The sequence below is a fragment of the Schistocerca nitens genome, chromosome 6, assembly GCF_023898315.1.
Source record: "Schistocerca nitens isolate TAMUIC-IGC-003100 chromosome 6, iqSchNite1.1, whole genome shotgun sequence".
In the NCBI taxonomy this organism is placed as follows: domain Eukaryota; kingdom Metazoa; phylum Arthropoda; class Insecta; order Orthoptera; family Acrididae; genus Schistocerca; species Schistocerca nitens.
The window spans coordinates 232,462,944-232,751,301 of NC_064619.1; the positions used below are offsets into that span (position 1 = coordinate 232,462,944).

At 43.9% G+C, this 288,358-nt stretch overlaps 1 protein-coding gene across 1 annotated transcript; it reads right to left on the minus strand.

Moving 5' to 3' along the window:
• Window positions 1-13,380: 13,380 nt before the first annotated feature.
• Window positions 13,381-147,214, minus strand: LOC126262986 (opioid-binding protein/cell adhesion molecule homolog). Its single transcript, XM_049959940.1, has 9 exons — window positions 147,203-147,214; window positions 130,416-130,574; window positions 109,901-110,064; window positions 109,498-109,509; window positions 102,527-102,688; window positions 54,123-54,257; window positions 40,132-40,342; window positions 31,336-31,683; window positions 13,381-13,485 (listed from the first exon to the last, which is right to left on the minus strand). The coding sequence occupies exons 2-8, from the start codon at window positions 130,513-130,515 to the stop codon at window positions 31,568-31,570; spliced, it is 900 nt and encodes a 299-aa protein (XP_049815897.1). The 5' UTR covers window positions 130,516-130,574; window positions 147,203-147,214; the 3' UTR covers window positions 13,381-13,485; window positions 31,336-31,567.
• Window positions 147,215-288,358: the final 141,144 nt, after the last annotated feature.

The following is a 288,358-nucleotide window of genomic DNA, read 5'->3' on the forward strand; positions in this document are numbered from 1 at the left end:
AAACCTTACTGTATTGCCTGGACACACAACATTTTAAACTCCTCAAATGAGATTTCCGTATATATATCGCCGACTTCATTCATCCCTTTCCCTCTGTTAGTTTGTGTGGGTACCGAAACAAGACGCCCTGTTGGAACGTTTTACGGAAGAGTACGGCGTCCCTTGACGAAGTATTTTGTTATGGCTTTGTCATAGCAAAGAACACTATAACGACCACAATAAGGAGGGATATGTACAGTAGATCGTGTAAGGTACACGGTGATTTCTGCTTCTGTATTTTGAAATTGTGTGACATGTATCAAGAGGCAAGAGGAAGAGGCGAATACTACAAGTTTGAAGTTCTCTTTGGAGGAAACTGTAATTTTCAGTCACTCTCGCTTCTTAGTTTTGGAAAAAAATTTGAAATTTATGGGCCTAATCTTTGATGAAAATTTGCTACATCTCAAATACCAAGGAGTAAGATGAAAAATGGTTTTAAGTTATTTTAAATATATTGTTCATGCGTTTTGAGGACCAGACTAAGCACGTTCCATCCTACTTTATACACCCTTCTGTTCGAATATTGATGCCAGTGTTAAGAATCGGCACGGCCTTCACTCATTAAAATACTGGACCCGGTGCATCTTCCCAATTGCTAGCATGTAAAGTATGTGATGGTTCCTCCTCACTGTGAACCAAGCCTTCAGAGACTGGTCTGTTCCGAAACTACTATCATCCATTTCGATTGTTCTTTTGTGTTCCTGGAACTTTTTCTCCAGACAAGTGTGAGAAGAGGCCATTTAGAATCCATACAAGGTACAGAAGATTTTAAAGGCTAATAGAATTAGAGTTAGAGAAGGAGAACCTCGCGGCTTCTAACAGGTCAGTTTTAGATTCAATGGTTTGCAGGGAAATCTGTGACCCAGATTACATTTTCTTAATAACTTTTACGGAGCTTTAGATAGACAACTTCAGTTTATTAGTGTTCGCCTAGATGACAGTAAGCATAGGAACTTCAGGGGCTACTCAGTTGTGTTCCCACAATTTTTCTTGATGATAGTGCTGCTAGAGAAGCTTCAGAGCTACCTTTCAATTGATAGCGCGTAGCAACGTGTCGTCCTTTTCTTTCAGATTTCATTAGGCAGATCTAGATTTCGGCTAGTGCCAAGCCATTATCGGTGCACTATTTCATAGTATCAATGCAAGTCCTGTTTCATCAGTCCCCTGTTATTCAGGTTTCTGTCACAGTCCGCTCAAGAGTCCTGAAAGAAATACGCGCTGGACTGATCTTTGGACGTGGATACTGCTGCTAAAATTACGTAAACACATTTTTATGCCGATTAAAACTGATGCTATAGCACAAAATGCATTTTTAACGGCACTCAGTGTAAGAAAATACACAATGTATCTCGACACATGCTCCAATTTTGAAACAAAGAATACGTTAAATTTTAGTACGATATGTCTGAAACTAAGAACTCAAGTCGAATTCGTCTGACACATATGATATTACTCAGACACAAAGAAAATACCAGACGTTTGGTAGTATGAGGACGTATAAGTAATTAAGCGTTCGAGTGGCACGCATTTTGCTCTTAGTTGTTTTCGTGACTCCTTTTACACTAGTGTACCAGAGATAAACAATGTAGCCTCAGTATATCTTACGAAAACATCGTAAAATGCGGATCGCAAAAAAACACTTCGTCTGCCGGGGACGGCTGACAGTACTATCTCCACAAACAGCGGTTCCACTGACACTCGTGCTGCCCGGCAACTCCGCTGCGCGCCTCCTCGTATATCTGCCTGAGTGTCAATCTCCTAAAGTAACTTCGAGCAGATTATAGGACGTGTTTACTCGCCGTTCATCTAACGACCTAAGTTCGAAACGGCAAACTTTCGTTTCTAAAGTGATCACTCCTCGGCCCCGCCGAGATTCTGGCTTCCTTGCAAACCAACTTGAGCCCAACTCTAACTCGTACCACGCGTAAATTCCTTATTGTTCATGGGAGACAATTTTGACTGTCCATAATAGGTGTAACTGTGGACTGCATATTAATCATTTGCTAGCTTTTCTCAGGCATTTATTAAGTGACGCGACACCCTGGCCGAATATCCTTTTCTGTTCCGATTCCTTCCTTACGATCAGATACATAGCGAATAGGATGGTTCAGCACAGCCAGAGCGCTCTCTTCGTCTTTCAAAGGCGGGAGAACGTCTCCATCTGGGTGTCAGGGCACATGATAATCTGAGGACGTAAAACTGGTGACACGGTAGAGATGGATGGTGGCTCTGCCCCTCTGCTCGTTGCTCAGTACCACTGCGAATAATCATCGCATGTGTCACAAAAATGAACTACGCAATCTTATTATTAGCACTTTTGCTATCCTATAATGACAGCGAAGAATGTCTGTTTTATATATGTATTAATTTCTAAAGCGTAAGCATAAAATAATTTGCGTTTTTCTGTGTCTCTTGGTTAATAAAACGAAGCAGCCGAGCGAAATTCATCTGATGCAAATTATACACCATCAACGGAACTGGCCGTTAAATGATCGAAGCTGATGAGTCTGCAGTCGAAATAAGGACAACTTGAGCTGACTAAGATATCGTTGCATATTGTTCTTCAATTGTTAAGGTATTATATGTCTCATTTGATCTGTATTTATGATCAGGTATTGCCAGCCTGTCAGATGATCGCTTAGTCGGTGTTCTGTCTTTCTGATATTGTAGTTAAAGTTTTCAAAGTCAAAGTCCCATATTCAGAGAATTAGTGTATGGGAGCGTATAGAGGAATCGTTTGGTTTGCCGTTGACGTGATTTGCCGTTGACGTGATTCGTCGTTGCTTTCCTCCAACCTGTTACGAAGTGCCAGATGCGTACCGTGACGTGTGGATGACTGCAATAAGTTCTGGTACAGTGAAATGTTGTGTTTGCGTCGTTACGGATGAAAGGAAGGGAGAGGATGCACCCCGGTGCCGGCGCATAGCCTGCTTCCCTCTAACAGCACCAGGCGCGGCCAAGATTAACGTCGTTATCCGACGTGCGGATCGCTATCGACAGTGTCACGTGCCCCCATTTCATGACACACTGCAGAGAGGTTCGGAATTTAATCCAGTACATTGTCACAAAGACTAATGGGGACGAACTTCGCACTGCAACCACTCATCCCCTTCCCGGCCAAATATTTGCAGTGCACTTGCCTCACTTCAACACCTAACAGAAACGTCTATTTTTCTACATTACGTATAAAAAGACGCTGGCAGAGACGGCGTAAAAATTTCTCCAGTAGTTAACAAACAATCGTGCAACAAAACTGTGTTATCTGAAATTTTATCACCGTCATTCTCTTATACCAATTCCACAAATTGATAAAGGAAAAATTACAAAAGAAATTGAAACTTTCATCCACCGAAGTGAATAAAAGTAATTAACAGGATAATGGGTTGATTCGAGAGAATTATTAAGGAAATTATTTCTTTTCGGCTATATAAATACCTCAGAATGAATTTCACTCTCAAGCGGGGTGTGAGCTCATTTCAAACTTCCTGGTGGATTAAAACTGTGCTCCGGACCGGGACTCTGCTTAGTCGCACCAGGTATGCGGAAGAACTTCTGTGGAGTGTGATGCGTTGTACTTGGATAGCTTAGAGAACTTGCTCGTGAAAGGTAAGTGTCACACCTTAGAGTTCCAGTCCGACATACTACTGTATATGAACACTCTTTGAAAGAGAGTAAAGCACAGTAGAACTTCTATGGATAACGCACCAACTGTTACTTGAAAACGAACTTTCACACCCACGTTGAGGACAGGAGAAACTGTTTAGTTAAAAGCTTTCAATATAATCAACGAGGAAGTATTTTAATTTATGTGCCTGAAGAGCGTTACTAATGGTATTCAACTCTATAAGCGGTATCTAATTATCACCCACGAACATCGCCTGTCATTTCCTTCACGACTCCAACAATTACTGTCATAAAGGCGAATACTTTGGTGGGCTGCGGAATTGAAATACATCACACAAGGACGGAGTCCAGAGAAGGAGCCCGTAATACTACAGTAGCTGACAGAGAGAACCATATGTTGGTGGAAGGTTCGGTGTTGGGAAGTGAGAAATAGTAAGATTCAGAAGTAAAATCGACGGTGCGACCATTGGTTACCTCCTCCCAGGAACGAAGAAGAAGCAACGATTACGCAATTAACAGTGGGATATTCTTTCTGACTGATGTTAATCTCCTGCAATGGGTCGCTATATTTTAATTGTGTCTGTTTTATTTTCTGATCTAAGGGCTGCTATGATCTTCCTTAGGACCTTTCCACTACTTTAAATGATAAGAAAGTGTGTGTATTACGGATTTGACGATTTTATGAGTAGCATGGCCTTCTTCCGGAAGTACTGTGACGGAGACATTACGGTGCCACAAAGCGGCTAGGGTACTTATTACGTAATAGTCAGTGGTTACCAAATGGCTCTGAGCACTATGGGACTCAACTGCTGAGGTCATTAGTCCCCTAGAACTTAGAACTACTTAAACCTAACTAACCTAAGGACATCACAAACATCCATGCCCGAGGCAGGATTCGAACCTGCGACCGTAGCGGTCTGGCGGTTCCAGACTGCAGCGCCTTTAACCGCACGGCCACTTCAGCCGGCAGTGGTTACCCCAGCACAGTAATATACTCCCTTTCTCGCCGTTCTAGTTTTGCCATTTGCTGCTAGATTTTTTTGTTACTGCCTACGAACGAGGGTGAGTCAAGTGAAAAATATTATTTATTGTGCAGAAGTGGTACAGATCTGTATCACTTTTCAACATAATCTCCCCCACGCTCAATTCAAGTCCTCCACCGCTTACAATGTGCATAAATTCCTTTAGAAAAAAAATTTTTGGTAGTCCACGCAACCACTCATGCACCGCGTGGCGTACCTCTTCATCAGAACGGAACTTCTTTCCTCCCATTGTGTCTTTGAGTGGTCCAAACATATGTAACTCACTTGGGGCAAGGTCTGGTGAGTATGGTGGATAAGGAAGACACTCAAAATCCAGGTCTGTGATTGTTGCAACTGTTGCACTGGTAGCGTGGGGCCCTGCATTGTCATGTTGCAAAAGGACACCTGCTGACAGCAATCCAAGTCGCTTTGACTTGATTTCAGGCCGTAGATGATTTTTAGGATATCTGTGTATGATGCACTGGTGACATTGGTCCCTCTAGGCAATGTAATGCTCCAAACGGAGGCCTTTTTCGTCCCAAACGAGAGTCAGCATAACCTTCCCTGCTGATGGTTCTGTTCGAAAATTCTTTGGTTTTGGTGATGAGGAATGGTGCCATTCCTTGCTCGCTCTCTTCGTTTCCGCTTGGTGGAAGTGAACCCAGGTTTCGTCTCCAGTAACGATTCTTGCAAGGAAGCCATCACCTTCTCGTTCAAAGCGCTGAAGAAGTTCTTCACAAACAACAACACGTCATTCTCTCATTTCAGGAGTCAACTGCCGTGGCACCCATCTTGCAGACACTTTGTGAAACGAGCACATCATGCACAATGTAGTGTAAACATGCTGCAACTCGTTGTGCCTGACCTGGACGAGGAGCATCTTCCCCTGCAGTCACACCGTTTTCGAGCTTCTGCTCCATTCGTAGTTTTGCTGCTGTGGCAAACATGCATCACCGTACTGAACCTTCATTCGTCGATGAATTTCAATAGGTTTCACACCTTCACCACGCAAAAATCGAATAACAGATCGCTGTTCTTCCCCGGTTCAAGTCGCAAGTGGGGCGGTCATCTTTATACTGATACTGCGACGGTATGTGCGCATTTGCACTATGCTGCCACCTACAGGCCATTCTGTACGCTGTTTGTAGCACGCTTACCAACTCAAAGGATAACGGCGCGAAATTTCGATTTGTTATTACAAATTTAAGGTTTTCATTTGACTCACCCTCGTAGCTTCTATCTGTTTTAGTACTAATTCTTCATGGCGTGCCTTAGGTTACTGCTGTAGTTAAGTTTTTAAAAGGGCGTTAAGGAGCATAGTCGGAACGAATTTTAACGTGCATTTGCCCACACAATTGGAATTTACCGTAATGAGTCAATTTATAAATTACCTCACATTGTGTGTGTGTGTGTGTGTGTGTGTGTGTGTGTGTGCGCGCGCGTATGCGTGTGTGTACGGTCCAAAAACGACGACCTGGGCGAGGGGGACGGAGGGTCTTAACAAAAATATTTTAACGTCACGTGTAAGTCATGAAACTTCCCGGCATATTAAAACCGTATGCCGGACCGGAACTCGTGCGTAGAACCTTCGCCTTACAGTGGACAAGTGCTGTATCGACTGAGCTACCAAGCACTGGTCACAACGGTCTCCGCCTCCTACCCCGTTCCTTCCTGCCCCGTCACAGCCGTAGATCTGCCAGTTCTCATCTCCTAACTTACAAATTTCACAGAAATTCTTCAGCATTCTTTGTGGCTCCAAGTCACGGCAGAAGCCTTTCCTCCAGGAGTGCTAGTCCCACAAGTTTTGCGAGAGAACTATCGTGAAGTTTTCACGGTAGAGGACCAGGTATTGGCGGAAGTAGGATGTGAGGACCGGTCATGAGCCCTCCTAGGAAAGCTCAGTCGGTGGAGCTCTTGCCAACGAAAGGCAGAGGTCCTAGTTTCGAGTCCCAATCCGAACAGTTTTTAATGTCCCAGGAAGAAACAAATCAACACACACTCCGCTGCATGTTCAAAGTTCGCTCAGGTGTAAGTCTTATTGTAACCATTAGAGAATTAGAAATGACAAAATATTTTTATTTAATCCTCCTATTTTTCAAACGGCTTTTATCGTACTTCTGCTAATTGAATGACTTACCTTAGAAACTTCCCCATTTGCGATGACTGCTGCTAGTATAATTATTATAGCTCTTCATGTATGCTGTGTGTGGAAAAAATTTTTACGTTTATTTACCTGTTAAGAGTCATTGTTAGAGTACTCTCTTTCTCTGTCTCTTGGGAAGAATTCTCAGCAAGTTTTCGATACGCAAGAAAAAAAGTAAAGGTTAATTTGTAAAAGAAATACCAAAACCGTTTGTGTAATTTTTGAGAGGCTCTTCATTCAAAATTAACTCTTCCTCACTTACAGATTTCGGAAAAGAAGTACAAAAATGTCTGTAGATACATTTATTGCTTGTGCTATATCAAATCACACTTACCAGCATTGCAGGCTTTTGTATGCCACGGCTGACGTCCATACCTTGCCTTCAGCATCACTGAAACTGTCACATACCAACAATATAAGGTGATATGATGTCGTCTTCAGTAACTGCCCACTACATAAGGAATGTAAATTGTCTAAAAACCTCACCGATGCGCAGGTGAAGTTCTACATGTTTGATCGCACGGTGTGTTTTTAGAGATAGTGTTTTCAGTTCTCTTTATAACAGTTTTACTATACGATGCAGTCACTTTAATGTGACCACCACTTATGTTCGACGTTAACGTCCAATAACCAGTCACAGACGGTAGGTGGCAGCATTAGCAGTGTAGGGTAAATACAGCGTGTCAGGAAAGTTTGGCGATTTGTTGTAAGGTCTTATGGGACCAAATAACTGAGGTCATCGGTCCTTAAGCTTACATACTACGTAATCTAACTTACGCTAAGAACAACACACACCCATGCGCGAGGTAGGACTGGAACCTCCGACGGGGGTAGCCGCGCAGACCGTGCAAGGCGCCCCTGACCGCTCGGCTACCCCGCGCAGCGCGTGTCAGGGAAGACGGAAACAGTGCAGTCGCGCGGAATGTCCAAAAGAGCATGATGACTGACTGACTGGCCAAAGGTGGAAACATTTCAGAAACGGCTAAGTTTGTGAGCCCTTCGCCTGTCTCCGTGGTTAAGGTATACCGTGCATGGCAGAACGGCACTATCCAAAACAAGCGCCGAGGCAACTGCGATGCACCGCAGGCCTCGATGACTGGGGTGAACAACGGCTGCCGAGATGTGTGCTGGGTAAGAGATGTGCGACTATTGAGCAACTGACCAACCAGATGAACCAAGGAGCTACCAAAATTGTCTGCCTGCAATGAATGCTCCGTGTCGTTGCACATTCTGCCGGCTTTATATTTTCTCCATGTGTGACCCATTAGACTAAATCACGCTGCAGTCGATGTACTTATTAATATTGCTTTAGGAAGAATCAAAACATAGTAATCTAGTGGCGAACCGGTACTCAACGACTGTTCAGCGAACGTTGCTAGGAATGAGCCTCCGCAGTAGGCCCCAAGTTCATGCCTGCATGCTGATGGCTGTTCACGGCGGCGAAGGCTGGAATCTGCCCGTCAACTGGACGCACACTGAGTGGTGACAAATGGCCTTTTTTTAGATGAATCACGTTATATTCTCCATCGGATATACAGCCGTTGGCGTGTACGGCGTGAAACGTTTGAAAGTAAGGGATAAGGGAGCGCGTGGTCTAGAGAATGCTTGCGTGGCACTCTCTGGGTGTTTTCTTCATTCTGCAAGGCATAGTGAAACAATGTAAGTATGCGTCTATCTTTGAAGCCCACGCCCGCTCCTATATGCTGTTTGTTTTTCCTCAGCGTGATGGAATCTACCAGCAGGACAATGCAACGCATCACATAGCTCGCAGTGTAAGTGAGAGCAGCAGGATAAATTTTCCGCACTCCTCTGGCCACGAAACTCCACAGGTTTAAGCCCTGCCGGGAATCTTTGGGACCACCTCGACTGGACTGATGGCGCCACAGGTCCTCAACCGAGAAACCTAACACACGTCACTGGAATCGGCATGGCTCCACATCCTTCTGGACACCTTCCAGAATCTCTGACTCCGTTGCTGCACGTCCTGCAGCGGTCTGTGGTGCAAAATAAGGGTATTCAGAACTTTGACAAGTGTTCACATTAACGTGACTCGACAGTGTATTGTGGAATTTGTTTTTATGAATATGATTCTTATCATTATTCTTATTCTTAATAATTTAGTAGCTCCACTGTTGTCATAAATGTTACTGTAGTAACACAGCCAACAAACGTATAAGTGTACAATTAACTAAAATGGTGCAAAATAAAGGTCACGGAGAATTGTTTGCATAGGTCTTACAAAGTTTGTAAGGCCCTGAAGTCTGGAATAAAACCGGGCTAAACAGACTAATGCAAAAACAACGAAAATATCATTACATATGAGCGTGGTTGTTGTTGCAGTTTGATGCAGCTCTCCATGCTACTCTACACCGTGCAAGCCTCTTCATCTCTGCATCATTAGTGAAACCTATATCCGTCTCAATCTGTTTACTCTTGGCTTTCGCGACGTATTTCTTGAATAAAAACCTCTCGCTGTACATGCCGCGTCAATGGAGGTAGTGGTCGAAAGCTTGGAGTTTTATCCTGAATTGACGCGGCATGTACACCGAGAGGTTTTTATTCTATTTACTCTTGCTTTCCCTCTACAATTTTTACTTCCCACATTTCCCTCATATAACGAACTGGCGATCACTTGATGTCTCAGAATGTGACTTATTAGCCGCACACTTCTTTTGGTCAAATTGTGCCTCAAACTTCTTGCCTTACCAGTTTTGTTAAGTATCTCATTAGTTACGTGATCGACCCATCTAATCTTTAACATTCTTCTGTAGCAACTGATTTCAAAAGCTTCTATTCTCTTTTTTTCAGACTATCTGTCGCTCATGTTTCACTTCCATACAAGGCTACACTCCAGGCAGATACCTTCAGAAAAGTCTTCCTAACATTTAAATCTATAATCCACACTGACAAATTTTTCTTCTTCGGAAATGCATTTTTTCTCATTGCCATCTACATTTACTCTCTACTTTTGCCATCATCACTTATTTTTCTGCCTAAATAGCAAAGTGTCTCATTTAATAGTCTAATTCCCTTGGAACCACGTGATTTAATTCAACTACATTCCATAATCCTTGTTCTGCTTTTGTTGATATTCATCTTATATCTTCCTCTAAAGACACTGTCCATTCCGTTCAACTGTTCTTCCAAGTCCTTTACTGTCTCTAACAGAATTACAATGTCATCGACAAATCTGAATGTTTTTATTTCTTCTTCAAGTACTTAATTACTACTCCATTTTTGTTTTGTTTCCTTTTCTGCTTGCTCAGTGTTCAGACTGAATAAAATCGGGGATAGGTAACAATCCTGTTTTACTTCCTTCTCAACCACTGCTTCGGTTTTACGCCTCTCGACTCTTATAACTGCCGTCTGGTTTCTGTACAAGTTGTCAATAGCCTGATGGAAAACATGTAAGTGACATAATGGAACATTTAGAAGCAACATGTATGTGGTAAGTCGAACTTCACAGTTCACAGCTTCTATGAAAAGCGTCAAATCATTCCCAGCCTGACACATTTCATTTTTATGCACATAACATGTGATACCAATAGACGTCATGTATTTTTTATTCAAATCACGAGGATTAAGACGGTGCAGGAGGAGATTAGTGTTAAACGTCCCGTCCACAGCGAGGTCATTAGAGACGGAGCACAAGCTAGAATGGGGAAGGAAATCGGCCGTTCCCTTTCGAAGTAACCATCCCACCATTCGCCTGAACCGACTTAGGGAAACCACGGATTATCTAAACCAGTATGGCCGGACTCTGGTTTGAACCGTCGTCCTCCCGAATGCGAGTCAAGTCTGCTAACCACTTCGCCAACTCGATCGATGATTAAGACGGTGATTGTCTAGCTCAAGCCATCTTTATTAGTGTTATTTCTATCTGGGGACTGGGACTTGTATGGAAAATAATCGGTCGCACATCAAAGCCGTGAACAGCCAGCGATAAGAGAATGGGAATCGCAGTGACCGGCACGCCCTGTCGTGCCGTTCCCAGGGGGCCCTTGGAGCAACTTCGGAGCGGAAGGTGACTGAGGGCTGAGGTGCTCCTAGCTGATCACAAGGCAAGCAGCGCTGCAGGCGTATTGTTCCTCTGGCGCCGCGTTTGCGGCCACGGCAGCCAGTTATACCGAGGAATTTGGAAGGGGAATAACTGCACGTGGTCCTGGCAAATACGCTAAACAGGTAACCTGTGGCGGCTCACATCCCACACAATGGGCTTTTGACGATATGTCATTTCCAGCAGTGCTTTTTACACAGAGAGCAGGGGACATTGTGCATTGGCGAACAACTTTGTGGAAAGCAGCTGAAACTTTCCCATCAGACAGTCCTGAAAGCTACGACTTGTTTGTTATGAAAAAGACACTCACGAAACAGAGTTTCGATTTTTTTTTTTTTTTTTTTTTTTTTTTTTACCATAGTGAACCACACGAGGCTGTGAAGTAGGCCCGCTTCCATATTATTCCCGGAACGGTGCGAGCTGGAGATAAGACGATTGGAGAACGGATTTTTCGCAGTCTATAGTGTCAGAATTTAACAGCATAAAAAAATTAAATGATTAGCTAGCAGCAAGCGAACTGTGTTTTCATTGCTGGCTAGTGTATTTTCGAGCGAGACCGTGAACGAAGCAATCACGGAAGAATTGTTCTCTAGGGATTCGGTTGGCAGATTTCATTTGAGTAGCTGCTTTTCTTCCCGGCGGCGGACTGCAGCTTTGGCATCAGATGGCTCTTGGACGGAAGACTTAGATGCAGAGAAATGCTGACATTCAGAACAGATTGGGGTTCAGCATCTACTGTAACACTCAGTAGTCATGTCTACATGCACGTACTGGTGAGAATATCTAGCGGCATTAGGTGGTTAGGTTGAAACAAAGTTAAATATTTGCTGACATTCAGTAAATTTACTCTGACGTTTCATGACTAGGCGGACAGCCAAGCTCCTCTTTCCGGCGCGACAATAAAATCACGGTTTCATTTCGCAATTATGTTGTACTATATTAACATGCCAGGAAGTTGATTTGGACGAATCCCGTTTCCCTGTTAAATTATCTTTCTCAGCCGTACCATTGCTCATCGTAACTTAGTTTCATATCGCATTTTTCATGTATTTGCTGTGTGCTCTATTAAAAGTCTCGTAATGTCCTTCATAAATCAGTGTATGCTAAGAATTGAAATAAATATGGGGATTGACTTGGACAAAGCTTTTGATTTGCAGTTAGTAAATACCTTGCAAGGGCAAATTATGGGAAACCCCTACCTGGAATTCAGTGCTGCGGCCACTGTTTTAGGCTAATTGCGTTAGTCAGATCCGTTGGGTAACTTTTATTACGCACAGAGTTTTAAGGGAAATCTTCCACTCTGCACTTCCAGACTGGTGCATTTCAATTGGAGGCTCAGATCGGCATTTTTCTACCATTTGGTGTTCTTTCCAAATTGTAGTTGAATCATGTATCGTTGACCTACTTCACGATACCCAATAATTTTAAACAGTTAACCAAGAGAGTTAGTGTTCCTTGTAAAGTAATTTCTGTATTTCTGCCTCTCGTCACAATCATGCATCATCCATCTCAAGCGACAATCTTATTATCATTACACAATGAAGAGAATGTTCTCAAGAAATGAATTCTTGCAAATGTATGTTTCGTAGGCACGAACAGCATATATATCTCATAGTTTGCCCTCAGAAATATGTTCCAAACGGTAAATTAATTATTAGACAAAGAAGCACTTCCGTTACGTATCTAGGTGTACATGGTGTATATCGGCGTTTTTCGTAGAGCTCCATACAGGTTACTATTTTTTCTATCTTTCTCTTTCCAATTCCTTCTACGTTCTAGCGATGAGAACATAGGCGTAACAGTAGGATCCAAGATTCTGGGTAACAAGTGCGAGTCTTTATACTGTTGTGTCTGAGACTGTATACATTTTCTTCCCAACGTCATTGCCGTATCATATTTCTTGAATGTTCTTCATTAGTCCTATTCCCATTTCTTCTATATTCGAAATCAGGCTAAAAGTAATTGCATGGGAGGAACGTATTTTCAGAGGTTCAGTACAAGTACGTATTAGGAATCGTTCGTATCTGTCTTTGGATAATATCGTTTCCTTCGTCTACCATACTGCTAGCAGCTAGAAACGTGTTGGGAAGATTTTTCTTGAGTCTACTGGGATAAAAATACAGATAACGATAGTGAAGCGGCAACAACTTGGTGGTACGGCCGTCGCAAAGAGTACTTTATAACTTAATTTGGTTCGACTGCGTACTTTCATGTAAAATTTCAGGATACGCAATAAACTAAAGGATCTCTGAAGGAGAGTCATAGACATGCAGTGCACCTACGGCTGTTAATGGGCGCTCGATGAACAGTTTGATAGTGAAACAGTATTAAAATTTTCTTCATAAAGTTTTATATTTATTAAAACATACAGAAGTTGAATATAGAAAAGGTTACAAACAAATGAAACATACATGATCACTCACAACAGGCTTAGACACAGTCTCTCATACGTAGTTACAGAAAATCGTTAATAGAAAATAACTTATAACTTTTGTGTCGCTGTAATACTGCATCCAGACATGAAGTAATGAACGTGGAAAAACAGCCATCCAATCCAAACTAATTTCGCTGAATACACTTCCCAAAGACGTCTCTTCTCCCTGAAAACGAGGAGCCTCATAAGTAAATTGAGCAAGGAACGTTTTGAAACTTCCTGTCAGATTAAAACTGTGTGGTTGACCGAGGCTGTAACTCGGGACCTTCGCCTTTCCTGGACAAGTTCTCTACCATCTGAGCTACCCAAGCACGACTGACCTCCTCTGCTCACAGCTTTACTTCCAACAGTACCTGGTCTCCGACCTTCCAAATCGGTACTGCCGGAAGTAGAGCTGTGAGGAGGGGACGTGAGTCGTGCTTGGGTAGCTCAGATGGTAAAGCACTTTCCCAGAAAAGGCAATTATCCAGAATTCGGATCTCGGTCCGGCCGCGGTTTTAGTCTGCCAGGAAGTTTCATATAAACGCATTCTCCGCTGCAGAGTGGAAATATCATTCTGGAAAGGAACATTTTACTTTATAGTACTATTAAAAGAAGAAATTTTTCTGGTTACGTTACTTGAAATGGTATATACTACTTGTGCAGTAATTATCGGCTACTTGAGTTGTTCAGTTCCCCACAACATGTTCAACAACACACACGCGCTAGTTGCAGTATTATTTGTTCCTCTAGGTGACTATCAAATGATACGGAAACACGTGATAGAACGGCTCGCGCCACAAACACGTTTTTACGGCCTGACAGAACATGATGTACTCGGTAACACATTAGACAAAGAAGAAGTTCCACAATCCATCATTCCATATATGTTATGTCCTGTACTAATTTCAGTACCATATACTGATACATTAGTTCGAAAAGAGTTACTGCTATTAAGATTCCATATTTTACAAAATGCTATTTGTCGTCGACGAGATATCGTTCTGTTTCGCGTATTTTTCATTGTTGACAGACAAGTCGGTTCAGTACTTTCCTACAAGTAATGGCTCAAATGGCTCTGAGCACTACGGGACTCAACTGCTGTGGTCATCAGTACTCTAGAACTTAGAACTACTTAAACCTAACTAACCTAAGGACATCACACACATCCATGCCCGAGGCAGGATTCGAACCTGCGACCGTAGCAGTCGCACGGTTCCGGAATGCGCTCCTAGAACCGCGAGACCACCGCGGCCGGCCTTACAAGTAATCATTATACAAGAAGAGTGGATGCTGAGAGGACGTTTCATAGCCTACACCTCGAATAGTGATATTTACACTGTGCTCATCATTACTGGGGCACCGTAAAGACGGCAAATAAGGATAAGTTACTTTTTGTACATATACAGTACGATAGGAAGAATGCACGGTTAAATATGTGGGTGATTTGGGGTTATTCGTTTAGTGCACAGAGCTAACACCTATTGCAGAGCGACTGGTATAACAGCTGGGTATCGAGTCGAATAAGAGCTTGGATGGCAGATACGGGCACATCAACCCATGCCGCTTAAACTCTATGACAAACTGATGAATTATAGTGACTCACACTTGGTACTGTACGAGGTAAGTAATGCAACACTTTTTTTTTTCGGTCAGTTTCGGTTGAATAATTTCGCCTATACTTTTATGGAGTTGTGGCGGCATATACGAATCCTAAAATGGGGTATGGGGTTTGTAATGGAGGTGCGTTTCAAGTAGAGAGCCGTCAGTGGGTTTCTTTTGGTGGAGAACCAGAGCATCGTCGATATTCGTAGGTGCTTGCAAAATGTCTACGCAGACCCGGCAGTGAACAAAAGCACGGTGAGTCGCAATAAGGTCGCGCAAACCTGGCCGATCTCACGCGTGCCGACCGGCGGCACACAGCTGTGACACCTACAATGCTGGAACGTGCGGACACTCTTACTCGAGGAGATCAGCGGATCACAACCAAACACAAAACTGCACAACTGCATGTCTCCGTTGGAAGTAGCGATACACTCGTCCGACAGCTGGACTCAAAGATGTGTACCTGCTGCGTTCCTCACGGTCCAATAGAAGACCATAAAGGGCAAGGAAGCACAAACTTTGCGGAATTGCTTACACTTTACGAGACTGGTCGTGGCAATTTCTTGTTGAACACCGTAACAGGCGATGAAACATGGTTTCATCGTATCGAACTGGAATCAAACCGGCTATCCATGGAGTGGCGCTACGCCACCTCTGCTCCGAAAAAAAAAGTCGCACTCTCTGTTGGTGAATTCCGGGCGACGGTCTTCTGGAACACTGAAGGGATTATTCCTCATGGTGCAACGATCGATCAACTCAGAAGTGCGATGTGCTTTCGTCGGAACGCTGAAGACGTGGATATACAACATTGTACGGCCGTTGAGATCGTGCGTAACGATGAGTATAGCCCCCCTGAAGCCATCCATTATGTGTATGTATGTCTAGTGAGATGTAGTCCCATGCAAGCAGCAGCGATATCGCAAATCAATAAGCTGCAGTTTCGAGTTTGCCGCTGTCATATTCCTACAAATTCCTAGACATTTCTTCAGTTTACTTGAGACATAATACGATCTTATCACTAACAAACAATAGTGAAATGGAGTTGTATCTAGGATGTAAATGGCGTTATTTCTTCCTACCAACTTTGTGCGGTTTTCATGTCAAGGTACGTGGTGTACATCTTTGTAATTTGACACTTGTTACATGCTACGTTCATGACGTAGCAGTTTTAATGATGGGCTGTGTTACTGGAATTACATTTCGGGAATGATGGACACTTTCTTTTTTTTTTCACTAGCTGCTTATATTTTATGACCCACCGTCTAATTTCTTATGGTGGGTCGTATATTGCCACTTAGCCGCTGTGACTGGGTCCGGGGTCCGCAGTGACTGAAAGTAACGCCACGCCGGCTCCCGTCCCCACTCACACCGTTGCCCGTGTCCCGCCACGTGGAGGCGGGCTCTGTTTAGATCCATTTGATATCATTTTTTTTTTGTGCAGCATTAGAAAAACTTATAAGTAATACAAAATCAAGTAAGATATTAATAAACAAAACGAAATTATATATTTAGAAAGAAGGAAGGAAGAGAACTGAATAGAGAAGTTATAGGTATAATATGGCCCGTCACCTGGTTGTGGGCGGCGGCCCGGGTCTTGGAATGACCCTCAAGACGCTGGCCGTTGCTCACCATGCTTTTAACATCTACCATCCTAAAAACTACCTTAACTAGAAGAGATTAGGGTACGTTAAAGCTAGAAACTAAGACTAAGACCTCCATGTCCAGCCTGCTAAACTATTTACGATATACAATAGAGAGGTAACTGATTTTGTGCTTGGCTCAAAGTTGCTAATGAAAGGGTACTCGTGGTAAAAGTAATAAGGTAATGACGCTAACGGTTTGTGTTGAGCCTGCAAGGCTCCTAGTAGAGTACATCAGGCGCAAGCACCTCCCGGCCCCGCCGACAACACGACCTGAACGGTGGTTTTCCCCGATCTACCATAGGTATCCGTCGGGTTGGGCTCAAAAGAGAGGAACCACAATTAAGATCCTTCCCTCCAGGACGTGCGCCGCCTCTTACCAGGGGGGCGTAGGTCCCTTGAAGAGGTGCCCAACTTTAAGCTTCAGATGAGAAGTTCTTAGTATAGTGGAGGTTGAGGTATAGGCTGTGTAGGTTGGTTGTACAAACAGTTCACACTGAGCCAATGAGACTTACAATGATACGTGGTGTGGCAGTTAGCACCTTCCGGCCCCGCCAGCAACACAGCCTGAGCGGTGGTTTTCCCCGATCTACCATAGGTATCCGTCGGGTTGGGCTCAAAAGAGAGGGACCACAATTAAGATCCTTCCATTCAGACTGTGCGCTGCCTCTTAACGGAAGGCGTAGGTCCCTTGAAGAGGTACCTAGCTTTAAGCTCTTATTGGACATGGAGATGCTGTTAACTATTTATATATACGGTGCAATCTGTTTTTAGGATTGTGTGTGACTTGTGCACCTCTTGTCGGTTGTTCCACTCTGTTCTTTGAATTTGACTTGGTTGACACTATGGATCATCCGCGCTGGACGCTTCAATATCTGTGTTGGTGCCCTGGTCTGTATCTGTTTCTTCTCCATCACTCGTGGTGCTAATCATATCTGTATCCCCCTGGGCATCGTGACGTCTGTTTGGACCGACTTGCCTTCGGTATGGTCTGTTGCGCAAGTATTCTATTTGTTGGATCTTCGAGATTTCGTCCGTTAGTTTGTTGAGTTCAGTCCACCTTTCCGAGTCACGTATTATGGCATGTAGTTCGTTCTGTGTTTTCAGGCGATTTATGTGTACTGTGTGTCTTATGTTCGTGCGTTGTCCGCAGAAGAAGACAGTATGTTCAGGGGAACCTTCTTCCCCGCATGTGCATCTATTAGTCTGCTGCAGACTCACGCGGTACAGGTGCGTGGGATAAGGGCCATGTCCTGTGATGAAATGTACCATACCGCGGCTGGGATCAATATGTTTTAGTTTTAGTCTTTCCCGGATGTCAGGGAAGAAGTTGTAGACACGGCGGCCCTTATCGCTGTTGGCCCACTCGCTCTGCCAGGTATCCACTCGCCATGCTCTGAGTTGGCGTGTTGTCTCAATCGGTACACCAGTGATCTGCCGAACCTGGTCTATTCTCCCCATCCTAAGCCAGTACATTGCTGCGCGGTACCTGATGGTGATATCTATGGGGAAAATTCCCATGACGACACATAGTGCGTCATTTGATGTTGTGTTGAATGCCCCTGTTAGTCGAAGTAGAACACTTCTTTGGCCTCGACGTACAATGGTTCTGTTGGTTGAGAGATTTAACCTGTGGGCCCACGTACTGGCAGCAAAGCATAGTACTGACTCGAAGAGAGCGCAATGGTATGTTCGTGTCACTGACAGGGGTAGTCTGAATTGTTCCGAATTTAGCCTAGCCAGTTTGTGTAGTATCTTTTCTGCTTTGTTTGTGCATATTCGCATGTGTTCGTGGAAGTTCAATCGTTCATCAATGTATACTCCTAGATAGCGTGTGACTGCTAGTCTTTTTATGTTTGTGTCCCCGATTTTGACTATTGGGTTCCTGCGCAGGATACCCTTTAGCAATGTATAAGTTGTTTTGTTTCCTGCTATCTTTAATTTATTATCTGTGCACCATTGGGTTATTGTCCTAAGTGTTCCATTGGCTCTTTCTTCTAGCTGGGCACGGTTATTTGCTGAAACTACGACGAGTAGATCATCAGCATAAGCGACAGCTCAATCTGTCAAGATGTGCTCCTCTAGTAACTGTAGGAGCGGTTCTATAACTATGTCCCAGAAGATGGGGCCGCAGATCGACCCTTGTGGACAAGCGCACTCACATATCAGTCTGAGTTACGGTACGCTGCGCCGATATTCTCTCCTGACAAAAAGAGTGAATCATTCAAATGGGGAGGCTGGAACGAAGTAAAACTTTCAGGGATGATAATGTCTTTCACGTTATTTCAATGTTTATAACATTCAGACTATCCCGCCCATACGTGCCACTTATCAGTACATCGTTGTATCACCTCTGACAATGTTTCATGCACTGATTCCATTGGGAAGGCTTTCATAAAATCGCTGTATCCTCTCCTGAGGCACCTTGGTCCACAATCCTTGCAACTGGTCCTTGATAGTGAAACATGTCAGTCCATTGCTAGACTGGCACATCTCGAATTTTATTTATAACTGATTTAAATTTATCATAATTTGACTTCCATTCGTGGCACTTAATAGATATCTAACGGGCAATAAGTAATCTCAGTGACTGCAAGGATAAAAGCCATCTACTCCTGTATTAATTCTTTCTCTTTTCTGGTGGCACTTTTTGCTATTATAGTATCTGTGATTCAGCTGCAGCTTTGATGAGCTAGGGAAGAAAGGGAACGGCAGGGCATGAACTTTGAGTCCAGGTAAGCTCCGTTATGAGTTTCGCCTCGGCTTTCAGAGGTGACAGAGAGGGCATCGAGCGAAATGTCCAGTCGCGCCAGGTACAATGCTGCGGACCCAGCATGGCTTAGCTCGGGCGCCTGGGAATCGCCTTCCGCCAGTTTTTGTCTTAATGTGCTCTGTGCATTGCATGCTGTGGCCTCTCTCCAAAGAAGGCATATAATGTGCCCCGACTAGCAGCTGGGCTTGTGCAGAATCTTGGCTTTCACAAGCTGTGCCACCTGGTCAAAACATATTTCAAAAGAACTTCGTATTTCACCAACAAGTTTTCTTCCTAGAATGCAATGGCGTGGCAAGTCTGCTGCAGACAGAGATCTCTGTGCCCCGCGGGAAGTGATGCAGCTGCATGTTGTTCAGGATTTCCTGTCTGTCTGTGTGAAAGCGATGGGCTGACAATCCAACGCCAGTTCATGTGGGGTGAAGAGCCTCGAGTCTGGTTTGCTGTAATAGGGCACGCCATCTTTAAAAAAATGCAGAAGAGACGAAGTCTGGATCCAGTTTCCGAAAAATTCAGACATGTAGACAATCGGACTGGCTGAAGTGAAAAACTTAACCGAAGTGTGTGAGTGTAATACAATATAGTATATGAAGTGCTTACATGAGAGTTAGACTATTGGTTAACGTTCTTAAACATTCGCCAGGTGGGGAGTCATTTTGTTAACAAAAATATCATTGGTCAGTATTTTACAGAGCCTTCTTCACTGGTGCACAGGAATTTCGCCGACTTTGTACAGACAAGAGAGAATGTTCCGGTTCGAAGCACTTTGTCTAAGGACTCTGGAGGCCTTGAGAGATGCAATTGGTCCTCACACGTTGAGAAGAATACATCGCCCACAGATGTAGAGAGTGGACATTGCCGCATCAGCCGCCGATCATGGCACCAGCAGCTTTCTGCTCTATAGTATGCAGAATGTGTTAAGAAATTGCAGATTAGAAGAATAGGGTATGCGCCTGATGAATCGTTATACTTTTCTTGAGTCGCTGACCGCTACTTCGTGACTTGATCAGTGATGTTGTTTGCGTGAAGTATATTTCCATTCTTCTTGTGCAATCTGGCAATTCCTTTCTGTCCAACACAAATTTATCGTTCCAAAGCTGATTTCTAAGATGCCGGTCTATGAAATTCAACTAACGTCTCTGTTCTTTGCTAGGTCATTTAAGTGTTTTTTGTTAGTAATGGTCAGTTTTCTTATTCTCTGTATTTGTAAGACCCCATTAGATCCTATGATTCATTCTTGTTCGGTATGTGCAAACACAGAACTTTCTAATACACTTGGGATATTTTCGACCATTCATCTTCCCCTATGAACCATGGACTTTGCCGTTGATGGGGAGGCTTGCGTGCCCCAACGACATACATATCATATCGTAAGTACAACCACAACGAAGAGGGGCAGCAGCCATTTCAGTAGTTGTAGGGGCAACAGTCTGTATGAATGAATGATCTGGCCTGGTCACATTAACCAAAGCGGCCTTACTGTGCTCGTACTGTGAACCACTGAAAGCAAGGGGAAACTACAGCCGTGATTTTTCCCGATGGCATGCAGCTTTACTGTATTGTTAAATGATGATGGCGTCCTCTTGCGTAAAATATTCCGAAAGTAAAATATTCAAGAAGTAAAACATTCCCCCATTCGGATATCCGGGGCACGCAGGGCATTCAGCTTTACTATGTGGTTAAATGATGATGGCATTCACTTGGGTAAAATAGTCCGGAAGTAAAATAGTCCCCCATTCGGATCTCCGGGCGGGGACTACTCAGCAAGACGTCATTACCAGGAGAAAGGAGACTGGCGTTCTACGGATCGGAGCGTGGAATGTCATATCGCTTAATCGGGCAGGAAGATTAGAAAATTTAAAAGGGAAGTGGATAGGTTAAAGTCAGATATAGTGAGAATAAGTGAAATTCGGTGGCAGAAGAAACAAGACTTCTGGTCAGGTGACTACAGGATTATGAATTCAAAATCAAATAGGGGTAGGAGTAGGTTTAATAATGAATAAAAAAAAAAAAGAGGAGCGCGGATAAGCTACTACGAACAGCATAATGAACGCATTACTGTGGCCAAAATAGACACGAAGCCCACGCCTATTACAGCAGTACAAGTTTATATGCCAGCTAGCCCCGCATGTGATGAAGAGATTAAAGAAATATATGATGCAAAAAATTATTCAGACAGTTAAAGGAGACGAAAGTTTAATAGTCATGGGGATTGGAATTCGATAGTATCGGAAGTTGGAGAAGGAGAGTTACCTACCGTTTTTAGACGTCCTCGTGTGACGTAAGAGCGATTCAGTATATAGAAAGCCCAGTCACACAGACCTTTACTTGCAAGCCGCTAGTTGCACCATCCGGCATAAACAATGGATGTTTTGAAGACATTGATTCACCGTGCCTACGTCATCTCTAACACCGATAGTTTGCAAACGGAACTGGAGCACCTGCAGACTGTATTTCTGAAGGATGGGTATTCGTCCCAGCAAGTGGAGAAAGTGCTGCAGACCTGTAAACGACGGAGCAAATAAGAGGAAGAGGCCTTTAAAAGGACTGCCTATTTACCAGAAATTGGTAATATTTCAGCGCAGATATGCAGAATACTAAGAAAATATAAAGTGAAAGCAATTTTTTGCCCTCCTGCACAAACTTCGTCGCTGTTGGGATCTGTCAAAGACGACCTAGAGCTGCGCAAGGCAGTTGTTTACAGAATTCCGTGTGAATGCGGCAAATCTTACAAATGGCAAACGACGCATACTGGGCAGGATAGCATTGTAGAACATAAGCGGAAAACTCTCCTTCTTCAGTCTTGTAAGCCTGTCATCACCGAACACTGTATTTCCACTAGTCATGTCATGAACTACAATGAGACAAAAATTGTGGCCATACGTCTAACTTTTGGAGTTCTGTTATTAATGAATCCGTGGAAATACGACTGTCTGACAGTTTCTTATTAATCGAGACGGCGGTTTTCAGTTGAATTCGGCATTGAATCCAATAGTTCAAAAACTTCGTGTCCTCCGTAATGGAACAGTGGGAAGACAATCGAATTGATATCGATGCGGCGAGTTTTCAGCACGGAGAGCGCGCGGCGCAACAGAATCGAACGCGCTCAAGTAGCGCACGCGCAACGCCAAGTGAATCCACCACGCACGTGCCGGAGGGGTCTTAAATGACAGTGCTCAGTGCGTTTTCGCCAATATCACCTGAAGATGGCGAGGATACTCTGCGCCGAAATATTGTGACAGGAAGTTACAAACATCAGGCAGTACTCCCGGAATTTTGTGGAACATTATGAAGGTAGGTTGTATAAGTGAAAGAGGCTTGGAGACCCTAGAAGGCTTCAGATAGATTACATAATGATAAGACAGAGATTTAGGAACCAGGTTTTAAATTGTAAGACATTTACAGTGGAAGATGCGGACTCTGGCCACACTTTATTGGCTATGAGTTGTAGATTAAAACTAAAGATACTGCAAAAAGGTAGGAACTTAAGGAGATGGTACCTGGATAAACTGATACAACCAGAGGTTGTCGAGCATTTCAGAGAGAGCATTAGGAAACGATTGACAAGTATAGGGGAAAGAAATACAGTAGAAGAAGAATGGGTAGCTTTGAGAGATGAAATAGTAAGTGCAGCAGAGGATCAAGTAGGTATAAACAGGAGAGCTAATAGAAATACTTGTGTAATACAAGAGATATTGAATTTAATTGATGAAAGGAGAAAACATGAAAATGCAATAAATGAAGCAGGCGAAAAGGGATACAAACGTCTCAAAAATGAGATCGACAAGAAGTGCAAAATGGGTAAGCAAGGATGGTTAGAGGACAAATGTAAGGATGTAGACGTCTATATCACTAGGGGTAAGATAGATACTGCCTACAGGAAAATTAAGGAGACATTTGGAGAAAAGAGAACCAACTGTATGAATATCAAGAGCTCAGATGGAAAACCAGTCCTAAGCAGAAAGGTGGAAGGAGTATATAGAGCGTCTATACAAGGGCGATGTACTTGAGGGCAACATTTTGTGGAAATGAAAGAGGACGTAGATGAACATGAAATGGGAGATACGTTACTGAGTGAAGAATTTAACAGAGCACAAAAAGACCTAATCAAAAAGACCCAGGGAGTAGACAACTTTCCGTTAAAACTACAGATAGCCTTGGGAGAGCCAGCCATAAGAAAACTCTACCATTTGGTGAGCAAGATGTATAAGGGAAATACCCTGAAAGTTCAAGAAGAATATGATGATTCCACTCCCAAAGAAAGCCGCTGTCGACAGGTATGAAAATTATCGAACTATCAGTTTCATAACTCACGGTTGCGAAATACTAACATGAATTCTTTACAGGCGGATGAAAAAACTGGTAGAAGCCGGCTTCTGGGAAAATCGTTTTGGATTCCGTAGAAATGTTGGAGCACGCGAGGCAATATTGACCCTACGACATACCTTAGAAGATAGATTAAGGAAAGACAAACCTACGTTTCTAGCACTTGTAGACTTACAGAAAGGTTTTGACAATGTTGGTTGGAATACTTCCTCTCAAATTCTGAAGGTGTTAGGGGTAAAATAAACGGATCAAAAGGCTATTTCCAATTTGTACAGAAACCAGAAGGCAGTTTAAGAGTCGGGGGGCATGAAAGGGAAGCTGTGGTTGAGAAGGGAGTGAGATAGGGTTGTAGCCTGTCCCTGATGTTATTCAATCTGTATATTGAGCAAGCAGTAAAGGAAACAAAAGAAGAATTTGGAGTAGGAATTAAAATCCTTGGAAAACAAATAAAAACTTTGAGGTTTGCCTATGTCATCGTAATTCTGTCAGAGACAGCAAAGGACTTTGAAGGGCAGTTGAACTGGATAGGCAGTGTCCTAAAAGGAAGGTATAAGATGAACATCAACAAAAGGAAAACGAGTATAATGGGATGTAGTCGAATTAAATCAGGCGATGCTGAGGGAATTAGATTAGGAAATGAGGCACTTAAAGTTGTAGATGAGGTTTTCTATTTTGCCAGCTAAATAACTGATGATGGTCGAAGTAGAAAAGATATAAAATATAGACCGGCAATGTGAAGAAAAGCATTTCTGAAGAACAGAAATTCGTTAACATCGTGTATAGCTTTAAGCGTCAGGAAGCCTTTTCTGAAAGTATTTGTTTGAAGTGTAGCCCTGTATGGAAGTGAAACATGGAAGACAAATAGTTTAGACAGGAAGAGAACAGAAGTTTTCAAAATGCGGTGCTACAGAAGAATGCTGAAGAGTAGACGGGTAGATCACGTAACTAATGAGGAGGTACTGAATTGAATTGGGAAGAAGAGGAATCTGTGGCACGACTAAAAGAAGGGATCGGTTCGTAGTATACATTCTGAGTCATCAAGGGATCACCAGTTTAGTACTAGAGGTAAGAGTGGAGGGTAAAAATCGTAGAGGGAGCCCAAGAGGTGAATACGCTAAGCAGATTCAGAAGGATGTAGGTTGCAGTAGTTACTTGGAGATGAAGAAGCTTGCACAGGATACAGTAGCATGGAGAGCTGAATCAAACCGGTCTCTGGACTGAATACCATAACAACAACATCTGATTTCATAGGTTATCCTCTTTTTATAATCTATTGTGAGGACCGACAACCATGTCTCATGTCTGTTAGGGCCAAACTTTTTTGTCATTAATCGACTGCACTACACTTTTTACTAAAATTTCTGAGGACATGAAAAGTGATCTACATCAGTCCAGCTGATTTGGACCATTCTGACATCCCTAAGCGTGTGTCAAAAGCTCAGTTGAAACCTTATAATTTTCTGGATAATGGCACTGGGACGGATTTAATGTTTGAGTTGATTCCACAAATGTTCTGTCAAGGACAGATCTGGAAATCTTGGTTGGTTGGTTGTTTGGTGGTCATCGGTCTCATCGGATTAGAGAAGAATGGGGAAGACAGTCGGCCGTGCCCTTTCAAAGGAACCATCCCAGCACATGCCTGGAGCGATGTAGGGAAATCACGGAAAACCTAAATCAGGATGGCCGGACGCGGGATTGAACCGTCGTCCTCCCGAATGCGAGTCCAGTGTGTGAAAATCTTGCTGGCCAAAGAATGTACCTGAGCATCACGCAGGCAGTTCATAGTGACACGTGAAAGGGGTGAACGAGCAATCGGTGGTTGAATAATGGCATCTCGATTCTGACACCTGAGGATGCAGGATATCTATGACAGAGCGTTGTGCAGTCAGAGTTCCGTCAATCACTGCCCGCAGTTAAGTGAAGTAAACTCCGAAGGCTTCCAATTCCATGACGCCTGGAGAAACACTGCTGTGCCTCTCCAAAACATTGGAAGAATGGAAACTCGCCACAGATCGTCGCCATACTTTCTGACCATGGTCACCAGAATAGCGAAGAAGAACACAACGCGACACTCTTCATCGGCAGTCCATGATTCCAAGTCACGGCACCATTCAAAACGCACCTGTTAGTCTTTTCGTGTTAAGAGCATTCTGCTCGTGGAACAGCAGTTCCCTAGTCCGGCTATCGCTATTAACCAATCAATGATGTGGATGACACAGAATGTTAGACTCCAGTACTGGTTCTCGAGTGGCAGGTGCAGATGCGATGGACTTAGAGTGTGCTTGGCGTGTAATGCAGTGATCCCATTGATCCTCCCTTGCGTCGGTGTATCTTATTGACTGGAACCTTGACGACGAGTATGCCTGCCCAGATGTTCTCTTTGAGTCCAACATCGACTCCTTTTCATCTCTGAATGCCGCAAAAATCTGGATATTGCACTATTGGGCCAGTTGGCCGTTCGGAGACACGCAATGAGGCCTCTATCAGACTATGTCAGATGCTGATACCGCTGTCTCCAATGAGTGCGTGACACCTCTGTGTCCTTCACGGTAATCACTCACATTCTAGCGGTGTCCGCGTCTCTTATATACTCTACCAGCACCAAACACGAACAACACTACATCAGTCTGGCAGCCATTATACTTGTCGACAGAATTGCAAACGATAACTATTTCTATATCGCTGATAGTGTGTGTGTGTGTGTGTGTGTGTGTGTGTGTGTGTGTTTGTGTGTGCGTGTGTGTGTGAAGCTACTCTGGCATATGACCATGTTTTCTGGGTGCTTCACATTTTTGTAAGGTAATGTAAAAGTGAAATCATAATACGTCAAAGACTCGCATAATATTTGCCTGATGACTGTGATAAAATGCCAGTACAAGCACTTTGATATTAATTTTTTCCAGTGGCGTGAACAAGATACTACTTTTACAAATATTGTCCGAAGTGGCGACTCGCAATATACACTCCTGGAAATTGAAATAAGAACACCGTGAATTCATTGTCCCAGGAAGGGGAAACTTTATTGACACATTCCTGGGGTCAGATACATCACATGATCACACTGACAGAACCACAGGCACATAGACACAGGCAACAGAGCATGCACAATGTCGGCACTAGTACAGTGTATATCCACCTTTCGCAGCAATGCAGGCTGCTATTCTCCCATGGAGACGATCGTAGAGATGCTGGATGTAGTCCTGTGGAACGGCTTGCCATGCCATTTCCACCTGGCGCCTCAGTTGGACCAGCGTTCGTGCTGGACGTGCAGACCGCGTGAGACGACGCTTCATCCAGTCCCAAACATGCTCAATGGGGGGACAGATCCGGAGATCTTGCTGGCCAGGGTAGTTGACTTACACCTTCTAGAGCACGTTGGGTGGCACGGGATACATGCGGACGTGCATTGTCCTGTTGGAACAGCAAGTTCCCTTGCCGGTATAGGAATGGTAGAACGATGGGTTCGATGACGGTTTGGATGTACCGTGCACTATTCAGTGTCTCCTCGACGATCACCAGTGGTGTACGGCCAGTGTAGGAGATCGCTCCCCACACCATGATGCCGGGTGTTGGCCCTGTGTGCCTCGGTCGTATGCAGTCCTGACTGTGGCGCTCACCTGCACGGCGCCAAACACGCATACGACCATCATTGGCACCAAGGCAGAGGCGACTCTCATCGCTGAAGACGACACGTCTCCATTCGTCCCTCCATTCACGCCTGTCGCGACACCACTGGAGGCGGGCTGCACGATGTTGGGGCGTGAGCGGAAGACGGCCTAACGGTGTGCGGGACCGTAGGCCAGCTTCATGGAGACGGTTGCGAATGATCCTTGCCGATACCCCAGGAGCAACAGTGTCCCTAATTTGCTGGGAAGTGGCGGTGCGGTCCCCTACGGCACTGCGTAGGATCCTACGGTCTTGGCGTGCATCCGTGCGTCGCTGCGGTCCGGTCCCAGGTCGACGGGCACGTGCACCTTCCGCCGACCACTGGCGACAACATCGATGTACTGTGGAGACCTCACGCCCCACGTGTTGAGCAATTCGGCGGTACGTCCACCCGGCCTCCCGCATGCCCACTATACGCCCTCGCTCAAAGTCCGTCAACTGCACATACGGTTCACGTCCACGCTGTCGCGGCATGCTAGCAGTGTTAAAGACTGCGATGGAGCTCCGTATGCCACGGCAAACTGGCTGACACTGACGGCGGCGGTGCACAAATGCTGCGCAGCTAGCGCCATTCGACAGCCAACACCGCGGCTCCTGGTGTGTCCGCTGTGCCGTGCGTGTGATCATTGCTTGTACAGCCCTCTCGCAGTGTCCGGAGCAAGTATGGTGGGTCCGACACACCGGTGTCAATGTGTTCTTTTTTCCATTTCCAGGAGTGTATATGCAGGAGTAATATTATCACACTAGACTTTTATCAGTTAGAACGACCTTGATGTTGCTTGAAAAATGTGACAGGCAATAATAACTATTACCAAGAGGTCCTCTTCAGTGTGAAAAAGTGTCTCTCACATAAAACTTTCCACGTGACGCCACCAGGCTCAGTGAAATATACACATCAAAAAAGTTTTGGATCACCCCAGTTCCCAGAACTTCTGAAGATAGACTTCGACTGTGAATACTGTTTCACAGACACAGTCCCTTTGACTGTTCAAAGATATCACTAAACCCAAAGATGTAAAAAACCATGCATGAGCGGCGCCTATTAGACGGAGGGGGTCCGACAGCCGGTCAGTTCCAGTCATTCCAACAGGAAGGAGGTACACGGCTCGTGTTGTCTGTAGTTCCACCATGCCTAGATGGTCAATACCGCAGTTCGATCGCGTCCGCATTGTTACTTTGTGCCAGGAAGGGCTCTCAACAACGGAAGTGACCAGGCATCTCTGGGTGAACAAAAGCGATATTGTTCGGGTATGTAGGAGATACAGAGAGACAGGAACTGTAGATGACATGCCTCGTTCAGGCCGCCCAAGGGCTACTACTGCACTGAATGACCGCTACCTACGGACTATAGGTCGGAGGAACCCTGACAGCAACGCCACAATGTTGAATAATGCTTTTAATGTAGCCTCAGGACGTCGTGTTATGACTCAAACTGTGCGCAATACACTGCATGATGCGCAACTTCACTCCAGACGTCCTTGGGGAGGTCTATATTTGCAACCACGACACAATGTAGCGTGGTAAAACAATGGTTCAAATGGCTCTGAGCTCTATGGCACTTAACATCTATGGTCATTAGTCCCCTAGAACTTAGAACTACTTAAACCTAACTAACCTAAGGACATCACACAACACCCAATCATCACGAGGCACAGAAAACCCCTGACCCCGCCGGGAATCGAACCCGGAAACCCGGGCGCGGGAAGCGAGAACGCTACAGCACGACCACGAGCTGCGGACCAGCGTGGTACAGATGGGCCCAATACACATGCCGAATGGACGGCTGAGGATTGGCATCACATTCTTTTCATCAATGAGTGTTGCATATGCCTCCAACCAGACAATCGTCGGAGACGTTTTTGGAGGCAACCCGGTCAGGCTGAACACCTTAGACACACTGTCCAGCGAGTGCAGCAAGGTGGAGATTCCCTGATGTTTTTGGTGGTATTATATGGGGCCGACGTATGCCTCTGGTGGTCATGGAAGGCGCCATAACGGCTGTACGATACGTGAATGGCATCCTCTAACGGACAGTGCAACAATATCGGCAGCACATTGGCGAGGCATTCGTCTTCATGGACGGCAATTCGCGCCCCCATCGTGCACATCTTGTGAATGACTTCCTTCAGGATAACGACATCGCTCGACTAGAGTGGCCAGCACGTTCTCCAGACATGAACCCTATCGAACATGCCTAGGATGGATTGAAAACGGCTGTTTATGAAGTACGTGACCCAGCAACCACTCTGAGGGATCTACGCCAAATAGCCGTTGAGGAGTAGGACAATCTGGCCCAACAGTGCCTTGATTAATTTGTGGATAGTATACCACGACGAATACAGGCATGTATCAATGCAAGAGGACGTGTTACTGGATATTATAGGTACCAGTGTGTACAGTAACCTGCACCACCACCTCTGAACATCTCGCTATATGGTGGTACAACACGCAAAGTAGGGTTTTCATGAGCAATGAAAAGGGCGGAAATTATGTTCATGGTTGCCCCTATTCCTATAATCTGTACAGGTTCCGGAGCAATCGAAACCGAGGTGCTGCAATACTTTTTTTGATGTGTGTATTTTTGGATCATGCAACAGAGTTGGCCTTGAAACAGAACAATTATTATACTTCCATTCACCATTATTCTTGACGCAGATCACGAGAAAGATGTGCAAATTAGTTCTGACACATAATGTTGATATTAAGTCAAGAGGGCTATTTACAAAAACACTGGAATACGTGGGTAGCCATAAAGTTAAGGCACTCCATAAATACACTGGAAATCTGTGTCTATGATTCTCCACTACTACAGCGTAGCAGCTCTCCATGTCTGAAGCATGACTAATTAAGTTCTTCATCAGAGGTGAAACAGACTAATTCAAGGAAAATAACATACGCATGAAGAAAGTATCAACCATGGAGCTCTGTTCCACCCACTGACTCGACGCAACGCTGAAGATACTTGGTGTACATCGTTCTCTTATTACTTTCTACACAGTGTTATGCCTACCGTGTGCGTTAGAAGCTATATAAATGCATTACACTGAACAAACAACGATTCCTAACTTCTTTCACCAAAGTTATTTTAGCTTCGTAACGTTTTACTCCTTCCTTTACGATTCAAGTACATTTTTTCTAAATGATACAATTCCCATCCCTGAAATTGTTTACTTATCAATGATAAACAGCCTGTATCATACAAATGTCACCAGGGAATAGAAATAAACTCTTGTGAGGAATCACTACGTGAGACAGCGTGGAGAACTAATTATGTCATGTCCTACACATATGGTTTGTATATGTTGCCGGGCTAGGTATACCCACCATAAATATTTTTCGCTGCAAAATTATAATATATATGGTTGAACTACAGACAACACGAGCCGTGTACCTCCTTCCTATTGGAATGACTGGAACTGACCGGCTGTCGGACCCCCTCCGTCTAATACGCGCCGCTCATGTATGGTTTTTTACATCTTTGGGTTTAGTGTTATCTTTGAACAGTCAAAGGGATTGTGTCTGTGAAACAATATCCACAGTCGAAGTGTTCTGGGAACTGGTGTGATCCAAAACTTTTTTGATGTGTATATTTCATTTACTCCGGTGGCTTCACGTGGAAAGTTTTGTGTGAGAAACTTTTTCACACTGAAGAGGACCTCTTGGTAATAGTTATTATTGCCTGTCACATTTTTCAAGCAACATCAAGGTCGTTCGAAGTGATAAAAGTCTAGTGTGATAATGTTATATACATATTCAATCAAGAGAGCTACTGTCACCTACTAAACCGATGCTAGCGATTCTCTAGTATACGACATGCACTCATATTGACAGTCATTGCTGGCATAAGTTTGAAATGCAATGTTCTTGCACTGTGACATCACTCAAAAGACGCCGTGTTTCTGTGATAAGGAACATCCTCACTGTTCATTGGCAAAAATTCTTTAATCGTTTCAGGTTTGTGCTTAATTTACAACAGTTGAAAATCTTAAAATTTTCGTGTAACGCTATTTTGAGTGAAGATGAAACTCACCTCTTTGGGTACACGTCGAAGTTCTCCAGCCAGTGGTTTACACGAATATTATCGGCGCTCTGTCCGATGGTAGTTCAAAAATCCACCACACACTTCCAGTGATTTATTTCTGGTGGAATGATAGGTGGAAGAACGCACTCAGAACACGTTCACAGATTTAGTGACAACAGCCCTCCCAAACTGTGGCCAGCACCTCCGATGCTACGAGGGCGTGTACTGTCGTGAATTGGCGTCATCGACTGAGTTCCCTCAAGATGGCAATTATTATACTAGCGGCAAGATGCCTAACCGGCGAAGGATGAAACCCGGCGGATGCTTCTTGCTTCTGGATGGCTGCTGTGTTGTCACCTGCAAAAGAAGTAATAATTAGTGCAACTTATGATGGAACAGTAAGGAAATTGTCATTCATTTCTAATTCAGGAGCAAGTAACTAGCTTCGTGACAGCAAATATTACCGGTTCACCATACAGGAATAACGAGTACACAGGTGTACAGAACTGATTCCCTGTGTTCTGATCTGCACATCTACATCCACATCTACATCTACGTGACGACTCTGCTATTCGCAATAAAGTGCCTGGCAGAGGGTTCAATGGACCACCTTTACGTTCTGTCTCTACCATTCCACTCTCGTACGGCTCGCGAGAAAACGAGCACTTAAATTTTTTTGTGCCAGCTTTGATTACTCTTATTTTATGGTGAAGATCATTTCTCCCTAATAGGTGGGTGCCAATAGAATGTTTCCGCAATCGGAGAAGAAAATTGGTGATTGAAATTTCATGAAAAGATCCCGTCGTAGCGAAAAACGCCTTTGTTTTAATTATTGCCACTCCAATTCACGTATCATGTCTGTGACACTATCTCCCCAGATTCTTGATAATACAAAACAAGTTGCCCTTCTTTGAACTTTTTCGATGGCATCCGTCAGTCCCACCTGATGCGGATGCCACACCACACAGCAATACTCCAGAATAGGGCGGACAAGCGTAGCGTAAGCAGTCACTTTAGTAGACTTGATACAACTTCTAAGTGTTCTGCCAATGAATCGCAATCTTTGATATGCAAAACCCACAACATTATCTATGTGATCATTATTTGTAATTGTAATCCCTAAGTATGCAGTTTAAATTTAAAGCCTTCAGATTTGTGTGACATCGCTTAATCGAAATTTGGCGGATTTCTTTTAGTACTTATGTGAATACTTTCACGCTTTTCTTTATTCAGGGTCAATTACCATTTTTCGGACCATACAGATATCTTACCTAAATCATTTTGAATTCGTTTTGGTCATCCGATGACTTTACAAGACGGTAAATGACAGCATCATCGCAAACAGTCTAAGACGGCTACTCAGATTGTCTCCTACGTCGTTAATATAACGTAGATCAGGAATGATAGGCCTATAACGCTTCCTTGGGGAACGCCGGATATTGCTTCTGTTTTACTCGATGACTTTTCGTCTGTTACTACGAACTATGACCTTTCTGACAGGAAATCACGAATCCAGTCGCACAACTGAGACCATATTCCATAGGCACGCAGTTTGGTTAGAAGACCCTTGAGAGGAACAGTGTCGAAAGCCTTCTGGAAATCTAAAACTGTGGAATCAATTTTATATCCCCTGTCGATAGCACTCATTACTTTATGAGCAGAAAGCTGTATTTCACAAGAACGATATATTCTGAATAGTGCTGTCTGTGTGTCAATAAATCGTTTTCTTCGAGGTAATTCATAATGTTCGAACACAGTATATGTTCCAAAACCATACTGCAAATCAACGTTAGTGAAATGGGGCTATAATTCAGCGGATTACTCCTATTTCACTTTTTGGTTATTGGTGTGACTTGAGCAATTTTCCAGTCTTTATGTACGGATCTTTCTGTGAGCGAGCGGTTGTACATAATTGGTATTTAACGCCTGCAGTTGAACTGCGCGCGTTATTTCTTAGTTTTCCTTTGTCCTGTAAACCACCTCATTTAGCCGTTATGACAGATTCGCAGTATCGTGTGGCAAATACACAATATAGTATGGAGAACGTCTCTGAATTTTTTTAGATTAAAAGTTACAAGGATTGACAGTATAGACTAGGTGACTTCGCAGACTGAACGTCGGATGTTCCATTGATAGTTTTGTTTTTTAATCAACGAAATGACTACCTGCATCGGTATTCGAGGCAGCTAACCCACGCTTGTGCGATGGAAACACGTTATAACCCTTACCGTACAAGAAATTTACGTTCCAATGTTTGGCCAGAAAGGAGAACAGAATGGCAGCATACTGTTCCTGATTACCTGATCTCAGTACCCTGGGTAAAATCTTAAGCTCCCTGTAACTGAGTATGAAGCTGTTGACAGTAATCCGTCCGTCGGTTAGGAACCTTAAGTTCAGATGATTATCATGTTATTCGACAGGAGTAAGCTCTCGTATGTTGGCACTGGATACTCGTTCTCCGTTTTTCCTCACTGTTCACACAAACATGACACCAAATATATACACTGAACAACTACACTTAAAAATGAGTTTACACGATCCATATTTTACGGCAGTGTGTGGCCACAATAGTGTTGTCGTGTGTTGCTGCATGGCCGGGCAATAATACATCTACATCTACATCTACATTTATACTCCGCAAGCCACCCAACGGTGTGTGGCGGAGGGCACTTTAGGTACCACTATCATTACCTCCCTTTCCTGTTCCAGTTGCGTATGGTTCGAGGGAAGAACGACTGCCGGAAAGCCTCCGTGAGCGCTAGAATCTCTCTAATTTTACATTCGTGATCTCCTCGGGAGGTATAAGTAGGGGGAAGCAATATATTCGATACCTCATCCAGAAACGCAACCTCTCGAAACCTGGACAGCAAGCTACACCGCGATGCAGAGCGCCTCCCTTGCAGAGCCTGCCACTTGAGTTTGCTAAACATCTCCGTAACGCTTTCACGGTTACCAAATAACCCTGTGACGAAACGTGCCGCTCTTCTTTGGATCTTCTCTGTCTCCTCTGTCAGCCCGGCCTGGTATGGATCCCACACTGATGAGCAATACTCAACTATAGATCAACCAATGTTTTGTAAGTCACCTACTTTGTTGATGGACTACATTTTCTTGATGGACTACATTTTCTAAGAACTCTCCCAATGAATCTCAACCTGGCACCCGCCTTACCAACAATTAATTTCATACGATTATTCCACTTCAAATCGTTCCGTAGGCATACTCCCAGATATTTTACAGAAGTAACTGCTACCAGTGTTCGTTCCGCTATCATATAATCATACAATAAAGGATCCTTCTTTCTATGTATTCTCAATACATTACATTTGTCTATGTTAAGGGTCAGTTGCCACTCCCTGCACCAAGTGCCTATCCGCTGCAGATCTTCCTGCATTTCGCTGCAATTTTCTAATGCTCCAACTTCTCTATATACTACAGCATCATCCGCGAAAAGCCGCATCGAACTTCCAACACTATCTACTAGGTCATTTATATATATTGTGAATAGCAATGGTCCCATAACACTCCACTGTGGCACGCCAGAGGTTACTTTAACGTCTGTAGACGTCTCTCCATTGAAAACAACATGCTGTGTTCTGTTTGCTAAAAACTCTTCAATCCAGCTACACAGTTGGTCTGATATTCCGTAGGCTCTTACTTTGTTTATCAGGCGACAGTACGGAACTGTATCGAACGCCTTCCGGAAGTGTAGGAAAATGGCATCTACCTGGCAGCCAGTATCTAATATATTCTGGGTCTCATGAACAAATAAAGCGAGTTGGGTCTCACACGATCGCTGTTTCCAGAATCCATGTTGATTCCTACAGAGTAGACTCTCGGTTTCCAGAAATGACATGATATGCGAGCAAAAAAACGTTCTAAAATTCTACAACAGATCGATGTCAGAGTATAAGCCTATAGTTTTGCGCATCTGCTCGACAATCCTTCTTGAAAACTGGAACTACCTGTACCCTTTCCCAATCATTTGGAACCTTTCGTTCCTCTAGAGGCTTGCGGTACACGGCTGTTAGAAGGGTGGCAAGTTCTTTCACGTATTCTGTGTAGAATCGAACTGGTATCCCGTCAGGTCCAGTGGACTTTCCTCTGTTGAGTGATTTCAGTTGCTGATGAGGAGGCTGTTGCAGGTAGCTGCAAGGTACAACCGACGTGCTAGCGATTTTTTGCACCAAGTTTGGAAAAAGAAGAGATGAAGATTACTGTTTAACGTGTCGTTGACAACGAGGTCGCTAGAGACAGAACACAAGCTCGGATTAGGGTAAAATGGAGTAGGAAATGGGCAGTGCCCTTTCACAGTAAATATTCCGTGATTTCCCTGACGCGATTTCAAGAAATCGGTGAATTTGGTGTTTAATAGTCTTGTCCAACTCCTGTATAGCAGAATGAGATTTTCACTCTGCAGCGGAGTGTGCGCTCATATGAAACTTCTTGGTAGATTAAAACAGTTTTAATCTGCCAGGAAGTTTTATGTACAGCAGTTTGTTCGCCTCAACTTCATGATATCACTGTGGTTGTCGTTAACAATTATGGTCTGCACCCTATATCTGTGGTCGCCAAACAGTGGCCCGCGGCCTGCATGTGGCCCGAATCAAGTATTCGTGCGGTCCACGGTTCTCAGCCGTATTTTATGACAGGAATTAAGCAACTAATAGACGACTCCAAAAACGTCAACTAACGTTAAGAGCTTCTTAAAAGTGTAGTTTACTTGCTCAGTAACAACCAAAAATACTAACAGAGACAGTAATATTGTGAGATATTAATAATTTCATTTGGTGTTGGTGAATTCGGTCAGAGTGGTATGTAGCGCGGCCACTGCAGGATGAATAGAAGCTAGAGGGGGAATATTTTGTTGCTTGTCTTCCAATGCTGACTACTCACGAGCATGTGCAACGACCACAGATTAGATGCTATGGTATAAATGCGAAACAAAAGAAACATGGATTTGTGAATGCGCATAATACAGACGTCCCACTTCAAACGTGGTACATGTTTACAGCAAATAATGCGCAATCAAAATAAGGCTGTTGTAGTACAATGCAAGGACCAAAAGAAAAATGTCATTTAAAACATTTTTGATGCTGTTCCGTATAGCAGTTACTCTTATTAATTCACATAAGATACTAATTTCTCGAAGTTAGCAGTTAATAGTAAGATCGGTAGAGTAAGGTGTGGTAAAGTGGCCAGGACGAGAAAAGTGACCAATGCATATTTTTTGCCCTGAACAGCGCTGCTGCCTGCCGGGAAGTGGTCAGATTATTTCTAATATACATCGCCATTGCCGTCAGTCAGACAAAGAAAACTTGTTCCCTTACGTTGTAGTAAAAAAGTTTTTGTTTTCAGACGTCTGCCGTAAGATAATTAATTTATATTATTCTTGGTACATCGCTTGTATGGAAGGTATAACATTTTTACAATATCAGTGTTTAAACAACGTCCTTTGGCTTATAAATGTAGATCCTTCTTATTTACTTAAGTCTGGTAGTTTCTTCTCAGGATGACTAATAACGACATGGCGTCCGACCCAGAAAAGTAGCTACGTTACTTGTTGGGAGAAGTGGCCCAGGTCTTCACCCCGGGATTTGTTAGTTACGTCCGAAAAGCACGCATAATACAACAGATAAATCCACCGCTAAACCCTTTTATATAAAAAGCTATCACTCGCCTTTCTATCCTTCTGTGACAATTTTGAATTAAGCTATATTATTTAAAACCGTCCCTGTTCTGTTATATTTCATCCAGTACAATAAGTGGTTTGTAAAGGGGATGCTGGAGCCACTTGGTATTCTTTCAGATACTAGGGCGTGAAGACTACTAGAAAACATGCCCCGAAACCGGAGAACAAACATGGAATGCTGTTGCCATGGCACTGGCCATAGTACTCGATTAGGTACGGAAAATGGGTCATTAGTAAGACTTCAGAAGAATGCATGTACTTCCGATCTAATGAAGGGTATATTAAAAGGAATCATCCGATTTGGCAGTCCATATTTCTGAAAGTAATAAACATGTACAATGAATTTTGTTTTTTGATGAACGGGAAACTCGAAAAGATTTTTTCCTTATCTTTTGACAGGTGCTCAACATGCCTCCCTTGAGATGCACAGCATATGTCAATGCGGTACTTAAACTGTTCCCACAATGCAGCGAGCATATCTTCAGTTACAGGTTCCACAGCTGCTGTTATGCGATGCCTCAGTTCATTCGTTGTTGTTGCTAACGGAGGAACACAGAGTCCTTTATAAACCTTCACAATAAATAATCACATACACTCAGGTCCGGTGACCTTGGAAGCCAATAACGTAAGGCTGAATCATTTGTTCCATCGCTGCCGATTAATTGTTTATGAATCCTTTGATTTAAAAAGTCCCACACTTCCAGATGCCACTCTGGCGGCGCCCCATGCTGTTGGTAACTGAAGTTGTTCGAATCAAACTGTGGGACGTGAAAGTTCTCAAGCCTGTCGAGATATCTACTTCCTGTAACTGTGTTCTAGGAATTAAAAATTGACTATACACCTTTTTCCATGAAACTGTACAAAAGACATTAAATTTAGGAGAGTCCCTCTCATGTTGAACAACTTCGTGTGGTTGTTGCATAACTCATATTCTCATATTATAACGGTTCACTTTTGCATTTAAATGGAATGCTGCCTCGTCACTAAACAGTAAGCGTGGAACAAACCTGTCATCCGCCATCTTGCCAAGCGAAATTACAGAGCTCCACACGTTGTTGTTTGTCATCGTCACGAAGGGCTTGCAGCAGCTGAATTTTTCATGTGTAAGCGTCGACGCAACAAACGCCAGACGGACGGCGGATGCTTGTCGAGCTGTCAAACTGCACGGCGAACGGATTTCTGTGGACTCTTTGTGAAACTATGAAGGATGCGTTCGACGTATATTTCAGAGGCTCCAAGACTGCCCTGCGATTTGCCTTTACACAAACAACCTGTTTCCCGGAATTGGTCACACCATTCTCTAATGCTCTGTGCTGTAGGGGGATCCACACCATACCTAGTGCGAAAGTCACGTTGAATAATTATTATTGGCACGTACTGCGCAAAACCTAGAACACAAAAGCCTTTCTATTATCCCGACACCATTTTTACTAGAAGTGAAGTGGGCGCACACAACTGCTACCTAGCGGGAACCATGGAAAACTGGAGAGTTTCCTCTTTCCAACAGTAGCTGTTCATGAACATATCTCAAATAACATATTAGTTATGACTTTCTCAAAACGGATGATTCTTTTCGATACACCCTGTATTTTCCTTTTCACTTAAAAAATTTGATGCGTTGCCTTAAAATATGTAGATTCAAAATGTGTAGGCAGTAAGCTTCTACCAGGAACCATGGGCTGGTAAAAGTTGAATTTCTCTTTGAGTCACCATTTTGTCCCCCCCACCCTCCCCACCCCCCACCCCTATTCCTCCTTCTTATGAGGCCAGAGACGTCGCTCTACTGTGTCAATATTGGCTCTTAAGCAATGAAGTTTGACTACCACTGCCCTACATTGTTTGCGACACATCTACATCTACACACGTACTCCACAATCCACCATACGGTTCGTGGCGGAGGGTACCTCGTACCACGACTAGCGTCTTCTCTCCCTGTTCCACTCCCAAACAGAACGAGGGAAAAATGACTGCCTATATGCCTCTGTACGAGCCCTAATGGTTCAAATGGTTCAAATGGCTCTGAGCACTATGGGACTCAACTTCTGAGGTCATTAGTCCCCTAGAACTTAGAACTAGTTAAACCTAACTAACCTAAGGACATCACGCACATCCATGCCCGAGGCAGGATTCGAACCTGCGACCGTAGCGGTCTCGCGGCTCCAGACTGCAGCGCCTAGAACCGCTTGGTACGAGCCCTAATCTCTCTTATCTTATCCTTGTGGTCTTTCCGCGAAATGTAAGTTGACGGCAATAAAATTGTACTGCAGTCAGCCTCAAATGCTGGTTCTCTAAATGTCCTCAGTAGCGATTCACGAAAAGAACGCCTCCTTTCCTCTAGAGACTCCCACCCGAGTTCCTGAAGCATTTCCGTAACACTCGCGTGATTATCAAACGTACCAGTAACGAATCTAGCACCCCTCCTCTGAATTGCTTTTATGTCCTCCCTCAATCCGACCTGATAGGGATCCCAAACGCTCGAGCAATACTCAAGAATACGTCGTATTAGTGTTTTATAAGCGGTCTCCTTTACAGATGAACCACATCTTCCCAAAATTCTACCAATGAACCGAAGACGACTATCCGCCTTCCCCACAACTGCCATTACATGCTCGTCCCACCTCATATCGCTCTGCAATGTTACGCCCAAATATATAATCGACGTGACTGTGTCAAGTGCTACACTACTAATGGAGTATTCAAACATTACAGGATTCCTTTTCCCATTCATCTGGATTAATTTACATTTATGTATATTTAGAGTTAGCTGCCATTCTTTAGACGAATCACAAATCCTGTCCAAATCATCTTGTATCCTCCTACAGTCACTCAACGATGACACCTTCCCGTACACCACAGCATCATCAGCAAACAGCCGCACACTGCTATCCACCCTATCCAAAAGATCATTTATGTAGATACAAATCAACAGCGGACCTACGACACTTCCCTGGGGCACTCCAGATGATACCCTCATCTCACAGCTTTTAACTAGGAGCAGCATCCAGTTGCGAAGCAAGCAAGTGTGGTGAAGGAGCAGCGTCCAGTTACGAAGCAAGCAAGTGTGGTGAAGAGCAGTGTTCGGTACTGGCCGCTTGGGGTGGCCGGGGACTCACCTTGCGAGACGTACACGTTGATGGTGTCGGGCTCGGTGTCGGGCGCGGCGCACGTGTAGTTGCCGGAGTGGGCGCGCGTTGCGTGCGACACGACGAGCCGCGAGTGCGTGCGCGGGCCCGGCTCCGTCATCACCGATACGCCGGCCACGCCGCTCCGGTCGAGCGGCCGCTCGTTGTGCCACCACAGCACCGGCCGCGGCGCCGTCTCGCTCTGCCACAGGACGCGACACGGCGCCCAATTACCGCGCGGCATAGTGAAATAAGTGTACATCTACACGTGTACTCCGCAAGCTACTGTGCAGTGCGTCGACTCGTAACGAGTAAGGAACGGGCGGAAGGGGCGGTGATGTGGTGGTGGGAGGGGGAAGGGAGGAAGTGGGTATTCTTAGTACTAGTGAAACGGTACAGTAGTTTCCGCTCTATAAGCAGCAGGTTTCGCTGCTCGCTCGCACAGGGAAATAGAAACAGAGGCGCCTCTTCCGCCAATTTTACTGCACGACGCGGCCGGCCGCGATTGCAACAGAACCCATGTGGACGGGTGGAAAGAAATGTGTCACGCTTTATAATACGTGAAACTTCCAGGCAGATTAAAACTGTGTGCCGGACGACCCTCGAACTCGGGACCTTTGCCTTTCGCGGGCAAGTGTTCTAACAACTGAGCTACCCAAGCACGACTCACGCCCCGTCCTCACAGCTTTACTTCTGCCAGTATCTCGTCTCCTACCTTCCAAACTTTACAGAAGCTCTCCTGCGAACCCTGCAGAACTAGCACTCTTGAAAAAAAGGATATTGCGGAGACTTGGCTTAGCCACAGCCTGGGGGATGTTTCCAGAATTAGATTTTCACTCTGCAGCGGAGTGTGCGCTGATATGAAACTTCCTGGCACTTTCCCGCGAAAGGCAAAGGTCCCGAGTTCGAGTCTCGGTCCGGCACACAGTTTTAATCTGCCAGGAAGTTTCATATCAGCGCACACTCCGCTGCAGAGTGAAAATCTCATTCTGGATTCATAATATGTGTCGTGTATTATGCATTTCTTGTACGTGAATGTGAATCTGCACATGAACTTTCCTAATCCTCCTCAGACCTTTCCGTAAAGCGTGGCCAAATCTTAGTTGGGAAGTAGTTCTGGGCATGTAATAGACTGCATGAGGGAACTGTACGTACCCAGCATCACGCACACACACTTTAATTGATATTGTCAACCAGGAGATTTGCTGTTTGATGTAATCTTTTATTTACGTCGGGGACTGAAAACCCATGAAATCAATATCGCACGCGAGGTCTTCCTTATTTAGACTGATTACTACTTTAGGCTAACTATCCAGCCATCTCCAGACGTAAAACATTTTTGATTAGTGTTGGTGCCATCACAGCTACACATATAGCTAAAATCTTTTTTTAAATGGTAGCATCCATACGTAACATACTTAAAAACAGCTTTTCACCGTTCGTGCCCAATCTTATTGAACGATGGTCACAAAACAAATGCTTTACCTCTTAACAACTTAGTAACGCTGGTTTTAATTATTTACGGACGTTGACATTTTAAGAAAGATTTAACGATGTGTGAAACCGTAATGACACCAACACTAATGAAGAATGTTTTATAATCTCAAGATGGCTAGATTGTTAGCCGATACTAGTAATCATTCCAAATAAAGAAGATTTCATGTACGATCTTCACTTCTTTGTTTTGCAGTCCCTAGAATAAATAAAATATCACGTACATTATCTACCTGATCAAAAGTATCTGGACACTTCACTGCAAATTAAAGGATCACTGCTGGCCTGTGTGGCCGACCGGTTCTAGGCGCGTCAGTCTGGAAACGCGTGGCTGCTACGGTCGCAGGTTCGAATCCTGTATCGGGCATGGATGTGTGTGATGTCCTTAGGCTAGTTAGGTTTAAGTAGTTCTAAGTTCTAGGGGACTGATGACCTCAGATGTTAAGTCCCATAGTCCTCAGAGCCATTTGAGCCACAGGATCACGTATTGGAAACTCAATAAGTGTCTCCTACTGCTACGCAGATGTTTCAAATCTGGCTCAAAGCTGCCTCCAAACTACTTCTGCAATGGTGCAATAATATGGAGCCCTCGAAGACTCTTCAAACAGCAAGGTGAAGATAACTACGAAAAAAATGCAGGAAGATGGAAGTTCATGTGATGTGTAAGGTGACTTAATGACGTCACACTGACACCTAATTTCGTCACAGTTCTGCACAGCGCCGCCTTGGACATGTAGCACGATGGGAAAGTTGTCACACCCCCTTTGCCCCCGTTTCCTCACTTCTTTTGATGTCTCTGCAGTGTAGGTTGAACCGCGATGCCCAGCATAGTTATCAAGCGGTTTTCTTATGGGTGGTCGAGGAAACATTTCATACACACCGACGCTCAGAAAACGCCTCACGGAGTGGTATCAAGGGCGTCAATGAAACCACCCCTTCCCTTCCGGCACATGACGTTCTTGACAACCTCGGACACTGCCTGGACGTTCAAACAATTCTCTAACGACGTTGTGGGGCTGCATCCCCATTGAACGTGGCCTCAGCCCTTTCGAGTGCCGCGCGACCGCAATTTTTGCTCTTGTGTGCAGGTTGGGACCACTAGAGACCGTTCAAAACCATTAGACGAAATTTGAAAGTGATCCTGAGGAGAAAAAGGTGCTTATGCATTTTCAGCCCTCCTGTTTCGTGCCCTTCTGTGACATGATGATAGAGGTGTGCGTCACTGACACATGCGTGAATTAAAAGGCAACCACCCCCCCCCCCAACCCCCCTCCAATTCGGTAACAACTTTCGTTGCGAATTTCAAAAATATAGCTCTACAGAGACAACCAGACAACCAATGAAGCAGTCCTAGTCACCTGCATGCATCCAGCCCCATTGACAGGGCTGTCTCTTTAAGGGCTCATTTTTAAAATGGTCGGTAAAGGTGGGCTGGTGGCACAGAGGGTGCGTGGGGAAGGGGGGAAGAGCCTTAGGAGGCTCCTTGTCTTTTGCTCACGCACCATTCACGCCAGCTGCCCACCCCCTTCGTGTTCACACAACAGCAGGGCGCGAAACAAGAGAGCTGATAATGCCTAAGCACCCTTTCCTACTTCCGATCTGTTTCAAATATCCCCGAATTGTTTTGTGCGGTCCCTAGTGGATCCACTCTGTATACAAGAACAAAAACTGCGGTAGCGCTGCGCTCCAAAGTAGTGCAGTTGCGTTCAATGGCGGTGCAGCCCAACGGTGTCCTTAGAGCACGGTTAAAACTTCGGGGATATCATCAATATGAAAGGACGTGACGAACGTCGTTTTGTTGCTCATCGCACTACGAACTATGGTTTTCGAGAGCGAAAAGTGTGGTAGTCATGCCCAAAGGAAAGGGGTGGTTTCATTCACGCCAGTTATGCCACGCCGCAAGGTGTTCTCCCGTCGATTTGCAGCGCCCGCGCTATTTGAACGCTGGGCGTCGCGGTTCTGACCCCAACGAAGAGGGGTGAAAAGAAGGGTGAAATGTGGGTAAGATGGGATGTCGTGTCGTTCTCATCGCGTGAAACATCTATGGCGACGCTGGGCAGAACTGTGGTGAAATTTGGTGGCTCAGAGGGTGTTGCCGAATTGGGGAAGGGAGTGTCTTAGAGGAGATCCTTGCCATTTTATTCAAGCACGTATCAATGTTTCAGCCCCCTCTTGCCCTTCACCGTGCTTACTTCACAGAAGGAAGGGAAACAAGAGGGCTGATAATGCTTAAGCACCCTTTGCTGCTTCCGATCACGTTCAAGAGTATCAAATTGGTTTGAACGTTACCTAATGGCTCCAACCTTCGCCCGAGATAAAAAATTGCGGCCCAAAAGTTGTGCAGTGTACTAGGGGATATTAATGTAAGGTGCATCGACCCTTCGTCTTCATGACGGCCTTATCTCTGTTGGGACACTTTGAAAGAGAGGAATGGCAGTCAATTCTTTCTCAAGAGCCGAAACCAGTGATGGGTAGCGACGTTGGACGCTGGGGACTGAAGCAGAGGGAATTCGACATTGTAACTCATCCTAAAAGCGTTATATTGGGTTAAGTCGTGACTTTGGGCTGGCCAGCACATTTACGGAATGTTACTCTCCAAAACCCACTACCTCACAGGTATTGCTTCATCACTCAGTGCATTGTTATACTGATACAATCACCGCCTCCGAATTGTTCCTCTGCTACACGCAGCACAAAATGCTGTAAAATGTACTCATATCCTTCCACAATTAGGGTTTTCTTAACCGCAAAAAGGGGTTCACATTCTAACCACGAAAAACACCTCCATGAGTTTCAAAAACTCCTCCGTACTCCACTATTGGTTCTACTTAAAATGGTAGGTAGCGTTGTTTATGCGTTCCCCTAACCCAAAGCCGCAAAGCTGTAGCGTAATTCATTGCTCAAGATCACTCTTTCCAGTCATTCACTGTCTAATAGCGTGTCTCTCTACACCTGCACAAGCGTCGCTTACCACCGACTACATAAATGTGTGGGTTATGAGGCAGTGCGCGACTACTGTACCTCATTGTTTTTAACTTTATACGCACAGGCAGTGTGCTAGCTATAGGGCTGATAGCACTTTGGAAGTCAGGAGTGGTCCCTTCCGCTGATCTCATACAATTTTTTACAACCAACCTGCACAATGCTTACTGTCTATGGTTGTTCCTTCGCATTTGCACTTCACAGTCACGTCGTCAACTGTCGACTTGAGCGGAATGGTTTGACTGCCCATAATCGCATAATGGATTTATAACCCAGGTGACGTCCTGTGATTAGCCGCTGCCCGACCCATTGACGACGAAGTGATCCTACAAGGGTACCATTTTTACCGACTGAGGCGCAGAACCCTCAAAACGAAAGGCGGACAAGCCTCTTTTTAAAATACGTATGAATATGATGCTGCTTAAAGTTCATTAGTCCTAAAACTGATTGTCAAAGATTCCATTTTTATACTGCAGGCTATTTAGGTTCTACAGAACTACTACTTTACCTGAAGCTAATTACGCAGTTTCAACACGGTATTTTCTGAGTTCTGGTTTACTTGATGCTCAATCTAGGACGATATGTCATTGTCCGCCACTTTATTTTAACAAATCTTACCGAAAGGACGCCTTGTTGATAGCTCATCAAGGCGCCGACAGCTAGCAACTGGATATTTCTCATCCCACGCAGGTTATTATTAAAAAAACCACACAATACTATGATTTACCTTCAAAACGATGAAAAAGAAATTCAGCTGCAATATCTGAAATCAAAATAGCCGTCTGGTCCGTATCTACCTGCAGTTGCCTCTCAGTCACCTTTCGTGTCATTCATTTGTCAACATACACCAGTGTGCTCAATGTTCAGACGTAACATGACGATTTGACGTTTCATACGTGATGAAAGTAACGGATAGTGAGTATTTCGTAACACGTATGTGTCTCTAAACCACTAAATACGAGCGGTATAAAATTTAAACATTGCCTTTACAGTCCTACTCATTACCTTACTCATAATCCCTCATGGCAGCATATCTGACAGCCAGTCTTCAGTCAAGACAGGTCCACTAGATTTATCTAACATGGCTACACGACAACAATACCGCCTTTCTTTCAAAACTCTCACTTGGAGTCCCTGGGCACTAGTGTTCCTCTTTCGTATGGAATACACGCTACTGGCCATTAAAATTGCTACACCAAGAAGAAATACAGATGATAAAGAGGTATTCATTGGACAAATATATTACACTAGAACTGACATGTGATTACATTTTCACGCAATTTGGGTGCATAGATCCTGAGAAATCAGTACCCAGAACAACCACCTCTGGTCGTAATAACGGCCTTGACACGCCTGAGCATTGAGTCAAACAGAGCCTGAAGGCGTGTACAGGTACAGCTGTCCATGCAGCTTCAACACAATGCCACAGTTGCATGAAGAGTAGTGACTGGCGTATTGTGACGAGCCAGTTGCTCGGCCACCATTGACCGGACGTATTCAGTCGGTGAGAGATTTGGAGAATGTGCTGGCCAGGGCAGCAGTCGAACATTTTCTGTATCCAGAAAGGCCCGTACAGAACCTACAACATGCGGTCGTGCATTATTCTGCTGAAATGTAGGGTTCCCCAGGGATGGAATGAGGGTTAGAGTCACGGGTCGTAACACATCTGAAATGTAACGTCTACTTTTCAAAGTGCCGTCAGTGCGAACAAGAGGTGACCGAGACGTGTATCCAATGGCACCCTAAACCATCACGCCGAGTGATACGCCAGTATGGCGATGACGAATACACGCTTCCAATGTGCGTTCACCGCGATGTCGCCAAACACGGATGCGACCATCATGATGCTGTAAACAGAACCTGGGTTCATCCGAAAAAATGACGTTTTGTTATTCATGCACCCAGGTTTGTCGTTGAGTACACCACCGCAGGCGCTCCTGTCTGTGATGCAGCGTCAAGGGTAACAGCAGCCATGGTCTCCGAGCTGATAGTCCATGCTGCTGCAAACGTCGTCGAACTGGTCGTGAAAATGGTTGTTGTCTTGCAAACGTCCCCATCTGTTGACTCATGGATCGAGACGTGGCTGCACGATCCGTTACAGCCATACGGATAAGATGCCTGTCATCTCGACTGATAGTGATACGAGGCCGATGGGATCCAGCACGGCGTTCCGTATTACCCTCCTGAACCAACCGATTCCATATTCTGCTAACAATCATTGGATCTCGACCAACGCGAGAAGCAGTGTCGCGATACGATAAACCGCAATCGCGATAGGCTACAATCTGACCTTTATTAAAGTCGGAAACGTGATGGTACGCATTTTTCCTCCTTAGACGAGGCATCACAACAACATTTCACGAGGCAACGCTGGTCAACTGCTATTTTTGTATGAGAAATCGATTGGAAACTTTCCTCATGTCAGCACGTTGTAGGTGTTGCCACTGGCGCCAACCTTATGTTAATGCTGTGAAAAGCTAATCATTTGCAAATCACAGCATCTTCTTCTTGTCGGTTAAATTTCGCGTCTGTAGAACGTCATCTTCGTGGTGCAGCAATTTTAATGGCCAGTAGTGTATCAATCTGTTACGATCCTAACGCTGCGTCAATGAATTCGTGGCCGTTTACTTTGACGTCTGCCTGATAAGAACTTCAAAGGCTGGAGCAGTACTCTAAAATTAGTCGTATTGACGTCTTGCATACGATTTCCGTCACAGGTGTAATTTCCTAGAACTGTTTCGACAAAAGGGTACCATTCTTCTTCGCTGCTTCCGATTTTGCATCATCGTTGACTTCATACTGTCATTATTAAATACAATGCATGACAAAAATGTGAAGCACCCAATAGTCACGGTCTGATGTCGATGAAATATCACATTCCTAGGCCCTCCCGTCGGGTAGACCGGTCGCCTGGTGCAAGTCTTTTTAGTTGACGCCACTTCGTCGAATTTCGTGTCGATGAGGATGTTGTAATGCTGAAGACAACGCAACACCCAGTCCCAGAGCGGGGAAAATCTCCGACCCAGCTGAGAGTCAAACACAGGCCTCTTGCGTGGCATTCTGAAGCGCTGACCATTTTTTTTATGTGGTCACGTCACATCCTTTGAAGTTCGTTGCTAATCACTCAGCTTTTTAAAATTACAGAGACCAGCCAGCTCTCTGACCGAATACGCTGAGCTACCGTTCCTGCACCACTCAGCTGTCGAGGCGGGCGTCTGATGTCGAAGTAACTTCGTAAATAAGCAGAGTTCCAATTCTCTGTGAAAGGTAGAACGTCCACGAAAGTGCATAAGTATGGTTCGTGTTCAGCGTTGTAAAAGTTATGGTATGGCATGGAAGGAGAGTTAACAACACCACATGTTGAGTCACCATTGAGAATGCCACGGAGATGCCGTATACTCGTGTGAGACAGCGTTGTCAGTACCCGACAGAGTTACGAGAGGGGCCTCTTTGTGGGTCTGCATTTGGCCACCCGGCCGAATCGTGCAATACCAAGATTTATGGGACATTCGGATGTGACAGTGGTCTGATGTTTGACTGTATGGGAACGTGAGGGCATACCGTTTGTCAAGACTTGGTCGACCACATCTGACCATCACAAGGTAGGATCGCCGTGATATACACCAAGCACATCGTAATCCCTGTAAAAATCTGTGTCATCCCACACCAACAGCTGGAGAGTACCAGCACCCACACTAGGAATGTATCGCCCCATGTTTAGGCTGCCGTTGACACCACAACACAAACGGCTGCTTTTGGAATGGTGCCATTACTGGGAAGCTTGGGCGGCTTATGATTGGCATCGTACTGTGTTCAGTGGCGAATGGCTGTTCTGCGCTGCTCTAGATGACCATAATCGCCGAGTATGGCGGTGATAGGTGAGAGGTGCTATAGTTACCATGTTGTGGAGAGATACAGCGGTGTTACTCCCTGCGTCATGGTGAAGGGAACCATCGGACATGACTTCAGGTTGCAGCTCGTTGTTGTTACGGAATTCTAGTAGCACAACGGTACGTCCTCATGTGTTTACTGTCTTGTGACAGCAGCACCGAGGCAGGTTTCAAAAGGACAGTGCTTGTCCTGGCACTTGTCTCTATGAACTGCGTCGTGTTGATGTACTTCAGTGGTCAGCGAGATGTGCAAGTCTGTCGCTGATAGAACATGTGGGAACAGTTCTCATTTCAACTGCATCACAGTTACAGTAACCAGGATATCAAGGGCCAGTTACAGTAGTTGTGGGCTAACTAGATTCAGGAGAGATACAACGGCCTTGTAGCACCCTTCCCAACTACATCATGCATATATCTCGTCCAGAAGGGGTGCAACGTCAAATTAAGAAGTGGTTTCATATTGCCAAGTTCGTTGTAAATTTGACATGATTTTCTCATTTACACAGTCTATTTATAGATGAGCTTTTGTGTAAGTACGAACGAGAAAAAATGGCTGAATAGGTGACCGGATGAACGGTAAACAGCACTGGTAAATGGTGAACAGCATATTCAAGGTCGTTGCCCTCATGTGATGTCACTACAGTTCAACGTCATTGATGGCAAAATAATAAAAATGTCCTCACTGGGTCATGAAGCCAGGACCTCTAGATCCAAATCCTGGCCAAACAATAAATGGCAAACTATAGACAGTACCTGTTATCCATTACCCACTACTTATTTACTGTGCCCCATTTACCGTTATTCATTTACTATTACTCATTAACCATTATCGGTTTAACATTTTACATTTACTCATTATTTGGTACGCATTACTGGTTACCCGTTATCTGTTATACGTTTAGCTGTTACCTATATACCCATTACTCATTAAGTAATTGTCCAACGACCTTTTGCAATTACCTGTTACGTTTTACCTATTTTCCATTTACTGTTGACTGTCTACTCTCCACATATTCGTTCGCTCACCCGTTCTCCCATTTACCCACTTACCCGTTTGTGCCTGCAGAGTGTTGTACAAAGATATGGAAAACCATGTCATTTTTCGTGTTGCTGACGTGTTTTTGCAGGTGTTTTTTTCACGGGAAGAGCACTGAGACACTTGCCAAACGTAGTATTGCAGTTCACATGTGTCGAGGGGTTGTTCTGCCTTACATCAAGCATGGTTCACTAAGTACAGTATAAAAATTTACGAGTGCTGTCATCTTTTGGTGATGTCTAAAAAGCAGGAGCATAAAGCAATATTTTAATTTATTTCTCATATTGAAGGTTTCCAGAATATTAGCTAAAGTAAACTACTTACTTTTAATTCACTAATTGTATTGCCTAAGTGAACATTCGTTTTTAACTTTGTATAGAGAGTATGTTTTACGTTCACTGTGATGACAAATGGAAATCATCACTGAACATACATGTTCTCAAGCATTAATTTGTTTCGCCGTCAGCCACGCATGATGGATATGCTCTACACATGAAATTGAGCTTCAGCAAGAGAAATCAATGTGAATTCTTAAAATCCAATACAACTGACTCTGGTCTGCTGTTCTCAAGACGTATCTGAAACAAAATCGTGCTATCAGGACTCAATGACTTGATGCGTGTGTTCTGTGCTGAAATCTAGTTTAAAATTTGTCATCATCAATTGCAGACAAAGTGGTTTGAAATTTTTTTAAGTTTTGTGTTGTTAAATCTGTGTTTCTACAGCTCCTTTCTTCGCATCTGAGTTTGATGTGGGTATCCTTTTTTTTTTTTTTTTACATAGCGCTAATTCAGATCAAGAAAATTCTGAAAATACTGTAGTAAAACTGCATACTTTCCGACATAACAGAAAAATAACTACTTTTGAATATGGCAGGTTTCAAAGAATAATATGCTGCGCTGTGACTGCCCCGAAAAATATTTTTTGCCAGTGCCATCTCCTTTTTGTTTTTAATTTAGTAGCATCCACCATCTTTAATTATTAAATCTGCCACCTTTAATTTTTTAAGTCTTTCCATCTTTAGTTTTTAAGCCCCCACCATCATTAATTTTTTAAATTTATCCCACTACCTTTGATTTTTTAAATATCCCACCATCTGCTATCTTCGAGTTTTGAATTTCCTGACAACAACATCTTGATGACATGGTTCAAAAATGGTTCAAATGGCTCTGAGCACTATGCTACTTAACTTCTGAGGTCATCAGTCGCCTAGAACTTAGAACTACTTAAACCTAACTAACCTAAGGACATCACAAACATCCATGCCCGAGGAAGGATTCGAACCTGCGACCATAGCGGTCGCTCGGTTCCACATTGTAGCGCCTAGAACCGCACGGCCACTCCGGCCGGCCTTGATGACATGAATGTGTTCTGTGTCATTGATGGTGTCAGACGGAGTGTCTTTCCTGTCTGGCGCTAGAAGCATGGAAAGTGGCCCAGAATACCCGTAGGTTTCCTACTCACACCCTCTTAACCCATGAAGTTTCAGTTCGTTTCCTCTTTACCTTCTGGGTGCTTCACTTTTTTTGTCAAGTAATCTATTTAAACGGCGTCACTGCTACTGGTCTTGTATTGGAGATTACTCTGTTGTTTTCCTTTCTCATGAGATTTATTTTGTACTTATCTAAATTTATCTACATAAGCCCAAGAGCAAATTTTGTGTAAGAGTTTCGACATTTCCAGATGATTGTCCAGGGAATATCCTTTCTCGTAGTCCATAGTAGCGCCAGTGAGATATGTCATAGTTTAAAGGTTCCTCCCTAGATTTCTTGGCTAGCGCAAGGGCTATGTGGATCGTAACAGATACGTGTAACTGTTGAATATTTTCTTGTTTATGTACAGTAAGATATTTCTTTATCTGGTGTCTACAAATGATGTTTTCTTTCCTGTGTTGCATGATCGACGTTGGTAGGAATCGACGTAAGAATATCCGATTGACTTCGCCATTTAGTTGATGGCCACAGGGAAGACTCTCGATTGAGACAGTTTCTGAAAAAATTAAGATGTTGTATAATTTCGAATTGAGTAGTCAGTAAGTGATGCTGTTAGTCAAGATGGTTGCGATATAATGTCATGTATGCCACGTGGTTCATGTTGTATGAAGAGAAAGAAATAAAATTAAAAAAATGTGTATAAAGTTTCTATGAAGAGTTTCGACTTGATTTTACAGGAAAAGTGTTAGTTGTCGTCTGAAACATTTGCATTTATTAATAGGTAACAAGGTTTCTCTCAACTGTGAAGAATTTATGGAAAAGTGAAGTCAATTCGTTCGCCATACAGTTGACAACGAGAAGTATCTTCGATAATCGTCACAGTTCATTTACAGTGAAACGAACTCTTATTACTGCAGTTGTGAAAGTATATTGCACCAGAATATCTATTTGTTGGCATTTTAATTTGGAAGTGATACCGTAAGCGGTATTGGAAGAGGTTATTGGTGTGTGATAATTTTGAAATTTTCTGTAAACATGAGTAACTTAAGATCCAGTGATAACGTAACCCGCCGGTTCAGCTAGGAAGAGAATCTTTGGCGAAAGGAGCTTACGAAGATGTTTGTGAAAATGGGATATTAAATAACTAAAATGGACTTCGACAACATGTACAGCGAGTGAAAAGTAAAGAGGAGAGACCAGTGTAAACTGATGTGACAAAATGACTAAAGATAGGTCTAGTAATGTAGTCTTATTGATGTCGCTATTGGCGTTGATAACTCGTTGCCAAAGATAAATATCGGTTTAGAGGTAGCCATAGCAACGGGAGGTACACAGGTGAAAATTCGACGTAGTGGCTCAAATTAACATACTAACGTACTAATCTGGAACATTTATCCCTCTATCTGCTGAGACACAAATTGCAAAAACACCGACTCTGTATAATTTAGGAAAAATGAACAGCTACCTTGTGTGGGGGTGTTCTGCTAGCGAAGGAGTACTGCAATACGTCGCTACTAGACTTATAGAGCACGTACCACTACAGAAGAGGTCGTATCACTGCGTAGTGGGGCTGACGCTATTTAATAAATCGTTTATGTACATTGACAACAAAATGTAACATTCTAAACTGAAATTAGATGCTGATGGCTGTAATTGTTTATTTTAATGAATACATTTCACATTACAACAACGAACACGAGCTCACAGCAACATCTAAATCTACAATCGCCAGTCTCGATACACAGTTCCTGCAATGGGCCAGTTGCAGTGCCCGTCGTTGAGATGTGGAGGTGCACTGCTTTAGCGTGACAGGGTGGCATAGCCGATTTCCCACTCAGGTCCGATCAGTTATGTGAGGGAGACAGGAACCGGCGGAAGGCGAGCGTGACCGCGGCAAGACACGAATTGCAGTAAAAGTCTGGAGCTGACACAGGTGTGCTCCCTCTTCTCCGGTTACTCGTTCTTTTGTTTCCACCCCATGTTTGTAGGGCTTTGTCATGGTTCACGTGGGTGATCAAATGATCTTCGAGTAGCCGCCTTTATTTTTCACGATGACTATCGCCTATTGAATTATATAAGCATTTATACACAACATAATGTTGTCTTCATCATCATTCCTATTAGAATCCAATGTTTTCCACTTGATGAATTCTTAAGATTTACTGAGTTTAGTGTCAAGAATAAAAATTCGTGGAGAGATGTAAATAACGGAAAAATCAGAGACAATGATAAAACCTTAGCTGTAAGGACGCTACGAAATACCGTAGTGACGTAACATACGCGACAGTAAATCACCCACTGACGATAAGCTAACCCTCTGCAAGGAAGACACAACAGATCCAAGAATTTTGAGAACATTAGGTGACTAATTCAGCAACTGTTGTCATAGAATACCTGTTCAAATGGTTCAAATGGCTCTGAGCACTATGGGACTTAACATCTATGGTCATCAGTTCCCTAGAACTGAGAACTACTTAAACCTAACTAACCTAAGGACATCACACAATACCCAGTCATCACGAGGCAGAGAAAATCCCTGACCCCGCCGGGAATCGAACCCGGGAACCCGGGCGTGGGAAGCGAGAACGTAGAATGCCTGTTCTCAAGGCGAAAGTACAAAGCAGTTCGGTAATTAAAGTGCATAAGGACCTACTACGATGACAAGTTTAAAATTTCGTACAGTTGTTCACACAAAACTCTTTTCGTCTCATGGATATTCACAGAACTGAATGATCAGAAAAACTAATTTATGTAAAACTGTTAAAATATGGTAGCAATACACTGTCGACTGTAACAGCGACCAACACAATCAGAAAAAATTATTTGTTATAGTCCCAATTTTTATTTTGCCTAGTGGCTACAGGTTATGGTGCCAAGCACCATCACCAGGCCACTCCTCAGCTCTCTTCCCAAGCAGGTGTATCATACACTCCCACTCCTATTTGGAAAGGGAACACTACGATCGCGCGTCAGGGGATAGCCTTACGATGGTACTTGGTACCAAACTAGCAGTCGGTACGCAAAATAAAATTTGCGACAGTAGGCTACAGCAAATAATTTTAGCTGTTAACATGTTTAATTAATTTCTTTAACAAAAAAGAATTTTGAACTATAAAAGTCAACCAAAAGAAGACTGCGTCAACGTACATTTTCGATTATGCAGACGAGAGAGATGGTGCTGCCCTCCCCGATGTGGTACTCCCCGTTGCCCAGGATGAACGCTGTCGGCACCGTTACGTGCAGGTTGAAGTAGTGCGACATCAGGCCGTTGTCCGTCGCCACCTGCAAAACAAACAAATCAAAACTGCGTCTCCAAAGCTAAAATAAAATATATTTGCCTCTACAGGCTAAAAATAATCCTGTTTCTCAACTAAGGCTCACTGTAATTAGTTACAATTTTAAACTGATTATCAGATTCCGTTTCCGTGTAATCGCCACCATATGTACGCACAAAATATCAGTGACCATAACTTCTACCCCGTCTATAATGAGTCCCATAGCTTAGTTCAAATAGCTCTAAGCACTTTTGGACTTTACATCTGAGGCCATCAGTCCCCTGGAGCTTAGAACCACTTAAACCTAACTAACGTAAGGACATCACACACATCCATGCCCGAGGCAGGATTCGAACCTGCGACCGTAGCAGCAGCGAGGTTCCGGAGTGAAGCGCATAGAGCCGCTCGGCCACAGCGGCCGGCTCCATAGCTTAATGTGTCTGTTTCTCCACGCCGGTCGGGGTGACCGAGCGGTTCTAGGCGCTACAGTCTGGAACCGCGCGATCGCTATGGTCGCAAGTTCGAATCCTGCCTCGGGCATGGATGTGTTTGATATCCTTAGGTTAGTTAGGTTTAAGTAGTTCTAAGTTCTAGGGGGCTGAAGACCCTCAAAAGTTAAGTTCCATAGTGCTCAGAGCCATTTGAACAATCTTTTGTTTCTCTACACCTGTACACTTTCTCTGTACCGTCAGGTTTTCACACAAACATCCACATCCTCGCATGCATCGGCTACAGCGTGATGACGACATGACCCATCCAAAACTGATCTGTCTATTTTCTAGAAGTACAAAATACCAACCAATCTGATGTGTGAACATATCCCCGCATCATTTTCAACACTCATAATGCCTTACGCCAGCCCATTCTCGCCTATACACATGAGTGTGGCCTACATGTCCGTTCTTCCCAAAATTTTAATGTTTCTTCCAAATATTTAAATGGAAAACTGTCTGACGTAAAGGTTTACCCTCCCAAACAGTGACTAGTTATCAGCTCACTACATTTATTCTTATCGCATGAACGGTGTATTAGAAACCAATATTACACATTTCCTTATACACTGAAGCACTAAAGGCATGCGTATTCAAATACAGAGATACGTAACCAGGCAGAACACGTCGCTGCCGTCGGCAACGCCTACCGGGTGATCAAAAAGTCAGTATAAATTTGAAAACTGAATGAATCACGGAATAAAGAAGATAGAGAGGTACAAATTGATACACATGCTTGGAATGACATGGGGTTTTATTAGAACCGAAAAATACAAAAGTTCATAAAATGTCCGACAGATGGCGCTTCATCTGATCAGAATAGCAATAATTAGCATAACAAAGTAAGACAAAGCAAAGATGATGTTCTTTACAGGAAATGCTCAATACGTCCACCATCATTCCTCAACAATAGCTGTAGTCGAGGAACAATGTTGTGAACAGCACTGTAAAGCATGTCCGGAGTTATGGTGAGGCATTGGCGTCAGATGTTGTCCTTCAGCATCCGTAGAGATGTCGGCCGATCCCGATACACTTGCGACTTCAGGTAACCCCAAAGCCAATAATCGCACGGACTGACGTATGGGGACCTGGGAGGCCAAGCATGACGAAAGTGGCGGCTAAGCACACGATCGTCACCAAACGACGCGCGCAAGAGATCTTTCACGCGTCTAGCAATATGGGGTGGAGCGCCATCCTGCATAAACATCGTACGTTCCAGTAGGTGTTTATCAGCCAGGCTGGAGTGATGCGATTCTGTAACATATCGGCGTAATTCTCACCCGTCACAGTAGCAGTTACAAAACCAAAATCACGCATTTCCTAGAAGAAAAAAGGCCCGATAACGGTAGATGTGGTAAATCCCACCAATACCGTGACTTTCTCGTCGTGCAATGGAGTTTCCACGACAGTTCTAGGATTTTCGGTAGCCCAAATTCTGCAGTTGTGGGCGTTGACAGACCCTCGGAGCGTGAAATGAGCTTCGTCGGTCCACAACACGTTACTCATCCAATCTTCATCTTCCGCCATCTTTTGAAACGCCCACACCGCAAATGCCCTCCGCTTCACTAAATCGTCAGTTAACAGTTCATTATGCCGATACACGATTGTCATGCGCAGTCACTGACGTTTTGCTGTCCACCGCCATCCGCCATGTGTTGGACATTTTGTGAACTTTGGTGAACTTTGTTTTTTTTTTTTTTTTTTTTTTTTTTTTGGTTCTCATTGGTTGTCATTCCAAGCATGTGTGTCAATTTTTACCTCTCTGTCTACATTATTCCGTGGTTTAGTAAGTTTTCAAATTTGTACTGACTTTTTGATCACCCGGTATTTAAGACAACAAGTGCCTGGTGCAGTTGATAGATCGGTTACTGCTGCTACAATGGCAGGTTATTCAGATTTAAGTGAGTTTGAACGTGGTATTTATAGCCGGCTTACGAGCGATAGAATACAGCATCTCCGAGGTAGCGATGAAGTGTGGATTTTTCCTTTCGACTATTTCACGAGTGTACCGTGCATGCGAGTATGAGGAATCCGGTAAAACATCAAATCTCCGACATCGCTGCGGCCGCAAAAGATCCTGCAAGGACGGGGTCAACGGCGACTGAAGAGAGTCGTTCAAAGTGACAGAGGTGCACTCCTTCATCCCTTCCGCAAACTGCCGCAGATTTCAATTCTAGGCGCGCAACAAGGGTCAGAGTGCGAATGATTCAATGCAACATCATCGATGTGGGCTTACGAAGTCGATGGCCCACTTGTGTATCCTTGATGACTGCACGACACAAAGCTTTCCGCTTCGCCTGGGCACCTCAACACCGATATTGGACTGTTGATGACTGGAAACATGTTGTCTCGTTGGACTAGTCACGTTTCAGATTGTATAGAGTGAATGGACGTGTTCTGGCATGTAGACAACCTCATGAATCCATGAACCGTGCATGTCATCAAGGGGACAGTTCAAGCTGGGGGAGGATTTGTAATGGTGTCGGGCGTGTGCGGTTGGAGTGATATGGGCTGCTGATACGTCTAGATACGATTATGACAGGTGACACGTACGTAAACATCCTGTCTATCTTCATCCATTCATGTCCATTGTGCATTCCGCCAGGCCTGGGCAATTCCAGCACGACAATGCGACACCCTACACGTCCAGAATTGCTACAGAGTGGCTCCAGGAACACTCTTCTGAGTTTTAAAACTCCCGCTGGCCACCAAATTCCCCAGACATGAACATTTTTGAGCGTGTCTAGGATACCTTGCAACGTGCTGTTCTAGAAGGGATCTCCACCCCCTCTTACACTTACGGATTTATGGACTACCCTGCGGGATTCATAGTGTCAGTTCCCTCCAGTACTACTTCAGACATTAGTTGAGTCCATGCTACGTCGTGTTGCGGCACTTCTGCGTGGGCCCTACACGATATTAGACAGATGTACATGTTTCCTTGGCTCTTCAGTGTATATCTTAAAGCATTAAGCTGTCGTCCCTATAAAAGCATGCCTCTTTACATCACTCGATTCTAACTCATGACTCTATGAAGTGATGGATCAATTTTGTCACTGTTGATTCGAAGTGTTAGCTCTCCCATCGATGAAAGCCATTTTAACCATAACCACACAGAAAATTATGTTGTACAGGTTTAAAAATTATGAGTGTTTAATGTGACATTTTTCCCGAAAAAGAATGTGTTGCGAGGTAACTCTACACAATGAGAATGGCAGAAGGCATTACTTGGTCTGAGAAAAATAAAATTGGGTTTATTTATCACAATTCGACATTTTAATTATTGTCTTTATATAATTACATTTTGATAAAAAGGTTAGTATGTATCAAAGCTTGTCCTGATGTAAGACATAGTCTAAAAGAGCTAATCTGTTCATGTTAAATAAATAGAATAAAAATGTTAATATGGCTTGCTTCAGCCCATTCTCGCCTATACAAACAATTGTTACCTACATGTGCGTTCTTCGCAAAACTTAATATTTCTTCCAAATATTTAAATGGAAAACTGTCTGACTAGATGCCTTGCTCCAGCCTATTGGGTTTATTTATATAGCATCACAGTTCGAGATTATAATTAGTGTCTTTACATAATTACATAAAATAGATTATTATGTATAAGCCCTTCTAGACAACGAATCTCCTTTGTACATTATTACATCCACAAAATACCACTGAGATAATCAACTTTAAGGACAAAGTACTTAAAAAATTTGCCAAGCCCTTTAATGAAACTTAACATTTTTACGATTTTTGTAGACTTTAAAACATAGTTTTTAAGTACATTTGTTCATATTATGTTACTGTTAAGTACATTTGAATGAGCATTTAGTTATTTATTTTGTGTGATTTTAATAATCTATAACACATGAAAATTCACGTTAATTATATTTTCAGTTTTAGCAATACCAGTCATAATTGAATATAGCATTGCGATAATATGAGAGTAATTCAAATTGGAGAATACTTTGTGATATTTTCATCCTTGAAAATTTTAGTGGATAAACGGCCGATAACACTTCAGTTTAGCGCAAAATCACGAACGCAGGAACTTCAAAATAATTTGGTTGCATTATTTGTCGAGTGTGGACTATCTATGTCTGTGTCCGAAATGAAAACTGTGCACAGTGTTTGAAATCCAGTGAGTACATTGCACCTTAGTTCATTCTCTTTTAATCTTTATTAAAAAATAGAAATACAAGTTTTTCTTCGTATACTTACATGAGTGCATGATTATTTCCATCTGTCTGCAACGCTCCGAGATTTCTGTAGCCACAGAAGGAATATTCTTTCGAGATCGAAGAAATTTAATCTCTTTCTAACTGGCATTAAGAGAAAGTGCGCATGCTTTTGGTTTCCAAACAATGATATGTGAATATTGATAGTTGTTTTTGGCTTAGTGTGGCGGTGTGGGTCGTGCGGCACGCAACTAGAAAAACAAAACACCCCTAGATACCAACACTCAGCTGCCAGGCCTGTACCGGCCAACCATGCAGACAGCTTCTTAAATCTCCCTCTTTCCAAGCATTTATCCCGACCTGCGGGATCTGCTTTGTAAATACTGATTTGGCGTGGTTAACTTTGAAGGGGTGGCCGGATACCCTTCCTGTCGCCACACCCATACCCCCTGGGGACGGAAATAGTGTACCCATACTGTCCGCATCTAATGTAAATCATGAACTAGTGCAAATGTGTTTCAAATGTCTGCGAGTCGTGTAACTGAGGCGAGACGTAAGGACCAGCCCGGTATTCACGTGAGGGGATGTGGAAAACCGTCTAAAAACGACATCCAGACAGGCCGGCACACTGGCCCTCGTCATTAACCCACCGGGCGAATGCTATCCGGGACCGGCGCGCCTACCCGAGTCCAGGAAGCAGCGCGTTAGCGCTCTGGGCTGCTCTGGCGAGTTCAGTCACCTCAGACACCTTCTTAAATCACCGAGGATAAAAATGTGGTACGTACGATTCCGGCTACTGATGACACAACGGAATAGTAGGTGCGCTGATGCCTTTACCGGAGCTTTGTCCACTGTCACCCGACTTGGAAGGAGCCTAGTTAAATCATCAAGGAATACCCCGCCCCCAGTAGCTGAGTGGTCAGCGCGACAGAATGTCAATCTTAAGGGTCCGAGTTTGATTCCTTGCTGGATCGGAGATTTTTTACGCTCAGAGACTGGGTGTTGTGTTGTCCTAATCATCATTATTTCATCCCCATCGAAGCGCAAGTCGCCGAAGTGGCGTCAAATCGAAACACTTACACCCGGCGAAAGGTCTACCCGACGGGAGGCCCTAGTCACACGACATTTTTTATTATCAAGGAATAAATGTGTGCTGTTTGCGAATACGTTCAGTAACGTCACACAAAAGACGGCTATGAGTTCATATGGGAAGCAATACCCAGTTATGTACGCTCTTCAGCTGTCATGCTCAGTAGCAGCTCATTCTGTATAGTGCTTGTGGTTGCTGTTATTGTTGTGATATCCATTCCGAAGACTGGTTTCAAGCCGCTCCCGACGCCAGTCCAACCTGTGTCATCCTCTTCATCTCTACATAACTACTGCAATACACATTCATTGGAACCTGTTTACTGTATTGACGCGATGGTCTCCTCCTTCAGTTCTCCCCCCCCCCCCCCCCCCCACCGCTCCCCACCACATACTCACACACTTCTAGAAAACGCCGAACTGAATAGTCAATAATTTCTCAGTACACGTCCATTCCACCGACCCCTTCTTTCAGTCAATTTGTGTCACAAATTTCCTGTCGCTATAAACCGAAGGTAATGGATCAGTGTGATGTGAGCAGACGTGTAGGATGCCTCGAAGACGTACGCTCGAACGGTACTGTCAAATCACTGAGTTCGAAAGAGGCGCGTTATTGGCATGAGAGAATGTGACGCATACATCCGGGAAATTGCTGCTCGTGTGGGACGGAATGTTTCGGCAGTGCAAGGGGTGTGTGTCGAATGGTTCACGGAAGGCCGTAGAACATGACGATACCACATCCGAATGGCACTGCAGGACAGATCTGCGTCCTCCTCGGCTATGGCGCAACTATGTAATACAATGCATACTATCCTGGTGATAGTCCGTCGCCGTTTATTTCGGCACGGATTACGTGCGCGTCGTCCACGTCTCTGCCTACCTTTTACGAATGTTCATGCGGCAGTGGTGTATAGAAAGAGGTCACTGGTGCCGAAATCGCAAAAGATTGTGTTTTTGGACGAATCCAGATTCTGTTTCATTGAAAATGACGGGCGCATTTTGGTTCGCCGCAGACAGTGGGAGCTGCATCACAGTGACTGCATTTGCACAAGACATACAGCACCACCATAAGGCCTTATGGTGTGGGGCGCTACTGCGTAAACCACAAATCACAGTTGGCACCTGTGACCAGTGTGACCTACGTGAATGACGTCCTGCGACCCGTAGCCAAACCATTTCTGCACAACACCCCAGTAGCCATATTTCAGCAAGACAATGCACGACCACATGTTGCTACACGAACACGTGCATTCTTGGTGTCACAGGATGTCAGCCTTTTGCCCTCGTTCGCCAGATCCCCAGACTTGTTGCCAGTCGAAAATGTGTGATACGGCGAAACGACGGGTGCAGCGCTGTGACCCAGTGCTAACCACCGCGGATTGACTTTGGAACCATGTGAATGCAGCATGGATGGTTATACCACAGGATGATATTCGTGCCTTATACGCCCCGATTCAGTAACGTGTGAAACAAGTCATCAGGGCCTATGGAGGACTCTGTGCTTACTAGGCAGCAGGACACATGCTTCTGCAGGACAAACTAACTTACATGTCCTGTAAGTATGAACGTCCTATCTGTAGTCGTTCAAGGTATTCTGTTTTTCTTCTGAACATGCTTGTACTGGGAAGATTTTGAATCATTTTGTAGTATTTCAATAATGGTACCTTATGCCGTTCTTGCGTATATTTAATTATCGTTCACTGTTGTAAATATAATGTCCTTGCAACATAAGAGATTTAAACGGTAAGATACTTTAATATGTGGTACAACGGTGAGTACCATCCACCGTGTACTGGTTTCCAGAGCTTTGATGCAAATGTCGATATCTGTAGCCGCCAACTCTGAATGATGGAACTTACATGGTATGTTTCGTGATATGCTGCCTCAACTTTTTCCCTCAAAGGAAAAAAGCTTCGATTTCAACATTTCCTCAGTGACAAAGTCAATAGAGACGAAACAGAAGTTCTGGCTGTGGAAGGATGGGAATGGATGCTTCCCGGCAGACTAAAAGTGTGTGGGACTGGGACTCGAATCTGGAGGACCTTTGCCTTTCTTTGCCAAGTGCTCTACCAACAGAGCTACTCACACACGACACACAGAGCTTTATTTCTGCCCATATATCTGATCCTACCTGTCCGCCCCGATAGCTGAATGGTCAGCGTGACAGACTGCCGTCCTAAGGGGTCCGGGTTCGATTCCCGTCTGGGTCGGGGATTTTCTCCGCTCAGGGACTGGGTGTTGCGTTGTCTTCATCATCATTTCATCCCCATCCGACACGAATGTCGCCCAATGTGGCGTCGAATGTAATAAGACCTGCACCAAGGCGGTCGGATCTGGCCCATAAGGAGCCTCCCGGCCAATGATGCCAAATGCTCATTTCATTTCCATATCTTACCTAACAAACTTCACGGAGTTTCTATTGTGAAACTTGAGGGATTAACACTGCTGAAAGAAAGGAGACAGAAGAGACATGACTTGCCTATAGCCGGAGAGAGGTTTCCAAAATGAAATGGGGTACTGACGGTACTACAGCTGTGAGGACGTTTCATAAGTAGTGTTTGGGTAGCTCAGTTGGTAGAGCAGTTAGGTTTAGAGTCTCGGTTCGGCACACAATTTTAATCTACCAAGAAGTTGCACCCAGAGCACAGTCTGCAGAAAAGTGAAATATTCGTTCTGGACAGGAAAGGAAATCGGCGCGTCGTTTTCAAACGGATATTACTGGCGTTTGTTTTGTACTTTTATAAAACTACGGGAAACTTAAACCCAGATAGACGATCGGTATTTGAAGAACAGTCCTGCTGTATGCGAGTCGAGTTTCTAACCATCGCACCATCTGGTTGGTGTTATGCAACTTGGATGACAGAAAGGATGGCCAGGTCAGAGAAGACGTTGACTAACGGAATGCTGACAACTTGGAATTGTCTAACACCCAATCGCGTGGGAGCCTAAACAGCACCCCTAAAGCAGTCCGGGTTGTGGCACAAGCTGCTGTAGACTGCAAAGTGTGAAATGTCAAAATATCAGAAGACAGGAAACATCCCTGACATCTTCACATTATAAACAATGTTATTTGAATAAACGCAAGTTATCAAACTGCCTATTGGCTTCTGTGACGCTCTGGAGCACATCGGTTCCATGTTCCCGCAATACATCAAAAAGCTCTGCCATGCACGTCTCACACGAGCTATTTCACGTGGAATGGTGATTTCTACGAACAGCTGGAAGGCGTCGTCATGGGTAGTGCTCTCAGTCCAGTGGTGGCCAACTTCTTCATGGAACAATTCGAAGCACAGGCACTGGGCTCGGCGACTTGCAAACCTAAGGTGTGGTACAGGTACGTCGATGATACTTTAGTGGTGTGGAGCCATGGTGAAGAACAGCTTGGTGACTTCCTAAGACACTTGAACAGCCTCCATGCCAACACAACATTTACCATGGAAGTAGAAAAGGACAAGAAACTGCCATTTCTAGATGTGCTGGTCACAAGGGAAGGTGAAAACCTGAGACACAGCGTGTATCGAAAACCGACACACACGGACCGATACCTGCAGAAACTGTCAAACCACCACCCGAGCCAGAAAAGAGGCATGATTAGGACGCTCGTAACGAGAGCAGGACGAATATGTGAGCCGCAACACCTCAAACGAGAAATGCAACACCTGGAAACTGTTCTGAGGAGCAATGGGTACTCCACAAATTACGTTAGAAGTGTAACAGAGCCCAACACTCGGCGAAGTAAGGAACCAGAAAAAGAAATGTCGGGTACGGCCTTTCTGCCATACATTCCCAGAGTGACGGACAGAATCGGCCGTACATTGCGCAAACATGGCGTAAAGACGATTTTCAAACCGACAAGGAAGATCAAAGAGTGTCTTAGATCGGCGAAGGAGAAGAGAGACCCACTTGCAAGGTCGGGAATATACCGTATACCATGCACATGCGGAAAAGTTTATGTCGGAATGACTGGACGATCAATTAACACCAGGATCAAAGAGCGCAAGCGACATTGCAGGTTGGGGCAGGTGGAGAAATCGGCCGTGGCAGAGCACGCACTGAATGGGACCGACCACGTAATAAAATTCGCCGACACGGAAGTTCTAGCTGTAGAGAAGCACTATCACACGCGCTTGTTCAGAGAAGCTGTAGAAATACAAAAACACGCGAACAGTTTCAACAAGAAAGAGGAAAGCCTTAAGGTCAACGGATCCTGGCTTCCCGTACTGCAGCGAACGACCGTCGCAGGTAGCAAGAGGAGAAACGCACCGGAAATGACCGCGGAGAAGCCCTCGGACGTTGGCGCGCCAGGTACATATAGTTTGCGGCCGCGAGCTCGCCTCCAGTTCACCACCGGCAATGGAGGGTGAAGCTTTGACAATGCCAGCCACTCGTGCTGGCGAAACGTCAGAAAAATCATTAGATGAACGTCGGCCGAAGAACCCGAGACAGAAGCCAATAGGCAGTTTGTCAACAAGTAGCCACGAAAGCCTTAACAATTTTGTAAACGCAAGTTATGCTAGTTTCACATCATATGTAATGTCTGAGAGAAAGAGTGTTGTAAAAAATTAATAAGTACTGAATTAAAAAATATAAAAATTAAAGATTTGTAGATACGTAAATGCCATGTTCCGTTTCCACGAAATCACTGAGTGCGCACACCATCACCTCACTTACTACCTAGTGATTACTACGAACACAGTATTGACATCATTGACACAACGAGAAATAAAATTCCAATATTTCACTTCAAGAAATCGACCACTCACTTTGTTGGTCAAGGGAAGACGAGGTATACTTCCTAGAATGGAAGAGCATGCGGTTTGAACACCAAAGTTACATGACACTATTTTTATTTCATTTTGCTGCACGATATGCAGTTAAATTCTATTGCAACAGCAGTCAATTGGATTTTTACACAGAGCTTCCGATGAATTCTTAGGTCAATACTCTTGTTCACGTTTCTAATACTGCATTTCCTTAGCTTTACAAAGCTCTGAGCATAAAATATTCAGGTCAAAAATAACTCAAATGAAGTTAAACGCACTATTGCTCATTGTTTGTAGGAAAGCGAGAGGATAACGGGTTGTAACATGTTTACCACCGCGGTCAGACATGCTTGGCACGTTTTGCGTCACTCGTCTCACAAACAAAGGTATTTACACACTACTAAAAATAATGGAGGTTGTAATGTTACAGTTTAAATTTTACTAAAAAATTTACTAAAATTTTTTCCTTAAGCTGTAACCACAAAAATCAATACCTGAGGTACCGATTTTACGAATTATATTAAATCTCTCTGACTGCCTATTAAAAGAAAATGAATGAATACTTATTGATTAAAGAAATTAACAGTGAATGCTTATTGTAGTCGTAACGGCTGTAATATTTAGAAGACATCTGGAAATATCTTAAACTGTTGAGAAAGCTCATAAAAATGTCGGGTATACACTACGGGGTTTCAGCTCGAGTTGTGTGGATGATCTTGGCGCCAAGTGGCGAGGAGAGAAAGAAAAGGTGACTGTCACAGGTAGGGTAGCGTGGTGTGCAGATGTCGCTGTGTCTTGTCTGGCGTCGTTAATGTTTCGTGTGTACTGCAGCTATATAAAGTCGACTGTAAATTGGTGTGGTTGTGGAATTCGTGTCGCAAAGTCATCTCCGGAAATTGCGGGTTTAGGAAAGCAAGATTATCCCACATCAGTCTCCATCTCTTAGGAGATGTGAAGAGCTTAGCCGGTTATAATTCTAGAAACTGTAACTACAACACCACAACAGATTCGACAAATGAGGCAAGAACTCTTATTAATTCCAGGTGAGTAGATTTGCATTGAATATTACATCCCATGCTTCATGTGCCTTTGTGGAAGCTGAAATTCTGCCTTAAATTTTTTCGCAGAAGTCATAAAGATAATATTATTTCGCTGTAACTCCTTGTTCAAATAATTTTGTGTAAATCTAAATCATCCAACCATCGTAATTTTTGAGGTATCCTGTCAGTCGAAGATTGTCTTAATTTCAACTAATGTTGTTGTTGCTGAAAAAGACAGGTTTAAATCTATTTGTATTTCTCTGAAGTTGACTGGTTGTATCGCTAACTTAATAGTTCACATTAGACTTAAGATTAACTTCATATTTTTGCTGGTTGTTGAATATTAATTAATGTGTAACTGCATGTAGCAAGGCGGCGCAGTCGTTAGCACACTGGCCTCGAGTTTGCTAGGACTACAGATCAAACTCGCGTCACGTTCTCCGTGATTCCCCCAACTCGCTCCAGGCAAATGCCGAGATAGTTCCTGTGAAACAGCACGGCCGATTTCCTTCCCAATCCATGACACACTCCGAGATTGTGCTCCGACTCTAATGACTTCGATGTCGATGGGACGTCAAACTCAGTCTTCCTTCCCTTTGAAACTGCAAATCTTAAAGATTATAGCCATTGAACTACATCGTAATCTCACAGTTGTATCCATCGTAATTCAATGTTCGAAAATAATTACAGCAAAATAACTGCATTTCAGTGACAGTAAAGTACCTTTTGGAATATTCAAATCAAATTGTTCCTTCAGAGCTGGCGACCGAAAATAATCGTAGATTACTATCTTTCACGGAGGGACTATCATATGGTAAGATTTTTTATCAGTCTACAATCCCTTCGGTGCTGGGATGAGCATGAAACTACAAAGTAAGCAGCGGAGTGGTCATTCAGTGAAATCTTCTTTTACGTGCCGAAATTACTACAAATCGCGCACTGTTCTGCTTATCAAGTTTTGGAGAGAGGTCCATGATAAAATTGACTGCCTAAAAATTGACGCTATACGAGGTGATTAAGATTAACGTTCCAGTTTAAAAACGCGGTACAAAACGAGCGACTCCTCAGAATGGCGTCTAATTTGAATGGAATATCATCGAAGCAGGGGGTAACGTTATGGGAACAAAATAAACGTGACAAAAATTTTAACACTAGAAGTGGCAGAATACGCGAAATAAATGACACAGGGTGCGTAGCTGTTTCTGTTTGCGTCTGAACGCTCGGCGTGACTTTCCCAATGCAGGATCACGGGCTGCTGTTAAAGCGCATCAGCAAAAACCGTGGCTGTGGACGTGTAGCTCAGCAGAACTCGCGAACACTCAAGGATATGAAAACAGGTGTTGATCCGATGTCTTCCAAGGGTCTGGAGAGAATGATAACGAAATTCGAAAAGACAGGGGGAGAAAAACAATTTATCCGACGTCCGTAGATGTGGTCCAGGATTGCAGCAGTTTCTGAGCGGTGGTGTGCAAACATGCAATGCACAGCGAATCGCCCAGTCTTTGGATATACCTGTGAGAATGAAGCATAAAATTCTTCGAAGCATCTTGCATTGTTATGAATACAAAATTATCCATGTGCAGTTCCTGCTTCAAGCTCACCTGCCAGTAAGGGAAACATTTGCTCTAGAATTTCTTGCTCGCATGCAAGCGAATATTTAATCACCATGGAACATTCTGTGGACAGACGAAGCCCATTTCCATCTCCAACGACGTGATAATACACAGAATTGCAGAATATGGGCAATGGAAAATTCTATTGCACATCAACTGGCTCCGCGTCATTGTCCAAAGGGAACTGTGTGGTCCGGGTTGACAGCATCTTTTATTGTAGGACCATATTTTCCGAAGAGATGGGTCCTGTCGGTTCTGATACCTGTACCATCCACTGATGAACAGTACCACAGTCTTTCGTGCACCAACGTCATTCCAACAGCGTGGATATGTGGGTAGGATCATTTTTTATGCAAGATGGCTTTCTCCTTCACATTTCACAGCCACTGAAGCAGCTCTTGTAGAGGAATTTTGGAAATGCTAAAATTATCAGCAGCCATTTACCTACAGCCTGGCCGTCCAAATTACCTAATCTTAATACGCGTCACTTTTGGCTGTAGGATTATCTAAAAGATACGATTACAAACGTAGTTGAACTGAAGGCACACGTCGAGCAATGCATTCGGAACGTGAGGCCCGAGACATTCCGATCTGTTGTGGAATATGCTGTTTCTCCACTTTAATTTGTGGCTGAAAACGGACAGTACGTTAAACATGCTTTGTTCCAGTCTCAGGACGTTTAAAAACCGGTTATCAGTGTCGCTTTTTATGCGGTTTTGACTTCAGTACACTTAAAATCCGATGTCACGATGTCATAGTTGCTTTTTATGCTGGTTTTCGCCTCAGGACAACTAAATCCGATTTTTTCCATCCAATGCGGTATGACCTTTTCGATGTGGACGGGCTTACCTAACTGACAATGGCACAACTGCTGAATGCGAAACTTGTGAGGTCACGCACATCGCACAGTACGGTTGGTTTAAAGTGCAGCTCACACCACATCTGTCACTTGTAACCGACCCCATTGCGTTACGATCCTTATTGCGTCATATGGAGGAAAAAATTTCGTTTCCCATCTTCCTCGGTAATATTCCGTTCAAATTTGACGTTATTCTGAGCAGTGGCCGGTTTTTTCAGCCTCTTTCAACTGGAGCTTCAATTATAACGACCCTGTATTCCATTAGGTTACATATGGTCAAAGAGTTAAATATTTTGAAAGTCGCTAGCATAGTAAGAGTTTTAAAGTACAGAATAAATGTCGGCGTTCCACTGATTGACAAAAAGCGGCAGTCTTTCTGAAAAGAGAGAGGGTGACGTGTTTGACGGTTTTTCGTGACTATGCGAGGCAGCAGGCGGCTAGCGCGCCACGCGCCAGTGTAAAAGCGTAATGCAGTCGCCTGTTTTACGTAGCGTCTAGTCGTCGAAATATTGTTTTCCAATAACCAAAAATCGTACTCTGTACCAAATACAATCCCTCTGAGAGGATACACAGTTAATGCAATAACTAAAACTTGCTATTTTCAAAGTTAAAAGGAAATTCTTTCTGTATTACAAAAATATTAAAAAGTTCGGTTACACGTGATTTGTGAACTTCAAAAGTCAGATAAATCGGTCACACGTGGAATCGGCGCGTTTGGTTAAAAGGTATTCTGAAGTACAACGACCCTTCTCTGGTGCTTACAACACGTCTCACGGAGCATTCACGGTTTCTAGGAAGACAACGAAAATATCCTTTTTGGCACTTTCATCGTGTCCCACTTCGAGCCTTTAGTTGTTCAGGTACACGGCCAAGGTGTCAACAGTTTTTCCGCACACTGCGCCACAATCTCACGCAAAACAGGACCTCACCACACCACGTTGCACAATGCCTTTACAGCATAGCACAATACCGTGCGATATAAATTCTAGACTGTTACTAATGTCTGAAATGGTTATTTACTCACTGAATAAATAGCCCCGATATTAGCATCGTTCTGATAAATCACAAAAGAATGTCGCAAATATCGATTGCTATTTAAGGGTATGACTAGCTTGTGATATTCTCAGTCGCGATGGAACGGCGTGGAAGAATCGAAACTACCTATACCAACTGAAGGAGCAAAGTTTAGAGGAAGCGAAACACATGTCTGAGTGTACAGTAAGATGTCTTCCGAATTTTATTGACGTCCGCAAGTCGTACGGCAGTGACGCTTCCCTTATTTTTAAATAGTTGTCCAACAATAGCTCGTTCCAGGTATAACTACTTCATAAGGAATGAAAAAGCAATTCAAACGGTGGCGTGGCACTTCAGTTAACTGCTCAGAAGTTTAAACAGCCTGGTAAACAATCTGTTTATATATTTGTAGAGATATTTTTCACACTAATTTATGAAAATTAATTGAACACAGGATTGTCCACAAAATAGTACAGGTAGAGAACACAGAAATAATAACTACTTGCGTCCATACGTGAAAAACTCTCCGTAAGCGATTTATATTATTTGTCACAAAAATTCTTCGGAGGGTGTCAAATGTCAACATTCCTATCATTTTGATAATGATTCTAAAAATCTATCAAGGAACAAGTTGTTATATGCGATCACACTCAAACACCAAGTAATAATGGTGTCAAACAATGCATGTCGAAGAATGGGTAATTTCACACGCAGCAGTGAGCAAATGCGGTTGTTTAATGTTGTATTACTTTAAAGCGCATTTTTTCTCTCATGTTACAGCTATTCGCTGCCAGTGAACTGAGATATTTATGATGCCCTTTCTTAGAAATACCTTATTATGTACATTCTGTGTTGTAGGTTGATGACTTTATTTAAAACAAGTGAGTGCAATGATTCGGTAGTAAAAATTACGGGAACGCCTCCGCTACAACACTTACAACTTTTTAGTTACCACATTGCTTCAATTACTGGTAAGTAATTCACTGGATTAGCATTACTGGATGACAGAGTACACAAAATTTGGTATCTATCATCGCATTATTAATCACAAGCAGAACCACAAACCCTCAGAACGCTACAGTTGTCAGTCTCAACATTTAAGCGGTATTACAATCTGTTTTGTGATAACTAATGTTTCGATACATGGAACTACAACAAGAGTATTGAGAAGTATTAATTATTCAATTTAATTAATAATTCACCCTCCACCGTTTATTAGAGTCTGCTTATTACAGGAGTCATGACGTAACTTCGCCTATGATCTATATTAATTATTAAACTGAAAAATGTACTTGAAAGATCAGCTCAACGGACTGGATAATGTCTTACAAAGATATTGTGAGGTAAACACCAATTCAAGTAAAACGAGGATAATAAATGTACTTGAACGAAATAAGGCCATGCTGATGGAATTTGATTATGAAATGAGGCACTAAGTATAGTAGGTGATTTTTGCTACTTGGCCAGCTAAGTAACTGGCAGTTGCCGAAGTAGCGAGAATATATCATGAAGACCGGCAATATCATGAGGTGATTTCTGAAAAATAGTGTACTAACATCTAATTCAAATTTAAGTTCATCTGATGTAATCACATTTTGCTGAAGACATACTGTGCCTCAGCTTTACCCCCGATAAGGATAGGTGCTGAAGTACTGAATTAAACTTTGTACAAAGGCGGTGACTTGAACTCGGGTTTTTTGTTTACTAATCAGATGTGATATCCACTACAGCACCCTGCCCTGGTGGCTGATACCGGTGCATGGACTACCATAGCCTGCCCTCCTAACGCGAACTTCAGTTCACACCTCAGTCCATCATGATTTTCCCCTTCTTGGCACACATTTTAATTAATTACCTCAGCTTCTGTCCTTATTGAACGTAAATTTGAGAATCAATGTGTCTCAAGGAGAATGCAATAGCATCAGATCAACACATCAACTACACCTGAGATTCATGCCGGATTTCACTATTATTTCCGAAGTGTGGGTACTATTCCAATATCAGAGAGCTTCGGCGATACTAAAGATTTACGAAGAAATCAAGATGGGCTGTGATGCGAACTGAAGTTTGTGTTGAGGGGGGATTGGACTAGAATAGTCCGAACAGCTATGTCAGCCACAGTGCCATCGTGGGGTAGTGAACAGTACATCTTCCTAGTTATCGTGAAACCTGTGTTCAATTTCCGGCATTTTTAGAAATTTTAATTCAGCATTTCAGCTTCTATCCCAATCAAATTTAAATGTTAGAAATTCTTTTCTGAAGGTATTTTTCTGTAGCAAAACAATGTACGTAAGTGAAACATCAGGGATAAATAATTCTGACTAGAAGGGAAGAGAAATACGGTAGTACAAAAGAATGGTGAAGATTATTTGGGCACATCACGTGAACTAATGAGGAGGAGCACATATACATTTATGTCTACATAGATACCCAGCAATCCACGTACGGTTCGTGGCGGAGAATATCCTTTACCACTTTTAGTCATTTCCTTTCCTGTTATACTCGCAAATAGCATGAGGGAAAAACGACTGTTTGCATGCCTCCGTATGAACCCTAATTTCTTGTATCTTATTGGTCCTTATGCGCAATGTATGTTGGCGGTAGTAGATTCCTTCGGCTGTCATCTTCAAATCTCTCAATATTGTTTCTCGAAAACAACGTCGCCTTCTCGCCTTGAGCTCCCTAATCTCTCCGTAATACTTACATATTGTTTGAACCTATCGGTAACAAATGTAGCCGCCAACCTCTGAATTGCTTCAATTTCTTCCTTCAATCAAAGCTGGTACGGATCCCAAACACTCGAGTAGTACTCAAGAATAGGTGGCACCAGAGATCTATATGCGATCTCCTTTACAGGCGAACCACTATTTCCTAAGATTCTCCCAGTAAACAGGAGTTGACCATTCGCCATTCCTACCACAGTACCCACATGCTCGTTCCATTTCATATCGTTTTGCAACGTTACGCCCAGATATTTAAACTACTTGACTATGTCAAGCAGGACACTACTGATGCTGTATCCGAACATTACAGGTTTGTTCTTCGGACTCATCCTCATTAACTTTCATTTTTCCATATTTAGAGCAATCGTCACACAAACTAGAAATTTTGTCTACGTCGTCTGTTATCTTCCTACAGTCGCTCAGCTTCGACACCTTACCATACGCCACAGCATCATCAGCAAACGACCACAGCTTCCTGCCCGCTCTGTCCATCAAATCATTTATGTATATAGACAACAACAAGGCTCTTATCACACTTCCCTGGTGCACTCCTGACGATACCCTTGTCTGTGATGAACACTCGCTGTCGAGAACAACTTAAGAAGTCTTCGCGCCACTCACATTTTGTGAACTTACTCCATATGTTCGTACCTTCGTTAACAGCCTGCAATGGGGCACAGTGTCAAATTCTTTCCGGATATCTAGAAACATGGAATCTGCCTGTTGCCCTTCATCCCTAGTTGGCAGTATATCGAATGAGAAAAGGACACGTTGAGTTTCGCACGAGCGATGTTTTCTAAAACAATGCTGATTCTTAGAGATAAGTTTCTCAGTCTCAAGAAAGTTTTTGATATTCGAACAGAGAATATGTCCAAGAATTCTGCAGCAGATGAAAGTTAGGTATCTTTTCTGTAACTTTGCGGGTCCTCTCTTCTACCCCTCTTATATACTGGAGTCACCTACACTTTTTTCCAGTCACTTGAGACTTTGTACTGGACGAGAGATTCACGATAATTGCAGGCTAGGTAAGAGGCTAATGCCTTAGAACACTCTTTGTAAAACCGAACTGGGTACCCGTCCGGACTTGTTGATTTATTTGCTTTCAAATCTTTCAGTTGTTTCTCAATGCCAGGAATGCTTATTACTGTTTCGTATACACGGGATTCTGTCCGATAGTAATATAACGGTATGTTTGTACGATTCGACTGTGTGAAAGATATCTTGAACGTAAAAATTAAAGCCTCTGCTTTTGTTTTGCTATCTTCAGCTACCACAACAGATAGGTTAACAAGGGGCTGAATGGAAGCCTTAGACCCAATTAGTGATTTACGTAGGACCAGAATTTTCTCGGTTTCTCTGCCAAATCTTTTGCTAGTGTGCTTCGCGCATAGGTCTTTTCACAGACGTTGAAACCTCTGCTAACCTTTACTCTCCGTTATTTGTGCGTTCTCTTTTGATCCTTGAGTGCAACAGTCTCTGCTCCCTCAACATCTTCCGAAATTCATTATTAAACCATAGTGGTTCTTTTACAACCTTTATCCACTTTCTACGCAAATAACTCTCTAGATCACGTGAATGTATGCTTTCCCGTCGTATACAGCTGGCGAAGAGTTCTCGGGCTTCCAGCCGGGTGGCGGTGTCTTTGAAGACACCGCCACCCGTCTGGAAGCCCGAGAACTCTTCGCCATCTCTAGATCACGGTTTACAATCTACTTAATCTTTGCCAATAATTCCTCTACGTCCATATTACTGGAAGAAACGAAATGTCGTGTGACGAGGGCCTCCCGTCGGGTAGACCGCTCGCCTGGTGCAAGTCTTTCGATTTGACGCCACTTCGGCGACTTGCGCGTCAATGGGGATGAAATCATGATGATTAGGACAACACAACACCAAGTCCCTGAGTGGAGAAAATCTCTGACCCAGCCGGGAATCGAACACGGGCCCTTAGGATTGACAGTCTGTCGCGCTGACCACTCAGCTACCGGGGGCGGACCATATTACTGGAATTAAGTGATGTCAGTTCATTGTGTAAGTGAGACAATAGCAACTTCTTACCTGCTCTGTCTAGAAGAAACAATCTCAAAGCCGCCTTGACTCATGTATTAGCGTTCGTAACAATGGGTGGTATAATGACAACATGATCGCTAATGCCCCTTTCCATAGTGACATTCTGGATAAAATGCGGCCTATTTGTAATTAAAAGATCTAAGACATTTCCATTGCGTGTGAGCTGCCGACCTAGCTGCTCAAGCCAGCTTTCAGAAAATGTCTTAAGACATATTACCCTCAGCAATGAATCCCTAAACATCCCAGTCTCTACGCGGTAAGTTAAAGTCGTCCCCAATTAGTATTGCATTATCTGGGTATTTATGCGCTACTGACCGTAGACTTTCCTTGAATGACTCGAACTGTTACCGAGGAATCGGGCGACCGGTAAGAAACATCCAGCAGTTAACTTGGTTCCACCTACACCTGCTATACGCGACAACATAACTTCACTGTCACACTCAGCTTCGACCTCAAAAAGGGACAATATTTTGTGAACTGCAAAGAACACTCCCCACCTACAGTCTGTAATCTGCCTTTCCGATATACCGTACTTTAAAAGACTCGCTAAATATCTCAGAGCTTTTCGCTGCCGGCCGCGGTAGTCTAGCGGTTCTAGGCGCTCAGTCCGGAACCGCGCGGCTGCTACGGTCGCAGGTTCGAATCCTGCCTCCGGCATGGATGTGTGTGATGTCCTTAGGTTCGTTAGGTTTAAGTAATTCTAAGTTCTAGGGAACTGATGACCACAGATGTTAAGTCCCATAGTAACAAAATAAGAAAATAAGAAGCTTTTCGTTTACGGTTTCAGCCAGGTCTCGGTCCCAAGAATAATTAGAGCTGGAGATCTTTCCTGGTGGCGAGTGTTCATCAGAGCGCCTCAAACTACCACCAAGGCTAAAAAAAACCTTCACGTGCATTCCACACGTACTCTCTACCCGAGAAGCTACTTCGTTTGTTTAGTGCCCTCCTGACCTATCAAGGGGTCCTGAATGGAACGGGGGAAGAAAGAAATTTATGGAAATACTTTGCTAAAAGAAGAGATCGTAAATAGAACACATCTTAAGGAGGTAAAGAATAGTCGATTTGGTAATGGAGGGAATTGTGGGGGGTTAAATCTGTAAGGCGAGACCGTGGCTTTGCAGGTTCCGGTGGCTCTAGGTCGCAGTATTTATGCAGGAATGAAGTGGCTTTCGCAGGGTAGACTAGAGTGGAGAGCTCCATCAAATCAGCATTCAGACTGACGACTACAGCAGCCACATTAAACTGATGGAGTGTACCTGGAACTTCATCGAGAGGGATTTGTCACGATATTTACTCCATATCGAGGACACAGTTGAAGTGGAGGATAAGTTGCTATTCGCCAACTACGACGAAGTATCGGAAGACGTTCGGCGTCGTCGGTCCGGAGCTGCTTCCATTACTGTAATGACTTAGTGCTGCAGTTCTGCGACCAGGCAACTTAGAGAGTGGCCCTTTGTTGCCGTCCTGCAACGTCTAATGGAACAGCGGTGTCACTTCTGCCCGCCTGCCTGCCTGCCCTCAGCGGCGCGGCAGCTACCCTCCCTCCTGTCACATACAATTTCTCTTGGCAGAGGCCGAAATCACGAGCCACTATATGATATGGGTTTCGTACAGTCGTTCTAGTCTGTAACAGCTGGACGGATAATTTATTCCTAACTGAATGACAAGATTCTGTCACACTGGCTGTCATCGGACAGATTAAAATGACCTAGTATTTTGCAGTCATTATTGCAAATATTTGTATAACACAACCCATCAATTGCAATGTTATCAGAGACTTGCAGTAGATAGTGTCTGGAAAAGAGTTCCGTTAGGAGCATAACTAAAAATAAAACAAGGCTCTTGGAATACATTGTAATTAAACAGGGGGAAATGTGGAAATGAAGCGTTAGGAGTAGTAAATATATTTTCCTATCTGAGCAGCAAAGTAACTGATGATGATGGTAGCATAGAGCATAAAAAATAAAGACTATCAACAGAAAGAACCAACGATGAGGTACTGCTAGGAACCGGGAAGAAAAGAATGACGTAACATGACTAAACTAACGGATCAGTTGATGGAACACATCCTGAGGCATCAAGGATTTGTTAATTTGGCAAAGCATAATAATAAATATAATAGTAATAATAATACTAATGGTCTGAGGCGCCTTGACACGGTTCGCGCGGCTGCCCCCGTCGGAGGTTCGAGTCCTCCGTCGGGCATTGGTGTGTGTGTTGTCCTTAGTGTAAGTTAGATTAAGTAGTGTGTAAGCTTAGGAACCGATGACCCCAGCAGTCTCGTCCCATAAGACCTTACCACAAATTTCCAATAATACTAAGCCAGACAGTGCTCAAATGGTTCAAATGGCTCTAAGCACTATGGGACTTAACATCTGAGGGCATCAGTCCCCTAGACTTAAAACTACTTAAACCTAACTAACCTAAGGACATCACACACATCCATGCCCGAGGCGGGATTCGAACCTGCGACCGCAGCAGCAGCGCGGTTTCGGACTGAAGCGCCTAGAACCGCTCGGGCACAGCGGCCGGCCCCGACAATGTGAGCAGTCAAAATTATAGACGGAGACCAAGTTTTGCCTACAGTAAACAGATTCAAAATTGATGAAGACTGCAGTAGTTGTGCAGATTCCTGTTGCGCTTAGGGGCAGTATAATATCATCTATAAACCTTACAGACTTTATAGTAATTTAAACAACTGTTTTCTCGAAGACATGTTTTACATGGCCACAGCGCCAGAAATATAAAATTGAATTATCGCTTATAGAATTACGCTTCCCATACGTCTTCTACCTTTCTCTGAAGAAGACTGTTTTAAGGCATCGGAGTTTAGAGCACGATTTCCGTCATGATATGTAGACTATTTACTATTGTACAATGAGGTGACAAAAGTTATGAGACACATCCTAATATCGTCTCACACTCCTTTTGCCCAGCGTAGTGCAGCGACTCGACGTGACAGGAACTCAAGTCGTTGGAAGTCCCCTGCAGAAATAATGAGCAATGCTGCCTCTCTATAGACGTCCATAACTGCGGAAGTGTTGTCAGTGCAGAATTTTGAGCACGAACTGACCTCTCGATTTTGTCCCATAAATGTTCGATGAGATTCACCTCGGGCGTTCTGAGTCGTAAAATCATTCGCTCAAACTATCTACATTGTCCTTCAAACCAGTCGCCAACAAATTGTGGCCCTGTGACGTGGCACATTGTCGTTCATAAAAATTGCATCGTTGTTTGGGAACGTCAAGTCTCCAAGTAGCCGAACATAGCCATTTCCAATCAATGATCGGTCCATTTGGACAAGAGAATCCAGTGCATTCCACTTAAACACAGCACACACCATTGTGGAGCAACCACCAGATTGCACAGGCCTTGTTGACAATTTGGGTCCCGCCATTTGCTGTTACGAACTGAAATCGGGTCGTATCTGACGCCGTGCGGGATTAACCGAGCGGTTTGAGGCGCTGCAGTCATGGACTATGCGGCTGGTCCTGGCGGAGGTTCGAGTCCTCCCTCGGGCATGGGTGTGTGTGTTTGTCCCTAAGCCGTCAGCACACGGACCGTGCTGTTGAACGTTAACGCTGAGCGTGCCAAGTTCAACGTGCTGCTGAACGCTCAGAAACGATGCGACTTGTGCATACGGTACGTGGGCCCCAACGATGGCAACGCACTCCGGCGGCAGTTGCGGGAAGTTTCTAGTTCTTAATCACACTGTTTACTAAACGGGCGCGTGTAAAATTCCACCGTTAGCTCTATTAAAACGCACATTTCCTCCATTGTCCACGAAAAGGAAAGTACCATGTCCAATCAATAACGACAGAGGCTTATAAAAGTTCCGTTACAAACAGTGCGACAAACATTTGCAGTACTTTTTCACATAAGGTAAACATTATTTCATCATTCCCACATTTTAGTAAAACTCTAAGGTCAGTCTTACTTGATCACTGTTCCTATCCAGTAGCAGAATATTTGCAACCCGTGAATTACGAAGCGTAAAAGAGAAATATAGCTTTACACAAGTACTACAATGTTTCCTGTAGATCAAGCCAATCGAACACCCAAAGAAAGGTGAACTTATATTTACATAACATCAAAAATTACAATATATACCTATATTAAACTAATAATAAAGTAACAGAACCTAATAAAAACGCAAATGTTAGGAAAAAAATTTCGTACAGGTGAGTCGCGAACCACCGCCCAAACATAAAAATTTCACTAAACGCTGACGCTACTCACCACGCTACACCAAGAATTTGACATTAGTTAAAATTCCTAGGATCTTCCTAATCTTAGCACATGCTGAACGCTTTAATGGTAACTATGTTCCTAACTGATATTTAATTATAACAAATTGTACCAAGAACAATGCGTTTTGGGTGGATCCTCAGTGTCTTGCTGCCTTCAAATAGCACTCTCTCGTAATACGTAAGTTACAATAATTCTTTTCCCACGAATATGGTGTTTCTCATTATTTTATTGCAGCGGATCACACAGTTAACAACGGGTTTTCCAGTGATTCTCAATTTGCTGGTGCTCAGAAACGGCATATATACGTGTAGGCTTGAAATGAATGCCAATATGGCGCCTCACAACTTTGTGCTGAAGGGAGATGGTGTGCATGTGACGTAGGTGGCGTTGTGCCATCTCATTGGCCAACGCTCACAAGGGAACCTCCCCATCGCACCCCCCTCAGATTTAGTTAAAAGTTGGCACAGTGGATAGGCCTTGAAAAACTGAACACAGATGAATCGAGAAAACAGGAAGAAGTTGTGTGGAACAATGAAAAAATAAGCAAAATGTACAAACTGAGTAGTCCATGCGCATGATAGGCAACATCAAGGCAAGAGCAAACGCAGGAGCGCTGTGGTCCCGTGGTTAGCGTGAGCACCTGCGGAGCGAGAGGTCCTTGGTTCAAATCTTCCCTCGAGTGAAAAGTTTACTTTCTTTATTTTCGCAAAGTCATCATCCGTCCGTTCGTTCATTGACGTCTCTGTTCACTGTAATAAGTTTAGTGTCTGTGTTTTGCGACCGCACCGCAAAACCGTGCGATTAGTAGACGAAAGGACGTGCCTCTCCAATGGAAACCGAAAACATTTGATCGCAAGGTTATAGGTCAACCGATTCCTCCACAGGAAAACACGTCTGATATATTCAATACGACACTGGTGACGGCATTTGCGTCACATGACAGGAATATGTTGTCGACCCACCTAACTTGTACACGTGGCGAACGGGTAAAAAGATTCTTCTACCTTGCCCGATTTAGTTTTCTTGTGGATGTGATAATCACTCCCAAAAAAGTGATGAAAACATAAGAGTTAGTCACATAAACTAAATATAAAAAATTTAACTTTCACTCGAGGGAAGACTTGAACCAAGGACCTCTCGTTCCGCAGGTGCTCACACTAACCACGGGACCACATCGCTCCTGCGCTTACACTTGCCATGATGTTGCGTATCTTGCGCATGGACTACTCAGTTTGTATATTTTGTTTATTTTTTCATAGTTCCACACAACTTCTTCCTGTTTTCTCGGTTGATCTGTGTTCAGTTTTTCAAGGCCTATCCACTGTGCAAACATAACTAAATCTGAGGGGGGTGCGATGGGGAGGTTCCCTTGTCAGAATATGTGACATACTAGATATTGCTCTGTACGTTCGGAAAGACTCCCGAACGTGCTATTCCACGCTATGACGTCAGAAACTCACACACTCATGCCCGAGGGAGGACTCGAACCTCCGCCGGGACCAGCCGCACAGTCCATGACTGCAGCGCCCTAGACCAGAAAATTTTATGGTGCACAAAAGACTATCACTTCATTGTTGAAGGAAAGTTGCTCCGCTGCTCTGCTAGAGAAGGAAAATGTTAAGACGAAAATGGAAAAGAAAAAATGCCTTCTGCATTGGTGAGCATCAGAGTAGTATCTTAAAATTCCGACAAGAACTGAAGTCCCAGGAAGCAAATAGGATTCAGACATACAGGTAACTGGCAACCTCTGCTATCCAAAATATTGTATTTGAAGCATTTAACCGTTAATTATGATTTTCAGCATATTTCCAAATATCCTCCTGTAGTCACAATGTTGGCTTATTTTAAAGTGTTCAATTTCTGTGTAAGAATAATAGTCTAGGAAAGTAGCATGCCTATTCTGCATAATAAACGATGCTGTGTGGCCCATGATCCACATTGCAGCCTTGTTTTTTGCTCGTGGATATCTCAGTTTTTGTGGCTGAATGATCTGTAAAAGGTCTACACCACTGGACGTCGTATGGTCTATCACTGACAATCGTTGACGAAGAAATGTTGTAATTTCTTCTGCATGTCCGCACGTGCACCTATGAATAAGCGTATCGACTCTTCCGCATGCGTCACAGTTGGGCGTTGGATGAAGGCCTATTTTATGTAGCTTTTCATTCGTTGCTACTTTATCGTTGACTGTGAGATACCAGTCGGCTATGACGCGTGATGGTAACATGTCGCTGTGCACATTCCGCCATACTATACTCCAATGTGTATGTGGATGTTTTTCTTCGAGACGATTCCTGTGGTTTGTTGTCATGAGAAGGTCATAAAGCTTCCTGTTCGTCAGGCTTCCGTTACCGACGATGTTGTGTCGAATGTAGCTCATTTCCATGTAGTACAGTCGCACATGTCGGTAAGAAAGTGGAGTGCCGGCGATATTAACGGGTGGGTCAAAGCTATGAGGCTTCCACCGCTGAATGAGGTTTCTGATGATACTGGTCCTCCGTGTACGAAACTCCTTCCTGATACGATTTAGGAGCAGGGTGACACATTTTTTGTGTGCTTTAATGAGGTTAAGGCCACCTTTGGACGAAGGTAAGGTTAAGGTATCGAATTGAACTTTGAAAATATGCCCCCTAAAAAGAAACCAACATAACGCTTGTTGCATGCTCTTGGCTAGATTCATCTTGCTCGTAATGGCGATCTAGATGGTCTTAACTTTCTGTAGTATGTTCCAGTCACGGTCGGAGTGAAGTGTCAAAGCAGCACGTAATTTATTAAGCATGTGTGTCCAGTTCTGCGTCAGGAATTTGTCTGGTTTGACCTCAAAGGTAACACCGAGGGTTGTGTGATAATCCATTACCCTGCACCAGGTAACATGGGATATGTCTCCGATACCGTCACCGATCTGCAAAGCTGTGGTTTTAGTTCTATTGAGTATTGCTCCTGAAAGAGGTGGTGGTGGTGGTTAGTGTTTAACGTCCCGTTGACAACGAGGTCATTAGAGACGGAGCGCAAGCTCGGGTTAGGGAAGGATTGGGAAGGAAATCGGCCGTGCCCTTTCAAAGGAACCATCCCGGCATTTGCCTGAAACGATTTAGGGAAATGACGGAAAACCTAAATCAGGATGGCCGGAGACGGGATTGAACCGTCGTCCTCCCGAATGCGAGTCCAGTGTGCTAACCACTGCGCCACCTCGCTCGGTCTGATCCTGAAAGAAACGTGAATGATTGTAGAAGAGTTTCTGCTGACAGAAGTTGTTGCGATGATGACACAGTTACGCATATATCGTCAGCATACGCAATGCATGGGATAGAGACAGACTCGACGCTAAGCCCGATCCCGCTATGCGCTAAGTTGTTCAGTAGCGGCTCTACTGCAATGGCGTACAAAATCATTGACAGAGGACATCCTTGGCGGATGGATTGCTCAATGGAAACTTCTTTTGTAAAATGGCCATTAATGAGAATCCTTGAAGAGGCGTTTGTAGTAAGTTTGCGAATTAATTCTATGAGATGAGGTCCAAATCCTAGTTTCTTCATGCTTTTAAAGAGGGAATCATGACGTACACGGTCATAAGCCTTCTCAAAATCTAGAAAGATTAGAGCGCCCTGTCCTTTGGTTTCAGCATATGAACAGATGATGTCCCTCAAATCGCAGACAGCTGAGATTGCACTTCGGCCTTGCGCTGCACTGTACTGGTAACTGCCTAAAACCTTGTACATAACGGTTTGCATCCTTAGCTTAATCGATCTGGTGATAATTTTGAAATCGGCATTCAGGAGTGTGATGGGTCGCATGTTTTCGACCTTCCTGCTGTTCCCTTTTTTCGGTAAGGGCAGGATGATACCTTCCGTAAATGCGTTGGGTATGACTTCCAGGTGCCCGAGTTCATTCGCTATCTCGAGGAGTGTCGGACCGAGGAGGTTCCAGTATCGCTGGTAAAACTCAGCGCTGAGACCATCGGGTCCTGGTGATTTCCCTTTCTTTGCACTGTGGACCGCCAGTCGGATTTCGTCCTCTGTGAAAACAGATTCCAGCTTTGCATTGTCCTATTGTGACAAGCGACAGCTCAAGGTCCTAAGAAAATCGTCGCACGAGTGGTCATCAACGGGTTGCTTCTTGTAAAGTTGACTATAATAGTCGTAGACGTGCGAGATGATGTCACGTTGCTTCGTGATGGCTTCAATCAACATGGCTTTACACCGTTTCGTCGTTCTCAGGATGTGGTACAGAGAGGCCCGTTCTTCGGGGCAACTTCCTTGGGGTGGGCTCGCACGATGATGCCTTGCATTCGTTGGCGTTGTATCGCCGTGATTTTCGATTTACAGCGTTTGATCTTTACGTCGATATCGCGAGAAGGATTGTTAGTGCGACTGTACAGTTCTCTCAAACAGCGATAATAAAATTCAATAGTCTGTTTCTGCCAAAAGCTTTTTTGTCGGGCGTAGCTCATGGGCGTGAGGCGTAATTTAGGCTCAGCACACTGAATCCACCACTGTAGAACGCTAGCGTAACGACGTCGGTGCCGCTGGAGCTGTTGCCACGTTATGTTCACCTCCTCTTCAAGTTGGGCATCCTGCAGAAGGCTGACATTCAATTTCCAGTAGCCCTTCCCGCGGTAAATTTGCTAGCGTTGTAGATTAAGGTAACACTGATATGCACAATGGTCGGAGATGTTGACAGGAGCTATGTCACAGTTCACAGTGTGTCAAAGATGCAAGCTCAAGGAACTGAAATCCATCACTGATGGAGCAATGGCGACCATCTAACACAGACGTTTCTTCTGAATAAAATTTAGACGAGTTAACATGGAATGTCTCCCTCTCCGTGCGTGAGGGGAAACTGCAAGATTTCCATCACTTGAAACACAGTTCGAGAAACTCGATACACACTCTTAATGAAGTGAAGATGTCTTTCGTGTATGAACAATCAGGGAGTACTGATCCCATCGACTACGGAATACTGGAGAAATACGAGTCATCACACAAATAATAAAGAAATTTTCAGCTCCGAGGAATGACAAAGAAAGAACAGTCAACTGCTGTTCTTTTACTGTTGAAGATTGAACTATTAGTATTTTACGCGTCAGTTAAGACAACCATTATTTGTGTAAAAGACGGCGTATATACCCTACGTGGCGGTACTGTAGCTAAATTAGAGATTTCTAATAATATCTCCAAGCGTATGTTTACTGTTCATCAAAAATGGTTCAAATGGCTCTGAACACTATGCGACTTAACTACTGTGGTCATCAGTCCCCTAGAACTTAGAACTATTTAAACCTAACTAACCTAACGACATCACACACATCCATGCCCGAGGCAGGATTCGAACCAGCTACCGTAGCGGCCGCTCGGTTCCAGACTGTAGCGTCTAGTACCGCTCGGCCACTCCGGCCGGCCACAGTGTGTCGCTGGAGGGCATCGGACACATAGATCCTATCCAGCCGACTGGCAGAATGACTGGTTACGAAGGTGTACGCTACCCGTTCACCGTGCAATTGTTCCCATGTATCGTGAAGACGCATGCCATGAATTAAATGTTCAAGTTCGATACATCTGTTCGTGTTAGGAGTTTGGTCTCTGTCGTTAAGCACAAAATTGAAGTCACCACCAAGGATGAGATGTGCACGATACGCTCTAAGAAGGATGGGAACCTCATTTTTATAAAATTTTGAACGATCTCTCTGATGAGTGCTACCTGAGGGGGCGTACACGTTAACAATCTGCACACCATTCACTCGAAGAGAAATGCCACGACCACTGGGCAGCCGCTGCACATCCGTAAAGAGTATACCGTCACGCAGAAGTATGACAGTGCCTACAGCATCCTGGAGATTGATGTTATCAATAAGAACGTAACCGGGCACTTCTAAGACTGTGACTACCTCCTGTATGAGGGCAATGTCAACGCTGGTACCATACAAGAAATCATTTAGCGAACGGAGTTTCACCGCACTTTGAATTCTGTTGACGTTAAACGTGGTAATGTTGTATGTTCGGCTGTCACACATGATGCTTCAGAGGACAATGAGCTCTGAGTTTTGGTTCGTCCTTCCCGGCGGCTTTGAACCAAACTCGTTCGTAACAATTGGAGTACGAAACGAAATGTCAAAACCAATAACGGGTCAGGGAGGGGAAGGTCGCAGCGCGATGGTCATGCGCGAGAGCAGCTACTGCTGCATCTCCTCGTTCGGCTGCCACCACGCTGATTGCTGTCGGGGTGCTGCGCGGTGCGCGCGCCGCCCTGCCCGCCACCGCCGGCTGAGTCTGTCGACGTGGTCGCATCCGCCTGGCCACCACGAGGGGCTGCGACTGACGTCACCGAGTTCCTGCGGTAGCGCTGCTGCAGCTGCTCGCTGCTCTGCTCGCTCTTCCTCTTAGCCGTTACGGTGCTCTGTTCCCTCTCAGCGCTCAGTAGTGCCATCAGGTGTTTGGTTTGTTCACGAATGCGTTCTTGCCTCGCGGTGTCCTCGCAGCGCACGGAGCGAGAAGATTGTGGTTCAGTCTCGCTGCCACTTTCTGACATGTGTACGGGTCCCAAATCATCCGACATTTCCTCTTTGCTACCGTTCCCTTTGCTTCTCCTTCGGCGGCCTTTCTTCGTGTCTGCTGCAGTCTCTACCGATAGGGGTGGTTCAGGCAAACTGATCTGCACCCGCTCCTGTACCTCACACGGCTTAGTGTCAGAGGTGGCTGGCGCATCGTTGGTATCCAGCGGTAACTGCCCCGGTGAGGATGACGGTGCCGAATCGACGTCCGTCCTAACGCGAATGTTTTTGGCACTGCATTCCACCTGAACTGGCATCTCCGCCTCGCTAACATGTTCCGGCTGCCGGGGTGGAGGTACAGTCGCCGCGACTACCTCAGTCAACAGTGGAACAAGCTTTTCACTACCGTCTGCAGGATGTTCCCGTGGAAGTTGAAATGGACGTCGACGTGTACAGTTCATCCTCAGATGTTCCGTTGAATGGCAGATCGAACAGGTAGGGGGTTGTCCAATGTAAGTTACCTGTGCACGACAGCCGCCAATGGCAACATACGAAGGTATATGCTTTTTTTAGGGGCTCCGGAATGGCTCAAAATCATGAAAAGTTCAATTTTTACTTTTTTGCGTTTTCTGAATCTGAGACTATTACCTTTTAATAGATATATAATTTATTCAATTCCGAAGACTACAACTATTTTTAATTTTTTTTGAAATGTGTTCTACATGGGCGTGATCCACTTTGGCGCTGTTAAACTGCTGTCAAATGGTGTTATTATTAACGTCCGTGTTCATCAGGTACATTTTAGTGATGTGAGATAAAGTATGTGTTGTGGCTAACCTGTGATGGTTCAATATATACCGCTGGTGTGAATGTCGATTGTTTCATGTTTATTTACTCTGTCGTTATCTCGAAAATATTCGTAATTAATTCTGTTTCTTGAGTCTCTGTTTTGTTGAAGTATAATAATGAGTAAAAGTAAAGTTATTAGAAATCCTTTGAAGGCTTTTAAGAAAAGGAGAAATGTTGGAAAGCCAAAGGTATGTGTTATTACTGTAAACAATAAAGACGATGAAAATCCCCAACATAGCTTGTGTCCCAAAGAAGAAGACAGTTGGTGTAAATATAACAAAGGATTGCTAACTGGTGAAGTGTACACTCATAAGCATAGTCTGCCTCATGCAATAATGGAGGTGATAAAACCTATTTTCAGAGACTTAGCAGCACCTGAACTGTTGAAAAAGTGTATTCACGGAAAAACTCAAAACCCCAATGAAAGTGTAAATAGTGTTATATGGTCGAGAATCCCCAAGACTGTATTTGTTGGAATAGAAACACTTCACTTTGGTGTGTATGATGCTGTTGCGACTTTCAATGATGGCAACATTGTAAGGTGCAAGGTATTTAGAAATATGGGAATGAAGATAGGTTCTAACATGGTACGAGCGATGCTTGCTTTAGACAAGGAACGCCTTCGGGGTGCAGACAGGGCTGTAAAGAGTCTAGAAATACAAGCAAGAGTAAACAGGAGGAAGAACAAGAGGAAGCTGGAGGAGGAGTTTGCAGAGGATGAAGATAATTCATCCTATGGACCTGGAACGCACTAAAAAGTTAATCCAATCTTTGTCGCTCGATTCCCAAAATTTTTATATTCTCATACTAATTACATGTTTTCTAAGGATCTTCCAAACATATTTGTTTCAAACTTTCAGTAAATGTTACACAGTACCTTCTGCATAATTTAACACAGCCTTTTTCCAAAAAACTATATATTTTTGAATATATAAATAAAAAATTGCAAAAAAATGTTGTGAATTTTCATTACAATTGAAAAAAAAAACATCTTTAATAACTGAACTAAAATTTTGTAAAATCCCTGTGTTAAGTTGTAGCCCATATTCCAATAAATAATCTGTAAAAAGTTCAACTTCCTACCTCAAATACTTTGTGAGGAAAGATGTAATTTATAAGCGTTATTTTAACATTGCAAGTATACGGCGTTCCGGAGCCCCTTAAGTCTACACGTACACTTCGCACCCCGCTGTTAGCTTGGTAGCGATATTCACTCGACCATTTTTCATTTGTAACTGATGAAACAGCGCCGTACAGTGACAGAGAACGTGCAATCAGATCATTAGGGCACTCAGGTGGCACATTAAATACCCTGACGGTTCTCACTCCGTATCCCGAAGGCACGATTTGGACATTACTAATACTGCCATCATTATGACGGAATGGTCTCACACCAACATGCTCCTCAACGAATTTCTCATAAGTGTCACTCGAAATAAATTTGATAAATAACGAGTACTGCACAAAGCCCAACTGGAACGTGTTGACTATATCTTCAGGCAATTTCAAATCCTCAAAGATCCACTCATGAATTTCAAACGCCGTCGGTCGCAAGGCAGCGCGATCGAAAACACACTGAACGCTGTTCGCTCTTTTAATTGTCGACATCGTACTTACAACAGTTATGCAGAAACAAACGTTAACAGCGCTCGCACTCGCTGCTCAGTTCTCCACCTCGGCACTGCTCGCGACGTAAACACTGGCCCGCGCTACCGCCCGTCACCGCGCGATGTGCACTGGCCGAGTGCCGGAACACGACCGTGAGACCGCTCGGCTAATCCCGCGCGGCTACTGAATTCCTTAACGCTTTCCGAAATGGGATGTCCCATGCGTCTGGCTCCAGCTACCATTCCCGGTTCAAAGTCTGTTGATTTCCGTCGCGCGGTCATAATCACGTCGGAAATCTTTCCACACGAATCACCTGAGTACAAATGACAGCTTCGCTCATGCATTGCCCTTTTATAATTTGTATACGCGTTGCTGTTGCCATCTGTATACGTAGATATCGCTGTCCAATGACTTTTGTCACATCTGTGTCCAGATAAATACTAGAACTGCAGCACATGCACTGTTGCAATGTACTTATCAAGCAAACAGAAAAATATATGTGGAAAAGGTAAAACTTTTTTTCTTGTTGCTCTTGTTTATTCTTAGCCACCTAATTGCACCCGATAATTCAAAAGGCAAGATCGCTTAAATACTGTTTACTGGATAAGCGGTTTCAACACACTAAAGGTCAGCCGTCATGTACCAAATAGTTTTATCTCGTGACTTCGGTTTTACATATATTATGGAAAAGAATGACCATTATAGCAATTGTTTTTTATTTTTTGTGACAAAGATTTTATACCAGCTGATCTGCTTCGTTTATCGTTATATCCAAATGGTCGTGCGGTAGCGTTCTCGCTTCCCGCGCCCGGGTTCCAGGGTTCGATTCCCGGCGGGGTTAGGGATTTTTTTATGCCTCGTGATGGCTGGGTGTTGTGTGATGTCCTTAGTTAGGTTTAAGTAGTTCTAAGTTCTAGGGGACTGATGACCATAGATGTTAAGTCCCATAGTGCTCAGAGCCATTTGAACCATTTATATCCAAATGGTATGTAAAGGTTAATCTACATTCAGGTATGTGGTACTGTACTAAAAGTAATGTATATAGTGTAACTCATGTGAGCCCTCCCTCATACCTGCCATGTTATATCTTGACAGATCCGATCATGGCACCTTTAGTGTGTTGAAACCAGTTATTAAGTAAACAGTATTTAAGCGATCTCGGCTTTTGAATCATTTCTACAACAGAGTGATCGCCCCACTACACACGGTGTGTTTACTGCGAATTGCATTCTGTTATTAATCTTAAATTTCTAAATGCTTAAGAGAAAATTCCTATGTTTGGAAGAGTAACATGTTGGACGCCCCTGAATGTTTTTTCCAATGGAGGGTAACAATTTTTACTTGAGTATCATTGCCTCTACGCACAAGAAAGTAGGTATGTGGGAGAGAAACTATACTTCGGATTTATGTTCTTCAAAGTTAGTTCTGAATAATTAACCTTATTTTGGTACCTTATAAAGAAAACAAAGTGTATTTTGTGTAAAACGAATATAAAATTGCTTTTGCGGACGCCATACAGATGTAAAGGCTTGGACAGTACAGCATTGTGAGCTGCATCAAAGCAGTCATCGCACTGAACAACACAACATACAAAATAAGCCTCCAATATGGACAGACTTCTGTTAGAGTGAAAGCACTCAATGGAGAAACTGTAGAGAGCTAGCCAGACGCTACAATTAAAACTATGCGAACCTAGATCAAAAGCGATGTACACTATCTGATCAAAAGTATACGGACAGCTGGCTGAAAATGACATACAAGTCCGTGGCGCCCTCTATCGGCAATGCTGGTGTTGACTCACCTTTAGCCTTGATGACAGCTTCAGCTCTCGCAGGCATACGTTCAGTCATGTGCTGGAAGGTTTCTTGGGGAATGGCAGCCCATTCTTCACGGAGTGCTGACTGAGGTATCGATGTCGGATGGTGAGGCCTGGTACGAAGTCGGCATTCCAAAACACACCAAAGGTTTCTATAGGATTCAGGTAAGGATTCTGTGCACACCAGTCAATTACAGAGATATTATTGTCGTGTAACCACTCCGCCACAGGCCGTGCAATAAGGACAGGTGCTCGATCGAGTTGAAAGATGTAATCGCCATCCCCGAATTGTTATTCAACTGTGGGAGGCAAGTAAGTGCTTAAAACTTCCATGTAGACTTCTGTGATAGTGCCACGCAAAACAACAAGAGGTGCAAGCCCCCTCCATAAAAAACATGACCACACCATAGCACCACCGCCTCCGAATTTTACTGTTAACACTACACACGTTGGCCGATGACGTTCACCGGGCACTCACCGTACCCACACCCTGCCATCGGATCGTGACATTGTGTACCGTGATTCGTCACTCCATACAATGTTTTTCCACTGTGTAATCGTCGAATGTTTACGCTCCTTACACCAAGCGAGGCGTCGTTTGGCATTCACCGGCGTGATGTGTGGCTTATGAGCAGTCGCTCGACCATGAAATCCAAGTTTTCTCACATCCCACCTGACTGTAATAGTACTTGCAGTGGATCCTGATGCAGTTTGCAATTCCTGTGTGATGGTCTGGATAGCCTATTACACATTACGACCCTCTTCAACTGTCGGCTGTCTCTGTCAGTCAACAGACGAGGTCGGCATGTATGCTTTTGTGCTGTACGTATCCCGTCGCGTTTCCACTTCACTATCAGGTAGAAAACAGTGGACCTAGGGATGTTTAGGAGTGTGGAAATATCGCGTACAGACGACTGACGCAAGAGACACCCAGTCACCTGACAACGTTCGAAGTCCGTTGAGTTCCGCGGAGCGCCCCATTCTACTCTCTCACGATGTCTAATTACTACTGAGGTCGCTGATATGGAGTACCTGGCGGTAGGTGGCCGCGCAGTGCATCTACTATGAAAAACGAATGTTTTTGGGGGTGTCCAGATACTTTAGATCAAATAGTGTATTATGCCAGTTGAGCGAGATGCGTCACCACTGTTATGCACTTAGGTAACAACTCATGGGATAGCTACATGCACGTATGCAGTTGGTGCTAGTATCGTTTACACAAAGTATAAAATGGCAGTGCTTTGGACATGCTGTCGTTTTTACTCAGATGATTCATGTAAGGAGGTGTCCGATGTGGTTATGGCCGCACCATGGGAATAAACAGACTCTGAATGTGCAATGGTAGTTGGAGATAGACGCATTAGACAATCCATTTCGGAAATTAAAAGGGATTTCAGTATTCCGAGATCCACAGTGCCAAGACTGCCGAGAAACAAATTTCGGGCATCAATGCAGTGGCCAACGGCCTTCGCTTAACGACCGGGAGCAGCAGCAAGTGAAACGTTTGTAATGTTACAACAAGTGTACGGCGATGATTGTTTATCGCGAACACAAGTGTTTGAGTGGTTTAAACGATTTAAAGATGGCCGCGAAGACACCAGTGATGACACTCGCACTGGCAGACCATTGTCAGCAAAAACTGATGCAAACATTGAAAAAATCGGTAAACTTGTTCGACAAGATCGCCGTTTAACAATCAGAGCAGTGTCTGAGTTAACAGGAGTTGACAAGGAAAGTGTCGAACAAGTTTACCGATTTTTTCAATGTTTGCATCAGTTTTTGCTGACAATGGTCTGCCAGTGCGAGTGTCATCACTGGTGTCTTCGCGGCCATCTTTAAATCGTTTAAACCACTCAAACACTTGTGTTCGCGATAAACAATCATCGCCGTACACTTGTTGTAACATTACAAACGTTTCACTTGCAGATTTTCCTAGTTTGAAACAAAATTTGATGTTAACACGCTGTTCTTTCTGTACACTCAACATTTTCCGACGCACAGACAAAACGTCAACTACTTAAAACAGACGCCACGGGCAGACTGAGTGCAGGAGGCAGATGAAACTCGAGCAGTAGGCGGAGAGAGAGTCACGTGACAGGCCACGCGACTTTCAGCCTTATTGCATTCGTTTTATTGTTTCACCAGTACTAGTCCGGTTTTTTTCTAGCCACATCTCGTGTATAGACGTTCCCGACCGAAACGCCTTCTGCCTCTTTACATATCTCTGTATTTGAGACACGTGCCTATACCAGCTTCTTTGGCGCTTCAGTGTATACAGAAAATATTACAGTGCTTTCATGAACAACACAGTGTCAGGAAGGTATTTTCAGAGTTTTTCTGGTCTTAAAGCCATCTTTGATCAGCAGTACCACTAATTCGGCTTCGTTCATGTAACTTGCTTATTGATACACTGTTAGAATAACCTAGAAACAAAGTAGCCTATTCATGTGAAAAGGCAGCTTTGGTAAGCCATCATTTTCCTTAGTACGGATCGACAAAACTGATATTCTGTCTATCTCCTCCTCCCGAAAATGCTAAGAACATACGTTACTACGTTTGAACGGTTTGCAACATTTACTTTTCAGAGCGCTATTTGAGTTGTACTGATACGAAATCTAAAGTCAAATTAAAGAAATAAAAACATCCAGTAAAAGTAACCAACGAAATTAAAATTCGTTTACATAAAAGAAAATATGGCTTCAAGGAGTCTACTTACGAGTCAAATGCAGTTCCGTTACATTTTAGGGTATTATCGGAACGACTAGCTGTAAATGATGCAAGCTAGAATTTTTTATGAAAGCACTTCCACAGCACGCTAATGTTTGGGATTGCTAACATTGCGGACGTCCGCTTCAACTTTGTGACATCATGATAAGTGCCCTTATTACCCCCTCTTTTGATATTACACTACTCACGGAGGAATTGTGCTCCCTAGTTATTTTATTTTCAGGTTCACTTATTCACTGTTTTCTTCTATGTTTTCTGGTGTTGGTAGCTGAGCGAACAGGACAGAATCCGCCATTGCTTTACATTAATATTAGAGGGTGAACTAATTGGATCTTTCCTGCGATATTGATAGGCCAGGATAAAATGCACTGATTTATCAATATTGTCGAATACAGCTATGAAAAGAGAAAGTAAAATATAAGGTCCAGAATTATATCTATTACGTGTTATTATTTAACCACCCTAAGAATACACTCATAGGTTTATATGCTTTCAGTCTATTTAAGAAAAGATGTAATTTTATGTCTGTCCGGTTCAATTCCTGGAGGTGTAGCCTTCAAAGAAGGTATACTGTTATACATTGCCGAAAAAAAATTATACACCTGGAAAGACGACGTCGATTTTGATCCGATGACGGCATATGCCACCTGGGGAATAAGTGATGTACTGATAATGTTTTCAGCGTCGACTGACAACAGATAGCTTACTGGCATGGGAACCAGAGCGCCATTTGTGTCTATTTTTTAATAGATAATGTTTACAGCCAGAAGGTTCAGTGTGAAGCAGTCGTGTGAAGCAAGCAGGCAACCATGCCAGGGAGATGCACTCGTGATGCCTACAGCCAACTGGGCCATTTTTGGAAGGGGTCAGTTCGTGGCCTTCCGAGTGGCGAAATTGTCTTCTCGAAGAATTGCCGCAGACATTGGATGTGCTGCGTCAGTTGTGCATCGACGCTGTTATCGGCGGTCACGTGGACATTTTCGCACCCGTAGACGAGGTACTAGACGTCCACGCATCACAGAACCCCGCCAGGATCGTCGTATTGTTGGGGCACCAGTGGCAGATCGTACAGATACCAAAGCACAGATAAGAGGATTTGTGAGCCCAGACGTGTCAACATGAACTGTTGCGAACCGGTTATTAGCAGCGGAACTACAGGCATTCCCACCTCCATCGTCTTCCACTCACGCCACACCATCGACGTGCGCGACTCGACTGGTTCCCTCACACGACCATTTGGAAGACGGAGTGGAGCGCCGTGGTCTTCAGCGATAAAAGCACACGCTTCCTACACGCAAGCGATGGTCGTACGACGTAGACCTGGTGAGCACTGTCTCTTAGAGTGCATTCGTCCAACACACACTGGCCGCATCTCAGGCCTTACGGTCTGGGGTGCGATAAGCTACAACTCGTTTTCACCTTTGGTGTTTCTGAAGGGCTCACTAACTAGCGCTTGACATGTGCAGAATATTGTTAGACCCGTTCTTTTGCCGGTCTTGTAACAGGAAGGTGAGGTGTTGTTCCAACACGATAATGCTCGTCCACACACTGCCCGTGAAGTTCAACGTGCTGTGCAAGACGTGCAACAACTACCCTGGCCATCGCGATCTCCACACTTGTCTCCAATAGAGCACGGGTGTGGGACATGATGGGACGAGAAGTGACTCGTACGACTCGTTTACCAAAAACTCGTACAGAACTGCGTGAAGAGGTTGAGCAGAGGTGGGATAACGCCATCTGTACGATCGGCTGGATGGTAGGGTCAGGACCTGCATTGCCGCCCGTGGAGGCAACACGACGTGCTTGTACGGGTGTTTGAGCATGGGTTGATACCTGGTACCTCAGAACCGCTTGTGCTATCGGTCTGTAAATGTAATCATTTCATGTACTCCACGTGCACCGTTGCTACAAGAAATCTTGAGCGAACTGGACACTTGTAAAAGGATGTACTACATTTTTCCAACAGTGCATGAAAAAGTAGGCACGTCTAAGAACATATGGTTCATTTTTAACATCACGAGAGAGTCAGCTACCAGTCTTCGATGACGTAACTATAAAAGCTTAGCTACTTAAATCAAATTAAAATCCGCAGTTAAGAATAGTTGTTATTACAGAAACCTCTCGCGTAGCTTTTATATAAGACACAAAATGTGTATGAACTTTATTTCCATTATCCCATGTCATACAATATTCTTTAATAGGCGGACGCCACAATGGATTACCTATTTGCCGCTCAGTGCTGGATAAATGGGTTAACTGACTGAAGTTTAAATTGAAGCAACTAATTACTGTCGTAATTTAAAAGATGGCTCTAAGAACTATGGGACTTAACATCTGAGGTCATAGTCCCCCAGACTTAGAACTACTTAAACCCAACTATCCTAAGGATATCACACACTTCCATGCCCGAGGCAGGATTCGAACCTGCGACCGTAGCAACAGCGCGGTTCCGGCCTGAAGCGCCTAGAACCGCTCGCTCTCAGCGGCCGGCTGTCGTCATTACGTAGTGTTCTGATTAAATACTGCTAATATTTGCAACGATGTACTCCGTCTCAGTATGAGTACATAATGCTATGTAACGTACTTTAAGGGATATTACAGAAGAAATAAAGAAGAGTGAGTGCTCTGCAATTATCAGCAGAGACAGCAAACGCTTGCCGAGACACACTCTAACTGAATTTCGTCCATCAAATGTTTTGGTTGACTGTTATTTTTTTTTCTTATCCATCTGCTCTTCTCTCGTTAGCCACTGAGTAACCCGGACCCAATTAGACGTCACTGGTCGACGTGCTCACTTAATGTTATAGTCGTACTGAATATACAAGGAATATGTTATCGCGACAAATGGCACACGCTGACGTAAACTGTTATTCTGATGCCGGCCGCGGTGGTCTCGCGGTTCTAGGCGCGCAGTCTGGAACCGTGCGACTGCTACGGTCGCAGGTTCGAATCCTGCCTCGGGCATGGATGTGTGTGATGTCCTTAGGTTAGTTAGGTTTAGGTTTTTCTAAGTTCTAGGGGACTGATGACCACAGCAGTTGAGTCCCATAGTGCTCAGAGCCATTTGAACCATTTTTTGTTATTCTGAAAGTAAATAATAATACTAAAGAAAAAAGTTACTCACTGCTTGAGTATACTCATTTCTTAGTGGTAGTAGCCTGGATCATTGTTTAAGCACTCAGTCTTCTTTATTTCTTCTGTAATATCCCTTAAAGTACGTTACATAGCATTATGTACTCATACTGAGACGGAGTACATCTGATATGAGCCGCGCGGGATAGCCGTGCGGTCAGCGATGTCTTGTCATAGTTCGTGTAAGTTAGTTAGATTAAGTAGTGCGTAAGCCTAGGGACCAATGACCTCAGAAGTTTGGTCCCACAGTCCTTACCACATGGTTCCAAATTTTTCTGATATGAAAACACGCTTCTCAGCAAAGGTACTGGCATTGAGATATTGTTCTATAGGAATATGAGGAACACGAAGTCCTCAACGCGGATCAAAAATTTAAGTACGGTACTAGTATTTAAGGTTAGATAGTTAATTTATCACATCATCATATAATTACTTATAAACATCGTACAGTACAACGACTGCTATTCTTCTGAGGACTTCCCCCTCCCGAGTTGGCGACAGGAGAATCTGCCACACTATTTCTTGAAATTCTTCTATAGATTCAAAGATTTGCATACTAAAGAGAAGCGTATGTGGTCGGCCGAGACATTTATGTAGGGTATGAAAATACACGATCTCCATTTCTTATTAAATTAAATTTTGTGAACATGAGTTACGTTTATGAAAACGTGTTGAGGAGAGGAAGCGGATTACTGAATAAGAAATTAGGGTGCTATTTAAAAAGGTTGTACGGAAGTTCATATCTTCGCAGCGAATAAAGTTACAAAAAACCCTATTATGTCGAAGAATTGGATATTTCCCATGAGCTTCACAAATTTATTTTTTGTTTCCTACCGATTTCGGTCGCAGCGACCATCTTCACATGAAGGAAGAAGCTGTACAGTAGATGCATATGCAGCTCAACATTCCACAGGCTGTACTGAAAACCACCAGAACCACGAAATGTTTATATAACCACGTGTAACAAGACATGATTTCGATACCAGCACATATGTCCCTCTAGTAACTAAACGACCTTTATTTTCTTTATGAGGATGTGGGGAACAGTGGTGCAGGTCTCGTAGTTGCAGTACTGGTTAGCAACAAAAGTGCAATTGTTGCAGTTATTTTATTACGATTTTTTTATTTTACTTCTTGACAACAACATATGAGGTGTAGTCAATCTAAATCGGCCCCCTTTAACTTTTCCGGGACAAATTTAAGATTTTGTTGTTGTGAAGACTAGGGGGAACGCGAGAAATGTTAGATGTATATGCATAAGGAGTACGCTAATAGAAATAGTGGTTTCCACTATGTTGTGGAAGAATATACTCTATCCTTTATCCGGACGAAAATTTACGCCAATGGGAGAAATGTACGTGATCAAAGGGATTTTGGAGTAGCTTCAGCGTCGGCTGAATTCTGTGGGTGGAAAATCTGAGATAATTAGGCGATTAAGGATCCCAAAACAAGAAATCAGCATTATAGTACAATATCTCTTCGATGATGAGATCATTATGGACAGACCACACATGCGAAACAGAAAAGTAACTGAAACGAAGTCAGTGGTTCATTTTTCAAACGAACCACCCTGACCTTTGCTGTAAGCATCTTAACATAAAAAAAAGGAAAGTCGAATTGTTGACTGGGTAACGGCGAAGGGTAGATCCGGCAACCTAACTGGAAAGGTTTTCCTGTTTCTCGCGCACAATGGCATATTTCCTTCGCGAAGTATGAGAGTAGGGTGTTTAAGGGTATCTGAGGAATGTAGGTGAATGCAGGTGGTGTGTGTGCAGTGGTCGTTTGTTTGTGTTGTATGACGATGAGAAAAAGGAGAGGATGAAACCCTGTGCTGCGAAATAGCCTACTGCTCTAGAATAGCACCAAAGGGGCCGCCGAGCTCAGCATTCTCATTCGACGAGCGGTTCACCATGAACGGCGTCATAAGACCGTACTTCATGAGATACTGAGAAAAGTTTTGGAATTTAATGCAGGACATTAGTGCAAAGTATGGCGCTCAGGGAATTCACATCACCATCCCTCCTACCGTGAACTGTAGCAAAAAGCAGCCAACAGCACGTGACGCACCAAAGTACTGTACTGGCTACGGCCAACGTTGCTTAACTTCGGTGATTTGACGGAAACCGCTCTATTCTACATGAACAGGCCGTTGCCTTTATCATTTTAAGATAACTACAGGGTACATATTTTGGCTTGTCCTATGTGTGTTTGTCCGAATCCGAAGCTGAGAGGTCAGCATAGCATGCTGCCGTACAGAGAATCTGTGTTCGATTCCAGGGACTCCCAAGAATTTTTCCTTGCTGTGAAGACTGGTATGGGGTGCATTCACACTAGTGATGCCAAAGGAGGAAATACGTGACCGAGTCTGCATAATGGCCAGGAGAGCGGTGTGCCCATCATATGATCATACAGTGTAACAGCAGCCGTGGAACCGACGAGAGGACGCACAGCAGAGCAGCAGCAGCACTTGTCTGATAAACTGTAAATTAGGTTATTTTGTTCACGTGCTTCCGTACAGAAGTGGATTGGACTGGATTGTTTGGGGGAAGAGACCAAACAGCGAGGTCATCGGTCTCATCGGATTAGGGAAGGAGGGGGAAGGAAGTCGGCCGTGCCCTTTCAAAGGAACCATCCCGACATTTGCCTGGAGCGATTTAGGGAAATCACGGAAAACCTAAATCAGGATGGCCGGACGCGGGATTGAACCGTCGTCCTCCCGAATGCGAGTCCAGTGTGCTAATCACTGCGCCACCTCGCTCGGTGTACAGAAGTGAACTGTACATGTGTATTTTACTGTGTAGACTATTGGCTAGAAAATTAATCGTTGTTTTTGTTGTTGAGTGCGTTTTGTGAATATCCTTGTGTAGGGTGGCTTCCTAGTGTAAATTTTCCCGTCGCCAGAAACTCCCTCACGTCACTAAGTTTTAATTTTGTGCTAATAGACAGGGAACAGTTTAGATCAGTGCATTCTAGGTTAAATATTTATCCCATACAATAACTTTTCTGCAAACAGGATTCCTAATAACAAGTATCTGTAAATAAATACACCAACTTCAGTAGAGAAATTTATTTCTGTTTAATAGCTTGCGGGCGCAGAGTACAGTGAGAAATCTGCACAGCAACTTTTAGTGTTACTGTATTCCCCTTTGGTGTATTTTCAAGCTCAGTAGCGCCATTTGAGACCTTATATCTATTTTATACACAGTACGATATATCTAGGGGCTGCGCTTGTTGTGACCGGATACAAGAAGTGTTGGCTACTGTCCGTAAACAGCCGGAAGATGCGTTGGCTACTAGCTTCTAGCTAATGCTCACAGTTGCGGTGACGTCGGGCCGCCAGTGACGAGATCTACGACATCTTTGGTGCCACAGGAATCCCCTGGTGACCCGACGTCGCTGAGGCTTCTGAAACACAACATCTGACCGGTCCATCCACACTCCAGAGTGGCTGGCAGACAGTGGTGGGTTCGCTTCTCAGTGGGCGGAGGGCGAAAGAGGGAGCAGGCCGTGCGGCTGGCTCCCTGCATATAAGCAGTGTTAATAATTACTATGAGCCAGGGCGGAATGCCTCTACTGCTGGGCCAGTCTTCGATTTTCCTACCCAGTAAGGACAAGTACAGAGGGTCGGTGTGCTTGTCATTGGAAGCTCCAGTGTGGTGGCGCCCCTCAGGGAGATAGCAGATAAGGCGGGAAAGAATTCCAGTGTGCATTCGGTTGTTTGCCGGGAGGTCTCATGCGTAATGTGGAGGACGCCCTGCCGGCGGCTATCGAGCGCAATGGGTGCAACCGACTGGATGTAGTGGCACGTGTCGGCACGAATGACGCCTGCCTCTTGGGTTCTGAGGCCATCCTAGGCAACTTTCAGCGGCTGGCGGATTTGGCGAAGGCAACTAGCAAAGCACGCGGGTGCAGGCTAAGCTGACGATTTACAGCATAGTACCAGGGTTGTCGCGGTCCTCTGGTTTGGAGCAGAGTAGAAGGTATAAATCAGAGGCTCAGACTACTCTGCGACAGTATCGGATGCGAATTTCTCGACCTCCGCTATCGGATGCAGGATTGTAGGGCTCCACTTGATAGATCAGGCGTGCACTAGACGTAGGAAGCGGATACTACGGTAGCGGAGTACGTGTGGCGTGCACATAGGCCTTTTTTAGGTTAGAGAACCCCTCCCTTGGGATCAAAGACGATTTGCCTGGTAAATAAACCAAAGAGACCTCAGAGAATCTTGGTCCTCGCAGATTAGAGATAGAAAAAATTAACATGGTTTTAGTAAACTTCATAGCATCCAAGTAAGTGTTCCAAAATTAGTATCGCTTACTGAAGGTTATAATGCACAGATAGTATTGGGATCAGAAAGCTGGTTGAAACCAGACGTCAGTGACAACGAAATACTAAGTTCAGAATGGAACGTTTATCGTAAGCATAGGTTATTCGCCAATGGTGGCGGCGTGTTCATTGCTGTAAAAAATTCGATAAAATCTATCGAAGTTAACACGGACTCCGAATGTGAATTAATCTGGGTGAAACTGAGTACCAAAGAACGGTCAAAAATGGTAATCGGATGCTGTTATAGATCACCTGATCCAGGATATGTAGTTGTAGAGCGCTTTAGACAGAACCTGCAGAATATCATTAGTAATTTTACTGATCATGCCGTTGCAATAGGGGGTGACTTCAACTTGCCAGGTATAGATTGGGAGTGTTATGCCATCAAAACTGGTGCCAGAGACAGCGAATCGTGTGGCATTCTTCTGGATGTCTTGTCCAAAAATTACCTTGAGGAGATAGATATAAAGCCAACTAGTGAGGGTAACGTCTTATCCTTCCTGGCAACAAACGGACCTGAACTTAACGAATCAGTTAACATAGAGTAAGGTATCAGTGATCATAAGGCTGTGACAGTATCTATTACGACGGGTTCAGCAAGAAATTTTAGAAATTTAGGAAGATATATTTGCTCAGCAAGGGTGTCAGGATACAAATTTCAGAACACATCAGCAGTCAGCATCAAATATTCGGTGGTGAGGACGAAGATGTGGAGAACAAATGGAAAAAATTCAAAGGAATCGTTTAATATGCCCTAGACAAGTATGTTCCGAGTAAGGTTTTAAGGGATGGGAAAGATCCACCATGGTTTAATAGCCGTGTTAGAAAAGTGCTAAGTAAACAAAGAGCACTTCAAGAGAAATAAAAACCTAGCTGGCAAACAAAAGCTGAACGAAGCGAAAATGAGCGTCAGGAGAGCAATGAGAGAAGCTTTCAATAATCTTGGAAACCGCTACTGTCGCAGATTCGAATCCTGCCTCGGGCATGGATGTGTGTGATGTCCTTAGGTTAGTTAGGTTTTAGTAGTTCTAAGTTCTAGGGGACTGATGACCACAGCAGTTAAGTCCCATAGTGCTTAGAGCCATTTGAACCATTTTAATCTTGAAAGTAAGACGTTAACCGACCTGAGTAAGAACCTAAAGCGATTTTGGTCGTATGTAAAATCAGTAAATGAGCAAAATCATCTATTCATTCTCTCAGCGACCACACCGTCATCGCAACGGAAGATAACCGAGAGGACGAAATACTGAACTCGGTCTTCCCGAAGTTGTTTCACCGCGGAAGATCGTAATATAGTCCCACCTTTGAATCTTCGTACAAACATCGAAATGGCAGATATTGAGATAACTGATCGCAGAAATGAAAAGCAGTTACAATCGCTTAGTAGTGGAATGGCTTCAGGACCAGATGAGGTATCTATAAGATACTATGAAGATTATGCGAAAGAACTTGCTCCCCTTCTAGCAGTAATTTAACGTAGATCGATTGAGCAACGTAAGGTCCCTAAAGACTGGAAAAAACCTCAGGTCATTCGCGTTTTTAAGAAAGGCCGTTAAGACAGATCCACACAATTATAGACCTATATCATTGACGTCAATCTGTTGTAGAATTATGGAACATGTTTTATGCTCAATAATTATGACGTTCTTGGTAAATGAACTGCTCCTCTATAAAAATCAGCATGGATTCCGCAAACAGGGATACTGCGAAACTCAGCTCGCTCTGTTCCTCCATGAGATCCACAGCGCAGTGGACAACGGCGCTCAGGTTAATGCCGTGTTCCTTGATTTCAGTAAGGCGTTTCACACCGTCCCACACTGCCGTTTAATGAAAAAAATACTAGCTTAGGGAGCATCGGAGCAGACATGCGATTGGATTCAAGAGTTTCTTGCAGATAGAACTCAACACGTTGCTCTTAACGGAACTAAATCGACAGATATTAAGGTAATATCCAGAGTACCACAGGGAAGTGTGATAAGACCGTTGCTGTTTACAATATATATAAATGATCTAGTAGAAAGCGTCGGATGCTCTTTAAGGCTATTCGCAAACGATGCAGTTGTTTGTACCAAAGTAGCAACGCCAGAAGATTCTAAGAATTTGCAGAACGACCTGCAGAGAACTGATGAACGGTGCAGACTCTGGCAGTTGATCCTGAACGTAAATAAATGTAACATATTGCGCATACATAGCAAAAGAAATCCACCACTGTGCAGCTACACCAGGCGTAACTATCCAGAGCGACCTAAAGAGGAATGACCACATAAAACAGATAGCGGGAAAAGCAGACTCCAGACTCAAATTCGTCGGAAGAATCTTAAAGAAATTTGACATCTCCACAAAAGAAGATGCTTATAAGGCGCTTGTTCGCCCGATTCTTGAGTATTGTTCGTCTGTCTGGGTTCCCTATCAGGTAGGACTGATAGAGGAGATCCAAAGAAGAGCGGCGCGTTTCGTCACGGGATCGTTTAGCTGGCGAGAGAGCGTTACGGAAATGCTAAACAAACTCCACTGACAGACGTTACAACAAAGGCTTTGTGCATCATGGAGAGATTTACTATTGAAATTTCGGGGGCAGCACTTTTCAGGAGGAGTCAGACAACAGATTACTTCCCCCAACATACATCTCGCCTAATGACCACGATCAAAAAATTCGAGAAATTAGAGCCAATACAGAGGCTTACCGACAATCATTCTTCCCACGCACCGTCAGAGAGTGGAACAGGATTGGAGGTATCAGACAGTGGTACCGAAACTACCGTCTGCCACACATCATAGGAGTATGATATAGATGTAGATGTAGATGTACATATCACATCCGCATGACGCTGTAGAGGAACTCGCGGCGGGCGGTAGACAAGCTGGACGAGGAACTGAACGTGTTTTTGAATGCCACTAGCCCGAATGTGAGTCTTAAGTACTGTACCCATGTTCTAGTTCGCCCTGGTCCGACCTGGTGACGATACAACCATATGTTCTGTCGCACTTCAACCATAGTAGGACATTGCGCCGCAAATATCGGCTTTCTTCGTGATCGCTTATGCGAAGATCCACTACCGCTTGAATGGCTGGCTTTCGTTACAGTGGGCGTCTTACTAACACATCTCTAGCGTGTTCCTTTCACATGTATTACAGAGCAGGAGCTAAATCCACAACGGTTCTAAAACTACTCCGGAACTTGGTTAAAAAATCAATTCCCTTGGTGGAGGTGAATGAAAGACTTTACTTCTCTTATCGCAAAGTACGCACCTGACATTCGTAAGTGCCGTTGTCCCTCTTCTGGACGTATTGTATCTGCAGCGTCCAGTCTTCTCGGTTGTTGAAGCTGGTTACCTGGAAGCGGTCGTCATTGGTGTACGTGTAGAGTCCCGAGGACAGGATGTGCCAGTCTCGCCTCCTCACCCACGAGACCTGTAACACAAGCAGACAGGGTCTAGCACCGTTACTTCCTATCCTAAGGCTAACGACTAGGCAAATAGTGAATATCATGGTCGGTGTTCAGGAGAAATATCGAAAGAATAAACAACAATTCCTAGATAGCCCAGATACGTATCTGAAGTAGTTAGACCCTGTTACGTTAAAGCTAAAATACAAAGCAGAACACTGGAATCGTTTTCTTATTAGGTACACTACCCTCCATATGTTTGGAAACCCCTAGTAATTATAGACAAGGAAAGGAAATACAGTATAAAATGCATTTTGTTGTTTTCCAAATGTTTATAAAGCTCAAATAATACATAGGAAGATACAACAATGAAATTTTCGATTCCTCAAAATAGCCACCCTTTGCTTTCTACACTGCCTTGCACACTGTCGGCATGTGCTGAGTCAGTTTTACTAAGGTTTTAGTTGGAATTAATCTCCTTTCTTGCTGCAGGACCTCCCAAAATTGTGACCCACTCATGGTTTCCCGTTTTCGGATCCTCCTGTCAAATTCACCCCACAGCAGCTCGATTTGGTTATAATCAGGAGATTGGGACGGCCATTCCATGTTTTTCAATATTTTACGAACCTCTAGAGACTTCACATAGTTCTGACACAAGCGAGTCTTATGTTTCGAGTCGTCGTCTTGCTGCAAGACAAACCTTTTCCCAATCAGACGCAAACCAGATGTCTTAGCACGTCGCTGCAGAAGGGCATGATAATCCTTTTGGGTCATTTTTCCATCTATTTTCACCAAATCTCCGACTTTATTCCCTCCAAAAGATCCCGATACCATCACAGAACCCCCTCCATGCTTTACAGTTGGAATTATGCACTGAGGATTCAAGCGTTCATGAGGTGAACGGTGTACAAATTGAGGGCGTTTACTTCCAAATACTTCGAACTTGAATTCATCAGTGAATAAGACTCTTTCCCAATCACCCACTGTCCAATGTTCGTGTGTCTTAGCCCACTGAAGCCTTTTCTTCTTGTTAACAGGGCGCAAAAGTGGTTTCCTTGTTGCTACATGACCTCGGAGGTTGTTGTCTGCCATGCGTCGTCTCACTATTGAGTCACTCACCAGTGTAACCCAAGTTGCGTTTAGTTCAGCATTCGATTCACGGACAGTTTTTAATCTGTTACGTTTACTGGCCACTACCAAATACTTTCCGTCGCGTTCTGATATTTTCCTGGGTGCTCCTGAGCGAGGACGATCTTCATGGGAGCCTGTTTCTCGATGCCGGTGTATGGTGTAGACAACTCTGCTTGGAAATCATCAGTTTCTTTGCTATTTGTAGCACACTATTGCCTTCTTGGTGCAAAGTGATTATCATTACCCGTGATTCATAAGGAATCTGGCACTATGGGACCAGTTTCAGTTACTTTCGCGCTGTGTTATACCTTTATGGAAACGCAACTACAAGTGAACAGAAATGTAAACAACGTACCTCTACATAGTCATGCGGTCTACTCGCGCTACCTGGCGTGTTTAGTAGAACTGCTGGGACAGGTAACGTCGGTTTACATAAAACGGAGCAATAATAGTATGTTCCAATATGTGTGTATATGTACAATAATTAAGTGTACAATACTGTACGTGTCATTATTAACCGTTATTTGAGATTGCTATTCCGTATTCTAACCAATAACTCACATAGATCACTTCCATCTTGCTCCGTTGTAATACGCAGCATGGTGTTTCCACACTTATGGAGGGCAGTGTACCTTACATCCAGCTTCTATCTTGAACACAAAGGTTTAAATGGTGCCTCACTACTGATAAATATTTCATGAACTTAAGATCAGCAGAGTAAACTAATGCCTTTTACACACTTTTTTTTGAACTACCAGTTTCAATCACAGGGATCGTAATGAGGCACCCGAATAACAGTAGAAAATGATAAACAACATTTGGTTTTGTTATGAAAATAAACAAAATGAGATATACCTCTAACATACATATGACGCATTTACATAAACAATAAAGGGATAAGCAAAGTCGTACTGAGTTGATATGCCTGTATGTGTACAGACAGAATACCTGATCCTTAACATACACAGGCGGAAAAAAATCGCAGCACCAAGATGCAGTTGTGCAACATAAACGAAAGTTGGTAGGCGTGTTTCTTCATCTGAATGTTGATGTCTACTGTAATTTCTCGCCAGTCGCATTAGGGGAGCGCTAGTAGCGCCACTATGAGGATGCAAATCAGGTATGATATAAATACTCGCTGTAAACGGTCGTGACCGTTACTTATTACCTTTGAGATTGGACATGGTGAGTTGATGACACTCAAGACTGCCTTTAAGGGGCTCCGGAACGCCCTATACTTGCAATGTTAAAATAACGCTTATAAATTACATCTTTCCTCACAAAGTATTTGAGGTAGGAAGTTGAACTTTTTACAGATTATTTATTGGAATATGGGCTACAACTTAACACAGGGATTTTACAAAATTTTAGTTCAGTTATTAAAGATGATTTTTTTTCAATTGTAATGAAAATTCACAACATTTATTTGCAATTTTTTATTTATATATTCAAAAATATACAGTTTTTTGGAAAATGGCTGTGTTAAATTATGCAGAAGGTACTGTGTAACATTTACTGAAAGTTTGAAACAAATGTTTGGAAGATCCTTAGAAAACATGTAATTAGTATGAGAAAATAAAAGTTTTGGGAATCGAGCGACAAAGATTGGATTAACTTTTTAGTGCATTCCAGGTCCATAGGATGGATTATCTTCATCCTCTGCAAACTCCTCCTCCAGCTTCCTCTTGTTCCTCATACTGTTTACTCTTACTTGTATTTCTAGACTCCTTACAGCCCCGTCTGCAGCCCGAAGGCGTTCCTTGTCTAAAGCAAGCATCGCTCGTACCATGTTAGAACCTATCTTCATTCCCATATTTCTAAATACCTTGCACCATACAATGTTGCCATCATTGAAAGTCGCAACAGCATCATACACACCAAAGTGAAGTGTTTCTATTCCAACAAATACAGTCTTGGGGATTCTCGACCATATAACACTATTTACACTTTCATTGGGGTTTTGAGTTTTTCCGTGAATACACTTTTTCAACAGTTCAGGTGCTGCTAAGTCTCTGAAAATAGGTTTTATCACCTCCATTATTGCATGAGGCAGACTATGCTTATGAGTGTACACTTCACCAGTTAGCAATCCTTTGTTATATTTACACCAACTGTCTTCTTCTTTGGGACACAAGCTATGTTGGGGATTTTCATCGTCTTTATTGTTTACAGTAATAACACATACCTTTGGCTTTCCAACATTTCTCCTTTTCTTAAAAGCCTTCAGAGGATTTCTAATAACTTTACTTTTACTCATTATTATACTTCAACAAAACAGAAACTCAAGAAACAGAATTAATTACGAATATTTTCGAGATAACGACAGAGTAAATAAATATGAAACAATCGACAATCACACCAGCGATATATATTGAACCATCACAGGTTAGCCACAACACATACTTTATCTCACATCACTAAAATGTACCTGATGAACACGGACGTTAATAATAACACCATTTGACAGCAGTTTAACAGCGCCACAGTGGGTCACGCCCATGTAGAACACATTTCAAAAAAAAATTAAAAATAGTTGTAGTCTTCGGAATTGAATAAATTATATATCTATTAAAAGGTAATAGTCTGCAGATTCAGAAAACGCAAAAAAGTAAAAATTGAACTTTTCATGATTTTGAGCCTTTCCGGAGCCCCTTAAGGCGACAAAGACGCCATTTATCAGCACCTCATTGAGTTTGAATTAGATCCTGTAATAGGGCAACGAGAGGATAGGTGTCCCTTCTACAATACTGCTGAAAGACTTGATAGGAATGTAGCCACTGTACATGATTCCTGGCAGAGGTGGTCGCGAGAATGTATGGTCGCGGGAAGACTGGGCTCCGAGCGGCCATGTGGCGCTATCGAGAGGCAAGACTTTCGTGTTTGGAGCGTGGCTGTGGCGCATCGTACTGCATCTGCCGCAGCAACTGAGCAGCGGTTGGTACTACAGTGACACAACTTTCTGCTACAAACCGGTTACATAGAGGACTGCTCCGAGCCCTCGGAGGTAAAAGCCCAGTAGCGTGCATTCTACTCCACCATTCGCGACTTCAGTGAAGGGCATAGTGAGGATCTGTTGTGTTTTCTGGTGAAATCTGGTTCTGCCTCGGTGCCAGTGATGGCCGTGCTTCGTTAGGAGGTCGGTTGAGGGTCAGCGACCAACCTGTTTATGTGCTAGGCACACTGGGCCTATCCCGTGGAGTTGTTGTCTGGAAAACACTCTCGTTGTTATTCCACGCTTCCTGACTACAAATTTGTACGTCAATCTGGTGATTCGATCTGTTGTGCTGCCATTCATGAACATCATTCCTGAGGGTTTTCCAATAGTTTAACACATATGGGACACCATCGGACAACAACTCCAGCGTCATCTACAAACAGTATTAACCGTCACTGTACTGACCGTCCGAATGCAACAGGCATGGAACTCCGTTTTCAACACGCCGCATGCACGTTTGCATACTCGCAGTCAACGCTATGGTTATTAATGTACCAGCATTTGACATTTGCAACGGCTTATCTCGCGTGTTCATTAACTTGTGGTCTTGTAACGTTAGTCACTTAAATATGTTGCTCAGACGAACGTATTCCGGAAATTTCATTACTCTACATTTCGTATTTTTTAGAGTTGCGCTTTTTTTCCCGTCAGTGTAGTTGATAAGAGGGATTGACGTATAATCTGTAATTTTTCATTGTGCTTCTCGCATTCCTGGTTTCAGCTTGGGGGCATCTTTTCAAGAACCCCATCGTTTCGCATTTTTATGACCTTTGAGCGGAATTGCATTGAGTAGAATGGGTAGAATGAGGAATGAGGCGGCAAGAGATATATTGAAAGAGAAATGTATGCAGGAGGCCATAGAAAAGATAAGTTTAAGATGTGACGGGCATGTTAGAAGAATTGATGTTTGCAGGATACCGATAGAATCCCATGAAATGATAGTAAGAGACGGCAGACCTAGAGGTAGTCCTAGAGACAGATGGATCGTTGGATTGAAGGAGTGTGTGATGAAGAGGGGAGAAGATAAAGACGTAGTGGAGAGAGAAACGTGGTGGTAGGACAGGAAAAATGAAGATGATTACGTGCTAAAGAAAACCCAACCAGAGATTGTGGAAAATGACTATGACAGCCGTGATGCGATATCCATGTGTACGTTAAATATGCGTTCGTGATTTGTCGTAAATACACACAGTTATCAAGAATGAAGTTTCCACTCTGCAGCGGAGTGTGCACTAATGTGAAACGTCCCAGCAGATTAAAACTTTGTACGGGACCTTTGAACTACACTGGCAATAACTTTACCGAATTTTAAAAAACACATCATATTTATGCAGATGACTGTGACACTTTCTTTATTTCACGATTGCAATTTCGGCCTTAGGCCATTATCAAGTGAAGATGTTACGGCTTTTAGGCCATGTCAACCTAAACACATTTATATGTCAGCTCATTTTAGGTGTTACAGTCACCGGCGTAAATATGATGTCGTTAATAAAGTTCTACGTGTCTGTGAAGCCCAGATATAAAAAGTTCATTAATTTACAGAATTTCTTATTTTTTTAAAGGGCATTAGTGCTAATTGTGCTTGGCCAGAATATTACATAACTCGGGGAACAGTATAAAACCGTTTCTTCATTTTCGTCTAAGGTATTTAAGCACTGTTAACTACCCGTCCTCACAGGTTGTGGTTAAGACATGTGTCCGCAATATCATTTCTTCCAGGAGTGCTAGTACCGCACGTTTTGCCAGAGAATTTCTGTGTAGTTTGGAAGGCAGGCGATGTGGCAATGGCGGAAGCAAAGCTGTGAGGACGGGACGGGTAGTCGTGCTTGGGAGTGTTAGTCGGTGGACACTTGCTAGGGAAAAGGCAAAGATTCCGAGTTCGAGTATGGGTCCAAAACACAGTTTCAACGTGCCAGGAAGTTACACAGAGGTATCCTTCCATGCCCAGTAGAGATACAGTGTCGTATAATTATTATAGGAGCAAAAATTTTTAATTTATGCATGACCACAGAGTATAGGTCATTGACATCGGGAGTAGTGACAGTTACTTTGAAACAGGCTGTTGACTTCACGTTAGGTAAACTACATCCTTCCTTCGCTGCGGTGCTAGGGGGGAGGGGTAGCACGGGGGGGGGGGGGGGCGGTTGGCAAGCTCACCGGTGAGACGACGGGAACGTTGCCCGGTACTCATTTGGTAGCTGCCTAAGTGACTCTGAGGTCGTTTTAGAGGAACTGTATCGAGGAAAAATGTCTGCCCCTAGCCGGGATTGAAGCCGGGACTTCCAGCACCGGAATTTAGTGCTCTAAACACTGTACCATCATGGCCATTTATTACTAGTTTTTATATATTACGTTTTTAGTTCTTTCTGAGTGTACACAATGTCTCTCTGTTGACTTATGAAAAGAAAATTGATGATTTCGGTTTTTTATATGTTCATTTCACTTAAAATAAACTGAGTTGTTTATTAACCTCATCCATTTTGGAAGCAACATGAAAGAAGTTTATACTTTTACTTCCTCGTACCTTGCGTTTCCCGCTTAAAAGAACTACACAGACTGCTATTTTGTAGATGTCATAGTATTACGTATTGTTAGTAAATTGGCGTAATTTATCACGGAAGTATATTGTTAATCGCGTTAGAGTGACGTCGCATTTCGGTTAGTTTAATGAAAATGCGATCAAATACTGTTCACACTTTTCCATACTTGTGCAGAGATCTACATGGTAATAGAAAATTGACCAATTTAGATCTCATTTGTAAAAGAGTCACATGAAAACTCTTTTGATTTCTAAACTACATGCTTCGAAGACTGCAGCCAACCGAAGTGGCCGAGCGGTTCTAGGCGCTACAGTCTGGAACCGCGCGACCGCTACGGTCGCAGGTTCGACTCCTGCCTCGGACATGGATGTGTGTGATGCCCTTAGGTTAGTTAGGTTTAAGTAGTTCTAAGTTCTAGGGGACTGATGACCTCAGAAGTTAAGTTCCATAGTGCTCAGAGGCATTTGAACCATTTAGAAGACTGCACCGCTGCAGTCTTTCAGAAGTCTATATTCGTGTTTGTGTTTAGTGTGGTACCAGGTTTTGGGGCCTTCGGTGGCGGTACTCACCGCGTGCTCACCCAGGTTCTTGACGCGGCAGTGCAGGTAGGCCGTGGCTCCCAGCTGCGCCGTCACGTTTGTCACCAGCCCGGAGTCGAACTCTGGCTCCGGAGGACCGGAGGGCTGTCTCAGCAGAGGCCGCGGTGTCGAATGGAACTCGCCCAGGAAGTCACCTGTTCATTACGAGACAGTAACCAGTACTACTGACTGTGGTACCACATAGCGCTGCAGTTACGACATAAAGAACCAAAATGTACGCAACGTTTTGATTTCGCTATCATTCATGAGAGCACAAGGATCCTGCAGCTACATTCATATACGAACATAGGCACAAAAAAAAGCTTGCAGAGCACATGGCTGCCGGTAAGACTGTTGTGAGGAGTGTTTGAGGCAACCATGCTGTCTCAGCAGAGGCCGCGGTGTCGAATGGAACTCGCCCAGGAAGTCACCTGTTCATTACGAGACAGTAACCAGTACTACTGACTGTGGTACCACATAGCGCTGCAGTTACGACATAAAGAACCAAAATGTACGCAACGTTTTGATTTCGCTATCATTCATGAGAGCACAAGGATCCTGCAGCTACATTCATATACGAACATAGGCACAAAAAAAAGCTTGCAGAGCACATGGCTGCCGGTAAGACTGTTGTGAGGAGTGTTTGAGGCAACCATGTGCCATGTTTATTAAAAAAGGTATGTGCATACTGTGTGTATTTAGGTATATTGTGAATTTTTACAAATATGCAAATAAAGGAATCAGAAGAAGTGAGATATCGTTCATCGTCCACGCATTTTAGGAAGAGAAACATGTCACTGACGACAGTTACAGCGTAATGACACAAGTGTAGCAATATAAAGGTAGGCCTAGTGTAATGAAACAGGCAAGTGCAATGAAATAAACCAGTTCTCGAGTAGTATTTGCGATTGGTTGCGGTCTCCCTCAACAATTTTACTTTGAACTAAAAATACTGAATTCAGCAACAATCTATATGGATAAAATTAGTTGAGACTTTTAGACTCTGTGTGAAAGTGCAAGTACAAACTACGACGAGAAGTAGTGTCTTTTTTTCCGATGGAAATACGAAGTGTGTGAGAAAAATAATGAGAGTGATGTTTTATCTACCAAAGTTTTTATTTCTTTTTCAAACAACAACAATGTCACCTTCAACAGAGCTCCCTCCGACAGCCGTACTCGGACCGAGGCGTTGTTCCTATTCTCGGCAGCAGCGCTGAAATACATCAACTGGAAGGGCGCTTTAACATGTCGGTCGCATTCTTTTGATTGTCATCCAGAGTCTCAAAATAACGCCCTTTTAAGACATTTTTCCACTTTGGGAAAAGAAAAAAGTCGCAAGAACTGAGATCTACATCTACATCTACATTCATTCTCCGCAAGCCACCTGACGGTGTGTGGCGGAGGGTTGAGACAGATCAGGTGTACAGGGGGCATGTGGAAAAACAGGAACGCCTTTTGAGATCAAAAATTTCGTGCTGGAAGTGGCCGTGTGATCCCACCCGATTCAACCCTTTTCCGAGACTTTCGAGGACCTCTTTGTAAAACACTTGATGGGCAGTTTGTCCTGGAGGAACAAAATCTTTATGCGCAATACCCATACTGTCAAAGAACCAACTCAGCGTTGTTTTGATCTTTGATTTGCTTATTCGATCTTTTTCCGTTTGAGGAGATGTTTCAGTGTGCCTTTTCCCACTTTGCCACGTTGTCTCAGGATCTTACTCAGAAATTGAGGATTCATCACCTGTGATCACACGGCTGCACCATTCGTGGTCATTGGCAACCTTTCAATTATATCAACGCAAACATTATTTCTATCGTCCTTTCGCTCAGTTGTGAGGTTTCTCGGACCATTTATACACAAGCCTTTCGCATGTGCAAATTTTCTATAGGTTTGATGTACGGTAAAAGTGTATGAGTTCAACAGGTCACCCATCATCCTTATTGTAAACCGTCAGCCTGGTCCCACAAGAGCATGCACATGTACTGCATTTTCGTCTGGTTTTTGAAGTTTAAGGTCTCCCTGAGCGAGGTTCATCTTCAGCAGATTCCTGACCTTCCAAAAATGATTTATGCTAGTGAAAAAATTGTGCTTTTGATGTGGTATATTCCCTACAACCCTGTATCAGCATTTTGAAGGTCACAATCACGAATACCCTAAGTTTAACACAAAACTTTGTTGCAGAACGTTGTTCTAAAGTACGCATTTCCATTCTCGTAACACACAACAAAACTTCACTGATAGCCTCTCAAAAGTCACGTTATAGTTGTACGGAACTGAAACTTGGACTGAGCATCTGAAACGGATGTGCACACAGGTCTACACAAGTACATGAAACAACATAGCGTTGCCAGATCGCTCACAGCGTAGTCAGTCTCATTACTTTTCTCCTGTAGATGTTCATCTACATAAATACTCTGCTAACTACTGTGAAGCGCCTAGCAGATTGTTACAGCTTCTTACTGGTCAGATCACGTATAGATTTCAATGAGAACGAATGTGACTTTGTGCGCTGTGATTAGTCCAATGTGGCCTTCGCAGTCGCTACGGTATCGGTACTTACTGGGTTGTAGGACACTCTAAGACAAGAAAAGACTCACCACGACGTAATTATTATTATCGGAATCCCACTGACTGGAGTAAAACTGACTTCAGCAATGAGTCCCGTTCGATAGCCAGAGAAGACGTGACTGGCGATGCCCCGGACAACTTCTTTGCAGACTGTCGCCCACCATACGGCCGGACAAATAGCAGTGATGGTCTGGGGTGCCATTTATTTCCATAGTAGCGTGCATTTTGTTGTCATTCGTGGATCCTTACAGCAAAGCGGTAAGTCGAAGATACTCTACGCCCCGTTTTGTTGCCCTCTATGGCAACCAAACCTGGGTTTACATTTCAGCAAGATAACTCCCGTGAGCATACGGAGTTTCTACTGCTTGTTCTAGCGCTTCCCAGACCATTCCTTGGCCAACAAGGTTGCCAAATCTCTATCCAATTGAGAACGTCCGGAGTATTATTGGTGTGGCCCTCCAACCAGTACGGGATCTGACGATCTAACGCGCCAATTAGACAGAATTTGGCACATCCAGAAATTCTATAAATAAATGATAAGGTGAATAACTGCTTGCATAACGGCCAGACATCGACCAACGCCTTATTGACCTGCACAGTTCGTGAAGTTCTTTCTCTGGAAAGAATCATCCACCTTTTCCGGAAAAAATGGCTCTGAGCACTATGGGACTTAACATCTATGGTCATCAGTCCCCTAGAACTTAGTACTTAAACCTAAGGACATCACACACATCCATGCCCGAGGCAGGATTCGAACCTGCGACCGTAGCAGTCGCGCGGCTCCGGACTGAGCGCCTAGAACCGCTAGACCACCGCGGCCGGCAACTTTTCTGAATTGTCATCATTTGTATGTCTGTACATTCACATCACATCTACCGATTTCCGTCCCATTCTGATAGTTACTTCGTGCAGAGTCTTTTTTTTTTTTTCTTGGAATGTATGTTCCACGATTCCTAACTTAATTGTAGTGTCTGAAACATTGTAAGCAGGCTTGAGGCATAACTACGGTCTATGTTCAAACCACTACCAATTAAGATTTTTCAGCATTTCCGTGATGCTCTCTCCTGAGTCAAACAAGTGACCATTCATGCTGCCCTTCTTTTAAATCGTTCAGAATTGCCCGCCAGTCATACTTGACATGGATCCGATACAGCTGATCAGAATATTACGCTGGAATGTACACGTCTGCTCTAAGCAGTTTTCTTTGTAGACTGACTACATGTTACCAGTGACCTGCCAATGAATCCAAATCTGCATCCTGCTTTGTCCAAAACTGAGCCTGCACGAGCATTCCATTCGATTGTTTACTATCCTCTCTAATACGGCTGTGCGAAGATCGCCAGTATTAACCGCACCCCGTCATCGGTATTACCTCTTGCTTGGTGTCTTACTGCTTGCCGCCAGAAGTCAACTCCTCGCCAAGTGCCGGGATAAATGCTCTGGCAGTATGACATCGCTATGCTTAGCGTCAGAGCTAGAAGATACCTCGCACTTGCTGACATCTTTTCCCGTCATTGCATTTGTGGTAATTGTCCTCAATATACCAGAGTCCCACTGCACCAATTATTGCTGATCGTTACGTTAAATATTATTTGCTCCCCTTTTTTCCTGGATGTTGTCTTTTAATCTTAGCCTCAAGACGAAATCTCTTTTCATAACATTTTCTGCACAGATAGCTTCAAGATCTAAATTCTACTTAACGGAACAGCATTACTGCCCAAATTCCGTGGCAGATGAAAACTATGTGCCGGACCGAGACTCGAACTCAGGAGCTTTGCCTTTTGTGGGCAAGTGCTCTAACACTGAGCTACCCAAGCGCGACTCAGGACCCATCCTCACAGCCTTAATTCCGCCAGTACCTAGTCTCCTACCTTCAATTCTGGAAATATTTCAGTTACATTCAGGTAGTATGTTGTCGATATCTGACCTAGTTTGGTAATGCTTAATTAATGGTTATTGTCAGGAAAAAATGTAATCGAACCATTGTAAAAGTAAACTGTGATTAGTAACTACACTTTGACTTCGATGTTAAATAATTACGGATTTCAAAAATTCTTATTTGTAAAATCCGAGCTTTTTCTAAGGATGCTATATTTCATTACTATGAAGAAAACGAGTATTGTGTCAAAGAAGTAGGGAAGCTATTACCCCTGAGAACGGCCAAGTTATTTTCCCTAGTCGTTAGCTTTTGTGAACTCCTTTTCTACGAGGAGTAGACTGACCCAGCGGTCACTGCCGAGATAGCGTTGGTAGGCGTCTCTTGTCGGTTCCGTTCTGTGTTCCCTACGTATACCGCAAACAGACTGGATTGTAGAAAGAAGCCCGCGAACAGTGGTCAGTGAAGACATCTATTGGCGCACTCAAGAAAATATTATATATTTTGTGCTAAAACTGGTATAATTCGTTAAAGAAGGTGGTAAACAGCACTTCTCCGACAGTAAGTCATCCCTAGTAAGTTGTAGCAGTGGGTGCAGGACTTTTCCCGGTGCAGCAAAAATTACACCATCTAACTCCAATAAAGTTCCTCAAAGGCAGACATTATGGCATTTTTCATCTGTATAATTAATAATAGAGGTCACGAATCTGTGGAAGTACTTTTGTACCACATTCTCCACTGCACAGCTTCTGACAAGGCTAGCTGCAGGAAATGTAATTCATTATCAATTAACGGGACGTAGGGCTTATGTTAACAATATCTGTTAATACAAGTGCTTTTTGTTCAACGTATTGACAGTTAACTATAGCCAGTTTACCATCTTATTTCAATTACCTACAACCATTTTGCTTAAATCCTATCTCAGAATTATTATTTAGTGTGTGGGAAAGTAACAACAGTGAATGCCATGCTTGTATGGATTATTAAAGTAAGACAGTGGAGATCTTTTGATGGACATTCTTAAATTTCCTTAGTTTATATTCAAAAACTAAAACTCTCAGATTTAAATAACTTCGCCCTAACGACAGTAATAGATTTCGTTTTTGCGTTCAAAGTTCTTAATGTGCAAAAAGGAAGTCATTTAAGATTTTGTGAGTTTCACTCTAGTACTAAGAGCAATAGTTGCATTTATTAAAATATAAATGCAATAGGTGATTTAAGCTTAATGAACAGATTTACTTTCGAAATTCGGCCATTCAGAACGTGCTGACCGGTATTAATTGGTAGAACTAACGATTTTCAGAAGGTAAGTTTTCAATGTGAGTTAGCATTAGTTCTTCGCCCAATTGTAAATGCTGTCACTATTATTTAGCAGGAAACGTTAATAAACAGGTAACAGCGCTGTGAAGTGTATACTTCGTTTATGGATACAACAACCCTCTAGTTTGCCCGCTAAATTCTCCGAAAGTAGTACGAAATCCTAATTAATATTCAGTACAAACGAGGTTGACATAGTACGGAAGTTCAGTTTTCTCTACAATAGTATTCAAAGTGTTAATATTATTGGTTTTGGTTGCGCATCCGAAGTTATACACCACGATAGACAGTCAAGGTTCTGGCAAGGTCACGCAACTTGACGGGAGCAACCAGATACGCGTAATAAAAGACGATAAGGGATGAGGAAAAGAGGTTGTACGATTGTTATAACTTCCTCACTACGGCCTGCACTTCCTTTTGTGAGTACTCGTGTGATGGACAGTTATGTCATCAGTTTCTAAATAATTAGAAAGTGCATTTATACAATTTCTGATTGAAGATGAATTTCATGAAGATTAAATGAAAAGCTTGTAATGTTGAGATCTGTTTAGTCCGTGTTGAGAATCTGAAAGAATTCGAGAAAATCTCTGACAGTTTCAAGCTACAAGTCAGTGCTCCAAGATCGCTTAAAGAGAGAAGAGTGCACGTTCGGTCAAATGTGAATATCTGATATCGAATCCAGTTCTTGTACACAGTTCTAAAGGCTCACATGCAGTTGACTTTAAATGCTGTTTCCCTGCGTCTAGATATGAGAAAATTGCAACGCAAATGATACAGTGAGTTAGATCCAACACAAACATTACATTAATGTGCAGACAGTGCGGCACATGTCGCGTGTTATTTGATTTATTGAGTAGTTTCTCTCATCACGCGCAAGCATCCTCAGATATTCATTGCCCTATCCGCGACAAGTTAGAGGTTTCACGTACAGGTCGGCATCATAGCCAACTTTATGGTGAGGATGACACACAGCGGTGCGCTAAACCACTAACGTTTTGCAACCAGGGCAATGAATATCTGAGGATGTTGGCACCGATGAGAGGAACACTCAATAAATCAAACAGCACGCGATCTTCGCTGGTTTACCTGTACAGAGCGTTCCATTTTACATCAAATAACTTTTTGACCAGAAGTAAAATAGAACTGAGTCAAGTAAATCCTCTTTAGCTTCCAGAGGTACATTAACCAGCAAGATAGCCTTTCTTGTAACTTTTACGCAGGTACAAACAGCAATACAATTTTTTAAAAATAGAACCCTGTATTTTTTATTCGGTAACGCTCTACTCAAGATACATTCACAAAATATATCGCAGTCCCTTTCACGTAAACATGACGTTATCAAAATCTTAACACAAAAGTTACTTTCATATTAATTTATTTTGGCTTTTGGTAGCAATGATCATACAGCCAACAGCAGTTAAAACTGAGCCATGTTAACACGATTGCAAATTTCTCACTAGAACATTAATAAGAGTTTGAGATATAAACATAAGTTCTTAATGCAGCCCGCATCTCGTGGTCGTGCGGTAGCGTTCTCGCTTCCCACGCCCGGGTTCCCGGGTTCGATTCCCGGCGGGGTCAGGGATTTTCTCTGCCTCGTGATGGCTGGGTGTTGTGTGCTGTCCTTAGGTTAGTTAGGTTTAAATAGTTCTAAGTTCTAGGGGACTTATGACCACAGCAGTTGAGTCCCATAGTGCTCAGAGCCATTTGAACCATTTGATCCATCTTAATGCAAAATAAAAACAAAGTAACAAACACCTTACAGCCAGCTGTAGTTACAATAATGCCAACTTATAATTGTAAATTTCACGTAGAACAATGAAAGTATGAATTACAAATATAAATTCTTAAGGCCGGTCGGAGTGGCCGTGCGGTTCTAGGCGCTGCAGTCTGGAACCGAGCGACCGCTACGGTCGCAGGTTCGAATCCTGCCTCGGGCATGGATGTGTGTCATGTCCTTAGGTTAGTTAGGTTTAAGTAGTTCTAAGTTCTATGGGACTGATAACCTCAGAAGTTAAGTCCCAAAGTGCTCAGAGCCACAAAATTATGATCCAGTTGTCGACGAGAGGACGAGAGCCACAGCAATTTATAGTTTGTAGCTGAATACCAGCGTCTTATAAATTGTCCGCAAGTAAATTGTGCTATATATCAAATCGGTAAGGAAACCAGTTATACTTGTGGGGAAGGGAGTAGAATCTCGCATTAAATTTCCTGTACAAGATCGCTTGATTGGCTATGTTCTTGATACACGCCAGTATGATTTGGTTAAGATCCGCCATCGCCGTTAGGTCCTTATCGCATTGTCCAGAACCGATTACTTTGAACCAGTGTAGGTGGGCAGCGTAAACACTCGTCCCCTCGTCTCATGCGAATGATAGATATCATTTGACGCCTACTAAGCTTCACCGAGGCGAACCGTGATGGAAAAGTGAAGTTCCGTTGTATGTCTGCTAGGTGGCCGTTTTTATAGTGCTGGGAGATGTGCTGTTCACGGTTCCAGTCGTGATAAGCAGCTATCTTAATCGTCGACTTGACATCCATATAAGGGATCGGTGTTGGACGTATCTGTCCTCCCGTAATGCTCCTCTTGGCGAGGCCGATGACATGATGCTCCTTTATCTAGCGTAATTGGACGTCTATGCCCAATGTTCGTTCGTCTGTTGCGGCATCCATGACATCCAATACATAAATGTTAGCTTGGTTATCAAATCCAGGATTTTGCAGTTTCTGCAACACGTCTTGGGAGCCCGTAACCATCAGTACCAGACTGAACGCGTGTGTGCCATAGTAAATGGCCTCCCTGGTTGCCAGTAACTCAGCCGTGTAGATAGAGGATTCAGGCTGAAATGCAAACACTTAGTAAGTTCAAAAATGGTTCAAATGGCTCTGAGCACTATACGACTTAATTTCTGAGGTCATCAGTCGCCTAGAACTTGGAACTAATTAAACCTAACTAACCTAAGGACATCACACACATCCATACCCGAGGCAGGATTCGAACCTGCGACCGTAGCGGACGCTCGGCTCCAGACTGTAGCGCCTAGAACCGCACGGCCACTCCAGCCGGCATTTAGTAAGTGCTATTAGATGGGCTGAATAGGGCGTATCCCACATCGCCCTCAATTTTAGAGCTATCCGTATAGATGCAAGCGCACAGTGGTCAGTGTCGGATAATAAAGTGCTCTAGGTCGAGAATGATGTTCGTCCTCGTTAAAGCAAACACTAAATGGGGGCTTGATCGAGGAATGTATCAAATGAAGAGCGAAAGCAAGTACATTTCGTGTCTTGTAGAACTAGTGGAAAGATATCTCGCCTCATAACTGCGAGCTATTAAAAGGAGTTCGGTTCGGTGTTCTCCTATGAGGTACCTGTGTGAGCCACTCAAATTGGACTACAGCTTTGAAAGAGACCGAAGGGAAAATATAATGACGACGTCTGCCGTCGCATAATAGCGGCATTACAGACGCTTCCACTAGCAGTAGAACAAGATTCACTCTATAATGGAGAGCATCGAGTTTGCGCAAAGCTGATTTCGTTGCGTTGCCGTAGGCGATGCTGCCATAATCGCAGACAGAGCGGATCAAGAACAAAGTGAAGAGGACTGTCTGTTCCTCTTCCCACTAAACTATAGCAGGCACCTGCAATATATTCACAGCGTATTCCATCTTTCCTACGAGGTAAGCAACTTGACACTTCCACGTCAGTATGCGATCGAAGTAGACGCCAAATAGCTTAGCATGTAACTGAAAGGGAAGTTTGTACGGATCAAGCTGAAATTCTGGAGGGACGTAACTGCGCATTTTGCTTGTATACATCACCGCGTCAGATTATTTGGGCGACAGAGTGAGTGCATTTTGAAACTACCATGTGGCCAGCATTTTGCATGCATCGTTAATCCGTAATTTTATCACACAAAAGCACGGCGAGTGCACGTATATACGTATGCCGGTCGCGTACAGAAGAACTTTGATGTTGGGGCTAAATAGAGTTTCTATGTCGGCGACATACGGGGCGTGTAGTAAGCGACTCCGTATCGCACCCTATGGAAGGCCACGGGACAGGATACGACGGCCATATAATACACCGTCTTGGCCACTGACGTAAACTGTACGAGAGCCGAGCAAACTATATATAATTCGTAAATACGTCACCGGGAGGTGTAGCAGTTTCAGTTTGTTAATATGTTCACGTATAATGACATTGTAATAAACCCTCCAGAAATCAATAAATAAAGCCATGAGATACCAGTTAGCCAGGAATGTTATTTTTCATTGTGCATCATTACGAGAGGTGTAATACACTGTCCAAAGCACTTCTGCCTTCACGAAAACCGTATTGCGTCTACGGGAGCAAGTCTTTATTTTCTAACCAACATTTTGACCGGAGCTTGAGAAGACGTTCAAAGGTCTTACACGTAACTGACGACAGTGTAATCGGACGATATGATGTTGCTTCACCAGGATCTTTCCCAGGTTACAGTATGGGCACTAATATTTGAATCGTCATTTCTGCTGGAATGTTCCGGTCCTTCCAAGTGTCACTAATGCTCACAAGAACACGTTTTGCTTTGTCCGACAAACTGCTAATCATGGAGTAATAGATGTGTCCGCATCATATGTAAGAGTGTTGTGGCGTTCTGAGAAAGAGAATCATGTTGCTAAATTTGGTTAAACTATCATAAGTGCGATGATGAAGGGCGATCCGAACCTCATATAATACACTCCTGGAAATTGAAATAAGAACACCGTGAATTCATTGTCCCAGGAAGGGGAAACTTTATTGACACATTCCTGGGGTCAGATACATCACATGATCACACTGACAGAACCACAGGCACATAGACACAGGCAACAGAGCATGCACAATGTCGGCACTAGTACAGTGTATATCCACCTTTCGCAGCAATGCAGGCTGCTATTCTCCCATGGAGACGATCGTAGAGATGCTGGATGTAGTCCTGTGGAACGGCTTGCCATGCCATTTCCACCTGGCGCCTCAGTTGGACCAGCGTTCGTGCTGGACGTGCAGACCGCGTGAGACGACGCTTCATCCAGTCCCAAACATGCTCAATGGGGGACAGATCCGGAGATCTTGCTGGCCAGGGTAGTTGACTTACACCTTCTAGAGCACGTTGGGTGGCACGGGATACATGCGGACGTGCATTGTCCTGTTGGAACAGCAAGTTCCCTTGCCGGTCTAGGAATGGTAGAACGATGGGTTCGATGACGGTTTGGATGTACCGTGCACTATTCAGTGTCCCCTCGACGATCACCAGTGGTGTACGGCCAGAGTAGGAGATCGCTCCCCACACCATGATGCCGGGTGTTGGCCCTGTGTGCCTCGGTCGTATGCAGTCCTGATTGTGGCGCTCACCTGCACGGCGCCAAACACGCATACGACCATCATTGGCACCAAGGCAGAAGCGACTCTCATCGCTGAAGACGACACGTCTCCATTCGTCCCTCCATTCACGCCTGTCGCGACACCACTGGAGGCGGGCTGCACGATGTTGGGGCGTGAGCGGAAGACGGCCTAACGGTGTGCGGGACCGTAGCCCAGCTTCATGGAGACGGTTGCGAATGGTCCTCGCCGATACCCCAGGAGCAACAGTGTCCCTAATTTGCTGGGAAGTGGCGGCGCGGTCCCCTACGGCACTGCGTAGGATCCTACGGTCTTGGCGTGCATCCGTGCGTCGCTGCGGTCCGGTCCCAGGTCGACGGGCACGTGCACCTTCCGCCGACCACTGGCGACAACATCGATGTACTGTAGAGACCTCACGCCCCACGTGTTGAGCAATTCGGCGGTACGTCCACCCGGCCTCCCGCATGCCCACTATACGCCCTCGCTCAAAGTCCGTCAACTGCACATACGGTTCACGTCCACGCTGTCGCGGCATGCTACCAGTGTTAAAGACTGCGATGGAGCTCCGTATGCCACGGCAAACTGGCTGACACTGACGGCGGCGGTGCACAAATGCTGCGCAGCTAGCGCCATTCGACGGCCAACACCGCGGTTACTGGTGTGTCCGCTGTGCCGTGCGTGTGATCATTGCTTGTACAGCCCTCTCGCAGTGTCCGGAGCAAGTATGGTGGGTCTCACACACCGGTGTCAATGTGTTCTTTTTTCCATTTCCAGGAGTGTAAATGGTTCAAATGGCTCTGAGCACTAGAGGACTTAACTTCTAAGGTCATCAGTCCCCTAGAACTTAGAACTACTTAAACCTAACTAACCTAAGGACATCACACACATCCATGCCCGAGGCAGGATTCGAACCTGCGACCGTAGTGGTCACGCGGTTCCAGACTGTAGCGCCTAGAATCTCTCGGCCACTCTGGCCGGCTCATCTCATATAAGATGTCGACACAGAGCCATTTGCAAAGGGGATCGCTTTGCTGCGGCTTATGTTTAAATGCGTCGGCTTCAAGTGATAAGCCGTTGTGGTCACAGTAATGGCTGACTCGCTGGTGACCTGATGCAGCAGTTTTTGTTGATGACGATGATGTTCTTGTCTTGATTTTTGTTGTTGTTGTTGTTGTTGTTGTGGCGGTAGTAGCTGAAATCGTTGCTGCTGGGCTAGTTGTAGCTGCTGAAATTGTAGCTGTTGTTGATGATAGTGCAGAATCTGATGCCCCTGTTTGTGGTGTAGTCCCTGTTGTTGTAGAAATTGTAGGTTCTGAACTGGCAGTTGACCCTGCTGGATGGCAGATTTAAAGTGCCGATTGAACAACAATCTGACCAGTGTCAGGGGGAGCGTCCGTTTGTGAGGCTAACTGTGTAGCGCTTTCGCCGCAAGCGTGTGGCTAGGAAAACACACACAATTCCAGCGTGCATTACTCGGCAAGTATTCGCTTCTCCTCTGTGGGAACGAATGTATTAGTACAGAAACATTTACAAGAATGCGAAGAGTACGAATCGCCTCGCTCGTCCGCGGAAGGTTAAGAAATAACGACCGCACGGAGCGCATCATCAAATACGTCCGTACTCCGCGACCGACAGCAGCAGACTGCAAAATTGACTTTGAGTCTTTCGTACGATCACAAAGTGCTAGTCTGCGCGTTTAACATCACTCGTCCACTTGCTGGAGTTAACAGTAAACAAATTGAAATACAACTAAATGGCACACCGGGCCTTTCAGCCAACCGTCTGCAGTCGAAGGTTTGTGTGAGTCCAAAGTGCACCAACGACGACAGGCTAGAAACACTACTCATTTACGCACATTGTAAGTTAGCAGAGATGTAACTGCAGTTATGTTTTCTTATTTACAATACGGATACACGTGTAATAGCACTGCTGTATCTCTAAACGATGTATTGTGTACAATAAAGACAGTCCTTGATTGAAACCTGTGTCATCATTACTTTTCTTTTTTATGGTTGAAAGTAAGCGTAATGCCACTCAGGTAGACGATCTCTAGAGAGAACAGCATAGACACAAGAATCCACCTTCTCCGCGGATGTTTTCTTCTCTTGTTTTGACGAATCAGCGAACACGAAGTTTCAACCAAAGGCAACGATATCGTATTAGAACTCCCAAATACGAAGCCGCCAAAGTTCTCGCTTTTGGTGCAATGAATCTGCGGCTGTGCAAACGAAAGCTTGGAAAGAAGAATACTGAAACCAGTGTACAGCGCATTCTAACACGTGGCCAGATCCGACGTTGTCCTGAACACTGGCGCAGAGAATTTGGTGGGAACGATTTCCAGAATGGTGTATTCTTCTGTGAGTGGACACAGCAGTAAACGCTTGACAGCTAGATATTCATCTCCCATCTTCCTGCCTTCGGTGTTTCTTAAACAAAGGACTTGAAAATACGCTCTAAGATAAAAAAGAGAAACCACGAAGGAATTATCTGAATGGGGAAATCGGTAGACATGTATGAAGCAGATGTACAGACAAAAGAATGATTATCATTTCAGAAAAATTGGGTGATTTATTCAAGAGGAAGACTGTCTCAAATTGTGCAAGGCAATAACGCGTTGGTCTACCTATGGCCCTTATGCAAGCATTTGTTCAGCTCGGCACTGGTTAATAGAGTTTTTGGCTCTCCAGACGGATATCGTCCCAAAATCTGTCCAATTGGAGCGTTAGATCGTCAAAATCCCGAGCTGGTTGTAGGGCCCTCCCTACAACGCCCAGCAGTTCTCAATCGGGGAGAAATACGGTGACACTGGTGGCCAAGGTAGGGTTTTGTAAGGACGAAGACAAGCAGTAGAAACTCTCATCGTTTGCGTGTGGGTATTATGTTGCTGAAATGCAAGTTTGCCATGAATGGCAAAAAAAATGGGGAGTAGAATATCGTCGACGTACCGCTATGCTTCAGGCTGCCACGGATGACAACGTAAGAGGTCCTGCTGTGAAAAGAAGAGCATCGTTCCTGATTATCGGGCCGTATGACGGGCGACAGTCAGATGAGTATCCCACCGCCTTCCTGGGCATTTCCAGACACATCTTTGCTGGTCATCGGGACCCAGTTTGATGTGGGTCTCATCAGTGAAGAAAATTCTATTCCAGCCAAGGAGACTGTAGACCGAAGACATGTCTGGAGACGTCCCGGATAACGGCGGGATACCAACCTACGTGTCGTCCGCCATACTCTGTGTAACCAGGAATACTGGTCTATAGTCGCATTTCTCTTCATACCAATACCCGTTGGTTGTTGTCCGCAGCACCCTTACATCACACCGGTACGCCGACTATGTTCTACGACCCGTTTGGTTGTCTTTCATGGCAAACCATCCTGGGCGTACATTTCAGTAGGACAATGCCCTCCCGTACATGGCGAGAGTTTCTACTGCTTGTCTTCGTGCTTGTGAAACCCTACCTTGACCAGAAAGGTCTCCGGATCTCGCCCAACTGAGAACGACTGAAGCATTATGAACAGGCCCTCCAACTAGCTCGGTATTTTGACGATCTAACGCACCAATTAGACGGAACTGTGCACGACGTCCATGTGTAAGACATCAAACAATTTTATCAACTAATGTGAACCGTGAATTTACTTTCAAAATCTTTTCTTAAAGAATTTACTTTATTTACTAGTGTTTCATCCAGAACATTAACACATTTAATCACACTAGGTGAGCGTGGAAGCAGTTGCCAGGGAGTAACTGATGAAAATTAAATTACCTTTAACAAATGGGAATTTTATTCATAAAAGCCTTTTCAAAAGAGATTTAAAATTTATAAGCAAAAAAGCACCCTCCAAATATCAAGTTAAAATTTTATTTAGAGGCAGAAAGAACAATATTGACAGTATGAGCCTTCGGGCTGAGAAACTTGCCGCTCCCTTTCAACACGGCCGTAGTCACGACCGCTCACAACAACCTCTGAAAGACTACACTGGTGCAATCTGCAACACACCAGATTACTTTAAACTAAAAATTTTAACAACTCACACAAACACATTCTATGCACCCCGTAAAAGGAATGAAAATAATACAAACACTGACACTTAGAAATTATTTGCCACCGAAAGTGCAATTTGTTTTTAAAAGGATTCTTACGGTGGAAGAGTGGCAACTTTATAAAAATGACTATTTAAATAAAACCCATGAAATTCAGACTTACATAAATTGTACAACATGCTCTACAATACACATATACCGCCTCGCAAGATGATAGGCAAGATAAAAACATATTTCAGGAATTCGGCCTTTATACCTTAATTCTATAAATTCGTTAACATCGAATCCGACAAACATGACAGAGGCAGCTATTAACGTATGGCAGATTGACAGGAGGATTACTGAGCAACCCGAACCGCAGATTGCTCTAACAATCCCCAACTACACAAGGGAAAAACGGACCACCCAATTCACAAATAATCACCTTCCCTCGGGTGGGCAAACGGAGAAGAATGGTGGTACGATCCCAAAACAAAAGCCCGCATCTCGTGGTCGTGCGGTAGCGTTCTCGCTTCCCACGCCCGGGTTCCCGGGTTCGATTCCCGGCGGGGTCAGGGATTTTCTCTGCCTCGTGATGGCTGGGTGTTGTGTGCTGTCCTTAGGTTAGTTAGGTTCAAGTAGTTCTAAGTTCTAGGGGACTTATGACCACAGCAGTTGAGTCCCATAGTGCTCAGAGCCATTTGAACCATTTTTTTTGGACCCAAAACAAAGCGTCTGGTGACCTCACCAAGAAAACAAGTAGAATTTAACAAGTAAATGAAACAACATATCTCCAATCACTTAATTTCTAATAAACTGCGATTTCTGGCGAAGACCTGGTGCAGAACCCACAGCGCTCTCCCGAGCCGTCAGCTGCCAGCCGCTTCAACGGACGAAGGAAAGCGCGCTGATCTCCCGTCTCACGGCGTCGCAGCTCGCACCGGCCAGCCGATGTCGTGGTTCCGCTCCTGTTGCTCTCGTGTCAACCGCGAAGCCACTACCCCTTTCTATACGGTGCGGCCCACTGGACTCTCGTGGTGACCTCACATGCCCCGACGCTCAAGGCGGACAAGTCATCTTGTGTCTCAGTGCTCGACCGACCAACCGAGCGCTCCAACCGCCAATGACCGTTGCCCGAGCAACTCGAGCAAACTGGCGGCCTAACGCGCAGACTCACATGCAGGAACTCAGCCCCGACAGGGCGACCACTAGCTGAATTCTGTTACTGGCGGAGTGGCAAGACTGTCATTTTCTGGTTTAAAGTTTGATCCAAACGACAAACATACTCGCACTCCGACGACAGACAGACATTAACTTCCGCACAAATGCGAACGAGAGTCCGACCAGTAACTGGTGACTCGAGACTGACCTAGACTCACCCCGACTGTCCAACTGCCGAGCTGATAGTGCCCCTTAAATGCTCGTGAACAGGCAACCTTTCCGCTTTCCCACCAGAGGGAGACACCAAAGCTGCGATTGCCACAGCGGCGCCACTGCCAGAAACGGAGGGCGACTGCTCCACACAACGGGCTGCGGCGCGCTCTTCAAACAGCATTTTTTTTTTACCACGGCTCATAATGCAATGCCAAATAACTGCTTGCATAGGGGCTAGTGGTAATCAATACATTTACAATGAAATGAATACCCGTAGCTGCATACAGGCGTTGATGTAAGTCAGCGGGGTCTGTTAAAAATGTGTTCCACAACCGGGACTCGAACCCGGGGTCTCCTGCTAACATGGTAGACGCTCTATCCATCTGATCCACCGACGACACAGAGGAGAGTGCAATTGCAGGGACTTATCTCTTGCACGCCTCCTGTGAGACCCACATTCCCAACTTATTGCCCCGTACTATATTCATAGTGTCCCTGCCCATTATATTCATTACTCGCGGCTTTTTGCCGATTCCCGTAAGAGTTCGAGCATTGTTTGTGCACCCGGACAGAAGAAGAGGGTCAAATGGTTGGTGAGCCTTAGCTATAAGGCTAATGTGGGTCTCACGGGAGGCGTGCCAGATATAAGTCCCTGCAGTCGCACTGTCCCCTGACTTACTAAATTTGTGAAACTCTTTCGCTTGAATAACTCATCAAATGTCTCCAAAATTGTAATCATTGGTTTATTTGCACACGTACATTACATCTGCCAATTTCCGTCTCTTTCGGATAAATCCTTCGTGCTGTGCCTCTCTCTTTGTCTTACAAAGTACCCTTCAAGTACGAAATCGCAAAAGGCCAATGATGTTTACGGCATTCAACGCCCCATATATTGTTAACCACGCAACCAAAGTATTGGCTGTTAATGGAAACAGGGGGCGGGACTGGAGGTGTCCCATGGTGAGCACAGCATGAGGGTGCGCAGCGTCGTTGATCTGCTTAGTTGACGAGTAACTCACAGCTATGCCACAGTGCTAGTGGTGTTGATACAAATCAGAGCGACAGCAACGATTAACAAGGAGAACTTGCATTATATTTACAGCAATAGTTGCCAAAGTTGACATTTCGTCAGAAAGGAACCCAAGAAATTTCGCAGAGTGAGAAAGAAGTGACGGACTAAATCTTAGCGTTACTACAAGATGGGCCAGTGGAATAAGGGGTATCGTATCCGCTCAACTGTGCGGACAATGTAGGTGAGGAGTACAATGACGGCGACATGTGCTTAAAAAGTCTAAGTGTTATTTAAACAGGTGTCCGGCCATTTAGTTAATCATCCTTGTCGAGCAGGGATCGACAAATCCCATCTCCAGTTAAAATTAGTAAAGAACAGTCGTTTTCCAACGAGCGGGTACTAAACATAATTCTGTACATGGGAGATCTTCCTCACCATAGTACAAAAAAAAAAAAAACAATTACGAACAGATTTCGAATAAGTGAGTGGCAATATCACCGTGCAGTGCGTAAGAAAAATCTACGGATACGCAAGGGGGGACAAGGTACAATTGTCACAAAAACTGGTGTTCGCGCGTTTCAGAAATGCTCGAAACAATTTACAGGATGTGCATAATAGTAACCCACAACGTTATGCACATCAAATTGCGCGTGACATAGATTATAGTAATTTCAAGGGAATCAGTGGATGGTTGAATATTTTCAAACAGTGGTACAGGACTGGAAAACGTAAGATTATGAAATTTTAAACAAAACATCAACTCGACTATGCACAACAAACTGCGGAATTGGCCAGAAAATTTGTAGATGAGATAAAGAAACGTATCCCATGTTTCAATAAGGAATTTGTTTTCAACTCCAGCCAATCGGGATTTAAAGAGGAAATATATATGAAAGGACCCCTGGAAATCAGAGGTGCCAAGAGAGTTGTACAAAGGTTAACTAACATCAGTGCCTTAACCCATTCATATACAACTATGCCAACTGTAAATCTGGATGGTAAATTGGCTAGAAAGTTGTTTATTAGGCTTCGACAAGTTGGAGCTGCTCTGCTCCTACGATTCTTTCTCGAGTGCGCGATGCTGCAAGTCACAGCAAGCAGGAGTGGGAAAATGGACGTAGGAGAACTACAACTATGGTACAAGCACTGTTTTCGGCCAACAGATGGTCAAAATAACTTGCTTTTGCTTCATTCCTGGTCTGCGTATAAAAGTCGTACTCCTTTAGAGCAAACTAACCCTCCTGAAAAGTATTTGACATTGCAATTCATACCAGCTCGAACCATTGTATAAATTCAGCTTCTGGAAGTTTGCTTTTTCCGTGCATATAAAACACATTATAGCAGTATCTGCAACTACGCCTTAAAGGATAGCTAGTTTCACGATAAGCATCACGACAGACTGTTTAGCATTCGGCTGTATGCCTCACATTCCATGAGTGCTCATCATCCCATTAGATCATTATGTCTCTATATGCATTCTGTAAAAACGCATATGTAGTTGAACGTCCTGCACGCCTTCAATCTTGATAATGCGAGCTCCGAACCTTTGTGATCACTGCGGCGCGCCATTTTTCATTCGCTGTTCACGGTGCACGTTAATAGTTTGTTTTGAACATTTCTTGAATTTTGTGAAGTACAGACCCTCCATAGAAGGTTGATCTCTGTATCTCCCGGACACTTATTTTCTGTCGCCCTCCTGATGCACGTGGTGAGTCATTAGCAACTAATATTTTTCATGACATAGCTATTAATACAACACTTTCAAACGAGCCTTACTGAAGACGTTAACGTCTGATTCACGATGCTTGATACTAAGATTGTTTCATCAATGGCATCACAATAGCAGGAGGTGTGCTAACTATTTTACACGAACTATTGTTCACCTTCTGGATGAAAGACATCAAAGAAGCGGAATCCTTATGCTACCAACACGATCGATGTCCAGTACACAATACCTTTCGTTTTCGTTGTTTTCTAGACCAAATGTATACTGCAAAATGGATTGCTCATGGAGGAATAGAGGATTGTCCTGCTCGGTCTCTAGACTCATCTCCTCTGTGGATCAATAAAAAGTGATGTCTATCGTGATATTCCAACAACTCCAGAAAACATGCCGGTGCTTGCTTGTAATTCACTTCAACAGGTTCTTTGAGTACCTTTGAATGTTCTACCATTTTTTAACGCACAATGGTTTTCAGTACTCCAGAATGCTATTTAAGTTCTCCGTTTCCGTTTCTTATAAACTTCAAAGTTATGTTTACGTGAATACATGATACTTTTTTGATAGTTCTCGAGGATATGATGTGTGTTACTAATTAAGAATGTAGGATGATATTCGAAAATGAATTACCGATGTTCATATCTTCGTAATGAACAAAGTTACAAGAAAAGCATTCATGTAGGTTAATGTCCCCCTAGCAGCTAAACAACATTTGCTTGATATACCTTTTATTTTCATTCTGGTCAAAAAGTTAATTGGTGTGGTCTGGATATTAATTACAAAGGTCGCTACGTTGCCTATGGGCGATGCCTACATTTGCAACAAATATGACATACAGAGCTTCCAAACACTCAGACAGTGTCCGTCACTCAACAAATTACATGTAACCGTTATAGCCAAACGCGCCAAAATTCCAAACTTACCATCAGCGGCGTCTTCCTAGTTTTTATCATTATCAAACTGATTAGATGGGAATTCATGTTATTTCGTTTCGGTGAATGATAGTAGTGTTACGATCCCAACCACCTCGGTGAGTCACAAAATTATGTATTTGTATACCAAATTTAAAAAGAGAACAAATTAAAAGAAAAAAGTAGCGTTTGTAGCTATCCCTAGGATAAGGGGAAAATGCAGGGACAATAATTAAAAAGAATAAGGTCAAAAAGGGATAGGCAGACGGTGACAAAGTAGATGTGACGGACAACGTATGCAATTGTTGAGATCAATTTAGGCAGTGGTTACTGATTACTACTTACCGATGAGGTGTCCATCTTCTGCGCCATCGAAGCCAGTGAGCTGCCACGAGTCGTTAAGTGGCCAGTAGAGATCTTTCAGGTAGGGCGAGTCGTCATCCATGGACAGCGGAATGGACGCGGACCTGCCAAGTGCCGTCAGGTTGATGTAGGCACTCTGCCCTGTGTACGAAACGTTCCAGAAGAAACGGGCGCTGTGCAAAACATCTTATTTAAAACTAAGGCACTTTGATATTTTCAAACACTGTCGGAAAACCAAAGCAGTTTTACGAAATTTGAGAACTCCCACGACTTTCACTGCAATACCAAGCACTAATTACGTGTATTAAATATCAAAAGCAAATCCAAAACTCTATAAACGAATCTGAGTCCTTCAACTACTAAGTATCCAACCACACGTGCTAAATAGTCCAAATCTACTGAAACTGCTAACAAGCTGTATATAGCGATTGTATTCTATCACCATTCTCCATGTAACACAGCCTTAGCTTTAAGATAGTTGTATCGATCAAACCAAAATTCCACTAGCCCATCCCCACTTCAGAATGCCATACCAGGTACCTCACTTTCAACATCGCGTTACCTTTCTGGACATGAATTAGTCAGCAGCTTATCTAGTTCCCTTCAACCTAACGCAGATCAGCACTTATGAACTTTAGACCACTAAGCAAACGGGGCTCTACAAATTATGTCGTTTTGGGTGTTATTTTAAGTTGAGATACTATGTGGTGTCCTAACCTAGCAGTGATCCAGAGAATCCACCAGAAAGTATTGAGGTGGCATCCTGGATCTGGAATAATCCGCGAAAAATGGATACTAACGTTTTGCAGTAACGAATATGAACTGAAGCATATCTGTTGACCGCGTGGTTTGAGACGCCATGTCACGGATAGCGCGGCACTTCCGCCGGAGATTCGAGTCCTTCCTCGGGCATGTGTGTGTGTGGTGTTCTTAGCATAAGTTACTTTAAATAATGTGTAAGTCTAGGGACCGATGGCCTCACAGGTTTGGTTCCTTAGGAATTCACACACATTTGAACATTTGAACATATCCGTTGCAAGTGGAACGTAGACAGTTGTGTGTCCCACGGGTGGACATAAATACTGGGCCACAGTACCAATTCAGTCATTTCCTACTTTCGCTAGATATCGCTGAATACCCTTATAGAACCGTCGGTTTATGATCAACAGACTGTCCTCCATAAGAGACCTCAGTTATGGTAGCCTGTTACAGACTGGATTACCAATTGCATCCGTATACTCACTTCCTGACCTTCATTTGGAGAGTGCTTCAGAGCTTTTAATGTTCCACTTTCGATAAACTTGCCTCAGTCAGACCTATCGTGTATTTGTGATTTACAAGTGCATAGAATTGTCTAATTACAGCTGCTTCTATCCCTCTCATGACACAGTGAAACTTCTCCCCACGATGTTATACCATCTATTTTGTATTAAGTTTTCTAATCTAGCTACCCAACTGACGGATACAAAAATCAAAACTCCGACTTTTCGAATGGCAGAGTTGATTTTTGTGATGACAACGTTTTCATTATTGGTTTCCTGCCGGACATTCGAATGGGGGGCTACCTATACTCAAGTTGATGCCGTAGTCATTGAATCATACAGTGGAGTTCCATGTCAGCAGTTTCCCGTTGCGTTCAGCCGTTCCTGTTACGACTGTCGAAAGCTCATGTTCACTTACGTTACGGGAATGTTAGTCAACCATCCAGACTGTTGCCTCTGCTACTACTGAGAAGCTTGGAACCACATGTTAGTCTATTAATATGGCCTCTCCACACACTCCCCTCTGATGTGATTGTACCATCAGTATCGCTATTTGCGACGTTAAGGCACGCAAGCCATCGCACGGGCGCGACCGCTACGGTCGCAGGTTCGAATCCTGCCTCGGGCGTGAATCTGTGTGATGTACTTAGGTTAGTTAGGTTTAAGTAGTTCTAAGTTCTAGGGGACTGATGACCTCAGAAGTTAAGTCCCATAGAGCTCAGAGCCATTTGAACCATTTTGAACCATCGCACGGCAACAAGTTCCGTGGCATGTGTGGGATACGGAAATGTAGCAAATTATCAGTGGAAATCGGTGTGTATGATGAGACATCTTTTGAGACGATACATAGTCCGGACACACCCACAAAAACGAAGCACAGTTGCCTTCAACTGGGTGTTCTCCATCAGTTACTCTACAGTTAATGATTGAGGAAACTTAATAACAACGCACAGTGCGTGGTTTTCTTCACAGGCCCATAAAATTTGCTATAGCACTACCAACAAATCCAAGTCTACTCTCCACTACTCCGCCCAAACAGGTCATGAAGGCCCAACTGTACTGACTGGCCGCCGTGTCACCCTCAGACCTCAGGCGTCACTGGATGCGGATATGGAGGGGCATGTGGTCAGCACACTGCTCTCCCGGCCGTATATCAGTTTACGAGACCTGAGCCGCCACTTCTCAATCAAGTCGCTCCTCAGTTTGCCTCACAAGGGCTGTGTGTACCCCGCTTGCCAGCAGCACTGTTGAGCGCTCTGCAAACCGAATGGTCACCCATCCACGCGCTATCCCAGCCCGGCCGCGCTTAACTTCCGTGATCTGACGGGGATCGGTGTTACCGCGGAGGCAAGGCCGTTGGCAATATTCACTACCCCTACTATTTATTTATGGATTCGTCCCATTTCTTATCTGCGTTACTCGTAGATAAAATGTCCTGATGCCAGTGCCATTCTAAAACAGCGTCTTGAACGTACTGGGTGACGAGGCTCCCAATCGCAAACTTATGAATAAGTCCACTAACACCGAGTTTTTGTGAGACAGTGGGGAAACGGCATTACATTTACAAAACATGGCAAAAAGGAATAATCTTCTATGTTATTCAAAATAAAAATAAAAAGGGTACAATGAGCTAGACCCAAATCCCGTCAGAAATTCCTTGACAGTGTATCGCGACATCGAAACGTGCACTTGTACAGCTCACTCCATGAACTCATAAGCTATCCTCACACGTGCTGAGGTCGCCGTGTGATCGACAGTGGCGGCATTCCAGTCGTGTATCCGTACACAACTCCCAGTTCATCCACGCCGTGCTTAGTCTACCTGCAGAAAACTGAGGCACAACTGGCGCCTCGCGTCCAATGGCGGGGCATTTCATCCCAGGAAAGGCCAGCCGGCCACATTCCAACAACATTCTCGCTTGCGTTTATCGCTTGCATTCAGTTAACTGTGCGTGCTGTGCTTGTCAACACTGTACCAACATGTGTACAATGTTATACAAATCGACGCACGAAATAAATTGGGCTACTCCTTCGGCAAGTCGAATAAAATAGTAGGGATTCAAGAATGTTCAAATGTGTGTGAAATCTTATTGGACTTAACTGCTAAGGTCATCAGTCCCTAAGCTTACACAGTACTTAACCTAAATTATCCTAAGGACAAACACACACACCCATGCCCGAGGGAGGAGTCGAACCTCCGCCGGTACCAGCCGCACAGTCCATGACTGCAGCGCCTAGACTGCTAGGCTAATACTGCGCGGCAGTAGGGATTCAGTGTTATCGTTGCATCTACAGCAAGATGCGTTGAATCGTGACTTTTTCCTCCCTCTCTTAATGATCTATTAGATTATTGTAATGTTTAACATAAATTAAGCACCAGCGAATATTTTTTAAAAGGACTTGTTTGTAACATAGCCTCTGAAACGTTGACGATAAACAGAATAGTCTAAAAGGTTTTTAAATGTGAGACCACAGAAGAATACTGAAAAGTAGATGGGAAAACCGGAAAACTAAGAAGGGATCGTCAGGAAAAGAAATAGATGACACAATTTGACTAACTAGAGGATGCTGCTGGAATAGTTATACAGATGAATCAAAACATTATGACCGCCCTGCTTAATAGCGAGCTCGTCCACATTTGGAACGCAATGCAGCAGCAATTCTGCGTGGCTTGGACACTGTTAAGTCCTTGGTAGCTTTCCGAAGGCATGTGTCATCCGACGTACACAGATAAGCCAATGCCTTCCGATTAACTAAGGGTCCAGTAAAGACTGGAGACGAAGCTGACGCTCGATTGAAGCACAGATGTGTTCCATCGGGTTCAGATATGGCGAATCTGGTGGTCAAAACATCAACTTGAATTTACTTCATGCTACTCAAACTAATGTGACACTATTTAGGCGCTGTGAAGCAAACAGTGGTCCTGCTGGAAGATACCATCACCATGGGGGAAGGTATAAAGGACTACAGATGATCCGCAGTATTAGTCACACAGTCCAAACTTGTCATATTTTCTTCCGTACTTCCACAGCTTCCTTGGAGGTTAGGTGAAGGTTTCCGTAGAATAATATTGCCCCCAAAAGTCTGTCTCCATGGCACGATGCCTGATTCGTCCGATTGGACGACACACCTCTATTATCTCACGGTCTAACCTTGATGATCCCGCGTACATTGTAATCGTGATTGACGACTTCATTGGGTCAGCAGGGGAAAACCTAGGTTTCGTCTGCTGAGGAGCTAATCACTGAGCTCCGAAACATGCCTGCGACAGCATTGTACTCCGTCATCAGATACGCTGCCAGTTCGCTGCCTATCACGTTATACAGAGCTGGCAGACCTCCGACATCTGTTCTGCAAAATGGCTACAAGTACTATGGGTCTTAACATCTGAGGTCATCAGACCCCTAGACTTAGTACTACGTAAACCTAACTAACCTAAGTACATCACACACATCCATGCCCGAGGCAGGATTAGGACCTGCGACCGTAGCAGCCGCGTGGTTCCGGACTGAAGCGCCCAGAACCGTTCGGCCACAGCGGCCGGCCTACGTTCTGCTATATGGTCTGAACGTACAACACTTTGTAACGTTTCCGAGATTCTCATTTCCACAAACCGGACCATAACAATCTGCCCTTTGTCAAAGTCGCTATTGTCAAGGTTTCCACATCTGCAGCCTGTACCATTATTAGAATCAGGTGGGTCTATGGCGGCTTCCCGGCTGTCAGCCAGGGTTGCGTCGGGACCAATGAGATGTACGGATCCGGCATCGAGCTTGCGACGTCACCCTAGTCGGTTTGTCCGCCACACCACGCGAACGCTCCACCCCGTGAAGGGTCCAGAGAAAATCAATATGTAATTGAAAAGGTGCTCACTAAAAGGTCTTAAATTGCTAGTGTGCGATAGAGAGCTTACATGCATTTAAACGAGCAGTCAAGAATTATTAAACTCGTTTGAAATAGTTATTCGCTCCCTGCCATTCACGGCTGCTGGCAGTCTTAAGACCTGCAGTGTCACGTGCTGTGACGTACGCGCCACGACCTGTCTCTCCCGTGAGTCTCGGATTGCCTGCTGTGACGTCATTGAGGGAATATGGAGACAGCCCGGACATAGTGGCCAGATGCAATCTCCAAATAGTATGGTTTCACGTGTGGCAAGTGCTTCGTTGTTACTTTTCTTGTGACAACTGAATTTCCGGTGTAACAAATAAGAGAAGGCATAGTAAAATTGTGGAGTGACTCATTCTGGAGAGTTGCCCTAAGCCATGGGATGTTATGTTTCACCACATTCCGAAAAGATTTAATTTATTCCATCTTAGAGACATTAGTAAGGCATTAATAAAATGAGGACCTGTGTTAAAAACGTATATGGAGCTCTTCCAAAACTCAGCATAGGTCCATTGCAATAAAAGTCTTCTCGGCAGTCAAATCTGTTAACATGCAGTTTCAAAGAAGTTTCAGTTTTAAAAAAGCAACACGGACGGATTTCTCCAGGAAATTAGATGAGGAAATTAGCAACACAAATCCCGTTCCGAAAAATATACATTCTCCGCAAAGTGTCAAAAAGCATATTCCAAGAGGCCGTAGACAGAACTTCACACCAGGACACTCTGAGGGTACCAAGAAACCTTCGAGAAATATGAAAAATTGTACTCAAAAGACCCTTTCAGTGGCCAGACAATAGCTCGTGGCACACCCCTCGTAAGATTAAGTGAAACAAGGCAAAAGAAATGGGTCGAAACCTTGGCGAAAATGAACATGTGACATAGCAAGAAAACTGCATGGAATCTGATGAGAAATCTCAAGGGGACCCAAAAGAAAGCAAAGAAATGACTAGAGTAACATCTAATCAAACTGCGCACCAGCTACTACTGAATGGTAAGCATAACAAAAAATGTGAGAAAAGCAACCCTCAACGCGATATCCACACAGAAATCCACAACTTCTCCCCTCCTTTCATAATGAGAAAGCTCAATGAGGGTGCAAACACTATAAAAAAGGGTAAGACGGCTGGTGTCGATGGCGTGTGCCTCATTTCGGACCGAATGCCAAAAAATGCGTGATGAGCCTATTGAATCACTGCAGAAACACCCTTAAAATCCCTAAACAATGGAGGAATTCCAAGTTAATAGCACTCATAAAACCAGGAAAACATTCCGATCATCAAGTAATTACCGGCCTATATTTCTTCGTCGCCTCTTCGAACTGCATGAATAATCAATAACATCGTTGATTCGAAGTTAAGCCGGCAACAAGCTTGCTTCAGCGCAAATAAATCGTATAGTGACCAGATCTTGGCAACCACGGAGTATATGGAGGAGAGATTTGGAAAGAAATTAATATAGGTCTTGGCACTGGTTGGTCCAAGTACACAGCAAACCACGTAAAACTATTACTCAAAATCTCTGATACTGTTAGCGACCATCGACTAGTAAAATTTATAGTATCCTTTGCACAGAGACGACTATTCTACGTCATTCTAGAAGGGAAAAACAGTCGCTCGAGGAAGCATAAAAGCGGCATTTCTCAAGGAATTGTTCTACTTCCCATGATGTTCAACATACATACAATCAATATTTTCTCTATACAGGGTGGTCCATTGATAGTGACCGGGCCAAATATCTCACGAAATAAGCATCAAAAGAAAAAATTACAAAGAACGAAACTCGTCTAGCTTCAAGGGTGATACCAGATGGCGCTATGGTTGGCCCATTCGATAGCGCTGCCATAGGTCAAACGGATATCAACTGCGTTTTTAAAAAAATAGGAACCCTCATTTTTTATTACATATTCGTGTAGTACATAAAGAAATATTAATGTTTTAGTTTGACCAATTTTTTCGCTTTCTGATAGATGGCGCTGTAATAGTCGCAACATGGTATCACGTAACATTCCGCCAGTGCGGACGTGATACATTAGCTGTGTTAAAATGGACCGTTTATCAATTGCAGAAAAGGTCAATATCGTGTTCATGTATGGCTATTCTGATCAATGTGCCCAACGAGCGTGTGCTATGTATGCTGCTCGGTATCCTGGACGACATCATCCAAGTGTCTGGACCGTTCGCCGGATAGTTACGTTATTTAAAGAAACAGGAAGTGCTCAGCCACATGTGAAACGTCAACCACGACCTGCAACAAATGATGATGCCCAAGTAGGTGTTTTAGCTGCTGTCGCGGCTAATCCGCACATCAGGAGCAGACAAATTGCGCGAGAATCGGGAATCTAAAAAACGTCGGTGTTGAGAATGCTACATCAACATCGATTGCACCCTTACGATATTTCTATGCACCAGGAATTGCATGGCGAGGACTTAGAACGTCGTGTACAGTTCTGCCACTGGACACAAGAGAAATTACGGGACGATGACAGATGCACTTTTGGGCAACGGAAAATCCACGATGGCTGTGACAAGTGGAACATCAGCGACCTTGGCGGGTTAGTGTATGGTGCGCCATTAAGGGAGGATGTATAACTGGCCCCCATTTTATCGATGCCAATCTAAATGGTACAATGTATGCTGATTTCCTACGTAACGTTCTACCGATGTTACTACAAGATGTTTCACTGCATGACAGAATGGCGATGTATTTCCTACATAATGAATGTCCGGCACATAGCTCGTGTGCGGTTGAAGCGGTATTGAATAGCATATTTCATGACAGTTGGGCTGGTCGTCGAAGCTCCATATCATGTCCCGCACGTTCACCGGATCTGACGTCCCCGGATTTCTTTCTGTGGGGAAAGTTGAAGGATATTTGCTATCGTGATCCACCGACAACGCCTGACAACATGCGTCAGCGCATTGTCAATGCATGTGCGAACATTACGGAAGGCGAACTACTCGCTGTTGAGAGAAATGTCATTACACATATTGTCAAATGCACTGAGGTTGACGCACATCGTTTTGAGCATTTATTGCATTAATGGGATATTTACAAGTAAGCACGCTCTAACAGCATGCGTTCTCAGAAATGATAAGTTCACAAAGGTACATGTATCACATGGGAACAACCGAAATAAAATGTACAAACATACCTTACGTTCTGTATTTTAATTTAAAAAATCTACCTGTTACCAACTGTTCGTCTAAAATTGTGAGCCATATGTTTGTGACTACTACAGCGCCATCTATCACAAAGCGGAAAAAATTGGCCAACTAAAACATTCACATTTCTTTACGTACTACACGTATATGTAACAAAAATGGGGGTTCCTATTTAAAAATAACGCAGTTGATATCCGTTTAACCTATGGCAGAGCCATCTAGCGGGCCAACCATAACGCCATGTGGTTTTCTCCTTCGACCTAGACAAGTTTCGTCCTTTGTAGTTTTTTCGTTAGACGCTTATTTCGTGAGATATTTGGACCGGTCACTATCAATGGACCACCCTGTATTGATGATTTGGGTATCACAGTGCAAGGAAGAACCTTTGAAGTAGTAGAGGTAAAATTGCAGAATATTGGCTGTGTCTGTTCTTTCAGACGTGTCCTAAAGAGCAGACACCACACATTCATATAACTGATTCGCCTTGATGGGCGATGGATCCAGGCGATCATCATAGGCCGCACCACACGCTCCTTCCGCCTCCATGATTTTGTAACGGCTCCATGTAAGCCGCTACATGGCTCGACCCCACAACTAAAGACACCTGAGTGCCCTTCCGACACTCAGGGAAGAGCCTGATGATAATTAGTAAGATACGGTTATTTAAATATAGACGATCATTTTAATATTAGATATGGTAATTGTCTGCAAAGTGTGAATGCGAACGTATGATGAGGTATGCGTGAGATGTCGGCTGTGGGTGTGCTATAGGCATAGTGGAAGTGTAGCCAACCTCGAATCTAGTAGAGCGCGACTGCACTGGGCCAGAGAGGCATAAGCTCTACGCGCGTCATTAGCGCTCGTTAGGTTGGCAAATAACCGTGTGCGGTATCTCTGAGTCCTTGCGGCCACGATGTGTGGACCCGGACGAGGGAGACCGTATCGGGGTTGTTGCTGGGAAGACCTGGGTGAGTAAGCACGCTCTGCTCTATCGCTCCGATGGTTAGCGAAGATTTAGAATTCCATGTTCACTTTGAACTTGGAAGCAGCTTCCCTGCTGAGGAAAGCCACTATGGTATTTCCTAGAATCATCTCGGTTAGGAGAGATAGGGAGATGATTTCTTTTGCCAAGTAATTTCATGGGAATTGTGTTCACTGCACTTGGGAGTGAACAGGCGCTCATTGCCGAGTAATACTCAGAATTGCTCAATTTGCATTTCAGTGTGAGTGTGAAGTATATATGCAAAGTGTATTTTATTTAAATGTGTTTATTGACTACTGATTGTGGAGAGATTAGTAACACATGGTCCGCAGACCCCGTGCATTTCTTGGTGAGAAGCTTCAGCTCGACGTAATCACCTTTCGTGATCGAGCTGGATCTTCTATGTAAATTCACGCGTGTGATTTAATTGTTCCTTCATAGTATCCAGTAAAACTCGCGGAGTTAGTTAAACGTGAAGACGGGACTTGCCCGAATTAAAGTTACAGTGGGAACCATGTGCTCTCTCCCAATGTTGTCCCACTTGGTGTATGGGAACCTTCCTCTTTTATCTGTTAGAGAAAATGAATAGAGTGAATGTTAGTGTGTGTGTGTGGCTAAATGATGATAGAAATGTGCAGGCGGCAGTCATTGTCGATTCACGGCACATGTTAGCCGGATGTTTAACTAAGTTTACGTAGATATTATACTATTTGTATCACGCTAGCATTCCGTGATAAGTGAGAGGGAATATTTGAGATGGTAATGTTTATTGAATAAATGTGATTGTGTTATTACATAAATATGTTACAGTGACTTCTCCCAGCCACACCATATTCCCTTATCATTTCACAGAATATTTGGTATGCGTATTTCAGTTAATCACCTGTCTATGTCCCACTCATGGGCATATTTCATTTAATAAACTCTGTAAGGTGGTATTAAAACTTCATTATAATAATATTCTAATTCTAACTTGATCAAAACCACCGAATAAAACTTTAGTTGAGTATTGATGCTTGTTGCTGCAAATGGCTGCCGGCGTCTTCTATAGTACAGGTGCCATTTATAAAATTGAGGAGACCTGCCGAGGGTGCGGAAAGCAAGTATCATGCAATTTCTACCTCACCATTTATGGCCGTCCTATCCACCTCACTCCTACCCTCAAATACCTTGGCCTCACACTCGACCGCCACCTCACCTGGACTCCCCATCTGCTTACCATCCAAAACAAAGCTCACAACCGTCTCCGCCTCCTGAAACTCCTGTCTGGCTGGACGTGGGGTCTGCATCCTTTCACCATCCTTAACACCAACAAATCCTTGATCCGCCCCTTCCTCTGTTATGCCAGCATCGCTTGGATTTCCGCCCCTCCCCGGTTCTATAAAGCCCTCCAAATCCTCGAACGCCATGCGCCCCATCTCGCCTTCCGCATCCGCCTTCCGTCCCCCACGCGCATCCTCTACGACCTCGTCCCCTTCCCCCACCTTCTCCTTTTCCTCGAACACATCCGCACACTATATACTGTCCGCCGCCTTGATCCCCCTCACCCCCTTGTGTCTCCCTTCCTCTCCACCCCCAACCAGTTACCGTGCCTTTATCGTGTCCCACCCTCTCTCCATCTCCTTTCCCAACACAACTTCCACCGTCTACCCCTCCTGGATGATGAGCTTCGCCCTGACATCTACCTTTCCTACCAACTCTAACCCCATCATCCTGCCTCCTCCTCAGGGCTCCCTCTCCTCCCCCTCCCTCCTCCTGAGCGGCTTCCCCCTCCTACTCCCCCTCCATCTCTTGTGCCTCCTTTCCGTGTCTCTGCACTCCCTCCTGCCCTGTCTTCCCTCTTCCTCTCCCGCCCCACGTGTCTCCTGCCTCTTCGTGAATCCACTGATGCCCCTCCTCTCTTCATCCCGCCGCTTCCCCTGCTATCCCATGCTCTCCCCTCCTTTTCCATCGTCTCTGCCCTTTCCCTCGGCAGGTCCCGCCTGGCAGTTTTATTCTTCATCGTGTGTGCTCCAAGTGGGTTATAAATGTGTTGTTCCGGAGTGTTTTTACTACTGTGGCCGAATTTTAACGTGTGCATGTCCATTCAGTGTCTTCTCTGAGTTTTGAAGACTCGCCAACTGTGTTTTTTTAACTTTCTGGTGACTTTTAACTGTCCCCCATGAACGTCTCCTTGTTAGTCTTTTTTTTACCTCCATTTTCTCCAATTATTCTGTTTTAAGTTCCCCTTTCTCGCCTTATGTATGTAACATTTTATTCTTATTTTAAGTTGTTATGTCACTCGGTACAGAAGAATGCTGAAGATAAGGTGGGTAGATCACATAACTACTGAGGAGGTATTGAATAGGATTGGGGAGAAGAGAAGTTTGTGGCACAATTTGACTAGAAGAAGGGATCGGTTGGTAGGACATGTTTTGAGGCATCGAGGGATCACAAATTTAGCATTGGAGGGCACCGTGGAGGGTAAAAATCGTAGAGGGAGACCAAGAGATGAATACACTAAGCAGATTCAGAAGGATGTAGGTTGCAGTAGGTACTGGGAGATGAAGAAGCTTGCACAGGATAGAGTAGCATGGAGAGCTGCATCAAACCAGTCTCAGGACTGAAGACCACAACAACAACAACAACATGTCACTCGGCTGAAAGGCGGCGGATTGTGCCGCTGACAGCCCTCCCCTGCCTATATGGGGCAGGGGAATGAAATCACAATAAAGAAAAAAAATGGGCGATGGATCCGCCTTCTTTAGTGCCGGCGCACAGGTACGTGTGACCTCCTGGCGGGAATTTCAGAGTAGCGAGCATTGAGGACTTGTACAGGGACTGTGGATAGGTGGAGCATGGGAGTGTGGGTCGGCCGTGAGGCTTGCAGAGAAAGTCCGCACAGTTGTGATGAACACTGCATACCGGTGGTGCAGTAGTTAACACAACTGCGGACTGCCGGCCGGTGAGGCCGTGCGGTTAAAGGCGCTTCAGTCTGGAACCGCGTGACCGCTACGGTCGCAGGTTCGAATCCTGCCTCCGGCATGGATGTGTGTGATGTCCTTAGGTTAGTTAGGTTTAATTAGTTCTAAGTTCTAGGCGACTGATGACCTCAGAAGTTAAGTCGCATAGTGCTCAGAGCCATTTTGAGCAACTGCGGACTAAGCAGGAAATCCTGGGTTCCAACACCAGTCCAGCAAGCATTTTCACTCATCGCCACTGATGCCGCACAAAGTCTTGATGCAGCTGATATCAGTATTCCCGTCACTTTCCGTCCCTTTCTCCACCCTCCCCCTCCAATTTGAATCAGATTATTATTTGTTTATATGGAGGTCCAATGTTTTGATCGAAGAACTAACCATGTAACATTGATATAAAGTATTGTTGCGTGATCATCAATCTACTACATCCAGCGCAAGCCTCTGCATCTCTGTTTAACTACTACAGACCACATTTATTTAGTCTTTCCACTGTAGTCAAGCACTGACTCACACTTTCCTCCATTACCAAATTGACAATTCGTTGCCGCCTCATGAGGCCACAAATTTCTTTTTTACCAATTCAATTTAGTACCTCATCATTAGTTATCCGATCTACCCACTTAATCTTCAGCATTCTCCTGCAGCACTACATTTCAAAACCTTCGCTATGTTCTTCTCTAAACTGTTTGTCGTCCACGTTTCACTTCCGTCCAAGGCTACGCTCTAGACCTCGACCTTCTGGTAAGATAACCCAACACTGAAATCGATTTCGATGTTAACAAAATTTCTTTCTGTGAAACTGTTTTCTTGCAGCTGCCAGTCTACATTATATACTCTCTCTAAATCATGCATTAATTTGCAACCCAATTAGCAAAATTCATCCGCTACTTTCATTGTATCATTTGTCAATCTAATTGCCTCAGCGTCACATGATTTAATTCTACTATTGCAGTACCATTGTTTTGCTTTTGCTGAAATTCATCTTACAACCTCTTTTCAGCCGATCATTTGATCCTCCAGGTGCATATTACACACTTTTACTTCTTCTCCCTGAACTTTGATTCCTTTTTCCTAATTTCTCCTTGGTTCTCCTTACTGCTTAATGTACAGACTGAATACAATCTGGCACAGACGATAGCCCCATTCACAATCCTGTCTCAAATACTATTTCCGTTTCATGCCTTCAGCTCTTTAAACTCTAGTCCGGTTTCTGTGCAAGTTGCAAATAACCTTGGGCTCTCTGTATTTTATCCGTACCAACTTCAGAATTTCAAGCACTGTATTCCACTCAAGACTTCCAAATCTGCAAATAGTACACGTATAGGTTTTGTTGTTCTTGTCCGTCTTGTAAGATAGGTCGAAGTACTGTCTCGTATGTTCGTGCATTTTGCTGAACCGAAAGTGGTCGTATTCGATGTCGGTTTTTACTAGTTTTTCCATTCTCTTAATTAATATCGTTATTTTGAAACCATATCTCTTAAGAGTGGCGGTTCTGTAATATTCTCACCTGCCGTTCCTTCCTTGGAATCGGAATTATTACATTGTTCTTTTAGTTTGACCTGCCTCATAGATCTAACAGACCAGGTAGAATTGTTTTGTCGTGGTAAGTAATCATAATGACCTCAATAATTCTACCGTAAATCAATTGTGGTCAAACAACTGACAAACAAAAATCCTTCTTAAACATTTTCCTCTATTCATGCGTAAGTTTTGTGCAGTTACGAAGCTTTTACTTGTTGTTATTCATCCCTCTAGGTGCTCAACCTCACATACTACCTCCTACAGAAGCCACATTGTTTAGGCCCCTGTAAGGAAATGGCTTAGGCCAGAGGTAAGTTCCTGAAACCAAACTCCATTAACAGCCACCGCCTCTAATGGGTCTCGACCAGACTACGTCTGGAACTAACGTTAACCTACGGGTTTATCAACACGATCATATGACTGAGCTAGTAAGCTGATGTCCTATGCATTATTTAATTGCAGTTTTATTCCGTCGGCATTTTGAGAGAGTCGTATTCAAGCGTACAACACATCGAGTATATATAATGATTAATTAGTCTTATTAGTGAACTCATCAATTCTGCTCCCACTGCAGAAGTCAGTTACCAATCAATAAGATTTTTAGCGGTTCTGATCTACATCTTAATAACTACATACTATATCACTTCTGGCTAAATGCAGACATCTAGCTTCTTGGCCACTTCTGTACGTAACGAGCGACATCAGGACCCTGTGAACGTACCCTCGCTGTTGTACGAGGTAAAGCAATTCTGGCCAACGGCCAGACTAATTCTGTGGCGGTCATTCAGACTTCGTTAACAGTGGACGCTGATTCGCACTCAGTTCGCGCACTTTCATCGTCCCTGTGCAGAGCAGAACTGAGGACCCTTTACGCTACTTGCTACAGGTGTGAGAAAAGGGTGGATTTATACGTTAAATGCGGCTTCGCCAATTCCAGTCACCCCATGGCATGTGAAAATCTCGTACCTTTTCGCATGACAGTAAAGTCATGGTCCTGCAAGTAGTTAATAATTGGTTATGTCACTCATAATCCTCTTGCCTCTATAGTCTGATTGAATTGCAAACTGATGTTTAAGGAAAGAAGTTGTGACGTTGCAGTGACAAACACAGTCCGCAGGCAGCCATCGCAGCACTCTACTCTCCGCGGCGAATTTCCGTCTCCTACAAAATCCACACACAAATTCAGAAATTCACGTATAGTATAGGCCTCTGTAGCGCGTCACAGGATCAATTCCTAGCCGTAATTAGGGACGAGGTTCGTTTATTCATGAATACGCCAGATTTTCGTGTCCAGAAGTGTTTCCTTCGCAGACTACCTGGATAGTTGAGAGCACTAAGTTGTACGCTTGTGAAACACAGCGAGATTAGCCAGTCCCGGATCGACGAGGGCTGATGAACCAGCAAGCCTAGATGTGGTTCTTAGGAGTTATCCCACATCTAGCTAGGTAAATACAGGTGTGGTATTCATGTAGCGCCTAAGTAACACGCTATTCCACCACTTAGGAAACGTTATCATCCTTGAATATGAGATCTATACTAGACGCAGACAGCTAGGGTACAAATATTTCCCCTTTGTAAGCAGTGGTGGCGTCACAAGTGCATCCGGTCACCAAATGTCGCTAATACTGCCAAAAACGATGTATACAGGGTGTGATTCAAAAGTTTCAAGACTTAACTCAGAACTATAAATGTACTGGACATTTAAGTACAGCGGACTAATATGATCCTTCAGCGTCAACACATAGCTGCCAGCGCGTCTTCCACTGTTCGTAGCCCTTCTGGAAAGCCACGGGCGTCATGCTGTCAAGGTCTCTCGTCGAAGCCTGCTGTATGTCGTCGATGGAGTCGAATCGCTTCCCTTTTAGGCCTGTCTTGATTCAGGGGAAGAGTAAAAAGTCACTTGGAGCCGAGTCGGGGCTGTAGAGTGGCTGCGGCAGTGTTGTCACGTTGAACGTGACCTAAAACTTCGGCGGCGGCGCGCGACGTGTGAGCGGGCGCGTTTTCGTGTTGAAGAATCCAGTCGCCCTTGATCGCCGGGCGGACGCGGCGCACTCGATCCTACAAGCGGCGGAGCACTCCAGCGTAAAAGAAGGCCATTGTTTAAAAGTTCCCGCACTCTTTCCACATTTTGATCCGTTCGGCTTGCTGATGGCCTCCCAGAGCGGTCATCGTCTTCAACATTCGCGCGGCCATCTTTGAAACGTTTGTGCCACATGAAAACCATTGCACCGGACATGGCTTCTTCCTTAATGGCCTCTTGAATCATACCGAGAATCTCCGTGACGGTTTTGTTCAATCGCACGCAAAACTTAATCGCATAACGCTGCTCCAAGTGCTGCTCCATTTCTGCCTCTCCCACTTTCCGACCGAGGTCAATGACACACACTCACGCTGCAAGCGATGCGCACTCTCCAGGTTTCCAGAGGCAACTGACGCAGCGTCAGTTCGTTCCCTGAGACCCCCCCCTCCCACTATTTCCCCCACCCGGTGGAACCGGCCCACGCGCTACCCTACTCAGAAATGAATCAGTCTTGAAGTCTTGAAACTTCTGAATCACAACTTGTATAGATGCCGACCCCATAAGGAAACGGGAAAAGGCAAAAGGAAAAGGAAAAGAAGACAAGTTTCCTTCATAGAGACATATTGCTTTCCTCCCGGGAAGTGGCAATTGTAGACTCTCATTGGTGTACTGTTGATAGGAGGAGTAGAGCCCACTCTGTATGTAATTCGGACTATACAGACCCCTGTCGCGTTTTCCGGATCATTCTTGCCAAATCAGCTCAGCTTCTGCTCACTCCACACCTTAGCTGTGACAGTTAATTTGACCTAACAGGCAGAAATGTAGAGATGTTCGTCTGCGGCTTTCAACAAAACGGTTGTGATACCATATGAAAGGACTCGGTGGAAGGTCTGTGTTGTTTCCTTGACTCTCAGTTCGCAGAAAGCTTCGCTGGTTTCAGCGACTTTATGAGGACAGGTGTGGGCAGAGACGCCACTCACCTGCCTGCGGGAGGTCCCCGGCGAGCAGCAGCAGCGTGCAGAGGCAGGTCAGCCCGGCACCGGGCCTCCGGCCGCCGGCGGCGTCGGCAGCCCACATCCACGTGCCGCGCGCCAGCCAGCCTGCGGCACACAAGCGCGAGCAGCGCCCGTAAATCACGTGGCGCCCAGTAGCCGAGCAGTACTTGTAACAGCACTCTGTGAATGTGATATATGCTTGTATGTGTGTAGCGTATACACTCTAACACAAAACGAAAAAAAAAAAAAAAAAAACAGAACGCACTGCGAAGGAATTATCCGAACGGGACGGAAATCGGTATCGTGATGTACATGTACAGATGAACAAATGATTACTATCTCAGAAAAAATTGGTGATTTATTCAAGAGAAACAGCTTCGAAATTTGAGTAAGACAACACTGCGTTGGTCCACCGCTGCCCCTTATGTAAACATTTATTCGTCTTGGCATTGCATGATACCCTCTTGAGGGAAATTGTGCCCATCCAACTGGTGCGTTAGATCGTCAAAATTGCGAGGGGGCTGGAGGGCTCTGCCGTAATACTTCAAATTTTCTCAACTAGGGAGGGATCTGGCTACCTTGCTGTCAAGGTAGGGTTTGGCAAGCACGAAAACAAGCAGTAGCAGCTCTCGCCGTGTGTGAGAGAGAATTATCTTGCAGACATGGAAGCCCATGATGCGACAAACAGAGCATAGAATATCATCGACGTACCTCTGTGCTGTTAGGGTACCTGGACGCTACAAGATGCTACAAGCTCTGAAAGCAGTAGTATTAGTGTAAAGGAATGGCACGAGATGGCACGAGTGACTGGAGACAGGCAAGGAGAGTTGTCTAGCGTCCAAAAGGCGAACGGTACTGCAAACCTCACTATACGACCAGTACCCTCCTAGTAAATATTCAGTAGTGTTTAAGGAATACAGGTAATAAGTGAATGAAAAAAATATAATTACTATGTGTTGATGGAAAAATAATGTATGAAAGTAAATAGGATATAAGTTAATGTACAAGTTAATTTTACGAAAGTAGCAAGGTGGGGATTTGCCCAGGTAACCCAAACGGAACAGCCTAGCTGGCCGTGGGAAGAAAGAACAATGAGCAGTCGAGTCGTGGGGAAGCAAGGCAGCGGACGTGTCACACGTGAACAGGCCAAAACTAATTACTAAGTGCACATTCATAAATGGCACCCCAGACCATTACTCCGGGTATGGCGGGCGACAGGCAGTTTGGTATCCTAATACTGCTCGAGGTGTCTCCAGACACGTCTTCAGACTGGAATCTCATTGACTGGAATAGAAACACCTTCAGTGATGAGTCCCCCTTCGAACTGAGCCCTAATGGCCAGTCGCTGTGGCCGAGCGGTTCTAGGCGCTTCAGTCTGGAACCGCGCGACCGCTACGGTCGCTTGTTCGAATCCTGCCTCGGGCATGGACGTGTGTGGTGTCCTTAGGTTAGTTACGTTTAAGTAGTTCTAAGTTCTAGGGGACTGATGACCTCAGATGTTGAGACCCATAGTGCTCAGAGCGATTTGAACCATTTTTGAGCCCTAATAACCAGCGAAGACGTGCCTGGAGATGCACTGGACAGAGCCTGAATACTAACCTGACCATTGCCCGCCATACGGGCCAAAAATCATGAGTGATGTTCTGTGTTGCGATTTGATTTCATATCAGGACCCTTTAGTTTGTCATCCGCGGCACCCTTACAGCACAGTGGTACGTCGGCAACATTCTACGTTCCGTTTTGTTGCCATTCATGACAAGCAGATCTGGGGTTACATTTCAGTAAGATAACGCCCTCCCGCACGCGGCGAGAGCTGCTACCGCTCGTCTTCGTGCTTACCAAACCCTGCTTTGGGCAGCAAGGTCGCCGGATCTCTCCCTAGTTGAGAACGTTTGGAGCGTTATGGGTAGGCCCCTCCACCCGTCTCGGAATTTTGACGATCTAACGCGTCAGTTGAAAGAATCTGGCACAATATCCAACGGGAGAGCATCCAACAAATTGGGTCAATCAATCCCAATCCGAATAAATATTTGCTTAAGGGCCAGAGGTGGACCAATGAGTTATTGACTTACTCAATTTGTGAAGTTCTTTTTCTTGAATGAATGAAAGTTTCCTGAATTTGGAACTATTTGTTACTTGTTTGTCTGTTTATGTACAGCACATCAACCAATTTGCGTCCCATTCGAATAATTCCTTCGTGTTGCACCAGCTCTTTGTTTTTGAGTGTAATAACTGTCCTCCATCATATAGATCAATAACGCTAACATGCGTTCGTTGCAAGACTCTGTAACGTATTCTAACAACAATTGTTAGGCGTTCCTGGAGGAAAATAAGCATCTCTCAAAATGTGACAACGAACTGAGGAAAAACACACTTTATTCATACACATCTTTCATATGCTGGATGATGTTAGTTTATGACTTCCCAGTTTTCGAAAGGCGTCACCTGTTAATCAACATACGATCGTGTGGAGTGTCTATGTAAATATACGACTAACAGCGAAATTTTTCACTGGTGGAAATCATTAGTTTATATCGGACGGTGAATGTTGCACAGAAAAGAAAGTAGCATCCGATATGCTCCAAGAAAGAGTAGTAGGACCCTTCACGCTTTACATGTAAATAACCGATTTGTCACGTAGGATAAAGAGCACTACAAGATTTTTCAGAATTTGATTCTTTAATTTCATTCAAGAATTATAGTTTTCGGTCCACAGTGATCGTATTAGGATATGATTAAGAGATACAAAGCATAAGACGAGGGTTGTCCAGAAAGTAAGTTCCGATCTGTTCAAAAATGGTTCAAATGGCTCTGAGCACTATGGGACTCAACTTCTGAGGTCATTAGTCCCCTAGAACTTAGAACTAGTTAAACCTAACTAACCTAAGGACATCACACACATCCATGCCCGAGGCAGGATTCAAACCTGCGACCGTAGCGGTCTCGCGGTTCCAGACTGCAGCGCCTAGAACCGCAAGGCCACTTCGGCCGGCTGTTCCGATCTGTCGAGAAATGGAAACCACTGGGAAAATCCCGTACACCTTTGCATAGATGCGTTGGGCAGTGTCTCTAGTATGCCCGTCGATTTTGTCGCGTCGCTCATATCAGTTTTGAGTGAACAGTGAGCACGTAAAGATGCATAGGGAATAGCGTCTCCCGCCAAGTATAAGGGCCTAGTTAGAGATTTCGCCTGTGTCATGCAGCCCACATAACACAGCTGTCGAGCAGTTCCTTGTTTATGCAAATTCTCGGCCACACACTGCAGGAGCAATGAAGACGCTCCTGCAGTATTTCCGATGAGAAGTGTTTGATCACCCGCAATACAGTTCGCAGTTGGCTCCCCCTGAGTCTCACCTCTGCTCACAAGAACATACATCACAAGAAATACAAAATTTTTCCACAGACAACGAGCTGCGGACCAGTGCAGATAACTGGCCGAAATCACAGGCGGCTGCTTTCTATGACGAGGATATTGGAAAGTTGATACAACACCACGACAAAACTCGAAGTTGGAGCGGCGACTATGTAGAGAAGTATGTGGAAACTAACTGTTTCAAATAAAATGTTGGTGGTTTTCACTGCGGTTTCCATTTCGCGACCGATCGGAACTTACTTTCTGGACAACCCTCATATAATCCTAAAATAAATAGGCCATACTGGCATCGTCAATAATGTAGTCCTGTACTACTATCTTTATTCTGGACCATGTCGCAGCTTCACTAAGACTGTTCGCTGGCGATGCAATTGTGGTGCAAGAAAGCACCGCCGTTGGATGACCATAACGAATTTCTGAAAGAGTTGGACACATATCCACTTAGCGTGATGAATGGCAGCGATCCTTAAACGTGGATAAACCTAACATAACGCCAATAACAACGGGAAAGAACAGTGTAGTATCTGATTACAATATATTCATCATTTTGATTTGCTCCTTGTGTTTTACGTGTTTGCAGTTAAAATTGTGGGATGTAAGGTCCGTCAGTTATGCAAAACACCGTTTTTGCAAGTTCCCAAACATGTTTCAGCACCTTTGTGCCATCATCAGTTGGTTTCTGTTTTATTTAATCTGTAATGTGAACATTTTTACTAAATGATTACAAAATATTTAGTTAAAATTGTTGTTTGAACTAAATATTTCAGTAATCTTGTAATCATTTAGTAAAAACGTTCACATTTCAGATTAAATAAAACAGAAACACACTGACGATGGTAAAGAGTTGCTGTAACATGTTGGGAACTTGGAAAAAAAACGTTTTTTTGTATAACTGGTGGATCTTACATCCAACAATCTCATTCCAAGATTAATCTTGAGCACGCCCCATTGTGTAAATATTCAGGGGCACAACTAAAATTGGTATAACGTGTGGACAGCTACCGCTACAGTTGAGTAATAGAAGTGACCCAGTTATTCTGATGAGAAATCGTCATCAAAGCGATATCAACAGTAATTTTAAGTATATTTGTCCATGTCACAAGCACAAAATGAAGAGACAGAGGGAGTAGGGCAAGGAGGGGCACGTTGCGACAAAGGTACATTCCAACATCCGAATTTCTTCATCAAGTATCCTATCAGGTGCTGACATCCTTTGGAGCTCCGCGTGAAGTCTTCGCCGTGGTTGTCGGAGCTGGCGCTAGAAGACGTCTTCTTTATGTTCTCTTTCTTTGATCGAAATCGTCATTGGTGAGTAACTGTTTAAAGTTTTAAAAACGTTTTATTTAAATTAACACGTTCGGTGTTAGTTCCATTTTGTAGTTTAATAATGTAATAACTGGTTTTAGTTTAAAGTGATGGTCAAAAAGTGTACTTGTGTTTCGTATGGCGGTGCAAAGTGGGGCACGTAAACCACTCTTCGTTAGACAGACTTTTTATGCGTGTTGGATAATGTAATGTTTATTGTTCTTGTATTTAGCGTTCACTCAGTATAAATTTTTACTGTCTGGTAAACAAAATGCGTCATACAATCACAAAACAGGAAAAGGTTTAACACTTTCAGATTTGATGCAGAGAGCAGCTACTCAAGTTGTAGAAAATGGAGGAAAGAGCGATTATTCCACTAGAAAAATTGCAAAAGAATTTAATATTTTTTACAGTAATCTCTCTCGACTCATCAAAAAGAAAAAAGGTACTGACGGAAAAGTTACATATGGGTAATCGAAACACACCAAAGGATCTTCAAACAATCATGCAATAATACCCAGAGGTTAAATTGTGAGATCCAGAGAAATTATTTTCGAATTGACCAAAGTGGAAGTATGAAAAATGGGATATCCTTGTGCAGCATACTTTAACTTGGAAATGCTATCATCTCGGGCAGAAAAGTACATAGCTGGAGTCGATTGGATTTCATGATTTTTCGATAAAAGTATGATTTTCTTATCACACAACCCGAGAACACAAGTCTGGGAAAAATGGCAACATTTAATAAAAAATGTTGGGGAGTTCATCCAAAATTTGGGAGATTATCGTCATCCTCCTTCCCCTTCTAGAATCTGGAACGTCAGCGAAACGGGTGTAACTATAGTGTTAAAGCCAAACAGGATAGTTGCGTAGAAAAATGTGAACCAAGTTGGAATTATAAGCTATGCTTAACGGGGAGGAATGGTAACAGTAGCAGCTGCTATGAGTGCTCAAGGGACCTTCATTACGCCCATGATAATTTTTTCTAAGAAAAAATTTTAAAGATTTTATGCGGACGAGCCCGCCGGAGGCATCGGTGCTGCCACAGTTTCTGTATGAATAATGGAGCTATCTTTTTTTTTAAACATTTCTCGATCATTTTATTAGACAAATCTGACCAACAAAATAAGATCCTGTCCTACTACTGCTGGATAACCATTTGTTCCATCCCAGCACAGAAGCTCTTAACAAATGTTAGAACAATTGAGCAGTGCTACTGTCATTTCATCCGCACTGTTCTCACAGATTACAGCCCCGTTCAAGAAAATGTGCAGCGGGGGGAATCGATGCCTGGTTGAAAGCAAATCCAGGAAAGACACTAACAGTTTATCATTTGACTTTCATTATAAACAAAGAGCTTCTGCCACTTTCGCACCATCAAACATCACTTTGATTCTCAACAAAAGTCATATTCCCATTTCACCCTATAAATTCCAAGGAATTGATTTTCATGAATCTTTTGTGTCCGATAGGTCTGCTCCAGAAGAAAAACTTTCAGATCGTCTGACTAACTCCGAGAATGTGGCGAGTGCTGTTAATGCTACTCCAGGAACTTCAGGGGAGAAACGTTTTTCCACTGAGCACATTCGCCTTTTCCGTGAAGGTGGACGAAGGAAAGAGAGCAACCATGGAAAAAAGAAAAGGAAGTGTGCCATTTTAACAGACACACTTGAAAAGCGGGCACTATAAGATGAAAGGTAGAAAAGAAGGCACTAAAGAATGGAACCCAAGATAAAAGGAATCCAGGAAGCAACAACTAGCAGCAAAAAACATTGCAATTCTATCCATGTTACGAGGAGTAAGAAGAATATTATTGTTTGATCTGTGGGGATGTTTATAGAAAGGGAGAGGAATGGGTACAATGTATGGTATCATTGTTACTGAGCGAATAATGATCCATTCTAGATGTGTGGATACTGTGGACACAATGAAGACACCTCTGACATTTCAGACATTTCAAACTGAGTAGGCTGTTTTCAGTGAAATTTTGGCATGTCTCAATTTGCCCCGTTGGAGGGGTAAATTGAAACAGGCTCGACTTCCCTTCTGTATTTAGTTGTAGTTATTCTAATGGTAGAATCGGACGTTTGTTTTTTATTCCTATTTGTAAAAGTATGAAATTCCTCAGTATAGTTTTCAAATTTAATCAGTTTAAAGTAAAAAATAAAAATTAAAAACTATTTTTCCTTGCAACATGCCCCTCCCTCTCTTTTGTGGGTATAATGAAAGCGTGAGTGAGTAAGGAACGGGTGATGAGTATCTGATGATCATGGTTGATTCCAACGCTGCAGTAAGGAATGGAATAGAAGACAGACATACAGGAAAATGCGGTGTCGGTAATAGGAAGGAGCAAACAGAAAGGCTAATAGAGTCGTGCAGCCGGCCTGTGTGGCCGAGCGGTTCTAGGCGCTACAGTCTGGAACCACGCGACCGCTACGGTCCCATAGTGCTCAGAGCCATTTGAACCATTTTGAGAATTGTGCAACAAATTTCAGTTACTAATAGCAAAGACACTGTTACAATCTCACGAAAAGGGGAGCTACTCTTGTAAATGGCCAGTAAATACAGAATATTCCAGCTGGATCAATGATCAGAAACGCGGACAACACGTATTGGATTGTAAGACGTACCCAAGAGTAAGTACAGACTCAGTCCACAATTTAGTAATCATGGACAGCCGTTCAGAAGAAAGAATATGGAAAGAAGTGGAAGACTGAGAGCAGAGGATGAAGAAACTGCGACAGCTAATATCACAATAGGCCGTTCAATTTAAGAGGAAGGAACATTTCTAAACTGGGTATCACAGAAATACGACATTCAAATAGAGGTACAAGGAAGGCAACTGCGAAGAAACCATGGGTAACAGAAGATATATTTCAAATGTTCAGCAAAAGAATAAAGTACAAACATCATTCACAAGAGACAAATGCAAATTATGGTATCAGCACCTGGCAAAGGACCCAAAAAGTATTGCACTGCAAATCCTGACATCTAGTTTCGACTATGACTCTTGATATAAACACACTCTAAAACTTTCTTACTCCGCAGATATGTATTCCGCTTGGCTACTTTCTCCGAAATAAGTTTCATGCCGCCGAGCTGTTCTAGGCGCTGCAGTCTGGAACCGCGCGACCGCTACGGTCGCAGGTTCGAATCCTGCCTCGGGCATGGATGTGTGTGATGTCCTTAGGTTAGTTAGGTTTAAGTAGTTCTAAGTTCTAGCGGACTGATGACCTCAGAAGTTAAGTCCCATAATCCTCAGAGCCATTATTTTAAGTTTCATGCCACTTCTTTTGGGTGAAATGTGAGGAGACGTAGTTTGTGACTTTTCAGTGAGTGCCATTTTCAATACAGAACAGTAATCTTGGTTTCAATCTTAATTACGTACTTCTATAATATAATTTATACTTAAGTTCCAGTAACTGAAAAATTATGTACGGTACTATGTAGTTCTCTAAACTGTAAAATAAAGGTAGAGTTGTTCGATCCAACATTGTTGTCCATTTTCGGCCAAAGCCTTGGATTACGTGTCGATTTAGGACCATTAGCACTGGCGTGTAACAAAATGGCCCAGAAATCTCTGCGCTGCCATAGCTGCATCAAGCGGTGACTTCGTGTAGAGTCACGGCAAGGAGCGGTGCAACCTCACGTCTTCGTTAAGCGGAGTGGCAGCGGACAATAGAGTTTCTTGTGAGAGGCGTCCTCACCCGCGTTGAGGAGAGTGGCCCGCCAAGCGGACAAGTAGAAGGAACGGGCTGCTGTACATCGCAATTAACTCGCTGCCTGACCCGTGCTGTAGATACTAGTTACCCGAGTCTCCTAGCCTCGTAGTACCACAACTCCGACTGGCGTGGGCCAAGGAAACTGAGTTAGGACAGGGCACACAGAGCAGTGAGGCGCTCTGGCTCTTCACCGAACGCTGTACATCAGCTCTATTTCCATCAATACCTTCAGCTGGAAAACGTCTTTCTTCTTGCTGTTGCTCATCTATAATTTGTACTTTATCAAAGATGCAAGCTCAAGGAACTGAAATCCATCACTGATGGAGCAATGGCGACCATCTAACACAGACGTTTCTTCTGAATAAAATTTAGATGAGTTAACTTGAAATGTCTCCCTCTCCGTGCGTGAGGGGAAACTGCAAAATTTCCATCACTTGAAACACAGTTCGAGAAACTCGATACACACTCTTAATGAAGTGAAGATGTCTTTCGTGTATGAACAATTAGGAAGTACTGATCCCATCGACTACGGAATACTGGAGAAATACGAGTCATCACACAAATAATAAAGAAATTTTCAGCTCCGAGGAATGACAAAGGAAGAACAGTCTACTGCTGTTCTTTTACTGTTGAAGATTGAACTATTAGTATTTTACGCGTCAGTTAGGACAACCATTATTTGTGTAAAAGACTCGGCGTATATACGCTGCGTGGCGGTACTGTAGCTAAATTAGAGATTTCTAATAATATCTCCAAGCGTATGTTTACTCTTCATCAAAAATGGTTCAAATGGCTCTGAGCACTATGCTACTTAACTTCTGAGGTCATCAGTCGCCTAGAACTTAGAACTAATCAAACCTAATGAACGTAAGGACGTCACACACATCCATGCCCGAAGCAGGGTTCGAACCTGCGACCGTAGCGGTCGCTCGGTTCCAGACTGTAGCGCCTAGAACCGCACGGCCACTCCGTCCGGCCTACTCTTCATCCAAACAATAAAGTATGTAGGCTGTTTAATAACTGGTATAGAATACCGCTGCGTCCGATTGAGATTGCAGTGGATTTAGCATAGTCAAGTCAATAAGGGTTTGGATCAGTCTTCGACTAAAAAAAAAATTACGTAATCTACAAATCAATAGGTTAAATATGATTCGGAGCTGCTGTTAGTCGACTGAATGGAAAGAAACGGTTGGTACGGCAATGAAACTCTAGTTGTCGCAGAATAATAAATTCATAAAATCGGTAAGCACGAACTGCCAATTCATTTGAAGAAACTTTATGAAAGCGGCTAAATTATTTCGAAAAATAGAAACAGTGCATGTCCCTCTAGGACCGTACCAAGAGGGTATTTTACTTGAAAGCTAATGAACGATCAAACGAGGTTATCATACATCCAACGGGACACCGATTCATTTCGTCTTTTCCGTGGTTGTAATACATAATGGGTATCCGGGAAGTAAGAACGAATTTGAATTTTGCGCCATTTTATCATATGACTGTTGGAAGCTGTGGTTTTATCATGTTTGATAACTGCGATCCTTCCGCTTAATAGTCTGATAATTTTTGCCACGCCACGGAGCAGATGACAACTGAACAACATATCCAAGTAATAAAAAGTTATCACAAAAACAGTGAAAGTCTCACGGCAACCATGCTGCTGCTCCAAGCGAATCATCGGTTCGGAAGTTGATCCGGATGTTTGAGACCACGGGTTCTATGTCACACGTTATGAAAACAGGACGAGCGCATTCTGTTCGAACATAGGAAAACATTGCTGTCGTGCGTGACAATGTGACCGTAAGCACCACAAAATCGGTTAGCCGACGAGCTCAATAATTGAATTTATCACCAAGTTCACTGCATGAAATCCTTTCAAAAGATCTGAAAACTCATGCGTACAAGATTCATCTTACGTAAGAGTTGAAGGCTGCAGGTAAGGAAATAGATATCGATTTTCTCTATGGGTCTTGTCTTGATAGTCGGAGAACGAGAACTTCACAAAGAGTGGGTGCGTCAGTAAACAGAATTGCAGAATATAGGGTTACGAAAATCCGCGAAAAAATGTGGAAGTTGACGTGCATCCACAACGCACGACTGAGTAGTGTGGGTTCTGGACAGGAAGAGCGATCGGCACGTACTTTCTTGAAAATGATGGGGGAGGTGCTGTCACTGCGAACGGCGACCGCTACCGAAATAATGCTTTCCGATCGATTTTTCCCTCTTATTGATGAAAATGATGATATTTTGTTTCAACAAGATGGTGCGACATATCACACATCCCGTGGAACGATTGCTCTCCTGAATGAAAAGACTCCTCAAAAAAATAATATCTTTGCGTGGAAACGAGAAATGGCGCAAACATGTAAATCTTTTGTATCGGTTGTGAAAAAATAGTTGCCACTACGTTCCAACCCTCAGATATCGTCGTGTCAGTTGGATGGAGTTCCATTCTGCTGGAAAACGCCATCACAGCCACATCTGCAGCATCTGCTGTGCCAGATCATGCCATCTTAAGGCTTGTGACTTTTTTTGTGGGGATTTGTTAAATCAAAACGGTAGGTGAACAAACCAAAAACAATACACCAATTGAAGGATGAAATTAAAAAGTTTATTAACCGTATCCCACCACATGTTTGCGAAGCAGTCACTGAGAACTTAAATGAACGCGTTGCTCGTTGCCGCGCAGCCTTGGATGGTCTTGTGGAGGATATAATTTTTCACACATAAATGGGATAAATTATTTAATGGGTTTAAAAAAATACATTTTCAATAAACTTCGTGTGTTCTACAGCACTTTGATATTGGTCCCTACTTCCCGAACACACTACTTAGCTGTAAGAAAGGACGCTCTAGTGGGATGTTCTTCTTAAGGGCGTTCCATAAATCGAAATTAGAAATTTTACGATCCTGTTGAGTGCAATACAAAAGCGCCAGCCGTCGAGCGGAGACGGCAGCGCAGCCGGTGCCGTGAGCAATCTCGTCATTCACTTTTTCTGATCTTCCACCAAACACTTACTTCACTACAAGTAATCAAGTTTCTCCGGAAATGACTGGTAATGATAATGACAAATACAGTGGTACATTCGTAATGAGGTATAATCGGCTATAATACAGATTCTTGACGTGAGAACTGCTTGGTCTAGTAGCATCATTCGTCACATCCAAGTATGTACAGGAATCATGCGAAAGATGACCAAAACAGGTGATCCACTGGGTGTACGATTCTCTTGTAACTATTAATTTTCATCTAACGTTACACACTTATTTTGAGATGAAATAAAGCTACTCACAACTACTATACATGTACCATTAATCGAGACCAGGCCAAATATCTCACGAAATAAGCGTCAAACGAAAAAACTGCAAAGAACGAAACTTGTCTAGCCTGAAGGGGGAAACCACATGGCGCTATGGTTAACCCGCTAGATGGCGCTGCCATAGGTCAGTTGGATATCAACTGGGTTTTTTAAATTGGGAACCCCCATTTTTTATTACGTATTCGTGTAGTACGTGGATAAATATGAATGTTTTAGTTGGACCACTTTTTTCGCTTTGTGATACACGGCGCTGTAATAGTCACAAACATATGGCTCACAATTTTAGACGAACAGTTGATAACAGGTAGGTTTTTTAAATGAAAATACCGAACGTAAGTACGTTTGAACATTTTATTTCGGTTGTTCCAATGTGATACATGTACATTTGTCAACTTATCATTTCTGAGAACGCATGCTTTACAGCGTGATTACCTGTAAATACCACATTAATGCAATAAATGCTCAAAATGATGTCCGTCAACCTCGGTGCATTTGGCAATACGTGTAACGACATTCCTCTCAACAGCAAGTAGTTCGCCTTCCGTAATGTTCGCACATGCATTGACAATGCGCTGGCGCATGTTGTCAGGCGTTGTCGGTGGATCACGATAGCAAACATCCTTCAACTTTCCCTACAAAAAGAAATCCGGTGAACGTGCGGGCCATGGTATGAGGCATCGACGGCCAATCCACATGTCATGAAATATGCTATTCAATACAGCTTCAATACCACGCGAGCTATGTGCCGGACATCCATCATGTTGGAAGTACATCGCCATTCTGTCATGCAGTGAAACATCTTGCAGTAACATCGATAGAACATTACGTAGGAGATCAGCATGCAATGTACCATTTAGATTGCCATCGATAAAATGGGGGCCAGTTATCCTTCCTCCCATAATGCAGCACCATACATTAACCCGCCAAGGGCCGCGCAGAGGCTCATTCGCGCTGCTGCTGCTGCACAGGCAACTGCATTGAACACCGCCACGATGCCTTACAGAAGATTTCGTCGCCGTTCTAAACAGACAGTTTATAAAACCATCGAGAACATCGAGTTCGCCACAACAGCTGGAGACAAGAAGAACCGCATACCAGTTAAGAGTGTTGTTGCTACTGCACTTGTCGACGGACCATGTGTTTTCTGTGGTTGTAGACTTAATTTTAGTATTGACATTAATGATACTTTTGATCATGGTAATGGTTGCCTCACTGTAGCCATTGTACGTGGAGGATCGGGAGTTCCTAACGTACCTGGACTTGAAAGTTTCGTTGATAGAGACATTATCGCCTATCGTACGTACCATATGGCAGAACTCGCTAATAAAGACTTTGGTAAATCTGCTTATATGTCGCCTTCTGCATTGTCTTTCTATACTCGTAATAAGAGAAAAATATCTCTAAATGAGTCTGTATTCATTTGGGTTAAAGGTAAAGGAGTATGTGAATATGTTAAGTTTGTTGGTGGCTGTACTTTGTACGCTGTTGGTGAGTGACGCTTCGTCGCTAAATAAAACGCGTGCAAAAAATCTGTCATCGTCTCGCAATATCTCTTGTTCCCAGTGGCAGAGCTGTACACGAAGTTCAAGTTGTCGCCATGCGATTCCTGGTGCATAGAAATATGGTACGGGTGCAATCGATGTTGATGTAGCATTCTCAACACCGACGTTTTTGAGATTCCCGATTCTCGCGCAGTTTGTCTGCTACTGATGTGCGGATTAGCCGCGACAGCAGCTAAAACACCGACTTGGGCAACATCATTTGTTGCAGGTCGTGGTTGGCGTTTCACATGTGGCTGAACACTTTCTGTTTCCTTAAATAACGTAACTATCCGGCGAACGGTCCGGACACTTGGATGATGTCGTCCAAGATGCCGAGCAGCATACATAGCACCCGCCCGTTGGGCATTTTGATCACAATAGCCATACATCAACACGATATCGACCTTTTCCGCAATTGGTAGACGGTCCATTTTAACACGGGTAATGTATCACGAGGCAAATACGGTCAGCACTGGTGGAATGTTACGTGATACCACGTACTTGACATTTAATTTCTGGTCTCCTCGTGCAGTTCACCGAAATATTTTTTTTTCCATCTAAGTCATCTCATAATTTTTCATTTATTAAAAGGTTTAATGGCTGTATTTCATGTTATATCGTTTTCTACTGGCTGTGTCATTCAGCTTTTCTGTATTTTCTACAGTGACGTTTTTATGATTCAAACTGTACTTCTAAGATCTGATGTAGACAAAATGTTACTTTATCTGTCACTGTTAAACAAAATATTGCCTTTTACATTATGTACTGAACAATTTTCATTATAATTTCGCCCGTCTACATTTGAATGTTAAGTAGCCAAACTGTACCTGCGGCTACTAGACGGCTCTCTCGCTGCAATGGCATGTTCACCGGCCGCGCTTGTTAACGCAGGCGCCTCAGTCCGTTGCAACCTGTCGCTGTACAGGTACGAGCAGCCCTTAGAGGCTCGCCTTTACACATTCCTTTCAAATATTTTGTGACTAAAGCCCTTCTGGCCTGTTATTTATTACACACGTGACATGTAAGTGCTGTGTCTGTCTTGTATCGTTAGTCAGAACTTACACTTTTTTACATAAAAAAGTTTTTTCTTCCCACAAATTTGTAATTATGGTAAAGACCACTTTAAATGTCTAAATGCTGTTGAAGGCGCTCTTAGAATTGTTGAAACCTGGTAAATCAGACTAAAAAATTGTGCCCGAGGGCTCATTTGTTTCAGTTTCAATTATATTTAAATCCGTTGGCTCAATAACTGAATGTTGACACTGCTGACGAAAGGGCACTATTAATAACATCCAATCTCACTTTTCTCTAGCCACAAGTTCTCCCACTCATTAGCAGTGAACTAATCACTGAACTACACCGCATACTTTTACCATAACGTATTGAAATGATTGCCAGATTTAATTAAATTGTTAATCATTGCCAGTTTTCGTCTGCCGTACGGTGGTACACCATGGTAATAACAAATTACGCCAGCAGCTTCAGTTTTCGGCTACAGGTACTTATTTAATCTCCCTTGTATTTGTATCATGTAACACACTCTAGTTGTCGCTCAATGGTTGTAATCAAGAAGAAAAGAATGGAAGTACCGAGTGATGTCTATCATAAGATTAATTGACAACTACTTTCGTGTGTTTTGTTTCTACTTCAGACAGTTCCAAGTGTATTTGAGACTGCCCGCTTTTGGTCGTCCATGTGGAGTCTTCTTTGCTTTACATACGCAAGTTTAAGTTACTTGCATTTTATGTATTTCATTGACACTTCTGACACAAAAAAATTAAAATATATCGTCATGAAGTCCAAAAGATACGCACATTTCCTCATATTTTCATCTTTGGTCTTTGACGTGCTCAAGATCTTAGTTTTAAAAGGACTGTTCATTTATTTTAACTTGTGAGTCTTTCCTTGTTTTATTCACACATTTAAAGTCAAAACCGATCGACGTACAAGATTCAGTCCTCTTTCAAATACACAGAAAATTCGAAGCACAGAATGAAATGAAGATCCTTTGTCTCCGAATCAGTCACTTCAAGGTATCGACTGTGGCCGCGGTTGGTAGAAACATATTGCACTCGGGCGGTTAAATCAGATCTTTGGTTATTGGAGGATACTTAACAGCAGTATGTCGACTGATTAAAGCGGACTGCGTTTTGGCACCTATTAACAACAGCTGACTCAAATCACCTTACGCCAAGCAACCACCAAGAGGTCTTCTGGATCCTCCCCATAACTCTACTATGAAGAAACTGCTTCCAGAGAGACTGGGGCTCTTCTAGTAGCTTAGCCCTGTAAATAATATCAGCTTATCAGGAAACACTACAGACAGGCTGATGTCGTACACTACTGGCCATTAAAATGGCTACACCACGAAGAAGACGTGCTACAGACGCGAAATTTAACCTACAGGAAGAAGATGCTGTGATATGCAAATAACTAGCATTTCAGAGCGTTCACACAACGCTGGCGCCGGTGGCGACACCTTCAACGTGCTGACATTAGGAAAGTTTCCAACCGATTTCTCATACAAAATCAGCAGTTGACCGGCGCTGCCTAGTGAAACGTTGTTGTGATGCCTCGTGTATGGAGGAGAAACGCGTACCATCACGTTTCCGACTTTGCTAAAGGTCGGATTTTAACCTATCGCGATTGCGGTTTGTCGTATAGCCACATTGCTGCTCGCATTGGTCTACATCTAATGACTGTTAGCAGAATATGGAATCGGTGGGTTCAGGATGATAATAGGAACGCCGTGCTGGATCCCAACGGCCTCGTATCACTAGCAGTCGAGATGACAGGCGCCTTATCCACATGGCTGTAACGGATCGTGCAGCCACGTCTCGATCCCTGAGTCAACAGATGGGGGCGTTTTCAAGACAACAACCATCTGCACGAACAGTTCGACGAAGTTTGCAGCAGCATGGACTCTCAGCTCGGAGACCATGGCTGCGGTTACCCTTGACGCTGCATCACAGACAGGAGCGCCTGCGATGGTGTACTCAACGACGAACCTGGGTGCACGAATGGCAAAACGTCATTTTTTCGAATGAATCCAGGTTCTGTTTACGGCATCATGATGGTCGCATCCGTGTTTGGCGACATCCCGGTGAACGCACATTGGAAGCGTGTATTCGTCGTCGCCATACTGGCGTATCACTCGGCGTGATGGTATGGGGTGCCATTGGTTCCACGTCTCGGTCACCTCTCGTTCGCATTGACGGCACTTTGAATAGTCGACGTTACATTTCAGATGTGTTACGACCCGTGGCTCTACCCTTCATTCGATCCCTGCGAAACCCTACATTTCAGCAGGATAATGCAAGACCGCATGTTGCAGGTCCTGTACATGCCTTTCTGGATACAGAAAATGTTCGACTGCTGCCCTGGTCAGCACATTCCCCAGATCTCTCAGTAATCGAAAATGTCTGGTCAATGGTGGCCGAGCAACTGGCTCGTCACAATACGCCAGTCACTTCTGCTGATGAACCGTGGTATCGTGTTGAACCTGCATGGGCAGCTGTACATGTACACGCCATCGAAGCTCTGTTTGAGTCACTGCCCAGGCGTACCAAGGCCGTTATTACGGCCAGAGTTGGTTGCTCTTGGTACTGATTTCTCAGGATCTATGCACCCAAATTGCGTCAGTTCTACTATAATATATTTGTCCAATGAATACCTGTTTATCATCTGCATTTCTTCTTGGTGTAGCAATTTTAATGGCCAGTAGTGTACTTGTAAGCGCCATCTGTCTAATCTGTACAGTGTCGGAGGGTACACTGGGTAACAATTAAAGTGTCTCTTCTTCAAAGCCTGTCATTTTCGTCCATAACGTCGCAGAGCTTTGAATATCGCTCAAAGGTGCTTACAACGTTCCTCTGTAATTATGCAAAAGCGTGGCACAGTGCGGTGTCAACATCGGTCTCGGCTACGCTTCAGACACTAAAGTGTCGATGCATGCGATAAAAAAGCCAGAGCTCATAAGTTTATGTGAGGTTTCAGTTAGGTTAATAATGTCACATCGGTAACACGTCACCGAAATTCTGCGCAGTGCCACCAGGGACGTGTCACACTATGGGAACGTCGTCATACCCCCTCTTACTTTTCATTCCGGCTCTAGACGCCTCTGGAGCAAAGGTCAGGGCCGCGACGTCCGGCGTTAATATCACGAGTTTTCTTATGGGTGGCCGAAGAAAATATTTCGAACACACTGCTGTTCAGACTCGACACGAAAAATTGTCAGTAAGTGTCATAAAAGGCATGAATGAAGCCATTTCTTATGTTGGAGTGCTCATTTTCAATCATTTCGCGGTCGATAATGAGTTTCCAGCGTGCTGTGCCACAGGAACACGTTCTTGACAACTTTTGACAATGTTGACATCCCCCTGACGATCCAACACTTTTCTAAGGAGGTCAAAGGGTGCAATCGGGCAGGCCGTTGTGGCCGAGCGGTTCTAGGCGCTTCAGTCCGGAAGTGCGCGGCTGCTAAGGTCGCAGGTTCAAATCCTGCCTCGGGCATGGATGTGTGTGATTTCCTTAGATTCGTAGGTTTAACTAGTTCTAAGTCTAGGGGACTAATGACCTCAAATATTAAGTCCCATAGTACTCAGAGTAATTTGAACCATTTGAGCTGCAATCGGATTAAACGTGATCACATCTTTTTCGACTGTAAGGTGACGGCAGTTTTTGTTCTGGTATAGACGGTATAACCGCTAGGGACAGTTCAAAACCATTCGACAAATCTTACTGCAATCTGAAGCGGAAAAAGATGTTTCTGATTTTTCATTCCTCCTCTTTCGCGCCCTCCAACGGTGTAGCACGAAAGGATGGGACATTGGTTCGTACGTGAATAAAATGGGAAAAATCCCTCTGAGACAGCCCCCACCCCTCCACCCACCCATCACAGTTCGGCAGTACCCTCTGTGCTACCGGCGCACCTTTGCTGGGCTCCTGTATAGAGACATTGAAAGTTTCCTAACTTCAGCGTGATAAGCATTTCGTACTGTGATTGTGACTGTTACTATATGGAGTGCGACTCGAATGAGCTAGCAGGTTGTCTCGCGAGTTTGATGTACCAGTTACTTTGAATGTCAGTGAAGATTTAAGTGAACTGTCCAAAACAGGTAAAAAGTGTAAACATGCTGAGATGAATATTTGTAAGAAAAATCAAAACAATAAATGCCAACTACAAGTTATGACGAACTTTGCGTTCGATTGTATAAGGGGATTACAAAAAGTAAGTTACACTTATTATGATAGGTGAAGTAGTTTTCATTGAATGCTGCAAAATACTTCATAGTGAACAGGTACGTGATACTATTTTTAAACATTGTCACCAAGTCTCTGTAAACAACGGGCGGAACGTTCTATTAATCCACAAATCTTTAACATAAAGCAGCGCTTTTGCAATCGTTAATTGTTCAAACAATAAGATTCAAATGGTTCAGACGGCTCTAAGCACTATGGGACAACATCTGAGGTCAGCAGTCCCCTAGACTTAGAACTACTTAAACCTAACTAACCTAAGGACATCACCCACATCCATGCCCGAAGCAGGATTCGAACCTGCGACCGCAGCAGCAGCGCCGTTCCGGACTGAAGCTCCTAGAACCGCTCAGCCACAGCGACCGGCAGACAATAAGAAATTCAGCCTTCAGTTGCAAGGTAAAATTTTTTTAGTTTACCCATGTTTCGATGACAGTAATCGTATTTTCTTCAGAACAAAGATTAAATTATTTTGAGAGCCAAACGTTGGCCATGTCACAGAATAAAACTAATACACAATAAAGACGCATAATCATACTGTCAATACTACGTTTTCCTCATTGATTTTAGTATTGACAGACCTAATCTTATGATTATGCGTCTTTATTCTGTATCAGATTTATTCTGTGACATGGCCAACGTTTGGCCTTCAAAATAATTTAATTTTTGCTCTGAAGAAGATACCATTATTGGCATCGAAACCTAGCTCAAGTAAAAAAAAATTTACTTTGCAAAAGAAGGCTGAATTTCTTATTGTCTGTTCTATCAATCGTTCGATTTTTCGACGATACAAAACTGCTCCTAGGTCACGGAGCCTTTCGAGAACCGCTTTGTCAACGTACCCGTCGATGGGAAGTCTCTTTCTCCCCAGACGTTTCTTTTAGCATTCCGAAAAAATGGATACTGCATGGTGCAATGCATGGACTGTATAGCAGTTGCTTCTGAAATTACCACCTAAAACATTGAAGCACCGTGTGAGGTGCCGCTTTGTCGTGCAAGACAATAGTGCCTTTGGCTAATTTTCCACATCCTTCGTTCTTAACGACCATAAAGCTTTCTCCTTTGTGTGCAGGTGACACAAATCGCGGAACCACGTGTGAGCACTATTTCCGATACTACAGACGATCTCGGGTGATGGAATGAGCAATGCATATTGAGATGCGCATCAGCTCAGCAATGTTCGCGATAGTCACTCTGCGATTGCTGCGAATCACTTCCTCGATTGCCTAGATGTAATTGTCAGTGTTTGATGTGGATGGCTTTCCTTGCCAATCAGTATCACTCATGTCTGTGCGGCCTTCGTCCGAACGTTGGCAACATTTCTCTGCGACTGTATGCGACATTGCTTTTCGTCCACATAGGCTACAGCGGCGATATTCCGCTCACGGAGATAATTTGCCAGAAATAAGAAAATTTACAACAGTGCACTAGCTCCTCATAGAGTCAGAGTCGTTTTGCCTTCAGTGTTCCATTATCTCTATGTCGTCGCAAGTGGTTGCAGTAAGGGTGTTTTCTGTATCATTAATGACAGGTCAGAAGAACGAACTCTAGAGATAAGCGAATTCTGACAGGTTATTGGCATAGTTAAAGAATACAACGTAACAAATTAAGGTGTACGATGCATAATTACGTGAAATTTTAATTGCATAACACCACAGATTTTTTTTCTTTATTGTGATTTTTATCACCTTACACAAGGCGGGCTGTCAGCAGCAGAGTACGCCGCTCTCCAGCCTTGAGTTTTACAATAAGTAATACATAGAGGGGGCACAGAAATACAATCAAAACGGCGGGCAAAACAATGTAGACACTAAAAAACAAAAAACATGGAGCCGTTCACGCTGGACGAGAAAACATCACTGACACCAGTTGACACGGCGCACATAACAGGGATGATGGCGACGGTACACGGGAACAGTGGCGGCGTGACGGCGAACAAACACTAAACACAAACGAAGGCACATGAGACACTGATGGCGATGATCTCCGGCGCGCGAATGTTCACTGCGCGTGTGCGAGTCCGGGGACCTGCCAAGAGAGGAGGAGGAGGAAGGGGAGTGGGAGAGCGAGAGGGGAGAGCAGAGATGCCACAGGCAGGGAGATAGGGGGAGGGAGGAAGGGGGAGGGGAAGCCCGGGGGAAGAGGGGTGGAGGGAGGGGATGGGGGAAAAGGAAAGAGAAGGGAAGGGAAGAGAAGGGAGGGAGGATGCCTAAAGCAAAGGACACCGGAAGTGGGGGGTGGGGCAGGGCCAAAGTTGATAGGAGGGGTAGATGGAGGGGAGGAGAACATCATCAGGGAGGGGGAGCTGACGGAAGCCACCTTGGGAGAGGGTAAGGAGGGTGGAGAGATGGAGACCGGGTGGGACGTGGGAATACATGCGTGGCAGCGGATGGGGGTGGGAGAGGATCGGGGAGACTAGTGGGTGAGGAGGATCGAGTTTATGGGAGGTGTACAGGATCCGTATCCTTTCAAGGAAAAGGAGAAGGTGGGGGAAGGGGATGAGATCGTACAGGATCCGCGTGGGGAGGGGAGACAGATGCGGTAGGCGAGGCGGAGAGCATGGCGTTCAAGGATTTGGAGGGATTTATAAAAGGTACGGGGGGCGGAGATCCAAGCTGGATGGGCATAACAAAGGATAAGGCGGATGAGGGATTTATGGGTGTGGAGGATGGTGGAGGTGTCCAGACCCCACGTACGGCCGGAGAAGAGCTTGAGGAGACTGAGTCGGGAGCGCGCCTTGGCTTGGATTATCCGGAGGTGGTGAGTCCAGGAGAGGCGACGGTCAAGGGTGACGCTTAGGTACTTAAGGGTGGGAGTGAGGGCGATAGGATGGCCATAGATTGTGATATAGAAATCAAGGAGGCGGAAGGAAGGGGTGGTTTTGCCTACAATGATCGCCTGAGTTTTGGAGGGATTGACCTTGAGCAAACACTGGTTGCACCAAGCGGTGAACCAGTCAAGATGGGATTGGAGAAGGTGTTGGGAGCGCTGGAGGGCGGGGGCAAGGGCAAGGAAGGCGGTGTCATCGGCAAACTAGAGAAGGTGGACGGGGGATGATGGCGGCGGCATGACCGCCGTGTACAAAAGGTACATAAGGGGGGAGAGGACGGAGCCTTGGGAAACACCGGCGGAGGGGAAAAAGGTGTAGGAATCTGTGTTATGGATGGTGACATAGGAAGGACGGCGGGAGAGAAAGGAGCCAATCAGACGGACATAAGTAATGGGAAGGGCGAAGGTTTGGAGCTTGAAGAGGAGACTGGAATGCCAGACGCGGTCATAAGCACGTTCGAGGTCCAGGGAGAGGAAGATTGCGGAGCGACGGGGATTAAGTTTGTCGGAAAGGAGATGGGTGAGGTGAAGGATAAGGTCGTCGGAAGAGAAAGACGGCCGAAAGCCACACTGCATAACGGGAAGGAGGCGGTGCTGGCGGAGATGCTAGTGGATGCGTCAGGTGAGGATAGATTCCAGGATCTTGCTGAAGACCGAGGTAAGGCTGATGGGACGGTAGGAGGAGATGGCGTATGGCGGTTTGACAGGTTTAAGGAACATGAGGATACGGGAGGTTTTCCACAGGTCGGGGTAGTAACCGGTGGACAGGACTACATTGTAGAGCCTGGCCAGGGTGGAGAGGAAAGAGACAGGAGCTTCACAAAGGTGACGGTATGTGACATGATCGTGACCAGGAGCAGTGTTGCATTTGGTGCGGAGTGTAGCAATGAGATCCTGTGTAGTGATAGGGGCATTGAGTTCTGTGTGTGCAATGTTGTCCAAGTACTGGAAACGAGGAGCGAGGGGAAGGACACAGGTGTCAGTTCGATCACGGATATCCAGGAAGAGGGAGTAATCGAACTGGGGATCATCGGGGATGGAAAATACATCGGAGAGGTAGGAGGCAAAGTGATTGGCCTTACTAAGGGTGTCAGGGAAGGGGTGATCATCATGGAGAAGAGGATAGTAGGGGGAGGGTTTAGTTCCAGTAAGGCAACGGAAGGCTGACCAGAACTTGGACGAGTTGATAGGTAGGGTAGCATTTAAACGGGTGCATGTCCGTCGCCAGTCCCGGCGTTTCTTAGCCGCAAGCAACTTACGAATGTGTCGCCGGAGTTTCCGGTGGCGTCGTAGTGTGTCCGGGTCACGCGTGCGGAGGAAGGCACGGTAGAGACGTTGGGATTCACGGAGGAGGAGGACGGCCTGTGGGGGTAAGGTAGGACGGTGGGGCTGGATGGCGAAAGTAGGGACATGGGCCTCCACGGCCTCAGACAAGGTCTGCTGGAGAAAGGAGGCGGCATGGGTGACATCGTCGGGGTGGTGGTAGGTGAAGGGGTGGAGATCGACCCGGGTGGAGAGGGTATCACGGTAGGCATTCCAGTTGGCACGGGAATAGTCATGGACGTACTTAGGGGGAGGGTCATTACGAGTGTCAGGGTGGGGGCGACGACCGTCTGAAACGGTGAGGAGGACAGGGAGATGGTCGCTACCAATATGCTCCAGGACATCCACGGTTATACGGCCAAGGAGGTTGGGGGAGGAGAGGATAACATTGGGAGTGGAGTTGGATTCGGGACGGGTGTGCTGGGGGATGGGGATGAGGTCGCCTTGAAGGGAGGAGAGGAACCGATGCCACCGCCGTAACTGGGCAGCAGAACGACTATAGATGTTGAGGTCGGCAGCGATCACGTAGGAGGAGAAGGTACGGCCGATGTGGGAGAGGAAGTCGAAGGGAATAGGGGCGTTGGGGTGGACATAGATGGTGGCGCAGGAAATGGTAAGGGTGGGGAAGAAGAGACTAAGAATCAGGTGTTCGGTGGGGTCAGGAAGGAGAGGTTGGAGCCGAACTGGGATCTGGCGGTGGTGACCAATGGCAACTCCGCCACGCGCAATTTGGAGGGGATTATCGGAGCGGTGGAGGAGATAGGGCGAAGTGTGGATGGAGTGGTGGTGTTGGAGGAAGGTTTCGTTGAGGAGGAAGGCATCGACGTGGTGGGTGGCAAGGGTGTGCAGGTAGAGGTTCTTGTTGGCAGGAAGGGAGCGGATATTGCTGAAAAGGATACATTGCTGTCGCGCCATGACAGGGAATTAGACGAGGGTGTCAAGACGGGAGAAGGTGAAATGGGCCTTGTTGTTGGAGTAGGTGGCATACATTTTGAGTTGGAAAATGGAACAGGCGGCGAGGGATATCTGTTGGGGGGTGTGGGGGCGCTGAAAGGGATGAACATTCTGAAGGACGATGGTGAGGAACCTGATGATGTCCTCAGCGGGGGGGGGGGACGAAGGGAATTGCCAGGAGGGGTGGGGTCGTCCAGCGGATGGACAGGGATGGTGAGTTCAGGAGTGGTCGAAGGGGGTTTGGCTTTACACTTTTGGTAGTAGGTGGCATGGGGGAGATTGCAGGTATTGCAGGAGGGAGGGGATTGAGGGTTAGGGCACTGCCGGAGGAAGTTCGCTTGCCTGCAATGCGGGCAGGTGGGGGCCTTGCGGCACTCAGCTGTTGGGTGCGCATTATAGCGCAGACACCTCTGGTAGCACAGGTATTTAGGAGGGGAACGGGAGGGGTCGACCTTGTAGCGCAGGTTGAAGAGGAGGGCACCCTCCTTCAGGAGATGGTCAATAGAGGGGGCATCCTCGGAGAAAACCCGCATAAGGCGGGTGGGGCCGGCCGAGTTGAAAATACGGCGGACCGCCCTCACCTCCAGTGTGGGATGCACCTTGAGCTCGGCCAACACCTCCTCCTCCGTGATCGACGGACTGAGCCATGTGATCACGGCGGTGAGGGTCGGCGGGCGACGCGGGGTTTGGGGTTCGTGGGTAGGAGATGGAGAAGGAGCAGGGTGAGGGAGGCGTTGGGGCCAAAACGGGTGATGGAGAGGCGGGAGAGGATGTCAGTATGGAGGGTTGGGCTGGGGGAGGAGATGAGAATGGAATCCCGTGTGGGAGTGAGGAGATAGATGGGGGCACCAGGGAAGTGTTGGCGGAGGAGGAGGGAGAGATTCCGGGCCTCGAGAAGGGAAGGATCGGGACGGGAGAGGAGTTATTTGTATAAAGAGGGGGGGAGGAGGAGGAGGAGGCGGAGGGAGCAGGGCCAGGTGGGGAGACATCCATGGCACCCTGGGGGGGGGGTGAAGGAGGACGGGGCGGGGCCTTTTTGGGAGTGGAGGAGGTGCTGGTGCCACTAGGGCGTTTAACGGCGGCAGAGGGGCGGGTGGTGATATGAGGGACGGAAGCAATAGGGAGGTGGTGGGAAGGGACAAGTCCCGGCGTGGACGCAGCAGTCGGCGCCAGAGATGGTGACGGTGAAGGCGACGGCGACGGTGACGGTGGTGGCGGTGATGGCGAAGGCGATGGGGAGAGTCGGGCGTGGACAGTGGCCCGATGGGCCACCACCCTATCTGGAGCTGCAGTGAAAGGCTGGGGGAGTGGGGGGAAAGGATCAGAGGGAGAGGAGCTGGAGGAAGAAGCTGGAGAGGGGGCGACAAAGAGCGAGGGCGAAGGGAGAGTGAGAAGAGGTGGGAAGGAAAGAGGGGGGTGTGACTGGGCACACCATGTTATGGTGGTGGTGGCGGCGGAGGGGGAAGTATAAACGATGGCTGTGGTGGTAGTGGTGGTGGGGGCGGACATGACCACAGGGAGAAAAGACGCACAGAACAAAAAAGAAAGGACAAAAACTGGGGACAGATGATGACAGATGAAGACGAAGACGGAGGAAGACGAAGACGGACGAAGACCAGAGTCCCACGCTGCTGGCGCTGAGTCGACGACGGGTGGCAGGAATGCTGCTGCTGCTGCTGCCGCCGCGGTTGGGGCCGGGGCCGCTGCCGCTGCCGCTGCTGCTGCTGCTGCTGCTGCTGGAAGGCCTGCTGGTTGGACCGCTGCTACTGCTAGAGGGCTCGCTGGCTGCTGCTGCTGCAGCTGCTCGCTGGACCGCTGCTGCTGCTGCTGGAGGGCGGGCTGGCTGCTGTCTGCTGGATCGCTGCTGCTGGCCAGGACTGCTGCTGCTGGCCGGGACGACTACTGCTGCTGCTGCTACTGCTGCTGCTGGACCGCTGGCTGGCTGGCTGGCTGGCACCTGAAAAACCTAGCACTTCGATTAGTGCGGAAATGGTACAATCGAAGGGCGGTAACCTTGTGGAGTACCGCTGGAGATGAGACCACAGATTATGCGTGTGTTCATCAACAAATACTACTGGCTTCTTTCACTAAGTTCGAATTTGCCATGTCTTTAGAAATGTCTGCACATGGGGCTTTTTCACCCCATACACGTGCGGCTATTTCTGCTCAGTCATGCGTATTCAAATACAAAGGTATACAGGGTGGTCCATTGATCGTGACTAAGCCAAATATCCCACGAAATAAGCGTCAAACGAAAAAACTACAAAGAACGAAACTTGTCTAGCTTGAAGGGGGAAACAAGGTGGCGCTATGGTTTGACCGCTGGATGGCGCTGCCATAGGTCAAACAGATATAAACTGCGGTTTTAAAAAATAGGAACCCCGATTTTTTATTACATATTCGTGTAGTACGTAAAGAAATATGAATGTTTTCGTTGGACCACTTCTTTCGCTTTTCATAGATGGCGCTGTAATAGTCACAAACATATGGATCTCAATTTTAGACGAACAGGTGGTACCTGGTAGGTATTTTAAATTAAAATACAGAACTTAAGTACGTTTGAACATTTTATTTCGGTTGTTCCAATGTGATACATGTACATTTGTCAACTTATCATTTCTGAGAACGCATGCTGTTACAGAGTGATTACCTGTAAATACCACATTAATGCAATAAATGCTCAAAATGATGTTCGTCAACCTCAATGCATTTGGAAATACGTGTAACAACATTCCTCTCACAGCGAGTAGTTCGCCTTCCGTAATGTTCCCACATGCACTGACAATGTGCTGACGGAAGTTGTCAGGCGTTGTCGGTGGATCACGATAGCATATATCCTTCAACTTTCCCCACAGAAAGAAATCCGGGGACGTCAGATCCGGTGAAGGCACGGGCCATGATATGGTGCGTCGACGACCAGTCCACCTGTCATGAAAAATGCTACTCAATACAGATTTAACCACACGCGAGCTATGTGCCGGACATCCATCATGTTGGAAGTACATCGCCATTCTGTCATGCAGTGAAACATCTTGTAGTAACATCGGTAGAACCTTACGTAGGAGATCGGCATACATTGTACCATTTAGATTGCCATCGATAAAATGGGGGCCAATTATCCTTCCTCCCATAATGTCGCACCATACATTAACCCGCCAAGGCCGATGATGTTCCACTTGTCGCAGCCATAGTGGATTTACCGGTGCTCAATAGTGCATATTAAGCTGGTTTACGCTACCGTCGTTGGTGGATGACGCTTCATCGCTAAATAGAACGCGTGCAAGAAATCTGTCATCATCCAGTAATTTCTCTTGTTCCCAGTGGCAGAAATGCACACGACGTTCAAAGTTGTCACCATGCAATTACTGGTGCATAGAAATATGGTACGGGTGCAATCGATGTTGATGTAGTATTCTCAATACCGACGTTTTTGAGATTCCCGATTCTCGCGCAGTTTGTCTGCTACTGATGTGCGGATTAGCCGCAAAAGCAGCTAAGACACAACTTGGGCATCATCATTTGTTGCAGGTCGTGGTTGACGTTTCAAATGTCGCTGAACACTTCCTGTTTCCTTAAATAACGTAACTATCCGGCGAACGGTCCGGACACTTGGATGATGTCGTCCAGGATACCGAGCAGCATACTTAGCCCATTGGGCATTTTGATCACAATAGCCATACATCAACACGATATCGACCTTTTCCGCAATTGGTAAACGGTCCATTTTAACACGGGTAATGTATCACGAAGCAAATACCGTCCGCACTGGCGGAATGTTACATGATACCACGTACTACAGGAATATGTGATAAAAAAAATGGGGGTTCCTATTTAAAAAACGCAGTTGATATCCGTTTGACCTATGGCAGCGCCATCAGCGAGCCAACCATAGCGCCATTTGGTTTCCCCCTTCAAGCTAGACGAGTTTCGTTCTTTGTAGTTTTTTCGTTTGATGCTTATTTCGTGATACATTTGGCCTGGTCACTATCAATGGACCACCCTGTATAAACAGGCAGAATAGGGCTCTGTGGTCGGCAACGCCTATGTGAAACAACAAGTGTCTGGCGCAGTTGTTAGATCGGTTACTGCCGCTACAATGGCAGGCTATCAAGATTTAAGAGAGTTTGAACGGGATGTTAAGGCCCCGGCGGTAATCCGAAAGGAAACCGCCCTTCGATTGTGCCTTTCCGGCTCTAATCGAAGCGATAGGTCTATTGCAGGTGCCAGCAGCGAGCAGCGAGTAGCGAGCAGCGAGCAGCGGTCCCAGGCAGCAGCCAGCAGCCAGCCACCAGCATCCAGCCACCAGCAGCGAGCCACCAGCAGCGAGCCACCAGCAGCCAGCCACCAGCAGCCAGCCACCAGCAGCCAGCAGCCAGCAGTCAGCAGCAGTTCCAGCCAGCAGCCAGCAGCGGTCCCAGCCTGCAGCCAGCAGCCAGCCATCGGCAGCCAGCAACCAGCATCCAGCAGCGGTTCCAGCCAGCAGCCAGCAGCGGTTCCAGCCAGCAGCCAGCAGCCAGCCACCAGCAACCAGCAGCCAGCAGCGGTTCCAGCCAGCAGCCAGCAGCGGTTCCAGCCAGCAGCCAGCCACCAGCAGCCAGCAGCGGTCCCATCCAGCAGCCAGCAGCGGTTCCAGCCACCAGCCAGCCACCAGCAGCCAGCGACCAGCAGCCAGCAGCGGTTCCAGCCAGCAGACAGCAGCGGTTCCAGCCAGCCTCCAGCAGCAGCAGGAGCAGCGGCGTTCCCACCGGCCAGCCAGTCAGGTCGCCCCCCCCCCAACCAGTAGCAGCAGAGTGGGGCTTCGGCCCCAGTGTCGTTCATCATTCTCTGTCCCTTTTACTCTGTGTTTCTCGTCGCCTTGCCTGTCCCTCGTTTGCTTCTTTGTCCTGTCCTGTGTTTTTCCCCTTATCACCATGTCAACCCCCACCACCACTACTACAGCCACCACCTTTGCCATCATATACACATCTCCCTTCACCGCCGCCACCACTATCATGTGGTGTGCCCAATCACCCCCCCCCCTCAGTCCATCCCCCCACTCCTCACTCTCCCATCTCCCTCACTTTTTGTTGCCTCATCCCCCGCTCCTCCCTGCTGCGCCTCCTCTGATCCCTTCCCTCCACTCCCTCCGTCTGCTCCTTCCGTCTCTGCAGCCCCCACTAGGGTGGTGGCCTGGAGGGCCACAGCCCACGCTCAACTTTCCCCTTCTCCCTCTTCATCGTCTTCATCATCGCCGTCGCCATCGCCTTTGCCCTCACCATCTCCGGCGCCGACTCCAGCACCGAGACCTGCCACTCCACGCCACCTTCCAGTTGCTCCTGTCCCCCACACCTCCTCCGCCGCCGTCAAACGCCCCAGTGCCACCCCTGCCTCCTCTGCACCTAAAAAGGCTCCGCCTCGTCCCCCTTCCCCTGCCTAGGATGCCATGGTTGTCTTCCCACCTGTCCCTGCCCCCTCCTCCTCCTCCTCCGCCTCCTCCTACCGCCACCTCCTCTCCCATCCTGATCCCTCCCTTCATGAGGCCCGGAACCTCGCCCTCTTCCTTCGCCAGCATTTTCCCAGTGGCCCCATCTCCCTCTTCACTCCTCGCCATGATTCAGTCCTCATCTCCTCCACCAGCCCTACCCTTCACACAGATCTCCTTTCCCACATCCCTGTCAACCGCTTTGACCCTAATGCCTCCCTCACCCCTGCCCCTTCCCCGCCTCCCTCCCACCCGCATCGCCCGCCGACCCTCACTGCCGTGATCACTCGGCTTAGTCCGACAATCACGGAGGAGGAGGTGTTGGCGGAGCTCAAGGTGCTTCCCCATCTGGAGGTGCGTGCAGTTCACCACATCCACAACTCAGCCGGCCCCACCTGCCTTATGCATGTCATTTCCGAACACGCCCCCTCCACAGACCGTCTCCTGAAGGAGGGTGCCCTTCTCTTTCACCAACGCTAGCAAGTTGACCCTTCCCGTTCCCCTACCAATATGTCAGCTGCCAGAGGTGCTTGCGGTATAATGCACACCCGACATCTGAGTGCTGCGAGGCCCCCACCTGCCCACACTGTAAGCAAGCCCAATTCTTACGGCAGTGCCGCAATCTCCAGTCGCCCCCTCCTGTAATACCTGTAAACTCCCTCATTCTACTTACTCCCAGAAATGTAAGGCCCAAACCCATCCTACCACTCCTGAACTCACCATTCCTGTCTGCGCTCTGGACGCCCCCATCCCTCCCGGCCATTCCCTTCACCCACCCCCTACCACTGAGGACATCATCAGATTCCTCACCATTGTCCTCCAAAATGTTCACCCTTTCCAGCGTCCCCACACCCTCCAACAGATATCCCTCGCCGCCCATTCCGTTTTCCACCTAAAAATGTATGCCACCTACTTCAACAACCAGGCCCATTTCACCATCTCCCGTCTTGACACCCTCGTCTAAATCCCTGTCATGGCGTGACAGCACCGTATCCTTTTCAACAACATCCACTCCATTCACGCCAACAAGAACCTCTACCTGCACACCCTTGCCACCCACCGCGTGGATGCCTTCCTCCTCAATGAAACCTTCCTCCAACACCACCACACCATCCACACTTCGCCCTACCTCCTTCACCGCTCCGATAATCCGCTCCCGATTGCGCGTGGCGGGGTTGCCACTGGTCACCACCGCCAGATCCCAGTTCGGCTCCAACCTCTCTTTCCCGACCCCACCGAACACCTGATCCTTAGTCTCTTCTTCCCCGGCCTTACCGTCACCTGCGCCACCATCTATGTCCGCCCTAACGCCCCTATTCCCTTCCACTTCCTCTCCCACATTGACTGTACCTTCTGCTCCTACATGATCGCCGGCGACCTCAACACCCATAGTCGTTCCGCCGCCCAGTTATGGCGGTGGCATCGGTTCCTCTCCTCCCTTCAAGGCAACCTCATCCCCATACCCCAGCACACCCATCCCGAATCCAACTCCACTCCCTATGTTATACTTTCCTCCCCTAACCTCCTTGGCCGCATAACCGTGGATGTCCTGGAGCCTATTGGTAGCGACCATTTCAGACAGTCGTCGCCCCCGCCCCGACCCTCGTAATGACCCTCCCCCTAAGTATGCCCATGACTATTCCCGTGCCAACTGGAATGCCTACCGTGATGCCCTCTCCACCCAGGTCGATAGCCACCCCTTCACCTACCACCACCCAGACGATGTTATCCATGCCACCTCCTTTCTCCAGCAGACCTTGTCTGAGGCCGTGGAGGCCCATGTCCCTACTGTCGCCATCCACCCCCACCGTCCTACCTTACCCCCACAGGCCGTCCTCCTCCTCCGTGAATCCCACCATCTCTACAGTGCGTTCGTCCACATGCGTGACCCGGACACACTACGACGCCACCGGCAACACGAGCGACACATTCGAAATTTGCTCGATCCTAAGAAACGCCGGGACTGGCGACAGACATGCACCCGTTTAAATGCTACCCTACCTATAAACTCGTCCAAGTTCTGGTCAGCCTTTCGTCGCCTTACTGGAACTAAACCCTCCCCCTACTATCCTCTTCTCCATGATGATCACCCTTTCCCTGACACACTTAGTAAGGCCAATCACTTTGCCTCCTACCTCCTCAATATTTTTTTCCATCCCCAATGATCCCCAGTTCGATTACACCCTCTTCCTGGATCTCCCCGATCGAACTGACACCTATGTTGCCCCCCTCGCTCCTCGTTTCCAGTACTTGGACAAAATTGCACACACGGAACTCAATGCCCCTATCACTACAAAGGATCGCATTGCTACACTCCCCACAAAACGCAACACCGCTCCTGATCACGATCGTGTCACCTACCGCCATCTTCGTGAAGCTCCTGTCTCTTTCCTCTCCACCCTGGCCAGGCTCTACAATGTAGTCCTGTCCACTGGCTACTGCCCCGACCTGTGGGAAACCTCCCATATCCTGATGTTCCTTAAACCTGGTAAACCCCCATCCGCCGTCTCCTCCTACCGTCCCATCAGCCTTACCTCAGTCTTCAGCAAGGTCCTGGAATCCATCCTCACCCGCCAGCACCGCCTCCTTCCCGTTACGCAGTGTGGCTTTCGGCTGTCCTTCTCTTCTGATGACCTCCTGCTTCACCTCACTCATCTTCTTTCCGAGCAGCTTAATTCCCGTCACTCCGCAATCTTCCTTTCCCTGGATCTTGAACGTGTGTATGACCGCGTATGGCATTCCGGTCTCCTCTTCAAGTTCCAAACCTTCGCCCTTCCCATTAACTACGTCAGTCTGATCGGCTCCTTTCTCTCCCACCGTCCTTCCTACGTCACCATCCATAACACGGATTCCTACACCATTTTACCCTCTGCCGGTGTGCCCCAAGGCTCCGTCCTCTCCCCCCTTCTGTACCTTTTGTATATGGCGGACATGCCGCCGCCGTCACCCCCCGTCCACCTTCTCCAGTTTGCCGATGACACCGCCTTCCTTGCCCTTGCCCCCGCCCTCCAGCGCTCCCAACACCTTCTCCAATCCCATCTTGACTGGTTCACCGCTAGGTGCAACCAGTGGTTGCTCGAGGTCAATCCCTCCAAAACCCAGGCGATCATTGTAGGCAAAACCACCCCTTCCTTCCGCCTCCTCGATTTCTATCTAACCATCTATGGCCGTCCTATCGCCCTCACCCCCACCCTTAAGTACCTTGGCGTCACCCTCGTCCGTCAGCTCTCCTGGACCCCCCATCTCCAGACAGTCCAAGCCAAGGTATGCTCCCGACTCAGTCTCCTCAAGCTCCTTTCCAGCTGTACGTGGGGTCTGGACCCCTCCACCATACTCCACACCTATAAATCCCTCATCCGCCCTATCCTTTGTTACGCCCATCCGGCCTGGATCTCTGCCCCCCTCTACCTTTTATAAATCCCTTTAGATCCTTGAACGCCATGCTCTCCGCCTCACCTATCGCATCCGTCTCCCCTCCCCACACGGATCCTGTACGTCCTCATTCAGTTCCCCCACCTCCTCCTTTTCCTTGAAACGATGCGGATCCTGTACACCTCCCGTAAACTCGATCCTCCTCACCCACTTGTCTCACCCATCCTCTCCCACCCCCGCACGCTGCCGCACCTGTATTCCCACGTCCCACCCGGTCTCCATCTCTCCACCCTCCTTACCCTCTCCCAAGGTGGCTTCCACCAGCTCCCCCTCCCTGACGATGTCCTCCTCCCCTCCATCTACCCCTCCTATCAACTTTGATCCTCCCCTCCCACATCCTGTGTCTTTTCCTTTGGGCACCCTCCCTCCCTTCTCTCTCCTTCCCCCCTTCCTCCACCCCTCTTCCTCCTGGCTTCCCCTCCCCCTTCCTCCCTCACCCCTAGCTCCCCTGCCCGTGGCATCTCTGCTCTCCCCGCTCCCTCTCCCACCCTCCCCCATCCTCCTCCTCTCTTGGCAGGTCCCCGGATTCATACATGCTTAGTGAACATTCGCACGCCAGAGATCAACGCCTCGTGTTTCTGTGTGTGCCGTCGTTTGTGTTCAAGTGGTTCAGTGTTATTCGTTTTCTGCACCTACGTTCACGTGTGACATTTTTCGTCTATATGTGTGTCCAAGTGTCTGAACAAATTTTATCTTGGACTCTACACCCCTGAACTGCTCCATGTATTTTAAAAAGTGTATGTCTCCGTTTATATGTCCACCATATTTTTTCTCTAATTGTCTTCATATGTATCTTTTGTGTTCTCTGTGGCCAAAGAGCGGCGTATTATGCCGCTGATGGCCTGCCTGCCACAGGTTTAAAAATAACAGTAAAGAAAAAAAATGGTGTTATGTTGGTGCACGAGCGATGGGGCTCAGCATCTCCGAGATCCTGCACCGACGGGGCCAACAACTACTGAAGAGAATTGATCAACGTGACAGAACTGTAATCCTCCCAATAATTGCTGCCGGTTTCAGTGTTGGGCCATCAACAAGTGTCAGCGTGTGAATCATCGGATGAAGTATCATCGGTACCGGCTTTCGCAGGCGAAGGCCCACTTTGTACCCTCGATGACTGCAAGACATAAAGCTTTGCGCCTCGCTTGGGCACGTCAACACTGATGCTGGAGTAATGACGATTGGAAAAGGTGTTGCCTGGTCGGACGAGTCTCGTTTCAAGTTGTATCGAGAGGATGGACATTTGCGGATATGCAGACAACTTCATGAATCCATGGGCCCTGCATGTCGTTATTAGTTTAGTTTTTGTCTTACTGCAAAATTCTAGAGAACACGTTCTCTTTATTTGTTTTCAGATGATCAGTAAGTACAAAAGGGAAAAGTCAAGTGCTTCATGGTCCGAGGAAGATACGAAATAAGCAATAACAAGCGTTGTACGCAGCTCTTCTGGGTAACGGCTAGCAGTGTGCTGCCTGGTTTCTCGAAGTATACATGGTGGAAACAGACGAAAAATGTTTACTTGAGACAAAAGTTTTGATTTTGACACTTCAATGCACAGGAGCGTAATAGCCTTTTTTATCTATTGCAACTTCTGCATTCTTCAGATGTTTCTTTAATACTCTGTTCGTCTAAAGGAATTTCGATCTCTTATATACTGGAATATACACCCATCAAAAAAAGTTTCTATTATTCACAAAAACCACACATTGCAAGTTGTACTACCATACAACGAGACCTCCAGAGGTGGTGATCCAGATTGCTGTACACACCGGTACCTCTAATACCCAGTAGCACGTCCTCTTGCATTGATGCATGACAGTATTCGTCCTGGCATACTATCCACAAGTTCATCAAGGCACTGTTGGTCCATATTGTCCCACTTCTCAACGACGATTCGGCGTACATCCCTCAGAGTGGTTGGTGGGTCACGTCGTCCATAAACAGCCCTTTTCAATCTATCCCAGGCAGGTTCGATAGGGTTCATGTCTAGAGAACATGCTGATCACTCTAGTCAAGCAATGTCGTTATCCTGAAGGAAGTCATTCACAAGATGTGCACGATGGGAGTGCGAATTGTCGTACTTAAAGACGAATGCCACGCCAATATGTTGCCGATATGGTTGCACTATCGGTCGGAGGATGCCATTCACGTATCGTACAGCCGTAACAGCGCTTCCATTACCACCAGCGGCGTACGTCGCCACCACGTAATGCCACGCCAAAACATCAGGGAACCTCCACCTTTTTGGTCCCCCTTAAACATCCCAACAACCACCACCACCACCTCCACCTAGCTGCACTCGCCGGACAGTGTGTCTGAGGCGTTCAGCCTGACCGGGTTGCCTCCAAACATGTCTGCAACGATTGTCTGGTTGAAGACATAAGCGACACTCATCGGTGAAGAGAACGTGATGAGAATCATGAGCGGTCTATTTGGCATGTTGTTGCGTCCATCTGTACCACGCCGCTTGCTGTCGTGGTTGCAAACACGGATCTCGCCATGGAAGTCGGGAATGAAGTTGCGCATCATGCAGCCTATTGCGAGCCGGCCGGAGATTCGAATCCTGCCTCGGACATGGCTGTGTGTTATGTCCTTAGGTTAGTTTGGTTTAATTAGTTCTAAGTTCTAGGCGACTGATGACCTAAGAAGTTAAGTCGCATAGTGCGCTGAGCCATTTGAACCAGTCTATTGCGCACAGTATAGCCGTAACACGACGTCCTGTGGCTGCACGGAAAACATTACTCAACATGGTGGCGTTGCTGTCAGGTTTCCTCCGAGTGTTCACTCCGAGACGCCTGGGCACTTCCCTTGTTGATAGCCCTTCTTGGCACAAAGTAACTATGCGGGAACAATCGAACCGCGGTATTGACCATCTAGATATGGTTGAACTATAGACAACACGAGGCGTGTACTTCCTTCCTGGTGGAATGACTGGAACTCATCGGCTGTCGGACCCCCTCCGTCAAATAGGCGATGCTCATGCATGACTGTTTGCATCTTTGGGCAAGTTTAGTGACATCTCCGAACAGTCATTTGGACTGTGTCTGTGACACTATATCCACATCAAGTCTACCTTCAGAAGTTCTGTGAACGGAAGTGATGCAAAACTTTATTTACAATTAACATACCATAATTCTACCACATTGACAGATTTCTTTAAAATGTCATGTCATGTTATATAGGGCTTACGGTTAAAATGAAGGGAATGGCCCCGCTGTACCCTACCACGAAAATATCGCGCTCAAACTGCGTGCAATAGAAATCTTTTTCCCACAAGAATCGTGATGCCCGCGTACTCCGGCTCTGGAGAGGATTTTCAGTTGCTGCGCCATTTCATTCCCACACTATGATGCACATGTTATCCCTATAGCTACAGTAAAACCTTCAACATGTACTCTCTTCTAGCGATGTACAACTCTTGTTACTCAATGGTCTTAGCAAGAGACGCCACGTTTAACTTACTCTGTGAAGTCCGTTCATAAGTAGTTCAAATATTGCAGATTAACTATCGCTCGTGCAGGATACGCCCATGTGATTGCACTACACGATGTTTGATTTAAGATTCTGTAATTTCCATGGGGAAGAATACAAAATAGTATTAGCCAGAATGGAAATAATATTGTGAAGGAGTGACGTATGTGAGAGCGACCTGAAACTTATTAGGGTTGCAGTCTTTTTCTAATTAACGGTGACTATAATTACAAGTGTTCTTTCTTAATCCAGATATATTATAAAAGTGGATGTACGTGTAAGTGTGGGTACGTGCTTGTGTGAGCGTGTATGTTCTACGTCTGCTCATAAGCCACTGGACCGATTTCCACCAAATTAAGCAGACATATCCCTCATTGTCAGAGAACAACTGCTTTGAGTGTAAGAACGAGTTAGCTATAACAGTTAAGAAGATATGACGTCATAAACAACGAGAAGCGTTAAAAACTGCCACGTCATAAATGACGTATAAATTTCTTACTTCTTTGCTACTAACTCTACTCGCAACATATTTCGCTGACAATATCCACATATGCCGCTGAATGTACCGACAGAAATACATCATTGCACGACACGTAGTTCAAACGATATTATAAACACCGAGATCGTGAAAAATGTCGCATCATGCATGAAGTTTTAACACATTTATTCTTTAGTACTAACACACTATTACAGTCAGATCAACTTAAGGAAATCCCTGGCACCTGGCAACGCTTTCGACAGCTTTCTAGTGCGAAGCGCAAACAGCTGAAGGCGAAAATGATAGCCGTCTTCCGAGCAATGAAGTGGCGTTACCATTTACAGAATCACACTGTAGACATGCGAAGCAGCTGGCTAAATGGTTCAATGGTTCAAATGGCTCTGAGAGCTATGGGACTCAACTTCTGAGGTCATCAGTCCCCTAGAGCTTAAAACTACTTAAACCTAACCAACCTAAGTACATGACACACATCCATGCCCGAGGCAGGATTCGAACCTGCGACCGTAGCGGTCGCGCTGTTCCACACTGTAGCACCTAGAACCGCTCGGCCACCCCGGCCGGCGCGAAGCACCTGCTCTTAGCGTATAGAAACTGTGTGTTTCTTGATTCTGATACTGAACTTATACATTTGTACATTGCGCACATTTCTTTGTACGACTGTTTCATAACTGCAAAGGTGTTTTCGGAAATGCGTGAGAATGATATTTTTCCAGTAGTTCCCTACAAACACCGTTGATTATTTTGTTTCGTTTCTAATACAAAATTGACAAAATGAATACCTGGGCATTGTCGGGTATGTCAGTTAGCGAAATATAAACAAGGCCACCCTTTTAGTTGTTTAAATGAACAGTTCAGGACACTGTATTAAAGGAGCGAAACCAGGACATTGGATGGGTATTAGGGATGGGATCCCAGCCCTTAGCCTTCCCTTTTTTATCTGTACGAGAGTTCTTTACCCTCTCTGCTCACCCCACTACAAAAGAACAGTAGATTTCCAACTGCCTTTAATTTCGTTTGCCCTCTCTCTAATAACATCGAAATATAGCCAGCGCGTGTGTAGGCTGACGAATGGCCACCGACCCGGAAGGAACCCCCAAAGGTCTTTTACGCTAAAGTAGTTAAATTAATCATTGCTAGTTACGTAAAGGCTGTATCATAAAGCAAGAACAGAGAAAAAAACTTCTACGGTCAGAAACTTATTTGGATATTCAGCGCACCTATTTCTCCCTTTAGAGCTCATATTTAAATCGTGAATGCTAATTTGAGCAGCTATCAACAACAACACTGTAGACAGATTGTCATACACCGTATACTCGTGTGTAAACTGTCCCAGTCATTATAAGCATTGTACATCATTTTGTCAGTTGCGTCACCTGTGTAGATTGACAACAATATGAATCGATGATTTTGAAGCTTTGATTTCAAATAGATATTTATGTTCCAACATACAACGGGTCTTGTTTGTAATCGAAATCTATTGACCAATGAGTTAACAATCCGTTCATCGAGAGCCCGTTAGGGAGAAATAGGAATGAACTACATTCATCACTGGTCACCTTCTTCTTCCCAGCTTATCATAGTGAAACGGCCTGAAGCGATTTAAGGAAAGCCAAGTGGGTGGATTGGCGACATTTCAAGTTCTATATGAAACCCTGATGGCCTGGCCAAACATCGCTCCAAACGCAGTGGTGAGTGAGGTTGAGGGTCGAGGAAGAAAAGGATAACGAATGCTGCAGTCGGACGCCGCCAGATCAAAACAGTCACCTTGTCAGGCGCGAAGTATTTTGCTGACAATATTAGTAGTGTGCGTTCTGCGTTAGGAATACTACGGTGTCCACGCAGTTAGCCAGAAAATAAAAAGTGAGGAAGTCAAATCGACAAATTGTCTTACTTTTCGAATCGTTTAAAAGCCGTAGATTGTGCGTAATATGCCATCACACTATTATAAGTTGGAAAAACTTATATTGGAACGTTGTAAGGGGTTCACCACTCTGCTGATTTAATGTAATCTCGATGTATTGCTCACTTGCTAGAGCGACAATTCACAGGCGCTTCCTGAGACATACAATATCTTTGCCCCTGTTAAAAGAGAGCTGCAATAGAGTCTCAGATCAGAGCAGTCTCTGCAGCAATTGCAGTCACTCGCTGCTACAGTGTAGTTATAGTCTGTCGAGGGTACATCGCAGTTTATAGCTAGTATTTGTTAAACTCACAGAACAAATGGTAAAATTTTATCATATGGAACTGAATAATAACTGTAATCAGCCGCAGAGCTAAATGATACCATGGAATGAGATGACGAACAAATGAATAACTGTTAATATAATGAAAAACAAACAGTGTAATTAAGTCAACCATCTATTGTAAGGTAAGTTTTTTTTTATATTTATTGGCATGCGCATAGTTAAGTCACTTGTCTGAGATATTAATATGAATTTGTTTCAATCTTTTCTTTTGTGATTCGTCAGCACCAGTTGACCCAGATGTGTAATATATTCAATTTTCCCCTGTAACGGATTGTAGATCTTTATCAATAACGTAAAAAAATTTCAGAATACAATTGTTTTTATCAGTCAAGTATAAAAGTATAATTTCCCTTTAAGTCATTGCTAGTCCCGATCCAGTCATTTATCTAAATTAAAATATTCCAGAATTTTTGTCAGATCATCGCCACGTGCTCCTTAGTTATCAGACGACCAGCTGTGCAGCTGTGTCACTAAGTAAAGTCAGTTTTTCTGGTAATTCAGATCTCAGACAAATGTTATCCAGTATTAGTAGACAGGCCAGCATTGCACTAAGCTGTGCCATTTACGAGCAGATATAGAGACAGCGTTATCCTGCGACACCATCACGAGGTAAGAATTTTTCATTTGATTTCTCACGGACAGATTCAGATTGATTTCAAAGGGCCATGGCGTACCGCTGCTGACGTCAAAATTTATCAGATTTTCACGAGTTAAGATTTATCAGTTTTCATACGTCACAACTTAATTATCCAAATTTCATTATTTTATATTTTTTATTTATACGGGAAGGTTACAACGTCACTACAATGGAAGCGCCTCGTACAAATACAATATGATGCACTCATCACTTGACGAACAACTGTGATTGCTGCCCGAACTGAAGCTGTCCATTATGGAACAAACTGAGTTAAGGCTACGGAGAACGGTGACAAAATCTTTTATGGTCGAAATCACCAATTCTTTAAATTCATTAAGTCTCGTAGTGCAAGGTGAGAATCATTTGCTAAAAGATGTGGCGGAGCACTGATGCGATCAAACAAAAAGTAATCCGACTTAAAGATCAGTATCATGTTCATAATATGAAACATTTCCAGTAGCTCGAGGCAATCATTTGTGGGCCAGACATGACTGTCTATGATTCAATAACTGAAATAACTCATCGCTAGTTCCCAAAGAGACTGCAAGGCACTGCACGACTGAAGACTGATTTCGATTTATTTGTCAGACCATCTCGGTTTTGGCTGCTGACGTACCTCACTACTTCCAGCTTGAGCTGATAGACTTATAGTAAAGCACCCAACTCAACGACCTATTTGTTCGAGCCAGGAATTTACAAGACTTTTATAAAATGCAACCCCAAGAGCAACATCCTCGGTAGCACAGATCAACCGCCGAAGTTATTTCAGAGTTTCTTTTAGTACATGTGGGAACGATTTTTTTTGTTCTATGAAATTGGCGAAGTTCCGCCAACGTTCAGGTTTAACAGATTTTAATCTGCGTAACTGCATGTGTGTGACTATATCACGAACCATATCTCCTGATATATTACAAATTCTAAAATGGAAATGTGTCTAAATTTGCCGGCCGGTGTGGCCAAGCGGTTAAAGGCGCTACAGTCTGGATCGCGTGACCGCTACGGTCGCAGGTCCGAATCCTGCCTCGGGCATGGATGTGTGTGATGTCCTTAGGTTAGTTAGGTTTAAGTAGTTCTAAGTTCTAGGGGACTGATGACCACAGCAGTTAAGTCCCATAGTGCTCAGAGCCATTTTTTTTTGTCTAAATTTATAAATATCAGAAATAAATGTTATATGCCTATATTTGAAGCTTTTTGTAACTCTGCTTACCACATTAGCTATGTCTAATGTAGTTATTTAATCGAGTAAAAAGTTAATGGTTTTTATTTTTGGCTCGAAAATAAAAAGCTGAAATTAACACCCATGATAAAATTCTGCTTATAAAAGCACTCTGCAATATATTCACGTCTTAGAAGTACAAGCACAAGTTTCACAACACGTCGTGTAGGCAAAAACCTTACTGACAGCTGGCTTACTAGTCTTTGTATATTCGTTTAACTACTCGCTGTGTACTCTTAGGTGCTCATACAGAAACTAATCTGTAATAAACCGTGGGAAACATGCGTAATCCAAAGACTATGCTAAGACCTGTGATTCTGCAGAGACAAAATTATCACCAGAGGGAGCTGTAGTCATGTGATCAGAGACTTACGTACATGTCGTTAATTCTTATTACAATTCTCACATAACGGATTCGACATTACGTACAACAATTACAGGCGTAATCAAACATTTCTTATTTCTGTAACATTATTAAATGTTTCAAAAATTGTCCTTTGCTTGAAGTTCATTTCTGAAACATACCCTCTATGCTCGTCGTCATTACTAAAACTATAAAGTGGCACAACATTAGTCTCTTGCCACTGTAGTGGAAACCTAAGCAAAGATGACCGCTTTGCTTCTTATCTCTCCAACACCTTCTCCATTCGTGATCATCCCCATTTTCATTACTCCCCGTTCCCTTTCATCCATGAACACAAATGGCTCTAAGCACTACGGGACTCGACTTCTGAGGTCATTAGTCCCCTAGAACTTAGAACTCGTTTAACCAAACTAACCTAAGGACATCACACACATCCATGCCCGAGGCAGGATTCGAACCTGCGACCGTAGCGGTCTCGCGGTTCCAGACTGCAGCGCCTAGAACCGCACGGCCACTTCGGCCGGCCAATGAACACACAAATACCGCTGTACCACCCATGGCTCTTAGCTTCCAATACTAGGACAACAACCCACAAACAAAATTAAAATACTCCAATCACAGCACATGACATTACACAGGTACTCTACAAAAACGCAAAACTTCTTTCGGTCACGATTGCATTACTTATCGACACCTCAAATTGGCCAAAAAATAATCTTAAAAGCATGGAGGATTAAAGGACTAAAACTTACAGCCTACGGTGATTAAAATGGTTCCATCATGTGTATCTGAACATGGGGAACATCAGTAGGTTAGAAACTTTACCTCTGTCACGCAGACTATCCTTCGCAAATGGAAGAATGGATTTACTCAGCCTTGATATGCTTCATTTACGAGGGCAGCCTGAAAAATAACGCCTTCGAATTTTTTACCTTAAATAAAACAGACTTTATTAACCTTCTACATCTTTATTCCTCATGTGTAAGTATTTATTTCTCAACAGTGTCTCCCTAGTCACGAACACATTTATCCCAAGAAGAGACCAGTTTGTTGATACCATCACTGTAGAATCAGTGATATTGTTGACCGTGCCAGAGCCTCACCTCTGCTTGCAGGGCTTCATCACTATTAAAGTGAAGTTCAAGTAGGTGATTATCGGATGGGACTACATGGTGGGATGACCCATGACAGTAATCCCAAGGCGTTGTGTTGCTGCAGATGTTGCAGCGCTTGTGTGTCGTCTGGCATTGTCATACTGAAGGACAGGGTGCACAAAGTGTGAACGAATACATAGAATTCGTACTGTGTTCTGAGTTTCTCTGGCACAGACATAGTAATACTACACACAGCTATGTTACACGCCACAATTTGGAGGCCTCTAGTGGCAGAGGGATGCAACTTCCGTAAGAGAAGTGCGAAAGTCGAACGAGTATTATGTATAACATGTAATACCTCCATGAATGTTAGAAAATAATAAAAAAAATCAGAGGCATTACTTTTCATCACGCCCTCATAAATGCATATCGAGAAAGCTTTTGGAGTAGCTGAGAAGAACATTCTTAAGATCTTACATACTTGAATTATTTCTACATTTTATATTCTAGTGAGAGTTACAATACTGACATAAGGAATGGTGTGCAATAATCTTGAACTTCTTCTATAACTGTCGCAGCAGCTATGTACCGGGTGATCAAAAAGTCAGTATGAATTTGAAAACTGAATAAATCACGGAATAATGTAGATAGAGAGGTACTAATTGACACACATGCTTGGAATGACATGGGATTTTATTAGGACCAAAAAAAAAATACAAATGTTAAAAAAAATGTCCGACAGATCAACTGATCAGAATAGCAATAATTAGCATAACAAAGTAAGACAAAGCAAAGATGATGTTCCTTACAGGAAATGCTCAACATGTCCGCAATCATTCCTCAACAACAGCTGTAGTCGAGGAATAATGTTGTGAACAGCACTGTAAAGCATGTCCGGAGTTATGGTGAGGCATTGGCGTCGGATATTGTCTTTCAGCATCCCTAGAGGTGTCGGTCGATCACGATACACTTGCGACTTCAGATAAACCCAAAGCCAATAATCGCACGGACTGAGGTCTGGGGACCTGGGAGGCCAAGCATGAAGAAAGTGGCGGCTGAGCACACGATCATCACCAAACGACGCGCGCAAGAGATCTTTCCACGCGTCTAGCAATATGGGGTGGAGCGCCATCCCGCATAAACATCGTACGTTCCAGCAGGCGTTTATCAGCCAGGCTGGGGATGATGCGATTCTGTAACATAACTCTCACCCGTCACGGTAGCAGTTTTGCTGCCCAGCGCCATCTGTCGGACATTTTGTGAACTTTTTTTTTGTTCTAATAAAACCCCATGTCATTCCAAGCATGTGTGTCAATTTTTACCTCTGTATCTACAATATCCCGTGGTTTATTAAGTTTTCAAATTTATACTGACTTTTTGATCACCCGGTACTTCTATGAATGAATCGGACTTCATAAGACTCATTTTCATTTTAAAATTTTGTTGATTTTCAGTCAAAACAACTTCCAAATGTCTAGTTTATCGATATTACTGAGTAACGATTTCAGCTGTGCGGCTGATCCCGGTGGAGGTTCGAGTCCTCCCTCGAGAATGGATGTGTGTGTGTGTGTGTGTGTGTGTGTGTGTGTTTATCCTTAGGATAATTTAGGTTAAGTAGTGTGTAAGCTTACGGACTGATCACCTTAGCAGTTATGTCCCATAAGATTTCACACACATTTGAACATCTTGAACAGTTTCAGCAGTGTTGTTTTGTAAGCTTCTGTTTGATGTCGATCAATAATTTTATGTTCTTACCATAATTATTCGTTGAGTTCTACCCTCAGTTACAATAACTTTTAGATATCCTCAAATTTAATGAAACTATAGCTGATAGAAGTATAGCATACTTTGGTCTTAGTGGTGCAGCGAGAGAGATATATCATCAAACAGTGACCATCACATTGTAGGAGAATATGACCGCCATCTTGTTTGTGTGTCCATTCATCGATTTTATCTTTGTTAAACGGGGTGTGGGATTACTCTGTTTCTATACCACACCAATTCACCAAAGGTGGTATCATAAGTGTGGAGTAGTAGAAAATTTATTGCCTCACTTTGCACACAGTATAATTTTAGCACAGAAACTATGGAGAGATGATTGAATAATGTATATTATTATGCAGTTACTGTTTTAGTACTGCAGTTAAGCTATTCATTGTAAGAGAAACGTTTTTGATGTTGACAGTTCTTTAGAAACGAAGAGAAAAGTTACTCTCAAACATAGAAACTTACTATACGCATTAAGTGAAAGACGTAATTCTCGTTCAGTGTTCAGAGGAATCTTAAGAGCACGAGCTTGTGGGTCAGGAAGAAAGGCTAGGAGAGAGAAGCTGTTGAGGTCCCTCGTCCCTTAATTACATTTACCAGAAAATTACGCCGCCCAAAACAAGGTCAACTGCGCCAGCCCTGGGGCAGTCTTACCACGGAGAACTTCTCGGTTGATTCTCGGCGTCCACCTCATAATCTTGATCAAGAAAATGCATCTTTTCGTCTATTTCCCAGTCATCACTGTTACCTCACCCTCGCATTTATAACTAGTTAGAAGCACACACTTCGCAACAGAAGTTGTCTAGGATTCCGTAACTCAATTGGTAAATAAGGAACCCTTATTGGATCTCTTTGTCAATAAATTCGTTTTTCCTAGCCTAGAAGTCAAATATAAATTAAACTTGTCAAAAGAACCAAAGCTGTTTCTTTAACATTTTTATACCTAAGGCGAATTCGGTAAATCTGTATTGTGTCGCCTCTAATTAGTAGTAAAAGTAATGATAGTGGTATACGCTTCTCAAAGAATATTATCACAAATAGTGTATTGAAAGTTTAGATTTCTCAGTGACATATGAAGATTCCATGAACTAATATACAGGGCGTTACAAAAAGGTACGGCCAAACTTTCAGGAAACATTCCTCACACACAAATAAAGAAAAGATGTTATGTGGACATGTGTCTGGAAACGCTTAATATCCATGTTAGAGCTCATTTTAGTTTCGTCAGTATGTACTGTACTTCCTCGATCCACCGCCAGTTGGCCCAATTGAAGGAAGGTAATGTTGACTTCGGTGCTTGTGTTGACATGCGACTCATTTCTCTACAGTACTAGCATCAAGCACATCAGTACGTAGCATCGACAGGTTAGTGTTCATCACGAACGTGGTTTTGCAGTCAGTGCAATGTTTACAAATGCGGAGTTAGCAGATGCCCATTTGATGTATGGATTAGCACGGGGCAATAGCCGTGGCGCGGTACGTTTGTATCGAGACAGATTTCTAGAACGAAGGTGTCCCACAGGAAGACGTTCGAAGCAATTGATCGGCGTCTTAGGGAGCACGGAACATTCCAGCCTATGACTCGCGACTGGGGAAGACCTAGAACGACGAGGACACCTGCAATGGACGAGGCAATTCTTCGTGCAGTTGACGATAACTCTAATGTCAGCGTCAGAGAAGTTGCTGCTTTACAAGGCAACGTTGACCACGCCACTGTATGGAGACTGCTACGGGGAACCAGTTGTTTCCGTACCATGTACAGCGTGTGCAGGCACTATCAGCAGCTGATTGGCCTCCACGGGTACACTTCTGCGAATGGTTCATCCAACAATGTGTCAATCCTCATTTCAGTGCAAATGTTCTCTTTACGGATGAGGCGTCATTCCAACGTGATCAAATTGTAAATTTTCACAATCAACATATGTGGCTTGACGAGAATTCGCACGCAATTGTGCAATCACGTCATCAACACAGATTTTCTGTGAACGTTTGGGCAGGCATTGTTGGTGATGTCTTGATTGGGCCCCATGTTCTTCCACCTACGCTCAATGGAGCACGTTATCATGATTTCATACGGGATTCTCTACCTGTGCTGCTAGAACACGTGCCTTTACAAGTACGACACAACATGTGGTTCATGCACGATGGAGTTCCTGCACATTTCAGTCGAAGTGTTCGTACGCTTCTCAACAACACATTCGGTGACCGATGGATTGGTAGAGGCGGACCAATTCCATGGCCTCCACGCTCTCCTGACTTCAACCCTCTTGACTTTCATTTATGGGGGCATTTGAAAGCTCTTGTCTACGCAACCACGGTACCAAATGTAGAGACTCTTCGTGCTCGTATTGTGGACGGCTGTGATACAATACGCCACTCTACAGGGCTGCAACAGCGCATCAGGGATTCCATGCGACGGAGGGTGGATGCATGTATCCTCGCTAACGGAGGACATTTTGAACATTTCCTGTAACAAAGTGTTTGAAGTCACGCTGGTACGTTCTGATGCTGTGTGTTTCCATTCCATGATTAATGTGATTTGAAGAGAAGTAATAAAATAAGCTCTAACATGGAAAGTAAGCGTTTCCGGACACATGTCCACATAACATATTTTCTTTCTTTGTGTGTGAGGAATGTTTCCTGAAAGCTTGGCCGTACCTTTTTGTAACACCCTGTACAAACGAAAGATGCCATGTTACCTTTGTCTTATCGCTTGTCTTTCTGATTTTGTTGCTTAGATCTTATCCTGAGCACGTCGTTCTGTATGGAATTCGAGGTATAGATACACTCCTGGAAATGGAAAAAAGAACACATTGACACCGGTGTGTCAGACCCACCATACTTGCTCCGGACACTGCGAGAGGGCTGTACAAGCAATGATCACACGCACGGCACAGCGGACACACCAGGAACCGCGGTGTTGGCCGTCGAATGGCGCTAGCTGCGCAGCATTTGTGCACCGCCGCCGTCAGTGTCAGCCAGTTTGCCGTGGCATACGGAGCTCCATCGCAGTCTTTAACACTGGTAGCATGCCGCGACAGCGTGGACGTGAACCGTATGTGCAGTTGACGGACTTTGAGCGAGGGCGTATAGTGGGCATGCGGGAGGCCGGGTGGACGTACCGCCGAATTGCTCAACACGTGGGGCGTGAGGTCTCCACAGTACATCGATGTTGTCGCCAGTGGTCGGCGGAAGGTGCACGTGCCCGTCGACCTGGGACCGGACCGCAGCGACGCACGGATGCACGCCAAGACCGTAGGATCCTACGCAGTGCCGTAGGGGACCGCACCGCCACTTCCCAGCAAATTAGGGACACTGTTGCTCCTGGGGTATCGGCGAGGACCATTGGCAACCGTCTCCATGAAGCTGGGCTACGGTCCCGCACACCGTTAGGCCGTCTTCCGCTCACGCCCCAACATCGTGCAGCCCGCCTCCAGTGGTGTCGCGACAGGCGTGAATGGAGGGACGAATGGAGACGTGTCGTCTTCAGCGATGAGAGTCGCTTCTGCCTTGGTGCCAATGATGGTCGTATGCGTGTTTGGCGCCGTGCAGGTGAGCGCCACAATCAGGACTGCATACGACCGAGGCACACAGGGCCAACACCCGGCATCATGGTGTGGGGAGCGATCTCCTACACTGGCCGTACACCACTGGTGATCGTCGAGGGGACACTGAATAGTGCACGGTACATCCAAACCGTCATCGAACCCATCGTTCTACCATTCCTAGACCGGCAAGGGAACTTGCTGTTCCAACAGGACAATGCACGTCCGCATGTATCCCGTGCCACCCAACGTGCTCTAGAAGGTGTAAGTCAACTACCCTGGCCAGCAAGATCTCCGGATCTGTCCCCCATTGAGCATGTTTGGGACTGGATGAAGCGTCGTCTCACGCGGTCTGCACGTCCAGCACGAACGCTGGTCCAACTGAGGCGCCAGGTGGAAATGGCATGGCAAGCCGTTCCACAGGACTACATCCAGCATCTCTACGATCGTCTCCATGGGAGAATAGCAGCCTGCATTGCTGCGAAAGGTGGATATACACTGTACTAGTGCCGACATTGTGCATGCTCTGTTGCCTGTGTCTATGTGCCTGTGGTTCTGTCAGTGTGATCATGTGATGTATCTGACCCCAGGAATGTGTCAATAAAGTTTCCCCTTCCTGGGACAATGAATTCACGGTGTTCTTATTTCAATTTCCAGGAGTGTAGTTGCTGCCGATTCACGTAAGTTGAATTACCGTTATATAATAATTATCTGTGTGGAATTTGAAAAATTTGTTTTTGCTCTCAAACGGAGACCTTGTCCTCTCCTTACCATTTTTGTCAATGTGGCCAGTGCTTTGTACGGATCGAAGCTCGTGTGATATTTTATTTTAATTCCCAAAAGTAACTTAAACTTAGTTTTCCTTGAATTCTCGCGCTCTGGATTCTGAACAATCGGCATTTTTGAGTTATTTACGATGTCCGATTTTCAGTTAACATAGCACGGTTATCTTAGATTGTTGAAAGTTGATCTTTTCGTAAAATCACACTAGCAGAAGATCGCATTAACTTTGGCTTGAGCCTTACGAAGTAATATTTCAGAATTAAAACAATTTTCCATTTATTCTGAGTCAGGAAAAAATCTCATATCCATACCAGAGATAATTTTTCGTAGCGGTAAGATGTATCCATGATCTCAGAATAATAATTCCTAATATCACAATAGTTTCACTTTACGTGAAGTATATATGTTTGAAGTGTAATTTCCATTATTAAATGTGGGAAGAGAAGTTCATAATAATAAAAGGTATTTGTTCTTGCTTCCCTAATAATTGATAAGGGAGATACTTTCTCCGGTTGTAGTAATAAAGTCAGGCACAGCCTAGTTTAGTTTATCTTAGGCAAAGTAAATTCAAAGTTCGTTTGTATTCGTGAAGACAAGAATGTGACGCTTGATTCTCTCACTGACGTAAACTTCCTGAAATTTCTGACAATGAGATAAGAGAACAAACACCGCTCTCTAGTGGATCTTTGACGTACTGCAAAACTATCAGCACCATCTATTGGTTCTTTGGTGCACTACGCCGTCACTCAGGTGAACATGCGAAATACTTCAAATGGCTCTGAGCACTATGGGACTCAACTGCTGAGGTCATAAGTCCCCTAGAACTTAGAACTACTTAAACCTAACTAACCTAAGGACAACACACACATCCATGCCCGAGGCAGGATTCGAACCTGCGACCGTAGCGGTCGCGCGGTTCCAGACTGTAGTGCGAAATACTTAGCAGAGCAGACTCCTAAAACTTTAAATTAAGAGATGTTCTTCTTCCGTCATCCCATTTTCATGGAATAAAGCGTTTATGTTGCACAATGTTAAACTGAAGTTATCTGTGAAACTCCAATGAAAATTCGTCTAGTAGTTTTCAGAGATGATCGTGTTCCGACAGACAGACGGGAGCGCTAGTTTTCGCTATAACTTTAAATCATGATATCCTTTTTTACGTGACCGGATTTTGATGAAATAAAGCCGTTACGTTGCTGGAAGCTATGCTCAAGTTACCACTGAAAACTTCATTAAAACTGGTCTAGCAATTTTGGAGATTTGCGTGTTGAAACAGACAACTCAAATCACGATTATTTTCCCTCATGATCCGATTTTGATGAAATAAAGCCTACACGTTGTCCTAAGCTACTGTGAAAACATCATGATAATTCGTGTAGTAGTTTTGCAGGTTAGTGAGATCAAACAGAGTGACGTGACGACTTTACGATTTTTTTTAAATATATATATAGGTTCTTCGCAAGTTATCTCGACGGCACCAATTTCTTCTATTCAGTTTAACCTCGATTTTTTTTTTCAAATAGAGATATTTGGAAGTGCGACTACCCAAGTATTGTTTCAAATGTGAATTTTCTTACATTCATACTTCGAGCATGGCACCAAACTCGAATGAAATATATGTCTACCATAATTTATGCTGAATGGAATATAATATTTCAGTTTTGGTGGTAGCAGGGATAAAATATATGGACGGAAACACGGAGAGAAACAAGACTGCAATCGTAAGAGACGTACATGAAAGGGAGCAGTATTCAAAAAGGGAGACGGAGTCGTAATCTGTGATCTCTCAGGTCTTTTCGGAGCGATTGATCAATAGTGAGTTTCCGGTTGTTCTGCCGAGTTGCTGTTTCCATTTTCTGCGCAATATTTGGACGACCGACCCATCCCTCTACTTCGGGTGCTGCGAGTTTGCTACTGTGTGTGTCCGCTGCCTGGGCTCCAACCAGACTGTGTGTGAACTATATTATTGGAGTCACACCGCTGTTTATAGCTGACATGAGTTCGATTCCCGACGCCCACTGCGCCCTTGGATGGCCTTTTAAAAATGGTTCAAATGGCTCTGAGCACTATGGGACTCAACTGCTGTGGTCATAAGTCCCCTAGAACTTAGAACTACTTAAACCTAACTAACCTAAGGACAGAACACAACACCCAGCCATCACGAGGCAGAGAAAATCCCTGACCCCGCCGGGAATCGAACCCGGGAACCCGGGCGTGGAAAGCGAGAACGCTACCGCACGACCACGAGATGCGGGCGGATGGCCTTTTGTTTTACAGAGCACGCACTGACACTCCGTGAAACGCAGATTCAAAAAATGGCTCTGAGCACTATGGGACTCAACTGCAGTGGTCATCAGTCCCCTAGAACTTAGAACTACTTAAACCTAACTAACCTAAGGACATCACACACATCCATGCCCGAGGCAGGATTCGAACCTCCGACCGTAGCGGTCTCGCGGTTCCAGACTGTAGCGCCTAGAACCGCTCGGCCACCCAGGCCGGCGAAACGCAGATTCCCTCTGTGTTTTCTCTGATGGTCACTGAGATTTTAAGAAATTGAGTGCCAGACCCCAAGTCCATTTAAACTGAAGCCACCGTGCCTGTTTATTAGGTTTTCTAACATCTTTTTTCGATAGTCTCGATAATTATGCATTTCCAAAAACTTGGCGTTCGCACCACTTATCGTATTTCATTTCATGATTATATTAGAGACAGTGCTCGGCGACAGCTGCCTTGTTAGGTAATTTTCTCAGGTGTTCCGCTGATTTCCTTGCATCTCTCCTCGCCTATTCTGATAGTGTGCCCAACGTAAGACATACAACGTTCATATGGAATGTAACACACACCCAGCTTTCGGTCACCTGAATCGTCTTTAACATTGCAGAGAATAGCTTTTATCTTAGACGATGAGAGCGAAACACAATGGATGCCATCTTTCCTGAGTAATTTACCGATTTTTCCGGATATTGGCCCAGCATAAGGCAGCTAAGCGATTTTTGGCTTTTTCTCTTCCTCGGTCTCAGTCGTAAACTCTTTCTCAGGTGTTCTTCATTTTGTATGCATCGTCCTTTCAGTCTGATGCTCTGAATACCTCTTCCTTCGGAACACCAGTCGTAGGTGTCGGAATTCACCACCGACGCTCTCCTTGTCTGAAAGTGTCGGGCTGTATAGACTGCAGTCCTCAGCCGGGTGTGTATCGCTTTCCATGCGAATGTGGCATGTCTTATTTTGGGCAGACTATCAGAACAGTCGTGGAAAGGTGCGAGGAACATTAGTGACACACCCGAATAAACAGCTGCCGCCGAGCACTGCGCCGAATATAATCATGAAATGAGTTACGGTGAGACCAGTATCGTGGTTCGATCATCAAGTTTCTCCGACACCATAATTAAGGAGGCTATCGGAATAGAAATGTCGGAAAACCTAATAAAGGAGGGTGGATATTTCAATATAAATACGTGTGAGATCCGGCTCTCAATTTATTAATATGTCTCCGACCATCACATTCAACGGAGTTGCAAAACACTGAGGAAATCTGCGTTTCACGGAGCACCAACGCATGCTCTGTAGAAGAGCTTCAAAGGGCGCAGCGGACCTCGCGAATAGAACTCGGCTATAAATAGCGACGTGAGACTAACAACAGCTCACAGTTAGTTTAGAGTCCAGGCAGCGAATAATACAGCAGAACTCGCAGCATCTGAAGAAGACGGATGGGTCGGTCGCCGAAATATTGTTCAGAAAATGGAAACCGCAACTCGGCAGAACGCCCAGAAGGTTAGTATTAAGGATCGTAGGCTATATCCGACATGATTCAATATGCACATTGAGCAAGCCATTGAAGTAAGCCAAGTAGAAATCAGTAGAAGAAATTAAAGTTTAGAGGGAAGAAACAAAACTTTATTAACATTTGCCGAGGACAGCGCAAATCTGACGAAGACTTCAAACAGATTGCATGATCTCTTGTACGGAATATATAGTGTCTTATAAATACGTTACAAAATGAATTTCAACAAAAGTAAAAGAATGGTAATGGAAAATAATCGAATTACCTCAGGCGATCTTGAAGGAATTAAATTAGAAAATGAGACACTAAAAGCAGTGATGAGCTTTATTATTCAGGCATAAAATAACTGATGACGACCAAAGTAGGACTGACAATACCAAGAATAGCACTGCTGGAAAAGATAAATATTTGAACTCCGAATAGAAATAGTAGTATTACGAAGTCACTTCTGAAAATATTCGTCTGCAGTGTAGTCTCGTAAGAGCATGAAAATTGGAACGATACTCAGTGGGACAAGAAGAGAATCGAACCTTGCAAACGGGATCCTAAAGAAAAATGTTGAAAATCCGATGGGTAGCTCGAACAACTAATGAGGAGGTACTGAATCTAACTGGGCAGAAAAGAAATTTATGACACGACTTCACGAAAATAATGCAAAGTGGACTGCACCTTTAGACGCGTCATGGAATCGTGAATTTGTGACCTGTCAGGTTTTATCGGCTTTTTGTTTACTAGTGTGCTTCTGGGTGATACGCACAAAATGAGAACAGCCTAGTTTTGCATTAGGTGGTAACAACTTATTTCTTTGAGTACAGCAAGACTTTCGTCTTTAATCGATGGAAAGTGGAGTTTGCTAGCAGAAGTGTGCGTTCCTGATCATCTTGTTACCGTCATCAGAAATCTCTGCTCTAGTAGTACGGCAATAATCAGACTAGATAAAACTGTTTCAAGGCATTTGGAACCATGTAAATGAGTCAGACACTATGCTGTCCTCATTTCGTGCATAAGACCCGGAAGCACACTATTAAACAATAACGCCGGTAAAACTCGACAAGTCACAAATTGACGATTCCATAACGCGTCGAAAAGTGCAGTCTACTTTGCATTATCACCAGTTCTATTTAACATCTATGGAGAATACGTTATGAGAAAAAGTCTTCAAGTTGGGAGTGGTGGATCCGAATTGGACGACGAAGAATCGGTAATTTAAGAGTTGAAACATCCCCTTTTAATAATTTTACAGGACTGTGCTTATACTGACACACAATATTTTGTTAGCGCAACGCAATCTGACTTTCAAAATTCCCTACAAAAGAATGGCCCTGACTAACATTAAACTATACCTTTCACAAATCACTTACCTCACAAAAATCTTCGCTGCTCAAGCTACTGCAATACAGCGAGCGCCACTACTGCCAGCTAAATAAAAGATTCAAACTATGGAAGGCACTAACTACTGATAGGGATAGTTAGCAAATGAAAGATATTAATAGAGAACAAACAATGTATTTACCTTGATATCATCATATATATAGCAGTTCATGACAAATTACAAAACTCCGCCATCTCTCTCCCCACATCCACCACTGCTGGCGGCTCACCTCCAACTGCGCAACGCTACGCGATGTTCGCAGCCAGCTGCCTAACACTACAATGGCGAGTATTACAACAATGCAAAGCAGCCACAGGCTGCACACAGCACAGCCAGTGATTTTCATACAGAGGTGGCGTTACCAATAAAAAAACCTAAACAGCCTACTTACATAGCCCCCATGCTCCCCACAAAAAATTTTATAAATTGTTTTGGGCAGTGCCCAATAATGATTTGATAAAATTTTTCATAATTACAATAACAAAGATATCAAATGCACACACCTATTGATACAATGTTGGTCAAAAGCTAAAATTTTCTCACAGTCCATAAAGACAGTCCTAATCGTTCATCACAGTAAAATTGCAGTGTTTTTCTCAAAGTCTGAGCAGGAAAAGAAAATGCACACGGAAGTAGTGGATTTCCATGCAATCTTGAAGAAGTAGCGTTGTCCTTCCAACGGAAAGACAGTGCTGACTCTCGACATGCAGACAGGTCATGGGCCACAACAGAGCAAACCCACAGCGGAGTCAGTCGAAGTTTTGAAGAGTATTGGTGGGTAGGTCATCACAGAGCAGACCCACTGTAGTCCTGGTAGAGATTACGGTATTGGTGGGCCACCAGAGGTGCAGACCCACTGCAGTCCTTGTAGAAATAATGGTATTGATGGATCATCAAAGACGTAGACCCACTGTAGTCCTTGTAGAGATGGCCAGCAGCCATCCGTTGTGACTGTGCAGGTGCACAATCACCATTGAAGAGTCTTGCGGATAATATAGCAAGTCCATAACCACCACTTGTGCACTCACAAAGTTTTTGGAATTGTCCTTAGAACCAGCAATGCTGTTATCCAGTCCCTTGCTGAATTATTAACACACGTGCAAACACTATCAGTCCCTACTTCTCACATATTGTCCATATACTATGACCAACAGAAACGTGTGCAGTGAAATGTAACTTACAAGTTAATAATATGATGAACTGGTGTCAATTACAATTTTATAACATAAGAATACAATTACAGGCAGGGTCGCCATATGAAACATCCCCTTTTAATAATTTTACAGGGCTGTGCTTATACTGACACACAATATTTTGTTAGCGCAACGCAATCTGACTTTCAAAATTCCCTACAAAAGAATGGCCCTGACTAACATTAAACTATACCTTTCACAAATCACTTACCTCACAAAAATCTTCGCTGCTCAAGCTACTGCAATACAGCGAGCGCCACTACTGCCAGCTAAATAAAAGATTCAAACTATGGAAGGCACTAACTACTGATAGGGATAGTTAGCAAATGAAAGATATTAATAGAGAACAAACAATGTATTTACCTTGATATCATCATATATATAGCAGTTCATGACAAATTACAAAACTCCGCCATCTCTCTCCCCACATCCACCACTGCTGGCGGCTCACCTCCAACTGCGCAACGCTACGCGCTGTTCGCAGCCAGCTGCCTAACACTACAATGGCGAGTATTACAACAATGCAAAGCAGCCACAGGCTGCACACAGCACAGCCAGTGATTTTCATACAGAGGTGGCGTTACCAATAAAAAAACCTAAACAGCCTACTTAAAGAGTTAATGATGACACCATATTGAGCGCAGAATCACAAATGGAAATGTAAGAACTACTGGATAGAGTTTTACTGTCAGTAAATAAGAAAATGACCAAGATAAAGCTAACTTAGAGAAGTGAGTCACTACCATCTACTGATGTACTATCAGTTGGTCGCTTTACCTACCTGTGATCGGTGATTCAGAAAGAGGATGGCTCTACAAAGGAAATACGACGTAAAATTGCTCTGGATAGGAATGCTGCATTGCATCTGACAGTGATTTGGAAAGACCGAGTTCAAATCAGAAATATACTGAGAGTGCTGAAATCTCTGGTATTTCCAGTTTTCCTTTATGCCGCCGAAACGTGGACAATAACTGAAGAAGACCTCAACAGAATTGATGCTTTTGAGATGTGGGTATATAAGAGGGTGCTGACAATGTAATGGATGAACAAACGGACCAACGAATCAATCCTTCAAAAACTCAGGGTGGAGAATAAGTCGTCCAGTATTTGTCTCCAGCGAATCCTGCAGTTCTTTGGTCACATAGTTAGACGACAGGAGAATAACTCGGAAAAGATGATCATCTAAGACAAATTTGAAGGGAAAAGTTTGCAGGGAAGACCACCGTGACGATGGATGGACTAGATAAAAGAGAACACACACCAAATATGGTTCCAGTTGCTCCGAAATTGAGGAGACCGGGAAAAATAGAGAGAGACTGTTTAGAGGACTGCGTAGGTAGCTCACCAACTTTCAACTGAGAAACAGCTCAGCTGAATATCTGGAAGCGCGCCACTGACTTTCTGTTTGGTAATGAGATGACTTGTGGGAGGGGGGCGGGGGGTAGGGGTAAATAAGAACTGCATAGAGAAGTCAAGGCCGGACTAAGGTAACCACATTCAAAAGGATGTAGTTTGGGACAGCTACACAGATGTGAAGAGACTTGCACAGGATAGGATACCTTGGTGTGAGGCATCAAACAAATCATTGGACTCAACAACGCAAAATAAAAATTTCGGTGCACGAATTTTTGGTGAATACCGCGTACTAAATGAAGACTTAGTGGCTGTAGTCGCCTTGCACTTTACGCCATCGGAGGATTATAACACGAGAGAAATCTTTCGAGCGATGCAAGCACTACCAGCGACACGTTTCTGGCCTTTTTCTCTCCACTTGTTCGCACCAGCCGCATGTGACGGCAATAACGACGCGGGCGCAATAAATCTCGTGGGCGCTGTTTGTGTCACAGTGGAGAGAAATGAGGCCGCAGCAGGGGAGGGGGAGGGGGGGGGGGTTGGCGCCTAGTCTCGCAGCTAGCGGCAAATGGAAATGCGCTATAGCGGGGGCTCTTTTAAGATGGGAAACGAATAACATGCCAGAATTATAATTAGTGGCTAAAGTGAAATAAATTGCGCTGTTTATTTCCTAAAGCTGTCAGACCCAGTTTAGGAAAACGCAAAAATGTTATTAAACTGTCGTCGAAAATCCAAGCAAGCTGTATGTTGCCTGGGATTAAATATTAAATGTAAATACTATCTCAAAGCCGGCTAACGCCCTTAATTCACCTGGTTACTTCTTTAACCCAATCTTCTATTGCACAGGTAAACGGTTTTAAATTTCTGGTTACTGTAGAATCTAACCTATGTAATTTGCATCTTTCGCAAGTACAGTGCACGAGCTATAATGTAAGATGCACTATAATATCGGTTTGTTACACAATGTGCTTTTAAACAATGTTCTTAGCAATTAATCTATAATCTAAGATAAAGAATCGAGGCATTTTATTGATGCTTCAGTGCCATCGATGAAACAGCTGTTCATATCATTGATTTCGAAACTATATACAATTTCATCTTCAGACTTGCTTATAGCAGTCCATTTCAAGTGAAACACTGAAGTACATACAGCGGTCAAAAAGGTAACCAAAATTAGGTACTTCAGTGTTTCCGTTGAGGTGGACTACCGTAAACAAGTCTGAAGATGAAATTGTGCAATTTCCAAACTGATCGTCTGGTTTAAATACCGTAAATGAAACAGCTGAATGGTAATTATGTAACAGTATATTAATGAAACTCAACTGGAAGCTCCTAAAGTGGATCGCTAAAAAATCTTTTTAGCTTCGCTTTAGGGAGAAAAGCCACATGAAGTTGTTCCTGTTGCAAAGAAGGTGTCTTAAACGCACTCCACAGTGTGGCGTGTTTCACGTGTGAAGTGAGAGCGGCTTCTCATGGAAACCAATATCGCTTTAGGTAGGCTTCTATCGCCACATGTCTCACTGGTCCGTTGCTGGCACGGTGTGACAAGTTGAGTACTGTTTTAATCCGAATATTTGACCAGACTGGTTACGAGCGGTCTTGGAAAGAAGTCTGATAACATCATTTGCCCGTTCAGCATTTCATATTGGAGTACTTGTAGGATCTGCTGGCGGAGTGGAACAGGAAAGGGAATGACTGGCAATGGTTCAGTGTACCCTCCGCAGTGCACCATGTGGTGGGTTACGGAGTATGATGCGGATGTAGATTTTGTAAAGTTTCAGTGTGCGTCTGCGTACAGCCTTCCCTTTAATAAAGCACCTTTTATCAAAACAAGAGAAAATATCTGAAAAACACAGGCTCTAAAACGCCTTACATACTATGAGCACTTGTTCATCTTCTATAATGTGAAACACATCTCTTCTATTGAACAAGTGCTCATAGCTCTAAAGGTATGCGTTTTAGAGCCATATTTACTGGACGCCTTTTTTTTTTTTTTATCCAGGCTACCTCCTCCAAAAACTGTGGAAAGCAAAGAGCTTGCGTAGAAGAGACGTGTTTCACAGTGTCAAAGATGAACAACAGCTCACAGCTCTTCAGTTTTTCGCTTTATGTACCATGATTACTATACTTCTTTCTTGTTTTGTACCATCCTCTAGACTGTCAATAATATTGCACATTATTTTCTGATGCACAATTATACTGAACTTGTAGGGGTAAGACCGAGAGATTGCTTAATAATATAGAGCAGATCAGAAACTCTCGACATTTATTACGGTACCTGAAATATTGTGCCATCTTTGGGTAGTATTAACGATATCCTCGAATGTCTCTTAGCGTGCTATAGTCTGTGGGCATATCTGTATTCGCTGTTTGTTTGTTTGTTATTGTTATCGTCGGTAAATAATGTGGAAAGCTGAAAATGAGCGCAAAACGTGAACAACAAGATTTTTAATAAGAGGAGATTGAGATCTATAAATCAATGCCGGAATTTTGGGATGTCAGGACAGATGAATACAAAAACACAATTTTTAAAAATGATAAATCGTGCGGTTTGTTGCTCAGAAAATATAGAGAAAGGTCACGAAAGATGATGTTTTATAAATATAATTAATGCGACGTTATGAGTAGAAGTATACTGGGTGGTAACAAACAATCAGCAAAGCTTGTTAGGGTGTTGCAGGGTAGGTTCTGCTTACGAAGGACTGTTAAGAAAAAAATTCCATACATTGCGCCGTTTAATTAGCATTGACGTAAGCCAATCAGGCAGTTGCGTACGCAAGTTGAAGCAGCCCGCCAGATACAAATAGTGTCAGTTGCTGTCACACCGTAGACGATAGCGTACTTCTTTAGTTCGGATTCGATCCTTCTGATCGTCCCAATTGGAATTTTTGTATCACTCTCTTGTTCGATTTTAGGAAAACAAACGACAAACGAAGTACACATTTGGCAGCATCGTCACTGGCGCGCCGCTTCAATTTGCGCGCACATCGGCCTGACTGGCTAGCTTCGATGCTAATTGCCTCAGGGGAGGTACTATGTATCGAATTCTTTTCTTAATAATTATTTCTCAGCACAACCTACCGTGCAGCACCCTCACAAGCTTTTCAGACTGTATCTGATCGCCCTGTGTATCGATATTTATATCTGTGCATGCATTACTTACCCGAATATATTCCTTTAGCGCACGTATTATTGCATGATGAGTTTACATAACGTTGTGTAAAATAACTTCAGTTGAAACTGCATCTGTAGCTTCAAAGTATTTAAGTATTTCAAGGAATTGGTAGTTGCAAGGGATCGTAGCGGAATAGATAAGGGTTGGCTTGGTGGAACAGCATCTCTCATATATATATACTACTGGCCATTAAAATTGCTACACCAAGTAGAAATGCAGATAATAACCGGATATTCATTGGACAAATATATTATACTAGAACTGACATGTGATTACATTTTCACGAAATTTGGGTGCATAGATCCTGAGAAATCAGTACCCAGAACAACCTGGGCATTGAGTCAAACAGAGCCTGGACGACGTGTACAGGTACAGCTGCCCATGCAGCTTCAACACGATACCACAGTTCATAAAGAGTAGTGACTGGCCTGTTGTGACGAGCCAGTTCCTCGGCCACCATTGACCAGACGTTTTCAATTGCTGAGAGGTCTGGAGAATGTGCTGTATCCAGAAAGGCCTCTACAGGACCTGCAACATGCGGTCGTGCATTATCCTGCTGAAATGTAGGGTTTCGCAGGGATGGAATGAAGGGTAGAGCCACGGGTCGTAACACATCTGAAATGTAACATCCACTGTTCGAAGTGCCGTCAATGCGAACAAGAGGTGACCGAGACGTGTAACCAATGGCACTCGATACCATCACGCCGGGTGATACGCCAGTATGGGGATGACGAATACACGCTTACAATGTGCGTTCACCGTGATGTCGCCAAAGACGGATGCGACCATCATGATGCTGTAAACAGAACCTGGATTCATCCGAAAAACTGACGTTTTGCCATTCGTGAAGGTTCGTCGTTGAGTACACCATCGCAGGGGCTCCTGTCTGTGATGCAGCGTCAAGGGTAACCGCAGACATGGTCTCCGAGCTGATAGTCCATGCTCCTGCAAACGTCGTCGACCTGTTCGTGCAGATGGTTGTTGTCTTGCAAAAGTCCCCATCTGTGACTCTGGGATCGAGACGTGGCTGCACGACCGTTACAGCCATGCGGATAAGATGCCTATCATCTCGACTGCTAGTGGTTCGAGGCTGTTGGGATCCAGCACGGCGTTCCGTATTACCCTCCTGAACCCACCGATTCGATATTTTGCTAGCAGTCATTGGATCTCGACCAACGCAAGCAGCAAAGTCGCGATACGATAAACCGCAATCGCAATAGGCTACACCTACTACAGTAGTACAGGTTTATATGCCAACTAGTTCTGCAGACGACGAAGAAATTGAAGAAATGTATCATGAGATAAAAGAAAATATTCAGATAGTGAAGGGAGACGAAAATTTAATAGTCATGGGTGACTGGAATTCGGTAGTAGGAAAAGGGAGGGAAGGAAACGTAGTAGGTGAATATGGATTGGGGCTAATAAATGAAAGAGGAGGCCACTTGATAGAATTTTGCGCAGAGCGCAACTTAATCATAGCTAACACTTGGTTCAAGAATCATAAAAGAAGGTTGTATATATGGAAGAATCCTGGAGATACTGACAGGTTTCAGATAGATTATATAATCGTAAGACACAGATTTAGGAACTAGATTTTAAATTGTAAGACATTTCCAGGGGCAGATGTGGACTCTGACCACAATCTATTGGTTATGAACTGTACATTAAAACTGAAGAAACTGCAAAAATGGTGGGAATTTAAGGAGATGGGACCCGGATAAACTGACTAAACCAGAGGTTGTACAGAGTTTCAGGAAGAGCATAAGGGAACAATTGACAGGAACGGGGGAAAGAAATACAGTAGAAGAAGAATGGGTAGCTCCGAGGGATGAAGTAGTGAAGGCAGCAGAGGATCAAGTAGGTAAAAAGACAAGGGATAGTAGAACTCTTGGGTAACAGAAGAAATATTGAACTTAATTGATGAAAGGAGAAAATATAAAAATGCAGTAAATGAAGCAGGCAAAAAGAAATACAGACGTCTCAAAAGTGAGATCGACAGGAAGTGCTAAATGGCTAAGCAGGGATGGCTAGAGGACAAATGTAAGGATGTAGAGGCTTATCTCACTAGGGGTAAGATAGATACTGCCTACAGGAAAATTAAAGAGACCTTTGGAGAAAAGAGAACCACTTGTATGGATATCAACAGCTTAAATGGAAACCCAGTTCTAAGCAAAGAAGGGAAAGCAGAAAGGTGGAAGGAGTATATAGAGGGTCTATACAAGGGTGATGTACTTTAGGACAATATTATGGAAATGGAAGAGAATGTAGATGAAGGTGAAATAGGAGATATGACACTGAGTGAAGAGTTTTACAGGAAACTGAAAGACCCGAGTCGAAACAAGGCCCTTGGAGTAGACAACATTCCATTACAACTACTGATAGCCGTGGGAGAGCCAGCCCTGACGAAACACTACCATCTAATTGAGCAAGATAATGAACAGGCGAAATACCCTCAGATTTCAAGAAGAATATAATAATTCAAATCCCAAAGAAATCAGGTGTTGACAGATGTGAAAATTACCAAACTATGAGTTTAATAAGTCACGGCTGCAAAATACTAACACGAATTCCTTACAGTCGAATGGAAAAACTGGTAGAAGCCGACCTCGGGGAAGATCAGTCTGGATTCCGTAGAAATGGTGGAACAAGTGAGGCAATACTGACCCTACGACTTATCTTAGAAAATAGGTTAAGGAAAGGCAAACCTACGTTTCTAGCATTTGTAAGCTTAGAGAAAGCTTTTGACAATGTTGACTGGAATACTGTCTTTCAAATTATGAAGGTGGCAGGGGTAAAATACAGGGAGCGAAAGGCTATTTATAATTTGTACAGAAGCTTGAAGGCAGTTATAAGAGTCGAGGGTCATGAAAGGGAAGCAGTGGTTGGGAAGGAAGTGAGACAGGGTTGTAGCCTCTCCCCAATGTTATTCAATCTGTATATTGAGCACGCAGTAACGGAAACAAAAGAAAAATTCCGAGTAGGTATTAAAACCGTGGAGAAGAAATAAAAACTTTGAGGTTCGACGATGTCATTGTAATTCTGTCAGAGACAGCAAAGGACTTGGAAGAGCAATTGAACAGAATGGAATGTGTTTGAATGGAGGACATAAGATGAACATCAACAAAAGCAAAACGAGGATAATGGAACGTAGTCGAATTAAGTCGTGTGATGCAGAGGGAATTAGATTAGGAAATGAGACACTTAAAGTAGTAAAGGAGTTTTGCTTTTTGCGGAGCAAAATAACTGAAGATGATCGAGGTAGAGAGGATATAAAATGTAGACTGGCAATGGGAAGAAAGCATTTCTGAAGAAGTGAAATTTGTTAACATTGTATATATTTAAATATCAGGAAGTCGTTTCTGAAAGTATTTGTGTGGAGTGTAGCCATGTATGGAAGTAAAACATGGACGATAAATAGTTTGGACAAGAAGAGAATAAAAGCTTTCGAAATGTGGTGCTACAGAAGAATGCTGAAGATTAGATGGGTAGATCACATAACTAATGAAGAGGTATTGAATAGAATTGGGGAGAAGAGGAATCTGTGGCACAACTTGACTAGAAGAAGGGGTCGGTTGGCAGGACTGTTCTGAGGCGTCAAGGGATCACCATTTTAGTATTGGAGGGCAGCGTGGAGGGTAAAAATCGTAGAGGGAGACCAAGAGATGAATACACGAAGCAGATTCAGAAGAATGTAGTTTGCAGTAGGTACTGGGAGATGAAGAAGCTTGCACAGGATAGAGTATCATGGAGAACTGCATCAAACCAGTCTTAGGACTGAAGACAACAACAACAATATGAATTTGCTACTTGATCTGCAGATAGGTGTAGGAATACTATTTACTTTGGAGGGTGGAAATTAATTTTCGGAAATTTTTCAGGAAAGGGGTGTTAGCCAGCTCAGTTTGGTCATTAAGGATATAGTCTGGGGTGCTGTTTGTGTACGTCTGCAGTTCTATTTCTTCTAATATATTCATAGTGGCTCCCTTTTCTACTAGATGTAAAATTTTTAAGTTGTACTCAGTGTTTCTCACTGAATGGTTTTCTTCAGCAATATGGGCTGCAAATGCAGATTTGGTCAAGTTGCCAAGCCCTAAAGCATCAATGTGTTCTTTGTATCTAACTTCAAAACTTCTGCCTATCTGTCCAATGTAGAATTTTGGGCATGTGTCACATTTGAGCTTGTATATTCCTGATTTTCTGTAGGGGCTCTTGGAGGTGTTTACGCCATGGATTACTTTTTGTTGTAATTTATTATTTGTGGAAAAGGTGATTGTGATATTTATCTTTTTAAAAAAGTTTGTTATTTGGTATGATAGTGGGCCTATGTATGGGAGAGCAGCATATTTAGGTTTGGCTTCTGTGGCACACTGATTTGCCTTGGAGTGCATGTTGTGTGGATTGCTGTTTAGTGGAACTGTGTTTTTTGTTTGCATTTTGTTGTGGAGTTTTTCTCTTATTGTGGGTTTATATCCATTATTACGAGCAACTGTTTTAATGATAATGATTTCATTTTGTTTGTGTGTGCCATTCGTTATACTTTTTAAAATTCAATGTACGAAATGTACCATAGCTCTGAAATATGCCATTTTTTGTTGGAGAGGGTGGCACGATGAGTTGTCAGCACTGATATTTGTGGTCATAGGTTTTCTGTACATACTTAATTGATGTTTATTTTTACTACTGCAAATTTTATGGTCACGAAATTTAATGCTTTTATTAGTTTCATGTTCAACTGCGAAATTAATATTTTTGTGCATTTTGCTTATATCTGCTGCTAATGTATCAAATTCATTGTTTGTACCATCAAAAAGCAAGATTGTATCATCAACGTATCTTCTGTAGTAGATTATTTTGTTTGAGATGTGCTGGTTGGTTGAGAAGAATTTTTGTTCTATATGGTTGATGTAAATATCAGCCAATATTCCAGCTAAGTTACTTCCCATTGCCAAACCATCATGTTGTTGGTGCAGCTTCTTGTTGAAGCTAAAGTAATTAAGTTCTAGAATAAGTGTAAGTATTTCTATGAGTTCATAGATCTCTGCAATACTAATTTTCTTATATTTAAGCAGATTGTTTCTTATAACGTTTATAGTCTCTTTGACAGGGATGGTTGTCTATAGGTTGACTATGTCTACTGGTGCTAATTTAGCTGTTGGTGGGATGTGGATGTCTTTAATTAAGCTTTTGAGTTCATGTGTGTTATGTATGGTTTAGTTATTTTCATATGTGTAGTATTTGGTAATGAAGTATTTCAGTTTATAGCTTAATGCAGGGCTGTTTCTTGAGTTAACCATTGGGTGAATATGACAATTTTCTTTATGAACCTTTGGCTGTGCACGCAGTTTTGGTGCTGAGGGATTCATTGTTATACAGTTACATACTTCATATTTGTTCAGTAAAGAGCTACAGTTTTTTAGTAGCTTATGGAGTTTAGTTTGGAATTTTATTGTAATATCTGACTTTATCTCAGTACGATTCTGCAGATGCCAGTTGTACATGACATTGTTTAAGTTTTATTTTTTCTTTTATTGCATTTTTATCTCTGTTTGTAGCCAAACATTCTCATATTTTTGCTTCTGCAGCTGGGACACAAACCTCTCACCCTTACAATTCTCACACATCCTACAGCACGTAGACAATAAAGTAGATAAAGAACAAAAGATTATCATATCCAAACACCAAAAAAAAACAGAAGCCTTACAATCTATGAACAATTCCGAGTGGGATAAAAGTAAATACACTCCTTGAAATGGAAAAAAGAACACATTGACACCGGTGTGTCAGACCCACCATACTTGCTCCGGACACTGCGAGAGGGCTGTACAAGCAATGATCACACGCACGGCACAGCGGACACACCAGGAACCGCGGTGTTGGCCGTCGAATGGCGCTAGCTGCGCAGCATTTGTGCACCGCCGCCGTCAGTGTCAGCCAGTTTGCAGTGGCATACGGAGCTCCATCGCAGTCTTTAACACTGGTAGCATGCCGCGACAGCGTGGACGTGAACCGTATGTGCAGTTGACGGACTTTGAGCGAGGGCGTATAGTGGGCATGCGGGAGGCCGGGTGGACGTACCGCCGAATTGCTCAACACGTGGGGCGTGAGGTCTCCACAGTACACCGATGTTGTCGCCAGTGGTCGGCGGAAGGTGCACGTGCCCGTCGACCTGGGACCGGACCGCAGCGACGCACGGATGCACGCCAAGACCGTAGGATCCTACGCAGTGCCGTAGGGGACCGCACCGCCACTTCCCAGCAAATTAGGGACACTGTTGCTCCTGGGGTATCGGCGAGGACCATTCGCAACCGTCTCCATGAAGCTGGGCTACGGTCCCGCACACCGTTAGGCCGTCTTCCGCTCACGCCCCAACATCGTGCAGCCCGCCTCCAGTGGTGTCGCGACAGGCGTGAATGGAGGGACGAATGGAGACGTGTCGTCTTCAGCGATGAGAGTCGCTTCTGCCTTGGTGCCAATGATGGTCGTATGCGTGTTTGGCGCCGTGCAGGTGAGCGCCACAATCAGGACTGCATACGACCGAGGCACACAGGGCCAACACCCGGCATCATGGTGTGGGGAGCGATCTCCTACACTGGCCGTACACCACTGGTGATCGTCGAGGGGACACTGAATAGTGTACGGTACATCCAAACCGTCATCGAACCCATCGTTCTACCATTCCTAGACCGGCAAGGGAACTTGCTGTTCCGACAGGACAATGCACGTCCGCATGTATCCCGTGCCACCCAACGTGCTCTAGAAGGTGTAAGTCAACTACCCTGGCCAGCAAGATCTCCGGATCTGTCCCCCATTGAGCATGTTTGGGACTGGATGAAGCGTCGTCTCACGCGGTCTGCACGTCCAGCACGAACGCTGGTCCAACTGAGGCGCCAGGTGGAAATGGCATGGCAAGCCGTTCCACAGGACTACATCCAGCATCTCTACGATCGTCTCCATGGGAGAATAGCAGCCTGCATTGCTGCGAAAGGTGGATATACACTGTACTAGTGCCGACATTGTGCATGCTCTGTTGCCTGTGTCTATGTGCCTGTGGTTCTGTCAGTGTGATCATGTGATGTATCTGACCCCAGGAATGTGTCAATAAAGTCTCCCCTTCCTGGGCAATGAATTCACGGTGTTCTTATTTCAATTTCCAGGAGTGTAGTTAGGCCAACACAAATTTTCGACAGAGTAATTAACACAGCTGACATCCAATTCAACATCGGTGATCTTCCTTTATTAAATAAAGGTCTGAAACATAATCTTGCAGCAAATCTCAATAATCGCAGTGTTAAAAATCTCATAGCCTGCATATAACTTGTATGTGACACAGTAAAACTAGAAACATGTGAGAAAAATGCACTCAAATACAAGGCAAATAAACCGATAATGAAAGAACTACAAACAAATAATACCCCCAAAACACTGAACTTAAAGATTTGAAAAGTATCAACAACAAACTACCTGAAAGTAAAGCACTCATAGTAAATGCCGACAAAGGAAATTCTTTAATCATAATGCATGAAACAGAATACATAGAGAAAAGCTTACAATCTTTTCATAGCAACAATATTACTGAAGTGAAGTCAGATCCTTCAATAAAATTCCAGACTACTCTCCATAAGCTACTACAAAAGTGTAACTTTTTACTGAACAAGTATCAAGTACATAACTGTATAACAATGATTCCCTCAACACCAAAACTGCATGCACAGCCAAAAGCTCATAAAGAAAATTGTCCCACCTGATAGTGAAACAGCCCTGCACACTTCTTACGCCTTAAACTGAAAGACCTCATTCCCAACTACTACACATTTGAAAATAACTACACCATACATAACACACATAAACTCATAAGGTTATTTAAAGACATCCACATCTCACCAACAGGTAAATTACCATCAGTAGACATAGTCAACCTATACATGAACATCCCTGCCAAAGAGACTATTAATTGGGGGATGAAACTGAGGATAAAAAGCTTTTTGAAATAGTGTTGCTATTATGGAGATTTTGAAGGTAGAACTACGAAAACTGGTATTTGATTTCTCAGTCAGAAGTAAATAAATATGTTGATGGTGTTAGGACAGCAACCAGCCACAAATTTACTTTCAGTTCCTTTATTTAAAGGCAACCGTTACCGGTTCCGAATCGTTGTGATTCATCCCCAGACGGTTTACATGCTTTCTTTATGACATGTGGTGTGTTTTTTACAGATTAATTCTCCTAAAATATAAATAATACATAATTGTAAACACGCCGCACACAGATAGTTGCGTTACAGATTTTCGGTGCGTGTGACTTATGTGAAACGTCGGTTTCAAGTTTTTGTTTTCATAAAATTCGTCCAACAGATGCAAATGCATTCCCACTGCATTCGTATTGTTGCACACGTAAATTGTTCTCACTGAAAACTTAAGATTTTTCATTGAGATGATTTCTACCACGCACCACAAGTTTTGATACATACAAAGAGCTTACAAACATATGAGTATCAGAGATGCTATGATATATCGTAACATTTCACGATGATGTCCTATGTTTGGAAAGGTTCATATATTCATTTACACAACTGTAATGCCTTTTACACTAGTACAGAGGGACCGGATTTTTTTACACTAGTACAGAGACATTGAACTTTTTTTTATATTGCTAAAATAATTATAAAGTATATATATATATATATATATATATATATATATATATATATATATATATATGTATAAATAGTTATATATATATATAGAACTGTATAGGTAAAATAGTATATTATTTAATTATATTTAGCATCATGAGAATTATAGTAACATATAAATTTGTTACTTGATCTGCAGATAGGTGTCCTAATATTATTTACTTTGGAGGCTGGTATGTAGTTTTTGGAAATTTTTCAGGAAAGGGGTGTTCCCTAACTCTGTTTGTTCGTTAAGGATATAGTCTGGGGTGCTGTTTTTGTGTGTGCATATTTCTAATTCTTCTAATATATTCAAAGTGGCTCCTTTTTCTGCTAGATGCAAAATTTTTAAGTTGTCCTCAATGTTTCCCACTGAATGGTTTTCTTCAGCAATATGGGCTGCAAATGCTGATTTGTTCAAGTTACCAAGTCTGAGAGCATCAATATGTTCTTTGTATCTAACTTCAAAACTTCTGCCTGTCTGTCCAAGAAACAGCCCTGCATACTTCATAAGCCGTAAATTAAAAGACCTATACTAACACTATAGCAGTAGTAGGCTACGTTGCAGCTTTAGCACGCACAGCTGAGCTGTTACTGCGAGACGGACTTAGTTGTCCCGCCCAATTACTTTGCCTCACGGTATGTTCGTTATCATTAATGATACACTGGTCGGCTTCACATTTTTGTTCGAGTACCGGGAGCTTGTGGTGAAGGGATGGACAAAACTACTTTTATTTATTTTATTCATGCTGCAAATCATTTTACCATCCGTATATTTCTCTCAGTGTTGAGACTTTGGTTTCGTGAGTAGAACAGCTGTAGTCCAAAGATAGATTACTTACGCTTTGGTGCCAACATAATACTTGGGGTGAACAGTCAATTATGCACTTGTGGTGGTAGAAATTTAGGGGTTATAGGAGCCTCCTGACCTCGACTCAGGGATGAGCAGAGCGTCCGTTATCCGGCACTCCGCCATTTTTCGGTTTTCGGTTTCCGGGTGGCCTGCAGGATGGCCGGACTCTGTGCAGATCTCCATCGGGCTGTTTGGTAAAATGTCAGAATACGAAATACATAGCAGTTAAAAGAACTAATAAGTTCTGTTTCAGCACCATCATGTCATGGTTATCATGGTTATGTTGCGACCACTTTTCGTAATTATTTTCCAAGTAAATTTAGTGGTTAGGATTTTAGATTTCAAATGAGCACACGGAGCTCATTCAAAATGCAGTAGTATATAATGTGGTGCCTTCAGCATATTTGATGTTTGTTGCATTGATTTTTTCCGTCCACCTGCGTATATTCATTTTAGTTGAATTATATGCAAAATATTTAATGATTTTGTTTTTGATATGGGTCTAACCCATTGTGTATGAGTTGACCACGTGATCGCAACCGTTGTAACACAGATGAGGAATTTTTGTGTACTGATTTCAACTTAGGATTATAACGGAGTAAATAGTGTGAAACATCTAAGTATTATTATTGGATTTTATTTCTTTTTCGCTGTTGGCCATTATCTGCATGTTCCGACGACCATAACTGCATGGAGAAAGAATACTTTGCTTCCTAAGTTAGTTAAGGATAGAATTTTCGTGTGATTTGTTTGAAGTTCTGCTATAAGCCTAAGAACGATCCAACATGGTGAGTACTTATTTGTGCCTTTGACTTCCCATCACCGTAATCGTGATGGCTGCACAGTCAATGAACGGAGGACATTTTTGTGTCAATTCAGAACAGGTTTTTACGTATGTCTTGTTTGAAAGTTCGCCATTAACCCAAGATTGATCCCACATGGAGAGTATGCATTTCTGGTATTTGGTGTTAGCTGCATGGTCACTGCAGATTGACCAATCTTATACTTTTAAGTAGGCTAAACGTGTGATCGTGTGAAGGATTCTACAGGCCGTAATAATGATTTACATGTATTTTATCACGTGTTTTTGCCTCCTTTATGCTATCTCGAACTTGTTCATTGATTATTCCCGCCAAGGCTCTTCAGGCCCCACTCTCCCCCTCTTGCCCTCGCCCAATAGCCATTTTGTGTGGATCATTATTAGAAACAGTAGCAAGCAGCCAGTGTGTGAACGGCACGAGTATGGTAGTTAAGGATGAGAACCACGTTAATCCCGGAAGTAACATAATTTTACACCCAGCTTTACGAGTCGCTTAGGTTTACACATTGAGCTTCGTCAGCGCATGAAATATATTATCATTTGGTTTGTTCTCCACTGAGATCTGGGTCAAGTGCAGCAATAAATTGCATCTTTAATGAGAATCGACGTCATTCTTCAGGCTAGTAATTTCAGCCACCTGCTCTTACCTGATAATGCAGTCATGAATAGTTGTACCACCTAAATAATATTGAATCAGAAATCCATGTAGTTATCCATCATGTCAATCAGTGGTGCAAATGGTTTCAAACACCAACCTCGTTTGACTGTTCTCCCCGTCACACTGCGTTATCAGTTGCCTTAAGTTGTTCAGTTCAAGACTTATCAAATTAATTAGTTAAATAAATATTCGAGTCGTTCCCCAATTGTTATCGACCGCAGGTATTGAATGAGAGAGTAGTATGAGTGTTAGCCGCTACAGAAACTTTAATGGCCGCCGTCAGGTAACGAATTCATGTACTATTAGATTAACAATAAAACTGTGTGATTCGAATTCTACCTATGTAGAAATAAGAGCAACAAAAACGGTGGCTTTCAACGATATGAAACGTGACTATTTTTGCGCAGAACTTTTTAATGGTTTCATCGGTCTTAGCGGGTTGTACGGAGATATTTCTCTTGCCCTTCACAGCACCCACCTTACCAATTTCATTGTTTCCTCACAGTCGATTCTCACAGGCATGGAAACTCTTAGTAGGCCTACTATGTACCAAGCAAACAAGTGCAATTCGAAGATAAAACAACCGAGCCACAACAGCTGTGACATAAGCGCTCGAAAAATTAAAAGATTTGATCAAAAATAAACTAACTCAACATGTACATGATTCTCTCTATACACTGTCGTTCTGTCGCTGATGCGTGAGAACGATAGACGGAAGCGAAACGCAACAGGAGAACGACAAACCGCGTCAGCAGCATAGCCAGTAAAATATGGACAAAATTTTCGGAATATAGCTTGCATTGCCTTCCGCTTCAGTATGAGTTTCAAACGCATTAACCCAGAAACAATACTTCCAAATCAAAGCATTCTCGAATAAACTCTTCTACTAGCGTAATATTTTGTGGCTATTCCTCCTGTTTGCAACACCACGGCTGTCAGAGAGAAAGCGATGAAAGCTACTAGCACAGAGGCCAACACGTATTTCTGCACCGCCGAGTTACAAAAGGAAAGTTACCGCTGGATACATTAATTTGGTGGCTGTCCAAGAGTTAAGGTTCCGTAGTTCGCTACAGGAGGCACGGAGGGGAATCAACAGCTCGTTCACTGAACAAAAGACCAACCAGTTGGCCATGCTACAGTCTCTCATAGAACTGTAACTCCAGATGATGTCTTATAAAGGCTGACACTGGTGAAACAGTAAGCTGGAGGTAAAGTTAACTACAAAGGCACAAATCCGAATACTTCAACATAAACAATATACTCGTCTAAAACGTAAATTTTAAAAATGAAGAAATAAAATAATATAAATAAAAATTAAATGTAATGTGAATTAAGAAACGAAATCACACTGGCGGAAACAATATCGCAACACTAAAATGTAGTTAAAGTAGGGTAATGAAATTTCGAGAAAACAGTAGTCTAGGTAACATTGCAAGAGATACGCCGTTGCAAATATGAAATAGTGGTACATTGATAACCGATGTAACCCACAGAACGTTGAATGCAAGCGTGCAAACGCGCATACATTGTGTTCTACAGGTGCCGGGTGTCAGTTTTTCTGTTGCACTTAGTCGGTCAATGCAGGGGCGGTTAATGTTGGTTGTGGATGACGCTGGAGCAGTCGTCCGATGAAGTTCCATACCTGTTCGATTAGAGACTGATCTGGTGATCGAAAAGGCAACATGTCGATACTCCGTAGAGCATATTAAGTTATAACAGTGGCGTGTGGGCGAGCGTTATCGTGTTGGAAAATACCCATGAAAATCTGTTCATCAGTGGCAACACGACAGGTTGAATCACCAGCCTGACGTACAAATTTGCAGTCAGGGTGCGTTGGACAACCACGAGAGTGCTCCTGCTGTAATATGAAATCGCACTCCAGACCTTAACTCCAGGTGTCGGTCCAGTGGGTCTAGCACGCAGACAGATTGGTTGCAGGCCCTCAGCGGAGTCCTATTTAACCAACACACGGCCGTTACTGACACCCAGGGAGAGCTAGCTTTCATCAGAAAACTTAACAAACCTCCACCCTGCTCTACTATGAGCTCTCTTTCCACACAAATAAGTTCGCAGATGGCGGTAGTTTGGTGTCAGCGGAATGCACGCTACAGCACAGTTGCCGGCCGGTGTGGCCGAGCGGCTCTAGGCCCTACAGTCTGGAACCGCGCGACCGCTACGGTCGCAGGTTCGAATCCTGCCTCGGGCATGGATGTGTGTGATGTCCTTAGGTGAGTTAGGTTTAAGTAGTTCTAAGTTCTAGGGGACTAATGACCTCAGATGTTAAGTCCCATAGTTCTCAGAGCCATTTGAACCATTTGAACAGGGCAGCTGGCTTGAAACTATCCTTGAAATAACCTATTTGTAGCAGATCGTTGTTTCGCTGTGGTGCCAACTGCTGCTCAAATTGCCGCTGCAGACACAGTATGCTGCGCCAAAGCCTTGTGCCAAACACGATGGTTTTCCTTCTCGGCAGTGACACGTGGCCGTCCGGTACCCCGTCTTCTTGCGACCGTGCATTCTATTTACCACCACTGCCAGCAATAATATACAGTGGCTTCATTGCTGCCAAGACTTTCTGCAATATCGCAGAAGCGACATCCAGCTTCACATAGCCCTATTACAAGACCTCGTTCAAACTCTTTGAGCTGTTGATAATGGCAGCTTTGTCGCCTCAAAGACTTTCTCAACTAACATCAACTCACCGCGACAAATCTCAAGGTAACTAACGCTCACGACCGTTAAAGCGTGTATTTAAGTCTGATTTGCATCCTCATAGTGGCGCTACTAGCGCCATTCTTATCCGACTGGAGTGAAATCTTTCAGAAGTAGCACGACTACAAACTTCCGTTTATATTGCACAACTCCTCCTTGATGTTGAGGTTTCTTTTCCTCAATGTATTAACTACTACCGATCCGCAAATTATTTTTCGAGCTGATTAAACCATGCAGTGTTACAAATGTTAGCATCAGTTGAGCCGCTAATAACTGAGAATTTGTATTCTTCTGCTATCGAAAAACTATTCTCCACCTGCCGTAAAATGTCTCAAAGGCCTAGTTGCGTCCTAACGTGATCTTGTTCCTTTGATGATAAATATCGCATTTTTTTCTATAAATCCTGTTTGTTTCGAGTTGAACATATTTCTATCCCATGATCTATTACTTTTCATTACTTTCCTCTGTCGTTTGTTCCTTCTTCACCAAAAATCGTCCTTCATCGGTTACTTTGCTTCTTCGGTAGCAGAATTCCGTTACTTGATCAACTTTCTTCCCAGGTTTCTCACTATTCTGATAGAAATGCGAACCATGGTATCAGACGGATGCCATATTCCTTGACTTCCGGAAACCATTTGACTCGGTGTCCCATTGTAAACTCCTAACTAAGGTACGAGCATATGGGATTGGTTCCCAAATATGTGAGCGGCTCGAAGGCTTCTTAAGTAATAGAACCCAGGAAGTTCTCCTCTATGGTGAGTGTTCATCGGAGGTGAGGGTATCATCTGGAGTGCCCCAGGGAAGTGTGGTAGGTCCGCTGTTGTTTTCTATCTACATAAATGACCTTTTGGATGGGGTGGATATCAATGAGCGGCTGTTTGCTGATGATGCTGTGGTGTACGGGAAGGTGTCGTCGTTGAGTGACTGTAGGAGGATACAAGATGACTTGGACAGGATTTGTGATTGGTGTAAAGAATGGCAGCTAACTCTAAATATAGATAAATGTAAACTAATGCAGATGAATAGGAAAAAGAATCCGGTAATGTTTGAATACTCCATTAGTAGTGTAGCGCTTGACACAGTCACGTCGGTTCAATATTTGGGCGTTACATTGCAGAACGGTATGAAGTGGGACGAGCATGTAATGGCAGTTGTGGGGAAGGCGGATAGTCGCCTTAGGTTCATTGATAGAATTTTGGGAAGATGTGGTTCATCTGTAAAGGAGACCGCTTATAAAACACTAATACGACCTATTCTTGAGTACTGCTCGAGCGTTTGGGATCCCTATCAGGTCGGATTGAGGGAGGACATAGAAGCAATTCAGAGGCGGGCTGCTAGATTTGTTACTGGTAGGTTTGATCATCACACGAGTCTTACGGAAATACTTCAGGAACTCGGGCGGGAGTCTCTGGAGGAAAGGAGGTGTTCTTTTCGTGAATGGCTACTGAGGAAATTTAGAGAACCAGCATTTGAGGCTGACTGCAGTACAATTTTACTGCCGCCAACTTATATTTCGCGGAAGGACCACAAAGATAAGATAAGAGAGATTAGGGCTCGTACAGAGGCATATAGGCAGTCATTTTTCCCTCGTTCTGTTTGGGAGTGGAACAGGGAGAAAAGATGCTAGTTGTGGTACGAGGAACCCTCCGCCACGCACCGTATGGTGGATTGCGGAGTATGTATGTAGATGTAGATGATCTCTGATAGTTGTCAATATTTCCTTTTTTCGGTTTACTCTCCATTTATATTCTGTACTCATTAGACTGTTCATTCCATTGAACAGATTCCATAATTCATCCTCACACCATCACTGAGAATAGCAACGTAATAGCGGATCGTCATTGATATCCATCCACCCTGAATTTTAATCTCACACTTGAACCTTTCTTTTACTTCCATCTTTGCTTCTCAATGTATAAATTAAGCAGTATTGGCGAAAGACAACGTTTTTGTCTTTCAACATTTTTAATCCGAGCACTTCGTTCTCGGTCTTCCAAGATAGTAGTTCCCTCCTGGTTCTTGAACATACTGTATATTATCCATCTATCCTTATAGCTTACTCCTATTCTTTTTAGAATTGCGAACATCGTGCACCATTTTGCATAGTCTAGCGCTGTCTCTAGGTCGACAAGTCCTATGGGCGCATCTTGGTTTTTTTTCCAGCCTTGCTTCCATTATCAACTGGACGTACGAACTGTCTCTCTGGTGCCTTTACGTTTCCTAACTTATCGGATCTAAAAGTCCCTCAATTTTCTTTTCCACTTTTCTGTTTCTTATTATTGTCAGTAGTTTGGATGTATGTGCTCTTAAGATGACTGTACGACATTCCTCGCACTTATCTGCCTTTCAATGTAAGAAAGATTAAAGCGGTTACGGCAGAGCATGATTTCCTTAGGTGTTATGTGACAAATGATGCAGTGGCAGGAAGGTATAATCAATAGTTTACGACAAGTAAAGCTTCTCCTAACTAATGGTTGTATCTTCTACACGTTTGCTTCCGAACATTACGTGCTGTGTGGTTATAGTTAAACTGACAGCGTTCCGAATACTGCAGTGTGAGCTGTATACATCGGAGAATGCTGAAACATTGTAGGTATGTTCGTTAAACGATGCGCTCTTACAGTAAGCTGAAAAGATAATAGTTCCACCTTCTGCCATCAGGTGAAACTATCACGCTGTAAAAAATCTGAATGTGAAGTGTTTACTGGAATACTCTCTTTCAAATTCTGAAGGTGGCAGGGGTAAAATACAGGGAGCGAAAGGCTATTTACAATTTGTACAGAAACCAGATGGCAGTTATTAGAGTCGAGGGGCATGAAAGGGAAGCAGTGGTTGGGAAAGGAGTGAGACAGGGCTGTAGCCTCTCCCCGATGTTATTCAATCTGTATATTGAGCAAGCAGTAAAGGAAACAAAAGAAAAATTTGGAGTAGGTATTAAAATCCATGGAGAAGAAATAAAAATGTTGAGGTTCGCTGATGACATTGTAATTCTGTCAGAGACAGCAAAGGACTTGGAAGAGCAGTTGGACGGAATGGACAGTGTCTTGAAACGAGGATATAAGATGAACATCAACAAAAGCAAAACGAGGATAATGGAATGTAGTCGAATTAAGTCGGGTGATGCTGAGGGAATTAGATTAGGAAATGAGACACTTAAAGTAGTAAAGGAGTTTTGCTATTTAGGGAGTAAAATAACTGATGATGGTCGAAGTAGAGAGGATATAAAATGTAGACTGGCAATGGCAAGGAAATCGTTTCTGAAGAAGTGAAATTTGTTAACATTGTATATATTTAAATATCAGGAAGTCGTTTCTGAAAGTATTTGTATGGAGTGTAGCCATGTATGGAAGTGAAACATGGACGATAACTAGTTTGGACAAGAAGAGAATAGAAGCTTTCGAAATGTGGTGTTACAGAAGAATGCTGAAGATAAGGTGGGTAGATCACGTAACTAATGAGGAGGTATTGAATAGGATTGGGGAGAAGAGAAGTTTGTGGCACAACTTGACTAGAAGAAGGGATCGGTTGGTAGGACATGTTTTGAGGCATCAAGGGATCACAAATTTAGCATTGGAGGGCAGTGTGGAGGGTAAAAATCGTAGAGGGAGACCAAGAGATGAATACACTAAGCAGATTCAGAAGGATGTAGGCTGCAGTAGGTACTGGGAGATGAAGAAGATTGCACAGGATAGAGTAGCATGGAGAGCTGCATCAAACCAGTCAAGGGACTGAAGACCACAACAACAACAACAATCCCCTCAAACACTTTCTGGTTTGATGGATGTGGTGTAGTGTCTCTGACTGATGTATTTTGAGATGTACGTTTTGTTATTTATGTCTCTGGTTAGCCTGAGAACTGCTTCCACTTCGTGACAACAAATTTCGTAACCAGACTTTTCCAGTACAGTCTGCTGAATGGTTGCAGCGATAAGCTTGAACTGAGAAACTCTCTCGATTTTTCCATATTTAGTTGTTAGAATTTCGGTATTGCGTTGTTGCTGGACATGTATTTTGTTTCTTTGCAAAAGATGTTTGGAGCCCTTCTCCTTCCGCTGTTTCTTTAAGATTTCTGTCGCCGTTGTGCAGATTGAATGTCCTGACATCGAATCGTGAGATTGTTAGGAAATATGAAGCGGTATTTTCCGGTATCTGCTGTACATACGCATTTGAAAAGTAATGGAGGAAGTCCATCATGTTCTCTAATTCCTGTAATGATTTCATAATTTCCGAAACTTCTCCTCTGAGTTTTAATTTAGATATTGTATCATCTAGTTTTGTTTCACTAATAATTGCAGTGGTTTGGGGATGCAGACATTGTTCTTTCAAAATTTTGGAGCGAGATTTGTGGCCTTTTTTAAATCAATGGAGGCATGAACTACTCTCTGCCTGTAACTTTTTTTAGTTAGTTTCAGAAATTTTGTCTTGGGCAAGATCTATTTGGCATGAAACCTGCTTGATACTTGCCAGTTTTGCATTCAAGTTCTTGAACTTGACCCAGCAGACATTTAAATACCAATTTATATGGAATAGGAAGATCAGAATTCCCTCTATAATTATTTCCATCCGTTCTGTCTCACGTTTTATACAGAGGTTGTATCAGTGCAGTTATCCCGTCACTCGGAATTTTCTCAGTTTGTCACATCTTTTACATGATCAATGTAAATTCTTTTACGGAATTTGGGCCACCTGATTTCAAGTGTTCTGCAAAAGTTCCGTCTTCACCAGATTGTACGTTATTTTTTAGTTTTGTAATTTATCTTGCAATTTCCTCTTCATTTTGTGCTTCTGAACCTGCATTAGGTTTTAGGGGATTTTCTGGTGGAAATCTTTACGCGGTCTCAGGGTAATTTGGAAGTTTTCAAATTCACTTGACAAGTCCGCTACAGTGCTTTTGGTTGTTAAGTACCAACCTTCGTACAGAAAACCATTCTGTTTTGTTTTAAATGATTATTATATGTCATGTTACTTTTAGGAAACTGCTAACTGTGATTCAAGCTGTACCCGCTGGAATCAATCGTCCCGTTTAGCATTTCGAAAGAAAGTTGGTTGCTGAGATATTTCACCATAGTCTTGAGTGCACAGAGACGGCCGCCGGCTGTAGTAAGCTGCTAAGTGTACTATGCGTTCGGCTGCACTGTCCAAGATAAGGGGCGGTCAAGAAAATTCCTTTCGAAGGCCGTGCAGTCCAGAATAGGTATTTCGATCAGGCAGAATCGCCGTGAGCATTGAGGCAATCATCTCACCGATGCACCAGGTTGAAGATACCCGTTTCATAAAACACCGTGTCCTGCTGCTCGAAGAAGTCCATAACTGCCTGTAACACATCCTCGTCTGATAGGAATCGTCGACATTTAACGCCACTTTTGAGGGAACCAAGTAATACACACATTTCTGGGTCCTGTGAATAATGGCTGTCTTCTGACAGAGATAAGTGTCACACCATGATTCAAACAAAGTAAAAACTGAAACAACATTTAACATTCATCAACAATGCAATACATATCCATACCTCCGAAACAACAGACACACCAAATTGGTAAGAAGTTAAGCTGACATCTGTGCACAATAGGAACTATATTTAAACTAACATATTTTAGTCTACTCATTTTGTTAAAACAGTGAACTTATCATCTTCATCGAGATGTTACACTGTTCAGTCATATTAATGTTGCCACCTGTCAGAAGTTTGAGTGACCACCTTTTTGTAGCGGGGACCGCTGCGAGACCTGCAGGAAGAGAGTAAGTGAGGTTCTGGAAGGCACCGACAGGGCTCTGGAGCCATGCTGATTCCACTGCCGCGGGCAGCTGCTGAAGGTTTCTCAGTTGAGGTTCCATGTCGTCAAAGGCCCGATCTACGTGGTCCCACAGATTCGCGATGGCGTTTAAAACTAGCTGCATGCAGGGGTGGACATGATCCGCAACGATAGTTGCGTACCTCGATTGATTCAGCGTGCATTCCAGAATGACGATATGACCCAGAGAATGCCACGAAAACGTTCACCAGACCATATCGTTCCCTTCTCCAGCCTGGACCCTTCCGACCGCTATCAGATGTTCACGAGTGAACATCACACAAACAGCGAAACAGTGTGTGTTAGGAAGCTGCATTGAAACACACTATAGAGTACGAATACACGACGTTTGGAGAAAATAAAATACTGGAAGGCAATAATTGTAGCTGTGGTACAGATACCAAACTGACTTGTGAACACCAAAATGTAATATTAAGAAATAAAACCCACTGATCACGGAGAAACTCCTCCGAAAAAGGTACGGGAAGTAAAACAAGAAACGCTGACAGTCTTCTTCGAGACACACTTGTAATACTGCTCTGTCTTATATACAGACTGCCCAGGAAACTGCGAGTAAGTGTGTGACCATTTAATACTGAAATATTAGTCCCTATATCTTTTAGAGACTCTTGGCCCTCTACCTGACCTAGGAAAAATGTGACGCATATTATTTCTGCTCGGTCCCAGCCACTCAGCCTCGTGGTAATATATCGTCCCATAACTCTGCAATGAGGGAACAGCTTCCAGCGGAAAGACTCAAAATGCCTCACACGCCGCTGCACCGCTCTCCTGGAGCTATGGCACTATACATCGAGACAGGGAAAGGTGGTGGTGTGGAAAAGTACTATGGGCGGTTTTTCCACTCCAACTGCTTGTGAAATCCAGGAGGTAAATAGAATATTGTTTAACTTTGCCGAAATTATAAATTAGTGTAGCACGTCGATAACGCGAATGACTCCTGCAATTCTCACTGTTTAGCTTGAGTGCGCGGCTCCTCTACAGTCCTGAAAAAGAATTTTAAGACAATAGCTTCATGTCGACATTGAGACCTTAACACTTGTGCCTGCAGCTCAAATATCTACAGCCGGCCGCTGTGACCGAGCGGTTCTAGGCACTTCAGTCCAGAACCGCGCTGCTGCTACGGTCGCAGGTTCGAATCCTTCCTCGGGCATTGATGTGTGTAATTAGGTTAGCTTTAGCTTCAAGTAGTTGTAAGTCTACGGGACTGATGACCTCAGATGTTATGTCCCATAGTGCTTAGAGCCATTCGAACCATCAAATATCTACATCTGCATACACGAGGGCGTGGTGAAATGTAATGCCTTCGAATGCTTTACCTTGTTGTCAATATCGGTTGAGGTATTTCACATCATGCTTATTCCTTACGATGTTGCACTGCCTCTATTATTCTGAATTAAGATGCAAAGTTCCTTTGGACATGCATGCATATGTACAAAAACAGCTGTACGATGGAATAAAAACATGGAAAATTTGTGTCGGACCGGGAATCGAAACCGGATTTCCCGCATATCGTGAGCGGCCGCCTTACCATCTTTTTTTTAAAGTCATTTTGTTCGTTTTTGTTCGGTGCATTTGTACAGGGCGTACGCCCCTTGAGACTCGTTCAAGGTCGTCGTTGATTCATTCACTCAGTATTAATTTTCGTTGTTGTTAGAGAGGGCAGGTATCCCTCTGTCCGAAAATACTAATCTACCGTGCCGGTTAGCATCTGGCTATACGTGCATGACTCATGGCCACACCCAGACGTCCATATGGCGTCAACAAAGTGTCTACAACCTACACTCGAACATCCATTATGTATATTCCCGCACAGGTCAGACATTTTACTTCAAAGTCGTTTGCCCAATGTCGGCAGGGAAGTACGATATTATTGCACTACCTATCTTGTTCAGACGTTCGACAGGTTTTCCCTTCGGACATGCTTGCACGTTCAAAGGGACTTAATATGGCCGTTCAGAATCACACAGGTCCTGCAAAATCGAATTTATCCGCCGATACCGCGCAGGTGACTTTCAAGTAAGGTGTTTCACCAGTATGGGAATACAAACAATGGATGTTCAAAATTGTTCAAATGGCTCTGAGCACTATGGGACTTAACATCGGTGGTCATCAGTCCCCAATAACTTAGAACTACTTCAACCTAACTAACCTAAGGACATCACACACATCCATGCCCAAGGCAGGATTCGAACCTGCGACCGTAGCGGTCACGCGGTTCCAGACTGAAGCGCCTAGAACCGCACGGAAACAATGGATGTATGAGTACAGCTTGTAGACGCGTGGTTGACGACATATCAAACTTTCGGCTTAAGACGACCGCTCGGGGTGAGCAGGAAATCCGTGTTCGAGTCCTGGTCAGGCACAAATTTTCATTTTCGTCATTCCATTGTACAGCTGATAGCGGTCAGTATTCTCAATTCCCAATTGCGAATACATTTAATGTATTGCATATTACTTGGTCGACTTTGCTGCCAAACTGACGCAAGTTTCGATCCTTTGCCACTAGAGGGCTTCGAATTGTGTAACGTGGTGGTGTGTAACGCAAGTAAGTCGGTGCGTGAGAAACAGCGTCCTGTAACTGAGTTTCTGACCGGAGAAAACATGCAGCCAATTGAAATCGATAGAAGATCGAAAGCTCTGTGCGTTAGTGATTGTGTCGACATCAGCAATGTGCTACGATGGGTTATTTTTGCTCATAATAATGGAAACAGTGGTGCTAACCTCAACTTGTTTGGCTCAGAGTGGACGACCGTGTACCGCAACCGACGAGGCTGATCGAAACCGAGCCGTGTTGATGAACCCATCAGAGAATATAGTCAGATAATACAGACACAGCTCTCACGTAACCGTGACATATCACGAGATGGAGTACGGTCCGTCTCTGCAGAACTGCGGTACAGAAAATGAAGTGCACGGTGGGTGCCTCGAAAGCCCACCCCTGAGTGAAACAGAGGAAATAAGTCTCGTCTTTGACATCAATGTGAAAGAACTTTTTTCTGTGACTCTTTACGGCTGTTATATACAGTGTGTAAATTTTAAGTTGACAAACCAGAATAACACGAAAAATAAGCTTCACACGAAAATATGTGTGGAATCCAAAATTGATTATTTTCACGAGGGACATCTGCTGGTGCTAAAATTAGCCCGCCACCCCAGCCCCCTGGGGGTGGGGCGGGAGGCAACTTTAAAATTTCAAATGGGAACCCCCATTTTTTATTGCACAATCAGATTCTACATAAAAAAAACTACGTACATTTTGTCTTAAACATGTGTCCTGATTCTTGGTAGCTGGCGCTGTAATTAAAAAAAATATCCATGTTCTCATTTTTGTGTGGAAAATGGTTACGGATAAATAAAAATACTTATTCACTTTTTAAATTTTGATTCGCTAAAACCAAAGCTCTCCCTCTCTCCCCACTGGGTGGGGTTTGAGAGAGAGGAATTCCAGTTTTACAAATGTTGACCCAATCCGAATCTGCGGGAATATTTAATGTTTGTGTCAAAATTTGTAAAACTCTAATTCCTCTCTCCCAAACTCCACCCTATGAGGAGAGAGGCAGAGTTTTAGTTTTAGCGAATCAAAATTTACGAAGTAGATAAGATTTTTTATTTATGTGTAACCATTTTCAAGGCAAAAGTGAGAACATGGATTTTCTTGAATTACAGTGCCAACTAGCAAGAATCAAAACAAATGTTTAATGCAAAATTGACGTAGTTTATGTAGAATCTGATTTCTGCAATAAAAAATGGGGGTTCCCATTTGAAATTTTAAAGTTGCCTGCCGCCCCACCCCCATGGGGCTGGGGTGGCGGGCTACTTTTAGCACCAGCAGATGTCCACCTCGAAAATAATCAACTTTGAATTCCACATACTTTTTTCGTGTGAAGCTTATTTATCGAGTTATTCTTGTTTGTCAACTTAAAACTTTCACCCTGTATTTTTTTTAAAAAAGCGTATTTGGTCTACCTGCACAGGATAAAAACAGTGTTTTTCTTATCTGAAGATAGTCGCTATAAAAGAAAACGGTAGAGAATAAATATATTCTACCGTTTTCATTATTCAGAAGATGGCGCAAATATGATCATTAAAAAAAAAAAGGCTATATGGCAGGTGATGAAAGCCGTGATCACAATTTTGACCTGGAACACAAGAGAGCATCAGTGGAGTTCCATCACAAAGGATCGCCGCCGCCAAAAACTTTCAAGACCATGCCATCAGCAGGCAGAGAGTGTACTGTGATGTTCAAGATGTAATGCATTTGGAATTCGTGCCTAAAGAAACCACCATGACCTCTGCAAGGTGCTCTACTGGGTTCTGAAAAGTGAAAGCACGCATTAGAAGAGTTCGTCCACAAATGGAGCACCCACTCCTCCTGCATGACAATGCTAGACCACACACATTTTAAAAGGACAACCATTCAATACACGAAATGGAAATTTGTACAAGTCTTCTTGCGGTTCCTTTCTTACGTCCGCGACTGTACTTCCTGTACAGAACAGCAACGTCAGCGAACTAACATTCACAGCTGCTGGTCCTGTCTGATGAAAACTTCTAGTACATTGAAAATATTAGAGGTCCTATTACGCTTCCATTGCGCACACCAGGTGTCACTTCCGTTTTCGTGGAACATTCACGTGCAGTTTTTAACGTACTGAGACCTATTTCTCAAATAATATTCGAGTTGATCGGATATTTGCAAAACACGTGAGACATATGGACCTCATTCAAGCCACAAAATTTGCAATTTTGATAAACTGCGTACCAGCAGGGGACTCACTCAATTACGAACAGTCGGAACTGCTATGACAGACTTCGTCGTTTCGCGACTGTTTCCTAAGGCAGGCAACTGAAGTGCGACTGTCTGACGACCTGTTGAACAGTGGCAGTGCCTTCACTCTCAGTTAAGTGTGGGACCGAATGTCCAGTCAACTGAAGTCACAACTTTGGCCAAGAGCGACCATCACGCCCGATGCAGGTCGCAGGAGCACTGAGCAGCTAGGCTAGACTTCGTGCCCGGCATTCGGGGGTCGCATTCTCCGACCACTCCACCTGAGGTGGCGTCCTGCCAGTTAGAGAGGGAAAGGGTGGAGAGTGATAAATATATAAAGGATACGCGAAGTAGCAAATTCGGAAACGACGGCATGTTAAGCTACTGAAATATTGTGTTTCAAAGACTACTGCACCTAGCTCAACACCTGAGACAAACAGAGGAAGTTGATTTGGCAGTAAAGCTGAAGACCATACATTAATTACTGTTACCGCATGTGGAATTGTACCACAGTTAATTATCAAGGTACCACAGACACCTCAGCTAATACAAGCTGGCTTAATCTGAAGAAAATGTGAACTAGAGTAAACTGACGAATGCCTATCCCAGGTGCAACGTCCTAATTTACAAATAGGGCCTTCACAGATAGTGGAGATCGTATACTGAATGATGAACAACTGGTCAAAGAACGATCTCAACAGGATGTTCCACATCTACATCTACATGACTACTCTGCAGTTCACACATAAGAGGCAGGCGCAAGATGAGCCTTCAAAGCAAGTTTGGACTATTTCTCTACCGTTCCACTCTAACACCGCGTGGGAAAAGTGAACACTTAAATATTTCTGTACCATCTCTGATCTATCTTATTTTACTATAATGATCATTTCTCCCTATGTAGGCTGGTGACAAAATATTTTCGTATTCAGAGGAGATAGTAGATGATCGAAATTTCTTGAAAACATACCGCTGAAAAGAAAGACGATTTTATTTTAATGGTTGCCATCCTAACTCGCTTATCATCTCCTTGACACCACCTAACCTATTTCGAATTAATACAAAAATAGCTGCCCCTATTTGAACTTTCTCGATCTCCTCTGTCAGTCCTATCTGGTAAGGATCCCATACTGTGCAGCAGTATTCTAGCAGAGGACGAACAAGCGTAGTGTAGGCAGTTTCTTCATTATACCTGTTGTATTTCTAAGTGTTCTGCCAGTAAAACGTTGTCTTTGCTTTGCCTTGCACACAATCATATATTTGATCTTTCCAACTTAAGTTGCTCCTAATTATAATTCCCAGGAATTTAGTCGAATTGACAGCCAATAGATTTCTGTGATTTATCGTGTAGTCGTAATTTAACTGATTTCTTTTTATATGAATGTGGAATCCGCAGCTGTGAAACATGTTATGTAGCTGAAGGTGTAGTGGGAGAAAGAGAAGGGAAGGAACTGATGATATCGACTGCATCTGGCCTTTGTGTGGAATCAGCGGCGAAGTGTGATTTCTTTTTGTACTTATGGGGATGACCTCACACTTTTTTTTATTGAGAGATAAATATCATTTTCGCACCATTCAGATATTGTGTCATTTTACAATTGGTTGTCGTCCTTTGGTGACTTTATTAGATGGTAAACGACAGCATCTGAGAAGGCTGCTCAGACTATCTCTTAAATCGTTTACGTAGGTCAGGAACAAAGGAGCGTCTGTAAAATGTCCATGGGGAATGCTGTATTTCATTTCTGTTTCACTCGATGACTTTCCGTCGATTACTACATGTTTAACTATACGTAATGCTGAAATAGCCCGAGACTCGATGAAAGCCATACATTCAGTATAAATGTTTGTCATCGATCGACGCCTGAATATTGTTTTCATTTTTATCTTTTTTATTTTCTATGTAGATGTCACAATTCCAAGGGAAAGAATGAAATATGGTGAGGCAATATTTATTTTTTCTGTATCTTCTCATTTGCAGTCATAAAACATAGACAGGTACAGTATTTTTTAAATTAATTTGCCTACATCTGTGTTACACACCAAGTAAGGGTACATTTAAAATCTACAACCGCATCAGCGGAGTAATTAGAGCCAACTGCTTGCACTTAGCGATGTATCGCATACTTTGATATTGCGAAGGTCGACGAGGCGAGGCTGTTTGCACCAGACCCTCTCCTCTTGAGGAGGAGAATTTGAGTCTCACTTGGTAGGAATTCGTAAATTACCAAAACCGATGGCATTACCTTCAAACTCCGTCAGAAAAGATATGTCGTCGTTGTTAGAGGCTACACACCAGCTTGCCAAAATTGAAATAGTTCCTGAAAGATGAGATTTTACAGTTAAATGGTTTCTTAGGTACACCAAGAAAAGGATTCTTCTTATGAGTTCGTGAAAGCAAAATATTTTATAACGATATTGCGCAGCTTGGATAGCGAGAAATGTTTGCTCACAGTAAGTACCTGTTTAACAAAAGTGAAACTTTTCTGGCGTCCTTTGAAGCAGAAGCTTTTATAAAGCAGTAGTGCAGCTCGTATATAATCTTTGGAAAGAGTATATGATGAGTGCCCAGGGCATGATATTAAAATAATAGCTGGAGACCTAAATGCTCAGGTGGGGAAAGAACAGGTATATAGACCAATAATTGGCCCCCACAGTAAACACGCAACAAGTAATGATAACGGAACAAGGCTTATACTGTTCGCAGCATCTAGAAATATGGTAATAGGATCAACACTGTTCCCACATAAAGAAATTCATAAGGGAACATGGAACTCACCCGATGGAAACACAGTAAACCAGATCGACCATGTGTTGATAGATGTGAGACACAAATCGGACCTATTTGACGTGAGAAGTCTCAGAGGCCCAAACATAGATACAGATCATTTTCTGGTATGGGCACGGGTGAGGGCAAGGATATCTAACGCAGCGAAAGGAGACCGACCCAGGGCACAGAAATATAACAACTTTAGAATCAGTGGAAGTAAGAGAACAGTATCAGAAGAAGATAACTCGGATTCTTGAAAACGCTGGAGAATATAACAATATTGAAGATCAGTGGGAAGCGATAAAAACGAAGATGGAGACATCGGCAAGAGAGATACTTGAAATTGGGTCAAGACAAGTAAGACCATCATGGTTTGATACTGAATGCGAAATAGTAACTGAAGAAAAGGTGAGACAGGGAATATAATAAATGAAGGGAAGGGAATATGCGAAAGATGGCGCAGGTATTTTGATAGTCTCCTCAACCCTAGAATAACTATACCAGAGAACCCAACAGACACCAATGGGGAAGAGGACCCAGACAACAACACTACCCCACCAAATATAGAAGAAGTGAAAACTGCCATGAAGCATTTAAAAACAACAGGACGGCAGGGACAGATGGTATTCCAGCAGAACTGTTTAAGCAAGGAGGCAGAGAGCTGGAACAAAGCCTTCTGAAAATGGTCACCAGAATATGGGAAGAGCGAAAATGCCCCAACAATGGAAAGAGGGTATCATATGTCCCATATATAAGAAAGGAGATAAGATGGAGTGTGGCAATTACAGAGGGATCACACTACTTAATTTGGGATATAAAATACTCTCTAATATACTATTCGACAGAATACTCCCAACCATACAGAGGGAGACGGGGCCGTACCAATGCAGATTCCTTCCTGGGAAGTCAACCATAGATCAAATATTCACCTTAAGACAAATCCTGGAAAAACAAACGAATTTGGAGTTGGCACGCATCACTTCTTTATAGATTTCAAAGCAGCTTTTGATAGCATAAATAGAGAGCAGTTATATCAAGCTCTAGATGAACTGGCAATCTCTAGAAAGTTGGTAAGGCTGATGAGAATGAGAATGAGCGAAACACAAGGTAGTGTAAGAATAGGAGGAATTATGTCCAACACATTGAGTATTAAAAATGGAGTGCGACAAGGGGATGCATGGGCATGCCTTCTCTTTAATGCCACCCTTGAGAATGTGATGAGAAACACAAACCTTCTGAACAGAGGTACGATCTTCTATAAATCGGTGCAGATACTGGCCCACGCAGATGACATAGATATAATAGCAAGAAGCCAAAAAGCAATGAAAGAGGCATTTACAGCTCTTGAACAGGCCAGTAGGAACATGGGGTTAATTATTAATGAACAAAAAAGAAAATATATGGCAGCTGGAAAATCATATAGAGAAAATATGCCAAATGCAATAACAACGGGCAATTATACATTCGAGGAGTTGAACATTTCAAGTATCTGGGCTCGACAGTTACACATGTAAATGATATCTCCTTTGAAATTAAGCAGAGATTAATACTGGCCAACAGAGCTTATTCTGCCCTAACAAGACTTCTATCCTCAAGGCTCCTGACCCGTAACACGAGTTAACTATGTATAAATCACTTATACGACCAGTGCTTACATATGCCTCTGAAGCCTGGACAATAACAACTAAAGATATTGAAACACTGGATGCATTTGAAAGAATGGTACTTAGACGAATTATCGGCCCAATCTGTGAAAGAGGAAGATGGAGGAAGAGATACAACCATGAGTTGTATACAACATACAAAGACCGACCCATCAGAAGGATAGTGAAATCATCCAGACTGAGGTGGGCGGGACATGTGGCTCGCATGAATGATACAGAAGTACCAAAAAGAATATTACAAGGAAAGCCAGGAGGGCAGAGAGAACGTGGTCGACCAAGAGCCAGATCCAGATGGGAAGATGGAGTAATCGAAGATCTTAGGAAGATGGGCTATAGAAACTGGAGCGTATTGGCAAAGGACCGAGAGAGATGGAAGGAAACTGTAGAAGAGGCCAAGGCTCATCATGAGCTGTAGAGCCAAGAAAGAAGAAGAAGCAGCTCGTATATCAAGATATGTTCACTTAAGGTGCGTACCGATTCTACTGACGTGACATACGCCATAAAACAACATGAATCTCCGTGGCAGTTCCACTCTAATATAGCTACACATTTTAACGAGAAAAATTATGTGGGAAGAATATCATTTTGCTTAGTACTGAAGCCTAGTTAGAAAAAATAAAAGAAGCGTAATTTCTTTTCGGGACGTAGTTGTTTTTCACAAGCACTGTTCAAATGGTTCAAATGGCTCTGAGCACTATGGGACTTAACATCTAAGGTCATCAATCCCCTAGAACTTAGAACTAATTAAACCAAACTAGTCCAAGGACATCACACACTTTCATGCCCGAGGCAGGATTCGAACCTGCGACCGTAGCAGTCGCGCGGTTCCGGACTGAAGCGCCTAGAACCGTTTGGCCACAACGGCCGGCCACAAGCACTGTGTAGTATTTATTATAGACTGTAGCCAGGGTAATGCTGTCGGCCTGATTACTTGGGTATAAATATCTGGAAATTACTAACGATCTTTTGCAGCTGTCAGATATCACTTTTCTCGTCTGTATAGGATTCTCTTTTCAAAATGGCCAACGGCGACTTGCCTCTATAGAAGGAGTCTTTTGGACTTGTGGTAGGTATTTTTTCAGTTTGTGCAAAACAACTTAATTTCAAGTCAAATACGAGAGTTCACTTATATACAAACACGGAGTAAAGAAACTACTTACTAAATTTTAGTATGTGTAGAGGAGATAAAAAGAAGTAGTACGATTATGTGAAAAAAAATCTTACAGGAATGCTCTTTCCTCGATGAAACGGATTCCAAATTTCTGTGTTACGCATGTAGATTTAGAGATGTTGCTGAAAATGCCGTCCATTTAAATTAACGCACAACTGGTATCTGTGTTCTAATGATTGTCTATCACTCTCAAACAATCCAGATGTTTCACGGATAATACGCACATCAAAAAAAAGTTTTGCATCACCTCGGTTCGGAGAGCCCCAGAATCTGTACAGAAAATCGAAATAGAGATCAACATAAACATCATTTCCGTCTTTTTTATTGCTCATGAAAACCACACATTGCATATTGTACCACCATACAGCTAGACCTTCAGATGTGATGGTCCAGACTGCTGTACACACCGGTAAATCTAACATCCAGTAGCACGTTCTCTTGCATTGATGCATGTGGCACACCATCCACAAGTTCATCAAAGCACTGTTGGTTGAGACTGTCCCACTCCTCAATGGCGATTCGGCGTAGATCCCTCAGAGTCGTTCGTGGGTCACGTCCTCCATAAACAGCCCTTTTCAATCTATCCCAGGCATGTTCGATACGGTTCATTTCTGGAGAGCATGCTGGTCACTCTAGTCGAGGGATGTTGTTACCCTGAAGGAAGTCATTCACAAAAGGGGGCGCGAATTGTAGTCCTTGAAGACGAATGCCTCCATAACATGCTGCCGATATGATAGCATTATCGGTGGGAGTATGTCATTCATGTATCGTACAGCCGTTACGGCGGTTTCGATGATCACCAGCGGCGTTCGTCGGACCCACATAATGCCACCCCCAAACAGCAGTGAACCTAAACCTTGCTGCACTCGCTGGAAAGTGTGTCTAAGGCATTCAGCCTGACCGGGTTGCCTCCAAACACGTCTCCGACGATTGTCTGGTTGAAGGCATACGCGACATTCATTGGTGAAGAGAATGTGATGCCAATCCTAAGCGGTCCATTCTGCATGTTGCTGGGCCCTTCCTTGCCACGCTGCGTGGTGTCATGGTTCCAAAGATGGACCTCGCCATGGACGTTAGGAGTGAAGTCATGCAGCCTATTGGGCACAGTTTTAGTCGTAACATGACGTCCTGTGGCTGCACGAAAAGCATTATTCAACATGGTGGCGTTGCTGTCGGGGTTCCTCCTAGCCATAATCCGTAGGTAGCGGTCATCCACTGCAGCATTAGCCCTTGGGCGGCCTGAGCAAGGCATTTCATCGACAGTTCCTGTCTCTGTCCGAACAACATCGCTTTGGTTCAATCCGAGACGCCTGGACACTTCCCCTGTTGAGAGCCGTTCCTGGCAGAAAGTAACAATGCGGACGCGATCGAACCGCGGTATTAACCGTCTAGGCATGGCTGAACTACAGACAACACGAGCCGTGTACCTCCTTCTGGTGGAATTACTGGAACTCATCGGCTGTCTGACCCCCTCCGTCTAATAGGCGCTACTCGTGCATGGTTGTTTACATCTTTTGGTGCGTTTCATGACATCTCTGAACAGTCAACGAGACTGTGTCTGTTGTACAGCATCCATAGTCAACGTCTATCTTCAGGAGTTCTGGGAATCGGAGTGCTGCAAAACCTTTTTTGATATGTGTCGCTGCTGCTGCACTCACACAGGCAACTAGCTCTTCTATAACATCTACCGATGACTCGTACACCAAACGCTTCATCTCCGCCACAAAATGATTTCCACTGAACTCAGGTCGGGACGACTAACCTGTAAACGCAGCATAACACAAACAATATTTACGTAATTATTTACCAAGCGACGGGGAAACTGCTATCAGTAATGGAAACTTGCCCTTCTTAACAATACAATGTAATTGTGTAGCACATCAGCTTCCCATGTCAACGTGTTGCAAACGATCTTCTCTGAAACTACTGTGAACGTTGGCCTATGAGAAGTCCAGAATCGAATTCTTCAAGGATCCTTAGCGGACAAATGCCTCACTCTTAGCATTTGTGTCACATAACAAAAGTGGTTTTCTTCTCCTCCAAATATCTGAGACAATACGCATCACACAGCAGTTTGAACAACATCTCTGAAAATCACCAGCGTCAAACTCCTGGAGGGTACCTAGCGGTAAAACGGTGCACCTGTGACACTTTCGTCACATATAAAATGTTGTTCTACTTGTCTACGCTAAACACTCTAAACCTTTGTACACGCAGAATCTTTTCACTGTATGGAAGAAACGATATAATGTCGCATTTGATGGAATGAGACTTTGCAAAATAGAAAAAGTAGGTTCTTTGTCATTTCATTCTTTACAATGGAAACGTGTTTCTTTGTGCTGCAATGTGAGGGGTGGTGTCCCTCTGTGTTTTCTACTACGTGAGACGGATTAAAGAGGCTAACTTCGTCGTGACGAAGTACCTTAGAAGTAAGAACATCCGGTTGGCTTACCACATGGCAGAAACAGCTCCACATTGTGTTGAAGAGAAATACACTATGTGATCAAAAGTATCTGGACACCTGGCTGAAAATTACTTAAACGTTTGTGGTGGCCTCCATTGGTAATGGTGGAATTCAGTATGGTGTTGGTCTACCCACAGCCCTGGTGACACCTTGCACTCTCGCAGGCATACGTTCAATCAGGTGCAAGAAGGTTTCTTGGGGAATGGCAGCTCATTCTACACGGAGTACTGTGCTGAGGAGAGGTATCGATGTCGGTCGGTGAGGCCTGGCATGAAGTCGGCGTTGCAAAACATCCCAAAGGTGTTCTATAGGATTGAGGTCAGGACTTTGTGCAGGTCAGTCCATTACAGGCATATTACTGTCAAGTAACCACTCCGCCACAGGCCGTGCATTATGAACAGGTGGTCGGTCGTGTTGAAAGATGCGATCGCCATCCCCGAACTGCTCTTCAACAGTGGGAAACAAGAAAATGCTTACAACATAAATGTAGGCCTGTGCTGTATTAGTGCCACGCAAAACAAGTGGTGCAAACCCCATCCATGAAAAATAGGACTACACCATAACACCACCGCCTCCGAATTTTACTGTTGGCACTACACACGCTGGCAGGTGATATTCACCAGGCATTCGCCATACCCACACCCTGCCATCGGATCGCCACATTATTTACCGTGATTCATCACTGCACACAACGGATTTCCACGCTTTAGTGGTCCAATGTTTACGCTCCTTTCACCAAGATAGGCGTCGTTTGACTTTTACCGGCTTATGTGTGGCTTCAGTCGCTCGACCATGAAATCCAAGTTTTCTCGCTTCCCACCTAACTGTCATAGTACTTGCAGCGGATCCTGATGCAGTTTGGAATTCCTGTGTAATGGTCTGGATAGATGTCTGCCTATTACACATTACGACCCTCTTCAACTGTCGGCGGTCTCTGTCAGTCACCAGATGAGGTCAGCCTGTACACTTTTGTGCTGTACGTGTCTCTTCACGTTTCCACTTCACTACCATATCGGAAACAGTGGAGCTAGGGATGTTTAGGAGTGTGGAAATATCGCGTACCGACGTATGACACAAGTGACACTCAATCACCTGACCATGTTCGAAGTCTGTGAGTTCTGTGGAGCCCCATTCTTCTCTCTCACGATGTCTAATGAGTACTGAGGTCCTGATACGGCGTTCCTGGTAGTAGGTGGCAGCACAATGCACCTAATACGAAAAACATATGTTTCCGGGACTGTTCAGATACTTTTGATCACGTAGTGTAGCTGCGAACAAGGAAAGAAATGAAATGGAACCGGAGGTAAATCAGCCATTACACGGACACGAAATGCACGCGAGAAGACTGAAATCCAAGGAGAGCTTTCGCAGAACATCGGTCGTACTCACAACCACAGATGAAATGGCCGGGTACTATTGTGAAAAGATAAGAACCTGGTTGTAAAATAGTACCAGAAATTCTATCACGTGGCTATGACAAGGAATGGTTCACATGGAAGTCCGACCGGGCAGATCCAGGGTTAGCGTAGCAAGGTCGACTGTGGAAACGATCAGGCAGTTAAACTTATGTTTCTGTGTCTACTGCGTCCAAATTCCTGCACGCAAGATCGCTTGTGCCAAGCCTCGGTGAATCCAACATCAGCGGTTAGACAATAGTCATATTTTATATGTTTTAATGTTTGTGAACTGTGTAAATGTGCATGTTTCTGATACGAGAATAATAGGAATAATAAAAACGTACTATAAACATTTTCACCACTACATGAGGAACTTGACTTCATCCCCTGCGACGGCAAATATGTCTCTGTTCTGAGAGCCCTTATATACTTGTAAACAACCTTATCAGATATGACACACTAAGACGTGACATTTTATGGAGTACCTGTCAGACTGCTACAGTCGATCGATGGAGTCGCCATTTTTCTGTCGCGCACAGGTAGGTCGGATTTGGATAATGCCGCATGAGGAAATGTTTGAGGCTTCTGTTCGGCTGAAAAAAATTTAATTGTAAACATTCTTTAATTGCTGAATCAATTCTGTATGATCTTCTGCTGGTATTCCATCTAGACAGCCAAATTCTAATGCTGTCTGCCTGATTTCTCTTTCACCATCAGGTGTGATTTGTGTTCTCAGAAAAAAAGAGTGACAGTACAAACAGGTAGAAGAAAAATGCGGCCCTTTGCGATGCAAATCATGCGCCGTGCCGCCTCTCAAGGCACCGTTGTTATCTCAAACACGCACTTTGCTTCACTTTCCCTCAGAGCTTAATCAAACGTATTATCATGAAGTAATACGTTTGTTGTACCAGTTTTCGATCGCAATAGAAGAAATATAAGGATTGCGACCAGATCGAAGACGTAGGATGCACAAAAAGATAAACGTGTGTAAGATACACCGATGTGTCAAAACATTATTTACACTGCCCACCGCTAGATTGAGTGCTAGCTAGTGGCGTTGAGGGCACGTGACGTAATGGTGAAGGTCTAAAGGGGAACAAAAAATTTCCTTTTGAGGCCGTTGCTCCAGCGTAAACGCAAAGTAGCGTTGACTCCGAAGGGGGTACACAGGCAATGGACTAGTGTGGCATCTTTCCGATGTGCGCGTGGTAAATGCGGAAGCAAACTATGGCGACGTTATCACCAAATGGGTCCGAACAGGACCAACGTGCTGTCATTCTGCTCTTAGCTGCCGAAGGAGAAACACAGGTACACAGCTATAGGAAGCTAAGAATTTGTATAGAGCAAAATGTCTATCGAAAAACACCGTTGTAGAATGATGCGCCAAGGTGCGCGCTGGTCTCGGTTTGAAAAAAGACGCCAGTCGATCTCGGAGGTAGTGCCATTCAAGCGGGAGACGCTCGAACACCCGCCCTGTAGTTCCTGTATCTCCACATGCAATTGTAACACCGATGGTCACTGAAAGATGTCCTTTAAGGGTCGACGATTCCTTTCGGACGAGGATGTGAGCAGGCAGTCACGGACTTCTTCACACAGGACACGGGTATCTTCAACTTGGTATGTCCTTGGGACGATTGCCCCAAGGCTGACGGCGATTTTGCCTGATTGCCATTACCATCCACGATTGTACGACCTTTGAACGGAAACTTTTTTATCGCTCCTTAGATGTAAGCAGGGCAGAGACGGATTGGGAATCATTCTGGGAGCGTTATGGCCACAAATGGGGAAATCCACTGTCATAATCGACCTTCATATAGGGTAGATCGTTATGGCCCGGCGCGTGGAATGAATATTTCAGAAATGGCAAAACATGTCTCCTGCTCCACCTTCAATTGTCCCGAGAATTCACAGAATGCTGTTGTAACGGTGAAACCACGAGTAGTCAACACTTTGATGGACCTCCACGCCCCATTACATAACGTGCAGGGCGTAGGTTTGCCCCTTCAGTAAATGACAGGCAGACATCTGTGGCATTTCTATTGACAGAGTACAATGCTCAAGAAGGCTGTTTCGGAGCACACCGTTCATTGCACACAGTAGACGACTCCTATGTGGTTCCCTGTTGACCCTACGACGTCGTCAAATACGTTATTGTTAGAAGCTGAAGAAAAGAATTAAAATTTGTGACACGGCCGGGACTTGAACCCAGGTCTCCTTGCTTACTGGGCAGGTGTGCTAAGTTAACACAGCTACACGGACTACACTACTCCAGTGCCCTCCCTTACACAAACTTCAATTCACGTCTTCAGCTTTAATCGCCACTATCGCCGAGGCGCTCTAGTATTGGAATAGCACTCCAGCTTTGCACTTAATGGGGAATCCTTCCTGTAGCTCAGCTTGTAGTATTATCGTAGATAAATTTGAGACACATATATCTCAAGCAGTATATCCGAGTTTTCGTAAAATACGATTGCAGTAAGCAATTGGATTGTGTATCAATGGAAATTTATCGCTTAGTCGATGACCGTGCGTGCATATTCCGCCGTCCAGGAGAACAAATGTTTAAAACAAACATCGCGGCATGGATGCAGACTCTAGCGGGCAGTATTATGTAATGACGAACATTTATTTTGGCTTCCTTGGGACCACTGGGACTAATAGAATACGTCTGTGGACTATGTGAATATTATTGCGGACCATCTGCATCCCTTCATGCAGCTCTCCAAGGCAGTTGTAATAAAGAAGACAGGTGACAAGGATCCATCAGATCCCAAGTCATATAGGCCTGCATGTCTTATAAATACAAGGTCCAGGAAACCTCCTGAGCAGGCGTTTAACGGCGTACAGAGCTCTCCATGGCCTAAGAAAACATCAGTTCGCTTCAGAGAGAGAATGTCGATTGATAAAAATGGTTCAAATGGCTCTGAGCACTATGGGACTCAACATCTTAGGTCATAAGTCCCATAGAACTTAGAACTACTTAAATCTAACGAACCTAAGGACATCACACACACCCATGCCCGAGGCAGGATTAGAACCTGCGACCGTAGCAGTCCCGCGGTTCCGGACTGCAGCGCCAGAACCGCACGGCCACCGCGGCCGGCTGTCGATTGATAATTCCATCAATCAGGCGTTACAATTTGCCAACAATACCAGCGCTAAGTATGCAGTGGCAGTTATGATCCACATTGCGTGTGCCTTTGATAATCTCTGATGGCCCGCAATGTTCAAGAGACTAAGACAAATATAGGTACCCGAAACACTATACAACAAAAAAAGTGGTTCAAATGGCTCTGAGAACTATGGGACTCAACTTCTGAGGTCATCAGTCCCCTAGAACTTAGAACTACTTAAACCTAACTAACCTAAGGACATCACACACATCCATGCCCGAGGCAGGATTCGAACCGGCGACCGTAGCGGTCGCGCGGTTCCAGACTGTAGGGCCACAGGTTACACGAGTTCTTTCTCGATGTACGGGGGGGACTAAAACTCAAACATATCGATCTCAGCAGCGGTATGGTCCACTTCTTAACAGGACACTGCCCTTATCCCACGCAGTTAAACCGCGTGAGTCTGAGGCAGACACCAACATGCATATGTGGGAAAGAAGGCTCTCCGGAACACATCGTCTTTTTCTGTAACCAACATCACACACGTATTACACTTAAACCTCAACAATATTCAGGACGCCATACACGCGGTGCTCAGAGGCGAAGATCAATGGATAATCTTTAATACACTCACTGACGATATACCAAAAGCGACCTACAGGGAGTATGTCTGAGCCAGACAACGAACCTATATGCACAGGCAAGAAGGAATTCACACGGCGGAAAACAGCACTGATTTTGATGTGGAATCAGTTGATGATACTGATCCCGACAAAGCCGTAAAATAAAATGAAGAAATACCCCAAATAAACAACACAACAGCCTATAAAAAACATTAGTCTCAACAACTCTGTATCCAAGAAGAATAAGAACATACTGACACCATATTGAAAATACAATTATTAGAGGTTAAAACTTAGTTATTAGGAAGTCTAGAGTAGATGTTAGATTTAGATGAAGAGCTGTGATTGGTAATTGGCGGCTTGATGGACAATTCCAAGACACTCACCGTCATAGCACTTGGTGAAGGGACATTCTTCCACTATCATGTTTCCTATCTTCTGTTTTTATTCTTCCTAAAAATGGTTATGGTTCACATTTGGTTTTTCCAAAGTTTTGTTAACTTCATAAACTTTCTATTATCTTTCATTTATCCATCTTACAGCTTCGTATTGTGCAAGTACTACCTGTATTACTAACTAGATAGCAGATCGTTTTGGAACTAGCAGTTTACACTAGTGCAAGCTGTAAGTTTCCAGCTCATAGGGTAACCGACTGCGGTCTCCCACGTGAGGCATCTTGCTCGCTTTACCGGTCGCTCGTTAGTTACCCTATGTGCGTCGAGATGAGATGGCTAAAGCATAGCAGCAAAAGGCGTTTTTTGTTCTGCGTTTAGGTGGTGCAACTGAGGCGCAACTGTGCGGCGCCATTTTCGTCGATAGTATCTCATCGCATCCAGGCCAAAGCTGGAATGGTTTCTTTGAAATGGTTCGGTCGCTCTGCTTCGCCACCATTGAAACAACCAGAGCTTGTGCTCAGTCTGTAATGACCTCGATGTCGACGGGACGTTAAACCCCAATCTCTCCTTCCTTTATCTTCTACAGTGCAAAACATTCGATGGTGGCCAAAGCAGTTTGACACCGCTCGCCTCGAGGGCTTGTTCAAAACGCAGAGCCTATTCACTAAACTTGTAAGTAGTTCACAGAAGTTTACTCGTCGTACCAGACGAGGCTTAGCCCTTTTTATGTCTGGCCTGTTTCGGAGCGACGTTTGTGTTTGAAACCATACAGCCTTCAGTTGCTACAAGTTCTTCATGATTCTAATAAGTAATTACGTGAAGAGATTTCTGGATACATTCTCAGCTTGTAGATAGAAAATAACTTCTTTCGTGTTTACTATACAGTAACGAAGCTGTGTTCCATTTGCCTGGAAAAGTGTGTCACCACAGCATACAGTTGCCACGTACCACAGTCGAGAACGAGAGAGAAAAACTTAAGTAAAGTATGGAAGGCGATGACGGTCAGCGATCTCATTAGTGTAGATGCACACCAAACTCAAGCTCTTGCGGGAGTCGTCGAGATGCCGCGTGTAATCAGGATAGTGAGTAGCGGCATTGTAACATAGTGTGTGGTGTAAGTTGAGAATATGGGTCTGACGGAAGGCTTGCTAGGTAGGTCCGTGCGGTTGCAAAGACCACTGTGTACGGATGGTGCCGACGCGGTAGCTCAGCGTGTTCGGTCAGAGGGTTAGCTTCCCTCCGTAATAAAAAAATAAAAATTGAATGAACGAATCAACGAAGAACCTGAAAGGGTGTCATAAGACGTCAGCCCCGAACGAATTCTACGAACAATATAGAACAAAACGAGATAAAAAAAAGATAGTGGTCAGCGAAACTGCTTAAAAAGTAGGAGACCTGGGTTCGAATCCTGGTTCGGCACAACTTTCCAACTTCCCCCATTGATCTAACCAATGCTCACTGGAAGTTAACGTCATTAATTCTTTTGTGTCATGATTGATTCATAATGGTGTGGGATCGAAATTGTATCTGTTGTTTAGGACATGTCCGAAAAAAGTCACCAGATACATAACTACAGGAAGAGTTTGTGGACTCATTCTCGGCTTCGAGATGGAAGATGCTGTACGGTGACGGAACTATGTTCCATTTGCCTGGAAAAATGTGTCACCACAAGGTACAGTTGCCACGTACCACAGTCGAGACGAGCGAGAAAATGCTTAGAAGAGGTTCGAAATCGAGATTAAAGTTTGTTGGAAGTAGCTAATTGATCTCATTATCAAACATTGGATGAATATATTCCGGTGATTTGCGCTCCACTTTTAGCAATAACTACTTTCCCACGCATCTCAATGATTATGACCTTATGTCTCCGAACCATGTGTGGCACCGTGACATAATTTTGCAGGCACGTTCAGTGCTGTCTATGGGCACTGTCTGCAAAATGTGTTGCGAATGCAGTTACTAGTAAAAAAGAAATAAATTAAACCGGCACGTCTGCTGAGGCATTTTTACTGTATGTACAGCGAAAATGTAGTCAGTGGTAATCTCTTTACTTCTCATCACTTTGCGGGGGATGTCAGCGAGGAAGGCTTTTTTGCAAAGGTTTGAAAATACGTGTTAAGTTTTTTGCAAATCTCCTGTTCTCAAATACTGGATGAATAAAGTCTTCTGTCTCAAGAAATACACAGTTTGTAATCGTGATACTTGTCTTGCTGTGTTCAAGCTTTCACAAAAATTAGACATCGTACTGAGTAGGTTATGTCAGCGTTTAACATTTTTAAATCGTCAATTTTTAGATGAAATACTGAAAATTTAATTTTTGTTGCCCTGAAAGCGATTAGACAGGCAACTTGCAACTGGGTATGGGTTCCATGCTCAGGAATAGTCGCTTAGTCATATACGAGAGCGTGCTGAAAACTAATTCCTCAGAATTATTTACCTTTTTGTCAATATTGGTCGTGGTATTACATGATATGCATAATACACGGTCGACTCTTTTTTTTGTGAGTAGTGTGCGCTGAAGAGATCATCCATGATGACTTATTTTTCTAGGATGGAATGTAAGGATAAAAGGAAAACACTTTATTTATTACACATTCAGTTAGGCTTTGGCATTCAATGGGTGCTTTAGCCTGCTGTCTTTGGTGATGCCTATCCCCTGTGGAGGGTGAGATGTGTCTAGGCTGTTATGTGTGACTGGTTCCTCGTGTTAGATCGCCTATGGGGTTAAAACGTTACTGTATGGTGCGGCAGGTGGTAGTTGACGCTAAATAACGAAAAGTGTGAGGTGATCCACATGAGTTCCAAAAGAAATCCGTTGGAATTCGATTACTCGATAAATAGAACAATTCTCAAGGCTGTCAATTCAACTAAGTGCCTGGGTGTTAAAATTACGAACAACTTCAGTTGGAAAGACCACATAGATAATATTGTGGGGAAGGCGAGCCAAAGGTTGCGTTTCATTGGCAGGACACTTAGAAGATGCAACAAGTCCACTAAAGAGACAGCTTACACTACACTCGTTCGTCCTCTGTTAGAATATTGCTGCGCGGTGTGGGATCCTTACCAGGTGGGATCGACGGAGGACATCGAAAGGGTGCAAAAAAGGGCAGCTCGTTTTGTATTATCACGTAGTAGGAGAGAGAGTGTGGCAGATATGATACGCGAATTGGGACGGAAGTCATTACAGCAAAGACGTTTTTCGTCACGGAGAGATCTATTTACGAAATTTCAGTCACCAACTTTCTCTTCCGAATGCGAAAATATTTTGTTGAGCCCAGCCTACATAGGTAGGAATGATCATCAAAATGAAATAAGAGAAATCAGAGCTCGAACAGAAAGGTTTAGGTGTTCGTTTTTCCCGCGCGCTGTTCGGGAGTGGAATGGTAGAGAGATAGTATGATTGTGGTTCGACGAACCCTCTGCCAAGCACTTAAATGTGAATTGCAGAGTAGTCATGTAGATGTAGATGACTTCGGTACTCGATACTTGTGCCATCTTGCAGGGTTCACCGTTCCTACCGATTATAATTGTCGAACTTCATCCCTAAGGGCATCGATTTTGTCAAAAACTCGTAGAGTATTGTCATGGACCTTCTCTTGTATAGTGGTCTCGTGGAGTGCGGTGCGGTTGTCGACGTTTCTTGTCCACCATGTAGCTCCCGAGATCCATCGGCATCAAATGTTTTGCAGCGCTTCGAGTTTTTATGTAGTTGGAGACGCACGTAGTTCCCCACGAGGTGGAGTCATATAACATACAATTGGAGTTTAGTCTTAGGGTTGAGATCCTTACTCTTCAGGAACGGAATCAATGCCCTGGCCAACTTCTGGGCTGCCGTCTTCTTGTTGTCAATATGCTGCGTAAACAGCAATTTTTTGTCAAGGTAGACACCGAGGTATATCACTCTCGGCGACCATAGGATAAATTGATCAGATTTTAGGAGTCTGTCGTTCAGAACTGGTTTCCTCCGTGTGAACATAACGGCTCTCCCGTTTCGATGAAGCAAGTTGCAACCGTGTGCCCGACCGAGACTCGAACTCGGGACCTTTGCCTTTCGCGGGCAAGTGCTCTACCATCTGAGCTACCGAAGCACGACTCACGCCCGGTACTCACAGCTTTACTTCCGCCAGTATCTCGTCTCCTACCTTCCAATCTTTACAGAATCTCTCCCGCGAACCATGCAGAACAGCACTCCTGAAAGAAAGTATACAGCGGAGACATGGCTTAGCCACAGCCTGGGGGATGTTTCCAGAATGAGATTTTCACCCTGCAGCGGAGTGTGCGCTGATATGAAACTTCCTGGCAGATTAAAACAGGAGAGCTTCTGTAAAGTTTGGAAGGTAGGAGACGAGATACTGGCGGAAGTAAAGCTGTGAGTACTAGGCGTGAGTCGTGCTTCGGTAGCTCAGATGGTAAAGCACTTGCTCGCGAAAGGCAAAGGTCCCGAGTTCGAGTCTCGGTCGGGCACACAGTTTTAATCTGCCAGGAAGTTTCATATCAGCGCACACTCCGCTGCAGAGTGAAAATCTCATTCTGGAAGTTGCAACCGTCTGCCGCCAGAGGGCTCCGAATTGTAGCGTGTAACATGGCGGTGTAACGTGCCTTTGCCAGTGTGCGAGAAAGAGCGTGCTGCAATCAAGTTTCTAACCGCAGAAGAGATCATCGACGCTTAGAGCGCCATCTCCTTCAAGACCAGACACGAGCACTGCAACAGCAACTATCCGACGCCTTCGGTTCACTGTCATCGATCGTAGCCAAATCCGATTTTCATCTATTTCCTAAAGTTGAAGTACATCGCCAAGGGCTTCACTTTGATAGTGATGAAGCCATACAAGCAGAGATGACCTGGTAGCTGCGTCAACAAAATAAAACATTCTACAGCGATGTTTAGAGGGGTATTAGTCACAAACAAACGGGTCCAAAGGAATCGTTCACTAACGTCAACGAAAAAACCAAGGAACGACTCCATCACCGTTCACTTCGTCCACAGTGTGTCTCGTTCCTGGAAATGGTCATCCACAGTTCACTGCGGTCGCGGTGAGTGTCGTTCCCGAATGGTCGTTCACAGTTCACCTTGGCCGGTGTAGTTCCTCCGTTCCTCGCTCCCGCCTTGGTCTCACTCGGTCGGTTTCGCTTTTCTGCGTAGTCGCTTGTTACAGTTCAACTTTTTCATCGTTATACACTGAAGTGCCAGAGAAACTGGTATAGGCATGCGTATTCATATACAGAGATATGCAAACAGGCAAAATACGGCGCTATGGTTGGCAATGTCTGGCAACAAGTGTCTGGCGCAGTTGTTAGATCGGTTACTGCTGGTACAATGGCAGGCTATCAAGATATAAGTGAGTTTGAACGTGGTGTTATAGTCGGCGCACGAGCGATAGGACACAGTTTCTCTGAGGTAGCGATGAAATGGGGATTTTCCCGTACGACCATTTCACGAGTGTGCCGTGTATATCACGAATCCGGTGAAACATCAAATCTCCGACATCGCTGCGGTCTGGAAAAGATCCTACAAGAAAGGGACCAACGACGACGGAAGAGAAATCGTTCGACGTGACAGAAGTGCAACCTTTCCACAAATTGCTGTAGATTTCAATGCTGGGCCGCCAACAAGTGTCAGCCTGCGAACTGTTCAACGAAACATAATCGATAAGGGCTTTTGGAGCCGAAGGCGCATTCTTGTACCCTTGATGACTGCACGGCACAAAGCTTTACGCCTCGCCTGGCCCGTCAACACCGACATTGGACTGTTGGTAACTGGAAACATGCTGCCTATTCGGACGAGTCTCGTTTCACATTGTATCGAGCGGATGAACGTGTACGGGTATGCAGACAACCTCATGAACCTATGGACTCTGCATGTCAGCAGGGGACTGTTCAGGCTGGTGGAGGTTCTATAATGTTGTGGGGTGTGTACTGTTGGAGTGATATGGAACCCCTGATACGTCTAGGTACGACTTTGACAGGCATCCTGTCTATCTGCATCCATTCGTGTCCATTGTGCATTCCCAGAGACCATGGCAATTCCAGCAGGACAATGCGACACCGCACACGTCCAGAATTGCTACAGAGTGTCTCCAGCAACACTCTTCTGAGCTTAAACACTTCCGCTGGCCACAAAATATCTTGGATGCCTTGCAACGTGCTATTCACAAGAGATCTCCAGCCCCTCGTACTCTTACGGATTTATAGACAATCCGGCAGGATTCGTGGTGTCAGTTCCCTCCATCACTAGTTCAGACATTATTCGAGTCCATGCCAAGTCGTGTTGTGGCACTTGTGCGTACTCCGAGGGGCTCTACTCGATATTAGGAAGGTTTACCAGTTTGTTTGGCTCTCCATTGTACTTTGTTTCATATTGATTTACCTCTTACAAATGTTCCGTAGGCACTATAGAGGATGCTTGACGAACACCTAAATGACAATCGAGTTTGTTCCACACATTTCACGAGCATGTCTGGATTAAAAATGCATTCCCTGCTGTACCTATCTGGGCCGCAGTTCACTCAAACGTGTTAGAACGGGTGGCACACAGACGGAGTCTTTCCGAAACCCTACAAAAGAAAATCAAATTTCGAAAGACAAGGCAATGTTGGAGGCCAACGTTTCAGTGCAAAACGCGTATACTCTGTACGGCCAATACATCCTTGAGGAAGCTCATTTACGAGGGCGTGCCTAAAAGTAATGCCTCCGAAATTTTAATGTGAAAACTCTTAAATCTCTTTAAATAGTACAAACCTTATTAAAATTCTACATCTTGGTCTTGATGTCTACATATTTATTTCTCAGCATAGTCAGCCTGGCGACGAACGGATTTCCCCCTACGAGAGACCACTTTGTTGATACCTTCATTAGATATGGGCAAACTCGTTCATGTTTGGAAACTAGTTCACTGGTGACCATTCATTACACGGAAACATTTCATTTTTTCTCGTTCACCGTTCCATTTTTATCTAATTGCGCAAATTACATGGATGTTAGAGACATTTCCAGAAACATTATCAAGTGCGCGCAATTATTACTTCCGCATGATAAATTCATTGATTGTCTAATGCAGACAGGTGCTTTACCTCGATTTCCTTAGCTGAATGCTTCCGTAGAAAGTATCACATTAGTCGGCTGGAGCGAATGACAAGTGATCCCAAGGCAGTAAAGAGAAGCCAGAATAGGCTGAATGGAGTTACGGGTGACGGAACCTATTTATGACCTAGCGCGGTTCACCACAGGCATTATTCACTTTAGAGGGAAACTCGTAGTTATATCAAGTACAGTGTCTTCGTTTTCCTTTCGTTTACAGAAAATAATATAAACCTTTGTCTGCTTTACTAGCATGAAATAATTGAAACTAAACTGTCATCTACCAATTCAACACTAATAGTTCTCTTTTACAATGTGAGCGCGTATAAATTAAGTTCATTTTTAAAGTGCCACATTATGTATGTGGGAAGTGAAGAATTATTTGGAAAAATCTCTACATAGGAGTAAAGAAACTGCGCACTAAAATTAGAAGCTTTCTGTCACCAACGGGGTCAATTAAATAAATATGCTCGGAGATCGTCAAAACTTCCTATGTGAATAGAAATGACTTTTTTCCGGACATTCACGACGTAGCAATAACATTCCTTTAAGGATTATTACAGCCGAAAAAGATAACCAGATTAGATTAGATTCATGGAATCAATCATCAATTCTTTGAGAAAGAGATCTTTTGAGCAAACGCTCGCAGCCATTAAAAAAGTCAAACAAATGTGAAATTCAACGAATGTTTAAACTCGTATTAATGTATTTAAAATATAAATTTTACACACAAATATATTTGAAAATAAAAGAAAATTGAAGGTCACTACTAGCTCATAGATAACAATGTTACGCATATATCGATCAATTAACTTACTCTGGAATAGTGTAGGAAAAAGTTGTTCATGAAGCTCGTGCAGAAGGGCTTTCAAGTTCAAGCATTGGTTTCTTTCACAACAGCATGAATTACGACCACTTTTCGAGATGCGTGTATTTTGACAGGAAACATTTACCTTGCACGTATAAGATATATGAGACGGTTGTGTTGTTAGTTTTTGAGTTAACTGCAAACTCTAATCTCAAAGAACCATCTCATGGAGTATCTTTCCGTGCTCCGAGGGGATCCATCACGCAAGGAGGATGGCGAAAGCCGTATATGTATCGAAAAAGCTTTTTGTTGCGTTATTAAGTTAAATTACGACCACAAGAAGAGACTGCACTATGTTCTACTCGTATTTTCCTTACCAACGTAAGTCGAAGCATGGTCTTGTGCCGCTTCATAAATCAAAGCACCATACTTGGATTGTAGAATTCTTTTAACACTTTATGTATGTATTCATATCGCGGATAATGATACGCCACATGTGGCTTTACAGAAATTGAAAAATCGTTTATGTTCCATTTTCCTGTCCTGTCGCCTTAATCTTATGCATAAATAATGAAAAAAGTCACTACAATGAATCTTTAAGCAGAACCAACTGGCGAAAATACATAAGAATTCAAGTGGGAATCGTGCAAATGCCAAAAACTCTGTTTAATTTGAGTGTACCGTTCCTTTCCAATACAAATATTTTTAGTAGATTTTATCTGAGTGACAAGTCCTGTAAGCCAGATTTTTCACAGTGGTATGAAAATAAAGATTTCACCAATTCCCTACACTTAGTTACTGATGTAAAGATTGTAAATGATGTGGACCAGGCAGGAACTAAGCTCATGGAATAAACGTATAAAAGTAAGGAACAGAAACTGTATATATTTTAGGTTGTGCGTGATTATTCCCATAAGGTTCCACGACAGAAAAGATACTTCATCGATGCTTAAAATAAAATGTGATTTTCTCGTCATATTTGCCTCAAGAAGGTTAATAAATAGTAGATTCATATGTTGTATTATTAAAATTAATGCAGCGACACAGTATTAAAAATTAAAATTAAAATAAAAAAAAACATTATGTTAAGACGCTACTTCTGAACAATATCTTCGAGATAAAAAGTACAAATGATTTTGTGCCACGCTATGACTTTTTAAATGGCGTCTTACAGCTTCACCTTTTGCTACTGACCCGAAATCATGCACAACTATTTTTTGAGCAAAGAAACAAGGCTATGGGCTTCCACAAAGAAAAAACCAAACTTGAAAAATAAGGACCTCCCTAAATGCGATTTTTTATTTTTGGAAGAATTGCGCAAAATCGTAGGTTTTGTATAAAGTTTCGTAAGCTGCAAATAAAAAATATATTAAAAGTTATCATAAACTAGTCATTAAATCAAGCAGATGCAATTTGATTTATTAATTAAAAAAGCAATGGCTGTTCCTTTAATTGGTAAAAAAAGGACTTGGCTTGAGATAAGTATGTGTTGTACAGTTGATCAAAACGACGAAGAGATAAACAGACTTCTCTTCTTGTCGCCTGAAAAATATATACGTATTACAACTTAATATTTTATACACTGAAAAGCCACCTTGTTTCTGTCTTCATTCATGTAGAAGATACGCGTGAAGGTTTCAAAAATCGGTTACACATTATCACAGAAGGCAAAGCTACATTTATTGAATCCTGCGTTGTGCTTCAGAGTGACCTAGATAAATGATACAAATTGTCAGCTTAGCCACCAAGTCTCTGTGAACAACGGCTGGAACTTCCTAGCAATCGTTCAGTTCCTTGACTATAGAAGCGCTCCCCTTGGTCACGGAGACATTCGAGAACAGCTCCGAGAATGTTCACAGCTTTGTAAAATCTCCCCCTCCTCCCTCCCGTCCCCACCCGAAGATGTGCTTTAAGCTTGCCGGAAAGGTGGATATCACGTATTACAGTACCTGTACTTCCCGATCACCATCACCCACGCCTGTGCGCCTTGGTTGGAACCATTTCACCACAGCAAGACGCGATATTGCGCAGTTAGACCAAATGTGGATGCCACTCACGGATTAGGCTTAGGCCTGTGCCGAATGGCCGACTACCGTACACAAGGCAGCACGAGGAGCGATCTTTGCTCGTGGGACGTGTGATCGAAAAATTATGCCAAGCGTTCCAGCCATCATTGCCATCAGCTGAATCGTGAAGATGAGGCAGCTTACCCAAGGAGCCCTCATCTGGTCTCACAATGGCTGAATGGCTCTTCCTACACCAGAAAGAATCTGAGGAAGTAACAGGAATCGATCCTGGGTTCTTTCGCAGTGAAGCTAACCATTCAGCTACGGAGGCTGTCACCCCTATAACTGCAGGGTAGTGATGTACGGAGTTCAGCAGTTTTGCTCATAGGAGTTGTATTCAGTGTATATAGACTGAAGCGGCAGCGAAAATTTGTACCAAACCCGAGAATCGAACCCGGATCTCCGGCTTACAACGCAGGTGCGTTAGCCACTAAGCCCCATTGGCACAGCGGTTCACACAATTGCATGGATTACCATGGCACGCCTCCCTCCGGGATCCAAATTCTCAATGCCGCCCCCTCCCTGGCCAAGATCCTCTTTTCTCTCCCTTTTACTCCGTTTTTATCGCTTTTTAGATTTGGTTAGTCTCCTTTCACATTACGCACTTTTGCATTCTAGCAGTTGGACGCTTTTGAATAGCGTGTGATCTTGCCTGTACTACATCTACATCTACATCCATACTCCGCAAGCCACCCAATGGTGTGTGGCGGAGGGCACCTTACGTGCCACTGTCATTACCTCCCTTTCCTGTTCCAGTCGCGTATGGTTCGCGGGAAGAACGACTGTCTGAAAGATGGATATTTCCTGCCTCTAGCATAGCCTTCGGGTTGCCCACTTGCTGAGTTCCATCCTTTTGTTTTCACCATTGACAACACGACTGCACTTTACGTTTTTTTAGCCTTTTATATTTTATCGTTATGAGTCTTCTGAGATGTAAATCCGTCCAAATGGACCACCTTTCAAACAAGGGACTGATGACCTAGCTGTTTGGTCCCTTCAACACCAATCAACCAACCAACCAACCAACCCACTGCCGCCCCAGTCTACCTTGAAATGAAATGAAATGTCGTGTGACGAGGGCCTCCCGTCGGGTAGACCGTTCGCCTGGTGCAAGTCTTTCGATTTGACGCCACTTCGGCGACTTGCGCGTCGATGGGGATGAAATGATGATGATTAGGACAACACAACACCCAGTCCCTGAGTGGAGAAAAATCTCCGACCCAGCCGGGAATCGAACCCGGACCCTTTGGATTGACAATCTGACGCGCTGACCACTCAGCTACCGGGGGCGGACAGTCTACCTTGAAATCCCCCTTAAACACGAATTGCCGCGGCTCTCCATGTTCTGGAATAGCACATCATCATCGAACGTAAATGGGGGATCCAGCCTGAAATCCAGGCGCAAGTATTTATACAAATGAAATGACCCAATTTCAGAGACTTCGTCTCATACATTAAATTACATTTACGTTCGATGCTGAGATATTCCGGAACATGAAGAGCCTCAGCAATTCTGTTAGTGTCTAAGGAGAAATTGAAAGTAGACTGGGTCGGTAGTGAGAATTCGGATCGCGGAGGAACGCGTTCCAGGGTAATATGTGCAGTTGTCTGAACCGCTGTGCCAAGGCAGCTCAGTAGATAACGCACCTGTTTAATAAGCAGGAGACCCGTACTCTAATCCTGGCCTTGGTAGAACTTTTCACCCGCCGCTTCAGTCTGTTTACATAAAATCATATCTGTACGAGACCAGTAAAGTCTCTGAAATTGCGTCATTTCATCGGAATTGTTCTCTCCCGCGTATTTCAACTTTTGAATTTGTTTCCAGTTGCAGCGCCATTAATTAGAAATTCTTGCCATGCAAATTGTGTCGAAGTTTCAGTATTGGTTATTTATTTGAGAAGGAAAAATTCCGAAATCGTATGTTGTGTAGCGAGGGCAACAGTCAACCACGCCAGGATGGTTGTAGGACAAGTAACAGGGACTGGATTAAATCTGTGTGAACACACTACGTAAGAGAGAGAGACATTTAATCGATCTCGCTAAATACCAAGTGCGTTCGGCTATCTTACCACTTAATTACCAAACAACCGCGTAGCGATCGGTCAGGTGTACACTCCCGAAAATAACTAGTAACCCCACTAGAAGGGATTGATTCTAATTACAAGAACTGTGATACTCGTCTAAATTCATAGTGGCGTACTTGAACAGCGGCTTTTATGTGATTATGCTTCAAGTACTAGAACTGAGTAATTAATGTTTTGACAACATAATACATTGTACTGGACAACATGGGTGAAGTGCCAATGAATAGTTGCATGGATCATTTGAGATACTGGTTGTGATCAGTGCAGCCCAAAATTCAAGATGCTCAGTTAATCGAATATACGAGAGTCGTTCAATAAGTAATGCCCCATATTTTTCTAAAAAGCTATTAATATACATAGAGAAACATCCTTGTCGGTACATCACATTTGATGTTTGTTCTGTGCCCGGTGAAGTTTCTAACCATTCTGGCATGTGGTAGAGCCGTAGCACAGCGTTAAAATGGCGTCTACATACGACTCACGTTACAAGCAGCGTGCTGTTATTGAATTCTTGTGTGCAGGAAAAGAAATCGTGATGCACATCCACCAACGTTTGTGTGCAGTGTATGGCGATGCCGCAGGTAATAGGAGTTCAGTTGGGCGATGGGTAAATAAAGTTACAGCCTCAGGAAATGCAGAAACAGACTTCCTTAATCAGCCACGCTCGGGACGTCCTGTCACATCTTCTGCTCCAGACATGCTGAATGCACCCTACAGTCCAGCCGTGCACCCTTGCACTTCCATCTCTTGGGCCCGCTTCAACATTCTCTACGGAGTAAACACTTTGATGATGACGAGAGTGTCAGTCATGCAGTGAAAACATGGCTACCCCTACAGGGCAAGAGCTTTTACCAGGAGGGAATACAATATCTTCCACAACGTTGGCGTGTGTCCATAGAACGTGATGGAGACTACGTAGAAAAATAGAACATGGACAAGACTTGTTGATGTACGTTGTCACCAATTTCTGACTCTCAACAATAAATATGTCCTAGAAAAAGAAGTGGGGCATTACCGATTGAACAACCCTCGTATTTGAGTTCTTACCACATGGACTGGGATCTCGTTGTGTGAGTGTCTTCCAAGCGCTTTCAATGACAAACATTTCAAGATTCCGTCCTTAGTCACGGCGGGAAAACCAGGTACATGAGGTTTAGGTACGCTGTCGTGAAATATCTAACCTCCGTCCCTGCGTTTACGTGTAAATCGTACGTGAAATGGGACCAGATTTGGGTAGTTATACCTTCCGGGCATGTTACAAGTGTCATCTTAGAAGAGCTGGCCCAACGCTTTCTGTTGGCTATACTAGTATGAAGAGTAGCTGGATATCGAGCGACTACCGGAAGTGTTTCGGAGCCGAGAGCCACACTGCCGTCCGCTGACAGCAGGACGCTTAGGAGCTGACTGGAAGGAATCTACCGATTCCCTAAGCAAGTATCAGAGTGATGAACTGAGAGCGGTGATATCAGACTAATGACAGTATCACCACTCTTAGTGGAGTTCAGACGCAGACAACTGGTGCTTTGAAGAAAAATCAAATTCTATAACGACAGAGATTCGCCGTAAACTACGTTAAGCGCAGAAGCTACGCTTACGTGTCTACCAACACTTCAGATTGGAAAAGAATCGTTACATCTTCTACTAATAAATTATAAGTTCTGTGTCAGAAGAAGACTCTATCCTCTTCTCGATTTCACTTTCACTTCGTAACGGAAATTCCTGACAGATTAATACTGCGTGCCAGAACGGGACTCGAACCCGGAACTACATCTTTTGCGGGCAGTGCTCTTGCCCTCAGAGTATTCAAGGTAGACATACGATCCATCCTTAACAGCTTCAATTATGCCAGTACCTCTCTAATATTTTTGAAACTTGGCGTAAGTTAAGTTTCTCGACTCGAATGCTGTTATGGTACATAGTTTTATGTTTATGTTTCCGCAAAACTAGGAAGAGATATGGTGGCAGCTTAGGCGTCAGGGGCTACTAGCTTTGTTGGATTAGTCTCGTAGGTAGAACAGCATCTCAGCCCTCCTCTCCGATGTCCGCACATGTAGCAGTGGTAAATCACACTCTGTCTGTCGCAATAATAAAGACAACTAAAGCCGCAGTCTCATTAGTTGCGCGGAACTGCTATGAAACACGTCCGGAGAGATTTACTTTCTGAATCTCTTGTGGCAAATGGTTCAAATGGCTCTGAGCACTATGGGACTTAACATCTATGGTCATCAGTCCCCTAGAACTTAGAACTACTTAAACCTAACTAACCTAAGGACAGCGCACAACACCCAGCCATCACGAGGCAGAGAAAATCCCTGACCCCGCCGGGAATCGAACCCGGGAACCCGGGCGTGGGAAGCGAGAACGCTACCGCACGACCACGAGATGCGGGCAATTTCTTGTGATAATACACTGAAGTGCCAATGAGACTGGTATAGGCATGCGTATTCGAATACAGAGATATGTAAACAGGTACAATATGGCGCTGCGGTCGGAAACGATTACGTTACACAACAAGTGTCTCGTGAATTTGTTAGATAGGTTACTGCTGCTACAATGGCAAGTTATCAAGAGACTTAGTGAGTTTGAACGTGGTGTTATAAGCGCACGAGCGATGGGGTACAGTTTCTCCGAGACAGCGCTGAAGTGGGCATTTTTCCGTACGACCATTTTACGAGTCTACCGTGAGTATCAAGAATTCGGTAAAACATCAGATCTCCGACGTGACTGCAGCCGGAAAAAGATCCTGTAAGAAAGGGACCAACGAAGACTGAAGGGAATCCATCAACGAGACTGAAATGCAACCCTTCCTCAAATTCCTGCATATTTCAATGCTGGGCCATCAACAAGTGTCAGCGTGCGAGGCATTCAACGACTCATCATCGATATGGGCTTTCGGAGCTGAAGGCCCTCTCGTGTACCCTTAATGACTTCACGACACAAAGATTTACGCCTCGCCTAGGCCCGTCAACACCGTCATTGGACTATTGATGACTGGAAACATGTAGCCTGATCGGACGAGCCTTTTTTGAAATTATATCGAGCGGATAGACGAGTACGTGTATGGAGATAGCCTCATGAATCCATGGACACTGTATGTCAGCGGGGGACTGTTCACTGTGGTACAGGCTCTGTAATGGTGTGGAACGTAGGCAGTTGGAGTGATTGGGACCCCTGATACGTCCAGATAAGACTGACAGGAGACATGTGTGTAAGCATCCTGTATGATGACCTGCATCCATTCATGTCCATTGTGCATTTCGACGGACTTTGGCAATTCCAGGAGGACAACGCGACAACCCACACGTCCAGAATTGCTGAAGAGTGGCTCCAGGAACACTCTTCTGATTTTAAGCACTTCCGCTGGCCACCAAACTCTCCTGAAATGAACATTATTGAGCATATCTGGGATGCCTTGCAACGTGCTGTTCAGAGGAAACCTCTACCCCCTCGTGTTCTTACGGGTTTATGGACAGCCCTGCATGTTTCATGGTATCACTTCCCTCCGGCACTACTTCAGACATTAGTTGTGTCGTTTCCACGTCGTCTTGCGGCACTTCTGCGTGCTCGCAGATACACGATATTAGGCAGGTGTACCATCTCCTTTGGAGCTTCAGTGTAGTAAACCTACCGCAGTACATACGTACGCATTTATTCCCTGTTGACACACCCTCTGGCGGAATGCCAGTTCGCCTGCTTATAGGCTGTAACGAATTGCAGTTCTGCAATGGGTCGAATCTGAAACAACACAGTATTTTCAGTGGAGAATTATAATTATTTATATTTGAAGACGAACTACAGTTTAGAATAAAGAAATTTATTCGTGAAATTCATCTTAACCATAATAAGTGTACATGCACCGTCTTAACACCTAAAGTGACATGTGAAAATTTGTGCCGCCCCGGGACTCGAACCCGAATTTCCCGGTTACCACGAGCGGTCGCCTTACCACTAAGGCACTTAACATATAGCAGATTAGGTCAGTCCGGCGAGCGTATTTGGATAGACTAAGTGGAAAGGCAACGGCTCGCTATAAGCATCGCGGACATTCACAAATTTTCATATGTCGGGTAGTACATGTATACCTATTACAGTTTAGTCGAATTTCAGGAATAAATGTCAAGAATTCCAAGTGAAAAAAAAAAACACCTACTGGATAAAATATTAGTTACACCCCCTTTAAAGATCAAACTGAGCGCTTCAGAGCGCTCCAAATGATGTGAAACCGGCATCTAGTGCTTACACGACCTTCCCTCGGGTTTATTTTTCTATCTGTGCGGCAGGTTCAATTTGTCTACAAGGAATGGTGTAGCGCTAGTAGACATGTAACACGGCGTGAGACGTAAGAGGCCATTAACATGCTTTGTCTATGACAGTCGGTGACAAGCCTGACGTAAGTCGAGCTACAAAATTTTCCGAACGAACATTGCAAAGGTATCTGCAGTCATTTGACGTTTGAGATCGGGTACCTCGCAAAAGATCCTTGCTCACAGTCTCGACTTCAATGGAACAGCTTAGGCACTTGATAGTAGCTGACGGAGTGTGTAGTGTGGTACGACGAGTCACGATTTGACCTAATTTGAAATGATGCAAGACGCCCGGTACACAAACTGCCTAATGAGGGTCTTAACGAGCAGTGTGTAAATCAGGCTGGTGATGTAATGCTTTGGATGTGTTTCCTACAATGATTGTGGCTCCCTCATTCAGGTTGCCCTGAAGGTGAACCAGCATGCTTTGTCCAACATTTCGGTTAGCAAATGTTGCCCGTTATTCTACAGACTAGCGGAGAAACCAGGCGTCACCAGATATTTACTTACAGCTGTGCGTCCACGCAGCTTCCGGCCTTGTGCTAAATATTTTTGACGCCATATCTCCTGATATATGTGTCGTACAATGATATAATTTTATAAGTACGTTCAGCGCCATATGTCGATACTCTCACCAAAAAGTGTTGCGAAACGAGTTATCAGCAACGAAGTAATCTATGTAAACGCTATGCACGCTGTAGCACTTTTTCACGCATGCCACAGTTTATATAACTTTACCTTTGTGTCGTACAATGATATAATATTGTAGGTGCATTCAGCCGCATTCGTTTATACTGTCTGTCAAGCATGATGCACTCACTAAGTGCTCTCATTCTCAAATTTTTGGTGAATGAAGTATGGCAACTCACGCGTCGCCGGCTACGCTTATCTTCACAGAAATGACTCAAATGGCTCTGTGCACTATGGGACTTAACATCTGAGGTCATCAGTCCCATAGACAGAATTACTTAAACCTAACTAACGTAAGGACATCACACACATACATGCCCGAGGCAGGATTCGAACCTGCGACCGTAAAGGCCGCGTGGTTCCTGACTGAAGCGCCTAGAACCGCTCGGTCACAGCGGCCGGCTTTATGTTCACACCCGCTCCCACCCCTATGATAGACAGTTAGTTACCAACAAAGTGACTGTCTCCTCACAAAGTATCTGTGTAGTAAGTTTGGTTGAACTCGGTCCACTGGTTTAAGAGGACATGTGGAGCACACACACACACACGCATCAATTTTTGTAATATGAATGGATTTATGATGGGTATGCTGCGGACACTCCTTTCTTCCAAGACGACAACAGCTCTGTTCACAGAGCTACACGCATGTCTCGAGTTTGAAGAACGCTAAGGCACCGCAATGCGCCTGAAATGCCCGTTAAATCGCATGGAAATGTCTGGAACGCTTTGAAACAATTTGTGACGCGTAGCTATCAGCATGTCCGTAGTTTCGTAGGTCTACAAAACGGGATCTAATCATCGACACAGTATTGATGTGGTGTCTCCTGGGGGTACGCTCACATGACTTGCCATTCTATATCAGATATTTTGTATAATACTTCATCACAGTACCATTTGCTCTGCAGGCATAGTCTCCAAAGACATATTCTGCTAATTCTGGAACGAGGTAATGTTGAATCCCAACGTTTAATTTGACCACCACGCTAGCTAAGATCAGGTCAGCTACATAAAGATGAAGCCATCTAGCAGGGTGGTCACTTTTTTTCTTTCTATGCAAATCTCTGGTTTCCTCATTTATCTACATGGATTTATTCTCCTATGTCAAAGTATTTCTGCATAGCGTTTAGGGTCAAAAATCGTGACTGCTTTTCTTATCACTGTGTGAAATTTCCATACATGTAACACGGCTTATGTCTCATTTTCTGAACGGTTTTCGTTGTGAAAAGTGGCTGTTCAAGGGGTTGATGCTTTGACAAAACAGTCTGAAAGGTGGCTACACTGAGCCACAGCGCCAGAGATCGCGCCAGAGAGTATTATTCTGCCGCCTCCACTGGCAGTTCTTGTCGAGAAGTCGTAGTAGTCAGTGCTTGCTGAGATGTCGTAGTGAAAAGTTCTTGTCGAGAAGTTGTGGTGGAGAGTGCTTATCGAGATGTAGCAGTAGTGAGTCGGTGTTGAGATGTTGTAGTAGGGAGTGCTTATTCCATGTTTTATGCAGTTGTTTGATGGGATAGACAGCAGATGTTGTTCGAATGGAGATATTGTAATGATCAGAGTGCTTTTCGTCAATATATATGAAGGTAAAAAAATTCCATTTTCTTTTTATTATTTCAATGTCTTAAGTAATGCGTCATTACAGGTTCAGTCAACAAAGCATCTGGCTTGTGTTCTTGTATTAGAGTGTAATTCTGGTTTCCTTACGCAATTATAGTATTTCCATTTCTTTTAATTACTTCAGTATAAATTGTATTTAAAATATCTTCGTCTTATTGAGGAAGAACCGTGCCAGATGTGTACGTTGAATCAAACTTCCACATACAGAACAGTTACACTTGTGCTTCGGTTTCGTAGGTTTTATAGTTGCTGGGGACTTAATTAATTAATTGTGTTAACGGAAATTTCCTTTCATGCATTGTTGTTGTTCTATGCAGTCAGATTGCGTAATAATACTAGTCAGGGCCAACCGTTTACGAGACTGCGTAACCGGACAGACAGCGACAAAAATTAAAATTATTTGCATTCTTCTTCAGTTTAATTAAGCCCCCATGCAAGTCTCACAAAAATTTTACATGTGTGAAGGATTTGCTGTATTACCTGTTTTAACTGTTTCAATCTTTTCCTACGTTGCGACGACGTTTTTCAGTGTTAGGTGTTTCGTGACTCCGTATCATTCCACATCTAAATCTACACACACATTCCGCTAGCCATCTTATGGTGTATGGCGGAGGCTACAGTGTACCAATATCAGTCATTTCCTCTCATATTCCACGTGATAATGGAGAGAGGGAGAAACGACTGTTTGCATATGCCTCCCTACCAGCATGAAAATCATGCTGCTTAAACTTATTAGGTCCATCTATAACACAGGAGAGATACCGACAGACTTCCAGAAATGTATCATTGTTCCTGTACCAAGAAGGCAGCAGCTGCAAAATGCGAACACTACCGAACTCTAAGCCTAATGTCACATGCATCAAAAATTCTCATAAAAATAGTTCTGAAGAGAATTGAAAAGCAGGTGGAGGATATGCTGACTGAAGATCAGTTTGGCTTCAGAAGGGGATTGGGAACAAGAGAGGCGATTCTGGCACTGATACTCGTTATCGAAAAGCAATTACAGAAAAATGAACCAAATTATATTGCCTTTGTAGACATGGAAAAGGTATTTGATAACGTTATCTGGCAAGAGATGTTCAGAGTGCTGAGGAAAAGTGGAATAAAGTACAAAGACATCCGTGTGATACTCAGTTTCTATAAGAATGGGGTGACAGTGATTAGGAACTGTCACCATGAACAAGAACCAAATATTAGAAAAAGGGGTAAGGCAAGAATGTGCTCTCTCTCCTCTTATATTCGGTGCTTACATCCAGGAAGCTATAGACCAAGTTCGAGAAACTGTTGAGGTGGGGATCAAAATCAATGGGCAGAAAATAGACATCCTACGTCATGCAGATGATATTGCTATAGTCACGGAGACAAAAGAAGATCTAGAGGAAGTCCTCAAAACAATGGAAAAAATTCTTAGCAATGAGTATGGAATGAGAATAAACAAGAAAAAGACTAAAGTGATGGTATGCAATACAGAAGCAGAATATGAACCTTTGAGAATGAGAATTGGAAGAGAGGAGCTGGAACTTATAGAGGAATTAACTTATCTGGGAAGCAAAATCACACGAGATGGTAGAAGCCGGAAAGAAATTGCGACCAGAATACAAAAGGCCAACAATGCATTTAATCGGTGAAGGAACTTACTCACCAGCAACAACATCAGTATGAAAATAAGGAAACGTATCATGAAAGGTTTCGTTTGGAGTGTGGCCCTATACGGATGTGAAACTTGGACGATTGCAACAGAAGAGAGAAGACGGTTAGAGACCCTGGAGATGTGGTGCTATAGAAGGATGATGAAGATCAGCTGGAGAGACAAAGTAACAAATGAAGAGGTCCTTAGAAGAGTACAGTAAACCAGATCTCTGTGGAGGCACATACAAACAAGAAGAGACAAACTATAAGACACATCCTACGACACGACAACATCGTTGGAACAATAGCAGATGGAGCTATTGAGGGAGGGAATCGGCGGGGGAGACCAAGGATATCATACATGCAACAGATCATGAATGACGTTGGAAATGAAGAGAAAGGCAGACAGAAAAGAGGAATGGCGCTCTGCTGCAAACCAGCCTCAGGGTTGAACACTAATAAAAGAAGACGAGCCCTAATTTCTCTTACCTTCCCTTCATGGCCCTTTAGCGAAATGTACGTTGGCTGCGGTAGAATCGTTTTATAGCCAGTGGCAGGTGTCTGTTCTCCAAACTTTGTAAACAGTGTTTGTGGATAAAACGTCATCTTTCTATCAAAAATTCTCATCTGAGTTCACGAAACATCCCCGTAATAATCGCATTTTGGTCGAATCTACTGGTGGCAAAAATGGCAGCACACTACTTAACTGCTTCGATGTCTTCCTTTAATTCGACTTGGTGGGGGTTCCAAATATAAGAACAGTACTCAAGAATGGGTCACACAAGCGTTCTATACGCTGTATCCTTTGCAGCCGAGGTGCACTTTTCTAAAACTCTCTCAAGAGACTGAAATCGATCATCCGCCTTTCCTGCCACCGTCCTTGGGTGCTCGCTCCATTTGCTATCGCTTTCCAACTGAAGGCTTACATTTTTAATAGATGTGACTTTGTCGAGCAGCACACCACTCTTACTGTGTTCGAGCATTGCAGGACAGTATTTCCTGTTCATCTGCATCAACTTACATTTCTCTACGTTTAGGACAAGCTGTCATTCATTACAAAAAAACAGAAAATCTGTTTAAGTCACCCTCTATCCCTCTATATCCACTAAACGAAGGAACATTCCCGTATGCTACAGTGTTGTCAGAAAACAGTCGTAGCTTGCTGGTCACCCAGTACGGCAGATTATTTATGCATCGGTGGAAAAAGCTCCTGTTGGAACACATAAAAGGCAAACATATCCCTCTTTAAGAGACTCCGACAGAAAAGCGAGGAACCAGCTGCCTCAGTTCCCAATCCGCGTTCCTCACCAAAAATTTTGGAACGCAAACATATTCACGGTCTTTCAACACAGAACATTCAAAATCCTTTTATCCAGTCTCTCTTCATAAAAATGGTTCAAATGGCTCTGAGCACTATGGGACTCAACTTCTGAGGTCATTAGTCCCCTAGAACTTAGAACTAGTTAAACCTAACTAACCTAAGGACATCACAAACATCCACGCCCGAGGCAGGATTCGAACCTGCGACCGTAGCGGTCTTGCGGTTCCAGACTGCAGCGCCTTTAACCGCACGGCCACTTCGGCCGGCCTCTCTTCATACTCAGTCTTCTCGTCATACTCAACATCTCCCTATAGGGTCCCCAGTGCTATATTACGAAAAGATTTAAAAAACAGTATTTATAAAGAAGAGACATTTAAAAATTGAAAAATATATTTTTATGATGTAGCCGTAAAACAATAATTTCTCTTTCAACGTTTCGAATGCAAAGAAATATAACAAAGTGATCTAAAGAGACGACAAGATACGCTCTTTTCTTAATTTTTTAGTCGTCTTCACTTCCTCTCTTGTCTTGATTGTGTGTAGACGGACATCTTGCGAGTGCTGGCAAATGTAAGCATATTTGTATGAGTTAAGCTTATAATATATTCATTTAATTTTATTGTGCACTTTTAATTTGTAAGAGGTGATCCCGATTTCATGTCTGCCTTCCTTGAATTAACCTGCATTCAAATAATTTACAGTTCAACAATCGCAGCGGCCGATGCAGCCAACGACGCCATTACGTGGCTATATTAACTTACGAAAAATTAGCGGAAGCGAAATACTCGCCCGCTATTAACATAATATTAATTTTTCTCCACAGCCGCACGAAGATGCAGAAATACGTAGGTTTATGATTCTTATTTTCAGTACCATAGCCGAGAGCCAGAGCCAGGACTCCGACTACAATACAATGGTTAACGGAGGTAAGAAAAATACTCTCGCGCGTGTGTGGGCCGCAATTGTAATTAATAACTAAAGATTTCTTGCTTTAAAGTGAACTGACTAGCTGAGGAAATTAATATGAAAAGTTTATTACATTGTTCAACTTACATGCTCATGTTTTAAGATTCAGCGAGTCTAACATTCATTAACGTAACAAATAATTTGAGATTAATATTGTTAAAAAGGAGAACTTCAGGAAAGCATTTAATCGTAAATCAAAATTAAATGAAATATCATTTTTATTAATCAAAAATAATAATAACAATAATAATATATTAATTTACGACGGCCGACGGACGCGAGATTGGCACCGCAACTTTGGGGCCCGATCAAAGAAAATACGAAATTTACTAAATCTATTGTAATGAATGTAATTATGTATGTGTCTAATTGTTGTAATATATTAATGCCTATATGAATTCCTTTACATGTACAACAACAAAACCACACCCTGAGGAGAGCTGGAGAAGAAAAAGTGTAGGAAAGAAAAGGGATTACGAGAAAGAAAAATAATGGTAAGGCCTATTGTGCAAGCATCCTGTGTAGCTCTGTGCGGAATATCGAACCCATGTGCACATGAGATACCTTCGGTGTTTTGTGTATTTATGTGTTTATTTTTGGCGGGGACAATTATTCGTGTGTGTATCTGTGTTAAAGATTCGTCAGTGGCTTAAAGTGAATTTATTATGGGTTAGATAGGACAAGCTAAAGCATCCGTACCAGACGAACAAAATTTTGTTAATATGGAAAGTGAAGGTCATTTGCAATACGCAAACGAATCCCAAGCCACCGCCTCGGATAACATAATTTCCGAAGCGGGGGGCGAGGATCTGTGGTGGGTGAATGACGCTCCACAGCAGAATCGGAATACAGTAACAACTCCACTGCCCGGTAAGGGGGTCAATCAAGTGCTAGATTAAGCGGGGCACCAGTATGCTCACCGATTGCAGACCCATTTGCAGAATTTCTGCGCAGGTTAGAAGAAAGAGATAGGGAAAAAGAAAGAATGTCGGAACAGAGGGAAAAACAAAGAGACGAAAAACTGGCTCAGATGCTCTATGAGCAAGAACAACAAAGAGAACAGAAAGAAAGAGAAAAAGAAAGAATGTCTGAACAGAGGGAAAAACAAAGAGACGAAAAACTGGCTCAGATGCTACATGAGCAGGAGAAAAAATTAACGCAAAAGCTCATTGAGCAAGAGCAGCGCAGTGAAGCGAAGCTAGACAGCATCCAAAGCGAACTTGCCGAGATGCGGGACGCTTGCAAAGAAATACCCGATCTTGTGCAAAGCTTAGCCGGCGAGATGCAAAAATTACAGATATCGCAGGCTAGGCTTGAAGACAATGTCCAAACTTTAACCACCCGCGTGGATAATGTGGAGATAGATGCACGGAAAAGTATTGACGCATATTTGGAAGTGCAAGCTCAAAAAGTCGAAAAAGAATTTAATGAATGGCTAGAAGTAAAGGATCGCGAGATATCTGCAAAGATTGAAAGCGACGTAAAAACAGTTGTAGAACAAGCGTCTGCGGCCGCGAGTGTAAATATTGACGCTAGCGCTGCCGCACTACATGCCGAATTAACACAGATCAAGTTCCGTGTGACAGCGGAGTTGCCAAATTGGCAACTTGAGGTCGCGCGGGGACCTCTCTGCGTTGGAAAGCAATGTAAACAGTGGCGGACAGATAATGAATCCGACTCCGCGTAATGATTACTATAATAACGCTGACGGTAGGCAGGGTGCGAGTGCGCAACCGCAACCTAATGCGAATTATGAGCACGAACAACATGCGATACCGTGCAGCGCACATCACGAAGTAATGAATGTCACAGAATTTAGCAATCAGATGTTCAAAAAAGAGGGCAGTGTAATAAAACACAGGACATTCCAACCCTTCAATAGCGAAAAACGAAATGTCCACCCTGTTGTATTTATTAAGAGCTTCAGGAATGTGTTTCCCAGGGCATGGACGGAAAGACAAAGAAAACTGTTCGTGGTCTCCTTTATTCAAGGTGACACGGCACTGTGGGCCACCGACGTGTCCGAAAAATGTCTAACGATGCAACAGTTTCAAGGTGCATTCTTGCAAAAATTCTGGTCCGATAGCGTCCAAGAAAGACTACGAAAGGAGTGGTACAGTCCAGAAATGTACAATCCTAAGATGGAAACGTTACGCAAATATTTCGAAAAGTATATAAACAAAACCAGGTACTGGGACGAGCCAATGTCCGATCATGACATAATTAGATTAATAAAAATGAAGCTGCCCAGTGATATTAAAAGACATTTCATCAATGTGCCGGAATACGATATAGAACAATTCATGGAAATAGTGGATTCTGTTGACTTATTGATCGAATATATGAAAACCGAAAACAAGTGGAACCATGCAGGCTGTAATCAACAAAAAGCCGATTGCAATGGCAGCTACAGTAACGGTAGTAACTTAGTACCAAATGGTAACGGGAATAGGCAAGAGCACCAGCAACAGAATCGAGGCACAAACAATGGCAATGGTTATAACGGCAACGGTTATAATCGTCAAAATCGAAAGAGACATCATGATGGAGGCATGAGTAATGGATATAATGGTAACGGCAATCCGCAATGGCGGAACAACCGAAACCAGTGGCGTGGTCGTAACGAACCGACACCACAGTGGCAACAAAACACAGCGCCACAATGGAACGCCAACCCAGGTCCATCACAGAACATGTCAGGGAGTTACAACCGACCACCGCAAAACCAGAGCCATACACGGTATCAAAATACGCCATCGGGGAGGCAGGGCGGCCAACCCAACAGTAGCAACAACAACAACCAGAACCACAAGGTTAGGTTAGTGGAAGTGACAGACAACTGTCAACCCACTAATGCTCATCCGTTAAACTAAAGGCAGCCACAATACGCTCTCCGTTGTTGGCTGCAGGATGGTGTAGTGAGGGCACATTCACGGATGACAGCCATAAACTTTGTATATTGAGATACAATGAGGGAACAAAAATAGAAAAGGAACTTGTAGACATACCGCAGAAATGTAACCTAACCGACAAAAGTGTTGTGCAGGCTATATTGCAAGCAGATATGTACGGAGCACCAATACAGATAATAGTCGATACCGGTGCGTCAACCAATGTCATGAGCGCAAATTTTTACAAGTACTTGAGTCAAAATAATAGAATACCAGTATTGCCAGTAAAGAATTGTCGTGTAACAGGTGCAATAGGTGCACAATCTCATATCATAAAGCACCAGGTGCAAGTCGAGTTTACGGTAGGAAATGAAGCAATGAAAAGCTCGTTCCTAGTAGTTAAGGGATTAGGTGTTGCTTGCATCCTGGGGATGGAATTTTTGCGCCAGAGGGACGCAAAAATCGACCTCTTGTGCGGGGAAGTAAGCCTTATGAATGAGGGTAGACGGGTAATTTTGCCGTTGTTGAGGACACGGGAAGTGCACGGTAAATATTGCCGGAGCTTTCAGTCGAGATTCGAATGGAATCCAGGTAATGAATTTATATTCTGACTTAAGTACAAGACAAGCATATTATAAAGAATTTATTACTGAAGACAAAGAGGAAAAAAGGAAACTGATAGCCTTGAAAGTCAGGGAGTCAGAACATTTGACTGAAGCACAACAAAACGAATTGACTCAGCTACTTACAGATTATGAGAATGTGTTTTCGGAAAAACCCGGTGTTATCGAGGGCTACACCTATAACATCGAAGTGGTACCTCACGATACTTTCTGTCACGCAAACTACACCATCCCGTGGTCAAATAAGGAGGCAGTTACGAAGAAAATAAAAATACAAAGACTTAAAGAAGTTCGCTCAGTAGAGCAACGTTTACATATGGTTAAGTTTATTGTGTATTTTTTTTGTGAGTAAATGTTCAGATTTTAGTGTAACATTTAAAGACAATGAGGCACACAAGATTAGTGCGATTCAATTTTGTAGATGTTACGGAATAACAGTAGTTTTAAGCAATTGCATTTTGAAAGAAAAAAAATGGACGTAGGTTTAAGAATATTTTACAAATTTCATGTTTACAAATGCTTTAAAAAATATTTTAAAAAATTCAACTGCATTTAATGATGAAAGAATTTTTCATTAGTGTGTCATGAATATTTTTGAACTGTAGTAGTAATGAAACTTATGAAATTCAATATTATAGAGTATATGTTGTTCCATGTATTTACGTCTATACCGATCTTGAAATATGCTCAATCATAATTTACTAAACAACATGAGTGCAGGGTGTACATCACCCAAGGTACCTCATGTGTTGTGGACAAGGTACAACGCAAATCAGTAAACGCGACTACCGCTAAGCACTGTTAAAATATATTGCCATCTGCTAAGGCAGAGATTTTCACGAATTTATCGTGTAAACAAAAGTCACAAATCTAACGCTAATCTAGTAACTTGCACGCTTGGCCTAGATTATAAAATGTGTACAATAATGTGAGAGGCAAAGTTCTGTAAAGTCGCGCCTGGCTCTGGAGGGCAAGTACGCAATGAGTGGGAAGACATGACATGGGGACTTACCTCAGATGAGACGGAAATACAATTGTATAGCCAAAAAATCTGAAGGCAAGTACGACTCTAAGTGGAAAATGAAAAGAGATAATTAGTGCGAGAGACTGGTAAAATCCAGCACGAGCCAAAATCCAGTTCAGACTGAATGAAATACATTAGTGTTTGTGAACTAATCGAAACAGTTACTTTAAGCAGTGTGAAAAACTGTGAAGGTGAAACTGTGATACGGACAGTGAAGTGCTAGTATTGAACGTTCAACAGCGGTAAGGACGCCAAACGCCAATATTACGCACGAAAAACTGTGAATTTGCTTATAAATGTGAACTGTTAACGTGAAGTGAACCCACAGTCAATATTTTTGGGACAGACTGTAGTTTCAGTGAGCACAATAATGCGAGATTGGAATGCGATGCGTGGACTGTTGCAAAACAGCGACCGCAGAAACGGCGAATGTTTGTGCTAAGCTCATCATACTGGGACACTCACCAGTGCCTGCGAGTGCGGCGAAAACATAAATAACACTGTTCTACAAAAAAAACCTTTTTTTCTATTTCTGATAAAAAATATTGTGATCCTAGTTGTATTTTGAGTGCTGAATTGAAAACTGTTTTTGGTTTTTTTTCTGTCAGGGATAGTTTATGAGTAATCGCAATTTTATTTCTCTTTTCAGTTCCTGATATAGTGCAGCAAATGTGAGGTGAAATTCGACAAACAAATGCACATCTTTATGATGTTATAAGTTCATCACATTAATGGAGGGTGGGATCTAACATATAACACAGTAACCTTTGTGTATACACATTAAAGCATTTATTTGACATGAGAAATTACAGAAAATTGACAAACAATGAGCCACTGCATTGTAATGCACATCACTTTTTTCTCTTGTATTGTGAATCTTTCTTCTCTCGAATGATATTCCAGCAATAATCTGCTAACATAGAAGGTACCCACTTCCCTTCATAGCGCCTTTCTACGGTAGAAATGTCTTTATGGAATTTTTCCCCATGTTCATCCGATACGTCACTACAACTCTCTGTGAAGTAGTCCAGATGAGAGTCCATCATATGTACCTTCAAAGACATATTGCACCCCAAATCCTGATATGCTTTGATCATATCCTTCACCATTGCTTTGTAGTTAGTAGCTCTTCTTCTTCCAAGGAAGTTTTCCGACACCATCTTGAAACAGTCCCATACGGTGTTTTCTTTATCAGTTAAACATGCTTCAAAATTTGCATCTTTCTGCAGCTCCCTGATTTGTGGGCCCACACATACATCTTCCTTTATTTTTGCAGCTGAAAGATGGGGGAATTTGGTAGCTAGATATGCAAACCCACAGCCTGTTGGATCCATGGCCTTCACGAATTGTTTCATCAGGCGAAGTTTGATGTGAAGTGGTGGAAGTAGTATATATTCAGGAGCTACCAGACTTTCACGTTGTACATTCTTTTCGCCAACTTTCCATCTTCGCCTAGGCCATTTCGTTTTCACGTAGTCAGAATTTCGGTCTCGACTATCTCACTCGCAAAGAAAACAGGCATACTTTGTGTAGCCTTGTTGCATTCCCAGTACCATAGCAATTACCTTGAAATCTGCACATATTTTCCATTTGTGTTCATTGTATTTTAATGAATTTAGCTCCTTTGTACGAATTCGTAATTCTCTTTTGTCAAACTAGCGTAAGCTACTGGAACAGAGGGTATTTTATTTCCGTTGTGGAGCAAAACACCCTTCAGACTTGTTTTCGGTGCATCTATGAAAAGTCTCCACTCCTGTGAAATATAAGTGAAGTTCAGCACTTTCATCAGGCCAGCAACGTCTTTGCAAAATGTCAGTGCTTCGTCAGTTGAAAAATAAGAAATAAAGGCATGTTCTCTGTGCCTGAACACACTGATTTTGGTACTTTGGTGCAGTAGATTATACTCTTGTAATCTTGAACCAAGCAGCTGCGCCTTTTGTTTACTTAGTCCTAGATCACGTACTAAATCATTTAAATCTGCCTGTGTTAACAAATGTGGCGATGACTCACTTGTGCAGTGATATAAAGAATCATCATCTGTGATTTCTTCAGTACTACTTATTTCACTGTCACTCGGAATTTGACCTCGGGCTCTTGAAGTTACTGGAAGGTTGTCGGAATGCTGCACTGGCATTCTCGCTGAAGGCAGATCTGGGTAAACAATGTGCCTCTTCGACTTTTTGTTTGTAAACCCCTGAATTTTTGTTAGACAGAAATAACAATCAGTAACATGGTCCTTAGGCTCCCTCCACACCTTGGGAACAGCAAACAACGCCACATTCTCTTTACCTTTCCACCACTGAATTAGTTTGCAGTAACATGTAGCACAACAGAAATGTGGTGCCCATTCTTTATCTTGGTCTCCTACCTCTACTCCAAAGTAATGTTTGTATGCTTTCTTTATGATTGAAGAAATTTTCTTCCTATTTCTGGCAAAAGTGAACTTCCCACAGATGTAGCAGAAGTAGTCCGGCTTATATCAACATCCACGACGACGTGGCATTTGTGCAAATTTAAAAATACCACTCTGGTAATACACCTGTATTAAATTAATAGTAGGGAACTAGAGGAACACTGATGTGTAAAAACAAGCAGTCGTTTTACCTTCAGCACCAGGCTCAATCAGTTTACACACAGGAACTAAAAGATTCAACAGTGCCTGGAAATATGACACACAGTTACTTGTCAGCCAAAACACCCACGCGTTAAGACTGACACAAATTGCGGCTAACACCACTGTTGTAAACTCGATGCACCTGCCCCTAGGAGGCGTGAAGCTTTACTGCCGAGGCAGCGACCGGCTGTCGCCGTTCGAGTTAATGAGATGTTTCAGGTTGTCTTAATGACATAGGTGTGGCGGGGGATAACCTAATGATGTCTGATTCTTCCCACCTGCTGTTGCCCAAGAAATTATCACGTTCTATCACTATTGGATACGGCAACATACCCGTATTTCTCTACAACGTCTCTGTGTATGCCTTAAATTGTGAATATATATATATATATATATATATATATATATATATATATATAAAGTATCCCTGACAACGATATTTTGTTTACATATTTGAATTTCCCATGGTAAAATGGTCTAGAAGCACAAACTTTAATATCAGAAATAGAACCCATGTCGAACAGTGTAATTTTATCAAGACAAAAACTGACGTGTAATGGAAACAGTGGCGCATCAAAACTTCATTCACGGGAGAAGATCCATGTCATGTATTCTGCAGGACAGTGCTGGCTTGACACTCGGAAACTGGCGAAAACTTAACAACAAGTGCCGCACTAATAAATGCTTCTTTCCCATTAGCGTAACCATCTGCAGCGGGAAACAAATATTACGTTGGTTGTGTGTATGTTTCATGTACTACGTCGGAGATGCGTAGCAGAGCTGACTCCTGCCAACAAGCGCGGGGGGCGAATATCATCCCACTCCGCCACGCCCGGTTGAGACAGAAACGCATCGCCAACCGTGCAGCCGGCCGCGGTGGTCTCGCGGTTCTAGGCGCGCAGTCCGGAACCGCGCGACTGCTACGGTCGCAGGCTCGAATCCTGCCTCGGGCATGGATGTGTGTGATGTCCTTAGGTTAGTTAGGTTTAACTAGTTCTAAGTTCTAGGGGACTGATGACCTAAGATGTTAAGTCCCATAGTGCTCAGAGCCATTTGAATAGCCAACCGTGCAGCCGATCAGCTGATTCTAACGTTCCGCGACGGCGAGAGACACGCTGGCGTCGAGCGGGCGTTGACCTCTCCGCAGCCGCCGCGAACGCCGAGCACCGAACACACCAACCGACGCCGTCGAGAGCTAAACGTCGCGGCGTAGATCATCAACGACACCGCAGTCAATTGTTATGATTACCTCATTTTTTGCATAGTGCAACAAAAAAATTGCGGGGAAGTTCGGCCGCCATATTGCAAGTCCTTTTAAGTTGACGCCACTTCGGCGACTTGCGAGTCAATGATGATGAAATGATGATGCACACACACAAGCCAGTCATCACGAGGCAGAGAGAATCCCTGACCCCGCCGGGAATCGAACCCGGCAGGAAGCGAGAACGCTACCGCAAGACCACGAGCTGCGTACATCTGTATTACACTTTGTGTGCAACACACCTCACCTCAGTAATTACAACGGTTTAAACATACGATGTGACATATGTAGACTGTGAAAGGAAAATCTGCGTGTGGACACTATGGACATGTAAAAGGAAATATTTATGTCAAAAAACACGAACATTTTTTTTATGAAATAAACATTTCGGGGGGGGCAATATAGCGTCCCCAGTGCTATATTACGAAAAGACTTAAAAACAGTATTTATAAAGAAGAGACATTTAAAAATTGAATAACATATTTTTATCATGTAGCCGTAAAACAATAATTTCTCTATCTAAGATTCGAATGCAAAGAAATATAACAGAGGTGATCTAAAGAGACGACAAGATACGCTCTTTTGTTAATTTTTTAGTCGTCTTCACTTCCTCTCTTGTCTTGATTGTGTGTAGACGGACATCTTGCGAGTGCTGGCAAATGTAAGCATATTTGTATGAGTTAAGCATATAATATATTCATTTAATTTTATTGTGCACTTTTAATATGTAGGAGGTGATCCCGATTTCATGTCCGCCTTCCTTGAATTAACCTGCATTCAAATAATTTACAGTTCAACAATCGCAGCGGCCGATGCAGCCAACGACACCATTACGTGGCGATATTAACTTACGAAAAATTAGCGGAAGCGAAATACTCGCCCGCTATTAACATAATATTAATTTTTCTCCACAGCCGCACGAAGATGCAGAAATACGTAGGTTTATGATTCTTATTTTCAGTACCATAGCCGAGAGCCAGAGCCAGGACTCCGACTACAATACAATGGTTAACGGAGGTAAGAAAAATACTCTCGCGCGTGTGTGGGCCGCAATTGTAATTAATAACTAAAGATTTCTTGCTTTAAAGTGAACTGACTAGCCGAGGAAATTAATATGAAAAGTTTATTACATTGTTCAACTTACATGCTCATGTTTTAAGATTCAGCGAGTCTAACGTTCATTAACGTAACAAATAATTTGAGATTAATATACGCTGTATCCTTTGCAGCCGAGGTGCGCTTTTCTATAACTCTCTCAAGAGACTGAAATCGATCATTCGCCTTTCCTGCCACCGTCCTTGGGTGCTCGCTCCATTTGCTATCGCTTTCCAACTGAAGGCTTACATTTTTAATAGATGTGACTTTGTCGAGCAGCACACCACTCTTACTGTGTTCGAGCATTGCAGGACAGTATTTCCTGTTCATCTGCATCAACTTACATTTCTCTACGTTTAGGACAAGCTGTCATTCATTACAAAAAAACAGAAAATCTGTTTAAGTCACCCTCTATCCCTCTATATCCACTAAACGAAGGAACATTCCCGTATGCTACAGTGTTGTCAGAAAACAGTCGTAGCTTGCTGGTCACCCAGTACGGCAGATTATTTATGCATCGGTGGAAAAAGGTCCTGTTAGAACACATAAAAGGCAAAAATATCCCTCTTTAAGAGACTCCGACAGAAAAGCGAGGAACCAGCTGCCTCAGTTCCCAATCCGCCTTCCTCACCAAAAATTTTGGAACGCAAACATTCAAAATCGTTTTATCCAGTCTCTCTTCATACTCAAGTCTTCTCTTCATACTCAGCATCTCCCTTTCATTGTCACTTTCTTTTTTTTAATTATAGAATTTGGCCAATTATAGACCACTTAGAATCCAAGGCCAACGTACAATCTTTTCATCTTCCCAGAACTTCTTCATGCGTGGGCTGGTGGCCTGCCTGTGTTCATTTGACATCACCTTCTCAGATTGTGAAATTCGTTATTGGACAGGAAGTTTTGCAGTACTGATCAGTAACCTGAAACATTCCTTGTTATTTATGGTGTTTTGTGCGACATTAAGTTTTCTCAAGTATATTCTCATCTCTTCCAGCCATCCCGTGGAAATGAAGTTAAAATTTTTCTTCGTTACCTATTATCATTCATTCTGTATATATGACCGTAAAATTTTAATCTCCTTTTTCTTATTGTGTCTGTGGTTGTTTCTATGTTCGCGTATACACTACTGGCCATTACAATTGCTACACCAAGAAGAAATGCAGATGATAAATGGGTATTCATTGGACAAATATATTATACTAGAACTGACATGTGATTACATTTTCACGCAATTTGGGTGCATAGATCCTCACAAATCATTACCCAGAACAACCACCTCTGGCTGTAATAACGGCCTTGATACGCCTGGGCATTGAGTCAAACAGAGCTGGGATGGCGTGTACAGGTACAGCTGCCCAAGCAGCTACAACGCGATCCCACTGTTCATCAAGAGTAGTGACTGGCGTATTGTGACGAGTCAGTTGCTCGGCCACCATTGACCAGACGTTTTCAATTGGTGAGAGATCTGGCGCATGTGCCGGACAGGGCAGCAGTCGAACATTTTATGTATCCAGAAAGGCCCATAGAGGACATGCAACATGCGGTCGTGCATTATCCTGCTGAAATGTAGGGTTTCGCAGGGCTCGAATGAAGGGTAGAGCCACGTGTCGTAACACATCTGAAATGTATCGTCCACTGTCCAAAGAACCTTCAATGCGAACAAGAGGTGACCGAGACGTGTAACCGATGGCACCCCATACCATCACGCCGGGTGATACGCCAGTGTGGCGATGACGAATACACGCTTCCAATGTACGTTCACCGCGATGTCGCCAAACACGGATGCGACCATCATGATGCTGTAAACAGAATCTGGATTCATCCGAAAAAATGACGTTTTGCCTTTCGTGCACTCAGGTTCGTCGTTGGGTACACCATCGCAGGCCTTCCTGTCTGTGATGCAGCGTCAAGGGTAACCGCAGCCATGTTCTCCGAGCTGATAGTCCATGCTGCTGCAAACGTCGTCGAACTGTTCGTGCAGATGGTTTTTGTCTTGCAAACGTCCCCATCTGTTGACTCAGGGATCTAGACGTGGCTGCACGATCCGTTACAGCCATGCGGATAAGATGCCTGTCATCTCCACTGCTAGTGATACGAGGCCGTTGGCATCCAGCACGGCGTTCCGTATTACCCTCCTGAACCTACCGATTCCGTATTCTGCTAACAGTCATTGGATCTCGAGCAACGCGAGCAGTAATGTCGCGATACGATAAACCGAAATCGCGATAGGCTACAATCCTACCTTTATCAAAGTCGGAAACGTGATGGTACGCATTTCTCCTCCTTACACGAGGCATCACAACAACGTTTCACCAGGCAACGCCGGTCAACTACTGCTTGTGTATGAGAAATCGGTTGGAAACTTTCCTCATGTCAGCACGTTGTAGGTGTCACCACCGGCGCCATCCTTGTGTGAATGCTCTGAAAAGCTAATCGTTTGCGTATCACAGCATCTTCTTCCTGTCGGTTAAATTTCGCGTGTGTAGCACGTCATCTTCGTGGTGTAGCAATTTTAATGGCCAGCAGTGTAGATCTTCATTTTTCCTCTTTGCCCAATTGTTATCTTTGTTTCTTTGTGGTCCTTAAATTTTTCTCGGTATTTTCCTTTCTTTCTTTTTCAATTCTTGTTGTTCACCTCTTTTATTCAGTCTTACGCATTCGGATCCGTTAAGTGCTTCCGGTTTAATTACTGTTGTGTAATGTTTAATTTTTGGTTGGAATGATACTGATCTTTTGTTATATACGTTTCGGGTGAGTTTGTAAGCTAATTCCATTTTCTTAGATCTTGTCTTACTTGCGGTGTTATCTAACCCATTGGATTGTATCCATTATACCAAACACTTAAATTTATCAATTCTTTTGATGTTTCCAGTTTTCTCATGTGGTATTAGTAATCCGGTTTTAGCTGTCATTTAGTGAATTGTTACTTTCATTATCTTTGCATCCGTTTTGTCGTTACAAATCACTGCAAATCATAGGCAAAAACGAGACATTTCACCTCAAATCTTCCTCTTCCTTGTCCTAGTTGGATTCCTTCGATGTTTTTCTCTCATCACCTTGCCTAAGACCAGAGTGCCACTTTCTATATATATCTATCTCCCACTGTCTCCTTTTTCTCCCATTGATTTACGGTACAGCCCACTGCCACTTTATCCGACTGTTAGTATTTGTTTCTTTCTCACCACCACTGTCTCCACAACGCCTCTGCAGCTCAAAAATTCTCGGTGGTTCAACGTATGTTTTCCCTATACTCAAACGTTTAAAATTTCTGTCCAAAATGCGCCCTCCCCTACAGATGCGTGTTAAAGTTTACCGGTCTGTGAGGATCCATACACCCCAAGCGTAAGAATTGTCTCCACTCATCTGTATTTTTCATTTCCACTGTCTCCTCACTCTTCTGCTCCCACTGCTTCTACATTCATCCATTTCTCTTTGTATTTCACTGCCATAGTCTCTCACTGACAACAATAACTGCTCTCTCTACGGCTCCCACTTGTATTGTCTTTTTGCACCTCTCTCTCTATCACTGCCGCTTAATCTCTCGCATCATGACTGTCTCCTGTCCCTTTCTGTCCCTGTGGCACTCTCTTCTCCCTCTTCCATCGCCACTGTCTCTCTGGTACTCTCTTTCAACACAAAAAAGAGCGAATATGTTCACATGCCAAAGTCTTTCGCGAAGGAGGAGGAGTGACGATGGAGGCAGCTGTTCAGCGTCTTTTAAAGAGGAACATATTGGAACATATTCGCCTTTTTTCCGCTGGTTCCCTTCTTTTCCTTGCTACAGTAGCGTGTATTGCTTGTATAAAACTAATTCTATGGATCAGTAAAGTTCTGACGGTTTATTTACATACTTCGACACATTAATATACTTTGACACAAACGAACAAGAAATAAGTACGCGGAATGTATGGTTAATACAAAATCGTTTGCCTCACATTTTTTTCTGGATGCTTGCTCATCGTTCGCAGTTCATCGAAAACGTCTAGCTTATGATTTGTATATTAAACGAAGAAAACTGTTATTAGAAATAGTTTACTGAATTTACAGTCCTCACAGTTTTACTTAATATTTATCAGTCATCATAAGTACTTTTCAGGAATGTCAAGACCCTTTCAGTCAATTTATTACCAATTGGGTCACGTTTGTATAGCCGTAAACTACCATTCATACAGAGACAGCGCGTCATAAAGTTCTGTTGATCAAAAATACAAACGAAAACATTGTTTAGTCACCTCAGGACCCTTGAGATGACACTAGGATTTTTGCCACGTGTTCACAAGTAAGTTAAAACTACAATTATACCTCAGACCAGATATTATGTGCGTATTTTAAATGCATAAGTACGGTAATTTTGAACCTCTGGATCTCGCTAACGGTTAACGATATAGAAAAATATTTAAAGTTACCTCGGGTACATCATCTTAAGAAAATATGGTAAAAATTTCGAATAATTGCCGTGAATAGAAAGTATAGAAGTGGCCATCCCCACAACTGGTGCTTTTGGTATCCAAAAATCATGGTTTTTTGGGGTTTTATTAGGAACTGCATATGAACAGATGGTGATTTTTCAGGTTGCCTAAGGTTCACCCTACACGGCGCTTAATGCAAAACGATTTGCTCAATTTGCTTGAGCCAGAGCTACTGTGAAGTGTTTAAATGTTGACACTGTACTGTGGGATCGTTACAGCATGACCGTTCGTCCGATAGGTATTCAAATGGTCGCTAGGCCAATGGCTCTCCAATAGACCCTTTGTATCGGTGATCAGCAGCACACCAGATACGACACCCTGAAAAATCGCTTTTTCGCGTGCAGCTTTTTGCAACGTATTGGTACCGTGCACAAAACTGCCATAGGCAGTGAACATTCTTTCAGTGAACAATCAGCATTGTTAAAGATATCTAAGAATAATGTACTCACATTTTAATGTGGAAAACGAGGTGTGGCAAAATTTGCTATTTTGTGTACATTCTTCCGCGAACAGGAAAGATGGCCTCTATCAATGAAGTCTCTGATCGAATGACAGACTTATAACATTCGAGATATCACAGGAAATAAATATGTCAGTAGTCAAGTCTGATAAAATTAGCACTATTTGCAAATCTGAATGGTGAATACGCAAGTTCTCAGCAGTTGACTAAGCTGTCTCAAATATAAACCAGGGCAACGAGCAGTTTGAAGAAATCCTAGGACTTACGGACGATTTGGACCAATAATGATGGAATAAAGTAGTGTGAATTCCAGTAGAACTCTAAACTGTTATCTTACAGTATATGCATTTACAGAAAGAAATAATGATATAAATAGGAAGGTTACTCAAAAAGCTGACTCTCCTATTGGTCAGCGATGGAGAGATTGACAATAACCTGTTTTAGCAGATATAGTCAGATTTGAATGTGAAAACGTCAAACTTGTCGGGTAACAGGTCGCAGAAGTTTGTGCATATTAATGAAAAACATTGAAATTAAGGAAATTTGTGGAAGATCCTAGAACGTTTCTCAAGTGCAAACAAAAGGGTTAAAATGACGACCAAGCATATCTTGGAAATTTAGGTCAGTAGGAAAAACATGGCCATTCAGAAGATTTCAGTTGGCTGCGGGAATATGCAAGTTAACGGCTGCAGAAAGATAGTCTGCATTAAAGACACTGACACACACACGCGTGTGTTATAAGCCAGTTACGCGACTTGTCGTGAGGTATGACCGCGACAGATATGCCAGTTCTGTGGTTTTCTAGAGTGACGGTGAGACAAACATACGAAATAAGTAAGTTGTTGGTCTGGGAACAGATATTAAATCTTAAAGAAGAGGAATATTTTGTTGCATAATTACAGAATTACCGAGATTAAAAATAGTCAGAATGAGTTGGTGATGTATTGCAACATTGTTGGAAAAACTTCAGCGGTACTTGAAATTTTCAGGAAGCGCTATCCCATGTAAGCAAAATAGCAGAAAGTGGCGTGCGGTATCAGCTCCGCAGCCCCTAGACAATGCAGTTACTTTAGGATGAGTGAGACGCGCTCACTGGACATTTCCCAATATATATTCAAAGACCTTTAATTAGTCTTCACACGAAAGATAATTGTCACAAAGAGCTTACGTTGCTTGACGATATCGAAAACAGAGAGTACTCGAAAGGTGGTAATTAGCGCCGAAGTAATAAAGCAGTGCTGCAGCGACCATTCCTCTGGAATAATTACCGTTTTGGAAGCGAATTGCCGCGTTTCAACGGACGAAAAATTTTCCAACAAAAGCTGCGTGGCCGTAATTACCTCCGCAGCCAATTTAATGGGCCACCACCACAACGGTCTAAGTGTGTGAATGAAGTGCAGAGGTCACGTAATAACAGCAGAATAAGCAAGGTCTCACGAATAGGACATGTGCCAAAATCAGATCTTGAGTAGAACTGCTGGCGCGCAGACGATGGTAGCTCGAAGGTGACCAAGGCAAAAATTGTATTCACGAGCGTTAATTCTTGTACGAGTATTAATTCTTGTAACAACTAATAGGCGACACGAAAATGAAAAACAGGAAGTCTCTTTCACTGTGTCCCACTGTTGAAGTAAGAATTGAAGTCATAGGGTGCAGTATCCCTGTTCAAAAGCACGACTTCACAAGCGTGATCACTAAATTAAGAAAAAAAAACTTCTTAGGCGCCTTGCCACGGTCCGCGCGGCTCCCGCCCCCCCCCTTCCCCCCCCCCCCCACTCCGTAGGAGGTTCGAGTCCTCCCTCGGGCATGGGTGTGTGTGTTGTCCTTGGCGTAAGTTAGTTTGATACGTCCCCTTAGAAAATTACTGAATTACTGTGCTTACTAACCTCTTACATTATTTCATTTTCAAACACCTGAGCAGAACTGAACATACTCAGACATTTCGCTCTTTACCTATTCTGATCAACATTAAACTGACAGCCAATATTTTTAGCGCAACGCAATCTGACTTTCAATAATCCCTACAAGAGAATGGCCCTGACTAACAATAACATGTACCTTTCATGAATTGTTACCTCCCAAAAATGTTCGTTACTCGAATTACTGCAATACGGCGAGCGCCAATACTGCCAGCTAAATAAAAGATTCTAACTACTGAAGGCACTAACTACTGATAGGCATAGTTAGCAAATGAAAGATTTTGATAAAGAACAAACAATGTGTTTACCTTAACAGTGTTCAAAAGTCATATATATATATATATATATATATATATATATATATATATATATATATATATATATATATATATCAGTCCATGATATCCAATATTACAAATTTACTCTTTCTGATGGACACACGTCCATATCATCCGCTCTCAAAATTCCGCCATCTCTCTCCCCACATCCACCACTGCTGGCGGCTCACCTCCAGCTGCGCAACGCTACGCGCTGTTAACAGCCAGCTGCCCAACACTACAAAGCAAACAACAATGCAAACCAGCCACAGACTGCACACAGGACAGCCAGTGATTTTCATACAGAGCGCTACGTGGCGTTACCAATAAAAAAAACCTAAACAGCCTATTTACATAGCCCCCATGCTCCCCACAAAAAATTTTACAAATTGTTTTGGGCAGTGGCCAATAATGATTTGATGAAATTTTTCATAATTACATTAACAAATAAATCAAATGCACACACTTATTGATACAATGTTGGTTTTCATACAGAGCGCTACGTGACGTTACCAATAAAAAAACCTAAACAGCCTACTTACAAATTTAGGTTAGATTAAGTAGTGTGTAAGCTTAGGGACCGATGACCTCAGCGGTTTGCTCCTATAGGAACTTAATACAAATTTCCAATTCTACTAACCAATACATCGAAGTAGCTACTGTAATAGGATAGGACTGATGTTTGTTCTGACGCAATAGGTGTGATATAGAAAGGCAACTAATGGTGACACCAAACGACGGGAATGGGATCTGATTAATATATTCAACGCTTATCAGTGGGCTACGTCTATACGGAGACGTAAAATTCTGCGTTGGAAACTGGCAGAAAGCAAAAGCCTCAGCTACACTGTTGGTCATCAAAACTGCATCATCAGAAAGCATAACAGATAGAAAAATTTCATTTATCGCTCGTATGCACTACGGGTGGGCAACCTGCATTGTGCGGGTCGGGAACAGATCGCGATTGTTTTCGCTGGGGCCCATCGAAGAAATTCGTGGGAGAGGGAGCGACACGCTCGCCTTGGACGTATTTTCGAGTATTCGCCTTTCTCTTGTTCGCATTTTTCCAGTTTGGCTTCTCTGTTATACAGTTTTTTAAGTTGAAACGATTTAGGCTTTAAACTTTTTAAAATGAATAAAGAAATATCCTCTAAGACAAAAAAAGATGCACCACGAAGGAATTATCTGAACGGGACGGAAATCGGTAAATGTGATTTACATGAATACACAAACAAATGATTACAGTTTCATAAAAATTTGATCATTTATTCGGGAGAAAGAACTTCACAAATTGGGTAAGTAACTAAAACGTTTGTCAACACCTGACCCTTATGCAAGCAGTTATTCGGCTTGGTATTGATTGATAGCTGTGGCCGAGTGGTTCTAGGCGCTTCAGTCCAGAACCGCGCTGCTGCTGAAGTCGCAGGTTCGAATCCTGCCTCGGGCGTGGATGTGTGTGATGTCCTTAGGTTAGTTATATGGATATGGTGTCTATTCTCTCGGACCTGCAGCAGTCTAGAACGAAATTAGAATTATATATTAATACCTTCAGCTGCTGATGGGCGTTGATATATATCAACGGGGACAGGTGAAAATGTGTTCCCCGACCGGGACTCGAACCCGCGATCTTTTGCTTACTGGCAGACGCTCTATCCTTCTTTTTTTCGGTATTGTTCGTTGTGTTTGGTCTGGACGGACGTCACAAGGCATCCATTCAAGTTGATCGTTGATTCCTTTACTCAGTTTTTTTATTACAGAAAATAGGTGGATAGAGCGTCTGCCAGTAAGCAGGAGATCGCGGTTCGAGTCCCGGTCGGGGCAGAGATTTTCACTGTCCCCGTTGATATATATCAACGCCCGTCAGCAGCTGAAGGTATTAATATATAATTCTAATTAGGTTAGTTAGGTTTAAGTAGTTCTAAGTCTACGGGACTGATGACCTCAGACGTTTAGTCCCATAGTGCTCAGAGTCATTTGAACCATTTGACAGAGTTGTAGGATGTCCTGCTGAGGGATATCGCCGCGCGGGATTAGCCGAGAGGCCTCAGGCGCTGCAATTATGGACTGTGCGGCTGGTCCCGTTGGAGGTTCGAATCCTCCCTCGGGCATGGGTGTGTGTGTTTGTCCTTAGGACAATTTAGGTTAAGTGGAGTGTAGGCTTGGGGACTGGTGACCTTGGCAGTTGGGTTCCATAGGATTTCACACACATTTGAACACTTTTTTTTTTTTTTTTGAGGGATATCGTGCCAAATTCTATCGAACTGGCGCCATACACAGTCAAACTCGCGAGCTAGATGGAGGTCCCTACCCATCATGTTACAAACGTTCTCATCTTAAGAAAGAGACATTGAATGCCAAGATAGCATTTAGCAAGCTCGAAGAAAAGCAGTAGAAACTCTGGCCACGCGCGGGCGAGCATTATCTGGCTGAAATCAAAGTCGATTATGACTTGCCATTAAGGGAAACAAAGCGGGGCATAAATATCGGGTGCCGCGAATGTTAACCAAAAGGACGCTGCTGTGAAATGAAATGGTGTCCCTAACTCACCTCACCTGGCTGTCGGCGTATGGCGGGTGGCAGTCAGGGAGGTATCCCATCGCTCTCTTTGGGATCTCCAGACACGACTTTGGCCTAGACCCTGCTTGACCGCAGTAGAACCGTAATGATCCTGCTTCGAATTCAGTCTCGATGAGCAGAGAAGGCGTGTCTGGAGATGCACTGGACAACGGTGGGATACCAAGCTGACTGTCGCCCGCTATACTGCTGGCAACCAGGAGGGATGGTCTGGGTTGCCATTTCTTTTCATAGCAATACCCTTTTGTCATCCGCGGTATCCTTACAGTGTAGCGGTGCGTTGACGATAGCCTACGCCCCGCTTTGTTGCTTTTCATGGCAAGCCGTCTTGGAGTTACATTTTGGCAAGTTAATGCCTGTTCATACACAGCAAGGGTTTCTACTACTTTTCTCCACGCTTGCCAAATCCTACGTTGGCCTGCAAAGTCTCCGGATCTGTCCCCAGTTGTGAACGTCTGGGGCATTATGGGCAGAGCCCTCCAACCATCTCGGGATTTTGACGATCTAATGCGACAATTGGACCGAATTGGGTAGATATCCTTCAGGAGGAAATCGAACAATTCTAACAACAAAGCCAAGTGAAGTAAGTGCTTGCGTAAAGACCAGAGATGAAACAACTCGCCATTGACTTGCTCCAATTGTGAAACACTGTCTGTTGAAAAAAAATTATCTAATCTTTTCTAAAGTTTTAATGATTTGTTTGTTTGTACTTGAACATCACATATACCGCTTAACGAACTATTCGGATAGTTAGTTTGGGTTCGTCGTTTCCCTTTTTCTAATTTAATTTAATTTTTTTTGTCTTAGGATATAGCTGCTCGTCGACAGGGATTACTTGTCTCGCTGTCGCATTTACTTTTCGTATTCTATCTCGTATTAACGTTAAAAAATAACTCCTATCCGTTCTGATCGTATTGAAACACTGCAACTTTTGAAACTGTAAGTAATCTATATTGAGTTAGCTGAACCGGTTGCTTTTGTAGGCGTTAATTTTTCCATCAGGACACTTTAAAATTTATGGTGTTCCTTCCTGAGATATTTACATTTATTCACGTGTTTGAACATTGTTTATTTACCAACAATGTTGCAGAATTTTACAGTCGAAGTTTTTAAGATAGCTACTGTAAAACGTCGTAAGAAAAGCAAGAAAGAAATTCGCTTCAGTTGCTGAGTGCTGAATGTAGACGGCTACCATGTGGAATACCTTGGTTCGATTCCTGGTAATGCCAAGGATTTTTCCTTGGGAGGAGGATTGGATCGTGTTATACTCGGCCTCCTGTTGCCCACAGAGGCGTTACCTGATTGACAGAATGTGTCTCAAATATCTAAACGTCGACAAAGAAAATGTTACGGTACGTAAGGTTTGCTTCCAAATTGTCGGAAGAAAGAGAAAATTTTTTGAACTGTCAACGGGCTTTGTTTTTTCCGTAGAAGCTCTGAAGACCCACTGTCCATGCGGCAAAACTGCATTCATTCGATGTAGTAGATGCCGTTTTAATTTATGTTTTTCGTGCGTGCATGAGAAAAATGATTTTACAACTTTTAATGTCGAAAGCACAGCCAACGAATAATCGTACATTATCCGAATATTCTGGCATATTGTAACTCACTGAATTATTGAAAAAAGTTCTTTACATATTCATTTATCGATTTTTGACGGCGGGTTTCAAGTCTGTCCCTCGACCATAAAACCTGTGTCTGCAGATCTAAGCAGCGCGATGTGGCCGCGAGGTTTGAGGCGCCATGTCACGAACTGCGCGGCCCTTCCCGCCGGAGGTTCGAGTCCTCCCTCGGGCATGGCTGTGTGTGTTGTTCTTAGCATACGTTAATTTAAGTAGCGTGCAAGACTAGGGACCGATGACCTCAGCAGTTCGGTCCCTTAGGAATTCACACACATTTCAACATTTTTTGCAGATCTAAGTGTCTGGGTGCTAAGTAGTTCTCGGTACCTTAATCGATTATACGTATAGAGGATTTCCGAAATCACGACAGGCATACATTTTCAGTAAAACTTTAACTGTTTGGTCCTGAACTTTTCGATAATTAATAATATAATTTTTTTGTGATGTTAAAAAATATCAGACAACCAAATAACACTATAAATTCAAGTTCATGGGTGTTGGAAAAAGTATAAATGGAAACAGGGTGAACGGGTCTCGTTCCGGTGATCCACCGATTACAGAGCCTGAACGCTCGCTAACCATGTGACTGCCGCTAGCTTTCAGATCAAATGTGTGTGATATCTTATGGGACTTAACTGCTAAGGACATCAGTCCCTAAGCTTACACACTACTTAACCTAAATTATCATAAGGACAAACACACACACCCATGTCCAAGGGAGGACTCGAACCTCCGCCAGAACCAGCCGCACAGTCCATGACTGCAGCGCCTGAGACCGCTCGGCTAATCCCGCGCGGCGCCACTAGCTTGTTTTTCTC

Excerpts from the sequence above, each read along its gene's own strand:
- LOC126262986 (XM_049959940.1), bottom strand. The coding sequence starts at position 130,515 with ATGGATGACGACTCGCCCTACCTGAAAGATCTCTACTGGCCACTTAAC. Across the intron at positions 110,065-130,415 it reads AGAAGATGGACACCTCATCG|GTGACTTCCTGGGCGAGTTC; the intron begins GTAAGTAGTAAT and ends CGTAATGAACAG. Across the intron at positions 40,343-54,122 it reads TCGTCTGCATAATCGAAAAT|AGCGAGACGGCGCCGCGGCC; the intron begins GTACGTTGACGC and ends GTCCTGTGGCAG.